The sequence below is a fragment of the Ipomoea nil genome, unplaced genomic scaffold, assembly GCF_001879475.1.
Source record: "Ipomoea nil cultivar Tokyo-kokei standard unplaced genomic scaffold, Asagao_1.1 scaffold3069, whole genome shotgun sequence".
Lineage (NCBI taxonomy): Eukaryota > Viridiplantae > Streptophyta > Magnoliopsida > Solanales > Convolvulaceae > Ipomoea > Ipomoea nil.
This window is the reverse complement of record NW_017619497.1, coordinates 7,419,002-7,646,103: the sequence shown is the minus strand read 5'-3', so window position 1 is coordinate 7,646,103 and position 227,102 is coordinate 7,419,002. Positions and strand designations below refer to the sequence as shown.

The window sequence follows — 227,102 nt, the reverse complement described above, 5'->3', positions numbered from 1 at the left end:
ACACACCCCCAAGTGTTTCAAATTTTAATTTTTTATATGCAAATAGGCGATCCAACTACATAACAAACTGTAATTAAGCCATCAAACTCAAAAAATTACAATTAGATCTCCAAACAATACAAAATAATATAATTCAACTTAAAGTAACCTTCAAATAAAAAAAACTACAATTAAGTCTCGAAACAATGCAAAATCATATAATTTAACCTAAAATAACCTGTTGACTTGATTTGATAAGATGCTAACATGAGTACATGACAATTACTGAATTTAAAAATATTTTTTAAAATTTTATTTTATAAATTTAAATAAAATAATTACTTGAAAATTATACTACAAAGACTCGGGGCCAAAAAGATTATATATGAATATGAATATGAAGGTAAAGTAAGAAGAGTCCAAATAATGAACTAATGGTGTGGTGTAATTCACATACACAAACTACAGATTACAAGTATGGATTTAGAAGCAACTGGGATGAAGAGGAGGAGGAAGATTTCATCACCAAACTGCTACCAATTAAGTAGGTTTACGCCCTCAAATTTCGCCTCCGCCTTTTCTTGCTCCTGCGTTTTTGGCTCATTCTATCGCTATCTTTATACGGATCTACCCAGTCCTTGTCCTCGCTCACTGCTCGATCCCAGCGCTCCTTGAATCTTAGCAGCTCGTGTGTGGCCTCTCGCCGTATCTTAACGAGGCAATCGAGTTTTGTTTAATTCAATGACTAATCTACTTCAATATCAAAATAAGATGAAGACTGTAAAGAGAGAATAATGTGAAGTGTCTCACCTCGGATCTAACATCGACCACATGCTTCTGCAGAAAAAAACAACAATGTAGGAATGAGTTCATCGTTATATATAAACTACTTAAACATGAAAAGATGGCAAGGTATCGGGGACATAGAAACAAAACCCGTACTTTTAAATCCCGAGGATTTGAACCCTGAAACGAATTAGAAAGGAAAAGAATTATCAACAAAGACAATAACTCACAACAATGATAGAGAGATTGTAAGGACAATATAGAACAATTAATTACCCTTTTCAGTGATTTCCCACCCAAAGTTTGGATGCTCTGGTGGACTATATACTCACTGTCAACCACACCAACTTTTTTCGTCCGGTCCCCCTACAGAAGTTTGAAAAAAAATATGAAAACGAATAAAGCCACCCTCTTCCTCCGCCAAATAAGCATATCTATCAAAATGTAAATACAGTCAAATTTTATTACATAAGTAGAAGAGCCGGACGAACAATCTTACCTGCGCACAATACCCAAGCTTAATGTCCATTCCCCATCCATGAACAAGATCATTCTGATAGAAAAAGTAATCATTGAATATTCCATAACACGGATTTAAGTTCGTGAGAATAATAGAAAGGGAATTGTTTTTAAGATGCCTATTCTTTCTCACCTGTATAAGATGCCAAGCACAATGCCATGCAGATCTTGAGAAGACGGGAGCCATTCCTTCCACAAATCTGCAAACGTATAGCGATATAGGCATTTTTGTAAGCTATAACAAAGAACCACCGGCATTTGAGTCTTAATATATAGGCAGAACTAATACTTCTCTAAATACATTCGCCAAAAATAAAAATAAGCTATTTGTGAGGGAGAAGTTATATGATGCACATGCTCCATTAGTTGCATAGTTGCAAAAAGCCTAATTGCAAGTCGAAATTCAGAACGAAGAGAATTCTTGATTGGTCAATTTCCTGAAAGTTAATACCAGAAATACAAACAAGCTTACCCAGTGCAGGGAGGACCGTCATTAACTTCAGTACATCTTGTACTACCTCGACCCTCGTATACCCTTCTGCTTAAAGCAGTGTGTTAGTGTTGTTTGAATGATCAAAAGCGAAAAGTTTTGAATTCTTCCCCACCCAGCTTACCTATGAAATTTTTGTGATTTGCTTCTTATTGTAATTCGGTGGTGTATGCCAGTTGAATTCGGGGCCAGAGCTGGCTGAGATATCTCCAGTCCTTCTGACTTCACAATTTCAAGATATCTGCATTGAAAGAAGGCTCAGAGCCAATTAATTTTATTAAAAAAAAAAAAAAAAAAAAAAAAAAAAAAAAAAAAGCAAAAGAACAAAAAGAATAAGGTTTATGACATTTTGAATAGTGCACTGTAAATGTACCTTCCAGGGTGAAAGTTGGCTACACCCAAATCTTCGTCCCATAGGAATATGTAGTCATAAACAGATACAACAGCCGGATGTAGAAAACGCTTTGCAAACCACCTGAAAAGAAATTTAGTCACTACATTTAACTCATTAAGATATCAATAGCAAATACTCAAAATTTTATTGTCTCCGGTGAAGAAAGTTCGAATAGAAGAATACAATAAGGAACCAACTATATGCCTGCTCCTTACCATTTTGTTTGATTATGGGCAACTATATGAATGGCCTCTTTACTCCATTCAAGGTCCCACCACCCATCCAAATTTCCATCGTAATGGAACAAAATAATTGTGAAATTCTCTGGAAGAAACTGAAAGAGGAAAACAAAACAAAAACAAGGATCAGGCAAAGTATGTGTCGTTATAAGTTTCACAGCCCTCTCCACCAAAATCCCGAAATTAGAGACAAACACAACAGACCTTTTGAGCAATTGTATTGACATTATCTTTCTGTTTAATGCCAACTGGCATTGCCAACAGGTTATGAGAGCCTGGAATATTAGCCTGGAAACGGAAAGATAACATATGCATGAAATGAGTATAAGTCACGTATGGGCATTGAGTTAAAATCAAAAGCATATAACCTGAGATAGATGAAGGAAAAGAAAGATATAAATGCAATTATCAGCATTAAGTGGATGTAAATGTCTAAAAAGTTGCTTATTGATACCAACTCTGTAAGGAGAAAGATACCACCTTGGGCTTTGAGCTACTTGTTGACCAGAGAGGCATTAACTGAAGATCAGAACTAGCTTCTATGATACCATGAGGCAAACTACGTAACCCTGTGTCAGCCACACTAGAATCCTGGATTAAAGCATTGAAAATGTCTCAAAATGGCAAAGGGTGTGATGATGCTTAATTTCAGAAAATTATAATACAAATAGTACCTTTGAATTGTAGAAGGGGTCAAATTTTGACTCCATCTGATAAGAAAGAAAACATTATTAGGGACTATAAGCAAGGTTATTAAAAACTAATAATGAAATATTTCCACACCTAATTAGCCAATAGTAATAATTAAGTAGAACATTCATGCAAAATAAGAAGAGAGGTGCAAAACTCTTCTGTACGTTCTTCTATGGACTATGATGGGAATGGTTTTAGCAAGAATAGCACTAAAACATCTTATTCATTCCAAGATCAAACCTTCTAAATGCCCAGGAGAAAACAAAAGGGTAGGATTAATCTTTTGCCTCCTGGATGGTTATAACCAAAAAATCCTTGAGTTTTAATGAAAGCAGTATTAAGAAGTTCAAATAAATAAACATAAAATGCTACTACCTAACTTTGGATTATACTTTTTGGCTATTCTGCACATAAATCACCTAAATACAGAACATGCAAGATTATGAGAGATGTACCTGTGTCTGTTGATGCTGATAATTAGTGGTCCTATATACAATAAACAACATTACTGTACAAACAATTCCCATAAACGGCAATTGCTTCATCTTCAGTCCACATGTTCCCTGCAAAGTCATTTCCACAAGTTTAACACAATATAAATTCCAGTCTCTGTAAGTTGAAAATTAGGAAAGGATAATTCCCGGCAACTTAGTCTGTATAGGGAAATCCAAAATAACCATAACTACACACCAACATACCCCTTCAAATGAGTCGCCCCTTTTCTTCATAAGGGACTTCCATGATTTCATGTCCTTCATAGGTACAACTGATATTCAGAGGATGTCATTACCAGCTGTGAAATAAAAAATCCATTTTGAGTATGCATAAGAGTAGAATCAGAGAGAGAAAGAAACAAAAGATTTCTAAATCGGCATAGTTATATTAGATCGAAATATAGCTATTTCAAGATCAAGTATACATCGGCCCAAAGGAGAACCAAAGAAAAAGCCTTTCAAGCAGGTAAATACAACCCACATACAATGAACTATAATCAGCCTAATCAGCCTTTTGGGTTTATGTGGTTAAGTCAAATGCTCATTTGTCTATATTGGCATAGAATTCAGGAAAGTTGCATGCAGGTCTCTAATACATTGTTACAGTCAACAAAAAACAATTCTCATTGAGCAGGGGTTATGAGTAGAGTTACACTCAAACTAAAATTCAAAGTTCTGATTTTTTATTCTCATAAAAAAATCTCAGAAAATGAAGAAATCACCTTCCTCTTCCCCTGCACCGCTGAGGAGCCTCAATCCCATTTAATTTATACATACTTGAGACGAAATAAGTGAAATTTTTGTTATTTTTTGGGTTGAAATTGCATGCCAGAAAAACAATAAGATAATTTGGTAACATGCAATAAAAATTGTAGCTAAAAAATTGCTTCATTTTAATATGTGTGAGGCAACAGAAGCAAACCACATATGTTTGATCATTTATACTGAAAAATTAAACAAAACAGAGCTCTAATCAGATCAAAAACTGAACTTTTTGGTCCAAAAAGGAAAATAAATAATGAAAGCTCACATTGGTTGCTATAAATGTAGATTAGAATTATAAGAATGACCGGAATACAGACGATCTCCCGCATGCAACTCAACCCACGAATACTAACAAATCCAACATTGCGTTATTCCATTTATACCAGAAAGAACAAACAGTTCACCAAATGGATCTCGGCCCAACCTCCACCATCAAAGAAGCAATAAGAAACAGAGCAAGCATGAGTACCTGGACCCGAATCGAATGAACAGAGAAGATAAATCCAGACGGAAACGATGCTCCGCGGCTCCGATTCACCGGGGCCGGAGCGCCGCGTGGATGTTTCTTTTGGCGTAAAGAACAAGCTTATAGAGACAGCTCCTCGTACGTAGAGATACAGAAAGAGAGAAAGCGGTGGAGGTGAGAATATCTGTTGTTGTGTTACTGTAGAGATAGGTGGGAGTATAGTTTGATTTTGCAGATTGGGGGGTCGGGGTTCCCTGTGGGGTGGGGTGGGGGTGGGGTGGGTAGGGGAAGATGACGATGAAAGAGTCGCAGACGAAAGTGTCGGAAGCGCCACGTTGCGTCGCGTATCGCCGACGAGTGTTTGTGTCACGGCACCGCAGCTATTGTCGGAGGGATTTGCTCTTTCTCTGCTTCTCCTTAAATCTAATCATCAAACCAAAATTTTTGAGTGTGGAACGGACGCCCATAAGGATTATTTAATATGAATACCAGATTTATACATTTTTTATTAATTCGTAATAAATCAATTCATAAATATGTAATACAAAATAATTTTTATTCCCTTTTTAAGAAATATTCTCCCAAATTGCTTCCTTTTGTGATAGAGCAATATCAATATAAGTAGTTTTTTTTTTCGGGGTTTTTGAAGTGTCAACTAAGAAAGAGAAGAGCGAGAGAAAAAAAAAATGAGATTAAAAAAGAAAAGGAAAAAAAAAACAAATATGACGCAAAAAGAAAAGAAAAAAAATACAGTTATTGCACCCCGCTGGAGGTAGTAGCCTTCTCCCTTCTCTCCTGCGGGACCTACAAAAAATTTGAGTCTTGTTGGAGAAACTTACAATTCTCTATCCTCCACCTAAATCTAAAAACTGCAAAAATCTCCTCAAAAAACATTGATAGTGATGTCTAATTTTTTATTTACTATAGAATATGTCGTTGCTATTAAAATGTGTTTTAAGTGAAATTCTTTTAATAATTCTATCAATCAAAATATTATAGGAAGGTAAATCACCTTAAATTACTTATAGTTGATCGATTCAAATAAAAAAGGTTGTTTACTACGGAGTAAATTGTAACTAGTTTGATTTTATCAATCCAATTTCATCTTTGATTCCTATTTTATTACCAATAATAATATTATATTTTTGCTGAATTTACTAATTTGATTTTCTACTTCTAAATTTAACATGGCAGCATTGGAATAAAAAGGTATTGGAACATTTTTCGTTTTCCTTTTTTATACTCATAAATACTATAGTATTTAGGTTTAAAAAATGTAATTTTAGTAAGAAAATGACACTTTTATTTACTATTTATTATCATTTAGATCAATAGTTTATAAATAATTTTAAAATAATCACACCTTCACAATCTTAAATGATATACCAAATCCGTCATGTGACTCAATATGTATTGCTTATTAGGGAGTATTATATTTATTATGGCTTAGACCTAAATTTTTTAAAAGATTTTTAACGACATTTTATATTACACTGTATATATAGGCCTGACTTTTATAAGAAAAAGATTTTTTTTTTTGTGTGGTATCAATTTTATAAATATACACGGATCTAATAGATTTAACGATTGAAATTAATAAGGAAAAAAAGTGGGGGACTAATTTAATAAATATACATATTTTTAAGTGTGCACGCATTGCTAATTTTCGTGAATGTACTATTAAATATTTTTTAATACATCATAATAATTACAAAAATATTATCAATTTGTTACTTAATTTTCAGTGCTAATCATTCTAAATGAACATTTGCATTGGGTCAAATAAATTTGCATGTACATATATTCAATGAATTGGTTGTTTAGCATTAATTATAAAGAGCATGGTAGTATAATTAGTACTTAGTGGGAACGCAACATAGGCCCCCAGCTTTCATTTGTTTGTTGTGTGATTATTCCAAGGAGTAGATATGTTTTAAGATTATGGGTGACCAATTAAATTAGGGTCACCTTTTCAGGCACGGACTTAGGAAGCCTATGCAGTACGTTTTTGTGATTTCAATGGGTATTAGTTGGTAACTAAGTATTTGTAGACCATTTCATTTTCACTGCCTGCCGCCACCCTATAATATGGACCCATGAATAAGTAAACTGAGTCAACGTAACATTGAAAATCAACATCAAACTGTACACTTTTACGCATAATAAATCCACTAAATTTCTAATGTTTGTGACAGGAATTGAATATTGTCATGCCACTAGAAGCAATACACATCAAATTCTATATACAAATTAATTTTGCTATACAAAAATTATAGTTGTCCTTAATCGAGAAAATTTTTTTTGTTGTTATTTAATTTGGTTGATGCTAGTATAAGGATGAACCTATATTTAGTAAGATTTTAACTTTGGACATATAAATAAAACATCGTGTATTGAAAGAGTTTCCTTCAAATACGACTCAAATAAAACTCAAATTCACAACAACAACAAAAAACACTAAATATACATGCCTCATTTAAGAAAAATTTTAACTCTAAAAATCGAATAATTAAAATAATAGGTAAAATGTTTCTCAAAATACAATTTTAAGGAAAATCGAATTTGAAAACAAATGATAGGCAATGAATGCATTATGCATGTGTGGTATTTGTGAGATAGAAGGAGATTAGGATTTGGTAAATCTAGGGTGGTGTGAATAGGCATGAAATGTATGTCACCAAAATCATAAAAGTTAATTAGAAAATGATCGATCACACACATCATATGAACATTTTGCAGTGATTAATAATGCAAAACACCAGACGTGCGTGTGTGTACCTTTGTACAACGTAATGTGTTCAGAGCTTTAAAGTTAGTCGTGACATTCGATTTGCGTTTGTATCTGCATCCGTTACACTTAATTTTATTAATTAAACGAGATAAATATTATTAAGTCGAAATAGATAATAAATATTTTAACATAAAAAATAACACTTTTCCTTTAAAAAAAAATAACACTTTTAGTCCCTTAATTATTGTATAAAGGGTCAACAACACCTCCATTGAGACTTAATCTCATGATCTCCTATATTGGAGAGGTCACTATATGCCACATGAGCACAAGTTCTTTGGGTGGTTCTTGTTATTTAATTTGAACATATTTAATCTTTTAAGTGTTGATTATGTTGCACTTTTAGAGCATCCATAGTAGTTTAACTTCGGTGCGGGTTTTGAGGGGTTTTTGTAAGAGTGATTAGGAAAGAGAAGGTGGGGGGGAGAGAAAAAAGAAAAAAAAAAAACAAAATTGAATTTTAAAATTAAAAAATATATATATTAATGAGTGTTAGGCGTGCCGGTGCACGATTTTGGCCCTCACGCTCAGCGCGGGAGTGGAGAAAATTATTGCCTGGGTTTCACTTTTTGCAAATAACTTGTTTCTTGTAAGGGAGTTATTTTTTCTCTTTCTTACACTCTCTCTGCCAAATCAGATTGCACTGTGCTATTATCCTCAAAATATGCTCTGATATTGATGCTCTTAGTTCATATTATTGATGATAGGTCCAATAATGAAACGACCAAACGCATTATGTTGCTAATAACACGTACTAAAAGTCTAAAACTAATACTAGTTTTTTTTTTTTTTTGTTTTCAAAAGAAATAAAACTAATACTAGTTAAGTTATATCATTGGAGTAGATATTGTTATTACCCTATAATTATGAGTGTCATTTTCACTACAATTATTACTAAAATGTCAATAAAATGATTCAAACAAAATATATATTTTGCTACAATAATTTAACACTCGTGGTTAGTTACGGATCTCAATGATTGGGAAAACAAACCATGTTTCTTTTTTATAGTTCATAGCTAGGTATGGACACACCTACCATGCACCAACCAGAATACATAACACAGTGCTAAAGATAATGTGTATTTATTATAATATAGATATAGATTTGGTAAAGTTAAGGTATAAAACTCAAGTTATCTGCAGTAATTAAGTATATAATAAAACATGATTAAGTTGGCATGCGTTAAAAGGATTGAGTGAGTAAGTGAACATGATTTATATATAAGAAAATAGTTGAATTATTTTCAACATTTTTTCAGTCAAATTCATCATATAAGATTTTCATGATGAAATTTTTATTACTTGGTCTACATCTGCATCCAATATGTGAATTTGAAAATATTTCATTCACACCTTCTAAGGGTGTATATATGCCCAATCCAATTCGATCCTCTAATGACAGATTTGGTGGATCGAATTTTTCCTATAAGTAAATATGTATTCCATCAACTTTTAACGAATGCAGATCATATCGTAATAAATTTGACAAATTCATGTTCACCTCCATATATATTATTTGGAGTATAAAAATTGAATATTCTCATTACCTAAACGATATATGTAGTTGGGATTTGGGAATGGTCTAGTTCATCTTATTCCATTTTCTCTCTCTCCCCATTTGTTAATTAATTAGTTTATTATTTATGATAACTCAATGAGGTAGCTCAAAAGATAAAAAGAAAAAATTTGGAGTTCGATTTTTACAAGTGACGATTTTTTTTAAATTAGTTTCAGTGCCTCCTGGAGCGAGCGGGAATTAATCGAGTGGACTTAAACTATAAAACAGATATAGAAAGATCCAAAACACCTCGTGAGTTTAAAAATATATATATATATATATATATATTTATGGTATATGCATAGTTGCATATACTATAGAGCACTATTTTTCTTGGTATTAGCTGGGGGAGGTGGGAGTTGGTCCAAAGTGGGTATATGGTCAAGTCGGCGTAAAAGACTCTGCCGTAAGCATTCTCATAATCTATGAAATTATTGAATTTTTAAATAATATGAATATATTTTTTATTTTTGACCTTAAAAAAATAAACATCGTATTTTAGCAAAAGACCCGGGTCTGGTTGGACACGTGTGACATGGTCCTATTGTTATTATTTAAAAACCCATCCTCGATTCTGACAATCTCCAAGAATTCACAAAAGATTTCGATTTCATGAATTAAATACCGAAAAAAGTGGCTGAATTAGCATTTTCTATTGTTGGAAACTTTATTATTTTTTAATATCTATTTTTTTAATAAATAAATTTCTTTATATTGGTTAACTGCAACTCCGCAAGTAATTAGGTTTTATTTGACAATTAACCATTAGTGATTAGTAAATTATGTTAACAATTTAGATTAGTGAATATATTAGCTGTTTATGGAGAAAGTTTTGATAATATTAGCTATTTAATTTAGTGGTTAATATGTAAAAAGATGTATGAGGATATGTGTATAATAATAATAATTTATTAATTTATTATTTTGAGTCGGTCCTGATCAGTGCTAACCTAAATTTAGTGTCGGCTCGGGCTCAGCACGAGACCGGTCTAGATTCGAAATTTGACCACATCTAATAAGAATCATGATTTGTTCACTTCTTTTGAACATTTTATGTCGATTTTGATGAGTAACCTAGTGCATCAAATCATCGGTTTCTTCGAATATAAACAATTAGTCAACATGTAATCCTACAAAATGTTAGGTTTAACTGGTGAGGTTTTTGCCTATTAACAACTCCAAACTTACTCCATATACTGATATACATATATAAAATATATTTCAAAGTATTCTCAAATATCTATCTTTTTTTTTTTAAATGACGAGGGAAACTTGACTTCACTATACGAGGACATGCTTTAAGTAAATTATGTTCTTATATAATAGCCTGCAAACGACACCAAATAGGTAAACCGTACTAAAAAATTCATGTGTGATAAGCTCGACAAAAAGGGTATTAAAATCTTATAATTACTAAACCAACAACCCAACCAACTCGCTGGAATTACCATTTTTTTTTTCACTACATATTTTACCAGCAAAGACTTCAAGTCTTCAACTCATGTCTAGACCAGATGGGTTGACTTTAATTAGACATCAAACACAATATCAAGGAATGTATCTTAGGCCCAAATAGAAAGTTGGGCCTATATGACAAATTGGGCTTGACAAATATTGGGAAATATATACTGCTTTATTTGTGGATTTCTACCTTCAATCAATTTAATGCTTAGTATGATATTCTAAAAAAAAAATTAAAAAAAATTCCATTATGAACTAAAAAGGAGGGAAAATGTACATTGTTTCACAGTTCTAAGCTAAGCAATTATACTGGCCGGAAAAAAAAAAAAAGGAATATTCAGTTGGCCGGAAAATTTGGTGTTCACCTTAATTCAGTCTTTGCCGGGTCATTTTCCTTTCCTTCGCTACAGGCTTAGATCCCATCTCTCCCTTTGACATAGTTTTATGCAAAGAATCTTCCTTCTCCGAAGCTCGATGGCGCCAAACTTGATTCCCCGATGCGCGCTTCCCCGCCTTCCCGGGTTGCTTGCAGCCTCTCTTTGCTGTCAAGAGTGATTGCAATGGAGGGCTTGAATCAGGAGGATCACTCTGTCTTTTGATCCCTTCAAGTGACCTAGGAACAGCATTCTTGTTGTTGTTGTTATTGTTGTTGTTCGGCAACATGGCTGGCGGGATTCTTTGTTTGGTTGGGCGGGGCCTGGCGCTTCGTGGCTTCACGGGAGGACAGCATATGGTCGGCAGAGGGAGCAGAACGAAGGCGGTTTTGGTGTAGGACCCTCGGTACAGCTGCTGGCGGTAGGCTTTGGTGACGAGATCTCTCAGGGCCAGCGCTGCTTTGTATTCCCGAGTTCTCTTCGAGTAGAATACGAGGGCGTTGTTTGCCAGTAAAAGCAGGTCCCTGAAGAGCTCTACAGATGATTTGATCGAAAGGGTTGCTAGTTTTGATCTTATTGTTTCCATGTCCATATGGCGTCTGATTATTTTCTTGTACCTCGCTCGCTTCTGGGGCCCATTATATGATTGTGAGTGAGTAACGTGAGTTCACAGATAGCATAAAAATCTGGGAATAAGAACATAGAAAAGCGGGTTTTAAGTACCTGACTATCGAGGCGATGCCTAAAGACCAAAGCGGGTTCTCTCTGTGCAATGGAGTTAAAGACGTCCATCAAGCCGTTGTTCTTCACACTACACAAGCTTCCTTTATGATTATCGAGGCTGGAAGGTCTTCTAGTCTGGTCACACCCGACTGACGCTTCCTTGCTGGGAGAAATCGAGGCGGCACTCGTCGAACACACGTTTTCGCTCTCGCCAATGCTCCCTTCTTTGGAATCCCAAACTCGGTCCTTCCTCTTTCTACAGCCTCTTCTCTTCTTCACCGTCCCTCCGTGTTTATTGCCCGCCAGTTTGCTTATGCTCGCCACTTTCTCCCGCTCACAACTCTCGGATCCTTCCATCTTCGACTCGGTCTCTGTGGCCGATGTCAAAGCGGGAATTTGACATTCATGTGACTCATCCGTTCTGATATTTTGGGTGAAGCTGCCAGCCGATAGGCCGTCCTTGGATCCCTCCTTTTGGAATAACTCAACACCCTCGGATTTTACCAAAGGAACGGGTGATTCTGCTTGGCCCGAACGCTCTCTCTCAGCCTTTAGAATTTCTATCTTCGACTTGAGCGATCTGAGATGGAAATGAAGAAATGCAATCCATTTGAGAGTCGAGAAAGAGAAATCCGAGAAGAACATAAAAACGCGATTGTATGCAGTAGTGATGACACTGGAAACTAATATATATAATTTGCGTATCCAAAGTTCCATATAGTTTAACCTCAATTGAAACGGAAAGATTATAAGTACTAACCCAATCGAACCTTCAGATCTCTCCAATTCCCGTTTCAGTTCTTCAATTCGACGCTTTCTTAGCTCTTCGAACCAAAACCTGAGAGATTAAGCAAGAGCAGCAAATTTATTAACATAACAAAAATACAAAACCCTTATAGATCAATTAAACTACACTTTCACCGAATTTTCCATTTCTCTGACAAATCGATCTTCAGTTACAGAGCCAAATTAAAGACATAATGCATACAAACGATTGAACCAACCTAAGCACCAAACCCTCGTCCAAGCACAAACGGAACAAGTTTTGGATCATATGAATCATTATTCGATAGTTACAACACGTAATGAAATTGAATCACATAACTTACTTGCAGCCAGAGTACTGCTTTCGCAAATCCTCATACCTGGCCTTGCAAGCCTGTAATCGTAAAAGTTTCAAACTTTCAATCAAATTCAAACGCAAATGCAACAACATAAGCATTCCTCTCTTCACAAATTCACGCCCAGAAATTCATACTTTTTCGATAATTTCTCCTGTTTACATGCATTTACAGACCAATGTATGGATACAGATATTAATTTTGATCATCTTCAAAGATATGTTTGCAATAAAGCTTTCAACTTGTTGCATTTAGGACATTTCGCTATATAAACTTTCACTTTTTTTTTTGTTTGAAATTATGACAGATTTTATTTCCATAAGAAATGAATCCAAGATTACACTTGTTAAGGTAGAACATATAACAACGTCCTTCATAGTATACAAGAATATGATTAACCAAACATTCAAAATGTACATAAAAAATGAATCATAGTTCTAACCTCGGGGGTGAAGTTGTTCGGGTAGACCGTCCGGGCCCGGAGCTCCGACGCGACGACGTTCCAGTCGTCCGTACCATGCCGGAGAACGGCACCGCCGAGGATAAGCTCCTCCCAGGTGCCCCACCTCATCTTCTTCGGCCCCACCACCATCGTGGACGCTGACGGAAAATTCTTCAATTCCCACGTGGACGGCCCAGATAATTCTTCACCACCTTTTGCAATTTAAAAATAAAAAATAAAAAATAAAAAAACGCTCCGGTTTTACGAAACTTCTGGAGCACGCGCAACCGCCTGGAAAGGCGAACTTTTTCGCCGAGAAAATGAAATCAAAAAGAAAGACGGCGGCGAGGCTAATATAAGGAGGAAATGGAAATTGGGAAAAAACCTGGAAATAGAATTTTTTGATTGCGGGATGCAAAAGGCGGGATTTTGGCGGGCGGTTTTGGGAATTTTCAATTCTTGTGGGGTACGGCAGGGGGGGAGAAAATGAGTTGAAAGTATTTGAGAATTTTTTATTTTTTTTTCAGGTGGCGAAGAAGAAAACGATGAATTCAACAATCTCAATCCAAATTTCCCAATGCGAAAAACATGGAAGACGAAGACGAAATCAACAGATATTTATTCTCTCTCTCTCTCTCTCCATCGGAATCTCAGATTTTGCAGCCATTTCGGTAATCTCTTCCTTTTTCCATTTCTCTCTCTCTCTCTCTCTCTCTCTCTCAGTCTCTCTGAGCGAGATGGCGCTTTTTTGGGCTTCCGCAGTTGAGATTACCGAAATGACCCTGTCTTTTGAAATTTGACACGCATGTCCTCCTCCTCCTCCTCGTATCGTGTGATGTTTCGAATTGTTTCAATGACGTGGCATGATCTTAGACCGTTGGCAAATGTATAACCAATCATATAGTTTGTATTGATTTCATTAAGGTGCCGTGAGTAATTAGTACTCCCTAATTAACATTCATTTCGTTTTCCTGGACATCATTAGGGATGGCAATGTGCCCCGTCCCCGTCAGGAATCCCCGCCCCCGTAGGGGATGGGGAAAAATTTCGGGAATCGGGGACGGGACGGGGAATTTTTGAAATTTCCCGGCGGGGATGGGGACGGGGACGGGGATAACCCTCCCCGCCCCGTCCCCGAATAATTATTATAATTAAAATAAATAAATAAGTTTTATATATATATATATATATATATATTTATATATATATATATATTTAAAAATTAATACTTCAGTTTTAAATTTTTAAAATTAAAAATTACACTAATTTAAGATTTTTTATTAAAAATTGACCGGGGATGGGGAATCCCCGTCCCCGCCAAATTCCCCGCGAGGACGGGGATGGGGACTATTTTCAATTCCCCGCCAGGGATGGGGACGGGGACGGGGACGGAGTCGGGGTTTCGGGGACGGGGACGGGGAGTATAGTCCCCGTCCCCGCCCCGCCCCGTTGCCATCCCTAGACATCATTAATTCATCCCGGGTCATAAAATGAACATTAATAATTAATGAATGCTTATTTTATCATATATATTGCGGAGTAATAATTACACGTTAGGTAACCTTGATTTGTAGTAATCATATTTTTTAATTAATTTTTATTAAAGTCCCAAACCAATTAAACCCATTGAAAGTGAAAAAATAACAAAAGAAAAATGTGAAGAGATAAAAATTTCATTATTAAAAATAGAAAAAGTCATGAGAATGATTAAAAGTGTCCAAAAACAGTAATCAGGAATGTAAAATGGCAAAAATGATAGTCTGGGACTAAATTTGGAATTGTCACCAAAGACAAAGGACCTCCGGTGAAATTAACTCTTTAATAATAGAGTGAATTTCATTGTTGGTCCTACTGTTATAGGAGCGTTTCCAATTTCAGTTCACTTTAACTTTTTTTGCCACTTTACAACCACTGTTATTGAATGTGTTCCACTTTTAGTCCACAGTTAATATTTCCGTCAAGAGGCCGTATAATCAAAGAGTATTTTGATCTTTTTATGTTTGTCTTTTCTCTTTTAATCCAGGCGCTTCGTCCTCCTCCTCCGATATTCGAAGATGGCTCTTCGAACAACGATAATGGGAAGCCAAAGTTACATCGTTTCGTTCATTCCAACATGGGTCGGCGAGGTTTCTTAGGTTTTAGGTTTAATGTTCTCATTTCTTTAGTCAAACATAGTCTTGGATGAGAAGAAATGTCAAAATACCCCTGGATTACAGGGTCTCTTGATGGAAATACTAACGGTGGGACTAAAAGTGGAACACATTCAATAATAGTGGTTATAAAGTGACAAAAAAAAATTAAGGTGGACTAAAATTGGAAACGCCCCTATAACAGTAGGACCAAAAATGAAATTCACTCCTTTATAATATATGCTAATAGTATGTTGTGATGTTCAACATATTAACCAATTTAGTATTGTTAAAGACAAATACATTTCAAAATGATTTTTCATGATTAATGTTTGATTTTATTGTTTTTAAAAATATTATCAAAAACTTACTTAAATTTTATCTCGTTCATCGCATGGGAGCAAATTCTAGTATATATATATGGCAAAAATTTGTGTGAGACCGTGAGACGGGTTGAATCAATATGACATGTAATACTTATACTGAAAAATGCAATGTTAATTATGAATAAAATGTTTATTACTTACATGATCATAATAAAGAGACTAGAGAAGTGTTCATTTGAAAGACTATCTTAGTTGTGTAAATAATTTAAAAAGTTTTATATTTTTAAAAAATAAATTTTCAATCTTTATCGTACTCTTTTACCCAATTGATAGAGCTGGAGATTGATGACAGAATAGAGATGCTGGTAAATGTTGATAAAAAAAAAACATTAATGCTAATGAGATACAGATACAATAATTGTGACAAATTCACTTTCACATTCATTCTTGATTATGTTAAGATTAAAAGTAAGTATCATAAAATAAAATAAAAAATTGATGTTTACACATATTCTTAGAAATAATGACAAATTTATTTCAATTAAATATTCGAAGATAAAAAATTATTTGCAAAATTAAAATTAAAAATTGATAAGATAAAATTTACCTTTTTAACAACGTGACAAAATATGATTAATTACATAATGTTTATACATCCACAATACATTAAATACTAAATATAAAGAATGTTAAACCTATTGGGGAGATTTTTCTAATTATGTGGAAATAGTCCACCCAAAAGGGCGCAAAAAAAAGACGGGAACTCAGAGGCGCTGTTATCATCCGTTAAGTTCTGACAAACTGCGGCGACCCAATCACCACAAGAGCGCTAAACGTCATCACTGCTCCACGAGTGCACCAGCCGGGAATCGAACCCGGGTCTGTACCGTGGCAGGGTACTATTCTACCACTAGACCACTGGTGCTGCTTGTTCTTTTTAGTTGTTTATTTATATTAATAATATCTAATACATTTAGTATAGGTAAAACAGAATCTCCATCTATATATCATTTATTTTTATTATATATATTATGTTAAATATAATATATATCAATATTATAGAAATTTCTTAAAATATAAATAATTTCACTTTTGATATAGTTAATACTCGTGTACATAGGATGTATATATAGAGAATATATTGTATGTATGAACAATGCATGTAAGCTCAAAGGTCCTTCCCTTCACTTCCACTAGCTCTACTCTCTCTCTCTCTCAACACTTAGGGACGAATTTTACAATTATCCTATAATTTAGGGACGAAAAATACATTTTTTTTTCTAATTTTAATATCATGTTTGGACCAAGACCCACAATGCAAAGTGATGATCCATAATAGAATTAGGAGGCAACAGTCCCTATTGTCCCCTCTTTGAATCCACCATTTCACCCATGCCTAGTTACACACTATGCCTTTAGAAAACAAAGGGAGAAAATAACTCCAAAAAGGTAGAGTGAGTAAATGAAACATATTCTCATCAGAATGTCACGAGTTCGATTATTACTAACACTTTTTCGATTGAGTTCGTCAAACAAAGTCTTTATAGTGTGATTTATCTCCAAAGTAATTCACATTTCAATATTTCATACCCAAGTAATTCAGCCAAGTGAACTATACATTTCATGAACTACTGGGATGGCTACCCATACATCTCATTGAACTTGATTATTACATGATCTACATGACTATATATGCACTGCTGACACAAACATACATACAAACTTCAGTTCATATTCTTCTTGCAACCATATCTACAGACCTGAAACTGTGTGAAAAGCGTTACCTTTGCTTGTCAACTCAGCAGCAGGGATACACTATATAGATCTGATCACATTTCTAGGCAATACTATGATATCCAAATTGTTGGGAAAAAGGCACTCATTCATGAGTAACTTGTTAGGCAGGTGGAGTTGCTATACTGTTCTTTTGGTTTTAGACTGGAATGGATACTGAGGATGAAGCAGACTATGGTTGCTGAAGAACAAGGTTTAGTTGATGTGCACATTTTGCCAGGGAACCGCCTCTCCTACAGATACAATTTACACGAGAATACGAGATATAGATGAGTGGCAAGATCTACATGAGAGTTTTAATGATTTTGTCGGTGTAAATTTGCATTTGGACAAAAAGTGCAATGGTAGTGACTCCACGGTTACCATTCTGCGTGTTCCAAAACACAGAGCATTCTCGACTTCTCGTGTTTGGAACACATTGTGAATTTCATTTCAAGAAAGGGTACTTACTGTATAAGTGCTGGAATAGTGTTCTGGATGATTTGAAAATGCGCAATGCACTGTCTGCAACACTCGATTCTGCAGAACAAAGAGCAAAATCCCTTATTACCTGATCCCTTTTGTTGGATTTACTGCCAACCCCACAAGGTAAAGGAAGAATAAAAGGAAAGTATAATCGGTTTCTTGGCTCGACCAAACCTTTCCTCTGCGTGAAGATCAACGCCTACAGGTGGAGGTGCTGAAACCGCTGATTGGACTACTGGACCGAAGACTGCCACAAGCTTCAGTAGCATTTCCAAAGAAATGAATGCTTGCCTATGAAAACAGAAATACAAAGAGAAATAGGGATTATATTAGGCCAAGTAAAATGTCATTAGAGCAGAAAGAACAAGAACCAGCGTTTGTAAGCTTGAGTCAGATATAAAATGAAAGCACCAAAAGCTATCATTATTCAAGAAAACATAGCATTTTGCATTTCACTTAATTATAGGCACATATAATATCAGTTTGATAAATATTTATCATAATAGAATAAGAAAAGAATCCAGATAAGAGATTACAGTTATAAGAATGGCTTGATCATATCACATAAAATGACGGAACACAGACTCATAGAATAGACGTGGTTACAGTACCTTTCAACCTTGCTATCTAGCAAGTCCAATAGCACAGGAAGCAAGGCAGTGAATAGATCCAGCGTGATAATCTCCATTCTATCCGTGAGAACACTAAGTATGTCTGCTTGTGCCTGCATGGCAAGGACAATAGTTTAAGAAATGCATGAAAATTTTATTTTCTTATTGGAATTCATAGTAACAAATTAAGAAAAATGGCGGGATATTTTCCATCAAATACTTACTGATTGATCTGGCAACTTCTTCAAGGCACCAATAGCACCCTTAATATCATTCCTTTCCCAGAAGTGCCGAACAACCTGTAAGGTATTCATAAGATTGTTATTGAAGACATAAAATTGAGACAGATACCAAGTTGGAAATAGATGAGCCAAGTCTAAGGATCATTAATAACACATAAAGTAGTATTTAAATAAAAATTGCTAGTAGCTGAGCAAAAGCAAGTATTACAAACAATTCTGAATCATCAACTAAAAGGTACCTGTAATTTTGTAAGGCGCGATCTAAACATACTTAATAATATGTCATGGTTTTGAATCAAACTTTCAATGATATTACTATCACATTCAGCTGTCTCAGCACTTCCCACGGTTTGCTGATTAGTAATCTGCATGCACTCAATTAGCACAATGATGTTTGAATAACTACATGTTAGCCAAAATAATATAAAGGATAAGATAGAAAAAGTTATAAACAAAGAATTTATTACTACTAAAAACTGCATAAAAAGAAGAATAAAAATAAGCATAAAATTGTACAGGCAATGGGGTTGCTTTTGCTTCCTCAGGTTTCACATAAGAAACTGTATCAGGAATACAGTTAGCATCATTTTTCAACCTTCGTCTTCTATCAGACTTCTCAAGCTAAAAACAATTTCAATAAAACAGAAGGTCAGTGCAGATTATTGCCACCATCAGTACATTAAACATTTTCCTATGAAACTTCCTTATATTCTGTTCTTCCCCATTATACTGGACACAATTACATATCAAGAATGGATAATACTGAAAGAAGCACAATATCATAGTAATGAAGGGGATGGTTATGTTTATTAGGTTTAAAATTAGGGATTGTGTCTTGGAGTAAAAGCACCATCAGCTTTCAAACTTCCTCTTATATCAAACCCCAAGTGCCCCTATTAGTACAAAAAAAAATCTTAATGCAATTCTAGTTTTACTTCCCTCCATATATGATGCTTTTTAGGCATAATAATAGAAGGAAACATAGAAAGAAGCATAAAATCTTACCAGCAAAGGGGATTTTTTTGCTTTCACTTGTTTAGAATAAGGAACTGTATCAGGAGTAATGTCAAAGGCTTGCAATCTTACTCTTCTCTCAACCAGATTGAGTGTCCTTCCTTGCACAGCTGGCACTGCCAATAAAAATAGCAAAATTTATTTAAGATTCAATATGCCCTTGTAAAGTGTATTTACTTGTATCTGATAGCCACAGGGGCCTAAGAAAATTCTAACACTAGATGCATTTCAAGGCACGAATGATACATTTTGAAATAGGAAAGTTTCTATGAAATTTCAGTTGTATATATATGTGCCAGAACATATTAATATTTCCAAACTTCCTTTTTAAAAAAAATCTTTTTTAGACTCCAGGAATCTCTTTTTTTCTTTTTTCCTTTTTATACCAGCAATGACAATAACATTTTAACTAAGTGCTATGATGTATAAAAAGAATTCTATACAACAAAGATGAGAAATTCTTTATTTTGGATCCTTGACTTGAAAATTGCCTAATTGTCATCCCTTGACTTTTGTGGCTGTATTAACTTTAGCCTCTCTGTTAGGTTAGGGTTAAAATGGTCAGATGTATGTTGGGCTTAAGGGAATTTCTGTAAATGTAGCACGTTTGCTTCACCCAAAAAAAAGTCACTACTCACTAGAAATTTTTATTTTTTTATTTTTTGAATAATACTACATTTATTAGGATTTAGGAATAAAGAGAATATGTCAATATGTCACCAGGAAAAGGGTAACCATAGATAACTGGATGCCAGTGGATAACAAAATAAGATTGAGGAACTGACCATTTTTCTGATATGGAATTTCTGATTTTAACAAGTTTTTCTCAGACCTCTCTGCACCATTCTTGACAATTGAGTCATTTTCCTCGGAGGAATCCCTAGCATTATCATCTGCTATAAGGCGGCTTTGGAAATTAAAATCTTTTTTGTTGTCTACTGCAGCTGCCACATTGTCCATGTGCTCAGATTCAAGCGTTGTAGACACCTTCTCAATATCAAACTTTTTGCTTGATGATTGCCTTAAACGAGGTGGCTTTGGCAGCATACCAGCAGTGGTCCTGGTAAATGAAATTGCTTCCCTTCTGGGACTGGGCGAGTTTTTTCCTTGTGGACTCTCCCGAGGCACAACAGTTGGCAGAATGAAAGATTTATTTTTGACAGCTTCATTGGTCTTAGAATGTAACCCTACATCTGAATTCTGATTCAGAGTTGACAGATCACTGTCCTTAGAATCTGAAGGGTGTACGGCTTTGGGAGCAAGAAGAGAACCGACTTTCTTTGTAGTTACAGGTCTTTCACCTGTACGTAAGAGTAAATTTTAGTCTTCAAAAATATAATGTTACAACAGACTATGGATCAGAAAAATTGAACCTTTAAAACCTTACAATTATGGCACAAAATGATGTCGAAAGGGGAGTACAACCAGAAAGATAATCTGAATATGCTAATATAATTGATAACTTTGGAATTCCACAATGCCGCAAATTTTTTTTATTTTTGAGCAAGGGCGTAACAAGTTAGTGCATCAACAACTTACTGTCAACATAAATATTCTTTATTATCTCAGTACAATCATTATCAGTAGATGTGCAGCAAGGACTTGAATTTGAACAATTGCTCCCTAACCCCTCCAAATTACATTCCTTGGGGTGATCTTTCAGCTCCAAGTCGCAATTTTGCTCGGGATTTACACAAGCAGCAAAGGGTTCAATGAGCTAACAAGAAAAGGAAAGATAAATCATATGAAAGGTATACAAAATAATAAATAAACAAACCAAGTTCATGATGCAAAGAAAGGATGATAAAGAAAGAGAGAAGGTGATGAATGAAACAACATTATGTTTCATGTAATTAAGTTGAGTACCGAAATGTCTGCTACCCAAACTCCAACTGAATTTTGATAATATGCACCCCCCAAGAGCTTTCCATCATGGATGCAGATGTCACCAAGTGTGGACCATCCCATATCAACGGAGTCATGACATACTAAAGGCTCCCATGAATACACCTGAATATGGAAATTGATGGTGTGGGTAATACATTTTGCAACACAAGGAAGAAAGCAATTCAAAATGTTTACAATTAACCTTCATACTATCATCTAGTCCACAAAATAAGGTCTTTCCATCAGGATGAAAGCAAATTGATCTCACTCCTGCAGTCTGCAAACAAATGAAGTCATGCAGTGAAGGTATGATTCTGATAATATGTTTTGGGACATGGGAGGATGATTCTGATAATAAATAGTTAAATATTGATATGAGTGTATGCTTCTAATATCCACCACCCCCCTGTTTTCTGGGGTTAGTAAATATTCAAGAAAGATTAGAAATCATGCATGAAAGGACGGAGGCTCACGTACCTCTTGTCTAGAAGACCCAATAACTTCAAATGTTTCCAAATCCCAGAACTTTACAGTTCGATCTGCTGAACCTGGAAAACAGTGCAAAAATTTGAACAGATGGGGAAAATGACTTTTGAGAGAACTTAAATACAAAATCTTAAACATTAAGCATATTAATTCAAGCGATTTACATAATGCACAAGTAAAATATAGCAGTCACCATATAATCTTTGATGACCTATTAGGAATCCAAGTCAATCATACACCCTATATTACAATTTGAGATCTCACAAAGGATTGATTCAGGGATAATATAGTTATTTTTCACCTTGACCACAAAATATAGATAAATACGATAAGAAATAGATCCACATGCTCCATGCAAGTAAAACATAGATTCAACTTTAGGTAATCTAAAGTATTCAAATCTTCCATACCTACGATTTAATATTGGATGAGAAGAAACCTTAAGGAGATAAGCTTGCAATAAAGAGTGCAATTTCTGAGAATGTATCTATCATTAGCATCATAAAAGTCCAGTTTTATTATTAGAAACAAATCATATATTCCTTCTTCTGCTCCAATTTGAGTTTCGTACCAAACAAATCATATATGTTGAAACTTTTGTGTATAGGGCTTCTGTTGATCATTGGACTACAGTAATTGAAGGAAAATGATGGATTATTCATTGATTTAAGGAGTCTATTTCAGCTAGTCATAACCAAGAACATTCATTCAGGCTGCAACATGCAAGTCAATATCCTCCTTCCCTGCTGCACTATATTCAAGCTTTTTCAAATTGTATCACTTATCACAATTTTTTTGTTAAAACTTGCTCTAGATTTTGAGATTTGGTGCCTCTTTTATTGTTCTTTTCAGGGTTATTTTCTTGTGCACACCTTGACTGTTAGCATCTTCTCGAGTCACTAGATGATACTGCTTATTTCATAATATCTGTGTCTATATATATAATTGTGTGTGTGCAGCCCCTCCCTTATGTATTGATCACACTTCACCTTGCTTTGCACATGACACCTTGTATTCAGTATTCTCCTTTCACCTTTTAAAATGTCAATCATAAAAAGTTAACAATCAAAGCCTAAAACTCTAGCACATACACGGATATATAAATAAAAGAACACACATAAATGAGTGTGCACAAAATACCACTATTATAGAACCACATACAACAGTTCCACACCTGTTGCCAGAAGAAACTCAAGAGGATGAAAATCTATAGATCGAATATGTCCTTCATGCAACTTGAAATCATGCAAATGTTTTCCAGCTGTTAGGTCCCACACCTGTCCAAAAGTAAAGGTTCATGCCATAGTGAAACCAAAGAAAATGGTCTAATTAAAATCTTGAAAATCATGCACAAAATTCACCTTAACAACATTATCAGATCCGCCAGAAACTACCCACCGACCATCAGGAGTAAATCTTATGGTACTAATTCCTCGTGTGTGACCTTTGTATGTGTGTATGCATCCCTTCTTTCTGATGTCCCATATCTTTAAATTAGTGTCCATGGAACCAGAAGCAAAAAACTCACCGAATGGATGAAACTCAACAGCAGTGCAATAGGATCTGTGTCCACTTAGAGCACGAACCACTACACTTCAATAATAATAGCTAGATTAAAATCAAGCTATAGTTATTTATTTATTTAAGATCATACTAGGGAAGTAGGAAGTAAATGTGTAGGCTACATATTGCAGACAGTGAGGCTTGTAATACTTCCAGTTGAAATGAAGAACCAGTCATGAAACGACAAAGCAAAAGTTTTTTATTACACTTCGAATATTATACTGCCTCAATTACATGCCACTTGACTTAAATCACCTTGATATTGTAAAGCAGGAAACAGTAAAGTGGATAGGAAAAAAAAAATCAACTTACTTTTTGTTTCTTCGAGATCCCATAGCTTTATTAAACCAGAAGAAGCCCCAGCCACGACTGAAACCTCTGCTGTATCAAAAGCTACAGATTCTATTGGACTCGTGTGGCCAGAGAGGCTCTGTGCAATTTAACAAAAGAAAATATTACTTGGTCACACCGGGGAAACACTATCACTACGCCCAGTTCCAACATCAGTCTTCTTTGGGTAACAAGACTGTCTATTACAATGCAATAACTATGATTCAGCAGTTTTCAGAATGAGACTGCAATTGCTCAATTTACAAATATACATTTTTACTGATTGATGAATGCCATATAGAAACTGATGAACACAGAAAATTAACTGACTGTTAATGCAATGATTGGTGTTAAAATCAAACGTTTACCACTACACCAAAAGTTATAGCTAGCAGAGAAGACGTAACTTTATCTCCTTATACATGCATAGCAACCAGTGCCACATTTTGAAAGGCAGAATGCTGGACTTGGCCTTCGGGACTCCGCCCAACAATTGGCAAACAACAATCACTACTAATTCCAGTGTCACCTCACAGAACTTTGAACAAATAAAATAACTTCATGCTTACTATATTTATATCTAACATTCCCCCCAAGTCCTTTCATACATTCTGGTCTGAGAATCAGAAAGTCCGGAGCATATAAAACGAGCAAAACTTGAACTTACAGCCGTGGAAGTTGCTTTTCCAATCGACCAGAGATTCACTATCTGATCATCTCCCCCAGTGATAAACAACCGACATGTCTTCCTCCCAAACCTCAAGCAATTCACGTTCCCCGAATGCGCCACAAATTCCTCTACATTCATTTCAGTCAAGAACCACAAACGAACATTTGTTATTTTTGCAAAAATTCTTCAAACAGTTGAGCTCCCATGGATGAAAATCCACACTCTAAAGGAAGGAAGCTCAAAATTCAAAATTTATATCAAGTACACTTCCTCACGCAATCTCGATGCTCAAGAGACAGGACAAAGCTTCATTCACAGAGAAAAAAAAAGTAATAATTAAGTAAAAAGATCAAAAAGATACGCAATTTATATCCACGCTTGGAATTGGCCATTGAGAAGAAACGAGCGAGTTCGCCGGAGTGCAGAAAGTCCGCCGTGAAGAGTCGCAACAACCGATTCCCTCACGCGGGAAACGGAAGATAGATAACAGAGAGAAAGTGAAAACGCGCTGTTTTATGCTTCCGTCTGTATGTCGGTGTCGCTATTTTGAGAATCGCGTTTCCATTTTAGAATATTTTATTTCATTACTTTGGAGAAGAGAAACATTTGGGTAATTTTGAGAGAGTGAAACAGGGAGATTTACCAGTGGTTTTGGGATAAAAACAAATAACATTTACACTAATATTAGCTTTTGCATGGGTTTCGTTAATCCACCACTACACCCAAAGTATCACTATATATCACGCATTTAAGATGATATAAATCACAGTATGTATTTGTGTATAAAAAATCTACTTATTTTGAATATAATTTCACATTGTGATTCAAACCTTGAATCCTTGATTTCATCTCCCAAATATTATCTACTGAACTATTGAACTAAATCCGTGCAAATATATCACCATATATCTCATAATCTTTTTTAGATCACGAGAGAAATTTATTGTTATTATTCAAAAATGTATATTGAGTAATTTCCTTTTCTTAATAATCTGGAATCATTATAAATTGCATTAGAACAATCATGTATCAATGTATCATAAGACTTTTTTTTTTTTATTGTTACTGACTCTATTACATTGTAGTATCAGTTCATGTATCATAGGATTAATCCATATACATTTAACAAGAATTTAATGAAAAGTGATGGATCTGCTACGAAACCTGTGGTAAAAAAAGAAAACTACGAAACCTATGGTAAAAAAAAAAAATTTATTGTTCTTTATTTTTAACTTGAAAAACTGTTTTTGAGAAACATTTCAGCGTAGCCACTAACGTGAACTCATGGATTTCCCGCCACTGCTTCATATGTTCTTTTATTTTTATTTTGTTTTTTGTTTTTCTCAAAACATATTTAAATATTCTGACTTTTATTATTTTTATTATTAGTAAATTGCTCGTGCTCAAGGCGCTAGGCCCAAAGACACCGGTTCAATTAATAAATAAATAATACAAATTATATGACTAAGAATAATATTGTAGTTCCTAAGAATCAAACCCTGATATGTTAGTAGAAGAGAGAAGGCAAGATGACAGACCACCAAGTTAGTAAGTTGATCGTCTCCCAGATAATGAATCCCTGACGGGCCAAATCCCCTCCTTCTATATTGTACTTCAACCCTTGGATGTGGTCCACTTGTACGGAATCCATGCCTCCTCCTTTCCCTCTAACAATGTGTGCTACGTCTCCAGACTCACTTGCACGTACTCCATCCCTCCGTCTACATCAACACGTCTTCACCACCCTAATCACGCACATATACACTTTCAATCCTGCTCCCCCTTTTGGTGGGGTGCCGTCGCCACACCCCGGGCACACCAGGCCCGCTGGGGGGCGCCATGGTCGGAGGCTCGCCAGTGGTGGCCAGTTTGTAATGCTTCCAGCCCACGAAAGTAGGAACAAATATAAGAAGTAACGACTTAGTACACAAGAGATGAAGCGCCCTGGTGGACAGGGTCACGCGTGTTGTACGGGAAGTCCCCACACTCCGCGCACGGGGCATGAATTATGGCGGGCCACTGACCAACAAGATTTGAGTCAACCTCCTTCCTTCACTCCCCTTGTGTCAAAACTTTTTCAACAAAATGGGCCCCGGGGTTCATGGCCTGATCAATATATGTGTGTGTGTGTTTCTCTTGCGTTTTAACTTTTATGTTTTCTTGAATTTTGTTCCTTTATTTTTCGTTTTCATGTTATCTAGATTAAAATATTGAACTTGAAAGTTGGAACTTAGAATTATGATACTTTCTATTACTTTCAATTCCAAGTTGCACGGTTCGTACAACTATGTGGACCTGTATGAATCCATGAATCTATGATGATTATCATTAGCAGAAAAATCATTGCTAATGCTAACTTGCAGGCATGAAGGAGATTGGAGAATAATTAGGGTAGTAATAATAATAATAAAATGGGAATTTTTTTTGTCAGGTCAATTAGAAAAGAGACAAAATTAATAATAATTATATCGTAGTGAGTGTTCGCTGAAAAAGATCATTCGCATAAAAAATCGTGCACAAACCCAAATTAGCATTAACACTGATTTTTTTTAATCTTTTGTTGCTATTTCGTTCACATCAGTTAGCTTGCCTAAAAAATTGAGAAAAACTCATTATTTAAAATGCTCTTACAGGATAAGAGCATTTATCAAAATTATTTATCTCCATTATTACCATGAAGTTGAATACAATCACAATATTTTTAGAATTGTTAATTTAATACTGATCACATAAGATATGTCATGAACACTCAAATGATAGTGTCAACCTTGAATTTCTAAATAAAAAATTGAATGACTTGAACGCATAACGTAAAATCTACCGAATAAAAATGATCGCGGTAATATAGTAGTATTTTTCATATAATATAATATATTCATGCTTTGTCTTGTGCAAAGTTGACTAAACTTCCACCTCCCTTATGAGGTAAGCTATTTGTATTTATATGTACAATACATCTTATTTTTACTTATTTTATGTCTAATAGAAATTACAACATGAAAAAAGAAAGTTTTTCTTTATACTTCATAAGGAATTCCATAAACTTTTAAGTTGCATTCAACGGTTTCCATTAATTATATAATTTTTCATTCTTCGTTTCATATTTTTCTATTTTTGAGATGTATAAGTAAACATATTCTTTTACTCTCTGTGAATAAGTTTCACACAATATGATGTGATGATATTTGTTGCGGCAATTCGGGTAGAAGTTAATGAGTGGTCCGGATAGGATGCTTCATTATTCAAGCTTTTATTTGTTTAGGTAAAGAGAAGCTTTCATGATGCTTAGCTTAAAGGAGTGTATGTAGGCATGCATAATATTAAGGTGGTGGGATATACATACCCCCTTCACACCCTCAATAAATATGGATGTATTCTCACATCATCACCTAATATTATGTATATTATATATTTTAATTATAAACAAAACAAAAGAAACAAAAAAATAATAATAATAATAATAATAAAAAATCCCCATATAGTAGTGGAAAGTTGTAAACAATATTATTATAAAATTTTCCAAATATATACCCATGTTTTTGAAAGAGCATAATCTATACTATATATAAAAACAAAATCCTGAAATTTTAACTTCCCGCCCAATTCCTAAAAAATCTCTCTTCCAAATAAAATATATTGATTTCTACTTTCCCATTCGTACAATCATTTTGCGTTAAAATTCTATTCTAATATTATAAAATAGTGTAATACAATCTATACTATATATAAAAACAAAATCATGAAATTTTAACCTCCCGCCCAATTCCTAAAAAACCTCTCTTCCTAATAAAATATATTGATTTCTACTTTCCCATTCGTACAATAATTCAACGTTAAAATTTTATTCTAATATTATAAAATAGTGTCATACAATCTATATTATCTATAAAAACAAAATCCTGAAATTTTAACTTCCCGCCCAATTCCTAAAAAATCTCTCTTTCTAATAAAATATATTGATTTGTACTTTTCCATTCGTACAATAATTCTGCGTTAAAATTCTATTCTAATATTATAAAATATTGTAATACAATCTATACTATATATAAAAACAAAATCCTGAAATTTTAACTTCCCGCCCAATTCCTAAAAAATCTCTCTTCCTAACAAAATATATTGATTTCTACTTTCCCATTCGTACAATAATTATGCGTTAAAATTCTATTATACTATTATAAAATAGTGTAATACAATCTATACTATATATAAAAACAAAATCCTGAAATTTTAAATTCCCTCCCAATTCCTAAAAATTCTCTCTTTCTAATAAAATATATTGATTTCTACTTTCCCATTCGTACAATAATTCTGCGTTAAAATTCTATTCTAATATTATAAAATATTGTAATGCAATCTATACTATATATAAAAACAAAATCATGAAATTTTAACTTCCCGCCCAATTCCTAAAAAATCTCTCTTCCCAATAAAATATATTGATTTCTATTTTCCCATTCGTACAATAATTCTGGATAAAAAATCTATTCTAAAATTATAAAATAATGTAATACAATTCACTTTGCACATCTAATCTATACTATATATAATAACAAAATTCTGAAATTTTAACTTCCCGTACAATTCCTAAAAAATCTCTCTTCCGAATAAAATATATTGATTTCTACTTTCCCATTCGTACAATCATTTTGCGTTAAAATTCTATTCTAATATTATAAAATAGTGTAATACAATCTATACTATATATAAAAACAAAATTCTGAAATTTTAACTTCCCGCCCAATTCCTAAAAAATCTCTATTCCTAATAAAATATATTGATTTCTACTTTTCCATTCGTACAGTAATTCTGCGTTAAAATTCAATTCTACTATTATAAAATAGTGTAATACAATCTATACTATATATAAAAACAAAATCATGAAATTTTAACTTCCCGCCCAATTCCTAAAAGATCTCTTTTCCTAATAAAATATATTGATATCTACTTTCCCATTCGCACAATAATTTTGCGTTAAAATTCTATTCTATTATTATAAAATAGTGTAATACAGTCTATACTATATATAAAAACAAAATCCTGATATTTTAACTTCCCGCCCAATTCCTAAAAGATCTCTCTTCCTATAAAATATATTGATTTCTACTTTTCTATTCGTACAATAATTCTGCGTTAAAATTCTATTCTAATATTATAAAATAGTGTAATACAATCTATACTACATATAAAAACAAAATCCTGAAATTTTAACTTCCCGCCCAATTCCTAAAAGATTGCTCTTCCTATAAAATATATTGATTTTTACTTTCCAATTCGTACAATAATTCTGCGTTAAAATTCTATTCTAATATTATAAAATAGTGTAATACAATCTATAGTATATATAAAATCAAAATCCTGAAATTTTAACTTCCCGTCCAATCTATTTTCTTTAACGTAAGAGTTGTAACATAGAATAAATTGTAATAATTAATAACTATAGTCTAGGATTAAATTTGGAATTGTCAGGAAAGATAAACGACCTCTGGTGAAAATACTAGTAATAAGATAACAAGATTATAAGACTAAAATGTTGCCCTCTAGGTTTCTAACATATCATTTTTCTTTAATATGTATTGCTCTTATTGGGCTACATAGTACTGAACCAGACAGTGGAACTAGAAGCTTTTCGATTCACTTCCGTAAATCTACAACTAATCTCAGAATGAAATGTATACACAAATTCAATTTTTTTTTTCCAGTTTTATTCTGTAACTATAACTTGTCTTAAGAATAGGGGTATAAGACAAAAAATCGAGGGGGTATACACCTCAAAGTATTACAATGCAAAAAAAAGGGCACTCGTACCTCATACATCGCGAGGGATTCAGGGACATGCCAAGAAATTAGTTATCGACATAACTACATATACAACTTTGTGTATATATATATTTATATATACTCGTGCTTCAAACACAGGCAACCTGCCTTCGCTTAATTGTTCCCTCCAGGTTTTCTGATACAAATGCAGTCAAGTTAGGGTCCTCGAATCCAAGCTCCGGGCCAGTTCTGCAGGAAAAGTGTATATATACTGTTTCATTTAATCCATTTCGAGACGAAAATGTGCTGTGAAGGAGAGTATAACATAGATGTATTCCTATAAACGCTTCTTACTTTGGATCCAAAACCAGTTTCTGAACTTCTTTAATGGCAGAACTTGCTGCATAGAGTGATATCTTTTCCACCTGCTTAAGTGACAGAAATGAAGAACAAGAAGGGCTTATTTCTCTAGTCGAGAAACTCAAAGAGTGGCAAGGGAAAGGGATGTCAGAATAAGACAAAGCCTGACCTCCAACATTTGAAGCTTGGTTTCATGGTCATTAGGAAGGCCACGGATTTCTTCGGCCATTCTCGCAGCCTCCCCTAAATTTTCTGGAGAGAGAAAATCAAGGCCCAACTGAACTGTTGACTGCATTGTCATAGAGGTCAAAAAGCAATTAGTTCTATTTGCCTAATATTTTCCACAATATATGTTTATGTTCAACCAAAAAAAAAAAGGCCGGAAAATATTTTCTCTACTAAGCATATACAGAAACTAACTCCTTGAGAACAAATTGCAAAGTTAGTGCCAATGCCTCACCTGAAGATTCCTCACTTGGAAAGGGCAGCCAGCAGGAATAAAGATAGCTTGCCCTAAATGTTGCTCAAATGACCAAGGCTCTATTCCTAGAAAGATTCAAATCGCAGGAACTTTCTGGTTAGGAAAAGAAGTAGAAAATATGTCCAACGAAAAATAGTCTTAAGAGAAACACCAATAGGTTCATGATATATTAATGCCAAGTGCAAATTTAAGAATGCAACTTTAATGTGAAAGATAAGATGAGAATAAGTGAGCTCAGTTTCAACAAGTGAATAACTTAGGAGTTGTGTGTCTCTACCTATGGAAATTGTGCAACCAGTTCCAGCTAACACAACTGAGTATAAATAGGTATTACTTGGAGGAGGATAGGGATGAAGTGGAAGAAACGAGAGAAAGAAAAGGCACGCAAAAAAAAAAAAAAAAAAACCAAAAACAAATTGATTAATGGGGAAATAGCAAGTGAATTTTATTTTATTTAACGAGTATGAACAAGTTAGAGAATCACTGCCTCAAAAAATTTCAATACTTATACAGTAGACAAAAACAGGTTATGAAAAAATTTGGACAGCTGGTATGGAGTCAATATATCTGCCATTTAATAACATCTCCATGCTAAAATCAAAATTTTGCATTATATTGTCAACTACAAGCATGCATGGCTCTTACCAAATTTGTCTTTTAGCTTTCCTTTATGGTGTCTGTTCAGATATATCTTCCCATCATAAAGAGGACTAGAAACCTGAAAGAAACAATGGAGACTTAGCCAAATGAAAATCAAACATAAAACCGATAGCTTTGACAGAAATGACTCCAGTTCAAGTAGGAAAAAAACCTACAGAATCATTTATTATGCTCTCAGGCTCTCCAAATTCTTTTCTGTGACATGTTAAATACTCAATAAGCTTTGGTATATCCTGTCGGCGAAAGACATCCCAAAGAGCTCCAGAATGTGTACGCTCAAATTTCTTTACATCGGTGCCACTTAAGTCTTCATCAATGGCATCATTTGTGTCGCTGCTAGAAGTTCTTGTCCCCTGGTCCACCAGCATGTCAGGAGCATCTGAATCCATATTAGCATCATTTTCATCCAGCCTATCCTGTTCAGCGGGTGATAATGTGAGCAATTCTCCATTCAAATTATTTTTTGGATCATCAGATGCTTCTTTTGCATTGTATTCAGCAGACGCCTTTGGTATCTTCTCTGATTTAGTCCTCTGCCAGCCTTTCAGTTTGGCTTCATTTGTATGTACCAATAAGAACACCTATTATAGAATGGAAGAATGGTAATCCAACAAGTTTACTATTTGAAAGCAGTATAATATTGTGCATTTACTCATGGAGACTTGAGGAAACAAGAACATAAGCAAACCCTTCAAATCAACTATGCACAAATATAATTAAAATGATCAGACAACTATTATTCAGATACTTTAGGTATGAAATCCTATACTGCTACAGATGGTTAGTTGACAGTCATAATTCATACAGTAAATACACATTATTCTAAAGAACTTCAATAAAAACTTTTCATATCAAGTAACTTGACTTTTGTTAGACCAGGATTGTATGTTCATAGTATATGCCAACAGACTATTCTTTAAAAAAAATAATACTCCATAATAAATAAATACTATATGCCAACCCAACTGCAACTCAAAAATGTTATCTTGATTAGATGACTATGAGTTGACAAAAGAATTAAAAAATAATATTAAAATAAAAGCTGCGTCACTCATTGATACTTCATATAAGTTCTAGAGAGTGAAACCGTGTGTATAAATAAAAAGTAAAACAGATGTAAGCCATACCTGAGACAAACTTTAGATTGGATAGAACTTCAAAGCATTATATAAACACAACTTTACCTTTGCTTTCAATTATAATCACAAATTCATACAAGTTACAAAGAATAAGTCCACACACAATACAAAAGTTTAAGACAGAGAATCAGAAGACAAAAATATTGGAAATATTCTCTGTCTGAGTCAAAATTTAGATTAAATAGAACTTCAGAACATGATAATAATGTGAGAATGTGAAATTACTTTCTTTTGCAATTAATATCACCAAGTTGAAACACAAAAGACAAAAGTATTTAAGCAAGCTATGGAATTGTGAAAATATGGCTAGACTGCCACTTGAGCCTCTGAAAGGATAAGCTTAACTCACCATATCACGCATATTAACATGAAGGTTGTGCACTGCATCACCTTTGCCAAGCTCTTCATACAATCCATAAGACATAAAGATCTTAGGACCAACATCATTCTGAAGTGAATAATGAGGCAGCTTGGCAGCAACATTTAGAAGACCCCACTTGGAGTGGATGAACTCCAGTAAAGGAAGTTTACTAATTATTTCAGGTCTCTGATACAACAAAAATTCTTCTGAAGCACTAGGAGAAGGCCAATCCTTCAATTTTAACATTTGTGGCAAACCATTTTTGCAAATTCTCCCCTCTGAATATCCCCTGATGAACTCACCAAGATGAATATCAATCTGCAGAGACATTAAGCATAAGAGATTAGAGACAGTTTCAGCACCACTCAAAAGAAGATAATGCTTGACCAGTAGTACAGTTCAATAGGAAAAAGGACATAAGTACATGAATATATGAATATATGATAGTCCCACTGAAAAGTTTTGAACAAAATGTGCAGATTTGTGGACCATGCAGGGTCTGTAGAAGTGTGCACAACCTTACCTCTAGTTTTAGAGAAATTAAAACATAGCCTAAAGGTCAACAGGTTGGATATGGAAAATCAATGGATACTAATACTAACTCATAATAGATGGAATTTTGAAATCATTTACCAACCTCAGTCCAATTGTAACAGTCAATAGCCTTCACAGTTCTATCTTCATCTTTTGTTTTCTCATCCGCTGTCTCCCGCACTCCCCTCCATATAAACATGGGATCCCAAACTGATGTTGATGAGATATTTAAAACCTCCTTAACAATAACAGGCTTGCCTATGCTCCAGTGCTTCCTGAAGTTCTCAATCCCTTCAGTTTTAATATCTTCAGAGTATGGATCATACAAATAATTATCATTGCCATTCTCTCTATGTGCAGCCTTGCATAGCCTGAGTTCAGAGTCAGGTTCCTCTACATAGCTAGTGTCACATAGCTTACAGCCACCAACCATTTCTTCAACATTTTTTACCAGTTTTGCAACCCAGTTCATCTTGAAGATGCGCTTGAGAACTAAAGTCAAGGAGCCACAGCCCCCATACTTTCTCGGAGGGCACGGTATAGAGCCATCACTATTGGCTTTCCAATCAGAAATCCTTTTAAACAATTCTAATTGAACATTGGATAATTTCACTGGCTCTAAAGTCATTTCTCCACCATCAATCTGGTCAGAAATCCGGTTCACAATATCTTCCTTGGAGGAAAATTTAGCAGCTTCTCTAATATCTTTGCAGCAGCTAAGGCACAAATCATATGAGCAATTTGAGCAGTGTCGATGATAATCAATAATTGGAATCCTGCAGAAGTTACTGGAAGAAGAAAAAAAATCTTTTTAACTATATTATTACTATATGTGAAATAACCTTTAACTGAGTAAAAGAAACTACCAGCGCATTACTATACTGTTACAGTTTACAGCAAGATACAAAAACCATATAAATAATTCAAAATATTACCAGCACATCTGCTCGTCGGAATTTAACTTCATCCTTGCAAGATCTATCCCATTTCCTGAATAAAGTATAGGATGCTAAGATAGTAAAATTTAAAAGCAAAATTAGAACTGAAGTCTCTAAATGAAATATAAAGGATAAACAGGCTACCTCTGAGCTTTCTTTCCAACTCCACCTCAGAGCATTGATTGTGATGGATGCGCTTAACAACAGGAAGAACTGCAGATAAAAGGGAATATAGGTATTGCAGCTTCTTTTGGGCAGGAATATCTCTTATCCTGGCCTATGCTCAAAATAATTAAATTATTTACATTAATGAACTCACAAACTGTGATAGGAACATTATAATAAGCTCATAACGCATTAAAAAATAGTCCTTGCAAGAAAATAAACAATTACCTTTATCAAAATATCTGCACGTAAACACACTTTGCAAGTACAAATACTACGACAAGCAGGACACATCCTCTGAATATCTTCCATTGGGATGTCAGAATACCTGACAAACAAGCACTCCTGTTATCAAAATGGTAAAATGGTAAACTGTAAATGTATCTACCATTGAAATAATATCCCACCAAGTTGAGATGCATCTTTCACAGTATCCTCTTTTATCACATTTAAGGCACCAAATAACCCTGTGATCATTCTGCCGACATTGATGACAAGGTTGCCCACCGGTGTTATCAGAAGAATCAGAGCTTCCTTCAGAATTTTCCTAAGAAATTAAGAAAGTAAGAGGATATGTGCAGAAATCACTATAACTATAAAAATGTATTTGATTGACAAAACTATAAGAGGACAAAAGTCAGTCTGTAGTCCTAGAAATGTCAACAACAGCCAAACAACTTGCTTATGGGTAGAACCCCTTTGTTTGGGCACATAAAGCTGCAGGAAGGAGAGATGTTCCAATCCTACCAAGCAGGGCACCAATGGTGTCGGTAAAACTTAATAATGCAGAAATAAAACTACTATTTCACCTAATTTAAGTAGTTCATATATCTTTTTGAATCAAAGCATCATTTGTTGAAAAGATCATGACTTTGCTAAAATTAAATCCTTTCAGCTTCTAGAATAAAACCATAGAAAAATGGTTACATATCATTGATTCAAACTTACTGTCATAGGGCTAGAATCAAACATCTTCTGAGATCTGTTTTTGGAAGACTCCAGACAAGAAGGGGGAGGTGTCCTGTAAGATCTTAAGCTCTCTTCATATGGTGAGGCATCTCTTTGCAGATCATCACTCGACTTCAGAGTACCACGAACTGGATAAGCCCTGTTTGAAGTTGTTTCAGGAAAATAACCAACTGGACTTTTAGATATCTTTTCCTTATTCTTCTTCCCAGAAACTGAACCAGAAAAATCTCCCATACTCTGGTTATTGAGTGGTAAATCCATGTCATCACTTTTACTCTCCAAGTATATCTCACTTTCACCTAAAGGTTTTCGCTTTGCTTTTTTCATACTGGCTCTCATTGCAGAATTTGCAGCTCTCTTCTTAGCTTGTATGTAGTGCTTTTCACACACTGTTTTATCGGGCATGGACATAGCAGTGCATCTCCATTGTTTCCCATCCGACCTCTTACACCGCAAATCATCAGGAATCCCAATATTATCCTCCCCTACCCCAGAGGTCGATTTTGGATGCTCCATTGTGATGTTCGACTGTAAGACTTACTGATAACGTAGCATTCAAAACCTTAGAATGGCCAACCTAAACACAGGAATGGGAGTACATACAGAAAAAGTATCAAGACGGAATCGCTAGTTAAGAGATACTCCGTACCTAAGATCCTATGAGAGTTCAAACATATGGAAGAACAAAAGAATATCAACAATGGCCAGGGTTTAGTAGTGAAAAGAAATCTAAATAAGTGAGAACCAGGCCAAATGTATAAATAAGATTATCATTTAAACACAGCAAATCACATAGCAGGTATATGAATGCATTTCTCTAATAATTAATTAAGTACACAAAAGGAAAAGAGAATTACATTGCTTATTTCTTGTTATCCTCCTTTCTGTAACTCCATGTCAAAAATGTTGTAAAGTGGACAGATTTTCTTCATTAAAAAAATAAATAAAAATGCATTAGATTAGACCCATAAACTTACAAATGTAAATATGTTAAAAATCATTTACTTCTCAGAAATAATCATTGTTATGTGGCAGCAGACCAAAAATGTCTTCTTTAAAAAAAAAAAAAAAATTAGGCACATGAGACTATGAGTGCATGAGATTGGAGGCAAACACCAGGACATTACAGAGTACAAAATACGAAACACTACACCATAAGTACATAATTTGGGGCAAGCTGAAAGCTTTACTCCACTTGTTCGTTGCAACCCAAGAACACGAATTATCACTGAACACATAAATAACCACTTTAGAGCTCATTTTCAGCTGTTGCGATTTGAAACTAAAAACCAATAAATAAATAAATAAAATACAAAGCTGTCTATTCAAGGGACAAATCAACACAGTTATAGAATCACAAGCTGAGAAAAAGGATGGAGAGCTCACACAAACTACGAATTGAACAAATTAGGGTAAGAAAGTAGAAGACAAAGCGTGAGTTCCAATTGAGCTAACAATGAAGAACTGTATCTACTAGTGTGTGTGTGTGTGTGTGTGTGTGTGTGTGTGTGTGTGTAAATGCGTGTATGCATATGTGTGTGAATGTATATAGAGATAGAGAGAGAAAGCGAGAGGGAGCAAACCTGCGGTATCGACTGGAAGGAATGGGAGAAGTTTTGGTGTGTTGGATGGGGAGAAAGGAGAAAGATGATACGCAGGAGAAAGATGAAACGACGACGTCGAGGCACCATTACAACGCGCTGTGAGTCTGAGAAAAAGGGAAATTTTCGCAGAGAACCATACAGTTAACTCCAATAATAGGGCTGGATTTTTATTACTTTTAGGAATGGACGGTATTGGTCTAATAACTCATAAATATGCGTAATTAATTATTAAATTTGAATTATTGTTTTCATTTTCATTATCATATCTTAGGAACAACTCATGAGGCCATTAATGTATTTTATGTTTTCATTCTCATTAAATTAAATTGTACTTTCCTTTCTTAACTCAATAGTCCATTAAGTGGGGATCGGTATTTAGTGTCCACAAGGAATTCACTACATTCATGTAATTCTCACACTGTGACTGTCAAGGTTCGATCTTGTGTCATTGTTCACAATCTACATACTTATGAACTAATTAATCTGCATATACGGGCACAATTTTATATTATTGGCAAAAGTGATAGGGGTACTAGGTCAATGGAATGTGGGTATGATAGTTGGGCTCAATGTCAATGGTGTGGAGTGCATAGCATGTCATTGGTAGTGATGGGGAATACGCGCTGGTTAATCCACCGAGAATATATATGCATTTCTCGGTCATGGGACAAGTTGTAACGTTAGGCTGTCTGAAGCGAGGCATGTTTGAGCAGGTGTGGACTTCAACCAAAAAGTGACTAGTTAAAATGAAAATGGGCCAAAGGTAACGCTAACCTCGACCACAACCGATCTGCTAAAGAACTTTGTGACAATCAGGACCTTGTATAGGACTAATGTAAACCATCCCACCAAATGATTAGGCCTTCATGGAACAAGTGGCATTCGTATACTTGCTGCTGAGTCCAATGATAACACGTGAAAGACATGTTGAGATATCGACATGTGTTCCATAAAACTTTCATATATAAAGTGTATTAATTAATTGGGCCATGGATTAAGGGGAGGGGGGAGAAGGTGATCACACACCTATGAAAATCTTGGCTCATTGGAAATTGAAAAAGATTGTAGGTAGAAACACCAATTATTGAACTCAACCCCCACCACACATACACTTTTGCCACATTATTCCATTGTTTGTGGGCTCGTGCTATGCCCAAAGTGAAGTGCAAAAAGGCCCAAAAAAACTAAGCCTATTGCCCAACTATAGCAGCCCATAGAGCCAGTTAGGTTATTTCAAGGTTCAAACATTATTCAAGCCCATGTATGGTCGCCATCTTATGAAAAGGCATTAAGGCAGCAATCGTTATGCGTTGGACCCGTGTCCAGCATGCTTGCTGGACACGGGTAACAATGCCGTTAGGCACTGTTATCTCCTTTTTTTTTTTTTTTTTTTTTTTTAATTTCAAACAGCTTTGTTATAGGAGTATATGTTCATAAATTTATTACTATATTATTAATAACTGTACATTCATAACTCCATAACTGTACGTTCATAACTCTATAACTGTACATTCATAACTCCATAATTGTACATTCATAACTCCATATTATATATTCATAATTTTCGAAGCTCTATGTTCACAATTTTAGAGCTCTATGTTCATAATTTTATCACTATATGTTCATAATTGTAAGTTCATAATGTTAGAGCTCTTTGTTCATAATTCGATCAATAACTGTACATTCATAATTCCATAACTGTAGATTCATAATCTCATAACTGTAGATTCATAACTCCATAACTGTAGATTCATAACTCCATAACTGTACATTCATAATCTTCGAAGCTCTATATTCACAATTTTAAAGCTCTATGGTCATAATTTTATCACTATATATGTTCATAATTGTAAGTTCATAATGTTAGAGCTTTGTGTTCATAATTTCATAATTGCATAACTGTACATTCATAACGGCATAACTGTACATTCATAATCCAAAAAAAAAAATAACGCCGTTAACGGCAAAACGCGCGCGATTTTTTTTTTTTTTTTAACTAAATGACGCGTTTTTTTTTTTTTTTTGAAAAACGACGTCGTTTTGGGCCCGTATCCACAATTCACTGTGGACACGGGTCCAGGGCATAATTTGCCTTAAGGCAGGGCATACACACACATATCAGGCAGTTCATGTGAGAACTGGTATTTATCTGAGAATGTATAGACTAATTTGATACCAAGATTATGTGGTCCAATGGTCAGTGGAGGCGTTATTAGCTCTTTGTGTTTCAGTAGGTTGAGAAAGTATATGAACAGATACTATAATGTAATAGAGCTAGTAGCATTCAAAAAAAAAAAGTATAGACTAATTTGATTTGTCCAAAATTGAAAATTAAGAAAAAGTAATGATGTATTTATAGATATGATAATGCATTTGGAACACGTATTTATCTGAGAATGTATAGACTAATTTGATTTGTCCAAAATTGAAAATTAAGAAAAAGTAATGATGTTTTTATAATTATGATAATGCATTTGGAACACTTTATAATGTATTCATGGATGATTGACCGTGTGTTCAGAATCTATAATAGTGCGCTCGCGTGTGTACTATTAGTTATCCGCACTATCAAGTACTTCCAAATGCTTTGTCATAATTGCAAAAATGTCACCACCATTTTCTTATATTTTCATTCATTTTCAATTCTAAATTGATGGATGAAATTAGTCTGTACATTTTTAGAGGGTTACTAATATGCAGCATTTTTACTTGTCAGAGTACGAATTTTTGGGATTTTACTCCCAAATTTGTCATCATCTTCTTCTGTCATGTTGTATCCTATAAGAGAATTATTATACAAAATTCAAATGTATAAATTGTTTCCAAACTACTTAACCGAAATAAATTAAGAACTTAAAGAGGCTGAATTTTTTAAAAATAAAAAAGGAAAAATGGCACTTTTTCCCCCTATGTTATATACTTATAGCATTTTTTCCCCCTCAATTATTTAAGTGGCTCTTTTTCCCCCTGAAATGTTAAATGGACATATTTACCCTTAAAATAAATATTTCATTTATTTTTATTCTCCAATAAATTATTACTATAATTTGGTTCAAACCAGATACTATAGTAACCAAACCAAAATATTCCAATTACAATTTATAATCAAAACGCGATATTTAGAGTTTATTAAAATCACGAACTGGAATGGGCGGTTCATGTTCCAAACTGAAAAAAATAAAATACATTTATTCTTGAATTTAAATTATTTTAAAATAAAGACGGTTCAAAATCGCGAACGGGATCCGGAACCGTCGATTCATGATCCAGTTTTTTTTTTTTTTTTTTTTTATTCTTAAATTTAATAAATTGAAATCCAAATATTGGGTTCTAGATCTGAATCATAACTGAAAACTTTTAATTCGATTGCTATAGTGTCTGGTTCAGTTCAAACCGAACCGTGGTAATCGCTACATATACGCAATAATTTGTTGGAGAAGTAAAATAAATAAAATGTTTACTTTAAGGGTAGAAATGTCAATTTAATATATTAGGGGAGAAAACCACCACTTTTAAAATAATTGAGGGGGCTAATGTGCTTACATAAATAATTGAGGGGGAAAAAGTGCTATAAGTATATAACATAGGGGGAAAAAGTGTCATTTTCCCAATAAAAAATAAAAAGATTAATATGTAAATTTGTAGTAATTAATTTAACTAGGGCCAAGACCTTGTGGTCTAGTGACATGAAGTGGCTCTCCCAAATGGGAGGTCATGAGTTTGAGCTCCAGTGGGGGCGGTATTGAATCTTTGTGCTTCAGTAGGCCAGGTTGAGAAAGTAGATATGATCAGATACTACATTGTAAACGGCTGCATAAGCAACTCAGTTGGTATAAAATGTTTTTGAAAATTTCAATAAATTCATTTGGGACTTGTGTTTCTGTCGCATGTCCCAAAAGAGTTTTTTATGTTAACTTTATTTAATTGTCTATGTATATGTGCAAGCACATATTAAATTAAAATACCTCAATCAAATCAAATTCAAAGCGAGTACTGTACATACCTTGAATCTTGATAGATAAATTTAAAATGGTTACATATTTTAAATGTTCAAATAGTATCATAACTAGTCGTGTTTGAATTCAAATAATATTAAATAGACGGGTATCCAATCCACTCCGTAATAATATCATTTATACCTTCTGCTATTGTAGTGGCCTGGGCTCATTCAATTGCAAATGACAATGGTGAATCTATGTAAGGATGGGAAAACAGTGATTGACGTGCATGCATTAATTTCTAGTAGTTGCCATAATTAGGGCATGGACCATCCTATATGTGTACAAATATACTATGCCATTATTATATTAGCTCGTCGATCGCCACTGCAATCGAGATTATATTTATACCAATTCTCACATGCATGCATATGTACGTCCATGCTTCTCTAATCTAACTATATATGCATGTGATGTAGCCATAATTTTGTTGATCAACAAAGAATATAATATTACAGAAAAATTTACAGTATCAATTGATAATTTAATATCGATATCTCTTACATTGAAACATTATTGAGTATAATCTAAAAAGTGTTTAGAATTGTATCATGTATAATGGACATTGCACATTGCCATCATGTGTTTAGCTCAATGGTTTAGTAGGAAATATTTGAGAGAATAGACAAAAGTTCGAACCTGAGTACACCAACATTTGGTTTATATCATTATCACAAATGCTCTGTTGGGCCTTTAGGATTGGGAACCAACCTTTTGGGAGAAAAGGTATAATGGTCACATTGTGATAACAATATTCATATACACTTGGTACATATTCTAATTTTTTTTAATATTTATTTTAATTATATTCATTACAGTTCACACTAGTATTAGTTAACACTTCACACTAAGGATAAGAATAAAGATATGAAGCCTCATAAACAATCTAAGGGGCAGAGTAATCATTAACAACAATTAATTAATCACGAAAGCATAAAGCCCTATTCAGTAGTCGGAATCTTTTAGTTATTATACTTAATAATTAGATCTTAATAACTAATCATACCATAATTATGAAGGAGGCTCTAGGGTGGATCAAGGGTCGTGGCTTCGTCAATGTTCGAGTGGAGACGGATTGCCTTGTTTTTTTCGGTCTAGCTTAATGAGTTTGATCTAAGGAAGATCGCTCGTATGTTGGCTTCATTGTCCGCTATTATATTGTATTAGTCTTATTAATAACATTGTTAGCTGTGGTTCATTTCATTCGTAGAAGTGTCAATCACGTTGCTCATTCTCTTGTTAAAGTTGAGGGAGCGTAGCTGTCTGACTCGATTTGGTTGGATGTTCTTATGAGTTCTTTTGAACTTGTTGGTTAATTAATTTAGTTGATTTGCTTGCTTTTAAAAATAACATGAGTTATGAGAGAAGTGACGAGTTTGGTACTTTACACTAGTGGTGTGTTGACACTTGGGAATTGACGGGTAATTCCATGGGTAAAGAAGTAAATTCTTTAATAAAATGTACTTGTAAACTTAGCCAAAATACTTTCCCCAAATCAACAAAAGCCTAAGTTGCTTATGTAATCAGCGAAGAAACCATACTCTCGTTTTTTTTTTTTTTTTTAATCAAATTTCAATATTTCAAGTCTATTTATAAAATTTAAAAAAAATAAAACAACTTAGATTACAATTTTTTGACAAATACAAAAATTCTGCACCATAACATAGACAAGCTTGATATATTTTCCCTCGATTAGCATAACTTTATGATATTTTGATTAGTAATAAATCATCACATCTACATCGAAAATTATCCCAAAATTGTGGAAAGCATAAAGTACCACAACTAAGAGATGACATCTTATAATTAATATTAATGGCTATTAGTTCATCAATACAGACAATATATATTGATTATTTATTTAAACATGTAAAATAGAGAAACAACTTATATGTGAATTTCACAGTTTGGAAGTGGACAAATTTGAGATTTCAGAGCGTGTGGAAGAAAAAGACATTCTATTGTAGGTATAAGAAGAAAAGAATTATTGTTGTGCAATGGGTTTAATTTCAACATAAGAAGGGGATTATAATTTGAAATTCCTATTTTACACCTCTATTATTAATTTTTTTTAAAGTTTACCGTTAGCTGCATATGGAATATTAATGCTAGGGATCAAATTCGTCACTTCGCTGATAATTGAGGGACTAAACTCGGATACGGTCATAACTTAGAGACTGAGTCGGAATTTGGTTATAACTCATGGACTACAAATGCAATTTTCCCTTATTAATATATTGATTAGTCGTAACATGAATTATTACATTTTTTTTGGCAAAAATTTGTGTGAGACCGTCTCATGGGTCTCAATCCGTGAGACGGGTAAGATATTTGATTAATGACGTCAAAGAATCGACTTATTAATTAAAGATTTGATTCATTAATCAAAGATCTGACCCGTCTCACGGGAATTGAGACCTGTAAGACGGTCTCACACAAGTGTTACCCATTTTTATTGGTTACATGAAATAAAGTGTTAATGATTTTTTTTTTTTTTTAAAACATAAAATTTAGTATGGCATCTCAGGTTATTAATTTATTTTCTCAATAAAAAGTTTGATCATGACGTGGCATGTTGAGGGGGAATGTAATGCTGGCTTTGGATCTTCACATCACAATAAATATTACTCCTCACTGCACACTCCAATGGAACCAACGCCAAATCTCATATATTTCCCTCCTCCATCTCTCCGCCGCCGTCGCCGCCGCCATTCCCCATCTGAAAACCACTCTCCGCAGTCAGTATACAAATGGGTAACTGTTGCGTTAGCCCCACCACCAAAGAACCACCGCAGAATTCTGTACGGAAAACTCTGCCACCCCACCACCCGTTGCCGGAAGAGGAGATGGTCAAAGAAGTCCTCTCCGAAACCCGCACCATTCGCAAGAACCCACCGCCGGTTCCTGCGAATGGGTCCCACCAGCCGAAGAATTCGCCGCCGCCGCCGGAGAAGCGCCGCGAAAGCCACGACAGGAAACCTTCCGCCGGGCTCTCCGGCGAGATTTTCTCTCCAGAGATCTGCAGCACTCGCAGCGGGAGTGTTCCTATGACCGGCAAGAGAGATCACGAAGCTGACGTCATGGTAGAGGCCCGCAGGAGGTCGCCGGCGAGGGTCCAAAAACGGTCCGTTCATGATAAAGGCGGTGTCGGCCGGTCGCCGTCGAGGAGATTTGAACCGTCCCCCGGCCGCGCAAGATCAAGCCCCGGGAGGGATCCCGGCCAGGGCTCCCCGAGTAATGTGTCAAGGATGGAGAACGGCGAGATCTCCGGCGGCCTGAGGTCGAGGTCGCCGATAATGCATGCGGAGAACGGAAATGCAAGAACCGGGTCGGGCCGGAGCCCGTCGGCGAGGAAAACGGGAAGATCGCTTGAACGAGTCAGATCCGAATTGGGCGACAAGAGCCGGAGGTTAGAAGAAAGCTATTCTAACAGAGACAGTAGAGAAAAGTGGCCCCCAACATATTCTAACGAGTCCCTGGAAAATCCACTTGTATCCCTGGAATGTTTCATTTTTCTTTAGGAACTTCTTGGTTAAATTGTAATACCGTGGATGATCAGGGGCAATTGTGGTAGGTGGTGCCTTTCTTTTTTTGTTTGTTTATTTTTAATGTCCCCGGTTTTGTTTTGTTTTGTTTTTCGTGTCCTATGTAATTAATTAAATTAAATTAAATAAGAAGTGAAGTGATTTTGGAGGTGAAAATAGTGAATTTTACAAAGTGAGAAATTTGTAAATAATAATAATAATAATAATGAGTCATGTCTGACACTTTTATCTTATTAGTCACTCTTTATTAATCACTACATGGCGTGCTATTACGGTCGAATTAACCAATTCACGAATAAATCACTAGGTTTTTGTCTCCAGAAGCGCCCGGTGGGCGCATGCACACCACGCGCTAGGCTGGTGTAAAACAACCTGGCCTTTTTAATTATTTTTCACTTGTCAACTTTTTTTTTTTTTTAATTTCCTTTCTTTTTCTTATATTTCTCTCTCTCTCTCTCCTCCCTGTTACTTGAATGGGCAACCTAAGCAAATTTGAGATGATGTATGGATCAGTTCAACGTGTTTCGAGATTAAAATAAAGTTGATAACTTTTCGGTGAGTGTCTCTACCTAATATTTACGAGGATTGCGGGTGATGGCTTATCCTCCTTAGCTTCAAGGGCTCAACAATTTATGTTGGATAAGATTATATTCTTGGTGTCTCTTGAACCTAAGAAAGCTCATGTTGTGCAGTTGATTTTTTTTTTAATTGTCTAGATCCCTCCTCATATTTGATTAAAAAGAAGTAATAAGTATGAAACATTAAAAATGTAAATTTAATAAAGACAAAAAAAAAAAGATTAAACGGAAAAACAAATTGGAAAACAAGGTAGCAACAATGATGCCATTTCAAGCAATATAATGGTTGTTCACAATAGTGAAGAGGTTGCAATGTAATAGCATGACCAATGGTATAACATTTTTTTTTTTTTTTGTGTTTTTTTGTCATAAAAGTTGGAGCAAATCAGGAGAGAAAAAAATCAAGTAACGATACATGCCCACTAGGTGTACAAGTCAAAAATCAAATAATGATACATGCTCACTAGGTGCACAAGTCACGCACACGTACACTTGACTTTCCCTTTTTTATTATTAATTTTGACAATATTTTGAGGTTTAGCATAAGCTCAAATCTCATCCCTCCTCCCTCCTGCCTCTTTCATGTTTAAAAAAAAAAAAAAAAAACTTAATGTGTCTATCTATGGTAAGGTTCATTTGAACCAGAATTCATGTTTTCAAGTGTTGATAGTAGGCAATTCACATTTTCAACTATTTATAGTTTGACAAGAAATAAATTAGATGAAATGCAAAGAGAAAAATGATTGTCATAATGATTTTTCTATACAAGAGGGAGTTTAAACTCCCGATCTCTTTTAAAGAATGAGAGTGTATGACCAATCACGGCAACCAAGCTGATTATTGTGTTTATCTATTAATACAAGTAAAATGTAGCCAAATTGAATGAATATTATTGAGTTAGTATACCATATCCATTATTGAAGGGCAATTGCAACATTTTGGTGGCCTACGTGCGGTTGTGGCATTCCATCATTAACAATACATAAGTTGAATAGAAACATAACTAACTTTAGAGTTTAATAATGTTATATAATCATCATACGAGATAAAATGTTCACGAATTAAAAATAAATGGTAGTAACCATTTTTAACTAAGATACTTCTTAGAAATTTCAATTGTCTTTTTTTATTTTTGACAACACATGTTTCCATTATGTCGAACTATATCATGAACCTCATGAACTCGTCCATATGCTTATGAGGAGGTAAATCAAGTCAATATAGCTTCGAGATTTAACATCAAATTGTACACTCTTGCGCACGAGAAAAGGCCAATAATACAAACTCAAACATTTAATATTCGTGGATGGCAAATTAAAAACCGAACCCCACAATGCTGCTGAAAGCCAAGTCTCAAGTTTCGAGTGTCTTCTTTTAGTAAGCTCAACTTTACGTGCAAGCTAAATCCGTCAAACTCATTAACAATATCTATAAAAACTTCTAACTTGTCAATCAAACTCGACCATCACTGTTTTCGTAACTCAAATTCATATTAATCTACGTCAAATTCAAACTATATCATACTTAGACACCCACACGCCCTAACTAAAAACATGTTTATTTATTGCCACCATTAATCAAGATACACCATGTGGGAGTGACCCAATGTCTTTACCATATTGTTCCCAACCCCTTGGATTAAGTGTGGGTGGGAGTTTAGATAATTGCATAGGACAAGTGAAAATGAATGTAGGCATTGCATGTAATGTCCCAACAGTACTACGTAAGTGACAACGATAATACGTACGATCCCTCCGAATTGTCGATTCATCAATTATTGTTGCAAAAAGTGGGAGTTCATCATAGGCAGAAACACTGATGAGTGCAGTACATTTCATGGGTTTATAACATCTTTAATTACTGTTTTTGGATTGGTCTGTCGTTTGCTTTCTTGAATATAATGGTGATTGTTACCACTTTACAGAGCTGTAGCGCAGAGGGGATGTGGGAAAAAGTGGCTTAGAGATCCTGGTTACATCACTTGTGGATGGCCACCTTAGCTTGTACAAAGGGGAAGAATGAGATTTTTTCTATTATTAATTTTTTGCGTGCCCATAAAAGGGCCGAGTGGTGAAACATAACTAGTTCAAATATTGTACGTCAACACCTTTCTGATTGAGCTAATGTGGTTTGCAGAGAATGCTGGTTATTACACAAAAATTAAATTTACCCGGTAGAAATCATCATCGAATAGTAGTTGCAGGTTTGGACTAACACCCAGGCCATCCGTTGTTTATTTGTGATATGTTGATTTCTCATTAGTGCAATTTTTGTTTACGTCTTTTTAAAACTTCTCATTTTTAATTTTTTTTTTCAAGGAATAATATAAGCATTTAACATTTTATATTCACGATAAACGTTTATATTAAAGCAAGCTAGATTTAAAAAAATATCATGATTTCGTTACATGTCATGATGTCTGTCTAGAATCATGCAACGACTTTCTAGGAGTTTTAGCTTTTAAGATTTAAGAGTGGTGAACTACACAACAATGGCTACAAAGCTCCCTTTCTCCATCATATTGTATTGGTTCAAAACTCTTCCATCTACCTTCTGATGTGTCAAAAGAATGGACCATTGATATTGTCTTTGATGGCTCATCAGTCGTTCGATAGCCCACCAAGAAGTAGAGATGAGACCCCAGCGGGGCCATTGTCAAGTATACTCGTTCAATGGGCTGCCCGATTTCCTCGCATGGAAAAAATCTCTTTTGTGATCCTTCAACCATGTACCAAATGTTGAGTTGCCCATCATAGGCTTCAATGTGACCCTTCCATGCAGTAAGGCAATCCCCGGAGCTAAACAACCTACCATCCACGTCAACAATTTGATTAGGTGGCACGTCCAATTGCCACATCCCTGCCACAAGACCCCACTGATCGCTTGCCACGTCATACACATCGGCCGAGCAACGCTCCACATATTGCATTCCCCCTTCCACAAACCCACCCACCACATAGATTTTTCCTTGCCACGTCACACCCACACACTTGTATCTTTTCCTAGTCATGTTTTGTAGTGGGACCCATTGATCCAAGACGGGATCGTACACCTCTGCAGACGAGATGGCCCTAGCACTGCCCAGCGTGGACTGCCCTCCTGCCACGTAGATCTTGTTGTCCCAAATGGTACAAGCAAAATTATAGCGCGGTACATTTAGCGGTGCACATTTAGACCATTGCCCACTAATGGCATTGTAGTTGTATACTGAAGGGAGTATTTTCACATCAACATCAAAAACCTCTTCAGATCCATTCCCATTTTCGGTTCTATCTTTCGAGCAGAGCCGGCCACCAATTATGTAAATCGAATCTCTGATGGATACCATGGCGAAATCTTTCAACACATGGTTCTCTATTAGGTCGGGGATTTGGCTAACAAAGCTCAACGTGTTATCAGAAGGATTATAACACGCTATCCAATTAGAGACATTGTGTCCTGCCGGATCATTCGAGCAAAACGACGCAAATATGCACCGCTTTGACATGGAATTTTCCGGCAACCTTGACGGCGGCGGGAAAAAGGGACGGGAGCCCACAGGGGCGGCGGGTGCGTGGATCTGCATGTATATATGATGAGTGGCTATTTGGTTTGTGAATTGTTAGCTCCCTAAATATAAAAAGAGATGAGAATTAGGCAGGCGGAGACTTCAACGAGATGCTATTTGTTAATATCGTCATAATAGTTGCTAACATAGATCAAGACAATACACATTAAGTTTAGGATACATCGAAATACTTTTATAGTACAAATCCAGACGGCTTTGTATTGAATGATGGTTTATTGAAAGTATCCTAGTTATCTTTGATTCACATGAAAGGCCGAAAGCCCGTAGCTGCACCTAAATCACTGAATGTGTGCTTTGAGTGAAACTCACCTTATAACCCTAGCTGATAAAAGATCACAAAAAAAAAAACAAACCAACCTAAATTGCCTATAGATGATCGACTAAAACCGAGAAAGTCAATAGACAGCTCCCACGAGACAAACTTAGGAGTAACGGAAGTTATTTAAGTATCCTAGTTATATGCATACTCTTCATGAACTGGACAAAAAGAACTAACACCACAAAAACAGAGGCGCGAGCCCATAAGAAATTAAATTTGTTATTCTGCATTTCAAAGTTCAAACAGCAGGATCTTCAAGTACAGCAGTAGATACATCGTTTATACGAGGGTACGCAGCTTTCTCACCGAGCTGGTTTTGCGTCCAGGTCAACAGCTTCAATAGGACAGGAAGCTTTGGATCTGTGGGTCAATTTAAGTGAAATGGTTTTAGTTGCTGACAAAGTTTAATGAGTGTGATTTCTATAGCTGCAGATGCAATTCTCTGTTCCCTTCACAGTTTTAGTCTGTTCAAATCTTATTCTTGCTAGACTAGAAATCTTGAACTAACTTCATTTGAGAATGGGTTCTAAGTTTACCCTAATGCCACATGCAACCAAGACTTACCACTCAGAAAGCATGATCAATTACCACTCAGTATTCTGTTTATGAAATTTCCCAGAATATATAACGCAAGTCTTAATGGTCAAAAGAGTGAAAGACCAACCTTTTTCATGGCTTTGACTAGTGAGAATTGCAGCATTAATCTCACTTGCAGTCTTTAGACGCTGTGATATATCTAAAAGCTCTCCGACAGGACTGCTGGCAACATCTTCAAATGCAAGCAATGCAACTGTCTTCTCCAACTCCTCCAAAAACCCTAGCTGCAGAGAGGTGATTTTTATTATATTAACAGTAAAGTGCATAACCAAAGAGATGTACTAAGCTTTTAGCGAGCACCAAGTATAGGCACTGGCATCTGAAACATACATAGGTTGTGCAGTAGTAAAACCAAGTGAGTAGCATCAGCTTCCTAAATGATAAGTATGTCGAACTTTTATTTTGGGCAAGATGATAATCATGCCAGAATTAGAAAAAAAAAAAATTGTGCAAGAGTTGATAATTACATTTTCCTCTCCCCTTGGAGCAAGCTCCTCCTGAGCAAACTCCAAAGCCTCTTCCACCTTCCCATTCCTGATCAGTTCTATCAGCCTTTGCTGTTGGAGATGAAAAAAGAGCTGGGGATTTGTATCCAGTATCTGCATCCAATAATTTAAAGTTCATTTTATATACATATGCAAATATTGATTGTACCAAGAGGTGTGCTCTCCACATATGGCTCTTCTGTTAACTGGCCAAGGTGAGGCATCCCATACGGCCATACCTAAGGTCAGCCAGTTCAAATCCCCCATCCTCCTTTAACATACAACTGTAACCCCGAAAAAAAAAAAAAAAAAAAAAACAAAAAAAAACAAAAAAAAACAAAAACAAAAACAAAAAAACTACACAGTATTACAGTAATTTAACAATTGGCTAATACATGATACAGCATATAGAGTTAATAGTTATTGTAACAGAACTCACAATGACTGTTAATCAAATCATTGGCATTATTACCAGAACTCAATGGTGTATTGAGTAATTGTCAATAATAAAACACTCATATAAGGTCCATGGAGGTTAACAACGACTTGCTTGTTTCTCTTCCATTTTAAGAGAAGCAAAAGCTACCTCTAGTAAACTCAAAGTGCAATTATTAACTATGCATCTTCACATGTAAGTTAAGTTCTTGTAACTAAATAGAAAAAAGTCAATTGATAGAAAGGAAGCAAAGTGCATGGAAAGGCACAAATGAGTTAAGAAATAGGATGTTACATGCTTCTCCCAATCAAAGATATATGTCTAATAAGTTTCAACAAAAATAAACCTTGACAGTTTACAAATAGCTTTTAGGGTCTCTAAACACAATGTAATCTGTATCATTAGTGTCTCCATCAGGGACCCCAAAAAGGCCAAAAGCCATTTTTAACGTTTCAGCATTTATGAAAAAATTAGTAAGTTCAGGAGAGGCTCTGATATTTAAGCTGAAAAAAAAAGGGAAGAAGAAGAAGAAGAAATTAAGGTAGACATACCTCAGGATTTAAATCATTAACCTTTTCAATTGCATCTTCAACATTACCACGTTGTACTGCCTCTTTAATTGCCATCCGATCAGTAATGGTCGCAAGATCTATGTCAGCTACTTATTATAAGGAAAGGCAAATTCTCAAATATGCCATGGGATTAATATGAAATTGATAAATAGAAACATGTAAAAACTATACAAGGATACGTTCTGTCCCAGATTCTGTTCGGAACTTCTCTGCTGCTTCCACATAACCCTCAGTCACTAGGAAGTTCATTACTAACTTATTCATATCTTCTTTTCTGATATTAACATCTTTCAGCCTTTTTTCCCACTCATCTCTTGTGATTACTTTCTTTGACATTGCCTGCACAAGGGATGAAAGCATATGCTGACTACATTCAGAGACAAATGCAAACACATATATGCATGCAATGCTGCAATACTAAAAATACAACTAGAAGTCTAAATCACCATAATGTGCAACTTACGTTAAGAAGTAGCATTATAAATAAAAATGCATTGTTATTTGATATCACTGAAACATTACAGCCTGAATAAAACAACAAATACTCTGTAGTATACGAGTGGAACTAAAGCAAGTGACTTGAAAGTAGAAACAGAACTCTAGAACAAAAGTCACCAGACCTCATAAGATTGGCTGCATAGAGCATGCAGCCAAGTCTCACTGTAAAGCTACATAACTATCCATCCCAACTCCAAAGCTTCTAAAGCCTACTAATTTTCACAACAATGATATAAATATCAAAATCACAACAATAGATTTTTTTATTTTTTATTTTTTTTTTAAAAAAAGGACCTTTATGAAGATTTAACATCTCTAGTTAAACCCTTGAAGGTTCAAATTGTATACAAGCTAGTATTTCGACACAAACTAAAGCACTGTCCATATCACTAGAAGCATACCTACATAAATCCCAGTAAGTTTCAATGTTACACTACAAACCCAGTGTTCTCTATACAGTGGATTAGCACTGTTACCAGTGTAGAATCATATGTTGCAATAAATGTGGTGGAAAACTTAGCCAAATTTGTCAAACTGTTGGTTTAGTAACCACAAGGATCCAAGTTCGACTCCCAATGCGAGTGGCCAACATGATTTGAGTGGTCAGCTATAAACAACTTAAAGCTAGTTTATGCTCATTTGCCAAGTTAGGGTCACAAGGTGCACACTCTAGGAAGTGATTGTGGGTTTCCTCGTCACCCAAAAAAAAGTGGTGGAAAACTATGGATTTGAACACTAACATGCCATATTCAAAAGCAGAACTAAAAAAGGAGCATAAGAAAAACTATAGCTCCATTATTATTCTATCCTCCATCTTCCACAATTCAGTCCTCTCGCCATTAAAATCAACATAAATTACTATCCAATTGTAAATTACTTTAACTCCAGGCGACTACATCTGATTAAAAACGCATATTTAAATTAAACTACACAGTAAACACAAGTAAACCAGTCGAAAATTGGAAGGAAACAAGGCCGAAAGAAGGTACTTTGTTTGTTTACCATGGCTTCAATTTCAGCTAATTGACGTAAAACAATCCAGAATAACGACATCAGCTTTCAACACTGACCCATGTAAACCCCACGCCGTTCTCCAATCGAGCAAGGAGATGTGAAATCTCGGGGTGGAAACTTTTGGTCTGCTCGCGCCACTGGTAAAATGGAAAAGTTGCGATCGTCATTTAGCTGGACTCTCTCTTCATTAAATTGTGAGAAATTTCAATTTTGATTTCGGATTGTAATCCGAATTTTTTAAAAAGGAAAAATGACATTTTCAGAATTCCAGTCTAAAGTTATTATTTTAGTGCATGATCAGTTTTAAGTAGAAATGGTTAACAAAAAATGCCTAAATAGTAAATAGCTCATGAGTGTCTTTTATCTTATATTTCCTCTATCGTAAGTTGTGAGGTTTAATAAAATTTATTTTTATATATGATTTGCAAGATATTAAACGTGAATAAGTTTATCATATATACACATTTGAATAGTAATTTCGAGTTTTTTTTCCCACCAAATTAAATGAATCCTAATTTAACATTATTTTTTTCAAAAAAATGTCAGTTTCTCTCTAAGTTATATACTTATAGAGTTAATACCCAAAATCGTCCTCGACTATAGTGGTTTTTCTCAATTTCGTCCTAAACGACTTTGGTGACCTAATATCGTCCCAGACTTTTGTGTTTCGCTCAATTTAGTCCTAGACTTTTGTGTTTTTGCTCAATTTAGTCCCTCATTTGTTATTCTGTCCATTTGGTGTTAAATAAATAGACAATTAAGTAATTTTAATATTGACATCTCTTTACTCATAGACATGTGAACTGCGAAATCTCTTTTTTATACGAATTACTCCCAGAATTACTCCTAAAACTGCGAATATAAAATTTGATTTGCAGGTCCGGGAGTAATTCTGGGTGTAATTCGTACAAGAAAGAGGAATTTCGCACTTCACAAGTTGAAAGTAAAGAGAGATCAATATTGACATTACTGAATTGTCCATTTATTTAACACCAATTTGACGGAATAACAAATGGAGGACTAAATTGAGCGAAACACAAAAGTCTGGGACGATATAGGTCACCAAAGTCGTTTAGGACGAAATTGAGAAAAACCACTATAGTCGATGACGGTTTTGGGTATTAACTCTATACTTATAGCATATTTTCCTTGAATTATTCATGTATTCACATTAGTCACCTTAAATGTTCTAAAAGTGACAATTTTTTCCTCTGATATGTTAAATTGATATTTTTACCCTTAAAATAAATGAAAATTTTATTTTTATTCTCTAACAAATTATGACAACAATTTCAGAACCGACACTATAACAACCAAAGCGAAAGGTTCCGATTACAAATTATTGATTTGTTTTTCTTTTTATTTAATAAACACGCTTACATGGACTTCATATAAATTGTTTTATTTTTAATTCAATAAGAAATAACTTCACATAAGCAAAATACCAACGCGATGTCTTCTCCCTGATAAACCTGTAAAAAATTATAGGCGAAAAAAAATTAATGGTTTGTAAATCAGCATATATGTTATGAAAGGTCCGGGTGAGTGATAGTTTGACTAAAACCCCATTGCAAAGAAATATAGGCCTACAAAATAGTTAAAGCACGAGGAAATGGTAGGAGTACCAAAACTAGTAGCAAGTCCATATGGATTCTCCCCCAAAGAGGCTTGGTGATTGTGAACATAGATCGATGTTTCTTTCATTACTCTCATGTGAGCTGATAGAATGCGTTGAACCCTGCGAGATCATGAAGGAAACTAGATGACATGTTTAAGCTACACAGTAAAAATGAACCATATCGCGAAAGAGGAATGATGGGTGATTTGCATAGTGATACAATGGGCATGGAAAAAGGAATAAGGAAAGTATGGATCCAAATGAATTTCAACGAGGCTGTCAACTGGATCAATGACAATGAGGAAGTGTTAGGCACATGCGAGGACATCATAAAGACATGCAAGTATTGGATGAACAAAGAATGTGATGTCATAATCTTCCATATAAGCAGAGAGTTAAATAAGGTGACAATCAGGTTAGTCAAATTTGCAACAAAAAGAACTGTGATTGGATAGAATTTGAAGTCTCCCAGTAAAGATTCACGGAGATTTAGAGACAAATATAGACTTGATGGCATGACATAACATATCTATAGCTAGACATTAGTCTAGTGAGGTTATCCCCTTTCCCTCATTAAAAAAAAAAAAAAGAGTTTTCTTTGAATAGTTATTACTATGTAGCTTTGTTAACTATTGATGGAGTGATTGACTAGTCTACTCAACTAGTAGATCCATAGATGTTAATTTTAAATTTACTTTGACAAAAAAATATGCACAGTAACTTTTTAAATTGTCATTTTATATAATTATTTGGGAAAATGGCACTTTTTCCCCCTATGTTATATACTTATAGCACTTTTTCCCCCTCAATTATTTAAGTGGCTCTTTTTCCCCCTGAAATGTTAAATGGACATATTTACCTTTAAAATAAATATTTCATTTATTTTTATTCTCCAATAAATTATTACTATAATTTGGTTCAAACCAGATACTATAGTAACCAAACCAAAATATTCCAATTACAATTTATAATCAAAACGCGATATTTAGAGTTTATTAAAATCACGAACTGGAATGGCCGGTTCATGTTCCAAACTGAAAAAATAAAATACATTTATTGCTGAATTTAAAATATTTTAAAATAAAAAATAAAATTTTAAAATAAAGACGGTTCAAAATCGCGAACGGGATCCGAAACCGCCGGTTCATGATCCAATTTTTTTTTATTCTTAAATTTAATAAATTGAAATCCAAATATTGGGTTCTAGATCTGAATCATAACTGAAAACTTTTAATTCGATTGCTATAGTGTCTGGTTCAGTTCGAACCGAACCGTGGTAATCGCTACATATACGCAATAATTTGTTGGAGAAGTAAAATAAATAAAATGTTTACTTTAAGGGTAGAAATGTCAATTTAATATATTAGGGGAGAAAACCACCACTTTTAAAATAATTGAGGGGACTAATGTGCTTACATAAATAATTGAGGGGGAAAAAATGCTATAAGTATATAACATAGGGGGAAAAAGTGCCATTTTCCCTAATTATTTTTTGTTAACTATTGATTGAAAGACACACTTAACCCGTCACTCAAAATGAATTAAATTGAAGTTTTCTTAAATATGTTATTACTATGTACTTCGTAACGTTTTTTGTGCTATTACTTTAAATTATTTTAAAAATTATTGATAAATAAATTTGTACACTTAAAAAGTTGTTCAATACAAATCAACTTGAAATTTAATTAGACTAATTATTACTTTGTAATTGTTTGGAGATGTTATTTTGAGAAATTTAATTCGACTAATTATTATTCATTAATGTTGTTGAGTTGTTATTTTATATTAAATTTTATTTAAATCATTGGTGGATGATTCCACTCAATATCGTATAAATTAACTTAAATTTTTCTTAAACTATTTATTTATTACGGAGTACTTCTTAACCTGTTAAAGTCATTATTTATATTATTTATTTAAATTATATATAAGTTAGCCCATAAGCCCATTTAACTGACCTCTGAAAAAGAGTTAATTAAACGTTATTGATCATTCGATCAAACCAAATGATGCATGATGCCTGTTGGTCCGTTATGGATTTTATGGTATCACAATTCTTTTCAGATTATGAGTTCTGATTGTTGTTTGTCTGATTACGGTACTCACAAATTTCTTCCACCATAGTCTATATATCCTTAAGCGTGTAATTTCCTGTTTCCGTTCAAAAGCAACGTCATCCCCAAGCTAAAAAGGAAAAAAAAAAAAGGTCAGAAAAATACAAAGTCTCGTCACTGAAATCGAAAGGAATCTTCTTGCAAACTTCGATTGCAACTCGGTCTTCTACTCTTTCCCCACCTGTACAGACGCATATAGACAACAATTATAGGTGAAGTGAATGAAAATTACCTTGATTAGATCGTGTACAGAATTTGAGAGCTAGGGTTTTTGTTTCCGCTCTAATTGGTTGGTTGGAATTGCGATGATGATGGCGAACGGGGCCGCGGAAATACGGTGCCCGGAGGAGCCGTCGGCAGCCGGCGGCGAGGATTGTGAAAACCCTGAGCATCTGTCTATCGATATCGAGGCGCTATGGGGCATGCTTGGGGATAAGAATTCCGAACCTTCGCAGGTACGTAAAAATTTTGTGAAATTTCAGCTAACGAACTGATGATCAGTTTGATGGTTTCATTTTGTGTAACTTCCATAGAAAATAGTAATCTCGAGCAATTCAGTGTAAATTCAGGTCTGCGCGTGTATATTGTGAATTGGAATAGATGATCTAGTTTCGTTTTGCTAGTTCAATGTCCCATGGCTAGTTAAAGGAGTGGTACTTTAGGTTTATAGTGATCATAAGAATTTTGTGCAGTGCACATAGTCAACACTTGTAGATTGTGACCGTATTTCAAATTTTAGAGAAAAGTTTACTTCTGATCGATATAGACTTCATCATACAATGATTGAATTAATGATTCCATGCAATTGCTTAATTTTTTTAATTCTGGTTTGCAGAGTACGCTCGGGGATTCACAGGATGACATGCCACATGGTAATTTAGCAGTATTAACTACTGGATCCTTATATATGTACATATTTCTTTTTCTTATATTGTTTCTGACCATTTGGTTGTCAAAACAATCTATTCTAAAATCTAAATTGTACCCAGATGTGATATTATGAGTGAAAGGAATTGATATTCTAGTGGTTATTATCAATCTTATCTAATGAATACATTGTGGAGATTATTATAACTTATTACTATTGTTGTTGATTATGTGTCTTTTTATTTTTGCAGGAAACTCTTCCTCAACGGTTCCATTTTCAGCAACTTCATTTAAGCCAGAGGCTTTGGATTGTAGGATTGGACTTTCAAATGGTTCACCTAGCGATTTGACAGGGAGATCTGTAATAATTGATGCCCCAAAGTTTGACTCTTCACTTCAAGTTGGCTCTGCAGTGCATGTTTCAGATGGGAGCCTGAGTGACTGGAAGCTTCCAGGCAATGGTAAGTGCTGTTCAGATATTGATAATGCCTCTCAGAGTGCTTCATCTAATATCCAAGCCATGTTGTCATCTATTATAACAGAATCTTCTGGGGTGGAATTGGATATGCCTTCATATGATGAACCTCTCTCTGCCTCCAATCCAGCTGAGACTTTTGATTATTTGGGTGGAAATTGGGGGCAGTACCCTGACATATTGTCAGCAGATATTCCATCATCATCATCTCTTTTACAACAGGATTTTCATTACAAGTCTGATTTTAAGTTGTTGCCTTGTAATGGTGATAAGATGCTTAATTCAAAGGATGAAGAACAGGAGCCTCCAACTCGGTATACTAGCACAGACAGCATGATAGGCAATGAGGATTTGACAGGAAGTACAGATGAAGTTTGGGATGGTCCTACAATTGCTAACTCTGATATCAAGGATCTGAATTTTAACTCTTGTGGTGTTGATAATAGTAAATTCCTTACTGTGATGAAGGCCTCTGATCAGCAGCACGGTCAGTCAAGTAGGTTCTGTACAAAGTCAGCACATACAAAGGATAGAAAGGATGAACTGATTAATAGGAAACCATTTGGTGCTGCTGAAACAGTCATTGCTAAAGAACTTTCAAATCCACATTTCCCCCGTCATTTGCCTTTCCATTCAAGCAAAAGGAATATACTTTATGGAAAGGATCAAAATAAAGATATGTTCCCTGAGTTTGTAAACCCTGGCTATCATTCTAATGTGTTCATTGATGGTACTTCAGAAATGCCCATTCTTATTAATCATGATCATGGTCCAGATTTACTGGTTGGAGAGAAACATCTTTCATTGTCAACTTCTTCAGTTAAGAATCAGTTAGATTGTGCTAGAACAGAGAACACACATATTTCGGGGAAGACATTTGACTCTCATATGGCAACATTTACCCCCCAAGTATTTCAAATTAGTTCATACGCTGAAAGACCTTATGCTGATACAGATGACGACGACGACGACGTGTGTATTCTTGAGGATTTGAGTGGACCTGCACGGCCAAATCCATGTGTGTCTAAAGGGAAGTCCCTCGTTACTTTTCAGCATGCTACATTTAGTGAAACTTTTACTCATGCTGGAGTGGGACAGATGAGGCTCAAGTTAAATAATGAGCAATCTGTTTTCCAAGCTGCCTTGCAGGTGAGTTTTTTTATTTTCAACTCCCTCATCATAGCCACAAATGTATAATGTCTTTATATTGAAAATTTCATTTGTTCAGCATTGTGCCTATTTACAGGACCTTTCTCAGCCAAGATCAGAAGATACTCCTCCAGATGATGCTTTGGCTGTTTCTCTTTTGAGACATCAGGTTTTAGTGACTTGAATTTTTATTTTATTTTTGTAAAGGGTTCAGTGATAATTTTAACCACCAACAATATAGTTGTTGTCTTGTTGACAGAAGAGGACAAGTGCCTTTTGGTATTTGTACTTGGATAAATAAGTAGTATGTGAACATTTTCTTGCTTTTGTGTGTAGAACACTATTATCAGAAAAATTTCATGACTTGGATTAAGATAATTGAGGATACATGGGTAAATTTAGTCATTCTACTGGGGAGGGGGAGAAGTCTTGTCAGGGTCAAGTTAAAGCTTGATATGCTAAAATTTAAATTTCCTTAATCATGTATGCTTTCCACCAAAACTAGTAGTGCATAATATTCATAACAATATAAATTTTGCATATCCTCACAAGGAAACCTTGATGTTTCCACAATGATCCCAGTAGATATGTTTTCCCTTATTCTTATAAATTTTCATTGCTGTCAATTAATTAAGAGACTTTCCTTAAAATTAGTTGCAAATTCTAATTAAATAGTACTGCATGCATAAGAAGTTCATTGTAGGCCACTGCATTCTGCTATATTTATTTACAATGATTGGTGACAAGGACATCAGCTGTCCCCACTCATACCAATGTAGTTTTGTCACTGGGTCACTCACCACATTCTACTATATATATATATATATATATATATATATATATATATATATATATATATATATTTGCTACAAGTGATGACTAGGATTGAAATCATTGAGTAATCTTTGCTAAGATTGTTAATGTTATATAAATCTAGACATCATTAAGAAGGACATTTGATGACTATAGTTTCAAAACATCTAGCTGAGAAAGCTATATTTGCTGCTTAGATGATAAGGCAACTTTGCATTAATAACTTTTTATTTTTGGAACAGCGAATTGCTTTATCATGGATGGTTAAGAAGGAGACAATAAATCCACACTGTTCTGGTGGGATTCTTGCAGATGATCAGGTGGCATTTTGAGTGTTAACTTTCCTTTATCTATTAAGCATAGCATTAGGGTTGCTTTGTCATTCTTATGGATTTGTGCATTTACTATTTTTAGGGACTTGGAAAGACAATATCGACTATTTCACTTATACTCAAAGAAAGGCCTTCATCCGTCAGAGTCTCTACAGCCATCTCAAAGCAAACAGAGGCAGAGACATTGAATTTGGATGAGGACATTGCTGTTGATACACAATTGTCAATTAAAAGTGATTCTTGTCAAGCCAATGGAATTCCCATTACAGGTGCTAAAAAAGGTAGGACAGCTGCTGGCACCCTTGTTGTATGTCCAACAAGTGTCCTTCGTCAATGGTCTGATGAATTGCATAATAAGGTAACAAGCAAAGCCAATCTTTCTGTTCTTGTATACCATGGAAGCAACAGAACCAAGGATCCTTTAGAGCTAGCCAAGTATGATGTTGTGGTTACAACGTATGCAATTGTAAGCATGGAAGTTCCAAAGCAGCGTCTTGTTGAAGATGAAGATGATGAGACAGGAAAGCGAACTGAGGGTTCTATGGAACTTTCATATAGTAAAAAGAGGAAAAATCCTCCAAGCTCAGGAAAGAAATCATCAAAGGTCAAAAAGGGAATGGACAGTGAATTGCTTGATACTTATACTCGTCCGCTTGGTCGAGTTGCATGGTTTAGGGTTATATTAGATGAGGCTCAATACATCAAGAATCACAGAACTCAAGTAGCTCGGGCTTGTTGGGGTCTGCGTGCTAAACGCCGGTGGTGCTTGTCGGGTACACCTATACAAAATGCAATTGATGATCTGTATAGCTACTTCAGATTTCTCAGATTTGATCCATATTCTTCATATAAAGTATTTTGCGCATCACTCAAAGTCCCAATTCAAAAAAATTCATCAAGTGGGTATAAAAAGCTGCAAGCTGTGCTTAAGACCGTAATGCTTCGTCGCACTAAAGGTATTTTGAGAGCAATTATTTTTTCATGCTCTGTTTAAACATTAGTGGTGCTTACCGATTCTTAGTTTGTTTTAGTTAATTAATTCATTTATTATTTTTTGGGGTTCATTTGAAGATGGGGCTTTTGTACTTGTTCCAGAATAAAAGATTCTGTAAGATGGTTGCTTGGCTACTTTTGTCTTTGTTATGTCTCCTCCCATGCACTACTGTTTAATTGGTTCAGGCTTTTTGTTTGGATTTGCAAGCAATTATATATATGTATACGATCGGCACCGTGCCTCTTGTGCAAACTCAAAGCCATCACCATTCACTTTGGGGTGGTACTAGCCTACTAGGTATTAGAGTCATGGGTGCCGATCAACATCTTAGAATTTTCCCCATATACTTGCGTATATTTAATATGCATTTTATCCTTTTTTTTTTTTGTTTTTTCATTGTAGTGATTGTTTGACCGACTAAACTGTATCAATTTGCAATTTGATGCTTGGATTCTTACAAATCTTTTGGTAATATCACATCTAGGTACACATATTGATGGAGAACCAATCATTGACCTTCCACCTAAAAGAATAGAGTTAAAAAAAGTGGAATTTACAGATGAGGAACGATATTTCTACTGCAAACTTGAGGCTGATTCACGTGCACAATTTGCAGTACGTCAATATAAACTTATATTAGAACTTGACTTTCATTTTATGATTTTTATACCTAATTCAGAACTCTACTTTTTGTAACCCCTGGATCTTGCATTGTCTTAGAAATATGCTGCTGCTGGAACTGTCAAACAGAATTATGTCAACATATTACTGATGCTTTTGCGACTTCGTCAAGCTTGTGATCATCCTCTTCTGGTTGGGGGATCCAATTCAAGTTCGGTCTGGAGATCCTCTACTGATATGGCCAAGAAACTGCCCCAGGAGAAACAAGTTGAACTCTTGAATTGTTTGGAGGCTTCATTAGCAATTTGTGGCGTATGCAATGTAAGTGATTTTTGACACTGTTTGTGAAATTGGTCCCTTTGTTGATTTGCTATTATTTTGCTATTTTCCTTTTTTCAAATTATACAAATACATTACAATTGAGAATATTGTTAACATACCACTCCAAAGCATGCAATTTGGCCTTGTCATTGTTGGCTTGATTAAATGATTGGGGAATTGACTGAAATTGGCAAAAATGGGATGAGGTGGACAAAGATACGAAATTTTTAGAACTTGGACAAAAATAGCAAAACTACTTTGACTAATGCATTTCAGCCAAGTTTTTGGAAAAAAACACATCACCTAAATGCATTTCATGTGTTTTTATAGATCTATTGTTGGTGTTGGTGAAAAATAAAAATTAGGACCAATGCATTTGCTAAATGTGTTTGAAGAAAAAATTAATTCTCAATTGAAACTGAGAAACACACCTTGTATTAGTGATTTAATTTAATATTTTGGGTACCAAACACAAAGGCAAATGTGTATGACTAATGTTTAGGAGTATTTAAGCATTCAAGTTGTGCCCTGGTAAATAGCCACAGTCCATTGCATTTTAGGATGTTTGACCAAGGTCCAAGGCCAATTGTCAAATGCATTTGTTTGGTACAAAAAAATTGAAATTAAATTCATTAACACAGTATACAGTTCATATCTCAGATTTAATTGGGATTTTTTTCCCCTCTAATGCATTGGCCTAGTTTTCATTTGTCACCAACGCCAAAAATAATTTTCTGAAAACTAATGAAGCGCATTACATAAATGCGTCTATCCAAAAAAATGATTAAAACGCATTCTCCAAAATAATTCATATTGTCCAAGCTTTTAAAGTTGCCTTCTTGTCCATCTCATTCCATTTCGCCTATTTCAGTTAATGACCCTTTAATGATTAATGGGAATTTCTCAAGCTGGATATGATTAGAAACCGATTGCTAAGAAGAAACTGAATTACCAAAATTTTAAAATTTCAAATCTCGATCATGAGGGACATTAATGAAGATGCAAGAGATTACTCCTGTGGTATTGCAATAAATATTAGTGTCAATTTTTGACTGTTTGGTGGTGAAATTCAACCTTTGACTTGTTTGAAATAATGATTTTGTGTACACATCTTAGATAAATTGTATACTTGTGTTCTAAATACACGAAATACAAAATGGGATATCGGGAAGAAATTTTGCAGGGATGTTTTTGAGTTGCTTGAAGGGGGTGGGGGAGTGAGTGGACTGGAAACAACTGGCTGAGAAGACGGTGAAGTTATTTCCAGTTCTGCATGACTCCCTTTACTACTAATACTATACTAGTGGAATTAGCTGAGAACAATTGTTTGCTTTAGTTGTGAAAGTGGAACATATTTTGCTTTGGAGAAATTAGACAAAATGCATGGTAACATTTGTTTGTAGTTCTTGTATGATTGTTGAATATTTCTGTCTTGTCTTATGAGTTATGAGTCCTTGATTCAACATTCAGCCTTGATGAGGACTGCTATTGGTTGTGTTCTTGAGGTTTATTTATTTCTTGTAAAATTTTTTAATTACAATTTTATCGCTTTTCTCTTTCCTTATCTTTGGTGATTAATATTGTTGACAACACACAAATCTCTAGGATTCTCCAGAAGATGCTGTCGTTTCAATCTGTGGGCATGTCTTTTGCAATCAGTGCATTTCTGAACACCTAACTGGTGATGACACCCACTGTCCTGCTCCAAATTGCAAAATGCGGCTCAGTGTTTCTTCAGTATTCTCTAAATCAATTCTAATTGGTTCTTTATCTGATCAACCCAATGTAGTAACTGATCTTGATTGCCCTGGTTCTAGACCATGCAAAACATCTGATGTTTCATCTTTGGGATGTTCATATGATTCATCAAAAATCAAGGCCGCACTTGAGGTGCTTCTATCTCTGTCTAAACCACAGGAGTCCACTCCTAGAATTGTCTCAAGATGTGATCAAGGAGCTAGTTATTCAGGACAAATGTCTTGTTCAGGGGATTCACAAGTTAAAATGAATTTGGACACGAAATGTTCAACTAAAATAGCTGGAGAGAAAGCGCTTGTCTTTTCCCAATGGACAGGGATGTTGGATTTGCTTGAAGCTTGTCTAAAAAATTCCTCTATTCAGTACAGGAGACTAGATGGAACTATGTCTATTGTAGCCAGAGACAAAGCTGTGAAAGATTTCAACACAATTCCAGAGGTTAGTTGTAACTTAGTAACTTACCTTTACTCTCTTGGGATGATAATTTTGCTTTTCTCCTACATTAAGCTTCTTCTAAAACCTTGCACCAGGTGACTGTCATGATTATGTCTCTAAAAGCTGCAAGCCTGGGACTGAACTTGGTTTCAGCTTGTCATGTACTCCTCCTGGACCTGTGGTGGAACCCGACAACTGAGGATCAAGCAATTGACAGAGCACATCGCATTGGGCAGACTCGTCCTGTTACAGTTTTGCGGTTGACTGTAAAAGATACAGTTGAAGATCGTATTTTGGCTCTTCAGGTACTACATTTTGTTTTTGCTCATTTCTTATGAAATCTGAAAAGTTCTTTGTTTGGCTAGGCTGCAACTTCTCAAAAAGGATAAATATTTTGAATTTTTGATATATTGCTTTTAAGTTTTCAACAAGTCCAATTTTGTATGAATATTTGACTATTTAAACCCTTTCTATATTTGATCAAAGTTACAATAGAGGACAAGCATTAAATATATGAAGAAGATGTTTAGATCTCCAGAAGTGTCTTTAAATTGCCAAGTGTTGCATTTCATAATTGTGCTTATATGATCTTATAACACGTGATTTCCTGGGTTTCCCAGCAAAAAAAGAGAGAAATGGTTGCATCAGCCTTCGGAGAGGATGAGAATGGTGGTCGACAGACTCGTCTAACAACAGAGGACTTGGAATACCTGTTCAAGATATAAATCTCGATTTTTTTGCAGTATAGGTGGTGATATTTTAGTACACCATGGGCATCTCATTTCATTCTTTACCATGTAGCAGACCAGCTATGGTTCAGATTTCGAGATTCACACAATGCATCTTCAAAGTTCTAACAATTCATTGCTCCTTGTATAGAAAGTTGGTTTTAGCATTATTATCTCAAACAGCAACTGCAGTTTTGTTGGGCATATTGTAGATCCAATGAATTGAGTTGTTAGATGATATAGGTCATTAGTTGCACTATTTCCCATAGTTTAAGCCTTCTCAGCATAGCGATTGTTGATGTGTTATTTCTTATAGTGCCATGTAACTATGAATATAAAAAGAATTCCACAAGATGTTTCAGCTCTGATCTTTACCCTGTTTGCATTTTACCAGGGCCGTATTTTAAGTTTTGGTGGCCCTGTTCTAGTAAATAAATGTGGCCCTACCAAAATCATAATTTTTAAAACTAATACATGCAAGTTTCGAACCTTTGACCTCCAAGTTAAAATACAATAAATACACATTCTTACCATCTCTTCATGAAACCTTTAAAGTTTAATTGAAAACTTTTTAATTTTTATTTTTAAACTAGCTAGGTAAAAATTAAATATTGAACCTCTAAAATTTGGGGCCCCTCTAAAATTGGGGGCCCTGTGCGGTAGCCCAGCTTGCACAGCCTAAAATCCGGCCCTGCATTTTACTTCATGTATCTACTCAATAAAGTACAAAGGCCTAGCTGTACAAATTCAAGTTGTCTCCAAAATAATAAGTTGTGTGAGACGTGTAATGTGTTTTAGTTAAAATTTACTCCCTCCGTTTTATTTTGTGTGTCTGATTCAATTAATGAGATTTTATTGAAGTTATTTTTAATTTAATTTTTCATAATATTAAGTTTATTATTACTATACAAAATTTATATATTTAGAAATTATAATAAACAAATAAGAAAAAGTTAGTTCACCAATGAATATTAAATAGGACGAAAAAAGTAATATGTTTTGTTAGTGCATAGAAAAGTATTATTCCGCTCACGTGAGACTGTCTCACACAAGATTTACTTACCCTGTATGATTTGTTTTATCATTCCCGAACTTGATAAGGGCAACTTTAGTTAAATCGCTCGGGCAGTTAGCTTAGTAATCACAAAGTAAAAGAAAGAAAAATTACAATTTTGGTCTGAGTTATAGCATAATAGCAAATTCAGTAGTCTCCAATTGTCACTGAAGTGGCATTTTTAGTAAATTGACATACTCGGTAATAGGGATCACTGTTGCAAGCAAGAACTCGATAACTATAAGTGTAATTTGCTAAAAGTATCAATTCACTAACAATTTTAGGACTACTATTGCGCTATAACTCAAAGTGCAGTTTTTCCAAGTATGATAAGAATAAAGAATATCCAATGCTTATGAAATACAGAACAAAAAGGGCAAGTAAATGTTGGATAAGCAGGGAATAGATGCCAATGAAACGACAAGATAAATTTAACTGTTAAAAATTGGCATACAAAATAATTCAAAGAAAGAAGTTGGCCTCCATGACTAAGCTACTTCCAAGGGAAAATATTCTGAAGTGGTAGACTGGTGAGTGCAGAATGAATTGTATGATTCTTCACCAGTTTATGCCAAAAAAGAAATATGCATTTCCCTTTGCAATTTGGCATAATACTGATGACAATCCCACAATATGCAACTTGCAGCACTACACAACACATAAATGGAACACTTTATTTACTATTAGTTGTCACCACAACACTTTTTTTTGCTTTGATTTTTCATCTCTGTGCTTTTGACAGCCATTCATTCATATGACAAGTTATAATGCACAAAAGCTTCTATTTTTTGAGTGACGAGAGAAACCTACACCCACTACCCAAGGGTGTAAACCCTGATTGTGACCCTATTCAGCTGAAGACCATAAAGCAGTCTAGGTTGTCCATAGTTGACTGACTCAAACCAAGAAAGTCATTAGGCCACTCCCACTGAGAGTCAACTTGGAACTGTGTGGTTACCGAGCCAACAGTCTAACCAACCTGGCTGGAGTTACCCCTAAAGCTTCAATTTTGTGATGAGGTATGGTTATGCAATAGCAATATAACATGTAGAATTAGCAATTCAATGATATTGATTCACAGTGCTCATATCAAATTGATAAATCAGATTTCTCAACAGTCAACACTAATGGTGCAAGGACAACTCTAGAGAATCATAAGCTATGACAAACAACAACCTTTTCAACATCTATCATCCAACCATTTCAAGATATCAGTTCGAACAATCTCAACATTCTCATCGGTTTCTCCAAACAATAAGGAGTGCATCATACCATCATAAATCTTGATGCTCTTATCCTTGCTCTTCGCCATTCGGTACAATTCCCTGCTCACTTCTGGATCAGTCACAACATCAGCACTGCCATGTAACACCACAAAGGGGAAATCCACATCACTCAGTTTGCTGCCAACATAGTCTGTGACCCTCAAAAGCTCCACCACAGTGCCTAATCTTGGTTTCCCAGTATACCTATAGGGATTCATGGCAGCAATGATTTTCTTGCCTGGGACTTTCACAGACTTATGCATCAAATCAGCAGTGGGCACAATAGGGAGACTGGGTGCAAATCTTGAAAGGGCAGTCAAGAATTGGGGAATAGGCCAAGAAGGCTTGACCTTTTCAGAGATTTTACACATGGGAGCTATCAAGATTGCACCATTGAAGCCCTTAGGGTTCTTGAGGTGGATTAAAACACAAATGGCTCCCCCCATTGATTCACCATACAGAAACTTGGGGAGATTCTGGAATTGGGGGTTTAGGGTGAGGGTGGCATTGTAGAATGAAAGGCAATCCTCTATAACAAGATCAAGATTGGGCACATAAGCCTTGAGGCCTTGTGACTGGCCATGGCCTTCCAGGTCAAGGGCAAAGCAGGCATAGCCATTCTGGGCAAGGAAAATTGGGGTTGCCTGAAAAGTCCAACTGATGTCATTCCCATAGCCGTGGACCATAAAGATGATGCCACGTGGAATGCCGGCGGCGGGTATCCATGCTCTGGTGAATAGGGTTAGGCCTCTGGGTGAAGTGTAAAAGGATTTGGTTGATTTGATTCCTTGGGCAGTGTAATAGTCTGATTCTGGCGTGGTTCCCCAGTAATATGGTTGCTGAGGTGCAGCCATGGCGGAGAAGTCGATTGTTGTTGCTTCTTGGAAATTGAGGCGTGTGACCACACGTCCACTTTCTTCTATTCTTAAAAATTTGTTCTTTCTTACTGTAGTGTCAGTGTTAGTTTTGGCTTTTAACTGAAGCTAAAGTACTATTTTTGTTTTTTATTCCGCCCAATTATATCCGGGATCTCATAAACCCGCCATAAGCCCATGAATACTAAATCAAGTTAATCTAGTATTTAGATTTCACGCCAAACTGTACGTTTCTACGCACAAAGAGTCATCTACCCAAACTCAAACCCCCAAAGTACTTTTTTTTTTTTTTTGGCATAAAATCAACTAGCCATGTTTTGACTTTTAATTGACATTAGTTCTACAATTTTATTTCAAGAGATTTCAAACTTTACACACAAAGATACCATTTTTACAGAATAAAATATTAATTTTTGATGTTGTCACTTATTGAGGATGAATTTTCAACCGGAGATATAATGATTCAATAAAAATAGTTCAATCACTCTAATATCGTTATTATTGTTTTAAATATTCCAATTTTATCGATCTCTAAATAAAATATGGCCTAAAGACCAATTAGCCTACTATATGGACTAAGTACGGAGAATATAACATGAATTGATTGATATTATTCGATAATGTTTAATAACATATCAATCCTTGAAATATGGTAATTTAAATTGTTTTGACTAAGTCATGAATTGATGATAAATATAAAAATTAAAATAAAATATCATAAAATTAAGGAATAAATGCCAATGAAATATTTGGAGATATACACTCATTTTTTGAAGAATAATCATAGTGTAATGTATGATTTGAAAGAGCAAACAATACATGTCTAACATAGGTTTGATCGAAGTCCGCGCAAGAATTGGTGGCGTAGTGAGCTAATGAAGAATAATGGAGTCGGCCCAAAAGGGGTGATCGAGTGGGCGACAGTTATATCATGGATCGGGATCCATCTTGTAAGGTAGATTTGGGTTAAAATACACAATTTATATAATGAATGTTTATAATTTACATACTGAATGTTTATGTGAATATTCAGTATGTAAATTGTGAACATTTAGTATATAAAAATTATGAACATTCAATATATAAATTATGTATTTATTCCGAGTGGGTGATGAAACATGATTCTCGTATATTAAAATCACGTTTAATTATTGTCAATACCTTCTTGATCGAACTCTTTGCAAATAATCGTTTCTTATTTTTCTGTGTGATTTATAGACTATTACAATTTACATATAAGTGAGTTTATTTATTGTGATTTTTCTAAGCCCTCAAAACAATTGGCTTTCACCAAACTCGACAAAGACAAGCTTTTTGGGGTGCACTTGTTGAGGATAAAATAGGTATATCACTTGTGAGTGGATTCTCTGACTAAGGTACGTGTTGGAAATCTATTTTTGGTTCTTCATATATAGTTTATGGCATTTTCTTTATGTCTTCTTAGTCTTACAGCTTCTGCTAATGATGCCTAATGGTAACTCCTCTTTGAATTGAATTATATGGTATTGGTTGTTGCACAAGTCTTATTTTATATTCAAAAGATCAGATGCCCAAAATTTGTTGGTTGTTTGAAAGGAAAAATAATTTATGCTCGACCAATTTCATGTCGAGCTGAAAGACAGAATTATCTTCAATTTCACATGTATGTAGTAACGTTTTTTGGAGAATTGATAGACGGAGGCGCAATTGAGTTAGTCAATTTCTCGAGGTGTGAATATTAGTGCATTATATTAAAAAGGGGGGGGGGGGGGGGGTCAAATAGATTATCAAACTGCACACAATAATGCAATTAAAAAACTACAATTGAATCTCTAAACTAACTCATTTCATGCAATTCGTCCAATTTGCAGGTTTTTCAGGTCCCCTAAATGTAAAATATTATTAATATATATATATATATATATATATATATATATATATATATATATATATATATATATATAAAGGACGTTGTCTCTGGTTATGGATTCGTCTCAATCAATTTGGTTGTTTGAAAAGAATAAGAATTTATGCTCAATCAATTTCATGGTGAGGAGTTAAAAGAAAAAAAAATCTTCAAATCTATGTGTATGCTGCAATACCCTTAATTGGGATGATTGATTGATGGAGGTTCGACTAAATTAGTTCATCTCACTAGATGTGAATATATAGTGTGGTATAAAAAATGAATGAATGAAAAAAAAATAAACTTGTTAATTGTTTGAAAGAAATAACAATGTATACTCGATTAATTTCATGTGGAGTTAAAACACAAAACAATCTTTAAACGTACTCTTGTGTATGCAGAAACATTCTTGGGAGTAGAATTACCTACCATAAATGGGGTCTGATCAAGCTCGAATTGGATTACTCTTTACCTTGTGAAATGTGGATACAAACATATAATAATAATAATAATAATAATAATAATAATAATAATAATAATATAATAATAATAATAATAATAATAATAATAATAATAATAATAATAATAATAATAATAATAAAACACTTATTATAGAGAAGAAGAGCATAACAATTATAGTGGTGTTCTTAGTAGTCAATCATGAAAAGCTCAATTGTCAAGTGAATGTCTTGAATCCAACATGGACTTTCCACTTTTGGTGTTATTTTATAATTTTAGTGAATTCCTCAAACTTTGAAACAGTTACACTTTAAGCTGGCATTACTAAAAGTTGAGGTTATATATATTAAAAAAAAAAAGAATTCTTTTGCATTCTCACTAGAAATCAACAATGGAACAAATGTGGCGGTTCCTTGTGGATACCAAGCACTGGTCCTCCCATCTAATGAATTACTCAGTCGATTTACATTTATCGGTCAGGGTGTGGAGCCCTAAGAGCGAAGAAATTTCACCTTTTGTGAACAACAATGGAGCAAATGAAGCTCAGCCAATGGGAAGCAATAAAAGGTAAATTTTCAAATTGGGCAAGTCACCATGAAAAGGAAAAGCATTTATCTTTACATTTTTCATCCAAGTAATGAAACCAAAAGTGTTTCCAAATGCTATTTTGCTGACAAAGTTAACTAGCTCTTCTCAATTGTAAAAAGACTGAATGTTGTAAAAATAGTTGGTTTCTCTATTGCTCTGTGACTGGACACTGTAAAAAAGGAATCAGATGTCAAAGCATGTGCCTTGTCACTTAGGTTGCATATAGATATACGAAATTCATTTCCGTAGTTGTATAAATAATACCATTCTTAGGATAATATGATACAATCTCACATCAGTTCCACGAGAGATTGTGAAGTGATACTTAAATTGGAGCCAAATCTTCATTCACGAGCTAGTTTCTGTGATAGATCGAGTTGAGGTCTTTGATTGAGTAGGCTACATGGAAGACCGAGGACTATTTACCGAGCACATACTTGATAAGGTCTCGAGTTCGAAGTGAAAGCTATCTAAGATGATGTAAGCTAGTCTTTATCATTATCCAAACCCCATTTAATCTTGAGTGGCTCAAGTCACTTCCTCCTGTACCCTTTTGTCATTCACAAGATTCTTTTCTTCCCTAACAATATCAATTGATCAAAGTAGAAAAAAGGGATTCTAGTTTGAGTGGTTTCTATTTTGAAATGTGGGCAATCCTTCATACTGATTGGGCTAAGTCTTCCATATTGTTCTAAGTATATTGTGTGTGCATGACCATTACAATTCTTTTGTTATTTGGTACTTAGAAGCAAAATGATGCTAAAGAAAATGACTTTTTTTTTTTCCCTTTCTTTCTGTTTCATTGTTTTCATTTAAAAATTGAGGTAAACTTCTATCTTTACTTTTGAACCAGTGGAGGATATATGATGACAGCTTTTAATGTTCCATCTTGAATGACTTCCTTTAAAAACAAAAATGGGTGGTTGGATTAACCTCAAGAAAAGGACCATAAACAGTTAATGCTTTTGAAGGAGGGCTGAAACCCAATATTGTGATTGATGTCTAATTCAACATGTGAATGCCAATCATATTCTCATTCTTTTTTTTCTCTTTTTTTTTTTTTTTTTTTTTTAATCCTAGTTTCACCGAATTAATCCTGAGTCTTGGGGACCCCGTCCCCTAGAACCCTGAAGGGTGGTAAATCGCGAGTACTCGACTAGCTCTAGGTTCCCAATACAACATGTACACTTCTGCGGACAAGAGACTGCCTCCACGTTGATTGTCATATTCTCTTCTATGCATGGCCATTAAAGCACATATAGATTTGTATAAGCATCTATGCATATGGAATACAAATGCAATGACAATTAATTAGGTACTTGATTGTGCTTCATGTTTTGGGTTTTGTCAAAGAATTTTAGACAATCTTTCTTGATCTCATGATGGATGTAATGGGATTTTCATCACTTCATTTAGGATTGCATGATACTTGCATTTTTCCCTAGAGCTTTCATAGGTTTTGTAGTTACGTTATACTCCGTAACTTATAAGATAGATTATGTGGTTCTCTTTACTCATGTATGCAATGCCTACTAATAAGACTCTGCAACCACCTTGGGGGCAACCCAGCCAAGTTGGTCAGACTGTTTGCTTGATAATCACAAGGATCCAAGTACAATTCCTAGTAGGAGCTAGCGGCCTATTGGCCTTCTTGGTTTGAGTCGGTCAGCTATGTGCAACTTAGACTGGTTTATCTCCTTGTGGTCCTTTGTCGACTAGGGTCACAAGGCGGGGTTTACCCAGTGCACATTCTCGAGTAGTAGCTGCGGGTTTCCTGGTCAACCAAAAAAAGAAAGAGGTAGTTTTCTTGAACTTGCTTAGCATCAAAACATTCCAATATATCCAAGAGGACTTTATGTCATAAGAAATTAGAGATTATCCAAATTTACATGTTATGGTTGTGGAATATGCTGTGATAATTATATCTAGAATAGTTATACACTCTCAAGTCTCAACTATGAATTGCAGAAAACTGTACTAAGAGATAAAACACTTGAATGAACAATGAAGAGATGTTTCATTCTTAACTATTCAACCAAATAAGTTTGGAATCCTTCTAATTTCTCCCATCCAAGTTGGTTTTTGGAATCATCTTTTTTGCATTTTTCATGACTGCAGATTGAAGAGTCACAAGGCACAAGGTTCTCCATACTCCACAAAAATTCTTTCTTAGCTTCCATATCTTTGTAATCATCAATTCGGAATATATACGCTTACGTTTCTCCACTTGAACTTTAGCTTGTAAGAACATGCCCTAAAACATCCTTGTATGGAAATGGTTCTTTTGTTCTCATGTTTGATTCTACTAACGACATTATGACAGAAACTAAAATCTTCGACTTAAGATCAAGCTACCGTTTTGCTTATGTATGACGAAACAGATAATTCTGTTAGAATTATGTGTGGATAATGTTTTCATGTGACTTGTGATTCAACAATCACACATGAAAATGGAGGCTCCACTAAGCTTTGTTCATTAAAATAGTATAATCAGCCTAAAATCGGTGTCAGATTCCATATGGTTCCTGTCCATTTTTGAAAAAGTTTGCTGTGTAGGATTCTTCACTAACACACATTAAAAATAAAAAAAAATATATATAGGCGTGTTTGGTGTCAATGTACCTAGCTTACATAGTTACATACACTCTTTGCATAGGAGCTACCTAGCTGTCTCCAAATCGGTGTTTTTCATCAGATTTTGAATTTAAAATGTTGTCCTTTTATCTGGTTCTTGTTTCCTTGTTGCTTTTTGAGCCATTTTCTGTTGCCAGGCATTCGCTTTCATCTAACAAGGAACAATCTGATCAGTCATGGGCCAGTGAGGATCTCGTGGCGAATTTGCCTGGGCAGCCTATTGTGAATTTCAAACATTATGCAGGGTACGTGACAGTGAACGAGAATAATGGAAGACGACTCTTCTACTGGCTATATGAATCCTCGAGCCTGCCTGATGAGAAACCTTTAGTTCTCTGGCTTAATGGTGGTAAGAATCTATGTTTTTCATTGTTCGTTAACAACGTTGTCTTAGCTTCCTGTTGTTTAGATGTTTTCGTGTACGTTTAGGCTGCCTGGAACACGAGTTTAGTTTGTTATATTACCCTGAATTTAATACTGCTTTATTCCAGTCTTTATGCCCAACTTTCAGTATAGAAAGCAAAGAAATAGTCTTTAACAGAAAGGGAAGAAATTCCTAAAAATGTTTTCCATGTTGTCTTGTCTACAGACAACCTTATTGTCTGTCATATATTTTCTTAGTCTGTTGTTGTCTGGTCTGTAGAAAATCTCAAATCGACGATTTTCTTAGTTAAACAATTCATGTCCAGTTTCTTGTCATGAAGTGGGCACCACCTTTTCCCCCTTTCTCAAGTAACCAAAAGATTGTTTAAACATATATCGTTTCGATTTCTTGGTTCAGGTCCTGGATGTTCTTCCATTGGGTATGGGGCAACCCAAGAGATCGGACCTTTCCTCGTCGACTCTGATGAATCCAGTCTAACAGTTAATCCTTATTCATGGAACAAAGGTTTAGTATCTGTCTGTCTCTCTTAACAACCTTAAAGTTCTCAGTGACCTGACATTATTGTTCTTTATTGATACTGCAGAAGCAAACTTGCTATTCCTGGAATCTCCGGTTGGTGTTGGGTTCTCGTACTCGAATACGAGCACTGATTATGCCAATCTTGGGGATGATTTTGCAGGTTAGATTTTTTCACGGCTGGAAATTATGGAATTTCCGACCACCTGAAAGTAATCTTAAATCAATTCGAAAGCAAAAAGTGGTCGGAAATAGCAACAAAGCTTTTTCCGTATACCAAAAGTGGTCGGAACAAGGCTTTCGACTTGATTTAAGATCACTTTCAGGTGGTCGGAAATTTCAAAATTTTCAGTAGTGTTTTTTTTTTTTCCCCTTTCTGCATCCATTCTTTCTGACCTTGCACCCGTGTACATGTTAGCAAACGACGCGTATGCATTCCTGCACGAGTGGTTTCTCAAGTTCCCATCGTATAAAACCCGAGCCTTTTACATTGCTGGGGAGAGTTATGCAGGTATTTGTCACAAGAACTATCTACTGCTACATTTATCTCAAGATTTCATACGCCCCGAAGATTTTTGTTTTGTGTGTTTGACAGGGAAGTATGTTCCTGAGCTGGCTGAGATTATTGTTGACAGAAACAAAGACCCTTCCCTTTTCATTGATCTTAGAGGGATTCTGGTATGGCTGTTCTTCTGATCTGCAACTATAAAAACACAGTCTTTCGAGTGCTCTTTATTGACTATTAATGATGGGCTATTGCTCGTTCGTTGCAGCTTGGCAATCCCGAAACGTCTGATGTTCAGGACTGGCAGGGCATGGTGGATTATGCTTGGAGCCACGCTGTGATATCCGACGAGACTCACAGAACGATCATAGCGTCGTGTGATTTTAACAGCAACGATACGTGGAGCAATCAGGACTGCAGCCAGGCTGTGAATGAACTGCTGAAACAGTACAAGGAGATCGATATCTACAGCCTTTATACATCGGTCTGCATTGACAGCTTGACTGGTTCGGGCGATAATTCAACTCCAGTGTTCAAGACCACATCCAAAATGGTAAGTAAAGAACCTGTTCTAAATTCCGCTCTCAGATCCTAAAGAATGTGTTCTGTCTTAGCTAAAAGTTTAAGCGTACAGTAACGTCTTGTTTTGTGATCAGATGCCAAGAATCATGGCGGGATACGATCCATGTCTCGACGACTACGCCAAATCTTATTACAACAGGCTGGATGTTCAGAAAGCCCTTCATGTCAGTTCTGGTCACCATCTCAGGGACTGGAGAATCTGCAAGTATGTAATGCAAGTTAATTTCTTGTTTTACATTATCACTGTTAAGAGTCCACAGGTTAGACTAGCTAATTGGTTGGATTCGGTCTTTTAGTGTGGTTTGACCCATATACATTACAACCCAGTCGGCTAACCTCGACCAATCTGGTGCAGTATGTCAGTCTTCGACGGGTGGTCTGACTCGAAGGAATCTGTTCTTCCCATATATAAGAAACTCATTGCTGCAGGAATTAGAATATGGGTATACAGGTACACGGTTCCTTAACGAAAAGTCTACGTTTACTTCAATTCTTCGGGTTTTTTTCTCCAGTTTTTCATTCTCCATTCTCGGTGATGCAGCGGCGACACTGATGGAAGGGTTCCTGTGTTGTCTACAAGATACAGCATAAGTACTCTTGGTCTTCCCATTACCAGAGAATGGAGGCCATGGTACCATCAGAAACAAGTAAGATGCATATCTGCTAAATTGCTTCTGATCTCTGTGAAAGAGAAAATGGAATATTTTGACCTCTGTGAACAAGAAAAGGGAATGAAATCATATTCTAGTGATGACAATATTCCTTTGATTTGAGAGCACACAGGTATATTTTAGGATAAAACAACAGACAGAACCCTTTGACAAAACTGGGATATTATAGCAAAAAGAAATGCAAAAGTCAGTTGATTCAACCGATCACTTTAAAGTTTTGTTACATCGGCAGTGTAGGGTTTGAATCGTACTGGGAATCTGGGGGTCATTGGGAGATCAGAGTGTACAGACGGGAGTGGGGTCTAGAGTGACGGAATGACTCGCGATTTACCTCCTCCACGCTCTTGGGTAGGGGCTTTGAAGGCATAGGATTAGTCTAGCGTACACTAAGGTACCTAATGTATTAAAAATAATGCAAAAGTTGAACAATAATCAAAACAAACTATAGTTAACCCAACATTCATAAGTGAACTATTAATACAACTGTAAGATCAGATGATAAATTCTTACAGTAATGTTGTACTGCATTAAACAGCATATCTGACTGTTCGAGTAAGAGTCAAACTCTGCTGATGCGACCTGAACTGAATCCGGATTAGTGACTTAGGCATATAAAATCTTGTGATTGAACAAGGCAGAGGGAGAAAGACATAAATTCTTTGTCACTATTCCAACCTTTTTTTGTGGTGGAGTGGAATCTGTACACAAATCTTTTAATTTTCCTTTTTGGCATGGCATTTCAACAGGTTGGTGGATGGGTTCAGGAATATGAAGGGCTTACTTTTGCTACTTTTAGAGGAGCTGGCCATGCAGTCCCCACTTTCAAGCCAAGTGAATCCCTGGCATTCTTCTCATCATTCCTCTCTGGGACATCTCTCCCGTTTAAAAGATAAATCAGTATTGTGTGAGACCGTCTCATCGAGAAATGTATAATAACTTTTTACAAACGTATAAAAAAATATTATATTTTAACTAAAAAATATTACACGTCTCACAAAAATTACTCTTAAAAGATAGATAATCTGATACTAAGCTCCAATTGATATTGTTATGATGGTGTTTAATGCAGTAATTTCAGCTAGAAATAGCAATGATATGATGTAATGTTTTATGCAGCAAAAAGAGAAGAAATTATTTATGGTCCCTCAATAGTGCTACCATCAAAAACATCTATTTCTTTTGGCTATCCATGTAATAGAAAATATGGTACTAGTAAACTTGATTACCAATTTAATGTCTTACGAGTTATTATGATGTAATAGACAGACTTTGTATTAAAAGTAAAATATTATTAAAAATATTGACAAATGATCCAATTATCTTTTCGAGTTCACATGGGTAATGGTATAATTTGTAATAATTCAGGGGTTCATTTAGCCGTGAAACTCATTCTTATCACATATTACAAGTTTTAACGTATTAACTTTCATCGTTGAAGAAATAGCCCGAAATATCTGTTTAACAATATGCTTAATTTTTAATATAGCCTCCACTAAGGTTCAAACCCATGAACTCCCACTTAAGAAAGTCACAATATCACTTGACCACAAGGTATTTGATTCATAAATTTTTAAAAGTTACAATTAAACATTTGAACTCAATAAAATAATGCAATTAATTTTTTTTTTTACTGGTAACCTGATATTTTAATGTTTTTTAGGATTTCGGCAATTGGTGGTTGCCTACTTGAGGAAGAAGGCAACTAGCCATTCATCTTTTGTTTGAAGAAGCAAGTGAAGGTCACCGGCGTATAGATTTTGTTTTTTTTTTTTTTTCTTTTTTTTTTTTTTTTTGTTGCGAGTTGACAAGTAAGCATTACCAGTTTTTACTAAGAGTATCCCAATTGACATAGATTTTGAGGAGTTTTTACAAGTGTGAATAGAAAAGAAAAGACAAGACGGAATGAAAAAAGGAAAAAAAATTGCAAAACAAAATTTGGAAAAAAAAAAAAAAAAAAGTTCACCGCGTTGCGTGGCGTGCACACACCCGACCTCACGCGCAGCAAGGAACTTCTTTGTTTGTTTGGTGGAGGCCCACTATTCCTGCAAGAATCTTGAACACTACCTCTCTTATTTCTCTTTCCTCCACCTAAGCTTTAAAACCTGCAAAAACCTTCCAAAATCCACTATTGTGTATGCCATTGGACTCATGCACAAAAATGACAAGTTAATGTATTTAATTGCATGCAACATTTTAAAGTTAAAAGTTGAATGGCTTATTTGACAATTTTCCCATTTATTTTTTATTTTTCTTAAAAGACAATAATATGGAATGATAAGAAATATAGTATGAAAAGCGCCAAAAGAATATAGAACATCCCATGCTTAGGGAAAAAAGGGCCACATACATTTCCTGTCAGGTAAATATTGGATAAGTAGAGAATAGATGCAGTTGACATTACAGGATAAATTATTGTTGAATTGTTGACAAATTAGCATACAAAAGATTCAAAGAAAGAAGCTATACTTCATGCCAAAGATAAAAGCTTTTTCCAAGGCATTTCAGGTAAATATTCTAAAATGTGAACTGTGAAGTTGTAAGTGCACAATGAAGTGTATTATTCTTCAAGCAGTTTATGCAGAAAAGAATTATGGTGTTTTTCCTTGGCAAATTGCAGTGAACAGTTTGCAGCATTACACAATGCACATATTCACCATTTATATATGCAATTATGCCTTATGAAAAGTAATCATGCACTAAAGCATTAGCATTAGGGCAATCAATGCTAAGAAATGCTGCTTATATTCATCCTCATCTTGGGATCAAAAGACGGCATTATGATGAAATGACAGCAAATGTAACAATAATGCAGAACAATCACAAGAATGACCAGGCTAAAGGTTCCATTAGTAAGAGCAAAAGTTAGATTTTTAAAAGTGCTGTTAGATAGATTAGGAACCTGGGAGAAGTCCAGGAACAATGTCAATAGTAGCAGAATAAAGTTAGTCTCTTGAACGACAGCGCCTCTTCTTGGCATTATTCCCTCCCGTCTCCTCTTTATCAGAATTAATTTTGTTTCTCTTCTCCATCTGCCCATCTCTGTCTTGGACCTCACAGTTGGGAGCTGATGTTACTTCCTCCATGGCACTTGGCCTGGGAGCCTGCCCTTCATCTTCATCAAAAGCAGTCTTGAATAAGGCTTTAAAGATATGGTTCTGAGCTACCTTGTCACTCAGGATCCTGCTTAGGACAGCTTCCATATTTTCCCGGGCATATGATTGGGCGGCTTGCCTGAATTCCTCTGATTGTCTCCACTCCTGGATGGCCTTATCCTGGGTAGAAGCAAGTTCTTCATCTTTGGCATTGAGCTGCTTCCTCTGGACCTCAACCTTCTCGCTGAGCTTCATCTTCTCTTGCTCCAGGGCTTCCAACCTGGCCTGCGCAGCAGAGTTGGCTTTGTTGGAGGCTTCAAGTTGTAACTCCAGCACTTTCACCTTGGCCTCAGCTGCAGTGTTCTCGGCTTCTTGGGTGATCCCCTGCTCGGATGCAGCATCCCCCCGGTCAATCATCGCCAGACCGTACATAATGGCCTGTGCACACGAGAGGTTAAAGCAGACAGTCAAGAAAGAAAGGGATGAATGATGCACAAGTACAAAAGACTTGGAGTCACCTCCAGTTGAGAGCGAATGAACCACCGGCTAAGGGCCTTATTATCTCCTGTCTTGACCAGGCCAGTCATCTCAAAATGTGAGGCCAGCCTTCGCGCCAGTGCCACTGGATCATCTTCTTGACTTTTGTCCTGCCTGGTACTGGCTACACAGATAGCCTTGCCCTTCTCTTCAGACTGCCTGGAACCCAGACGGGATAAAGACCTAGCCTGCTTCTCACCCACACAACCCTCAATCTGCTCGCATTCCTCTTCTACGCCCATGTCTTCAGGCCCTGCAACAACATAAAAATTGTCAGTCATATGACAAACAGAACCCAAACACAAGCCCTAGGTGTAAAACACAACCTCTAGCATCATTCCCTCCCATGCAACACGACCTTTCATCCTGCTTGGTGCTGGCTTCACAATCCTTGCCCTTCTTTTCAGACAACCTGGAACCTAGACGGGATAAAGACCTAACCTGCTTCTCACCCACTGAACCCTCAATCTGCTCGCATCCCTCTTCTACGCCCATGTCTTCAGGCCCTGCAACAAGGTAAAATTCGTCGGTCGCATGACAAACAGAACCCAAACACAAGCCCTAGGTGTAAAACACAACCTCTAGCATCATTCCCTCCACTGCAGCACAACCTTTCGTCCCGCTTGGTGCTGGCTTCACAGATGTCCTTGCCCTTCTTTTCAGACTGCTTGGAACCTAGACAGGATAAGGACCTAACCTGCTTCTCACCCACAGAACTCTCAATCTGCTCGCATTCCTCTTCTGCGCCCATGTCTTCAGGCCCTGCAACAAGGTAAAAATTGTCAGTCACATGACAACCAGAATCCAAACATAAGCCCTAGGTGTAAAACACAACCTCTTGCATCATTCCCTCCCCCGTCCCTTTTGCAAGAACTAATTGTGTTTCTCTTCTCAATCTCCGCATCCCTGTCTTGGTCCTCATTGCTGGGAGATGAAGTCAGTTCATGCTCACTCCATGGATACTGATCTTCTTTGCTAGGAACTGAGAGGACATAACTATGCAAAGCAGGAGCAGAACTAGAATAGATAATAAACAATATCATTAAGAAGATACAGCCAAACCAGGATATTAAAATAGAATCAACAGAGGACCACTAAGGGACTGATAAACAGATCTAAATCTAAATGGGAAGAGCATTTAATTACCACAAAATATACTCCATGATAAAATGACAAGAATGTGAGTCTCACTTGTACTTACCCTAAAAAAATAAACTATGCAAAGCAAGAGCAGACCTAGAATAGATAATAAACAAAATCATTAAGAAGATACAGCCAAACTAGGATATTAACACAGAATCAACAAAGAGGATCACTAAGGGACTATTAAACATATCTAAATCTAAATGGGAAGAGCATTTAATTATCAAAAAATATACTCCATGATAAAATGACAAGAATGAGAGTTGCACTTGTACTTACCCTAAACAAAAACTATCAAACTCATAATCCCAGAGGTAAGGAACGTCTTTATATTGAAAGATCTTGGAGGAGATAATCTCTGCCCTTCCCTCATCCATTGAGGAAATTTGGATTTCATGTTCATATGCCAAATCAATCTTGAAAACGCAAACTGCAAGAGCTTCGAAGACACTGTAAAAAGCCCAACAAAACTTTCCACTACCAAGATCAAATAGCTGACCCCTGCCACCATATGGGGGGTGGTCAACATAAGCTTCATGTATATACCTGTAAGATTTAGGGCTGAAAGAACCCTTGGGATGAAGGCAAACACGATATGCAGTAGGTCTTCTGTCACTAAGGGCAACCAAAACATGAGTATTGTCAGAAAACTCATTGGAAAGCGCTATACTACCACGGTGATCAAAGGGGAGAGGAATATCTTTTTCCTTAAATTGGAGCACCATGGCCTCTTCTTCCCGCCATTTCGACAATCTAGTGTTGAAAGAGAAGACACGGTGGACACCTGAACCCCCATCGTCATCGCTGGATTCTTCGAGAAACAAATATAGATAACCGCGGAGAACAAATGCCCCAGATACCTCATAAACCCTAACCCGATTATCAAGCACGAAGGGAGGCGGCGGCGGAGTGTAAAATCGATTTTCGGCAGAATCAAAAGACCGAAAATAGAAGGGAGCAATTCGCTTTGGGAAGAAGTAAATCATACGGTTAGCACGAACTACATGAGGACATTTCATGGCTCCGAAATCGCCATAAAAGTCTGGTTCGTCAACACATTCCGGATCTCTAACAGGAAATTCATTGAATCTGGTAGGATTGAAAGAATAAAAGCTAGTCCCATCTGGGTACCGACCTGTTTCTGCAGAATCGCCGCCAATCATATACAGAGTATGTCGGTTGCTGAAAAGTCCCATATCCTTGAAGAGGCTGGAGCATAACCTGCTTGATGGCTCATAGTATACACACTCAACCTTGAGTTCCTTCTTGCAGAATCCAAAGTCTGAGACATTTATACGAAAGAGTCCCTCTTCGTGAAGCATATAAAGATACGTGAACTCTCCCATGGTTGTGCAATTGATGTAACCCTAGATACGATTTGAAGGCATCAACTTCCTCTCTTTTTCATGTATATGAATCCGGATAACCGTTGGGTGATCCCGCCATGGACTAACAAGACGTTTGGTCCCTGAGGCAGTGAGAAAATAATAAATGTAAGAATTCTATTTACATTCTTTGTTTAGAGGGAATAAAATCATTGAGAATGAATAGAGAAATAATAACCAAGCGAAAATGGTTAAATACATCCTTAAACATTATCTAAGAAGTTAATTAAAATTTTAAATTTTTAAAAGTTATAATTAAGTATATAAAATATTAATTTAATGTACTCAATATCTAAATACCTGTGACTTGTAATAACAGATCACTAAGTTGTTTGTAATATTTTTATCGAAAATCGACGACGGCGACCAGCACATCTCCAGAGAAGGATTGGTCGCCTTCTCCGACGACTAGAGATGGCGACCAAACCTAGTCGCCATCTCTGTGACGAAGGACTCCGTCCTTTGGAGATGGTGACTAACCCTTCTCCAGTGATGTAATGGTCATTGTCGTCGATTTTCATACTGGAACATGACCAGACAACTTAGTGATCTATTATTACAGGTCATCAATTGGTATTTGGGTCTTGATGCACTAAATCGACTTGTTTATGTATCTAATTGTAAGTTTCAAAAGTTTAAGGACTTAATTGACTTCTCAAATAAAGTTCGGAGATTGTATTTAACCTTTTTTCTTAATAATAATAACAATAATTAAGGATGATTTTTCTTTTTCCTTTTCTTCTTTCTTTCTTAGGTTGAATTTGAATTCAAAGAGAGGTATGAATTTCAATTCTATAAAAAGGATTGAATTATAATTTCCTTCCACCAAATAATGTAATTTTTATAGCCAAAGCATTAGACTGTAATTGTATTCTACATCTTACCAAACAAGTCATAAAGTTTACAAGAAACAACAATAATAATTTTATTTTTTTAGGTGATGATTGAAATATGTCGTAATCACTATTTAAGTTTGTATTGGATATAGTTGGTAAAGGATGTAATTATGGTCTTGTGACTTCAATTAGTAAAAGGATAATAAAAATAATTTTTGATTAGTAAATTAATAATGCGAACAACTTGGTTGGGTCGAAGAAAAAAAAAATGAAAAGAGTGTGAATATACTTCACAATTAGTGCTTAATGTAACATGTTATTTTTTTTATTTTTTTTACAAAATTAAAAAAAAAAAAAAGAATAAATTGTCAAACATTTATCACTTTATTTTTTAATCAAAACAAAGCTTCATTCATTCTTTCAAATGCTGAACCCCAACCCTAAGGGCCCCCCACATCCCGGCAAACAAAGCTTCATTCATAATATTCCATATTCAAGACATTTTCATAAATAAATTAAAGGTGGAGTAACATGTCACTCCATACAATCTAGCATAGAACATGTCTTCCTAGTTATGGCATGAAACGGTTGTAGAGTATCTAACAAACAAGAAGTCTAACAGACAAGAACTTCAAGCAATTAAATATTTAAATGTACCAATAAGTGACTTTAAATTTTTAAATTAGTTCAATGGTTATTATAATTCCGCTTAACAAATAAGAACTTCAAACAATTAAAAGATACCAATAAGTTACTTTAAATTTTTAAAAAGTTAAATTTTTAAATTAATTCATTGACCATTAAAATTTCGTTATTTAACGGTTTTCCTAATAAGTGACAAAATTGGGTATAAAAATAATAACAAATAATCAAAATATCGATAATTTGTTGGGTATAAAATTAATAGTTTGAGGACTAAAACATGTAATTTTTAAAGCCAATAAAAATGTAATAAATGTGAATAATTGATAAACCAAATCTAGAATTAATCATTTTTTATGATGTATGTTAGTGCATACATTCGAATAGTAACTACGAGTTTTTCTCGTCATAAAAAGCATCGATCAACTATGAAAATATCTCACGATTTTATTATCACCATAAATACATGGATTACCTTCGTGTGCCCGCGACACGGTTGACTTTATTATAAACCAAAGGAAAGTATGTTAATTTTAAAAGGAAGAAAGTAGTGTATTTACTAGTCACCGCAAGTCTGCAACTTTTTTTTTTTTTTTTTTTTTTGTATTTCTCATCAACGTGCTTTCCATAGCCATTCATATTCAACATTTATGCAATTATGCTCATCAAAAGTTATAATGCACTAAAGCATTAGACAATCAAGGCTAATAAATGCTGTTTAATTATATGCATCCTCATAATGGGGGGACCAAAACACATCATTATTATGGAATGACAGAATAATCACAAGAATGGCCAGGATAGAGGTTCCATTAGTAAGAGCAAAATTTAGATTTTTATAAGTGATGTTAGATAGAATTGGAACCAAGGAAAAGTCCAGGAACAACAGTAGCAGGATAAATTTAGTCTCTTGAACGACAGCGCCTCTTCCTGCTATCCCTGTCTTCCCGGGCATATGAACGGGCGGCTTGCCGGAATTCCTCTGATTGTCTCCATTCCTGGATTGCCTTATCCCGGGTAGAAACAAGTTCCTCATCTTTGGCTTTCAGCTGCTTCCTCTGAGCCTTGACCGTCTCACGGAGCTTTATCTTCTCGTGTTTCAGTGCCTCCAACTGGGCCCGAGCAGCAGAGTAGGCCTTGTTGGAGGCTTCGAGTTGCAACTCGAGTGCTTTCACCTTGGCCTCCGCTGCAGCATACCCAGCTTCTTGGATGATCCTCTTCTCGGATGAGGCATCTGCCCGATCAATCATGGCTAGCCCATACATAATCGACTGTGCACAAGTTAAAGCAGTCAGTAAAAAGGCTCGTAAAAAGTATTACACCTCAATCCCGAGGGTCTAATCAAAACGAATCCTAGCTACTACTTTGAGTTGAGTGCGCATGAACCACCGGCTAAGGGCATTATCTCCGGTCTTGTCCAGCCCCTTCGTCTCAAAATGACGGGCCAAGCTCCTCGCCAAGGCCACCGGATCATGTTCCGGGCTTTCCCTTTCCTCCTTCTTCCCCTTCTCCTTATACCGCTTGGACACCAAACTGGATGAAGATCTAGCACCCGCAGAACCCTCGAACTGCTTGTGTTCTTGATATGCTTCCATGGCTTCTTCATCAAGGTAAAAATCATCACTGTCTTCGTCCTCATTGCTGGGACCTCCACTTACTTCATACTCCGGACGCCTTTCATTGCAGCTGTGAACTGAGTATAAGGGGGAATAGCTTTGCGTTTCAGGAGCAGAACTTGAAACTGGGGGAGATCTGGGAGAATAGGCGGATGAATAGATTTGCATTGCAGGAGCATAACTAGAATAGAACAAACAATACCAAATCAACCAAGAAGACTATAACAACTATAATTTTTTTTTACAAAACTATAAAAGGTAAATACACTATTGGAAATTATGGAATTTCCGACCACCTGAACATGAAAGTGATCTTAAATCAAGTCGAGGTTCCGACCACTTTCGGAAAAACCTTTGTTGCTATTTCCGACCACTTTTTGCTTTCGACTTGATTTAAGATCAAGTTCATAGGATCGGAAATTTCATAATTTTCAGCCCTGATAGATTAATTCTATGAGTCAAGTTCAAAACTTTATAATTATCAAAATCAACTAGGTTTGAGTTGTTCTCTATAGCACCGATAGAAGGCCAATAGAAGGCCAATAGGCTACACATAGCTAAACCAAATTGGCTGAAATTGCCCCAGCAACAACTATAGAGTAAATGTAGAAGTCAAACTTAAAACCTTAATTTTTTCCAGATCAATTTGATTGGGGTTGTCCTGGTATAACAATTACATGAAAAGAATGTGAGTTGTACTTACGCTAAACAAACATCAGTAAACCAAGTGTTCCTGACGAAAGGAATGTCGTCGTCCTGAAATTTCCTGGATGCGAGAATCTCTGAGGAGACAATTTCATCGTCGTCGTCGATTTGGATTTCATGTTCAACTGCAAAATCAATCTTGAATACGCATACCACAAGAGCTGAATTACTGTAATCAATCAAACAAAATTTTCCACCGCCAAGATCAAGCAAGCGCGCCACGTTACGATCCTCGTAGCGGTCATCGTTCTCGATATGAACCTCACGCAGATGCCTGTAAGATTTAGGCACGAGAGAGCCCTTCGGATGGATGCAAACTCGATAAGCCGTAGGCATTCTGTCACTAAGGGCGACCATAATCTGAGTATCGCCGGAAAATTTATCGGAAAGCCCTACCTCGCCGCGGTGGTCATAGGGGAGAGGAATACCTTCCTCCTTAAATTTCATCCTCATTGGCTCTTCCTCCCGCCATTGTAGCAATCTGGTGTTGAAGGAGAAGGCACGGATACAGGAGCCGCAGGACTCTCGGAGAAACAAATATATAAAATCGCGGAGAGGAAGAACGCCGGAGACTGAATCGAATCCCTCCCGCTTATCAAACGGCGGCGGCGGCAGGCTGTGAAAGCGGTTTCCGGCGGGGTCAAAGGACTGGAAGTGGAAGTTATCGACGGAGTCCGGGACGATGCAAAACCTATTCTCAGCACGAACCACGAAAGGCCACTTCACCGGCTGGTAGCCATTATTAAAAGTAGCTGGTTCGCGAAAACACTCGAGATTTTTAACAGGAAACTCATTGAATCTGTTGGGATCGAAGGTATAGAAGTTTGATTCTGCAGAAGCGCCGCCGATCATGAACAGATTGTGGCGGTGGCTGAAGAGTGCCATATCCGTGAAGATGAAGTTTGATTGATCATATAATACACACTCAAGCTTGAGTTCTTCGTGCTTGCGGCGGGGTTGATCAAAGGCGGAGACATTAACGCGAAACAGTCCTCTTTGGTGAAGCAAATAAACATATTTCGACTCTTCCATTGTTGTGGGATTCATGTATAACCCTAGATATAAAAAAACAACACAAAAACTTCAAATATATATAATATATAATATATACGGAGTAATATATAATATATAATATATAATATACTCCGTAATATAATATAATATTCCATCCGTGGTTAATCAGACTTGAGTGAAGTTATTTTTAATCCAATTTTACATAATATTAAGTTTGGTATTAGAATACAAAATTTATATATTTAGAAACTACACTAAAAGTACTATTAAACACAAAATAAAATGTCAAATTTAAAAATAAGTACGTACAAAATACTACATAAAATAAAGAAAAAAAGAAAAAAAATTTACTAATAAATAGTGGCCCTGTTTGGTAAAAAATTGGCCTATATATCAATTTTGGCTTATTTGATCACTATTAATTATTTGATTTAGTTAAAATATCAATATAAATGTTTGGTTAATTAGCTTTTTACAACTCTAAAAGGCTAAAATTCAAAAAGTTACTTAAGTAACTTTTTCATTTAGCTTTTTGAGAAAAGAAATTATACCAAACAGCTATCAACTAATTTCCCAAACATTTTTCTACAATCAGTTAATGTTATCAACTATTTATACTATCTAATTAACACAATCAGCTAACAGACATTTTACCAAACAGGGCCAGTAAGTAAGACAAATTAAAAAAATAGGACAGAAATAGTATAATATAATTACGATTCACGTTTGGGCGGGCATTCACAGCACAAGTCCTTTTCCTAACAAAACACGGCCACCTTGTTTTCCATATATATATATATATATATATATATATATATATATATATATATACATATACATATACTAGTAAATTACCAAAATTTTGTATTATATATTTATATAATAAAATTGAAGATGAAATTATAAATAATTATAATATTTGATTATTATATTAGTGCAAAAGTATTAACACAATTAATTTAATAATATATGGCTCAAATTATTTTTTAAAAAATTAATATTATAATATAATTTAGGCAATTACATTATTACTAAAATAGATATGAAAAAATGGGATATTAAAATTATTTTATAATTAATTTAATTGTTGATTATATTTTAGTTAAATTTCTATGAATGGTAAATCATATATGTATTTTCATAATACATATATTATTTGCATATAAATATAATTTGAACTATAATTTTTAATTATGTATATTTATCAATTTTTAATATTGAGCATGAATTTTCGCACATCACACATACAAAATGCTAATATATACTAAAAATAAATGTGTATGTTAATGGTCTACCTTACAAAGTAGACCATGATTCACGGTGTTCGAAATATTTAATTTTCATTCGTTCGATGCAATCAAGATTTATGATAAAAACTAAAAATAGTAATTAAAAATTCTCAAACACTTTTTTGTTCATGAATAAATTAATTTCACTTTTGGTTCTACGACTTTTGAAGTCTTATCACGTTTGTTGAACAATTTTAAAATTTTCACTTTTGGTGCTTAATTGTGTTATTATTATTAGTACAACTTTTGGTCCTTACGGTCAAATTGATGGTGAAATGTTGTCGAATTTTATATTTTAGGGACAAAATCGCCATTCAAGGAAAGATATTCAATATCTAAACAAAAGAAAAATAATATTAAGAGAAAAAAAAGAGTTTTCGAATCTTTGACGCTATAAATCTCATAGATCTGTGTCTAGTTTCTGTCCGTCTTCCCCATTATTCTCATTGATCAAACACCTATAGATATTTTGTTTACATATTGAAGATGTTTCCTTGAGATGATGATTATACCCCTAAAAATATAAACTTCGGTAACATTTCACCGTCAATTTGACCAAACGGACAAAAAATGATAAAAATAACAAAGTTATACACCAAAATTAAATTTTTTTTAAAATTTTGCAGCAAAAGTGATAAAACATCAAAAGTCGTAAGACCAAAAGTGAAATTAATTCTTCATGAATTAAGCATTATTTTGATCAAACTTTTTTTAGATTTGAGAATATATATAAAATCTGAAGATTTGATATAATTTTTGTTAATTTTGTTATCTTACCCCAAAAGGACTTGATACAATATCATACATATCTATTGGTTGTTAGGATCGTTATGAAATTGTCAAATTTAAAAAGAAAGCTAAAATATGTCAATAATTTCTCTTAACTTATGTGTTTTAATGAAACAATTATTGACACGTTCTCGTCTATATGTGTATATGTAACACAACATCATATCGTCTATAAAGTAAAAATAATTTAGACTTTAATTGTAATTTTTTTATTGAGTGACAGAGAGAAATATGCATGCAGTCACTATTTGATGAAGAAATCTTAATGTTTCAACCATGAAAGCTGGTAAGGTTGATGCAATACTCCCTCGGCGATAGAGACACCAAGCCCGGTTTGAACATTATTATTTAAGGTGGCGGAATCGTTAGGTGACAGTTGATTCAGCAATGATATGAAGGAGTTACTTCCCTCCATGATTGCATTATTGTTAGCAGCCTCATGATGATGATGATCCTCGTCGATTCTAGGCGGCGCCGCCGTGATTCCCATGGCCATGCACGTTTGATCTCTCGGGGAATCCCAGGATGTTTGGGTTCCGTTAATCCCGCCCGACATCATCGTCCCGTTATATAAATTATGTGCGTTGTTGATCTCGAAAAAATCACCAAAACTCAACCCTCTTGACGCCCTGGAATTGGGATTTTGGTGATCGCTGCCACCGCCGCCGCAGCCATCCAGCGACGTTGAAGTCGCAACCGTCGCATCCTCCGTCGGATCACCTCTTCCGCCGCTCTCCACCGGTCTACTCGAACCATTTTTCTTGAAAATCCGGCACAACACCCAATCGTCTAACTGCGTTGAAACGAATTAAATACAATACATAAGTCAAATAAAACTCAACTTTATATATAAAAAATAACAATTAGACATCTGAAATTCAATAAATTACAATTAAACACTCAAATTTGTTACAATTAATCAAGTAAGTCATGTTTACTTGTAATTTGTACTAACAAAATTACGATGACATAGCATGCAAGTCGTTTGCCGCCAATCGTCTTCTTTCGTGGAGAAAGAGACTAATCCAATCGCCCTTTTTAATGACAATATTGACCAGTAACCATTCACCGTTAAAACCCTAATGACAGATTATTCTATGTAGATAATAGGCTATTGAGCCCAGATGCACCAAAGTTACAAATTAAAGTGTTTAATTGTAACTTTTAAAAGTTCAACCTAACCTAATTAATTTGTCAGATCTATTTGACCATTTTCCATATCAATATTATTCAATGCAAACATAATTAACAGCGCATGTGTTACATACCCTTAAAGAGCTTTTCTTGTTTACTATGTCATCTCCGAGAGGACGATGAGCCGAAGAGGCCGTCATAGAATTAACAACGTTGTCGGGAAGGCGATATTCGTGCATGACCCAATTGGTCTTCATCCCTTTCGGCGGCTTCCCCCGGTAGAAAACCAGTGCCTTCTTGACGCCGGCCTTCTGCGTGCCGTTACACGTCAATATCGGTTTATCAGTTCCGGTGGCCTTCCAGTACCCCGACGTAGCCGCTCGATTCGGCCGTGTCCCGTTCGGGTACTTCCGGTCTCTGGGGCTGAAGAAATACCACTCTTGCTCCCCGAACTTCGCCTTGCCTGAATATTCACCGGAAAATCAAGAAAACCTCAGATAACCTATTGGCTTTCTTGATTTGAAGCGCAACTATTAACAACCTAACATGATTTACTATCAATTATCTCCTTGTGTTTCTATATCAACTAGAGTTATATATAAGGCCGAAATTTATGCATTGCACACCCTTGTATAATAACTGCATATATGTTCTTTCGTCACCCAAAATCTATACATACACGAATGGTATATATATATATATATATATATATATATATATATATATATATATACTCCCAGCAGGAGCGGCCTATTAACTTTTTTGATTTGAAGCGGTCAACTATGGACAACTTAACTTGATTTACTATGGATTATCTACTTATGTTCCTATATCTATTAGAGTGATAATGCGAGATTTATGCTGTACACATCTTCAGATAATGATGCATGTTTTCCTTGATACCTAAAATCTATACAGAAATGAGAATATTACTTGGGAGCTCCCATGGATCGAATTTGTAAAGATCAACTTCGGCAATTATGGTGACGGGCAACGGGAGGGAAGCCGTCTTTTTCTTGAGGTAGTGGACGACGAGCTCCTCGTCGGTGGGGTGGAACCGGAAGCCCGGCGGCAGCCGTGGGTGGCCGGAATCGGATCTTGAATCGGCGGTGCTCTCCATATATAAATGTGCTAATTTGCCTAATTTTGGTTGCTGGGCATCTAATTAAAACTGCGAAGAAATATATTTGTAGGGTACAACGTATGACTGTATTGATGGTCGGGATACCGAACGGTCACCACTGGATGCACGACACGCGTTGGTTGATGACTGCGTTGGTTTTGACACGTCAGAAGTGTGGCAGTGGGGACCACTCCTACGTAGGACAGAAACAAAATACAGCTAAACAGCACGCTGTTGATGTCATGCGTTTCCTGTGTAACAGAACAGAAACTCTTTTCCTGTCCAGCTCATCAATTCGTTCGAGTTCGGAGTAGCATATTTGTGTATTTTCAGTTAATAGATTATGTTAAGAGTATATATAATATGTGAACGGTAAGTAATAAGTTAAACATATATACTGTAATATTTTAACTACATAATCTAGACTAGGGTTCATAATGTGCAATGTATAGTAGACCCTGGTCTACGATATAGATAATTTTTACCGTGGATTGTAGTTCACATAGTAGCATGGACCAAGTAGATAAACGATGTCGTTTGAAGTTTTTTCGTTAACAATGGTAGACGTCAAATTTCGTTATGGTCCATGTAATAACCTCTCTCATTATTCAGTTTCATGTACTAACGTGTATTTGTCAAATGAATAGAATATGAATTATAATTAAAATGATACTCCAGCTTTATTATTATTATAATAAAACTAGTGCATGTGAAAAAATGAAAAAAAAAATTAAAATAAAATCATACAATAGCTTATATTATCAAATGAAATTGGAGTGTAATTAAAAAGATACGACGTCATTTTAATTCATGGTGCATGATGCTAAATAGACCATGATCTACAGTAAAATTGCCTGGTGAAACAATATTGAACTTAATTTTATTTATTTTTTTAGAAAACAAAACAAACATAGAAATTATCATTAATGGGAATAAAAAAATGTGCAAATACAAAGGGTAACAAGGTTCCAACTCTTGACTAGACTGAGAGGTCATACATTCAGTAAGGAAATATGGTTCACCGTTCTCTTATTTGATTTGATAATAAGACTACTATAAAAAGAGTCATAGATCTTTATAGGTAGGTATTGGATCACCTTTATAAGTGACAAGCTTTATAATAGATTAATCAATAGAATAGTGATAATTGATAAATAATACGGAGTATAATGTATAGTAGCTAAAACCATGAAGGGTATGACGATGAGATGCTCACTCGTCAATGTGCCCAGTCCTGATCAGGTGCTAAGAACTTAGGGGTATGATCAATTTGTTCCATACTTCCATCAAAAGGGTCAACTTTTTTCTCAGGGGGTGTATTCAATAAAATAGCTTTGACCTACTTAACATAAAATTATTAATAGATGTCACTCGAACATATAAAGTTTGAAAACAAAAAATTTATTTTGTCATCTCTGACTAATGGTGAAGAAATTGTATATATAGTGTTGAATTATATGTATGCACGGTACGGTGCACTTTCTCAAGAATGTACACAAATCAGTTGAATTACGTGTACGCTTGACTACGGCAATACATGGATTGGATTTTATGTACAAGTTAAATTTTAACACTCTGGTTGATGGCCATTGCACAACGGAGTTCATTTTATTGGAAAAGTCTTAACCTAAGTGAGTTGAATTAGAAAGGCAAGCATGTATAGTGTCGCAAAAAAAAAAAAACACAAAGGAGGAGAGAGAAGAAGTCGTCGGGGGCCAGTTCGCCAGAATCCTCACGACAGGCGTGGCCGTCGGTGACGGTGCGGATCGGCAAATTATGTTGTGGACCCGGGTCCGGGTCCAAAACGTTGTCGTTTTGCTTCAAAACGACGCCGTCTGAATTTTTTTAAAAATTGCTTCATTCCTTGCCGTTTGTCTTCATAATCCGTTCCTCTATATTCACAATTTTATATCTCAATATTCAAAATTACAGAACTCAATATTCAAAATTACAGAACTCTATATTCACAATTTTAGAACTCTATATTCGCAATTTTAGAATTGAATATTCACAATTTTAGATTTCAATATACAAAATTACAGAACTCAATATTCATAATTGCAGAACTCTGTATTCACAATTCGTCGAGGACTGACCCGCGGGAATAGTTTTTTTTTTTTTTTTTTTTTTTTTTTTCTTCTGTGAGTGATGGTGAAGAAAGTGTATATATTAATATATAGTGTTGAATTATATGTATGCATGCTGCACTTTCTCAAGAATGTACACAAAAGCACAAAGCAACTACAATATTGCGTGCATATCTTCCGTCAATTTTTCTTAACCTATTTAGGGACTTAGGAATATTCTTACCAAAGCTTCCTCCACCTTTCAGCTTAATTACTAAGATTCTAATCTTCTTTTTCAAGCTTCTAAAACTACTCTTGTTCCAAACTTGGTTTCCGAGAAACTACTAATACAATTTGCAAACCACTAATACAAACCACGTTTTTTTTTTTGTGTGTGTGTGTGTGTGAGAAAAACATGGGAAACACGTACTCTTATTCACACTACATTATCTTCCTGATTTTAACTTTTAATGTTCACACTATTATGTGACAATACATAATTAGTTTTTTTTTTTTTAATGACTTGATCAATTCACAAGTAGTCAAATATTGGAGGCCAGGCAACCCCCAACAGCTAGTGTTGGTCGAACATTTGGCTTGATAATCATAAGTTTCCAAATTTAACATTCCATGAGATTTGTCTATCGGCTTTCTTAGTTTGATGAGTCGATCAGCTATAAGCAAGCTAAGTCGATCGGTTACCTCCTTGTGATCCTTTGCTTAACTAACGAACTAAGATCACAAGACGTGTTTAATTTTACCCAAAGTTCTTTGGATAGCCGCGGTTGACTTTCCCGTAAATTAAAGTAGCCAAATATTAAAAAAGGGAAATTAAACAGCGAACATTTTTCATAAATTTAAAGACATTAACAAGTACAACTAAAAATGAGCATGGAACTGCGAAGTATTACACAGAAATATAGTTTACTTGGTGCACATTTAATTTTGAAACAATGAATGCGAATTTTCCCCGTGATTAAAAAAAAAACATGGAATTAGAATGATTAATTTGCTATTATAGGTAGAAACTTTACAGGAAACCAACTAATGTATTGATCCAGATTAAAATAATGAAGAAATTCAAGTGTTTATATATACATATATGCATCCTAACAGCATAAAACCGGTTCATCTGATCTTTTAATGCAGCTGACACCCAGTTTTAATTTGTTAGTTGTTTAATTTGCAGGTAGCTTTAATTTGATGAATTGGTCTCTTTCCACCTCCACCATGTTGCTCATAACAGCATCTGTAACCCTTGTTAAGAGTTCAGACCAATCCCTACAAACATGCATGCAAACAATTTCCCATATATAAGAATAATAATGAAATTAGAATTGGGAAGAATAATGAAATTAGAATGCATGTAATAACCTAACTAGAGCTTATAGTTAAACAATAAAACGATATATCGTTACTCAAATTTTAAAAAAAGAGCTAAGAGTTTATATCTCCATGGACTCGGCCCCCGTGGGCTCGGCCTCCATGGGCTTGGTCGAGTCCACGACCGGCCCCTTGGTTGAGCTCTGTGCTTGCCCGAGGAGTCGGGTCCTCGCGTGGAGCGAGTCTCGCTGCAGCAGGTGCGACTCTTCCTGCGTACCCAGGCCATTGACACAACTAGGGGTATAAAAACACTCCTCGGTGTCTTGTTCAGACATCTTCTGCCTTCTTACTATAATTGTCTTGTTGTTACATGTCCGGAACTTCTGTAATAGCACTATTATATACACTCAATTAATGCAATATCCGTCCCTGTGACGCTAATTCGTACATTATTTCTACCCCTATTATCGTTTTATTGTTTATTTATTATATTCACGTTTTATTGTTTATTTATTATATTCAATCATATATTCGGGTTGTATAATCCGGACCCCCGGGTTCAAATAATCCATCACTCCGATTGAACCCCTCTTTTGATAATGGGTATGGAGTAACTCTAGCCAAGTTGATTAGACTATTGACTTGATTTTTTTTTTTTAATGAGAGCGGTCTATTGACATTCTTGATTTGAACGAATCAGCTATGGACAATCTAGGTTGGTTTATCTCACCATCAAGGAGTGATTGCGCATTTCCTCATCACAACAAAAAAAAAAAAAAAAAAAAAAAAAAAAAAAAAAAAAAAAAAAAAACCGAAACAAAATGTACATGCAAGCTAGATAATTAAACATTTAAACAACTTACCCATTTATGGTATCAAAAGTGATTCCAACGGTGAACTTTGCCTCCTCAAGAGCCAGTCTGAATTTCTCCATCTCCTTATTATCTCCATAAACCCCAAAAACGTTGTCCTTAACTGCAAGCTCAGAGGGCTTTACGTCGCAAAAAACTGGAATCACCCTTTTATTGCTCTCCACCATGAGAGACAACTCATGTAGGCAAAAATACGACTCACAATACTGCGGCGAAAAGATGGCCACTCCAACCCGACAACCTCGTATCGCCGGCTCAATTTTCTCGAACAACTTGTCTCCGGGCTTCATGCTCTTGCTGTCCAAGAACGGCCGGAGCCGGTGCCTCCGGAGCCGGTCGTAAAGCATTCCGGCCACGTTCCGTTTTGTGTCGATCCCCCGGTGGTTAATGAACACGTCGCATGGCTGCAGGTCTCCCGTCGGCCGCCGGAAACGCCACCGGTACCGGAGAAGTTCGTTGCAGGCTTTCTTGGAAGAACGTTGCATGGCTGGCTAACCAAAAAAAAAAAAAGAAGGTTTTATTTTTCTTGAATATTTTATTCTAACTTTTCAACAGGAAATACATTTTATTAAAATTTTCTTTGATTGGATAGGAGTAGATGGCATCAAGATTACGCTACAAAATGGGTATTTATATAGCATGGGCCATGTGTTTTGGCGGTGGGTTTGAAATTTACTAAGAATCTTCCGGGAGTTTAGTATGCCATTGCTTATTATGGCAAATTATATTGTATACCCTGTGTATTATGTGTATTCTACTCTACAATTATATAGATACGAAATATAAAATTTTTAAAATTTTTTATGTCTGTTTAACAATTCAGATCCACCCAACTAATCTTGATTGCACTAATTCTCATTTGCTTTGGGAAGCTATGAAAGCTGGTCCAGGAAGAATCGTCAGTTTGTCACTCAATTGTATGTCTACCCTTTTAAAAGAATTAAAGTAATGTTTTAATTCAAAGGGTACCAACACTTAATTTGAAAGATAGTTAGTCTTGCATGTGTGAGATTAGACCGTCTTCATAAGATATAATACTTTTTTATGCGTGACAAGCAAAGTATTCTATTTTCATTAATAAATTGAAAGCAAATAATTATTCCGTAATACTTTTCAAACTTCAAAGTAATAAAAATGTATCATGACCCGGTTTGATATTACAGGGCGTTTGATTGAAGGAAATTTAAATTTCCTTCCCATTTAATTCTCACATAATTTTAAAGGCCACAAAATTTCCTTGTTTGGTTGAAAGGAATTGAAATTCCCCCATTTTCATGGAATTAAAATTTCATGTCCTCCCTGGAATTTTAATTTCTGAGATTTTAGAAAGAAAAAAAGATAGTGATGAGTCAAAATTACCCCTTTCTTTTTTAACCTAAAATTAATTCCTAACAACAACAATGGACATTTTTGACTTTATACTACTTATTTCCTTTCAATTCCCATGTATACCAAACATTGAAATTTAAATTCCCACTTTATTCCCAGTAATTCATCTCCCATGGAATTGCAATTCATTTCCCACGTAATTCCCCCTCTCCAACTAAACGCCCTATTATAGTTAGTTTATCAATCAATTTTAGTTTATTTGATCACTATTATTAGTTGTTTGACTTGGTTAAATATTCAATATAAGTGTTTGATTAATTAGCTTTTTGTAATAACTTATTGCTCCAAAAATGCTAAAATTCAAAAGCTACTCAAAGCAACTTTTTTGATCAGTTTTTTGAGAAAGTTATTTTGATGTAATTAGCTATCAGCTAACAATTAATTTACCAAACATCTTTCTACAATTAGTTAATGCTAACAACTATTCAAATCCACCAACCTAACTAACTAAAAACTAACAGCTAACAGTTATTTACCAACACATCTCATAAAAAAATATTACATTTTTGCTAAAAAGAATTATATATTTAAGATTCGTCTCACCTAATACGATCACCTGCAAACAAAAATTAATTTTAAAATAATTTTCTTATTAAAGTATAATAACGGTTAGACATACATGTAGCGACTTCAATACTACTTACCCATCTATTGTCAATAATTATCTATCTACTCATTTTAAAACATGGTCTAAAGATTATTTTCCAAAAAAAAAAAATTATGTTATATAAAGAAAATTCCAAATATATTCATCAGGTGTACACACAATAATATGTACAAAAGAAACAACCATGGAAAATTTAGTACATACGTAAATAATAGTGCACAAGTAGTCATACATTTCAAAAGCTTAGCAACTTTCTTTTGTATTATTTATAATCCTCTCCGTTGACATTGTATTATATATGCGCTTTATGGATTGAAGTTTTCTCATTAAAAACCGAACGGGACCGACTATTAGGGATAGCGTGTGACATAGTTGACATTGAGTCACTAATGTAAATTGCTTCGAACTGTGTTCGGGGACCGTCCACGCGCCGTTATTCCGTGGACTAGTTAGATGCTTCTTAGGTGGGTGGTGACATGCATTTTTGTTTTCTTCTTCTATATACTTAACTAGTATTTTACCTATATGATGTGTAAGAATAATTATGGTATGGTGAGGTTAATTGAGAAATTAGGACGAGAAATAATTATAAAAGTGTATATATAAAAAGTTATGATTAATTAAATTTGATATTATAGTTCTAAAAATTTTGATTATTATATTATACAATATAATGGAGTGTTTGGTAAATAATTGTTAGTTGTTAAAGTTGATTGGGTTAATGAGTTTGACTAGTAGATAGCATTAGTTAATTGCAGAAAGATGTTTGGTAAATTAGTTGGTAACTGATAGCTGATTACATGCAAAATGACTTTCTCAAAAAGCTGATTGAAAAAAAATAGTTTTTAGCATTTCAGAACAATAAGCTGTTACAAAAGGCTAATTAATCAAATATTTATATGGGTTGTTTAATCAAGTCAAACAGTTAATAGTTGTCAAATAAGTCAAAATTGACTGATAAGCTAAAAATTTTATCAAATAGGGCCAATGTTAGATGTTAAATTACATTGGGTCATTTGGGTGTTGTTATTACAAATCAAAATCTTCAAACTATTCGAGTTGATGACTTGTGAAACAACAACATACAATTATCTGTAAGGGATGAATATTGAATACTGGTATTTCTAAATGGGTATTGTTTTTCGATTTTGATATTTATATGTACAAGTGGACAGTGTTTTGAAAAAAAAAAAAATCAATTAATTAATATTATCTAATTTTATCTAATAAATCGTACTATAAAACTCATAAATACATTTAATTTAGAACACATAAAACATGATATGTGTGTGTACACACGTAAAAAATAAATTTATAACGACCATAAAACATGGTACTATAGGGAGTAGCTTTTAAGCATTTAATAATCATGATTAATTTTTTGTAATCTTATATAGACTAATTTTGCCACAGAAGTGACAACTTTGTGACCAAATGCAATAATTGAGAGATTAATAAGTACTATACGAAGGAAGCAATTGACATCCGAGTCCCATCCCTTTGGACAATCACTCTATGCTCCACACATTTATATTGTCCATTTATAATCACCTGTTAAGATAAATTTAAAGTTATATATTATTATTTTGATTTATCCAAACATTTAAATTTTAAATTATATAACTTTTAAAAATTATTAATTAACAAAATGGAGTGACAATAACCCTTTTCGTTTTTCTTTTCAGTGATTATTATTGCATTAAAATTTATAGCCAGTAACAATTAGGGATGTACAATTTTATTTTATTTTTATAATTATTTAATAGTTAACGTCACATTTTGATGACTGGATGTTGAATTTGACTTTCTAAGCTGGTTTAATTCGGTGTACATGGAACTATCAACTATGTGCTGCTTGTGAATTAATTAAGATTGTTGGTTTGGGGGGAATAAGAGCGACATTAACATCAAATTTCATATTTATTTACATGCGGATAAATCATTGGCAGCGGTAGCCTTGTTTGGCGCAATTGTAAATTCGTAATTTACTTATTGTTTTCAGTACGTACATTTATGTCACATTTTCAAATGTATGTAGTAGCCAAATGCAGTGTACCTTCTTGACATTTTTGCTTGGATTACGATATGTCTTGCCCTCTTCGTTTCCGCCAACCAAAAATTATCCCATTTGTTAAAACAAAAATAGTTTTAAAAGAGTATATGTGGTGGTTTTTAATGGATCACACCGGCCGATGTATCATAAAATGTGTAATTGAGAAAGATTACAATGAATAAAACGTTAACAAAGCCTTTCTGACTCGGCCTGGCCCTAAGCGATTGGCACTTCAAAAGGCGAAACTCTCGTCGTAGTTTGACGACCTATCTTCAGTAGGGGCCTTTAGTCTTTTGATTAGAGTAGAGGTCACGAGAGAGTAGATCGTACCGCCCTGCTATAGTCACAAGTCTGTTTATAATCGCGACTGCTGTCATAGTCAACAAGGTTGAAACTTCCAGAAAAAAACTTCGATTTGGGAGGGCGATCCTCCCAGTGAACTGACCGTACTCCAAACCGACACAGGTGAACAAGTAGAATATACTAGGGCGCTTGAGAGAACCATGTCGAAGGAACTCGACAAAATGACCCCGTATAAACCAGCCCCAGCCACACACCCACGCCATGGCGATGGGTGCCACGGTGGCGACCAACAACCTCGACGACGGCCTCCTCCACCCACTCTACAAGTCTACAACCAATCATTATTGTGTGGACCATAATTTAAGTACATTTTTAATATACTAAAAGTACATTATTTGTATACTTTAAAAACACATTATTTGAAGGTACATTATTTTAATACTAAAAATACATTATTATATATATATTATTTAATAATGTACCTTCAGTACACAAATAATGTACCTTTAATATATTAAAAATGTACTCTATATCCATGGTTCACACAAGTTGTGTAGACCATGGTCCGCCGTCTACAACCCATCTCCTTTTCCACCTACTTGCTCTTTGGTCCAAATAATTCCTCAATAATTTGTAAGTGTCCAATTTACACACCCAGCCCACTTAGACCCATGAATTGGTAATACATTGATTATATGGTACGAAGTATATATATACTTTCAATTTTGCTCCTAATAAATAAGAGTATCAAATATATATAAATATTTTGTTTAAAAGTCTGATTCAAACAATATTTTTTGTAACATGTTTTGTGGCAACTTTAAATTTTGTCCTAGACAAATCGTTTTTGCCATATAATAATCCAAACTATCAAAAATTGTATACACTTTTGGTTATTCTGATGACTTTTTTCATGTGAAAACTCTAGTTGTATTTTTTATTTTTTGAAACAACTGAAACCCTATTTTAGGCAAGGAAATTTTAGTTTCTTCAAATTTTTTGTCACGATTTTATGTGCCAGTTTTTGTTTTGTTTTGTTTTGTTTTGTTTTTCTTTCCGATTTTCGTCTCTTTAGTCTGGATTGCGCCATCTCCTTCACCTAGCTCTTGTCTTAATCTCTTTCAACTTGGTCCCAAATCGTCCTTCGTCAATGGAGATACCGAGTATGTGAGAACCTCGGGGTGCGAGAGAATCATTTTGCAACGCAATTGGAAAGCTCACAAATCACAATAATATCGCCACCCGGTCGACTTCAGTATGACAGCTATTATTTTAGTCCAGAATTTTGTGATTCATCTACTATAGTTGTACATCAACAAAAAAAGGAGGGCCGGTGGGAGGGGGTGGTGGTGAGAAGCATGTTCTTTGTCATTGGAAAATACATTTCCTAAAATAGAGTTTCATCTTAAAAAAGTCATCAGAAGAACCAAATTAAAAGTGTCTAAAATTTGATAGTCTGGGTGCTAAATGACAAAAATGATTGTATGAGACTAAATTTAGAAACGTCACCAAAGACAAGGGACCTCCGCTGGATTTAACTCATTAAAAAATAATTTTAAAAAAAATTGAAGAGACGAAAGTACATTTGCCTAAAATAGGGTTTCACCAGAAAAAGTCATTGGAATGACCAAAAGTGTTCAAAATATGATAGTTTGGGGTGTAAAACGAAAAAAACGATAGTCTAAGACTAAATTTGAAATTGTTACAAAAAACAATGGACCTTTGCTGGAATTAACTCTATTTGATAACTTGTATTTAATTAATTCTTAGCCGAGGGCGCGGAAAGAGTAATAGTTGAGCAACAGGAAATTAGAACAATTTTTTTTTTTTTTAAATATGTTTTCTGTTTATAATCACTCTTTCCTTTCGGTTCTTGGTTCTTAATTAGTTAATTGTCTAATTAAACAATTAATCAAGTGTGGTAAGTAGATACTATCCAACTTGAGTAACCCTAAATATTAGTGTTTTTTTTTAAAGTAAATATTAGTGTACTGTTATATATCTACAACTAGCCTAGCAATTGGGGTCTACATAGATATGATAACATTACGTTATATATAGCTGTATCATGGTTGGCTACAAATTTCGGCTAAATTATTATGAGAAATGTCACTTTCTATGAATGCAACTCAGTAAACATGAGCATAAATATCATTTTCTTCAAAGACTACATGACAAAAGAGAAAAGCACTAAAAATGAATAAATAAATAAAACCAAAAAAAAAAAAAAAAAAAAAGGAAAAGTGAAACACTTGAAGATATCTTTTATATCATGCCAGCTATAGATTAAGAAAAGGACTTTAATTAATTGCTAAATTGTAAAAGACAAAAATAAAATAAAAAATTTCACTAAAAGATTAAAGCTAGGTTGAGCTACTATACATACAAGCTAAGATACATTTTTATTTCTTTTTGGGTGATGCAAGAAAGCCGAAAATACTATATTATGGGTGTGTGCATTTCATATATATATATATATATATATATATATATATATATATATATATATATATATATATATATATATATATATATAATTTATTTATTTATTTATTTATTTATTTATTTTTATTTATATTTATATTATGGGTGTATGCATTAAGGCTGTGTTTGAAAACCCGAAAAATGATTTTTGAAAATTATTTTCTGGGTTTTTGGTGTTTGGCTACACCTGAAAAATTCAGTCAACGGAAAACATTTTCCGTTGACTGGGGAAAATGTGCTCAATTTGGCGGAAAATGACTTCCGCCATTGCTATTTTTTTTTTAATTTTTTTTAAGTTTCTGGCGGAACCATAATTTTATTTTTTTATTTTTAGTTTTAAAGATTTAAAATGTATTTTTATTCTAAATAAAATATTTAATTATACCATTCTACTCATTTCTCAGAAAATGAACCAAATACACCAAAACAGTTTTCCAAATGCAACCAAACACTGGAAAAGGAAAATGTTTTTCGGAAAATGACTCATTTTTCAGAAGTCATTTTCCTGCTTTCCAAACGGACCCTAAGTAAACCTCAATCCTATGTAATAGCGCACAAACCACATATGAACTAGGAAAATCTCGTGCCACGGGTTTGACCAATAAACTATTGGCAAGAATCAAACTCATAATTTTCAAATACATACTTATGTTTCATCTACTTTACTAAATTAAGTATTAATTAATTACACATTATCTCAATTTTTGATAAAAAATTTTAAAAAGTTTTGGTTGATTAATTCAATAGCTTGTGACAATTGGTGAGCAAATCGCTAATGTAATTGCAATATCATAAGATAAACCCTCGAGTAAGAATTAAATTATGTTAAGGCAATCTGGACCGAATTCGAATATGAAATGATATATAGAAAAAAAAAACGTTTCAGTTGTTTAAATTATATTCTTATTATTAAAAAGAAGAAAAATATATATGTAAAAATTATACGCTTGCAGGAGTAAAATCAAATAAAAAACCAACTCTCCCATTTATTTAAAATCATTTCAAAGATTTTTAGGTATGTAATAAACTAATAACCTTCATAAAATCTACAAATGAGTATGCTCTGATATAATGTTAAAGTTAAAAAGTTGTGTTTTGTCATTAGGGCAGGTGAAGTGATTGGCCTAGTGTACTTTACTCGGATATTTAATATATTAACAATGAAGTAAATTTTTTAGATTACGTATTCTAGCTAATTATTAACATTTCTGTAGCTCTCTTTGAATGAAGGTCACATGATCGAACCCTAACAATAAGATATTGACTATTTAGTCTACAACTGATAGAAAAAGTATATTGAACAGATACTACATTGTAATAGAGTTTATAGTACTAAAAAAAAAACATTACTCTAATAATTACTACAAATAAACCTTTTACATAATTGTACGTAAGCAAAAGTAAAATGTTAAAATCTACTCCATAATATTATTTGTGTATAATTTTCAATATATCTTTTACTGTGAGATCGATCTAAATTCGATCCAAGACACACTCACATAATTTAAGTTGATTCTTACTTGGAGAAAATCACGATTCAAATTTTTTAACATGACGCATCATTTATAAAAATTATATATATATGTTTGAGCACTTATATAATTTATGAAATATTATAAATATATTATTCATTTTATTTTAAGAATATAATGTTTTGACACTAAAACTTTTCCTAAAGTTTAATTTGACAAAAGCTCTAGTACCAAATCTTCATTAGATTTTTAGCCTGTTGTTGTAGACTTGTAGGGCAGAAGAGTTGACTTTTCGTAGTTAACATTTTTGAAATTGACTTGAAGCCCTCCAAGAAGAAAATCCAAATAATAATAATAAAACATGTGAATAAAGAGATGATTTCATCTTGATACATATTTAATTAAAGGAATGAATTTTAATTTGTACAATTTAATACTAATAATAACTTTTTATAAACGGACACATTTTATAATAAATTATCAAATAAATTACAAGATTTACGTATTTAAAAATTAATATAAGTATATTTTTTTTGTGTGATGAGAGAAATACATAGTTATTACCTGAGGATATGTACTAGGTAAATCACATTAGGAATACTTCATACAGAATGTTGTTAAGAATCAAACTCGTGGATAATTGTTTTCAAAAGGTTGAATCCCCAATCCCAAGGGCCTTCTGGCCGGCCTGACCGTGCATTTGAGAGAATATAAATCATGGTAACTCAGTTGAACACAACCCACAATTTGAGATGTTATTTTCACATTGTAACTGATGGACTCGATCCGATCTGAAGTTATTGTTCTTAAACTTCACCCCTGTGATCAATTGAGCTGTCCATGCGGGCTCGAACTCGTGGAAAATTGTTGATGGATGTGGAGGTCTCATGATCATAACTTTGTGTTGTTCCTATCTTTGACGATAAGCAAGGCACTGTTTCACCTGTTTGCTTTCTTTTACTTTCCTTTTATCTTCCACATATTGGAAGTGATCTGATAAGAGAAAACGAATTATTCTTCTTTTTTTTTTTTCTTTATTCAACATTTTTAATATTGCCAGTGTCAGTAGTGAATCGTTTCACTTTACTCACTCCTTAAAAAACAATACTTGTAAATGTTGAGTAAAAAAAATAAATAATGTAATAGTATTTTATGTTTAAAAATAACAATTTATATATATATATTTTTTTTATTACAAAGGAAGGGAATACCAATACAAACTATACCTACAACAAAGCTTGAAACCTAAACCTCCCACATAAAGGAGCAATCTGATACCAGTGGACCACAAGCCACAATCAATATAAATAACAATTTATATTGATTTTGTATATATTCATCGTACAAAATATATTTAGATGGTGCATTTTGAAAACATTACATGTTTATCACTCAAAAAAAAAAAAAAAAAAAAAAACTCATTTTACATCTCCATCCCTATTTAGAGTGGATTCATCTTAATTAGTGAATTCTCTAATTCTTTTTAAAGGGATTTATACTTTGTTAGACTACGAGGTATTTTAAGTAAACCCTAATTGTAGAAGACTTCTTTAAGCCTATACTATACTTAGATTAATCTCCATTCGTACCAGATCGACTCAATTAAAGGGCAAAGTGTTGACCATATATATAATATATCAATTAAATATACAACATAGAGCGCATATATATTTAAATAAATGCTAAGACTTTGATTGTATTGGGTACAATAAAAAGCGAATGCATAAGCCGAGAAGGAGATGGAAGGGATAAGTCAATTAATTGAAATTCCAAATATATTGGGATTAGGGTGCATGTGTCATTTCAAATTTACCCCTAAAATTAAAGATTCTATTATCGTCGAAAATAGACTCATAAATTATTATTATTATTTTTTTTTGGTGAGGATAGACCCATAAATTATGAAAAGTAATTCTAAAAATTTGTATTTTAAATCCTTGATCTATATGTTGTAATAATTTTGATATGTACACGCAAACTCATGAAAACACGTGGATACATTTGAACATTAACTTTCACACACATATATAAGTTGTTAATGCATTCAAGACATCATCAAATGCGTAGAGTTTTCATTGGAAGAGTAATAAAAGATCCCAATCCCACAACGAAAGTGTGCAAAACTTCAGCAGCCGACAGCATCAGCTCAATTAGTGAGCAGTAGAAAATATTATAGCGATGTAGACTTCCCAACTAATCTAATCCTCCAGGCTCCAGCTAATCCACAACGCAATCACTACTAAATTAAACAATAAATTATGTATTAATCCCTAATCATAACACATGTGATCCAATATTTTAAAAAACCCATATAAATAATTCAATTAATTCATGAGTGATAGATTGCAGACAAGAATGCATAATTGAATGTTAATTCATAGGTCATAAATTATGAGTTGATATAGTATATACGAATGAGGTGTACAGTCTTAGGTTGGTTCTAGGCTCCGATCATGTACCTAGTATGTTTGTTGGTTTAAGTCCTTCGGCTCAATTCACGTAACGACGGGTCAGAGGTTCCGAGCTAAAAATCAAGTAGTATGAAATATCGAAAGTCCCCTCCCTTAGCAATAAATGCGGTATTTATAGTTGTAGCAGGTAGGGAACACTACACGTTCCGGTCTTGCAGCATGAATGGCACATGGAGCCCATGCATAGGCTCATATCAGGGACCCAAGAGGGTTTACACACGTGCCGTAGTGTTTCTGCCGGTCAGTGCCACATTGTCGGGCTCCAGGTCGATAGTTAGCCCCCGACCTGAGTAGGTTGGGGGTGCGCCGAGGCCATGAACCCGCGGGTGCGATAATGGTAATGCTCGGTAATCCACACTATCGGGGTGAAGTAGGGGTATGATCGGTTAAGGTCAGATCACATTTGTCTCAGATAAAGGACCCGATACCGACCATGGTAGACGTAAAATCAAACATTGATAAGTACAGTATTTAATGCTCTCACCAAAAGGATCAGCCGCTGAATTATTATGATTTACTTATTCTCTTCATAATCTTATTGCCAGGGTGTAGAACCCTTCAAGAATTTTGCATTTGATTGGCAAAGAAAACAATTACTCCGTAATATTTAAAGAACCAGTATAATATTGTAAAGTACCATGAAAAGCAGTACAATATTGTAATTTGTAAAGTACCATGAAAATTGTGATACAAGAGAGAGATGTGGTGAGGTTAGATATAAGGAAATAATTGAGGGAGAAAAGGTATTGGGGGGTGGGGGGGGGGGGGGGTGCTCGAACAACAAGTGCAGATGGGACCCCACAGCGATGGCTTGTTGAAGAGAAATGCTCATAATCACAACTCACGAGTACCTCTCTCTCACATGTGCAAGCTCCCCAATCTTCATCACTTCTTGCTGGCTACCTCCCTCTCTTTGATATTTCCAGGTCACCTCTAAAAAGAAAGAAAAAAGGTTTCTGGAAATGTGAGTATCACGTTCTGGGAACACCAATATTAACTTCTTCCCCACACCCATTTCGCCGTTTCTCCGGTCCCAAGCCGTAGACTTCTTCTTCTTCTTTTTCCCAGATGGATTCCAGTGCCCTTCTTGACTATGCTCTGTTGAAGCTCACTCCAACCAGGACAAGGTGAGTCTTCTTCACTTCTTCTGATCTCTTTGTGTGAGTATTTGCAGTGCAACTGACAAAGTTATGGTTTTTGGCGTTTTGGGATTGTTGGAAAATGATAAAGATGCGATCTTGTGGTGGTTTCTGGGGGGAAAACTGAGAAGTTGGCTTCTGGGTTGGTGGAGCCTTTCATTGCTCACTTGAAGTTTGCTAAAGATCAGATTCCCAAAGGTGGGTATTCAATAGCCCTGCGCCCACCCTCCTCTGCAGCCTCCTGGTTCACTAAAGCCACATTTCAAAGGTAATCTTCACAAATCTTGGCTCCCCAGGTTTAAATTGTTGTTGTACTATGATGTTTGTTCTCTGTGTTTGAATGGTAATTTATAGGCATTTCTTGTTAGTTTTATGCTGTCTAAAGTACTGGCCTTTTGAGTTTTGAGGCCATTGACTCATAAGCTAAGTTAATAAATGGATCTGAGTTACTATACAAAGTTTGGATTGATTGAAGTGAAGGTTGTGCTAGTCAGTCTTATTGGTGTGTTTTAATTTGTGCCCAGATTTGTACGCTTTGTTAGTACGCCTGAGATTCTTGAGAGATTTATGCGATTAGAGAAAGAGATTTTGCAGATTGAGAGCTCCATTGAATCCAACACCATTTCAAAATCAAGTTCAGATGAAGGTATGTTAAGTGTTAACTGTTATGCCACTTGGAATAAGTTGACTTCTCCTAGGATATGTGTTCGAGCTCAAGTTAGTTCCTAGATAGATTCCCACGTTCTCTCAACTTGTATTGTTGTATTATTAGCGTTAATTGTTTATCTTTGCAGGGACGCCACCGGCTAAGTCAAAAGGTGAAGTTGATGGAGATGAAAGTACTGCAGCAAAGGAAAACTCGAAGTAAGTGTGGTCTTACTTGAATTAACTGGTTCGTTGATGATATATAATCTCTGGTATCTCGTCATTAAGTTACTGTGTTGTAAAGGTTTCGCCTCCAATGTCTTTTGGACACTCGTAAAGCATTGCTCAGGAAAGAGCAAGCGATGGCTTATGCTCGTGCCACAGTAGCGGGATTTGAAGTGGAGCAGATGGATGATCTCATATGCTTCGCTAATGCTTTTGGTGCCTCGCGTCTAAGGTATAATAGTGGAATCGGGAAGTGTATTTTTGGCGGCTTACATTTAAATGTCTCTATTTCTCTAAGCCCTTTTGATGCCGATCCATAATATAGGGAGGCGTGCATTGATTTCGTGGAGCTTTACAAGCAAAAACACACCGATTGCCAATGGATGGATGAGGTAACAGCAATGAAGGCGTGCTCCCCAGCAGAGCTCTCGTTTCTGGGGAATTCAGGGGTTGTATTAGCTTGTGATAACGGTAACGGGTCACTTGTGCGCACTAGCTCCTTGGATACCTCGTCTGATTCAAAGGAAAGCCAGCTCGACGGGGTTGGAGGTTCGTATTTTTATTCCCTTTTCATATTCACTAGTGGAAACTTTCTAGACGTAATGGTGTCATCATGCCGGGCTTCCCGTTCCATTTTGGTACACTTAAACCTATTCCTGTTACGAAAGTAATAAGAGAGTTTCTGAATGTGCTGTCGTATACTGTCTTATAGAAAAGAGAATACAAAGCCCTATAAATAAGTGCTAGAAGACTACGAATAGGAAACACGTTTCCATATGTCTTACCTACCTAAATCCCTAAGACTGCCTAATCTATAGAGATTCCATAACACTTTCTAGTTCCCAGACTCGGATTTTGCTAGCATAAGCTGCAAGGGACGGTGTTAATGTCCTAAAGTATCACCAAACATAGACATTTTATCTCCGGCGGAAATTTTGTTCTCTGCTGATTTATAACTACTTGCAGATAATACGAAAGCTCAGATGCAGATGCCATGGCCAAATCAAATGCCACCTTATATGTACAATTTCCCGGGCCCTGTTCCACCGATGTCTTTCCCTGGTATGCATCATGTACCGCCATATTATCCAGGGCATATGCACTGGGCGCAAACTGTGGATGATGCAACTAATGGTCTTGCACGAGAGAATAGTCGTAAACATCATCACAAGTCGTCGAGGAAAAAGGAAAAGGTTTCTCATTCAGACGCTCCTGAAAGTTCAGAAGATGAAAACATTACATTGACCAACTCGGATTCCGAAACGGATTCAGATGAATCGGGGAAGGATGAAAAAGAGCATTTGTCAAGGCAGCAGACGCATGGTAGGAAGCACAAGAAGAAATCCTCGAAAACAGTTGTCATCCGTAATATCAACTATATTACCTCGAAGCGGAGGGATGGTGGATTTGATGACTCTTCTTCACTCGAAACCACGTCGCTCGATGAGGATTCTATCAAGCAGCAGGTGGATGATGCAATATCGGTATTAGAACAAGGCCACAACAAAAAGACGCATAAACACAGCAATAGAGGACATCAGGATTCCAAACCTCAGAATGGACCGAATGGTGGTTTCGAAAACTGGGATGCTTTCCAAAACATTCTGATGAGTCGGGAAGACGAGGAGAAGCAAACTGTATCCTTCAACGGTGAAGACTGTATGATTAAAAATTCTGATGACGGAGTCACAAATGGCCATGCTGTTAACTTGGAATCTGAGAAAGTTAAGAGGAAACATTTGCTTTCTGATGATTCTGTTATTGTGACAGAAAGAAACGGAGCACATACCGGGGATGCTGGCACAATTGATTTTGCAAATGGCGAGGATATCCGTCCCGGTATGAAAAGACGGGAGTCTGAGAATGTGCAGTTTTTGTTGCCTCAAACTAGGGAAGGATCAGGCAGCACTACTCTCGGAACTGCATCTGACTTTGCTGTGGAATCATGCACCATCAGAAACAAGAGTGGCGATGATTGGTTCGTTGCCAATAAGCCCGGGAATTTTGAAAGACAAGGGGCTAAAGATATGATATTTGAAAACGGAGACAGCTTAAGTGATAGAGAAGCTAATAAAAGAGCTACTGCAATTGATGATTCTTTCATAATACAATCCCGATCAATGTCAGATGACCAATGCAGTTCTCAGTGGAAAACCGACATTAACATGGATGCAGACTTCATTACAGCAGCACAGCCTGAAAATAGTGATCCCGTTGTTTCGCAAACCAAGCCTAGTAGCGGTGAACCTAATGATCTGTGTGTAGTGCTTGCACGGGATCCCAGTATGGAGTCTGCCGAGGTGTCTTGGATGCCAGAATTGGATTATGAGATGGAAGCTTCTTTTGCGGGGATCAATAAAAGCTCCCCTGCTACTGAAGAAAGTTCTCCCGTTAAGGGTGTCAAGAAAAGTAATAAGAAGGATATGAGTCCTTCAACAAAGACGCCAGCAAAGGATACAAAGTCTAAGTTATCTCCAGGATACCTCTCAAGAAGTAGGATTGACGCTTTATCAAAAAGCAAGAAGATGTCTCCGACAAATAAGCTGGGAGTCCAAAAGAGCAAATTAGAAAGGGTAAGACTAATACATCTTGATATTGAGTTTTTATATATCTTTTTTGGACCAAATTTGTTTATTTATGCTTGCCTTATACAGGAGGAAGAAGCTCGTAAAAGGATGGAAGAGCTGGCGCTTGAAAGGCAGAAAAGAATTGCCGAAAGGACTGCTGCCAGTGGTCTTACCCCATCGCCATCCAAAAAAGTCCTAGCCGGCAGTAAAACAGCTTCTCCGAAGCTGGAAAAGCACAGGGTTCAACCTAGTAACTCCCGCGTCAAAGCATCCTAGACCTCCTACTGAGAATGTAAAGATCGAAACTTCCTGAGATTTGGCTAAACATGGACACGAAACACTTCTCCTATGATCCTAAATCCCAGAAATTCTTCCTCTTCATTGAATGCCCATCAACGTGTGCTTGTTCCTGCAAAAACATTCTCACCAAGTCCCGTCATTGTAAGTTGTTTCCAGTCCTCTTTTTTGTTGGTTGAGCCAAGATTTGCACTGCCAGTTTACCCATTCTTACAATGTAAATCTATGAATGTAAAGTTGTTGGTCCAATAATACATGTAATGATTATTCTTGTTTCCATATCTAGAAGGATATGATAAGCTTTGGATATTACCAGGCAATTTATTTGTGTTATTGCAGGCTTCCTTAGCAGCCTGATTGTTATTTATTTATTTATAATAAAATGTGTGAAACATTTTGTATATTTGTTAGACTTAAAGAAATATGAATTGTTTTTTGCTATTTTATTTTTCTTTTGAGTTGTTTCTTACTGTTCACTACAAGAATTTTCTATTCAATCCCATCCTGCTGGCAAGTTATACAGAATGTAGCTCAAACTTTCAAAATTGTTTCTTGCTTGGTTGCTGATGAGTTTATTCTGCTTTTAGTTCTCGATTATAGAAACACATCAATTTTTATTTTTGCTTTTGATTTGTTCCATCTTAGTCCTTATTTTTTAAAAAAAACATTGGGAATTTTTGGTAAATAACTATTAGCTGATTGGGTTAGCGAGTTTAATTAATTGATAGCATTAGCTGATTGTAGAAAGATGTTTGGTAAATTAGTTGTTAGTTAATAACGATTACATGCAAAATAACTTTCTCCAAAAGTTGATCGAAAAAATTATTTTGGAGCAACTTTTTAAATTTTAGCATTTTGAAACAATAAGTTGTTACAAAAAGTTAATTAATTTAACACTTATATTAATTTTTTAATTAAATCAAACAGTTAAAAATGGTCAAATAAATTAAAATTAACTGATAAGCTAACTATGTTACAAGTCTATTGCATTTTAGAGTTACTTTGTACCAAAAAGTGTTGGCTCATGAGGTGGCTTTGAAACATTTGTGTCGTGAACTGAAAATGAAATAAATCAAAGTTTAGAAAACAAAAATAAAAACATCCCATAAATAGGGTCCACATAAAAATAAAGTCGATTCACTCGATTGTGAATTAATTGAGGAAAAATGAAAAGAAAAAAACTCCCAGTTTCTGCGTGATTGGAAAATGAAAACAATATGGCATTAGAAGTTCCCAGGATTCTAATATTAGATTGGTCTAACCACAGAATTTGGCTTACCATACCAAATATAGAGTGAGAGTTTGTCTTTAAACAAAGCAAAATTTTAAAAAATTAATCATTCTTACAGATATAGAGTTTTTTTTTTTTTTTTACCCAAAAAGAAATATTTCTCATCCCAATTCCACTTTCTTTTTCCTCTCTTTTGAAAACGAAGGAGAAAAGAGGTATCCATGTATGCTTTCCAAAGCCAGACCCAGACCTAGACAACAGCATCAACAACAATAACAATACGTTATGGAAGAAGAATCTTCATTTCTTTTCTTTTTATCAAGAATTTCCCCTTTGAATTTGAATATTCTCCGACATTATAATCAAAACATTAATCCATCCAAAATGTTCTTTACCATTATCATAATCTTTCTCTTGTCTTCAATCTTCCGTTTCTTGCGTCGTCATGGTCTGAGTTGCCTGAACCCAAGAAAGTTTATTGCCAGCAAAAAGTTAAACTATTATATTGATTATTTTACCATGCAACTTGGTGGCTGGCTATGCAAAAGCTTTTTCAGATTGGAGATGGCAATTGGAGCATGCCATGGTGTTTCTCCTTTCTCTTTCCGCAGGAAGAAGTTTTCTGCATTAATGGAGGTATTACATTTTTCCTTAACACAATGCATATTCATGAATGAAAATCGCGTCTATAGGCTGGAAATCTGTATCCATGCATGCTAATCAAATATACAAATTGCAAGGCAATGATGATCTTATGAATGCAGCTATTGCAAATTTGTAAGTTTTTGTGAAGGTGTAAATGTAGTGTGGGTGATGTGTTTTTTGACAGGAAAAAGAAACGTTGGAAGAGGAAAGTGAGATGAATATTGAACCAAATAGTAGTAGTGAGGAAATAGATAGTGCAGCAAATATTATAAAAGAAACGAAAGGTACCACTGAGCGCAAGCCGTGTGGGTTGGCAAGCAACTTCATGGTCATGACAGAACTTAGGAACAAGACGCTCACCTTGAGGGACCTGCTCGATTTGTCTCCCTGCATTGGCTCTGCATCTGTAAATGAGGTAGTACTCTCTATCTGATTGCTTCACATTCGTAAGTTGAACTCTTGTTTCTGATTAACTTCTGGGTTCTAATCTGGTTTTTTGGACTGGAGATTGTCCACAGCTGTTGGTATTGACTCTGAAGGATCTGCACGCGCTCTATCCTTCCCTCGAGCAGATTGATGTGTCTGAAATAGGAGCAAGCATGGATCAGGTTTCGTAACTTTCTAAACAGTTTTAAGCAACAGAAACTGATATGCAGTACTAAAGTGGAAAGTCCTTTTGTGGTTACAGCTACTGAATTCCTTCTGCAGTGCTCTAGAATCAATTGGTGAAATGTGGACTGGAAATGACGAATGGATGATCAAATGCGAAGATGATTTGTTCAACTTTGAATCCAACAATTTTGAGCACTATGGTAACTTGCAGCCCTTCTCCGGGACTAAGTTGGAGACTTTTTTTTTTTTTTTTTTTTTTGGATTGATAATAAGATTCTTACAAATTTCTTGCAGCACTGGCAATGCTGGAAGACATGATTCAGCTAACAAGTAAAAGGATGTTTGAAGATGAGCAGATGGTTGATAGTCCAAATGCATTTGGCAGGCTTTGGTCTGAGCCTTGCTCTCCAGTAACCCCAACTTCTGTCCTTTCTGGATTCTGCAATGTTCCAAAAAGGAGTAAAAGGGATTGTTTTTCTACACCAGTTAAATTACCACTCAAAGTAGGACCAGTTGGAAAACTTAACCCTGTTGATGTCCGGCACGTCTCATTACATATGTTCTCTCATGTAATGGTTCAAGATCCTAATTATATGGTTCAGGTAACAAATACAGTCAGCCCATTGAGGGAACAACAGCCGGGGACTGAAGAAAAGCATGAGTCTCAAGTAAACATAGCAGATGGCAGATGTGAGGTGAAAGAAGGCCATGTGGTAGACTCACCTAAGGTTCTAATTGCTAAATTGGAAGAGAGTAAAGAAGATGATAATAGAGATTGGATTGATGGTTCAATTATTCAATTGGTGCCAGCTTGTATCACCATGGATATGCTTTTACAAACATCTTCTCTCACAAAGCTGCAACCTGATGCAGCAAAACAGGAACTGCCATTTGCATTATCGTCGGATGGGGTAGAACTGCGAATATCAACACCATCACAACCATTAACATCACCCCCAAAATTGCAATCAAATCTTAAACCAGGAATAGCAGCATCACCTCCACCCCCACCCCTACCATCAATGGCACCGAAATTTTTTGTGTTGCTTCCTCCTCCTCCCCCTCCACCTGATCCATCAACAGAGCCAAGGGACAGTGTTGTGCAGCTACTTCCTCGTCTACCACCACCCCAACCATCGATATCACCAAGAGACAGTGTTGTGCAGCTTCAGCCTCCTCCTCCCCCATCCCAACCATCAATGACACCAAAAATTTTTGTGCTGCTTCCTCCTCCTCCCCCTCCACCCGATCCATCAACAGAGCCAAGGGACAGTGTTGTGCAGCTTCTTCCTCCTCCACCACCACCCCAACCATCAATATCACCAAGAGACAATGTTGTGCAGCTTCAACCTCCTCCTCCCCCACCCCTACCATCAATGCCACCGAAATTTTTTGTGTTGCTTCCTCCTCCTCCCCCTCCACCTGATCCATCAACTGAGCCAAGAGACAGTGTTGTGCAGCTTCTTCCTTCTCCACCACCACCCCAACCATCAATATCACCAAGAGAAAGTGTTGTGCAGCTTCAGCCTCCTCCCCCATCACCCCAACCATCAATAGCACCAAGAGACAGTCCTGTGCAGATTCATCCTCCTCCAGCTCCACCCCAACCATCAATAGAACCAAGAGACAGTGTTGTGCAGCTTCCTCTTCCTCCTCCTCCTCCCCCTCCCCCTCCACCCCAACCATCAATAGAACCAAGAGACGGCATTATGCAGATTTCTCATCTTCCTCCCTTTCCACCCCAACCATCAATAGAACCAAGAGATAGTGTTGTGCAGATTCCTCTTCCCACTCCACCCCAACCATCAATAGGACCAAAAGACAGTGTTCTGCAACTTCCCCCTCCTCCACCTCCACCCCCTCCCCAACCATCAACAGCACCAAGACACAGTGATGTGTTGCTTCATCCTCCCCCACCATACCCAACCCAACCAATAATAGCACCAAGTCATAATGTTGCTTTGCTTCCCCTGCCCCCCACTCCACCACCAGCACTCCAACCATTATTAGAGTCAAAAGACAATCTTGTGCTTCCATCTTCCCCTCCACCTCCTCCATTGACATTGGAAAATATAGCAAGTTCACCCCCACCTCCACCTCCTCCCATGACATCAAGAAGCATAGTGTCAAATCCACCTCCAATAGAATCAGAAATTGTAGCAGCAACACAACTGCCACCTCCCACAACATCAAGAAACAGTCTACCCCATCCACCATCAACTGCTGCATCATGTGATTTAGTATCTTTTCCTCCTCCTATGGGATTAAGAGGTATGGGGACACCACCACCTCCAGCTCCACCCATGACTTCAAATGGAACAGCACCACCTCCAGCTCCACCGCCCATTATTTCAAATGGAATAGCACCACCTCCAGCTCCACCGCCCATTACTTCAAATGGAATAGCACCGCCTCCAGCTCCACCGCCCATTACTTCAAATGGAGCAGCACCGCCTCCAACTCCACCGCCCATTACTTCAAATGGAGCATCACCACCTCTACCTCCACCACCCATTACTTCAAATGGAGCATCACCACCTCCACCTCCACCACCCATTACTTCAAATGGAGCATCACCACCTCCACCTCCACCACCCATTACTTCAAATGGAACAGCACCACCTCCACCTCCACCCATGTCTTCAAATGGAACAGCACCAGTACCGCCTCCACCCATGTCAATAGGAAAAGGAGTTGCATGTCCACCACCTCCAGCATTGGCTGGTGGCATAAATCTACGCACCAAGAAAACTTCTAAGTTGAAGCGATCTTCACATATAGGTAATCTTTACCGGCTTCTCAAGGTAAAAGTGGAAGGATCAAGTTTAAATGGTAAATCAGCGAGAAAGGGAAAAGTTGGTGCTGCTTCATCAGGAGGTAAGCAAGGAATGGCTGATGCACTAGCAGAGATGACAAAAAGGTAAAACACTAACAGATGTCCAACAATCCTTCTACAAGAGATCTCACTTAGTTTCCAATTGCATCATTGTTGTCTATAATCTTTCTAAATTTATTTCTCAGGTCAACCTATTTCCTACAAATTGAAGAGGATGTTAAAAATCATGCAAGTGCAATCAAGGAGATGAAAACAGCAATTGCTACTTTCCAAACATCAGACATGTCTGAGCTCATTAAGTTCCATAAACATGTGGAATCACATCTTGAAAAACTAAGTGATGAATCTCAGGTCTATTCCTATTAAAACCATTCTTAAACCACTCCCACTCTTAAAACCATTTATGATTTAGTAGTTTTAAATTCTTCATGGTGCAGGTGTTGGCAAGATTTGAAGACTTTCCATCAAAAAAGTTGGAAGCATTGAGGATGGCAGCAACACTCTATTCCAAGTTAGATGATATAGCTTCTACTTTAAAGAATTGGCCAATAGCATCGCCTTTTGGCCAGCTTATTGACAAAGCTGAGTGTTATATCAGCAAGGTAAGCCCAATTCATAAACAGCATAATAAGGCGCCTTTATTTGTTTAGACTTTAGACTGATATCTCTTTTGTGTAGATCAAAGGAGATTTGGAGAAGATAGAACAGACTAAAGATGACGAGGCAAAGAAATTCGCGAGTCACAAAATTACTTTTGATTTTTCCATCCTTGTACGCATCAAAGAGTTGATGGTGGATGTGTCCTCAAACTGTATGGAGTTGGCACTTAAGGTTAGTTCGGCCACACAGCATCCAGGGCTATAAGCACTATAGTAAAACCTTAGTTATCTAACTAAGGAACACATTTAAACACTTTTTGGGATATTGATTCAGGAGTGGAGAGATGCAAAGACAAGAGAGAAAGAACCAGGCGGACAGTCAAACAATAATGAGCGCAAAAAGGGATCTGCTGGTAAAATGCTTTGGAAGGCCTTCCAATTTGCATACAGAGTTTACACCTTTGCTGGGGGACTAGATGACCGCGCTGACAGGTTGACAAAAGAACTCGCTCATGAGATAGAGACAGAGCCTAATCCTTGAACATAATGTCTTAATCTTGCAAGTGCTTCTCAAGGTTGTGATAGTACATACATGTACTATGAGTCAATTATCACACACTGTATACCATGTATATTGTTCACGAAAACACACGGGGCAACTAAGGAAAACTCTAGCTTTGGAGTTATCAGTCACAGTCTCATTTCATCAATAACTCAGCTAGTCCTATTGAGTTTCTAAAATTTGTCTGTTCCATGTTGATCATACACCATACAAATACATAGCAACAATATCAAACTACTTTGACTATTGTTCAGTGTACTGGATGTGGATAGTTACAGCCCTACGGGCGGTTAATTCAACTTTGCACTACAGTATACAGAAACCATTAGAAACACAGAACTTCACTTTCAATAGCATTCATAAACAACACAGAAGGTCAGAAGCTATAAAATATATACAAATTCTTTGAGACAAACTAACAAACACCTGATTCGCAATTATAAATCGTACCTGAAGGTCAAGGATTGTTGTTTGATCTGGATAGATGGAGCCTCCACACTCCTGAGTGAGCTCTGAAGTGAACGTGGGAAATAATGGGACTAAGAGACGCCATCCCAATAATAAGCTGGAAGTAAAATAAAAATAAAAAAAATAAAAAAAAAGGAGAACGACGTCGTCGGACGAAGTTAGTTGAGTAATTGAAGAGTTGTTCCACGTTACGAAATTGCGGCCTGGATTTTAGATCAACAGCCAAACTCCAAAGAAGTTCATCTATATGCCTTTTTATTTTACCCCGATATAATTTCATAGCAAAAAAAAAAACCTTTTTTTTTTTAATATCAAACGGAGGGTGAAAGTTCACTCACTTTTTTTATATCAAACTTTTTTAGACCTTCAATTATTTCCTATTAACCATTTTATTTCATAACCTTTTAGTCCCCTTTTAACAACATGAATATGATTAAATATAGAACATCTTTAGTGAACGAGGCGATTGGTGATCATCACTTTTAATTTATTTGTTGAAAGTTCACTAAAATTTTAATAATCAGTTATTACATGTTAATAATCAGGTTTTGGGTGTCAATATGAACTTATTGTGAACTGGTTGCATTTAGTTACCCACCGCTTTTAAATTTACTAAAATTTAAATAATTTACATGAAAGTTAACTTGCAAAAAGTGATTTCTTTGTGAGTAATGATGCGGTAAATACAATGATTCCTACATATGCTTAAGGTATGACGGTCGGAGTTTACTTGGTGGTTTAAATCCTTTAAGCTCGGATTACATTATAGTGGATCACATGAACCCAGACTAAAGGTAGGTGTGAAAAAAAGTGCCAAAAATCTTTTTCCCTACATTTAATGCTCTATTTATAAGGGTTGAAGGGAACACATGCCAGAAACACATGTGTGACAGTCAGTGACGCGTACTTTTCATGCAGAGGGGCAGAAAAGTCCAGAATTGAGGCAACTACCGAACAAGTCCAGAATTTTTCAAGTTGTTTATTTGAGGTCGGTCTGAGTTGTTCCAGGGAAATGATTGCCCTCAGTGATCCCGTATACGGAGCAGGTATTCGGGTCAGATGCGGAATCCCAGGTGTATATGATACCAATCATTTAAATATTCTTTAGTCAACATCATTTCGTCATTATGAAACTCCATTCAAGCAATTATATACTCCTTATCTTATAGTGTAGCCGGTGAGAATTCCAAGAACACCGCCATGGAAGATCAGTACTCCATCTTCTCAGTGCTGCTTTCATTTCTCTTCATTGTCGGAGTAATGGGGCTTTGGAAAAGATATTCGAGCAGTAGTCGGCGCGCGAAGCTCCCGCCGGGGCCGAGAAAGCTTCCTCTGATCGGAAATTTGCACCAGTTATCCGGTTCCACGCCGCACCGTCGCCTGAGGCAGTTGGCCGAGAAGTACGGACCAATAATGCACGTCCAGCTCGGCGAGGTCCCGGCCGTTGTCATCTCGTCGCCGGAGGCGGCGAAAGCGGTTATGAAAACGCACGACCTGGTTTTCGCAACCAGGCCGGAGATCCTGATATCCAAGGTCGTCGGCTACGACAGCAGCCACATCGCCTTCTGTCCCTACGGCGACATGTGGCGGCAGCTCCGGAAGATCTGCGTAGTGGAGCTCCTGAGCGCGCGGCGCGTGCAATCGTTCGAGCCGATTCGCGCGGGAGAAGCCGAGGCGCTCATCTCTCGCATCTCCTCCGCCGCCTCCGGCGACAAAACAGCGGCCGTGAATCTCAGCCAGATGGTTTACTCGTTCACTAATAGCGTCACCGCTCTGGCCGCGTTCGGCGAGAAATCGAAGCATCAAGAGCGATTCATGACCGCGATGAAGAAGATAACGGAGCTGGCGGGAGGATTTGATCTGCCGGACATATTTCCTTCGCTCACGTTCCTGCACTCCCTGGGCGGTGCTAAGTCGGAGATGATAAAGATACACCGGCAAGTCGACGGGCTTCTTGACGCCATCATTGATGAGCACAGAGCTAAAAGAAGGAATGATGGAACGGACGTCGCTAGAAACGCCATTGAAGATCTTGTTGATGTGCTGCTTAGGGTTCAGCAGAGTGGTGACCTTGAAGTTCCCATCACATTGAACACCATCAAAGCTACCATTCTGGTATGTATCTTTTTACATCTTACTAACTATTCCACTGAAATCAAGAAAAAACAAAGTGGATAACCCCATTCAAGTTAGTCGGTCTATTGGTCTGGTAACAAAAATGTTACAAGTTCAACTCTCCAATGACCTTATTGGTTTGAGTCAGTCAATAATGGATAACTTAAACTAGTCTACCACGGTCAGCTAAGATTACAATAATGCAACTTACAAGGTGAAATTTCAATACAAATCCTTAAATAGTGCCTATAAATTTCTTTTGTCACTCCAGAAAATCAAAGTTAGATCAATTTACTCCCAACTAAGCTGGTGGAGTTCTTAACTTTATAAGACTATCTCTCCATCTTTAAAGAAGGCACCAAAATACCATTTTGATGTAGAAATTGGTGCAACTTCTTCTAAGAGAAGACACCAAATTCTACACTAAAATGGTGTAAATGAATAGTGTTATATCATATTTGATAACTGAATCAGAACCAAATCATAATCATGTGTCGCTCAATAGATGTGTTTATAATATTTATTCATTTATTCATGAATATAAAACTTAATGTGAGCATAATACACAAATTAACTGGGCACATGATCGTTGTCCTGTTATTCAGGAAATGTTCACGGCAGGGACAGACACCTCATCAGGCGTCGTAGAATGGGCGATGTCGGAAATGATGAAGAATCCTCACGTGATGGAGAGGGCACAAGCCGAGGTGAGGCAATCTCTCCTGGGAAAATCCGAAATTAAGGAATCAGATATCCAACAACTCCATTACCTGAAACTCGTGATCAAAGAAACACTGAGACTCCACCCGCCGATCCCGCTGCTACTCCCCAGACAATCAAGGGAGGACTGCGAGATCAACGGCTACGAGATCCCGACCAAAACCAGAGTGATTGTGAACGCGTGGGCGATCGGCAGGGACTCGGAGCACTGGGAAAACGCGGAATCATTCGAACCGGAGAGATTCCTGCAGGATTCCTCGCCGGACTTCCGAGGAACACACTTCGAGTTCATACCGTTCGGGGCGGGGCGGAGGATGTGCCCGGGGATGTTGTTCGGGCTCGTTAACGTTGAGGTTCCGCTTGCGAGACTGCTGTTCCACTTTGACTGGAAACTGCCCAACGGAGTTGAAGCCGAAGAGCTTGACATGACGGAGGGGTTTGGGGTGACGATGAGGAGACTCAACAACTTGCATTTGATTGCAATACCCTACACTTGACACTAGTTTTTAATTACTAAGAAAATGAATTAAACTATAGTATTGTGAAAATCAAATAATAAAGTAATCATGTAAGATTATTAGTGTTGTTAGATAATAGTGTACATTTGAGTTTATAAAGAAATACTAGTATTTTATATGCGCGATATGCAACTATATATGTTCAATATTAATACTAAATAGTTTAACTGTATTATTTTATTTAAAATTTATAACATATAATTTTTTAACAAAAATTAGAATTGTAAAATTTATATTATATTAAATACAAATATAGTTGATAATTTAAGTAATAATTATGGTATGATTAATAATATTATAATAAAAAATTTACATATGATATATTTACTAAATTTAATTATAAAATTGAATACAATCGAACTTATTTATTATAATAGCATGTTTACAAACATTATTATCTTTGAGTAATATAATAATAAAAAATATTGTTTGTACTTGGTTATGGGTCTTAAATGTTCATCAATAATATAATATAACATATTAAACAAATTATAAGTGCACTCTAAAAAAAATATACATTGTCACGTGACATTAAAGCATACAAAGATTTGTTAGCAATCCACCTAACAACTACATCCACTATTTTTAATAGTTAGGAACTAAATGTGTAAATATTTAAAAGTTATGTTATTGGATCAAATATGGAAATTTTAATAATCGAAGACCAAATTAAATGCGGTAAAGATTTAAAAGTTGTGGGATCAAATTTGAAAATTTTAATAGTCAGAAACTAAATGTGGTAATGATTTAAAAGTCGTGGGACCAAATATGAAAATTTTAATAGTTAGGGACTAAATGTAAAAATAGTTTCATACTCGTGGGACAAAAAGTTAAAATAACTCAATTTTTTGGTTATTAAAACACTTGAAAAGATCACAAGAACTTCACACAACAATGAAATATCAAATATCAAATAAATAAAAATTTACATGCTATGTGCCTAGACAGATTAATTTACATGCTCATACTTTAGCTTCGTTAGCTTTTACTCATGATCACTCTATGTATTGTGATGCTATCCCTCTTGACGCTATTACAGCTTTTATCAATTAATACAATCGGCAGATTGATTTTTTCAAAAAAAAAAAAATCAAATAAATAAAAATTGGAGATTTAGTTCAAAAGTCTTAGTCAAAGTTGGCTAAAAACCAATAAATACTAAATGATTGGGGCAGTGTCACAATAATGGACGAATTGGTGTTGTTGAAAACGTTACATTAACAAATCAAATTAGCCATTTTAACCATTTCCTATGCAACTTTACTGGTTAATCAAATAATACTGTTATTTACATGAAATATTATTATATAATAAAGTAATTTGACATTTGGGGGTGGGGGGTGGGGGTAGTAATAGAATCTGTTAATTCATCTAACCAAGTAATATGAAGAATTGTATCATCACTTTTCATAAGTTGTATGAAAAATTTCCACTTTTTGTCCCTTACTTATTTCACTTGTTTGAAATTTGGTTTCTTAATTATAAAAGTATGTAAAGTAACATATTTGATATTGTAATTATCTCCTCAATTGTGATAGTAAAATTTAAGAATTATGAATAATGATACGAAAAAATATATATATATATAAAAAATACTTTATGTATATACCACGTATAAATAGAGATATAGAGCATATATTATTACTAGTCTAAGTACAATTATTATATTATAATAAGGTCAAATGTAATGAGACACTAGTAAATGATTAGTACAAATATATGGGATAGTATTACAACTTAAAAGAACATATTTATTGAATTCAAATTTATTAATGCCATGATGATACTTTATAAGTAGGTCAATGTTGTGCACATTGTGGTTGGCTTGGCAGACGGCGCAAGAATGCATGCACTTAGGCAACTACAATAGCCTAAGGCAACAGTGTTGCAAGCATAGATAAAGTAATTTGACTTGTGTACTATTGATTCTGTTACCATCTACTATATGTTCTTAACTACTTTCTCAATTTACTGAAACACAAAAATTTTAAACTTGACTTCTTGTGAAAGCTATGAAAAACTCAACTAATTTATTTCATAATGATCATTTGTTGATTAGATCCCTTCACAAAAAAACATACATTCAAATATCTGTAAATTTATCAATAACCTTGTAGTCTAGTAGACAAAGTAGTTCTCCCAAATAATTGTAAGAGAGTCATAATACTTTAAAACAAATAGCTATAAACTTTTTTTTTTTTTTTTTGGGTTAATAAATTAAAAATTAACTGAGCAACCTTTTAACCCATCAATAAATATCGCTATGAATCACGACAATTTATATCGTGGACCAGGGTCTACAGTACAATGTGAACCTTAGTCCAATATACAGAATTTGATTTCATAAAGTACAGAATTTATGTTTATAATATACAAAATTATATAGCTGAGGATACATACACACTTAACATAATACACATAATTCATGTTCATAATGCACAGAATTTATGTTAATTATATCGTGTTTATGTGTATATGTATTATAAACATGAATTATGTGCATAAGTCAAATTCTGTGTATTAGACTAGTGCTCATAATGCACTGTGAACTCTGATCCACGATATAACTATTGATGAATAATTAAAAATTAAAGTTATTATTTAATCATCAACTAATCAACTAATGATTAAAACAGAGCCATCATTTTGAATTCCGTTGCTTAATGAAAAACGAAAATTCTGTGATATTTTGAATTCCAAATATTTTACTAGCAGTTTGTCTTCTCCCCGCTCCACAAACCGGGCCCCACCACTGCCTCTTCAAAGTTCAAACTGCACCGCTCAAATCCAGTAACTCCCACCACGCGCTCCCATTCCACCCCGCAGACAATTCGACGACTCTCCGCTTCCACGTGAACGTCACTCTCCCCACCCGCGATTGGTCATTTCGCGACCCCGAAGCGTGAAACTCAAATTAGACAACCCACCCTCCAAGCTCAGTCATATCTCTCTGCATTTTTGAAAACGTATCGTCGCCTCCTCTCAACCCTCTGTACCAGACTCGCCGGCGATCGGCGGGGCACCTGAATTAAACAATTCAACGGCTTTGCTCTCCTCCACTCCTCCCGTTTCGAATTATTTATGCGTTTGTCGCGGCATATCTATAGGTATATATATTTTGAGCTTGCGTGCGCGAATAGAATAGATATTTTGATAGGTTGCAATGTCGGAGGACGAGAAATTATTGAAGGAGGCGAAGAAGCTGCCGTGGGAGGACCGGCTGACTCATAAGAATTGGAAGGTTAGAAATGACGCCAACATCGACCTCGCGGAGCTGTGCGGCTCTATCACGAATCCCAAGGACCCTCGCCTACGTGAATTCGGTGAGTTTAGCCATTCAATCATATGATATCTGATCTGCTTTCGCAATTCGTGATCCTTTTGTGTGGATTATACGTCATGAGTGTACGTATGTGGTTGGATATACCTTAGTTTTTTGCTGAAAATGTATGATAGGACATTTTTTCAAAAAGGCTGTGGCGGATTCTAATGCGCCGGTGCAAGAGAAGGCACTTGACTCGCTAATAGCTTACTTAAAAGCTGCCGATGCTGATGTTGGAAGGTAATGCAAATTCATTTTTGAATTATGTATTGGTGTGTGAATTGGAAATATGATTGATCAAAGTGTTTGTTGAGTGGATAGGTATGCAAAGGAAATATGTGATGCAATTGTAGCAAAATGCTTGACGGGTAGGCCAAAGACAGTAGAGAAGGCACAAGCTGCGTTTTTGCTTTGGGTAGAATTGGAAGCAGTTGAGGCATTCCTGGTAAGTGTCACTAATCACTATATTCTACCTATACCGTTCTCTTTGCAAAGCTGAATGAAACCCTTTAAAGAGCTCAATTGCTTGTTCAAACTGTTTCCTTAATGGCCACATAACCACATTCCTGCTCCAAATAAACTTCCAATCCTTTTTTTTTTTTTTTTGCAAGCTTGTAACTTTTATTTAGCTGAATCACTATTTAATATTTATGGTGATAAATATCTTTGCACCTTGAAAGTGAGAATTTTGCATGTTGTAATATTATTTGCCAACCTTGTTTGGCTGCATTCTAAGACCTGCTTTGCAGCCAAGAATATTTTTTGAGAAAATTTGACGTCAAAATTTTCAGTAAGAGAGAGTGTGTACTACTAAATCAAGATCTGTTTTGGGCTTTGAAAATCTCTCTTCAGTGATAAAATCATGACACAGATTATTAGCTAATGTAGTATCAGCATGTTGATCCTTGTTAAAGGAAAAATTGAGAATTTGAGATAGATGCCCTACTCCATTTTTTTGCTGTCTGTTGAACAAATTCCATAATTTATAAAATTTGTCCTTTGAATTTTTCTTATCCATTTTAGGGAGGTGCCAAATGCAGAAGTTATAATACTGTGTTGGTTATCATTCGTTTTCACCCCTTTGCGTTTTAACCTTATTCTAGTTCTTAATTTGCATAGAGGAGCTGATAATACTTGTTCATCTGTTTCACCTATATGGTCTTACAAACTTTCACCTAGTTTACAAAGATGTGAAAATGATTGGTATTAAGGTTGTAAAAGGCGCTAGGCGCTCATCGGGCGGTGGATGGGCGCCTAGGCAGGTGCCTAGGTATATAAAAAAATAATTTTTTTTTTGTCTTTTATTTATTTTAGGCTTTAATATAAATGCATGAAAGACCTTTCATTTACTTTAGGCTTGAATGCCAAAGCATAAAAGACTTTTCATTTACGGAGTACTTTAAAGTAAGCATAGAAACCTTTCATTTACTTCAGGCATAAATACTAAAGCATAAAAAGTAGACTCTAGGCACATAAATAAAAAAAAATGTTTTTGCCTTTCATTTATTTAGGCTATCAAAGCAAAAAAAAAAATAAAAAATCCTGACTTTGCAAAAAAACTCGGTTGACTCGACTGAGTTGGGCGCTGAGGGCGCCTAGCCCCAAAATCCCCTCGGCCTAGGGCTGGCTAGGCCGAATTATGCTAAATTTTGGTGTAAAAAAGGAGCTTATGTAGGTAAGTTATACCAACATCTTCAGTAGTTTCTAGGCTACATATTGTAGCTTTTTACTTCCAAGTTCCAATAGTGTTTTTTGTCCCATGCAAGTGTTAATTGTAAGTACTAATTACACATTTGACGAATATGCAGTACGAATTTTATGAATTGACTCTTCAGAAATGATATTTGTCACAAGGATACAAGAACAATATGAGGATATCTTATTGCTAGTCTCTCTCTCTACATTTTCAAATTCTAATTATTTTTCAATTTTCATTATGAAATCACTGCCGTACAGGAGATGATGTCCCTTTTGGTAAATCATTCATTTTGAATGCTCTCTTTAATATAAGTATTTATTATGTCAATTTAGTAATTCTATATATTTATAATTATAATTAACATTATTTCATCCTCAGAGGATATTGATTATGAGAGGTTTGATTAGAGTTTAAAAGACCTGTGAATAAAATGATGTGAAGATTCTAGGAAGGTAGATTATTCCATATTTCCATAGATAACTAAATTAAAATCTGGAGATGGTTATGGTGTGAATTATTATATTATGATTGAATTTGAATGTAGTTTGGATCCTTTTAATTGGCTCATGTTAGGAAACCTAATTGGATGACGTACCAAATATTATTTTAATTATTTAATATTGGGGAGGAATTGATTATTGTATAGTAATTGATCTCTATAGATTGCAACTTTTTTGCAGTGAATGAACTTGAAATGAAGGCCTCATTTTCATGTTTTCTTTTTTGCTATGCGTTTCTTCATAATTTTTCGTGGCTGCCATTAGTATTTGTTCAATGCTTTCTATATATTAGTACATTTCTAAAGCATTGAATTACTTGTGATATATATTTTTTTATTATTCTTTGTTTTTGAAATTTAGATTGCTATTACGCCTTACAAGTATTTGTTTTTCTGTAGGATGCAATGGAGAAAGCCATTAAAAATAAAGTTGCCAAAGCTGTTGTTCCTGCAGTAGATGTTATGTTTCAGGCCTTAAGGTCCACTGCAATCTGGCCTGCTGTACTTTTTGTTGTTAATTATTGGTGCTTTGAAGTATTGTAACATTTATCCAAAATAATGAACAGTGAATTTGGGGCGAAGATTGTACCACCAAAGAGAATATTGAAGATGCTTCCTGAATTGTTTGATCATCAGGATCAAAATGTTCGAGCTTGTGCTAAGGGGCTTACACTGGAACTTTGTCGATGGATTGGCAAAGATCCTGTGAAATCAATACTTCTTGAGAAAATGCGTGACACTATGGTATGTTGATTGCCTAATCGTTTATGTTATTGTTTTGCTAGATACTTACTTTTGTTGGGGAATCTTAAAATACTTCCTTTTATGACATTTTAAGAAAAAAGAATTGGAGGCTGAACTAGTTAATGTCACTGGATCTGCTAAGCCAACTAGGAAAATAAGGTATTATTTATGCTTACTACATTTTTTTTTTTGGTTTTGTTTTGTTTTTGTTTTTTAGTTTATCAATACCTTTCGTTTTCCCTTGTTTTTTATTTTTATTTTTTTGAGAGGCTTATAATAACCTTTGGTTGATGGTTGTTAGATCTGAACAAGACAAGGAGCCAGAACAGGGTGCCGTTCCTGAGGTAGCTGGCTCTGGCCATTCTGAAGAATCTGTTGCAGAAAGTATGTAAATTGTTCTGATGTTCCTAGGCTAGTTAGTGTGGTTATGATGCTTGCTTGAAACTAGAATGAGCAACCTTGAACCTTGAACCTTGTAGTGGGAGCCTGTAATGTAGAATATATCTGGTCCTGACATGCACTGCCTTTTGTTTTTGGGCAGTTCCGCAGGAGATAGATGAGTATGAGCTTGTAGATCCGGTTGATATTTTGACTCCTCTTGAGAAGTCGGGCTTTTGGGCAGGAGTGGTAGGTGCACTGTTTTCCCAATTGTTTAACTCCACTACCTATTATTTTAACCTTTTAATGTTTTTACCCTTTTTTTTTTGGTGTTACTGAGGGACAATCCTTGCCAATGAATTATTTTGTTTTCTAGAAAGCTGCCAAATGGTCGGAAAGAAAGGAAGCTGTTGCTGAGTTAACTAAACTTGCTTCAACAAAGAAAATAGCACCGGGTGACTTTACTGAAATTTGTCGGATGCTGAAGAAGGTCTCTACCTAACAAAATTGATTTAATCACAATGTCTTGTGTTTAGGGTCCTCTGTTGCTAGATAAGGAATTCAAGACTATATTAATGCTTCTACTTCTTATCCTGATTATTGATTTTTTCATTTGACTAAGTACCTTTGCCTTATTATTATTTTTATATGGCTATTCTTGTTTACCAAGTAATATTGCAATTTGTTGATGTTGCAGCTGATTACAGATGTAAACATTGCTGTAGCAGTTGAAGCCATCCAAGCAATTGGAAATCTTGCTAGGGGATTGAGAACCCATTTTACAGGGAACTCTCGCTTGCTGTTGCCTGTTTTGCTGGTAAGTTGGCATTCTAGTTTCCATTTTGTTAAGTTCTGTGGATGTATGCTACTATGCTTTGTTCTTTTCATTGTATTTATTATTATTATTGTTGTTGTTGTTGTTGTTATTATTGTTACTGTTGGGCTTTTATGCTAGTGAGGTTCATTATTTCTTTTGAACAATAGGGTTATTGTGTCATGTTAAAGTTGTATTTCATTTTCCCAAACCTTTGAGAGCTTCTTAGATTCACTATTTTCTCAGATTAAATGGTCATGGAAGTCTTTTTTTTTTTTTTTTTAAATTTAATGTCATACTTTTTCTGAGGATTTTTGATCATCTAGTGTTTTCTGGCTAGTCATCCTTGGTACTCTTTCTTGCTGGTTGCTTCTGTTAGTTGCAGTAGATATTTGCAATGTATGTGATTCACGGGTCATTTTGATTTTGTTGTATTTAAAATGTTTTCTTTTGTATAAAAGAGGATGAGAAAGTATACTTCTTAAAGAAAAAGGGATCTAAAAGTGGACCAAGTGGTCCTTGCTTTTCCTTGTTTAAGTTTGCAAACATATCATAACTGGGGTGTTTGTAAACTTATTGTCCCTAATATACACAGGAATTGCTTTTCTATCATGTTATTATTTTCAAAAGTCCCTATTCCCTTTTGTTATTTAGAGCAATGTTGCAAAAAACGCTAGGCGCCCCCTAGGCGCCAAGGGGGCGCCTAGCGCCTAGGGCGCCGATTAATCGGCGCCTTTTTATTTTTTATTTTTTTAATTAAAAAAAATTTTCAAAATTTAGTACTAAAATATAAGGTTTCCATAGTTATTTCTTAGAAACTATTTACAAAAGTGGTTGTAAAATTGTTCAAAAGATTGTTTAAACCATCTAAATACATAAAAAACTAAAATGAAGAGCTAAAGAAGCATTTTTTTGAGAAATTAGTGGACCAAACCGCCTTCGGCTGTTTGCGGTGTATAGATCTCGAAAAAATACACGATTTGAAAAAAAAAATTGTCCAAATCGGACAACCGAGTCAAAAGTTATGCCTTCCGAAAGTTTTCCGACATTTTCAAAAAAAAAAAAAAAAAAAAAAAAATCGCCGAACCGGCCGGCCGCGAAGGAGGCCGCCGAGGCCATTCCTCGCGGCGGCCTCCTACCACCTAGCGCCTAGGCGCGATTTTTGCAACACTGATTTAGAGCAAATGGGGCATTTGTGTTTGTGTTGGGTGGGGAGAGGGCTAGAGAGACATTATGGTACAATAGAACATGCCTTAAATGGTGCGAAACTTCTGGTTACGTGGGTGTTATTCATTGAGTGTGATGACTTTCGTCCATGTTTCTACCTTTGATTCTGTATCAAATTTCATATTTTTGTTGAGTTTTGTTTGTAAAAAAATTCTTATTTTTTAAACAGGAAAAATTGAAAGAGAAAAAGCCTACTTTGATGGATTCACTTACGCAGACGCTCCAGGCAATCTACAAATCAGGGTGTTTAAACCTTGCAGACATTGTTGAAGGCAAGGGGTTTTTTTATTTTAAAAATAATAAATAAATATATATATATATATATATAAAATCTTTGCTAGTTGCTTTTAATGAACTGCTAAGCTACTAATAAAAAATTGAGGAAAGTTAGTTCAGAAATTTGTTGCATTACATTTTATATCTAAGATGGGCACATTCTTTCCAAGTTTGCTTGATATAAACGATGCTGCATTCCCATGTTCTGTGTTATAATAATCCTCGATCATTGCGTAAGTTATTTATTCTTTCCTGGTTGGTACTATTTTATGCAAAAACCCCTGTGTTCTTGTAGAAGAGTATGTCTTGCATCTCTTACTTGAAAAACCATCTTACATTATTGCTTATTTTAAATTATTTTCTCAATTTTAGGAAGAAAAGTTTTCCTCTCTTGTTTGGATGATTGAAATAAAGTATCGAAACATGAGTCGATTTATTATCTTAAATCTGCATTCTCGTCCCTTGAAAAGTTAAGAAAGATGATATGAGCAATCAAGTCCATCTGCACGTACCAATCACCTTTCCCATTCAAAGTGGGGGCAATAAAACATATTGACTTGTAGGAGTAGGAATGTAGGATTTACCTGTCCCCCCACAACATTTCCCTTGCATTGATTTTATCAATTCTTGACTTAAATTCTGCCTGAACATATTATATATTGTTGCAGATATTAAGACGGCTACGAAAAATAAAGTTCCACTAGTTCGATCTTTGACATTAAATTGGGTTACATTTTGCATTGAAATGAGCAGCAAGGCTGTTATTGTCAAAGTACAGAAGGAATATGTTGCCATTTCTATGGAGGTATGGTAATTGCTTTAATTTTTTTGTATTGTTATTGATAGTCTTGATGTTTTAGTTAATTGTCTTCGCTTTTTTATGATGCATGACATTTTTTTCAAATGTCTCTCTCAGTGTTATAAAGGCGTTGCCTAGGCGTCCGGTCGGTCAAGACCGAACGCCTAGTGTGCTCGCCTCGCCTAAGTGCAGAATACAACCCAAAACTCCACAAAAAGTACATGGGCAGAACCTACACATTAAGGCGAGTTGACCGGTGTAATTTCCATCCGGAGAAGTCGCCGGAATTTGCCTCACGCGTGGCGTCGGAGCAGCGGCACAACGGCGGTGCGGTTCGAGCTCCGGCGTCGTCCTCCTGTTGCGATCAAAGCCCACCACCTCACTTTGGCATGTTATCAATAAATAGTTAAATACTAGACTCCTCACTACCCTAGGACAAACTATTCATCTTCTCAAGACAACTTGAAGTAAATAGGGTTGCAAAAAGGCTGCCCAAGACAAGATATTTTCAATATACAATAAATATTAGACTTTTTCACTATTCTAGGAAAAACTATTCATCTACTTAAAGTAAATAGGCTGCCCAAGACAAGATATTTTCAATATATATATACTTTATTTATTTATTTAATACTCATTGCCTAGGCGGTCGCATAGTCGACTAGTCGACTAGGCAATCGGTGGCATCTCGCCTAGAAAGTCCGCCTTGATAACTCTGGTCTCTCTGGATTTCTTTCAACTCAAGTTTTATTAGGGATTTATGCCATATTGTTGTTAAAGAAAGGATTTGATTAGTAGTTCTGCTTAGAAGATGTATTTTCTGTTTACAATGATGTTTTTGTTTTTAGGTTTGGATTCCTTATTTGGTACTGGGTAATGGTATCAGTATTGCTGGAAAACATTGCTGAGTTTGAATATTGTTATTTCCAATTTAAAATATAGTATTGGATTACTTTTGTGCGTGTGCGTGTGTGTGTAAGAATGTGATATTTATCCTTTTTGACATCATGTTACACATTCATTTGGTTTTGACAGTGCCTAAATGATGGAACACCTGAGGTTAGAGATGCTGCATTTTTAACTTTGGCAGCTATTGCTAAGGTATATTTTATGTGAAGGCAGTTCTCTATCAATTTTCTTTCTATTGGTCCACAGTTGTATTTTTATGTAATAATGTTTTTTCTCATTGTAGTTGGTTGGTATGAGACCACTAGAGAAGTCAATTGAGAAACTTGATGATATTAGAAAGAAGAAGCTTTCTGAAATGATTGCAGGATCTGGTGGTGGTGAATCTACTGTCGCAGGTTTGAAATTCCCAAGTGATTTTCATTTCATTGTGCCCAATGTATTTCAATTTGCTTATTCTGACTCTCTGTCCCCTTATTTGCTATAGTAGTTACAGGTGCAGCACCGTCATCTAGGGCAACTGTACCTTCGTCAGAGGTAGTCTCTTTTCTAATCAGTTATTGCTTCTTTTGATAATTTATCATGTAGTAACATATAAATAAGTTGGAAATTGTAATGAATTTAATCTTGCTATGGAACTGATATTATACAAATTATGAAATATTTCATCTTGGAAATTTTAAAATGTCTTATTTATTGGTTTGCGTGGCACTAAGTCTATCTTTCCGTATTAAATATTCATCATATATTGGCATTATTTTTTCTTTCCAAGTGCCTATTTCTTACCGAGTCCATCAAGCTGAAATATTGGCATTATGATTTGGTTCTTTTTTCATCGTTTTGCTGGATGTTTCTTGGCAATTGGGCTTGTTAAAGATATTTTATATTGTCATTATTTTCTGGTAATCTTCTTTTTTAGGAATGTATATGCAACTAGGTTTGAATAAAAATCTAGTGGTTTTTTCTGTCTCATTTTTAGGCTTCAGATGGTTCATTTGTTAGACGTACAGCAGCTAGCATGCTGAGTGGAAAAAAACCTCTTCAGGCAGCTGTAAGTTTTACTTTATGACATGCACTCTCTTCTAAAACAAAAGGTCAAAACATCAAGGTGAAATGCTTGTTCTGTATGTTCTTATTTTTAATTTTAATTTAATTTTATTTTAACAGCCTGCTAGTAAGAAAGCCGCACCTTCAAAATCGGGTGCAACTAAAAAGGTAGAGGGAGGTGGGCAATCAAAAACTTCCAAGCCTGTGGAAATTGAAGATGTTGAGGTGAATAGCTAATATTTTTAATTCTCTTTGTTGTTTCTTTTTTCTTTTTTTTTTTTTTACCAGTGTTTGATATCTATATGGTTAATTTTCTTAACTTTTTGTTTTGTATAGCCTGAAGAGATGAGTTTTGAAGAGATCGAAAGCAAATTGGGTTCCCTTATACAAGCAGAGACAATATCAAAATTGAAGAGTTCCGCGTGGAAAGAGAGGCTTGAAGGTTCTATTTCATATACCTTAAAAATTTGTTTTGCTTACCAATCTTATTTCATGGAACTTGAGAAGTGTTCAAAATAAAGAAAGTGGTTTGATTTCGTCTTTCTCTTTGCAGCTATTGTGTCATTTAAAGAACGAGTTGAAGTACTACCAGAACTTGATATGTCTATAGAGATTTTAATTCGTTTGCTATCAACTGTTCCTGGATGGAGTGAGAAAAATGTTCAGGTGCCACTTTTTCTAACGTTTTCCTTAGTTTTGCAAAATAATTAATCTTCAAATTCTAATGCGCATGTGAATTGGCTAAAGGCCATCTAATCACTCTCTTTGGCGAAAAGTGCAGGTCCAGCAGCAGGTTATTGATGTTATTACCCACATTTCCTCAAAAGCATCAAAGCTTCCCAAAAAATGTGTTGTGCTATGCCTTCAAGGTCACTTTAATTTATTTCTCCTCCATTCCCACTCTCTTATTTTCTTATGCCAAATTTGCTGTGCTTTTTGTTTTCTTATTTCTAAACTATGCATGCGGTGTTACAGGCATTGCTGAAAGAGTAGCTGATATTAAAACTCGTGCTCAAGCCATGAAATGCCTCACTAGTTTCTGTGAAGCTGTGGGTCCAGGATTTGTTTTTGAGAGGGTATGTACCATTTAACTTACATGCATTGGTATTGTTGTGCTTAATGGCTTTAGATGCAAATTAATATGTGCTTGTGCAAACTTACTTCATAAAATTTTCTTCCTTTACTCAACATGTAATGTTTGCTATGTTGGCAATCCAAAAATATTTACATCTGCATGGTCTTAATCTTTAAACTATGTGATAATGTGATATGTTTGTGTGGTGGGAGTGTGCTCTGCATTATTTGAATTTCCTAATTTCTTGATTTTAATTTGTGTTAGCTTTATAAAATTATGAAAGAGCATAAGAATCCTAAAGTTCTTAGTGAAGGCATACTATGGATGGTCACAGCAGTTGATGATTTTGGCATCTCTTCTCTAAAACTTAAGGTGATCTTAGCCTACTATACTCTATTTGGTCAAACTGTGCATTGATTACAAATCAAGTTGGATGTTTTCTTTCTAATTGTATTTGCATTGCCAGGATTTAATTGATTTTTGCAAGGAAATTGGCTTGCAATCCAGTGTTGCTGCCACACGGAATGCTACCATAAAACTTATTGGGACTTTACATAAATTTGTTGGTCCAGGTGATATGTTTGCTTCCGAAACTTCTGAATGCTTTGTGCATCTTGCTGAGGCTAAAATGTACTTTCCCTTTGTGCAGATATCAAGGGATTCCTGTCAGATGTAAAACCTGCTCTTCTTAGTGCTCTCGATGCAGAATGTGAAAATAATCCATTTGAGGTGAGGTTTGGTCTAGTTTAACTTTCGTTTTCTTGTTAATTTGATTTTGTTATGTAACATTGTAACTTGGTTTGTTTGCAGGGTGCTTCTGCTGTCACAAAGAGGACAGTGAAGACATCAGATCCCATATCAGTGTCTAGTGGTGGGCTAGATAGTCTGCCTCGTGAAGACATTAGTGGCAAGATTACACCTGCCTTGCTAAAGGGCTTTGAAAGTTCAGATTGGAAGGTAGTCTATCAGGTTTTGTTTTGTTTGCTTGTTTTTTTGGAATAAATCTTTCACTATGTACTCTTTTCTTGCTCCAGATTCGTCTGGAATCTATTGAAAGTGTAAATAAGATCTTGGAAGAGGCCAATAGACGAATTCAACCATCTGGAACTGGTAGGATAGTCATGCCAATATGTAAGGTGATTGTTATTATATAATTGTAAAATTTCATTTTGAATGTTGTTTGTATGTGGATTGGTATTTGTAGGAGAGCTGTTTGGTGCTCTTAGAGGCCGACTGCTTGACAGCAACAAGAATATAGTTATGGCAACATTGTCTACTTTTGGTAGTGTTGCATCTGCAATGGGACCTGCAGTTGAGAAATCAAGCAAGGTATACCTTCCTACAACTTGAATTTTCTTCTTTCTTTTGCCCCTTACCCATCTCTGTCATTTTAGTTATTAAATCGATTCCTGTTGTGTTTTCTTTGCAGGGAGTTCTCACAGACATTTTAAAATGTCTTGGTGATAATAAAAAACACATGAGAGAGTGTACTTTGAGTACACTCGATTCTTGGGTAGCTGCTGTTCATCTCGATAAAATGGTGATCACACTTCTCCTAATGTTTTATATGTTTTACCAATGGTTTGTCACCCCATCACAATTCTGTTCTTTCTAGATACCTTATATCTCTGCCGCATTAATTGATTCAAAAATGGGTGCTGAGGGGCGAAAAGATCTTTTTGACTGGTTGTCCAGACAACTTAGTGGATTGAAACAATTTCCTGACGCTGTGCATCTTCTAAAACCTGCTGCATTTGCTATGACGGTATCCTGCTAAAACTAATAATGGCATCATTATTACTTCCCAAGTTCATATGTGAAACCTAAGATTCGAAATGGGATTCTGTTGTCTGTTTATAGGGTAAATCAGCTGATGTTCGTAAAGCTGCAGAAGTTTTCTTTGCTGAAATATTAAGAATTTGTGGACATGAAATGGTACAGGGCTTGCAATGTTTTCAATCTCCTCGTCATTGTTCTTTTTATTTAATCATTCATTTTATTTATTTGCAATTTTTTCCGGGTTTGCTTTGTTGTCCTGTGTAGGTGACCAAAAACTTGAGAGATATTCAGGGACCTGCTTTAGCAATTGTTATTGAACGGCTCAAACCTTTTGGGGCTCCGCGTGGTGTCTTTCATATCCCTGATAAGTCTATTTTTATTTTCCCTGTCTGTTATCTTATCTTGGTTCTGATTTGCTTGTTTGGATTCAGACGCAATTGAATCAGGAATAACAATTTCAACTGGGACAACAACCAAAACCAGTTCGAAGATTGGAAAGCCTAACGGTCCTGGTGACCATGCTTCTCGACAAGGAAGCAGAGTTCGATCTTCAGTATGCTTTAGATGCTTAACTGCCATGTTCACACATATATGCATGTATGTTTGTATATTGACTATTATGTTTTTGTACAGAGAGTTCTTTCGACAAAGAGCTCAAGGCAAGAGTCCAATGTGTCTATTCAGGACATCTCTATCCTGTCACAGGCTTTGATAAATGTCAAGGACTCAAACAAGGTAGAACAGAGGTGACATAATGAGTCAGGAACATACTATATACTTAATATGATATTGATTGCGTAAATTTGATACCAGGATGAGAGAGAGAGAATAGTTGCTCGCCGATTCAAATTTGAGGAGCTACGACTTGACCAGATTCAAGATCTTGAGGTCTGTAGTTGTTGAATGCTTATTTTCAGATTCATGTTTAATTCATTTCCCAATTTTAATATTCAAGTCTTTGCTGTTTCTCTATTTACAGAGTGATTTGATGAAGTACCTAAGGGAAGATTTGCATAAGAGGCTTTTAAGTACAGACTTCAAGAAGCAAGTTGATGGGATTGAAATGCTACAGAAGGTGTGTTTTGTTGTAATTTCTTGTATTGGCACAGATTTTTGAAATTGACCTTTTTTAACATCTTACCCTTCATATTTTCAGGCACTTCATTCCATTGGGAAGGAAATAATTGCAATTCTTGACATTGTTTTACGATGGTTTGTCTTGAGATTCTGTGAATCTAACACATCATGCTTATTGAAGGTTATATCTCTTTTTTATACTACATAAATCCCTTTTCCTGATTTGACATTGTTTGAACCTTATGACTAAGTAATTCAGATTATTTTCTGTGTTTTTCCTTCATCTTTTTCATTGTTTTGTTCTTTCATGTAATATTTCTTCCATAATTCTGATAGGTGCTGGAATTTCTTCCAGAGCTTTTTGACATGTTAAAGAATGAAGGCTACACCATGACAGAAGCTGAAGCTGCCATTTTCCTTCCTTGCTTGGTTGAGAAGGTCCTTTTGATCTTTCCATTAAAAATTATAGACGAATGGGCTTCTAAATATCTTTTTCAATTTAATTGTTTATATTTTAAAAGTACTGACATTTTATATGATTATTTTTTTACCCTGACAGTCTGGACATAACATTGAAAAAGTTAGAGAGAAAATGCGGGTGCTAATGAAGAAAATTATTTACACATACTCTGCATCAAAGACTTATCCCTATATTTTGGAGGGTCTGCGTTCTAGAAACAATCGAACTCGGATAGAGTGTTTAGACCTTGTTGGCTTCTTGCTTGACAACCATGGCGCTGAGGCAAAATCTATATAATTTTTTTTTAATAATAAATTTCTTTTAGATTAAATTTTGACTGAAATTAGCTCTTCCTTTTATTAACACTATCTTGTCACTGACAGATTAGTGGACAGTTAAAATCCTTGCAAATTGTTGCAAGTTTGACTGCAGAGCGGGATGGTGAACTTCGGAAAGCTGCTTTAAATACTATGGTTAATGGTTACAAAATACTAGGTGTGCTTCTTTTTTATCTTAATGCTTGCTTTTATTTGACATTTTTGCATCTTCAAATGATGCCGAGGGAATGAACTTCCAAAAGAACCCTTTTGTATCTTCTGTGAATATGTATTAGGTGTTGTATCTTGGTACCTTGTTTTCTATTTTGTTCCCAAGTCTTTCGTACCTACTGTTATCTATATTGTATTATTATTCTCATTTGAATTCTCTTCTGTGAATGTGTATTAGGTGATGACATTTGGAGATATGTGGGAAAGCTAACAGAGGCTCAGAGAAGCATGTTAGATGATAGATTTAAATGGAAGGTTGGTTAATCTCTTTGCTGTATTGTGCTCCCCTCCCCCAATGCTTATTAGCAGTCTATAAATGGGGTTTCCTGTAGCCTACCAGTCTCTATATAAATTAATATTTTCAGGCTCGAGATATGGATAAAAGAAAGGAGGGAAAGCCTGGGGAAGCAAGGGCTGCTTTAAGGCGCTCGGTGCGGGATAATGGGTATGTATTTGTTATGAATGCTTCAATTTCCAGCATTATGTACTGACATATTTTGTTAAGAAGATTATGTGTTACTTCTTTATCAGAGTGATATATTGCACTTCAGTAATTTGAACAAACTGAAATTCTGTTTCAGGTGTTTGAAAATTTACATGTTTAATTTTGGATATTTAGGTCTGATTTGGCAGAACCAAGTGGTGAAGTTTTCAAGTCCTCTGGTCCAATCATCAATAGGTATGAACTCCCCTCAAATGTGTGTGTGTTGGGGGTGGAGGAGGTTGGCTTCTCAGGGATATTGTTTTAACCTCTCACTTTCTAAATCAGGGATAATTATAACCAAACTGAGCATCCAAAGGGAAGGCATGAGGTTCCTTTGGAGAGGCATCAAGTGCCTTTACCAGCTTCTGCTGCAAATGGCCCCACAGACTGGAAAGAATCTCTGGATATTATAGTTTATGGTTCACCAGAACAGGTTTGTTTTGATGATTTTGTATGTTTTTTAACCTTGAAATCATGAGTTTGACCTATTGATGCATTTGACACCCCACTAATTTAAAGGCTGTGTACTGTTTAAGAGTGAATTCAACAAACTTGATGGTGCCACCCATAGTCCTAAGATTGTACAGCAGGAAATAGACAGCTTGCAAATCACAATTTAGGCACTAAACTAGACAAAATTTTACTATAAGTCAAGCAAAGAAAGAACATTAATAGGAGTCTTTCCCCAAGTATGGAAAAAAAAAAAGATCTTTGAATTTTCCCACTCTGGTTTAGCGATCATCTTGCATTTGATCCCACTATGAACTCTTTATGAGCAGAATTTTGGCAAGAATTTAATTTGTCCTATTCCCAATCTTCAAGGCCTCTATGAAAATTGAGAATCCTAAAAATCTCACCATTTGAAGTGAATAAATGAGATACCACGTTTGCTTGACTGATCTTGAATGATACAAAGCAGGGCAGAAATGTAACTTCTAACGGAGCAATCTGTGCACCAACATCTTCCCAAATTTAATTCTCTGACCATTTACCTACTTTCAAATGAATAAATTAGACCAACTGATCCTTACCTTGCACAACTTAGATAACAGAGCAGCAATTGAATTCAAGAAGGGCTTGATTAAAGAGATGAAGCTTTTTCATATCTCAACCCCTGTGATTAGGCTGTTTAAGATTTGATACAAATTACTTGGAAAAAATTGTACTTGTGTATTCAAAGAAAACAAAATTAGACATAAGTTGGAAATGGATCAGGTGTTTTAGCTATTCACTGATATCGAATGATATGTTCCTTAACTAAGAGCTTGAGCTTTTAGTGGAATGCACATTTATTATTTCATATATATTTATATATCTTCAACTTGCCTCCTCACAATATGGGCCAAACACATTAATGATTATGCATGAGTTTTATTTTACATTTATACTCGATAATTGCATTATCAAGCAACAAGATAGTGTACAATGAGGCTACCATTAGACTCCTCACCTAGGTGTTGCCTATATGTTGGTTTTGTAAAGATCAATGAATAATGTTGTAATCGGAATATTTGATATTTTTTGCAGGTCATTGAAGGAATGAAAGTCGTATGCCATGAATTGTTGATGGCTATGAATGATCCTGATGGCAGTGGAATGGATGAAATTCTAAAGGATGCTGATAGGATTGTATTGTGCTTAGCAAATAAGGTGAGCGATGCTTTAATTAGCATTTTACTTAACTGCATCTTTCATTTTGTGACTAACACTTGTATATTGCCTTTTGTTGGTGTTTTCTGCAGGTTGGCAAGACTTTTGAGTTCAGCCTGATGGGTGCCTCGTCAAGGTCTTGTAAATATGTACTCAATACACTTATGCAGGCAATGCTTCTCCTACTCTCCATTGATATTTTTTCAACTTTTCTGGAGGGAAAATTGCATTCTTTGCAATAATCTGTGTATCATAAACTGATATCATCTTCTGTTTTTTCCCCCTTTCTACAGACATTTCAAATTAAAAATCTCGCTAACGCAGTCAAGGAAAGCACCCTTGATATTCTCATTACTGAGCTTTTGCTTTGGCTTCTGGATGAAAGAGTTCCCCACATGGATGATGGAAGTCAACTTCTGAAAGCCTTGAATGTTCTGATGCTTAAGATCTTGGTACAGTTGATATTGAAAATATAATACATATGTGCCTGACTACTGCCTGTGTTATATCTATGAGTTTCTTTTTCTGGCTGATTCATATTCTTCATTTTCTGTTCTTCTTACTACTAGTGGTCACTCGTTGTAGGATAATGCTGATCGAACTTCATCATTTGCTGTGCTTATTAATCTCTTACGGCCACTGAACCCATCAAGGTGGCCATCTCCAGTAACACATGATTCCCTTGCTATTAGAAACCAGAAGTTCTCAGATTTGGTCGTGAAATGTCTTATCAAACTTACAAAGGTAATGCTTTTTACTTGTCACCACTCTTTGTTCTTTATTAATATTGCTTTCATGTAGTTTTAGTCATTCTCTACATTCATAAATGAAATGAAGTTGGATTAGGCATAGTTTAAAAATTAGAAGGTTAGGTACAACCTTTATATTTCACTGTTGATGTGATATTGTGATTACTATATATGCTAGGTTCTTCAAAGTACTATTCATGATGTGGATCTTGATCGGGTCCTCCAAAGCATCCACATATACCTACAAGAACTTGGCATGGAAGAAATCCGCAGAAGGTAACTGTGATTATCTCTAATAGGCTGCATGTCCTGTCTTGTTAATTGAGATTCTTCTTGTATTCTATCATTAAATTGCTGGTCATTTTGGACTAATTGAATACCTTCCCTTGCTGCTGCATTTTAACTTTCTGATTGTGCAAAGAGCTGGGGCGGATGACAAACCACTGCGAATGGTAAAAACTGTTCTGCATGAACTTGTTAAGCTCCGTGGAACTTCCATAAAGGGTCATCTTTCTATGGTACCAATTGACATGCAACCACCACCTATTATTCTTGCGTACATCGATCTTAATCTTCAGGTTGTCGTTTTTCACCATTCCTTTGTTCTTCTAGAACTGTCGCCTACTCACCTATGCACTTTTCTAATTGAATTTACCTTGACAGACATTGGCAGCTGCAAGAATGTTGACTCCCTCTGTACCCGGCCAGAATCATTGGAGTGATTCTGCTGCAAACAATCCCACACCTGCAACCCATTCTGCTGATGCACAACTGAAGGTATTATTTTGTACACTTGTGTTGTCTTTTGATTGCATATGCTACATTTTACTCATTGTTTTTTTCATCTTCTTATGTCTTGATATCCGTGTTTTCTCAATTTTCTATATATTATCTGTATTCTGCAACTTTTCTAAAACTATTTTGGTTGCTCTTTATACCCCTTGCAGCTAGAATTGGCTGCTATATTCAAGAAGATTGGGGATAAACAGACCTGCAGCATTGGTCTCTACGAGTTATATAGAATCACACAGTTATATCCTAAAGTAATTGCTGCTGCACTCATTATGCAAGAGTATTTCTTAGTATTTTTTAAACTCGTGGATGATGTACAATCGTGCTAAGGTTTTTCCATATGATTCAGGTTGACATATTTGCTCAGCTGCAGAATGCCAGTGAAGCATTCCGAACATATATTAGAGATGGTTTAGCTCAGGTTGGTTTTGGATTTTTTGGTTACACCCAATGTCATCGTACTTTTCTAATTTGTGGATACTGCAGATGGAGAAGAATGCAGCAGCAGGAAGAACACCTTCTAGTGTTCCTATATCAACGCCTCCACCTGCAGTGCTAAATCTATCTTCCCCGAAATTTAGCCCTGTATTTCCTGTAAATACAAACCCTCTGGGTGATTCAAAATCCATAAACTCCAAATCGGAACCCACTAACTTCAGTCTACCGTTATCTTATGCTGAGGAAAGAACTAATAATGTAGTGCTTCCATCAGAGTTGCACCTGCAACCAGGAGAACACAGAGTCGAAAAATTTCCCTCTGCAGGTATGCTTGTGCTGCCACTTTATCCTTTAATATTGCTCTCGTTTCACCTTCTAGTGGATAGATAATGTGTTCTGCCCACTTCAGTGTCTAGTGGAACTTTAGATGCTATAAGGGAAAGAATGAAAAGCATCCAATTAGCAGCAGCTGCCGGGAACCCAGATCTTCCGTTGATGGCCAGGAATGGGAACGTCAGCCATGGACGATCAAATCAACTTCCTTCAGCCGCTGAACATACTATCAGTGGAAATCCATATCCCCAGCAGAGTGGGGTTCTTCCCATGGATGAAAAGGCCCTCTCAGGGCTTCAGGCACGCATGGAGAGGCTAAAAAGCGGTTGTCTTGAACCATTTTAGGAAAGAAAAGGATAAACATTAAACAGTGCTTCATACGACGAGATCTTCTTCAAAGCCCCCCATGGTGTTTTCGTATAACACTTATAAACAGATAATACTCAAATCTTAATTTTGCAGCTTAGGCTAATGCTTCAGTGTGCTATATACCCCTGCTCGATAGGATTACTTTTGTATATATTGTAGGTTTATCATTTTTGGCTGCTACCATTATCAACAGGGATTTCTCTGATAAATCCCAGTTTTGTTCAATGTATCAAATAGTTGGCGTGGTTCTCATATTTTGTTAGAAACAAATGTATGATTATAGTAAAAACATCCAAATATGTTATATTAAAGGAAAACCATGTTTTCCAAGTATCTCTGCTTATATTATATTCAATCATTTTGTATGAGAAGATTATTTCAAATATTTTGTATGGAGTGATAATTGTTTTTTGGTCAGTATATCTTAACTGTAGGAGGTACATTTAAACCTGTATAATACTCAGATTAATTTCTGTTCGCTCTGGGTCGGTTCAAATAAGGTACAAAGTGTTGGTCAGATTGATTTTTTGTATGGAGTGATAATTGAGGAGGAAGCAAATGTTATGTCGAAAACCAAGCGCACTAGGGTAATGACCAGGAGAACACAGACAGAAGCAGGAAGAATACAAAGTCCTCATTAAATTATTGGAGGATATATAGATATATACAAACACACACATACACATATATGTCGAAACATATGGTGTATGCCCATATCCACAAGAATCTTCCATCATGTCTAGTCATCCCTACCCAGCTGGACTAGACCCCATGCGTCGTCTAACATTACCTGTCAAATCCATTTCATTCTTGGACATCCTCCTTTGTTGATCTCTCAGTGTCTCTATGCACTGTGCACTCAGAAATATAAATGCTTGTGTGTGTGTGTGTGGAGTTTAAGGTTTCACCTAACGTAGATTAACCTCATTTCCAAAACATTTTGCATGGTTCTAATCTCATTTGGTCCAACCCCAATTGATGTATGATGATCATTTATGGATTTCGATAAGACGTGACTGGACGGTAGTTGCATAAAAGAGTTAAGTCTACCTCAAACTTTGTAATTCAGTAACGCAAGTGTGAATTTTTTATAAGCCGTCTCAAAATCAGCTAGTTATTCTCAGTAGTATTCAAGAAATTGGAGAATAAATTGGCAAACTGCCCTTCAAATTTCTGTCATATTGAAATTCTATAGACTAATTTGATTCTATTCCAAAGATAAAGTTTTAAAAGTAGAAATAATTCTGCACCAATTAAGTACAATGAATACAAGTATTTGCATATCTACATATTAAATTTGGATGTCGCAGTAGTAGATACTGGAGTGTGACATGTAATGTACATTTTGTCATCCAAAATAAAGATTAGAATTTTAGGTAAGCAGCACTATCAAAGGCCTTAAACAACCCACAATTCTCTTTCCCAAGTACAGTGTAAACATCATTTCCTTCAAACAAAATTACAAACCCATCATCTATAAACAATTAATAATAATTATATATATATAATTATAACCCAAAAAGAAAAAGAAAAAAAAAAAAAAAAAAAAAAAAAAAGGAGAAAATTTTCTCATCGATCACTTTCCCTTTGGCTTGATCTCTAAATCATCCCATGGGATATTGAGATCAGCTGAAACCAGGGAATCAATATCGCTTAAGCTCCAGTAGTTTATTCCCATGTCCGTGATGGCTTGATCTTGCTGCCATGGCTGATGAGAAATAATGGTGGAGCTTGTGAATGGCATCACGGTGGTGATGGTTGATTCCTCGACATTATCGAGCTCTCCGATGATGTCGCTGTAGGACGAGGATTGGGTGTTGAACGAAGGAATGGAGCAAGAAATCGGATCGAAGTAAGTGGAGAACGAAAAGGGTAAGAGTTTCGCGGTGGTGTCTTGATCGTCGTGTAAAACCATCGGCGTCGACGACGGGCCAATGTTGAACGCCGCCGTGGCGGCGGCGGCGCCGATTACTGGGTCGGCGGGGAAGAAGATAGTGGGCGCGTTCTTGTTTTTCTGTTCGCCGGGTTTTTGATCAGCCGTGGCGGCGGCGGCGGTAGGGTTGGGCGGCGTCTTGAGGCGCTTGTTTTTCCGGCTGCCGCCGACGGGGACATTACGCAAGGTGCCCCCTTCCGTCCAGTGGCGCTTGCAGCCTTTACAGAAATGTCGAGGCTGGGACTTGTTATAGTTGTTGTAGTAACAGAACTTGGTATTCGCCGAAGCACACCTCGGACACTTCAAAGGCTCCGCCGCCTTTTGCGGCGGCTGTACGGCCGCCGGGAGATCCAACCTCGTACTCCCGCCTGTCTGGGGATTATTATCCCACTCAATAATCCCAGGTTGATGATCCCCGCCGGAAACCTGCTTAGTACTCAACCCCATACCTACCTATTTCAATTCTGATCTTCAATTCGATCAATATATATAATCCCCACAAATAAAATCTCAAATCTTCCAAGAATTAATGCGATCTTCAGTCTCTTTGATGATCAAACAAGCTTTTGAGTAGCTAGCAGCGAAAAGGACGAGGATGCGCGAGGAGGATAAGGTTGTTTTGTCTGGGGAGAGAATATATATATATATATATATATATATATATGATGATGAATGAAGAAGAAGAGAGGTATGTAGTTGAATGAAGTTCCAAGGAAGGTGATGAGAAGTGAGCATGTCGTCTCAGATTCTGTCTATATGTCAATTTTATTTATATATATTTATATATATACACACAAACAGATCAGAGGTGTAGAGAATAGGGGCGTATAAGCGTGTGTATAGTATGCTATGAGAAGTGGTGTGGTGTGGTATGGTTAGGTTGGTAATTAAGAATAATTGTGAACAATATTTGTTTGTGCCATCTGATCTCTATTTTATGCATATTTTGTTGTACTTTCTCGAGTTTTGATTTTAAGTTATCAAGTTGGCTGATATGTTTTTTCTCTATTTTATACATATTTTGTTGTACTTTCTCGAGTTTTGATTTTAAGTTATCAAGTTGGCTGATATGTTTTTTATATCAAAAGAAAAGGTTCGACTCAAATTAATCACATTGACTTGTTGACAATTCTCCGTGAGCACAGAGTGCCTTGGTAGTCACGCACCTTCATCTTCTTTCGAAAGGTTCTTTAATTTAATTCAATCCAGTCCCTCCCTTGCCGACTTGTAAGGTTAGCCAAAATGTCGACCACATCATTATGCTCGATCTCTAAAGACATATATGTTTTATCTCAACATGTTGGTTGGTTTTAAAGGAACTTGTTGGGAATGAATAGGTTTGAGCTGAGCTTCTTCTCTTTTTTTTTTAATTTGCCTCTCTGAATTTCATAATCTTTCTTACCAAGCAATTTATGTAACAACTAACAAATACTTTTTTTTATTGGGCTTTGCGCGTATTGAGTATATGACATTTTGCATCAAATATGTATTCAACTTTTAACTTTAGTACAATGTACAATAATATAGCAAATCTCAATTTGGGTTGTAGGTCTTGGATGAATTGAACTTCTAAGGGAATATATACTTCCTAGTTGGCGGGTGCTGTAATATGAATTGTTTGACCTAGATTCATACACTTTATTTATCTATTTACTCTTTTCTTTGTATTTAAGAAATGGAGTATATATTCTAGTTCTAACATAATATTGGTCCGATATTGGTTAGGCTTGTATGAATCGTTTCATTCTTATAATTTTTGTATCAAACAAAAACACTACATTATATAGTTGAAAGCAGTTGAATGTGAACAAATTACCCGCAACTAGATTGGCAGCACCTTCTCATCATCAACATATTATTATATATATTGGCACGCAAATTCTATTCATATTCTAATTTAGATTGAGCAATAGGAATCTATATTTACATTATATGTTAGCTAGGGAGAGTGCAAAATAACTATAGTGATTGTAGTAAAATGAGTAGTATAAGTAGCAAAAAGTCACCATTTAATTTGATCACGGTTATGATGGGTAATTTTTGTCATTTGTGAATAGTGTTGCGCCAAATTTGTCACCTGAGCTATTTTTTTAAAAAACTTTTATATATATTCCTGTTTTACTATTTGTTTTCTTAATTCCTTTTGTATATTATTTATTTCATTTTTATGTATGTATGTGTGTGTGTATGCGTCTATATCATTTGAAAAATTTTCATTAAGACGATTAAAACAGTACTAATATAGATCGAATATATGATTAATTAAAAATTGAACTACATAAAACATAATTTTAAAAAAATTAAAGCAAATTACATATAAAATTACTTTAATTATAATTCTATTTTATATTAAAATATTTAAAGTTTTAATTTATGAGAATACAAATTATTTTAGTAAAGAAATAAAATTTGGAGCAAAATTTAGTGTATTAATGGGTTGGGGGTGAAAAAAATTTGGTATAAAAATATGCTGAGAATATTTTTTTAATGTAAAATTTGGTGCATAATTTAGTGTTTTGGGTTAGAGATGGTCTAAGTAAACCACCCCTTATTTAATAACCAGCAAACTACACAAAAAATTTTAAACAATAAATTTTAATAAAATATTAACAACAATCAAACTCAATACATTTTTATATGAGGAAACACTTTACTATTTTTAGAATTATAAATGTAGTGTCAATATTCAATGCATCAATTTTAAATTCTGTGGAATTTCTTTTTCAAAAAAAAAAAAAAAAAAAGAGCTTATAATTTTGGAGAAGTAACTTGCTTCACGCAGAAGTTGAAGGGGACAAACTGTACTGTAAATCGAAGGGTGCTGACGTGTCGCATCACTGACCATTGAAAGTGGAATCTGGTTTGATTGGTACAAGGAGATCTGAAATGCCGCATATCTTTACAAAAATGCATGTGCTCATGGCTATGTTGTGTGAATCACGTTCAACAATCAAATTTATAACAATAATTTATTAATTTATATTATTTTTTTAAAATAAAAATAAAGTTGAAGAAGAATAAGACTAGAAGAGAGATGAGTCAGATGAGCGGATTTTTCTTGAGAGGCGTACCACCGTCCTTCCTTGTCTGATCCCTTATCCGTTCCCTAATTTAATGTCACTCTGATTCAAAATAAGTAACCGAATAGATGAAACATAATTTTTATATTAAAAATTTTTATTTTTAAATTTTCTTTTTTTCTAAAAGTTAAATTTCAAATCTTAAAAATAAATAATCAGTAAGATGATGTAAATTATAATGACTCAGTAATTTTGTAGATATGATCAAATATTGGTGTGTACAAGACGAATTTGTCCACTTTGAATATAATCACATACGGTTGCTATCAAAATTTGAACATTATATTAGTCTTTTCTTTCAAATACTGTCTATTGATCGAACCAATGAGTTAAGCTCGTGCATATTACGATTTTGATTCTTATTAATATTTTCTCGATTAAATTCGTCACTCAAATATTCTTAATAAATTTACTTTTCATGTGTAATTTATAAATTATTACACAAACGAGAGCTTTTGACTCCTCTCATTATCTAAAAATAATAATGCTACTATTTTATAGTCCCATTTCATATACTAGAGCTTTTGACTCAAACCCCATGGTCGGTTTTGTGTCTGCTGCCACCTTCTATCACACTCAAAACATTATGACCTTGCATATATTGATGCATGCATGTTACACCTAAGCCTACCTAGTAATTATCTTGATTGTTATTGTAATTTTCTTAGGTAAAATATTAATTATGTTTCGTATTACTTAAAATAGAGCGATTGAATTGGGTTAATAACTCAGACAATAACAATAAATTCGAGAATTAGCTTTTTAAAAGATAAACTTAAATTAGCTTCAGTGGAGGCGGACTATTAGCGGTAGATTGAGAAAATAGTTATGAACAAATACTACATTCTAACTGAGTCAATAGTACTAAAAAAAATCAACTTAAATTAGGCTGATTAGGAAATATGACAATTAGTTCAACTAGATTTACAAGAGTCAAACTATTCAACATGGTCTTACAACACCGTTGGTATAAATTGTCATAGGATAGTTGTCTGAGTACAATATTATCACGTAACCTAATTATCCGCCAATCCCAAAAAGTGACATGCTAACTTATTTATTATGTATTGTCATGACATAGATAATTCAGATCTTGTATAAATAACTCTCTAGACTCACACTCAAGACGACCCTCTTTATCGATCTCCTTCTAGTTCTTATGTCACTACTTGTCGTACTAACTTATTATTGTTTCTAATTAGAGATGACTAAACTCAATTGATTGATATTTTTTTCAGCAACGTTATACTTCACCGCTTTACATTAACACTTTAATTGTAATTTATCAATAATAAGATATACAATTTTATCATAATGTAACCACAAATTCTTGCCCTTAACCTAATTTAGGCTTTAATAAGGATGATTAATATTTTCATCATATGTTGGGTGAAAAGACATAGCTGTCAACATGTGAGTAATATAAGTGATGGATTAAGGTTTCTAACTGACCCCACTGGCCAACCCATCCAACATCATTCTCCTTTGCAAATCTTTAAAATTTTACAATCTTTACATCACTGTCACAAAATTTTTTAAATTCTATTCCTGCCACTAAAATTGAATAATACACACAGTTCCTTTTAAGTATAAGAACAGATAAGGGTTTTCATTGGACCACTTTGGTCCAACTTCAACTTCAATTTTTCTTTGAAATTATTGGTGTGCATTAAATATATGACAAATAATAAACAATAGAAACTAGATATTATTAAATGGACCAGAAAATAACATTTTAAGTCCCTAAGTTATACTTATTATGGTGTAAAAATAATAATTAACAAGGAGGTGCAAAATTAATTTTTCAATTTTGACCAAATGACTTTTTAGTCATGCCTAATGAAAATTGTTAATTGGTTAATAAAAAATGACATAAATTGTACCCTAATAATATGACATAGTCTTTTTAATTAGTCATTTGCGTGGTTTTTTCCTTTCTACAAAATGTTTTGACTAACGCACTTTATTCCCAACTAGAAGAGTGCAAGAACTAGTTCAATTTTGGGATGATTATCATACTTCTTTGATTGGGAATGAGGTGAGTCGGGTAAAACATTTTGAAAGAGGAAGAAAGCTAAGCAAATTACCAAAAAGATCATGCATGTAGTCAAATTAGGGCTCAAAAACTAAAAAGACAAATTTTACACTTTCAATAAATTAGGGAAAATTTTTACACTGTACAAGTATATATATAACCACTATGGTAAGACATCATTAGTAAAAGTAAATAATTATAAAAAACGAATAGGCTGGTATCTCTTGATTACCATATCATTCTATATCACACGCTCTATTTCCAATTATTTAATTAATGATACTTTAATAAATAAAAACCATTAAAAATGTGAACACTAAAATAAACAAGTTTATAAATATTAATAAATATAAAAATTCCCAAAATGGGTGGTTGGGTAAGTGATGGAATATGAGTCTCATAGGTCACGTTGATTTTTGTAAACATCTTCTTGGTTGAGCTTGAACACATTACATAAGTCTTAATGCAATGATTCTCATATTCTATATCTTGATGTCTGTAGTTAATATATTATGTGTTTTTAATTTATTTACAAATAGATAATTTGTTAGCTGCAGTAGACATATAATATATTAAATGTCGATACATAATCTAATTGTCATTTTAAACTATAAACCACAATACAAGGTCAGTCTTGATGCACGGTATAATTTGTCCTAAGAGTCTAACATCAAGCAAGCTAAGTAATACACATGTAAAAAAAATTTGAGTGTATCCAAAATTTTTACGGTCGAACATAGTGACTAAATCGTCTTCCTGAATTATAGGCACTATTTTTGAGTAAGACAATACACACGTAAGATGAGAGTAGAATAATATAAGGAATCCCATACGCACCAACCGCCAAGCCAACCTAAACCCCTCCTTGTCATTGTGCTTTCACATCCTATCATACCACCCACGTCTGCATATGTATAGGGTGTTGGACACATTTATTTATTAATATAATTACTACACAATATATTTTCACTTTTTTACCATCTAATAATTGTAACATGTTCATATTAATTCAACAAAATTTAGGTCGCGTTTTCTATTCTCAAAAAATTATAATTTTGATCATATAATGATTTTGCATGTTAAAATTTGATTTTGTAATTATAAAACAAGCATTTTCTTTCTAATTATAAGGTGAATACATTTAGGTTCTGTTTGGGCTTATTTAAGAGCTTATAGCTTATTTTAAGCTACTAATAAGCTATAAGCTCTGTTTGACAATGTTCCAAAATAAGATACTAGCTTTTTAATTTTTTTCTATCTTTATCCTTATTATTTTAAAGAAATGACATAATTTACCATTTTCAATTAAAACTTTTTTCTCTTCTCCTTTATCCGCAACTTTCACCGCAAATATTATTATTATTATTATTATTATTATTATTATTGTTATTATTATTATTATTATTTATTTTTATTATTATTATTTTATTATTATTATTATTATTATTATTATTATTATTATTATTATTATTATTATTATTATTATTATTATGAGATGAATGAGATTCACAACAATATTGCTACTTCATTATGAGATACTAGATCATAATTATGCTAATAGTTTTATTTTAAAATGTTAATTTGTTTAAAAGACAAAATGTTAAATTTTAATATGTAAACAAGCTAATTTAAATTTTATGAAGATGTCCTTTTTAGTTTTTTTTTTTTATATTTATCAGTTTATCAAAAAATTAATTTTACCAAACACTTTTAATCATAACAGCTAGCTTAACAGCTCTTCAATTTTCAGCTCCTAGCTTATAGCTTTTCAGCTAAGTTTGCCAAACAGAGCCCTAGTCTGTGGTATATATGACCTTTACATTTAATCTCAATTTCTATCGGAAGGCAAAAAAATGTGCTATGCAAAATTACCAAAACCTCGCTCCTTAAAAGTTAGTTTAAACATAGATTTATTTTGCTCTACAAGTGAAATAACGAATCTGCACTTGAAAAGATAATTAAGAGCCCAAATGTGTGTCCACCTTATAATTTAGGGATCGGACATGTAATTTTGAATTTATTTATTTCAATAGAATTAGAGTATGAGGTAAAGTTTTTCTTTTTGATAATACAATTATTATTTTTCATTAATTATATGAAGTAAAAGATCATATGCAAGATTTATTGAACTTCTTGTTTTAATTTGAGTCGGTTAGTTGTAGACAACGTAGGCTGATTTACCTCTTTGTAATTCTTAAATTTGCCAACTAAAACCATAAGTGAAGTTTTACCCATACACCCCCTAGATAGCAAGAACAATAATATAATATGTATTCCTCCCAGATGCTCTCTGTCGGGTCGGGATGTGGGGGCCGTTAGGATTGAGTTCAACCTTTTGGAAGAATAATATAATATGTATGTATATGTAGCTTAGTTAGGGGGGTAAAGGGTAGGGTAAGGTCGGCAAATTAAAGTGGTAGATGGAGCTAGCGTAGCACCAAAATCTTTGGCTATCTTTCTTCACTTTTCAAAGGTGAAATAATGGCAAGTGCGCAGCAGGTGAGGTGACGATGCCTCATGTGTATATATACATATTCATAGCCCAACAACATAGCATTAGGTCGACAACTAGGTTGTCTATTTTGGGTCAACATGCCTCATGCACTTACAATATTCCATCAAATCTACCCTTGCCTCGCTTTGTTTTTGTTTACATATGTTTCATTCAAGATTCCATCCCTCCTCATCCTCGAGATTATTATTATCACATCTAATTAGCTAGCTAGCTAGGTGACGTGATGGGTATATATTAAAGGGTTTTATATTAATATTATTGATTGAGTAATTAATTAAGTGTATCTGAACTGGTATCTCGTCAAGAGAGATTGCTTGAAAAGTGTACGTGTAAAAAATCAGGTGTTTAAGTGGCTATCTGATACCAGATGAGATAACTGTTTGATAATTGAATTTCAAAAGGATAGGAGTTACAATATTAAAGCTATATAACAACTAACGTAAGATAATCATATCTAACAGGAAAGCCATATAAAACTAACCTACTACAAAGCTAGTCAAAGATGTAACATAATAATAACAATAATAATAATATTGCTAACCGTGTGTGTGTTTAATTCTGATAGCATGTACACTTGACGAGGACCCTTATTAGCTAGCTATAGTAGTGAGTCAAAGTTAGTTACGTTATTCCTAACTATTTTATTGTGCATTTATAACATTAGTTATGTATCGATCGATGCACTCCACTTACTGTGTCCGGGGCTCGATCATATGTCTTTGATCTCTTGAATATGAACCATACACAACAATAAATAAATGTAAAATTGTCATTATGGTAATTAAAAAAAGAAAAAAAGGAATTAAGACAAAATAACTTTTAGGGGGCGTTTGGTTCAAGGTATCTCAGATTACTTTGGTAATTTGAGAAAGGTAATCTTAGATTACCATGTTTGGTTTAGGTAATCTGAGAGGGTAAGTAATGTAAAATTACTGCCACGTAAGAAATGGGGGTATATTTGAGGTAATGTGATTACCAAGTTTTAATTAGGTAATGTGAGATTACTTTTCAATATTCCAAAATTGCCCTCATTTATTTCTCTTCTATTCATTATATAAACCTCATTATTCAATTATTATTATTATTATTATTATTATTATTATTATTATTATTATTATTATTGAATTTCATCTTTACTTACAGTACACATTCAATCATCATCATCATCATTATTATTATTATTATTATTATTATTATTATTATTATTATTATTAGTAGTAGTAATACTAGTAGAACCATCTTGTTAAATTTTGAATTATGAAAAAAAAAAAAAAACTTGTAATTTACACCTTTCAATATCTATGAGGGCATTTAAGTAATTGATGTAATATAACTTAAAATATAACCTTCAACCAAACAAGTTAATGTTACATTCTTACAACTTTAACCAAACACATCAGGTAATCTTACATTTCCAAAATCTCACATTACTTACCCCCAGGTAATCCTATTACCTGGGATAATCAAAGATTCCGTGAACCAAACGCCCCCTTAAGGGATTGTTGGAAATGGGGATCTGATTTGGCAATATAATGCACATACTATATGTACAGTATACACAAGGAAAACCATTGCATGTATGCATGGACTGTGGTCTGTGGAGGTCCTATCTATCTTTCATGTCAGGGATGAGAATTATTGCTCCAAATTCAATAATTTTATAATATCATAATTTATTATATTATTGATGGAATTGAAGCTGACTTATCAAGTACATGAAGTAGCACTTGTAATGGATGGGGACGTACTGTATGTGCATCTTTCAAACAATTGTTCCATCATTCAAAGGCCAGGCCACCCCTCTTCTTCCCATTCAATTCAAACCATATATATATATATATATATATATATATATATATATATATATTCCCAATCTGGTGAGAACAATGTGTTAGGTGAGAATGTGTGGTCAAATTCACACCATTGAATGTTTGATTTTGCACGGCTAGAATTAGATCTATGCAATTCATTATTTGCGCAGTGCAAAGAACTAGACATATTGCAAGTAAATATCAACCCTTAGATCACCCAAAATCAAGGGTCAACAAAAGACCACACGTTCTCACCAAACACATTGTTCTCACTTGGTTATATATATATATATATATATATATATATATATATATATATATATATATATATATATATGAAATTCTAAAGATTTAATTAATCTATATAGTAGTGTTTGTTTATATCTCATATGTTATTTTAAGTTATAACAAGTATTATCAATCATTTGTCTCTATAATACACGGTACATTTAGACATATAGTGAGTGATTTTATATTGTACTCGCCTTTTGTTTAATGTAGTTTATTATTTAGAGTTTAATTGTTTATATTAATCCATATTTGTACATTTTAGATTGATTAGATAAAATTAAAAATGAAATTTAATTTATTTTGATGGAGTTACTATTGTGCTGATAATCAACGTTGGACAAACATGTTAGAATATATTGACACGACAATATTACATTATTATTGCTTATAATTTATAAACATTTTTAAAATATAATAAATAATATATAGAAAAAAATAAATAAATAAATAATATTCATTTCATTAAAAAATTAAAATTTAAAATGCTTACATGATCATTTTGCTTGATTTGCCTCAATAGATTCTAATATGTAAGCTAAGTGATACGTTACTATAATATATTAATATATGTCAACATCTTTGCTAGCTCCTTCTAATAATATACAAAATAATTATCATTAATTTCGTCATATTCAAAACCTATAGAAATCAAATTTATTTGAAAATCAAAATCTACAAATTTTTATAATATCTTTTTAGGACAAAGTATTTTTTTTAAAAATCCTCTTTAATTTTTTTTCGTACATTTTATTATCTCCACTACTATGAGACTAATATGAATTCATCACATATCACTCCAGTATCGCTTGACTTTTACTCAGAAAAAATTGACCCAAAACTCCTTTTCTTTGGAGTGACAAGAAAAACTCACAGCAATTTCCTGAAAATATGCATTACTGCACTAAAAAGATTTTAAACAATAAACTCGACTAAAAATATATTAACAAGCTAAGAATCAAACTCATGGACCTAACTCTTTAACGTACAGCACCCCTACCAGAGTCCAATTATTATACCATGGACCAAGGTTCATATTGCATTGTGAACCCTTATACAAAAATTCTGTACCTTCAATTAACACAATATGTACCTACAGTTAACAGTTTCTGTATATGTAAACAAATAAATTGATAATTGCTGACACATAATATGATAGCTACATGTACAAAAATATCAACTGTAGGTATAGAATATGTCAACTATAAATACATAATCTTACTTGACAATTGCTGACATATAATATAATAGATACAAATACAAAAACGATCAACTGCAGATACATAATGTGCCAACTATAAATATAAAATTTAAAGATTATTTTTGGACCATGTCTATAATGCACGATAGACCTAGGTCCATAGTATAATTTGCCACCAGAGTCGGCATCTTATTTCTATATATGTTGAAGAAACGACAAAATAGACCGGCCAGATTAAGCAATTAATTATAGCCTGAGATAGAGCCACGTGAACGTAATCAAATAGGTGGTTAAACAATTAACTTAGTTCTAATAATGAATCACAAAATAATTATATTTAATCGATCTTCCAGATGTTCAGTTAATTATTCATATAAAAATAATAATAATAATAATAATAATAATAATAATAATAATAATAATAATAATAATAATAATAATAATAATAATAATAATAATAATAATAAATGGAATGTCAAAAAAAAAAAAAATTCAATTTGGTCGGTTGGTTAGGTAAAGCTAATGAGGAATGTTTTTTCCCATAATAGTATTAAATGACTAAACAGAATATTTGTCGGATCCGACAACTGCGATTCTTCTCACCTAAGTTGAACTCCTCAAGTAATTACTTCAAATCTAGACATCATTTTACCCATATCCCACACACCCAACATCTATCATTCCTTTAATTAATACTTTTAACCTAAATGTTAATCAAAGTTCAAGATTTTACTCGAATTCAATTGAAACGTACTCTTTAATATATATGATGTATATTTTATAAGAGTTGAATTTTTGAGTTTATAAGTGTATTAATAACTTATTCGTCAGCTATTTCAAATTGTTAAATTTCTATTAACTTATAAGTATTTTATTCGTATATATAAATGATATTTAGTTGTTTATTTAAATTTGTTGTAATGAATAATTATTAATTATTAGTGATGCTATAAATATTATAAATATTTACCATTTAGCTATAATGAGAATGATTTTTGGCATAATTGTTAGCGTGAAGCCTCTTGATTTACAGGTAGGTTTGGGGTATAGACTCTAGCCAATCCCAACCAAAGCAATCTTTTGTAAGTATTTCATTTCGTAGATTTAGAAAATTTTCAATCTTTATTTATTTAATTTTTTTTTTAATTTGTGTGATGGGCTTATAAGATAGTTCAACTAACTCAATAATCTAATCGTATATCTAAGAGAGCAAACTCATAAGGTTAAATGGGAAGGACTTTCCAATCGGACAGGAGGCCTGTTGGAAATAATGACACTAAGCGGTAGCCACTTGCACTAGACTATACTAAATAGGCCAAATATAACCCTACCCTCCCTAGTTGGCAATGTAGTCTGCTGATAGGATTATCGCTCCACCAGACTGGACTGCAAGGCCCACTAATCAATGTAATTGTGCATTTTCACCAACCAGAGCATGTCACGTCAACTCAACTTGCCACAAGCCATCATGACATTGGGCGAAAGAATTGGTATAAATAATGCACTTTGACATAATTTAAGACATATTCTACCACTGACTCCATAGTGCATTCACCTTTGTAATCTAAGTTGCTTGGACTAATCGCTCTGCCCTTCGACTACTAACCAATCAACTCTTATCCAATCAACATGCTCATTTCTTGATCTCTTATTTCCTTGTGCAAATCTAGACCCTAATTTACACAATCATAATTGTTGTTAATAACTATATATTGTCACTTCTGATATCACTAATTACAATCTATTTATCAATTAACCTCATTACACCTATCAAGAAAAAAAAAAAAAAAAAAACTATAAAATGAACTTTCACCTTAGAGAAATAAATTATATATATATATATATATATATATATATATATATATATATATATATATATATATATATATATATATATATTTTGCACTAAGAGTCTAAAATGACAGCCTGAACTTATTAGGGTATTGAAATTCAAAGTACATGACAGGCTGAAGTGCAGAAGCACATGTGTACTAAATCTTGTGGCTTTAATTAATTTAAACATTAAGCAAGCTGAGCTCGTGGTTTGGCATCATTGTCATTCCTGTTTTCATTATAATATTCAGAAATTTTTCTTTAATTGATTGATTGTACTTGTACGGACGACTAATCTATTGTTTATATTCATCAATTCATGTGTGGTCTGTGGTGTCATCAAATGCCAACAATTAGTATTCAACCATTTCATAATCCAAAGGCAATTAGTGCCCAAAATATTTCGACTCACACTTCATCACTATTTAATTTTTGTTCAATATCTTTATACATATGACATGATGATGAAATTATAAAATAGAGTTTGGAGGTTCAACTAATTCTGGTGATTGGTGTATTATCATGTTAAAAAGTTTTTGGATAAAATTTTATTTAGAGTAAGAGTCAAATTATGTTAGTGCAACTAGATAAAATTCGAATTAGTCTTATATATATATATATATATATATATATATATATATATATATATATATATATATATATATATATATATATATATATATATGGGAGGGTTTAGGTAAAAACATATTTCAGGTAAAAATTGAAAACTAATCTTATCTATCCATTTAGCTTGTTAGAAAATAAAGGAAAAAAAAAAAAGTGTCAGAGTTTGTTTTATAAATATCGCAACAATATTACAAACTTAAAAGTTTGCAATAATTATAAAATTGATCTTATTATATATATATATATATATATATATATATATATATATATATATATATATATATATAATTCTCAATCATTTATGAACTTTGATACCTTATGGGCAGCTGAGATAGTCTTCAAATGAGAACAGAAATCTCCGTGTAAAAAGTGATGATACTGATCACAGACGTTCATCAAAACTTATCAGGATTGAAGAGTTTAGTAAAAATAATAAGGGATTTGACAAAATTGAACTCTCCTCTTTTAATTTTGTCCAATTAATTGTTACCTATTTTACTATTTTTAATATTCAAAATTGTTATTTAAAAAAAAAAGAATTCTTTTTTGAATATTTAACTTTACACAACCAACATTTTATTATTTTTTTTTCTTTTAAATGGTGTAATTTGTCTGCAAAAGATGGACCACTGACAAAGGAGAAATTGATGATTAGGTAGGGGCTGGGCAAATGAAATGAAGTGGTGATGGAGATTAGTTATGGGTGGTGGAATTTAATGGTCATTTCATTAAAGTAATTAAACGCAATTAGATAGACATGGCCGTTGACACTTGTAAGGCCAAGCCGCCCATTAACTCACATCATTACTATCACCATCTCCCTTCATGCCTTCTTATGTGTACTATAAACTACTAATATATATTATCCTTAATCCTTTTGCCAACCTAATTTTTTTTTTTTTTGAAATAAAGGTCAAATAGGTCACTCAACTGCGCACCAAATTGTAATTAGGTCATTGAATTAAAAAAGAATACAATTGAACCATTAAACAACATAAAAATATGCAATTTAACCCAAAATAACTTGTTTACCTGATATAACAAGTTACTGATTTTAAAATTAATTTTTTAAAATAATTTTTAATAAATAAATAATTAAAATATTTAAAAAAAAAAAAAAAAAAAAAAAAAAAAAAAAAAAAAAAACTGAAACTGCCGGCCGGAGACGATCTCCATTGCAGGAGAAAAAGACCTTCGTCTCCATGGTATGGAGACGAGGTCCCTTCGTCACCCTGGCCATGGAGACGAAGGTCCCTTCATCTCCCTGACCATGGAGACGAAAGGTCCGGCCATAGAGACGAAGAGACCTTTGTCTCCATGGCCAGGGAGGCGAAGGGACCTCGTCTCCATGGCTGGAGACGGAGGTTCATCTCTAGCCATGGAGACGAAGTCAGAGACGATTCGTCTCCAGCCGACAGTTTTTTTTTTAATATTTTAATTATATATTTATTTATTAAAAAATATTTTAAAAATTTAAATTTAAAATCAGTAACTTGCAGCATCAGGTAAACAAGTCATTTTTGACTAAATTGTATGTTTTTGCGTTATTCAATGGCTCAATCGTATTCTTTTTTAGTTCAATGACCTAATTGTAATTTGGTGTGCAGTTGAATGGCCTATTTGACCCTTATCCTTTTTTTTTTTTCCTTTCCTATAGTATTATAAGATTTTTCTAATACGATCATGGATATTAGTGTCTTTTGTATTAAATACAATTATATATGATTTACTTGATTGTATCGGATATTATGAAAATAAAAGTCGACAGTATTTAATATTGTTCTAATAGCATACACAATTATACATGGTACAAATATATTTGAACTTAGTCTCTCTTCTTCTTCTTTTTTAATCTTTCATTTCATCTTCTTTGTGTTATTCAGTATGGTTACGCCGTTAGTAGTTTTAAGATTTAATGTACTATTTTCAACAACAGAAAAAAAAAAAAATATATATATATATATATATATATATATATATATATATATATATATATATATATATATATATATATATATATATATATATATATATATATGATGTACTCGACTTTTAGAGAAGGTAATTGATAGATATATTGGCCCTGTTTGGTAAAATGGCTGTTAGCTGATAGCTGTTTGCTGTTAGCTGATTGTGTTAATTAGAGAGTATAAATAGTTGATAACATTAGCTGATTGTAGAAAAGTGTTTGGTAAATTAACTGTTTGCTGATAGCTGTTTGATATAATTTCTTTTCTCAAAAAGCTAATTGAAAAAGTTGCTAGGAGTAGCTTTTTTAATTTTAGCCTTTTGAAGTTGCAAAAAGCTAATTAACCAAACATTTATATTGATATTTTAACTAAATCAAACAATTAATAGTGATCAAATAAGCCAAAATTGACCTATAGGCCAATTTTTTACCAAACAGGGCCATTATGTTTGAAGCGAACCGATTCGAGGAGACGAACCCAAAGCACCACAACCCAAGCCACCTCGGCCAAAGGTGCTTGGCCCGCGGTCGTTTTGGCCTAAGGAGCTCGGCCATAGGCCGAGCCTTGCCTGTGACAAGCTCGGGCCACAAGGGCCTCATCTAGGTCGAGTCGGTCCGTGTTAGGCTTGGCTGGGCCGAGCTCAGGCCATAATGTGCTCGCCCACGCTTTGGACCCGGTCCCGAGTGGGGATGCGGTCAAAGCGGGAGATCTAACCACCCTCTGTTTAGAGGGTGCAGTTGGGGGGTTTGACTTGTGTAAAATTCCCCTACCTTGTCTCATTAAGACACATTCTCATTATCATTTTCAAATGTTTAATGAACACAATTCTTCAATAAGAATGTATATGTTCAAAGTTAAAAGACACATTCAAAAGCATAAATAATATAGGCTGTTTTTACAACTTACCTACAAAAATGTAAAATCTTTCAGCCCAAGGGCCCTTACATTCTAGTCTAATGGGATTATAAATGGATAAATCACGATAATCCAGCTGCTCATTACTTGGGAGGGTCAGTGTCTGGTGTTAAAAGACATTCAAAAGTATAAATGTAGGTCTTTTTACAACTTGTCCACAAAATGTGAAATCACTCGTCCCAACTCTCAAGTGTCCATACTATACACTCCGGTTCAATAAGATTGTGAATGCGTAAATAACGATGACGTACTCAACAGCGTATTAGGTGGGGAATCAGTGTCCCACAAGGATTCACCGTACCCTACAAGAGGGTGAAACTCCCACACAACGGTTGTCGGGACTCAACCCTGTCGTAGAGGGGATAAACCCTTTAAGCAAGTGCGATCATATCACACCTCAAAGCTAGCTGATCAAATATACCATGATTCTATTATATTCTTCATCATCTATATATTTTTGTAACAATTTCATGTTATAAGAACAAGTCCAGGAGAGGGGGAGAAGAAAATACATAGAATTAGACTGGAAAAGATTGCTTGAGCCTTGTACCTGTCACAAGTCATATATGACACACAGGGAATTGAATGAAATTGACCCCTAAATGAATGTAACTTTGAATGAAACATACAAGGGTAACAAGGTCAACTACTTAGCTGGCAAGACACTGTCCATGATGACTTCCATCTCGATCTTCGATCTGGTGCTAGTGCTCATGTCCACTATCTGATTTTTGACCTCTAAGTAGATGAAGTGCAGTGGAAATGTGGAATTGAATACTATTAGTCTATGACCTTCCATGACGCCACGTACCAGGATGTAGCAGCAGCAGTTTCTGCTAGCTTGCTTGGTAGATCAGAAGAATATATATATATATATATATATATATATATATATATATATATATATATATATAATGGCAAGATAAGTCAACTCCCACTACCCTTTTGTCTTGAATAACTGTGTGAATCACATGCCTGCTGCAAGAACAAAGCATAAGTAAAGAGAAAAGTGTATTGATCATGTCCGAAAAATAAATTGGGTGAGTGGGTAGAGCATGATTCTATTATCTCCGTTGAGTTCATCACTGGTATTACACAAGTACGAGTTAGTAAAGAGTATTCTCAAGCAAGCTCCTTCGTTCCTTTGTTTTTTGCAAAAATTGGTTGTTTTGGTGTATAGTGTTGATCATAACTCACGCTAATCACCTTTGTGACAATTTGGAAAACTGATGCTAGATCGTGGAGACGTATCTTGTGTTTCTTGTCAAATTGTCGAAATAATTAAAGAGGGTGCAAAGTCAATGGTGCTTTGGATATGGAACAGTCTTAAATTTTCAGGTCAGTTGTCACATTTAAAAGAGATGCCTACAATTCAACGAAAAAAAATAATAGACTATACACCACCTAGAATGCACGACACACAACTTGCCGAGTACAAAACTCAACAAAATGCCACCAAGACTACAAACCACACCATTAACCAATAACCACATTACCCATAACCACCGTATCACAATAGACAAACTCTTAAAGACAAAATTCTGATCGAAGGAATCCATCAAAACCCCACTCAATGTCACCCAAAAAAAAAAAAAAAAAAAAAAAAAAAAAAAAACAGAAAACAATCCCAACAAATCTGCTCAAAATATACCCATGTGTCGATATAGTTAAATTTCTTGCAAAATAACTAATAAACCCACACTAATCAAACATATTTGTTAGATTGAATAAAATTACAATTATTAGATGGAAGTGAATAAACAATCTAAATTTGTCTATAATTCTCACATAGGGACCTAATTCTCATATGAACCTAAATCTCTACCTCTCTATATATAGACCGTTTGGGGACCCAAGTTCACATTATAGGAAAGATGGAGTACCAAGGGCCCAATTTACATCACAAAAGCCTGTTGTTGCCAACTAGTCCAGGAAAACAAACCATTATATCACTTCACTATCAACAGAAGATCATTCAACTATTAATGTCAATCTCTCTAATTATAGTTTTTTTTCTAATAAAAAAGGGGCTGACAAGTGACAACATTTTAAGAGTTACAGTTTCAACAAGTAAAAACGAACTTGAAAAAATCCCAGATTATCCATTTGATTCAAAATCTAGAAAGCCTTCGACACCAGTAGTATGATGTATCAAAGCAGCCCCATCCTCCTCTTGTAGTCACTGACAGTCAAAGTCAGTGCATGTCTTCTCCCATCATCCTCAGGGACTCTACGTCCAACGGTTGCCTCTATCCTCTGTTTTCGTGCCATAAATCCTGCTTGAAATCCTTGTGGCCCTCCAAACTTCTGAAGTATAGCCAATGAGATAGGTAAATCAAAATTGTGCAGTGTGTTTGATTCTGTCCCTTGATCTACAGGAGCATTTGTATCAACCAACTTTCCTGCACCTGCTGCTGCTTGCAAGGCAGCATTTGTGGCTGCCACGCCGCCTAATTCACCTGTAGCATTGTTTGCCCCGACTGTAGCAGCAGTAGCATCACTGCTAGCTGCTGCAGACTCTGTCGCTTCTCCACTTTGCTTTGCTCCGTAGTAATTCCTTGACCTGGTCCATCTTCTTGAGAAGGGATCATACCCCTCCTCACCCTCTTTCAACATTGTATTAATAGGTTTCAGTTCAGATGCATTTTTGAAATTCTCAGCCCTGTTCTTTCTGTTCATCTCAGCCAGCCTGCGGGCCTTATCATCTTTCTCCTGAACTTGCCTTGTTGCCTCCAGTTCCTTCAGCCTGGCATTAATCCTCTTCACCTCAGCTTCATCATTCTTCATTTTTGCTACTTCCATCTCCCTTCTTAATCGATCCTTCTCAGCAGCAACATTCAGTGGCTTCCATGTGGCAGATTTTTTCATTTGCAACATTTGTTTCACAGTATCAGCTGAATACACAAATGTGTTTGTCTTCTGTATGGCCTCCTTCTTTTCCAGTACATCCTGTTTGCTGGGCATACGTCCACCACTTCTCTCTACCTCCCTAACCCACTGCTCAAACTCATCTCTAAGTGGAGGAGAGTCAGAAATCATAGCCATCTGCCACCTAGCAGCAGAGCTTTCATTACCCCAAATAACATTCAGATACTTGTATGTGGTTTTATTTTCTAATTTGTACTGACGATTGGGGTCTGTGGCATCAACATTACGTACCATACAAAGCCTATAGATAGGCCCAGACTTTGACTTCCCAATTCCAACCCTCACAAAGCAGCCAACAATTAACTCATCAAAAAAAGGCTCCATGAACCACTTTGCCAGTTTTGATCGTCGAATGGTGATTTCTTTTATCTCCTCATAAGTTGGCAATTTTGAGTCAGGAGAAGTCTTGTCGTCATCACTATCAGCCATTACTTCATCCCCAGACTCTCCATCATCACTCTGTGATCCACTTTCAGCTCTGTTTGGACTACTCCCCAAGGTTGCAGCAGTAAAAGCTCTCCGCTTAACAGGTGAATAACCCCTGTTACCAGAACCTCTTCGAGCTGCATCTCTAGTTTTCCAATTAGTTTCAGAGTCCTGCTGTCTTGCCCGTTTTGCTCTTATCTCATTCAAAGCACCATCCCTATCAGCTGCACGACCTAGAGCTCTGGTAGATGAGCGTGTACCGCGAGATTGTGTCGGAGGGGGGCTTGATTTTCTTGCTTGGCTGCTCTTCCCTCTTAATTTATCATGCATCTGTTTGTCAGATCTCTTGGCTGCCCGATCTGTCAGTATCATTTCTCTTTCAAGCTCTGTCAACTGAGCAAGCTCTCGGCGGTCATTTTCATCTTTGTAAAGATCACTCCCAATGGAATCATCATCACTATCACGCTCACGACCAAAACCATCATCTTCGCCTTCACGATCACTGTGATCATCATCTCTCTCTGCAGGATCCAACCTCTTCTTGAGAGGAACTTGTGAGCCAGACAGTTTTCTATTTGAATAACCCCGATCATCATCTGAATCATCATCCCTTGAGTCGCTTCCATCATCTCTGTGATGCCTCCTATGTCTAGGTGAATGACGACTCCTCCCACTTCCACTAGTTCTTCCAGCTGCCTCCAGGAGTAAATCATCTAAATCAGCCATGGTCCAGTATGCTTACCACAGGGATTCAGGGAATGAGTATTATCTCCGCTACACGCAAACTGCAATTAAAAAGTGTTGAAGTGATAAAATCTAAAAAAGGAAAATAATAAAATGTCAAGATCAATTACATCCAATCATGTTACGATAGCATATTTTCAAACAGTAGTCAGATTTTAACAAATTATTGCGTGAGAAGTAAGGCTAATACTAAGGACTTCAATTGCCATATTAAATGAACCTTTTCTTAAAATGCTTTCCACCATTCATATTTCCTCTTGACACCAAATCAAAGTGTAAACATGGCAAAGAGAAACAGTGTTAAAGGAGAAAACCAAAAGCTTTATCCCCAAAGATTCTAACAAGCGGCAAATTGATCAATCAAAATCAACTAGTTACTTCAAAAATGAAATAAAATAATTAAATCACTATATAAAGCTCAAAGCAGAGAGAAATATTCATATATCATGTATCATAAATCATATACCATCTCCTCTAAGCATAACTAGCATACACATGTCAACAACTACTTGTAATCACTGTTGTACAAATCGGCCTAGGCGCTAGGCACCCAAAAATCGGACGGCCGCCTTGGCAGCCAACTTAGCCAAGTCGGTCGATTTCTTCCGATTTAGTCCGATGTGTCCAGCCGTCCGTAGACTAGTTTGATACTTTGAATCTTTGGATGATTGAAGTATCTGAGTATTTCATATTTGAGTATTTTTATTTTTTATTATTATTTTGATGTAATGACTTATGAATTATCATTATTTCATTTATTTCGATGTGTTATTTGATTGAATGTTGAAAACAACCTCATTAAAATTGTCAAACTACAAGTTTTTTTTGGCGCCCATTCCGCCGAGGCGCTAGGCGCTGCCTAGATTCCGCCGAGGCGCTAGGCGCTGCCTAGATTCCGCCGAGGCGCTAGGCGCTGCCTAGATTCCGCCGAGGCGCTAGGCGCGGCCTAGATTCCGCCTAGGGCAACCATGATTGTAATTATTAGGAAAACAACAAAATAAAGAAAATAATAAGTTCTAGGAAACTGAAATCGATGCAAGTTATAATCAATCATAGGTAAGTGCAAGAAGCTGGAAATTAACAGTATAAAAGTATGATAAATTATATAAAATCATTGTTTGTACAAATTTGCAACTCATTCCATGTGTTAATTACGCTTTTAACTAGGATACTAGTCAAATTCCCAACTCTTCATTAAATAAACCCCTTCTAAACTCACAAAATCAAACGGCAGAAACAATTCCATGTATTGAGACATTAGGTTTATGGCTCTTAGATGCATTACAATTTCCTAGCACGAATGATCGGGTTATTAAAGTCCGTACTGCTAGAGTTCGGAATGCATAACACAATCATCACAAAACCTTACCGGATCTCGAAATGCCTGCGCGATAACGCACTCAAAATCTCCAAAAACAGTTTAGAGACTTGAATTATTGAGCTACGAAAGACGAAATCAATCCCAGAGAGTCGACACACTGCAAAACCATCTCCGCCAATTGAGAAACGCCAAAAATTAAGTCAAATTCGAAAAAAATCTACGCATACAAGCATAAGAAGGAACGTGTGAGGGATCAGATACCTCAATATAGAGACAGGTTCATAGATTCTTCACTAGGATTTTGAGGCGACGAGTGTCATCATCTTCCCCAACAGTAACGCTGTTCCCTGAGAGTTCGTAAGTGGGAGACGGAAGCTCGAAGAGACGAATTACAGGATTAGGGATTCTCTCTAATTTTTAATGCATCCTTCATTTCTTTCAACTTTTCTGCGGAGAGTAATTTGCATTTTTGGTCCCCCGACAATAATTTATAGTTTCCTCAACTTTGATTATCTATTAATTATTTAAGGAATAAGGGTCAAATAGGCCATCGAACTGCACTCAATAATGCAATTAGGCCACCGAACTTCAAAAAGCTACAATTGGGTCCCTGAACTAACAAATTCTATTCAATTAGTCTAATTTGTAGGTTTCCAAGTTGTTAGCAGGTTACCTCTTTTCAAAAAAAAAATTAATTATTATTTAAAATAATTATTTAATATTAATAATTAAAATTAAAAAAAAAAAAAAAAAAACAGAGATTGACACGCCGGAGACGAAGAAGGTTTCTTCGTCTCCGGCCATGGAGACGGAGAAATCTTCTTCGTCTCTGGCTGGAGACGAAGATATTCTTCGTCTCCAGCCAGAGACGAAGAATATCTTCGTCTCCATGGCCGGAGACGAAGAATATCTTCGTCTCCATGGCCGGAGACGAAGAGACTCTTCGTCTCCGGCCATGGAGACGAAGAGTTTCTTCGTCTCCGGCAATGGAGACGGAGTTAACTTCTTCGTCTCTGGCCGGAGACGAAGGAACCTTCTTCGTCTCCGGCCAGAGACGAAGAAATTAACTCCGTCTCCATGGCCGGAGACGAAGAAGGTTTCTTCGTCTCCGGCAGACGGTATCTTTTTTTTTTTTTTTTTTTTTTTTTTAATTTTAAATAAGTATTTTAAATAATAATTTTTTAAAAATATTATAAATTAGGGGTGACCTGCTAATAACCTCCAAAACCTACAAATTGGACTAATTGAATAGAATTAGTTAGTTCAGGGAGCTAATTGTTGCTTTTTAAAGTTCGATGGCCTAATTGCATTATTAGGTGCAGTTCGATGGCCTATTTGACCCTTATTCCATTATTTAATTTTAGACAACGCCAGACAAATTAGTATTTAAATAGGGTAAAAAAGTTTTAGAGACATATTAGGATTGTTTTAAATTTTTTGAGAAAAGTATCAAATACACCCCTAAATTTTATAAGAGAAGTCAATTAAGTTATTTAATTTTTAACCAGGACTATGTGGTCCAATGGTACCCGGGTTGGACTTTCATTTGGAAGGTTGTGAGTTCAAGCCTCAGTGGAGGTATTATTAGCTCTTTGTGTTTCAAAAAAAAAAAAGTTATTTAATTTTTAAAAGTTAATTAAACAATTTAGTATATCAATCAAAATTTAAAAAAAAATGATAATGATCTGTAATAGCATGTCGGTAGAGTTCCGACAACCTCAGAAAAAATTAGTATGTCACTTTCTTCAGCGGAGAAGGTGACCACTGATTGTCTTTCACGTCGGAGAAGGCGACCAACCGGTTACCTTTGACCTGCAAGAAAGGTGACTTGTTGGTCACCTTCTTCAAAGAAGGTAACTAGTGAACGAACAGTCGCCAATTTTTTTTTTCGGAGGTACATTGCCTGATTGTCTTCCACGTCAAAGAAGGCAATCAACCGATCACCTTTGACCTGCAGGAAAGGTGACTTGTTGGTCGCCTTCTTCAAAGAATGTCACTAGCAAACGAACGGTCGCCAATTTTTTTCGGAGGTACATTGCCTAATTGTCTTCCACGTCGGAGAAGGCGACCGACCGATCACTTTTGACCTGCAAGAAAGGTGACTTGTTGGTCACCTTCTTCAAAGAAGGTAACTAGCGAACGAACAGTCGCCAATTTTTTTCGGAGGTACATTGCCTGATTGTCTTCCACATCGGAGAAGGCGACCAACCGGTCACCTTTGACCTGCAAAAACGTGACTTGTTGGTCGCCTTCTTCAAAGAAGGTAACTAGCGAACGAATAGTGATTGTCTTTTCCACGTCGGAGAAGGCGACCAACCGGTCACCTTTGACTTGCAAAAAAGGTGACTTGTTGGTCGCCTTCTTCAAAGAAGGTAACTAGCGATTAGCAAACGAACGGTCGCCAATTTCTTTCGGAGGTACATTGTCTGACTCTAACGACCTACTATTACAAATCATTATTGATGTGCTTAATTACAACTTTTATAAGTTCAAAAATTTAATTAACTTCTCATATAAAATTCGAAGGTGTATTTGACTCATTTCCCCCTTTTTTTGCTCAAGTTGTGTCAAGAGTAACAATTTAATTTGATACTCTGGTCAGGCTTAGTGAATATATTGTTATTTGTAATCCTGCATTATAAACTAATTAACCCAAAAACTTAAAACAATTTTAATAATTAAAACTATTATTAATGATAACCCAAAGCTTCCATTTGAACAAGTATTTCAAGGGAGCAACTATAAGAGCACACTGAAGATTGTTCTGAAGAAGGGATAGGAAATCTCGACTGCTTCTACGAGTGTTAGAATTGAAAGATTGTGTTTGTTCGTATACAAGAAATGGGGAGAAACAAGTAAAAGAATCAAAAATATAACCATAATTACAAGATTGAAGGATTCAAAGGAAGACGCAGAATATACAGATCCTATCATACTATGAAAAAAAAAAAGGATCGTTTCTCGCGATCTGTGCTTGTTATCCTTGCGCGGGGACCATGCTAATCGCGGTATTAGTTCACGGGATCCTACACGATTCGATGACCTCGAGCACTGCAGAGTGAGTCTCCGGGGAGATCATGTTCAGTGAGAGATGAAAATCCTGGATTGACATTGCAAGAAATAGGGTAAGACATTCGAAAGGCGATGAAATTTTAATTTCGGGAGGGAGGCGTAAATTCACTTACCACAAATCTCTCCAACACGGGGACGAGAACAGCCAAGCTCCGATCAGGAAGACATTTGGCGATTGAGTTGCGGGTGCTCTTACTGATATAAACAAAGAGATTCACAATGAGAAAATATTCACCCCGGTTGGTGGGGGTGGAGTAATATCGCGAAACTACATCTCACCTTTCGGTTGAAAGAAATGCGAGGAGGAGAGCTGCATACGCTTCTACAATCATTTTTTCGGCTTCTTTCTCCCCCTTTAATAGAGCTTCTTCGTCATCCTGTACAGTGCAACAGTATAACCTTTTCACATTAGCCGGGGAACAGTTACATGACGGATTGACGTAAATAATTACGGTTCTGTCCAAGGGTGTGCACTGGGTAAACCCCAGCTAATGACACTAGCCGGCAAAAGACCAACAAGGAAGTAAACCAACCTAGGCCCGCCAATAGTTGACCGGCTCAAACCAAGAAGGCCAATAAGCCGTTCCCACCGGGAGTCAAACTTGGAACCTTGTGGTTACCGAGCCAACAACCTGACCAACTTGGCCGGGGTTGCCCCCAATTCTACAATCCAATCTTGAATACTAGCACGTATAAATTAGGGCAAAGTGAAATCAACTCACCCAAGTCAATTGTCCTTCTCCAGCAGCTTCACCTGCTCCTTGATTAGCCAAAAAGATAGAGCACAATAATGGAATCACATCTGTACAATTCTCCTTCAAACCTTCCATGCCGGGCAACGAAACACTAGCAGCTGCAAGCCTTGATCTAGATTTAAAAAATAAATTAAAAAATTTAAAATTTATAAAAATTAAAAAAAAAAAAAAAAAAAAAAAAAAAAAAAAGGTGCTCTTTAGGCATTATAATCTTAAAAAACAGTTAAAGAAGTTATAATAGAACCATGATAATCAAACAGACACAAGATGATAAATCAAGGTCAAAGAAAAGGGGGCCAATGCAAATTACTACAGAAAGAAGTCATCACAAGCAGGCCTTTGTTAACAGCTCGAGTGCTCGACACATTGAGAAAATATTTACCTGTTGCGTGTATCCTTCTCTACCAAATTCACAAGCAAACCCAAAATAGCAACAAGAAAATCGAGCTCTTGATCACTGAGAGTACTTTCAATTTGCTTGATGTCTGATTTAGATGAAAAACCGCACTCCACGTTTGAACCGAAGGAGGGAAAATGACCAGCAATCAAACAAGACAAGGTTTCTAGACCTCCACATGAAGCAATTTGTTCACAGCCGATGGGGTTGTCATTTGTTAAGTTCATTAAAACCTGTCAATCAAAAAGAAAAAAATCATGCATGAAACTCGATTTTCACTTTCTTTATGGAATTGGTAGGACACAGTTCACAAGGCCTCCACACTACTCAGAGTCTCAGAGTATAAAGGAAGATAAATAAGCATTAAGCAAGCAAGAAAATTACTTTAACAGCTGTAAGAAGGCAATCTGCCAGAAGGTTGGACATTTCTTCATCAGCAACAGATGAACAAGAAGCCTCACAAGAACTACTGGTATTATTGTTATTTGACTCTTGTTGGCTCAGCCCCAATAGAGACTGAGTTGGTCTGTCTTCACGTACATGAACTGTTGCCCTACCATTTTGAGCCCGAGACACTTTTTTCTTTCCAGACAGTACATCCCATTTAGAGGGTTCAACGTCATCCTCATCAAAGGCAAAAGGATCTTCGGTATCATCCATAAGTTCAAGCTTCTGCTCCTTAATGCTTCCACCAAAGGCAAAAGGATCTTGAGTATTTACTTTTGCTATGTTCTTATTTTTTCCAGAATTAATACGGCCAGAGCTTCCACTGCATGACCCAGATGTAGAGGAGTCGATTCTTGTTTTCAACCACCAAGAATCAGTAGCGCTAGTGGTTGTACCTTCCAAAATAGATTTAGAAGAACCTAGTTGATCAGACATCAACTGTTCATCAGTTTGAGATTCAGTAAACCACTTCGAGGAAAAGGCCCCCTCACTACTCACGGAGGAAATGATAGAAAAGATCTCCTTGCTGTCTACAACATTTTCAAAAAAAATATATATATATATCATTTGAAAATTTTGAGGTAAATGTCATTTTGCATATTAAGTAATGAAAATAATACGAGTACTACTTTTACCCAGTAGCTATGCCAAAATAATTCAATGAACTTTAAATGTAAATAGTAGGCTGAATTCTATAGACTCTATAATATAATTTTCAACACTAACATAACATGTGATTTGCTGCACATATATAACAAAATTGACTCTGGTATGGAAGATGATAAAACCAGACTTTCCGAAATATTAAACTCAGTACCTTTGTCATCAACTATTGAAGTTGACTTTGACGCATTGCCAATCCTATCACAAAGTTCAGAAATCTTTTCATCCTGAAAACTTTCTGAAGAACGTCTACGTAAGGAAGCACCTAGATAAAAATTAAACAAAAAAATTAATCAGACAAAACCAAAGCAGAAGGCAGATACCGCCAAAGTATAAAGCAAGAAAAAGGGCTTAACATCTATACCTGACAGAATCCTAATGACACTTAAAATGAGCTTTGTGAAAGATCTAGGGGAACGCAGACTATCGAGCTTTCCTTTCATTTGCAGCAAGTGGTTCTACAACAAAAGGGGTGAAGTAACAAAGGTTAAACTAGCCTTGAGCAATTCATTAATATAAAAAATATTGTTTCAAACATAGAGATGGTATATAAGAGTTATTTTCTATAGCCTCCTTACCTGATTATCCATACTAAGGAATGTGGCATTTTCCATGATCTTCAGACACTTTAAAAGCAGAACCAGGCTTTCTAAGCCAGTAGTACCTTTTGAATCCAGAAAGGAAGATGAATTCTCCTCCAAACATCCCTGCAAAAAATATATAAATAAATACACATGCATCTCATTCAAGCACTTCATCCCTGCCAAACAAATGCACTTATCTTCATGCAGTCTATGAAAAATGATAACCACCAAAAGCCCAGTGATTGTGTTCAACGAAAACAAAGTACAGGTCAAACCTCCAAAACTGAATGACAATTCCTTGCCACTTCAAAAACTGCATCAAGTCCTCCGAGCTCTCTCAACTTTTCTTTGAAGGTGCCTCCACTTTTCCGCACAGTGCCAGAGGTGTCTGTGATTTCCATAATAGATTTACGCATTTAACTGATGAACTAAGATATCATGATTCAAACAAAAGCATCAAAGTTCAAACAAAATATTATACACATCAAAACAATTTTTTTGCAGAGAGGATGAACATCCAGATACTTTATGAAAGATCCATCCTAAACCCATACAGAGAGTCACCGCTGTTATTTAAGGAGAAACTGAAGCAAGAATAATAATGTTTGTGATGCTGGAAATTTTTTAAACACTGAACAGGTTTGAGAACATCTTACAAAACCAGCAATCAATAGCACAGCATGAACTAAAAGACATGACTTCAATGCATGCAGAATTGCATGATAAGAAAAATACTAACAGTAAATTTATGAACAAAATTCATCCTAAAGAAACTCAAGTTCAGATAGCATCCATATTCAGAAGTGTTGGAAAGTCAAGAAAAAATTCCTGAGTTTAGGGATTTTGTCAGTCAACATACCATTAACTTATTTACTTGGATTCTGTCATCCAGATTATATATATTGTACTCTTTCCTATTAAATAATGGACAAGAAGCATTACTTATTAAATAAATAAATAAAACTTCTGTTTTCAAGAAGCTATTAAATAAACTTCCACAGACATACATGATTACAACGGTAAAGGAAAATTACTTAAAATGAATAGAATAGGAATAGATAAAACATGCATGACATACAACATAGTGGACATCATACCTTCAATGGAAATTGTAGATAGGCAAGCCTTCTCCATTGTCAACAAACTAATCCATTTTGGATTAAGTTCTGGTTTCTGAGCTCTGTTATTGTCACCCGTGGGCTTCATTTCCTTGCAATTGACAAGAACTTCCTGAACCTTTAGCATAATAGAATTTGTGGTAGAATCAGCTCCTTTTGCCAAATCTTGGGAAATATCAGCATCTAAGCGTATTGCGAGAAGCTTGCTACCAATTGTCTGTGTCTTTGCTACAGAAACATCAGACTTAACTGGTTTCAGCAATTTAATCAGAAAGCAAATGCAGCCTGGAGAATCTAGAAAATGGTCGTCTCGTCCCTGCAAAGTGATATTTAGAGGAGTTAAAATCTAAAGAAAGGTGGGACAAATCTTGCAGGTAATCAGATTGACGTTTTGCTTGGAAATGAAACATGTCCTTTTATAAGACCATGAATGTGGAAAATATGTGAGAAAAACATGAGTTATTTGCACTGATATTGTATTGTGCATGATTTATTAATACCATAATACTAAAACCAGCAGATCCATATAGGAATGGTCTTCTAACCTTTAGCATTATTTTTCACAGTGAATCTTCTTCCACAAATATCCCCACCCCTTTTAAAAAACCTCTAATTTCGTAATTCTTGCTTGTGTTAAAGAATAAGACTCTGCTGGTAAAATGTTATGATTTTTAGAAGATCCAAGTGTAGCGTTCATTTAACTTTTAAAGGAAAAAGACATATAAATGTAACTTACATCACTGGTGAAAATGTAGAACAGAGCTGCAGCAGCAAGGTTGCTTGATGAATCATCAGAGGAGAGCCCCACAACAGCATCAACAATTGTCTTGGCCATCCTGAAACATGAAGCAAGATAAGGGAACAAGGATTTGAAAACTAGATCTCCACAACTTGGCCAGAGTACAGGACCTATACATATACAAGCTTATCCAAAGGCATACAAGGAATTAAAAAACCCTCTGCTTCACTGCTTTCCTCAAGAATTAGAACATATGGCTAAGCCCCATAAGTTTATGTAAGTGAAAATTGTAACAGTTGTATCTAATGAGTGATGGATGCTCTCAATACTATACTACTTGGCCATCCAAAAAACACTAGAATACAAGTACCAAAGAGGAAATGAAAAGAAACATCTATCAGAGAGGAAATTTATCAAAGTTCAAATATGAATAAATTCTAAAATTAATTATATTTGTTAACTACACTGAGTAGTGAGTACTTCTTCAAGAGACCTAAATATTAGGGAAATACAATATGATTTAGTCAAGGGAACCTATGGATATCTGTTCTCCTACCGATTTTGATTCAAGAAGAATTTCAAATTCAAATTCATATAGTCACAAGATTCCCAAGAACGAGTTCTTTGATCAGAAAAAACCCAAGAAACTTCAAGGACAACAGCATTTGATGGGAAGAACACTTGTGCAATAGAAATAAATCAAAGTTTTGGGAAATATTTAAACTTAGTAAAGTGCAAAATTCACATACCCATGAGCTCTCAAAAGCCTGCGCTGCTGAATCGAACCACATATGGATAGCAAGGATAACAGACTTGCTCTTCTGATCCTCACAGGCTGCCCCTTTCTCAAACCATCCAAAGCAAAATTCACCTCATCAAGGTTCTCCATCATCTCACCATACTCTTGGGTCTCCATTAACGTGGCCGCAATTGATGCTGACTCCTCTTGTTTAACCTTTTTACTCATTTTCTTCTTCTGCAAAGCCCCATTTTCCTTCCCCTTCTTCCCAGTCTTCGCCTTCTTTGGTTTCCCAAAAGCCCCACCAAAATCCCCACTATCCCTATCACTTCTCGGCGGTAAAATCATCACTTCATCCGACTCCTGCGACGAATTCAAGCTGTAGGGATCCCAATCAAACACCTTCATCTTCTTCTTGGATTTCCAGCAGTGTCCATTCCGATCCTCAAAATCCCCATCCCCATCGCCCTCCTTCCCCGAGGGCAAGATTGCCAATCCAGGGCACTCCTGAGACGATCCAATACCGTATGGATCTGAATTATTTAACGACGATGCCCAGTGGCCGGAGTCTTGGGATGAAAACGTAAAATTGTAAACATCCTGTGGACTTTCTTGAGGCGAATCCCCATCCTCAAATCCATCTCCACCATCTGAATAACCCCGGCTCCGCCGGCCGTAAGTTCGAACTATCATCGTTCCGGCAACGGAGAATTTCAAAATTTCTTCGATGCGAACTGAAAGAACCACTCCCCAACAGCAAAAAAGGCGACGCTTTTGGGAGAATAAATCCAAAATTGAAGTGAAATTAGGGTTTCTTGAAGGCTTTCATGGCGACCCTCGCTATGCCTTTCACAGTGGTTTGAAATATACGAAAACGAAGATCAGAGCTGGTGAAAGGTATTTAGGTTTTGCTTTCTCAATTAATTTAATGGGATTAATTATATTCGTTAAATTTGAAGTTATGAAATTACGGTTCTGTCCAGTGTTTGAACTAGCACGCAGGTAGATCTGGACCGTTGATGTTGAATAGACGTTGGAGATTCCGATCTTCTGTTATCTGAAATTGGAAATACGTTTGGATATTTGGTGTGAGGAGCATGTACCGTGTAGCCAGTCGCGTAGAGAACGCGATGACGTGGCAGTTCTACGACCCTTGATCTCAGATCTAATATTTTTACTGCATTTCAATCAAGACTCCAAGGTTTTGCGTGTGTCTAGTTTAGACCCCACCTACCTTGTATATTCAAAAAATAATAAAAATAAATTTGGCGTTAAAACTCTTCTTGATCCAATTCATCACATAATTTAAGTGATTTTAGTTTCGTCAGATTAATTCTAAGTCCACATGACTCTGCCTCTAAATATATGAGTAAAATTTATGTTAGTGCTTTGAGTAATGACGATAAACCATTTATTATCCAAAAAAATTCTCCTCAACTCATAACTTCCTACCCTTAAAGTTAACTAAATCAATAAATCGCTGGATATACTGTAACAGCTAGTGGAACATGATCCGAATGTTTTTACCTACAAAAGGAACCTATTATCCACGTGGGGTTCGGATATGAACTCTTCACCATACGGCTATCAGTCCTAACAGGCATTGCTTTCATTCATCCCTTCAATTATTAGTTTATATATTGTGACGACGCTCTTACCTTGTATAAGGTCATAGTAAATGAGTAAATCACAAAATATATTTTATCTAGTGTCTTTAACAACTCAAATCTATATTGCTATCTATCATGAAAGCAATATGATTCAAACCACTGAAACCAGCACACTGTAATTACTAGTACAATACGTTTTAATCATTTATTAAATTGATCAACTAATTGAATTGTGTTTAAAAAAAAAAATAAAATTGAATTGTGCTTTGGGCAAGCAGCCAGTCTTCTAAGCCCAATTTTCTTATAAGCTGGCTTTATGTATTGGGCCTGTTCACTGGGCTGGTTTGTGACTTTTGTGAAAGTTTATACACCAATTGGGTTGGAAGCCCAATCCAGACTTGTTCAATAAAATTGATTTTATTTCTTAATTCTTTTTCTGAAAATAAAATATAACTCATATTGAATGTTGCTATCCAACTGGACAAATTATTGTCTGTACCATGATTCACATAGCACTGTGTGAATTATAACAAAAAAAATTACATTTTTAATATACTAAAAGTACATTATTCATGTATTAGATGTACATTATACAAAATAATGTACTTTCAGTACTTAAATAATATATTTTTCATGAATACAATTTACATTTTTAATATACTAAAAGTACATTATTTGTATATAGTATGGTCAACACAATAATGATTGATCGAACAATAGTTATACCGTGAGCATTCAGTATGTAAATTGTGTATTTTGAACCCGGATTTGCCATTATCCTTTCCTTCCTGTCAAAATCTTCTGTTTTAAATTTTGTATCACTCTTTTTTCTCACTGCCATTCTGCAATTCCATTGATTCTAGAGGACATATGAATGCATGGAATGAGGAAAAAAAAACATACAAAATTAATAGAACTATAGAGGAAAAATCTGTCACAGAACCATGGACAATTGCCAAATCATAGTATAACAAAACTCTATTCTATACTCATTTCTGTAAATTGAAGATACCATCAAGATTCTGCACTATCATTACCTAGGGATCACCTCAGTGATTGGAAGGGTAATAGAACTCCCATGGTAACTAGTAGACGTTTCGGTTAGTCTTTGTTTCAAGAGCAAGGCGGCGACAGGCTTGTCGTCGTCTGAAGTCTGGAACAAGCTAGGCGGCCGGAGTTCCTTCTCGTTTAGCTGAACGTCTCTCGTGAGCATGTCGATGACCTGGCTCATCGTTGGCCGACGGCTCGCACTTGCTTGGGTGCAGAGAAGGGCCACCTTCATGTACTTCAACACTTCCTCCTTGGGAAATCTCTCCACCTCTGAATCCACCAGCTCCAACATGTTCCCCTCGTCATACAAGTTCCATGCCTGTTTGACTAAACGGTTATTCAGGGCCAGGCCAGACTAAAAGATTGAATCTAATCAATTAGCTAGTCTAACTCATGTCCTTATAAACTCATATGTTATCTCTTATATTTTCAATGTGGGGCTCTGTGCACGGCCAGATCCAAATGTGCAGTTATTCGCGAATGATTACTTCTTACCCACCCGTTCGAGAAGGGCTTTCTGTTGTCCTCCCCAGTTCATGCTCGAGCTGCTCCTCCCGCTCACAACTTCAAGTATTAGGACACCAAAGCTGTAGACATCGGCCTTCATTGTCAACTGACCAGCTAATACATACTCGGGTGCCAGATAGCCACTACACGGAGAAAAACGAATGTATAATGTGTCAGAAATAAGAATGGCATCTTAATATTGAAAAAAACGAAGATGCATACACAAGAACCCGGTTTCGAGTGCAACTCGAGCAGGGAGTTACCATGTTCCTGCTATTTGCGTGCTGATGTGGGTGATATTATCTGGGAAAAGCTTAGCCAGTCCAAAGTCCCCTATCTTCGGGGTATAATCCTTGTCGAGTAATATATTACTAGCCTTAATGTCCCTGTGCACGATATGCGGTTCGACTTCTTCATGAAGATAAGCGAGACCCCTTGCAGTGCCTACGCAAATCGCAGCTCTGGTGTGCCATTCCAATTTCACAGCCCCGCTTTGACCTGCAAACATAAGCGCTGTTTTTAGTACTGTTTTTGTTGCATACTATGAACTCGGTTTTCAGTTGTCACCACTTACCAAACAACACTCGATCGAGGCTCCTGTTTTCCAAATATTCATAGACCAAGATCCGGTTGTTTTCATGAACACAGCAGCCAATCAGCTCAACCAGATTCGAGTGTCTGGCATTCGATACGGTTTCAATCTCTGTCAGAAACTCGCGAATTCCTTGCTTCGATTGAGCAGACAATGCCTTCACAGCAACTTGTCGCCCGTTTTTTAAGGTTCCCTTTGAAATAGTTAAGAATTAGAGACATGTAACTATGTAAGCAGTTGCATAGCCAGCCATTATAGTCACTTAAAAGACATATTACCAATATGCTGACATACAAATTTTGCTATGCATAATAAAGGAAATATTGCAAACTGGGTAGTATTTGGCTACTTCAGGAATCAACATATTAACAGAGGGATCATGGATAAGAATCTAGAAAGAACAATAACCTTGTAAAGGGATAAGGAATCAACATAACAGCCTGCCAAGGAATTTTGACAGCCTATTTAGGTAGGGGTGAATTTTGAAAATAACAGCCTGCCAAGGAACGGGTTTTTTCGCCTGGCCCTGCGGGCCCACCTCAACCCGTCAGCCCGTATTGACAGCATACACAGATTTGAAACCAGAGTACGTGCAGATCAGAAGTGATCATAATACGATAAATTGATAACAGGAGAACACAACAACAGAGAATTGTACCTTGTAAACTGTCCCAAAACCTCCTCTCCCAATCTTATTAACCTGTCCGAAGTTATTCGTCGCAGTTCTTAACTCATCATACGAGAAATTTCTCGTCCTTGCAATCGAGTTATCTGTGAAACCATAAAATTAAAGCAAAAAGTAAACTTCCCGACAAGAAGACCGGCAACTAAATCCCATTATTTTGCCAGGAAGAAATTAAACTAACCTCCAGCGTCGAATGATTCTTGCTGGGCCAAATTTCCCGTCCTATTGCGGCGCACGCTCGATGCACCAAAGCAGGTACAACTCATTACGTTAATACAGCAAAAAAACTACCGATTCTGATCACACATTCGACATGAACACAACGAAAAAAAACCGTGAAGAGCTAAATTTTCCTCTGCGTTCGAGGTTGTCGTGATTGGAGTTGAATTATGTATATCTGTCTGAAATGAAAGGTGGAATTTGAAGACTTTGAGGTTGACAAGGCGACAGTGACCTCGTGTACTGGATTGCAATTTGCAGCACTTCAGGGGGTGTGTGATCGCAGTTTTGCGGTTGTGACAAAAGAGGAGTCGTCGTTAGTTAGTTGTTTGCGTGTAGCTAATAATGAGTCATTCAATCTTCTGTACTTATCATTCATTAATAATCATACTTTATTACAATTTTTCTTACAATTTTTATTTCATACCATTACATTTTAATTTTAAAAACTAATTCTAAACTCCCATATTTTTTTTGAGTCATTTATTCTGTGTGAGAGTCTTCATCGCTCATGATGAATTTTGTGAATATAGAACCATGGAGTTAAACCTCACAAAATTTATTATAACTTAAACACTCATCATAAATTGTATCGTATCGTATCGTATTATATATTATATATAAAACAAATTTTAGTTTTTTTAGAAGTTTCTTTTTCTTACATTTCATTAGAGTTATATATTTTCATTTGAAAATTATATTTATTTATTGGAAGAAGTTCGAGATACATCCCATTTTTCTCTTGTTTATTTTGTTTCTCATTTTTTATCTTCTATTTTGACTCTGTTTGGCAGAACTTATTTAGGAGCTTATAGCTTATTTTAAGTTACTAATAAGCTTTAAGCTCTGTTGGATAATGTTTCCAAAATAAGCTCCTAGCTTAAAATAAGAGCTTATTTTGGAATAATGTTTCAAAATAAGCTCCTAGCTTCCTAACTTGTTTTCTATCTTTATCTTTATTATTTTAAAGAAATAACATAATTTATCCTTCACACTTAAAACCATTTTCTCTCCTCCTTTATCCACAACTTTCACTGCAATTATTATTAATATTAATATTATTATTATTATTATTATTATTATTATTATTATTATTATTATTATTATTATTATGAGATTTGCAACAATATTGTTACTTCATTATGAGATGCTAGATCATGATTATGCTAATAGTTTTATTTCAAAATGTTAATTTTTTTTAAAGACAAAATGTTAAATTTTAATATGTAAACAAACTAATTTAAATTTTATGAAGATGTCATTTTTAGTCTTTTTACATTTATCAGCTTATCAAAAAGCTAATTTTACCAAACACTTTCAATCATAACAACTAGCTTAACATCTCTTCAGTTTTCAGCTCCGAGCTTATAGCTTTTCAACTTTCAGCTCATTTTCAACTTTCAGCTCCTAGCTTATAACTTTTCAGCTAGGTTTGCAAAACAGAACCTTTGTTTCCAATTAATCAAACATATTAAGTCGGAGGATCACTTTGACTTAAAATTCAGTACAAATAAAAATCAAGGAACCAATTTAAGAAAATGTCATGATGAGATTTTGGTAATTAACTCTTTTAGAAAGAAGGAAATTAAGTTGATAGACCTTTGACTAATTAATCATAGTTGTGCGATTATCTTTGCATATTCCCATTTCCCACGTTAGAAAAATGGAAGCCGGCCAGTTTTGGTTTTTGGTGAGGGGTGAAAAAGACCTGAGGGCCTTATCTTCTCTTGTCTTGTCGGTACAATTAGATCTCACAATTATGGTTGACCAGTGGATCGTTATCTTTCCATTTGAATTTTGAAATCCTTTGCATTTTCTATATTTATTTGTTGTATTCATTATTTTACATCCATTTGCTTGAGTACAACAACCTAACCACGAATTTAACTCCGTAGTTCTAGAACAATAATGTTATATTCCTAGTAATTTATACGGAGTATGTTTTTCGTTTTATCCGATTATTTGTGAATTTTGACTAAAACTATTTACAATTTAATTTATTGTAGTCTTTGATAATAATTGTATATATTTAAAACTTAAAAGTAGTAAATTTTTGTTCATTTTACATATGACATCTAGTATTCTTACCACTATGGAACTGATTTAAATTTGGCTTGGGTCTTAATCATAGAGTTTGACTTTATTCAGCATTGTAATTGCATTAACAATTCACTTACCAATTATCACCTATTCCTATTTCCAAGTCTATAAGGGCCCGTTTGGAAAGCAGGAAAATGACTTTTATAAAATATTTTATGGAGAATGAGTTCTTTTTAATGGTTGGCTACACAGCATAAAACTGTCTTTGTGTGTTTGGTTCACTTTTACAAAAAATGAGCATATCAAAATCAAAACAAAATAACCAAGGAGAGATCACAAAATCACCGCTCAAAAACCAGTCGACCAGAATGGTGTCGCACCGGAAACTAGTCTGGGCGACTGGTTTCCAAAACCCGTCAGCCAAACTGGTTTCTGATAGCTTGGTCTGGTAGAGAGGGCAGAGCTTGGTTTGTAGAGATATGGCAAAGCTTGGTCAAAAACTTGAAAATATCTTCCCAACAAAAATAAAAAAATAAAAAATAAAAATCATTTTCCTATAAAACATACCCATTTTCCATAGACTAAGAGCACATTTTTCGTTGATGGCATTATTTTTTCCCTCTTGTCAAACACTGGGAACTCATAAATTTTCCAAGTTTCCAAACATGTCATAAGTTAAATTTCAAAGTTGAATTTGAAAATTATGTAAAAGAATTTAAAATAAATAAATAAATATTAATTTGAGTAATAAATAGTGAGTATAACATATAAACTATGATAGTAAGGGTACTAATATAGCATCATTTAATTACTTTATAGTTTGTACCAACAAAAAAGGAATTGTATCGAACGTTCTAAAATTAAAATAAATTTTATCAATATCTTAATACGGAGTATTTATCAATATCTTAATACATGATATGCTGAGTATGGATGATAAGTCCATAATGTGCTAGTCGTTAGACCAGCTGGGTAACCCCCTTCTACCAAAAAAAAAAACATTTTTCTTCACAAATATAAAAACCACTTCACACTAATATATATGAGGCAGTAGCGTGATATCAGGGTGACGCAGCCGTGCACTTGAGGTAATTAGACAAACACGTTATAACGTTTGACATAAGTAGCTCTGCCGTCATTTTCCCGTTTAATATTGTGTACTGAGCTACGCCTACTATTCTTAGTCCGTCCGTAGATCTTTCCAAAGAGGATTGGCCGTTACGCACTCACGCCTCAAGTGGCATGTGGTCACACCATATAATCATCGTTCAGTCAATTTTCTATGTTTTTTACTTTTCTCATTTCTCCTGTCTCCGACTCATTCAATTCCAATCTAGTTAGATTTAGTTGACCTTCCTATTCATCTTTTGAATAATCCTTATTAATATTATTAACTAATTACAGCTCTGTGGATATATAGTTGTACAACATTCTTCCCAATCATTCTTGTACTGCTGGACACCAATCATCAAAAGTCAGACATGTTTTATTTTATGAAAACAATACTAATTGTATGTAAAATTTATACATCATGTTCTGATAGAAGTGATTGAGTTGATAGAGTATGATTTTTTTTAATTGATAGAATATTTATTTTTACGAGTATGAATAGAGTATGATTATTATATTTGAAAGTAACGAGTTCAATATTGTCAACACATTCTCGAGTTCGTCGCACATGATCTTCCTAATGTGTTTCACATCTCATGTGTAGTTTATAGACTATTACACCATAACGAGGTTTACTTAGCACACATCATAAGTAGAACTGTGAAAGCGGGACGACATGGTGGGGCCCGCCATTTGGTGGACCTAAGGGCATCCTCAATAGTGGGAATTTTGATGTGATTTTTGATGAATTTTTGTAAGTGTGATTAGGAAAGAGAGAATGAGGGGAAATAAAAAATAAGGAAAAGAAAACAAAATAAAGCTGAATTAGGAAAGAAAAAAAAAAGTAACTAACGCGCCAGGCTGGGCGCGAATTATTCTTCACACACATGGCGTGCGGCTTTTCCTTTTTCACAGCTGGACCCCACAAACTAACAAAATTTCCAAATTAGCAGGACCTCTAGCATTCTCTCACATGCTTCTCTCTCATCCAATGTGACAATTTCTCCTAAAAAATCGTGAACAATACCCCTAATGGGAATGCTATAACAAAGCCTGCCCCGATGTAGGCCTACTAGCCATGGCGGGCCAGCCAAACTAATATACTTATATATATAACAGGTCATAACATTTTGAGCCCACTCTATCACTTTTGCAAGGCCGGACGATCTAGCTTGGCAAGTTAAACTCATTTTGACGGCTCTAGTTATAAGATAGTGGATGTGAATTTTCTTTGTTACCTCAACTCACGCACACACATGTAATTATTAGTTATTGTGTAATATGACTTTTTAAAAAGAAATTAAGTATGTAAGTTCTGGATGATTGTGTAAATTAATGAGTATATTGAATTATATGTCCAATGATAAATATTTTCACTTAATATCATTCTAAAGTATATGTAGTAGGGAGCAAATGAAATTGTTGCATGCTTCATATTCGATGAGAAAGCGAAATTTTGTAATGAATATTCGGTGACACATGATTCATAGTTTGTGTTTTGTTTGTTTTGAATTTCATGCTTTATATATTTGGGTTTGATGGAACAAATTGATATGGGATATACAAATAAGTAAGTTTGTATAAATAATAAATAGTGTAAAATAGTAAAGGTAAATGATTGTAATAATATTTACTTGATTCATGTAATAATATTATAAAGGAAGTTGTGTATGAATCATACCTAGCTGTCTAGGATAGGACAACCTAGTTATATCAGAGTGGGTTGTGAGATCACGTCAAAGTTCGCCATTCCGGGACCTACTTCGGAGGCCGTGTCCGGGTTGCCAAACTTGGGTCCATGATCCCTAATATTGGGTTTGGTTCGTCTATCTCGGTCTAGGTCGGTCATTTATCTTGTTACGAGTCATCTTCTTGGGCCGTTTTCAATGTCTCCATTGGGATTATTTTGATTGCAAAGTGTGTTAGAGCGATTTAATTATGATATTTGTAGTTGATTTTTCATTTTTTTTAAGTATTGAAATATAATTACAGTGAAACTTGAACTTCTAATATGAGATTATAGTTCTAAATTATACTCTATAATTACTAACCATGAAACTTAAAAGTCTTAATTCAAGGCTAGGAACTCTCTCAACTAACAATAAGACTTCATAGCTTAATCACATTATACAAAACTGATCCAAAGCTAACTAACAGTCTAACTAACCCACACCAACATTTTAAAGAAAACCTAAAATAAAAAAAGAGCACTTTTTAAAGCAATATGCCCATTGTCCCCCTTCCAAAGACACACTGACATCAATTTGCCTCTTTTTTTTTTTCTTTCTTTTTTTTTTAAATTTCAAAAATTTTTCCTTAATAAATACATATTCTTGCCGAGCAGTTTGATGACACCTGTATGGCTCTCTTTAAGAGAATGTTACAGGATTGAACCTAATCGGATATTGACTATTCAGATTGTAACAGATAAAAAATATAGAACATATATTACCTTATAATAGAGTTAATAGTACTAAAAAAATACAAAATTCGATTGCAGAGTTTTATATAGAGTGTTATGGTAAAAGGAAAATACAAAAAAAAAATAAAAAAATCACAAACAGTACCTGGAATCTCCTCAGACCTCAGTTGTCTATACGCCCCCAAAATTTCCAAACCCTAACCCCACTCTTCTCTTTCATACACTGTCACAGTGCTTCCTGTCGCCTTCAATTGGAGACTTTCGGCACCACCACTTTCTCTCTCTATACATACAGAAGTCCAATAATATATAAAATTTATATTAGGGTTTTTGGTCTTTTCATTTTGTTATTCAAATGACCACCAATCCAATTGCTCCACCAGCACCAGCAGATGCTACTAAGGACTCTGAGGAGGATTCCTCTTCCGCTAACTCTAACGCAGTTCTTGAAGCTTCCAAGTCTCCCGACAAGGTGGAAATTGCCGAGGACGGTGTTGGAGCTGCGGGGGTGACGGACAAGGACACTGCCATGGCCACGGCGGTGGTAGCAGCAACAGCAGCAGCAGATGATCCCATGGAGGAGGATCCAGTTGGTCCCGCGACGGTTTTTTGCATCCGGCTTAAACAGCCTAGGTCGAACTTGCTGCATAAAATGAGTGTGCCGGAGCTCTGTCGTAATTTCAGGTGATGTTCAGTGTTTCCCTTAGTTTGAATTGTTGGAGTTTGATCTGGACTGAATTTCCACTTGAACAAGGCAGAAAACAATTTACTTCAGCTTCAAAAACAAAATATTGACCTTAATTCATTCATTTTGATTAATTTGGGGTGCCTTCTGAGTTATATTAGAAATGAAATTCTTGGATACTTTATGCATATCACAAAGTAGAGGATAAATGAGTGAAACTGCTCCATTGCAAAATTGAAGGACCTTAACTTTTTTTTTTTTTTTTTTTTTGTTGGTAACTGTACCATGGATATATTTTCTGGATTTGCAATGGGTCAAGTACTGATATGTATTTATGTGATGGACTTTATTCACAATTCCAACATGGAACTTGCCTATACTTTTAGAACAGCCATGTATTTTAGCTATGGAAATGGGAATGGGTAAATTATGTTAGTTCTGACAATGGCATGGATCTTCTTTAGATTCCTTTCGCATTTGGGAGTTACTCAGTTACCTATTGAATTATATTCAATCCAAAAATATGTTTCTGTTACGAATGAATGACATACTATTGCTTACCTTAGTTATCAAGGATGTGCAAAAGTAGAAACCAATGTCAAGCACTAAGAAATTGAGAAGGATTTTAAGGCTAGATAATCTGGAAAAAAACATATTTTTCAAGGAGCTTAAGTTGGGTTGAACAAGCTCTAAACATTTCTATTTGGCAATGCTACCTCCCTCTTGCCTTTTTTTTTTTTTTTTTTTTTTTTTTTTTTTTTTTTGTATCTTGTATAATGAGATATATTGTTATCCATCTTGATTTTCCTTTTTTTTTTTTTTTTTTTTTTTTTGTTTTTACCTAGTGCTGTTGCATGGTGTGGAAAGCTGAATGCCATAGCATGTGCATCTGAAACTTGTGCAAGAATCCCAAGGTCAGAGCATCCTTTTTGATGCATTTATCTGTTACAGTAAATCGTATAATAAATATGCATACACATTTACACGCACACTATTCCCTTATCAAAATAAAGAAAATGTATTGGCTAACTCATAATTTTACATTAAAGGCATATAGTTGAACATTTCCATTTCCCCCAAGCAATGAACAAGTGCAAGGGGCTCAATGCTTTCCAAGAACTAAAAAAAATCAAAATAAGCAAAATCCAATGTTAAGGTGTTCATAGTTAAAAAATTCACCTACTCATTCTTTATTAAAATTTGAAAATCTTTTTGTATATAATTGGTGCTTTAACATTAACATTTATTTATTTTGATTATGGGACAGTTCAAATGCAAACCCACCGTTTTGGATCCCCATACATATTGTGATCCCAGAGCGTCCAACTGAATGCACAGTTTTTAACGTTATTGCAGGTATTGAAATAAACCTTTCTAGTGTCATTGTGTGGCTCAGCTGTGGCACTTACCTAAAATTTGGTGTGGTGATGAGAAGAGTTTGTTTAAAGATGCTTATGATCATTTGGTTTGATGAAAATTTAGTAATTTACTGTTTGCTTTGGTTTTGTGTGCTAATCCAAAAGTATTACTCTGCATATGGCGGACTCATTACTTGTGCTAAAATCTGTAATTGTATGAAAACATTCATTAAATAACTGGCTTTGGAATTGAACATTCTCTAATGAGAAATTGGTAAACGGCTTTTGCCTTGATGTATTGGCCCATAAACTTGAAATAACTTCTGAATCATCAGGGCATAGTGATAGTTTACTATACATTGCAACTTCTCATGCATGCCAATTCATTGTTGTATGTGCTTAGTTGATAGCTGCTTAATTGGTTTTATTACCATTGGCTTCAAATGAACTTTGTTTGAAGTGATGATTAATGATTCTTTTGTGTTTAGTATGTTGATACTGCAGTGACCGCATATTTGTTGTTACTTTACAACTCAACTTAATATGTTGCTTTGGATTTTTTTTAAAAATTTTTTTTTTTTTTATACAGATTCACCTCGTGACTTGGTTCAATTTATTGAGTGGTCCCCTACTTCTTGTCCTCGTGCTCTTCTCATTGCTAATTTCCATGGAAGAATAACTATCTGGACTCAACCTTCTCAAGTAAGTTTGCTTTAATGGAGTTAAGTCTCTATTTAGTTCTTTCTTAAATAGCTTCTCTAGCTTCTAGTTGGACAAACTTATTAGATATAACTTCATATATTTTAATACTGCTCAACTTCTTTTTTTCCCCCCTCTCAAGTGTAATTTTTTATGCTTGGTTTGGTCACTCAGGGTCCGGTTAATCTGGTAAGAGATGCTAGCTGTTGGCAGAAAGAATATGAATGGCGGCAGGATATTGCAGTTGTAACTAAGTGGATGTCAGGGGTGTCTCCGGTATGCAATTATAATTACAATATACTTCTTTTGTTTGAAACATATTTCATTTTTCATGTTTTCTTAAATTTATTTGGTTTTGTATAAAATTAGTATAGGTGGCTTTCATCAAGGTCTGGTAATGCCTCTAAGTCAATATTTGAGGAGAAATTCCTTTCCCAGCAACCACAACCTCCAGGTTTTTTCTTTATATGCTTTCCTTTTCGCTAGCAATTTATAGCAATGTATCTGGTTTAGGTTGGTTTATTGCTTAGTTCTGTTAAATGGCTACCGAATAGCTTATTCTGAGTTTTTTCTCCCTCGTTGGTCAGTATGGAAATTGATGGAAGGAATTATATCTCAAATGAATGAATTGTCCTGTTTTTTTGATTTACTAGTTCATGGACAAATCTTTTTTTTTTTTTTTTTTTTTTTTCCCTTCTATTTCTGCTAGATTTGGCAGGACTCGCATAAGCTGATCTTTTCCATAATTTATTGGTAGTGTCAGAATTTATCTTGGTCCTCTCTTGGCATTTCTGATAAGAATGCAGATACAAGCCCCCCCCCCCCCCCCCCCCCACCCTTTCAAATTTAGTTTTAAGATCAATCTGTAACATTACATTTGTTTTTTTAGTTAAGGTTACCTGTCATTCACTCATTTGTAGACTCAGATTTCTCCAATTTTCCTTGTCTGAGGGTCTTTTCTAGACAATGAGAGGGGGAGGGATGGAGGGAGGAGCTAAGTGTTGTTGTTGGATTGCATTGTTTGTTTCATCTGCTTTTTGGTTGTATCTGGGATGACCATCTTTTTAGGACACCTTGTCTTTTTTGAAAGTGTGAATTCTAACTGGCTCCAACACCTGTAAACTTTGGTGTTTTTGATCCTTAAATAATTTGGAAAATTATGTACACTTCTATGATCTGCATAGATTGCCATAGTGTATTCTTCTCTTCACTGCTAGAGTTATACTCTTTATGGGTCATGTTCTAATCCCTTCTGGTTTCTTTACTTAAATCCATTAATCAATAGAAGTTGCTTGGTTTGGATGCAGCTGGATGGCCAAATTTTCTGTGTGTATGCTCTGTCTTCTCATCAGGATCTGTTCAGCTCCATTGGTCACAATGGCCACCCAATCAGAGTGGTGAACCATCAAAGTGGTTTTGTACAAGCAAAGGGCTCTTGGGAGCTGGACCCAGTGGCATCATGGCTGCAGATGCTATCATAACAGATTCTGGAGCCATGCATGTGGCAGGTGTTCCAATTGTGAATCCATCTACTGTAGTTGTTTGGGAGGTTACACCTGGTTCTGGGAATGGATTTCAAGCAACTCAGAAGGCAAGTGTGAGCAATGGGGTTCCACCATCACTTAATCCTCCTTCATGGGATGGTTTTTCTCCTCTGGCTGCATATTTGTTTAGCTGGCAAGAGTTTTTATTACAAGAAGCAAAACTAGGGAAGAAACATACAGAGCAAGACTACAGTGACATGGTAGTTCTTCATTGTTCACCAGTTTCCAACTTTTCTGCATATGTGAGTCCTGAGGCTGCAGCTCAGTCAGCTGCTAACACTACATGGGGTTCTGGTGTCACTGCTGTTGCATTTGATCCTACTCGTGGTGGTTATGTGATAGCTGTTGTGATAGTTGAGGGTATGGTTCATTCTTGTTATAATCTGTTTTTACTACTTGCTGAGTGCATTTGGTGACTCTGCAATACATCTTGTTGTGTGTATCTTATAGATGATGCTTTTTGTTACAGCATTTTTCTGGAACTTGTAAAGTGTACATGTGTTGCACATATTAATAATCTCATTGCTCTTCATATCTCCTCTTAACTTTTTCTCAAATTGTTAGTTATAGGTGTATCGCATAAGTATAATGATTATTCATGGTTATAATGTTCATTATTTTTAAAGTAAATGTTCACTATTTTGAAGTGTGAACTAATTAAGATGTTTTATTGTCATAATATTGTGAACTACTCCGTAATTAATAATTTGAGTGGTTACATGCTTCTTAGTTTGTGAGAACTACTCTATTTTCCTCCCTGCATGCCTTACCTTTGGTGATCAAAAACTGAGCATACCATACATTCTGGTTTATTAGTTATACTTTTGTCCTGGGACTAACTTAGATCTCTGTGTTGCTTCATCTTTATAATCATTGGCGTCTCACTGAAACTGGGTAACAAATTTTTAATATCTAAATAAATGGATCTAGTCAGCTACTAATTGCTTTGGAGTGAATGTTCCATATTCCTGTGTTCTTTAATTTATTTCTCATTTTTATTTACTCAGGACAATACATGTCCCCTTATGATCCTGATGAAGGCCCTTCAATCACGGGATGGAGAGTTCAACGTTGGGAATCATCTGTGGAGGATGTTGTTCTCCATCAAATATTTGGTAATCCCACATCCAGTTTTGGTGGTCAGGCACCAAAGCAGACAGTGTGGGTGAGTAAAGTAATTAAATGCATTCCAGCATCTAATGATTTCAAGTGTCCCCGAGCAGCAGGAGCCATACCTGCGTCTGGTGTACAAAATGTTTCTGACAGTGCTGTTGAGATGGCAAAGAGGGTCTCTTTTGATCCTTTTGATCTTCCAAGTGATATTAGAACCCTTGCCCGGATTGTTTATTCTGCTCATGGGGGTGAAATCGCAGTTGCTTTTTTACGAGGAGGGGTTCATGTATTCTCAGGTTCAAGTTTCACCGCTGTTGACAGCTACCATATTAATGTTGGGTCTGCAATCGCTGCTCCTGCTTTCTCTTCAACCAGTTGTTGCTCAGCTTCTGTTTGGCATGATACGAGCAAGGATTGTTCCATATTGAAGATAATCCGTGTTCTGCCCCCTGCTGTTCCTAGTAATCAGGTGAAAGCTAACTCTGCGACATGGGAACGTGCTGTTGCAGAGAGGTATTTTGGAGCTATAGCTTTTGTTTGATTTTCAATTGTATACATGGTGCATGATTTACATTGATGTCTCTTCTTCTTCTTCTTCTTCTTATTATTATTATTATTATTTTTATTATTATTATTATTGTAATAATAATAATAAAAATAACAATAATAATAATATTATTATTTTAAATAATGCTACTGCTTACTAAATGATCTGCTTTATTTGGTAGATTTTGGTGGAGTCTTTTAGTGGGGATTGATTGGTGGGATGCTGTTGGGTGTACACAAAGTGCTGCAGAAGATGGCATTGGTAAGAGTTGATCAATATTTCATTCAAATTTTTATCCTCAAATTCCCTTGGGGTTCTGTATGTCTTATCCTGTTTCTAGAGGGGCATTTCCTAAACATCTGGCATCTAATAATCATCATTAATATAAGATTGTTGTTTTCAGTGATATCATTTATTGTGGTGAATATGGAACTTGATTATATGATAATCTGTCTGGCAGTACAAATCATTTATTGTGGTAAATATGGAACTTCATTATATGATAATCTGTCTGGCAGTACAATTTGTATGAGTTGCACATTTTTTGTTTCTAGTTGCTATAGTAATCCTTTTATATAATTACTCAACTTGAAACAGATTGCATGTGCTGCACATTTGTGTTTTTATTTTTTCTTTTTTCATAACTATTGCGGCACTTAAAGAGCCAGGGTAATACTATTCTGCATTTCTACAATTCTACCTGTCTGCAATTGGTATCCAGTATCCTCTTCACTAGAGCATAATTCACTTTTGCAATTGAACCGGCTCATCCTTACAAAGTTTTCTTCTGTTTCAGTTTCATTGAACAGTGTCATTGCAGTATTGGATGCAGACTTCCACTCTCTTCCCTCTACACACCACAGGCAGCAATATGGACCTGTATGTTTCACTTACATATTGGCATCTCCATAAACTAATTATTGAAACAATAATTCGCGTTATCACTTATCAGTTCTATGTGGAAGTTTAATTTGTTTGTATTGATTTGATCATATAAATGCATGTGAACATAGATTGTACTTTACTCTTTTAGGAGACGAGATCCTTACTGGCTTTTTTTTTTGGTTCTTATAAAATCCTGGCTTCATTCAGAGTCTAGACAGGATAAAATGTAGGCTTCTAGAAGGTACAAATGCTCAAGAAGTCAGGGCTATGGTACTTGACATGCAAGCAAGGTTGCTATTGGATATGCTTGGCAAAGGAATTGAATCAGCTTTAGTGAATCCTTCAGCTTTGTTCCCAGAACCATGGCAAGCATCAAGCGAAACACTATTTGGTACTGATCCTGAAGCAATGGCTGTTGATCCACTTCTAGTTCCAAGTATCCAGGTCTCATATAATATTCATCTTATATAAATTCTGTTGGCTTCTCTCTGTGAAGTTTTTCCTTTCCCCCCCCCGAAAAGAGTTTCCAAAGACTAGGATTGAGTTGTAATTTTCAGAGCAATGTAATGCAGGCTTATGTTGATGCAATACTTGATCTAGCATCTCACTTTATTACACGTTTGCGGCGTTATGCAAGTTTTTGCCGTACATTAGCAAGTCATGCTGTTACTGCAGGCACCGGTGGGAGTCGGAATATGGTGAGCAGTCCTATCCAAAGTTCTGCTCCTCCTACAACAACTCAGGGTCAGTGTGCATGTGCTTAGCATCTTTTAATTTGTATTATTTTAAAAAGGTTTTATTTTCAGAAAATGAAAGCAGAGTGACCCTTCTTTGATTTAAGAGGGTCTATCTCAACCATCTTTGGATTCCTTTGAATTGTTGTTGACTTGATATATTTTGTCAACGGTCTGCCCTTTATATAGGGGCTCAAGGTGGCACTGCAAGTTCTACTGGAAGTACACAGATGCAAGCATGGGTACAGGGTGCTATAGCTAAGATTAGTAGCACTGCTGATAGTGTTCCAAGTTCAGCCCCGAACCCGATTAGTGGTCCATCAACTCTTATGCCAATAAGTATCAATACTGGCACTTTTCCAGGAACTCCTGCAGTTAGACTTATTGGGGATTGCCATTTTCTTCACCGACTATGTCAACTTTTGCATTTCTGTTTTTTCTTTCGTCGAACACAATTGCCCCAGTATATTCAAAAGAAAGGTGACTCTTCTATGCAAAAACCTCAACCCATTTCTCTTGCCAAAGTAGAAGAATCCAACTCTGTTTCTAAACCAACAGCAGGCGGTCAACTTGGCTCTGGCGGAAAGGGATCTGAGGATGGTCTATCTAACCGGTCAAGGATAGGTTCTGGCAATGCTGGACAAGGATACACATATGATGAGGTACTTCTATTAGTCTTTCGTCACAGTTGTTTCAACTTTTTTTTCCATGCAATTAATGCTTCAAAATCTTGAGTTTTTATCTATGTGCTGGTATTCTATTTGCCCTCCTTGCTAGTTATTGTAGTTATGGTTGTGATTCTGAAATTAAACCATTGATGAGATTCAGAAGCTGGAGTTCAAATTTAAGAAAGTATCGTAAGCTAACTGCTAATTATTAAAATATTAATAATAAAATCATGAACTAACTCCTACCATTTAGAATTTGGTGACTTTTAAGGCCAACTGTATCTTGAAGTTTTTGGATCTAGCCAAGGTTTGGCCAGTGTACCGTATTGTTTCTTTGGTTTCATTTCTTGAATTACAAATGGGATTGTTTGAATGTGTCAGAAGTAAAACCACTGATAGTTTTGTTAACTGCAGTTAACAGAAGGAGATAAAAGTATTTTATGGGAAAGTTCTCCTCATTGTTATCAGTGTTACTGAGCAGCCTTAAACTATATTAAGCTCATAAATATTCTGGTGGTGTTGATACAGTTAAAACATATATTTAAACCGCCAATTTAGACATTTAAATTAAATTCTTTTTTGTTTTCTTTGTTAAATGATCAGGAGGACTTTATCTGCAATAGCTTGAACTTTCTCTTTTTGAAGATTTGTTTGATTTATTTATATACATAGTAGTTTCTTGTTGTGACTAGTCTTTTAGGTGATGGGAGAATAGGATGGACTGTGGACGTGAATTTATTTAAATCAAAATAAAAATGAAGGCAGTCCTTAGAGGTTACTACATGCTTTGGCTTGTATAAGTGGAGATCAGGGTCATGTAGTGCATGCCTTTTTCCCCTTCTGGATCATGGACCCATTGATGTCTTTTTTTTTTATGCAGGTGAAGGTTCTGTTTCTTATTTTAATGGATCTTTGCCGTCGGACAGCAGGGCTGGCACATCCATTGCCAGTTTCTCAAGTTGGGAGCAGCAACATTCAGATTCGGCTTCATTACATAGATGGGAACTATACTGTTTTACCAGAAGTTGTGGAAGCTTCCCTTGGCCCGCATATGCAGGTACTTCTTCTATGATGGATCTATTCCTACTTTGGCGTAAAAGACAGATGTATAGTGTGTCCTAGGGCTTCAATAGGTTCTCATATGATTTTGGTTTGGATGCTTTCACATGATATCTGAGCCTGACCCAGGAAGCTCGTATTTGAATTATTCTCTTCTCCAAGGTCCAACAATCCAGTTTTTGTTCTTTACCCATTGCGCTGTGTCAGTCCATTCTCCATCTTTGGCTCATAGGAACCTTTCTTTCCTCGCTTTCCCATTAAAAAAAAAGTCCACTTTTTAACCCAAGAAAACCTAGTTACAAGTGCCGGGAGTCTGTTAGAAGTGAATTTATAATGTCCCTCTCGGGCTTCTAATGGTGTTTATAAGATCCTGTGCTACTCCATGCAGCAGAGTATGCACCAAATTTCTCTGTATTGTGTCTTTATGTGAGTTGTTTTAGTTTTTGAAAATCTATTTGTTTTCTCCTTATCGATCTTCTAGCAGAATATGCCACGGCCAAGAGGCGCAGATGCTGCAGGTTTGCTACTTCGTGAGTTAGAACTCCATCCTCCTGCAGAAGAATGGCACAGGAGGAATATGTACGGTGGTCCCTGGTCTGATCCGGAGGATAATGGTTCATTGGATAACTCTAGACTTAGCCCCTCCAGAGACTTGCTCGAGTGTAGCTCATCTGAATACTGTGATGTTCACTACGGAGCTCATGGTTTATGGCCAAGGAAACGTAGAATGTCTGAGCGAGATGCAGCCTTTGGCTTGAATACTTCAGTAGGTCTGGGTGCATATCTTGGTATAATGGGATCTCGTAGAGATGTCGTGACCGCCATCTGGAAGACCGGGCTTGAAGGAGTTTGGTACAAGGTTGGTTTAGACTTTAGAAATTCAAAACTAGTTTGACAAGAGAACTGTGATTTCTGACTCGATCTTGGTTTCCTTTTCCACTTACAATGTTCTTCGTGTATTGCAGTGCATAAGATGTCTGCGACAGACTTCCGCTTTTACTCCACCAGGCGCCACTCCCGGGAATCATAACGAGAGGGAAACATGGTGGATCAGCCGCTGGGCATACGGTTGTCCAATGTGCGGTGGGACATGGGTTCGCGTTGTATAGCCTTGAAAATATCGCTTTCAGCATTGAAGATGCCTGTTGGTTTTAAGCTTGCTTGCGCCAGTTAGTCGATGCTTTCTCCCAGTTGTGGCGCTGACATTTACGGCTTAGAATGTTTTTGGGCATTTCATCAGGAGAAACAAAAACTCAGGTCTGGAATCCTAGGATTTTTGTGAGGGTTGGCGGAGTCTTTGTTGTGTGTATAAATGTACAGACAAATTTAAATCTTGGTATATTTCTGAAGGTACATATGCATTGCGTTTTCCTTTCAAGAAACTGGGCACATATATAGAATTAATTGACAATATGCGATTGATTACATTCAAGGGAACAAATTACATTTGCTGAAACAAGTCACCATAAACATCAAAATCCAAACAAAAGATACAAAGGAAACACCTAATCTAAACTCAAAGCATTATGTTCTTATTGTCAGATTTGTGTGGTTGGTAATGCTGTTCTCAAATAGTCCAGTTAGCTTCACTTCCCACTCTTGGCATTGTGTTAACCTTGGAGTTGGAGTAATGATCCACCTTGAAGTAAGCCCCACACATTGCTCCTTCACTGTCAACTCTTGGCATTGCCTTCATCTGCTTCATTGGATGCTCAAAGCTCATCAACCCTCTTTCACTGTGATACATGCAACCTGCAACCATCCATTATCAACCATTAGTATATATGTCACATATCAATATATAATGTATCCACACCATTTCCAACATAAATTTAGTGTGTAACGGGACAACTCAGCCAAGTTGGTCAAACTGTTGTCTTGATAACTACAATGTTATAAGTTGGCATTGCTTTTTTCGTTGAGCTGGTCATAGACTGCTGTCTTGATAACTACAATGTTATAAATTGGCATTGTTTTTTTCGTTGAGCTAGTCAGCTATGACCGGCTAAGGTATATTACCTTCTTGACTAAGCTGGTAAGCTATGACTAACCTAGACCTAGACTAGGCTAGACGGAAGGTTATAAGTTTGTATTGCCTTCTTAGTTGAGCTGGTCAGCTATGACCAACCTAGACTAAGCTAGACGGAAAGTTATAAGTTGGTATTGCCTTTTTGACTGAACTGGTCGCTATGGCCAACTAGGCTAGACAGAAAGTTATAAATTGATATTACCTTCTTGGCTGAGCTTGTTAGCTATGACCAACCTAGACTAGGCTAGACGGAAGGTTATAAGTTGGTATTGCCTTCTTAGAAGAGCTGATCAGCTATGACCAAGCTATGACCAACCTAGACTGGTTTATGTACTTTGAGCCGGTCAGTCATGAATCACTTACCATCAGGGAATGGGGCGAAAGACTTGGCACAGCTAGCTTTGATGAGTGCCACATTGTCAGAGATCATGATGGATCCATCTTCTGCAATGCCCCAGAAGAGCTTCACTGATTCATCATTAGCACCCTATCCACAAACCCAGAAGTTAGTTGGTGAGTAATTCAAAATTCCCATTTGATTAAATGCTTCATTATCAGTTGAAGCTGAACTTACAAGAGCAGCAAAAACAGTTCCAGCCTTGTGATCATAGATCACAAACCCAAAGCTGCCTTCCAGATCCTTAAGGACTTGATGTGCAGGGAAGGGGCCTCTATCTCTGAGAGTCCTATATGCTTCAGTCACAAGCATGGCCTCATTAGCCCCCTTGGATAGCCCATATTGCCTGTTGAGTGAACACAGATTGTGCAGGCTCCCCAGGAAGATGCAGTATATGTCATTCACCCCACAGAACAGCCTCTGCTGCTTCAGATTTGAGCAAGCTTGAGCAGAATAGGCCAGAAATGCCTTTTCACCAAATCCCAGAGAAAACCCATTGCTCTTATTTGCAGACAAGAAATTGGTGATGGCCTCTTGTGGTGGCACAAGCTCCATAGATGCCTGCGATGGGGCTGGGCTGTTCAGCTCCTTTGGTGGATCCACCAATCCTTTCTGGAAAATTGCCAACATTTTCTTCTTCTTCTTCTTCTCCTTCTTGTTCTTGCAATTCAAATGAGAAAACTTAACGCTCTGAAAGGAAACAAAAGAAACGTGTGTTTGTCTTCTTTGTGAATTGTGATTTGTGATGACTGAATATGGTATGGGTTTTGGTTTGTTGCAGAATTTATAGGAGTGAAATGACAAGGAAGAGAATCACTTCCACGTGGCGACATTATCCATTTGGAGTTTTGGATAAGTCGTGACTCTCTTTCTTAGAAAACAAGCCAAATACTGCTAGGCCACGTGCCATGTGCCTCACCTGTTTCCCTTTTTCCAGATTATAATAAATTGTTTGGTTGGACCGTAATTCAATTATAACATAATTCTTGGATAACTAAATTATTGTGTTTGGTTCGAATTACAATTTAGTTGTAATTCAATTACAACATAATAAACCTGAATTATAGTGTTTGATTTGAATTGTAATTCTCTCATTTTGTTAAATTGCAATTCATATCATCTCCTATATAAATTGTAATTCAATGAGAAAAGGTAAGAGAAAAATGAAGAAAATAATTTTTTTACCATTTATTATTATTATTATTATTATTATTATTATTATTATTATTATTATTATTATTATTATTATTCAGACATTTTAATCTTTATAACATTTCTTCTCTTTGCATTTTCAATAATTCTATTCATTCTTATATCAAATAATGTAATTTCAAATTTTACTTTGTTTCAACTTTTTTTTTTTCACATAATTATAATTCTTTTCACCCTTAGTTCTTTTCTTCCAACCGAATTTATGGGTAAAATTTGACTGCAATTGAGTATATATCACTTTTTAAATTTTTTTTAAAAAATAGGGAAAATGGCATTTTCTCCCCCTGTGTTATATGCTCATAGCACTTTTTCCCCCTGAGTTATTCATGCATTCACATTTGTCCCCTCAATTATTATAGAAGTGGCGGTTTTTCCCCCTGATAATATTAAATGGACATTTCTACCCTTAAAACAAATATTTTATTTATTTCTCTTCTTCACCAAATTATTGCCCGGTTCGGTTCGAACTCAACCAAACACTATAGCAATCAAATTAAAAAATTCCGGTTATGATTCATAACATAACCCAATATTTGGGTTTCCGTTTATTAAAATCGTAAACTGGAAAAAAATGGATCTTGAACCGTGAACCGGAGGTTCAAATCGGAACAACTACTAGCAATAGCTTAAATTAGAATTATAATATTTGCAAATAGTGTATGTTTTTTTTCGCATTTATATTGACTCTCACATATAAGTATATATAATCGCGATTTGAGTTTTATTTTGAACCGTCGGTTCACGATTTTGGATCTAATTTGAATGGTTGGTTCAAACTTTCTTTTAAAATTTTATTTTTTTATTTTTAAAATATTCTAAATTTAACACTTAATGTATTTTATTTTTTCAAATCGTGGTTATAATTTGTTGGAGAATAAAATAAATGAAATATTTATTTTAAGGGTAAATATGTCCATTTAATATATCAGGGAGAAAAACTGCCACTTAAATAATTTAGGGGGAAAAAGTGCTATAAGTAATAACAGAGGGGAAAAAAGTGCCATTTTCCCAAAAAAATGCAATATGAAAGTAGTGAAATTGTAAAAGGGGATTTTAATTTGCGGTTGGATTTGTTTTGGGAGTACGAGGAATTGGTCAAGCCGTTGAGATCTTATCCATTACCACAAAAGCAAAGAAAATGGATTGGAATTGACACGTTTCCTAGTCAGCGCATCGTATTCTGTCAGGTGGATATGATATTAGAGTTGTTGACTTAAAATGACACGCACACACCTAACCTCTCAAAGCATCTTTGTAATTTTTGAGAAGTTTGTCCCGGTGTGATTAAAAAAGAGAGATAAGAGAAAAGAGAAAAAGAAAAACAAAATAAAACAAAACTGAAAACAAAAAAAAAAAGGCTGAAAAGCATCATTAATGTGTAAGATTTTCCCTTGATAACTAGAAGTGAAACTTTGAAAGAATGACCAGGGATTGAGTTTCACCAGCGATAGTGTAGGAGCAATCTGAAAGTTCCTTGTGCGTAGTGAGTATAGTCTAGCCTCTATGGTTCATGTTCGCCTCTATGGTTCATGTTCAGTTGAGTTACCATGATTTACATCCTCCCAAATGCTCTGTCAGGTCCGGGTGTGAGAGGCCCCTTGGGGTTCAGCCTTTTGGAAGAATATATTATATATTAGGGTCTTAATTAAGTGGTGCAAGCTGACTAGGTTATTAAGTGGTCTGATTGGACTAAATAACTAGAAGTTATTATTCAACCAGACTCTGTGCCTAATATAAACCTGTATCCCTTCAATCCAGTTATTCAAGTTTATATTAGTCCAGGTTTATATTAGGCACAGAGTATGGTTAAATTACAACTTCTAGTTATTTAGTCAAACCAGACCACTTAATAAGCTAAGTCAACTTACACCACTCAATTAAGGCCCTAATATATATATATATATATATATATATATATATATATATATATATATATATATATATATATATATATATAATCAAAGAAAAATCTTACATTCTTCCACTTAGTACAAGTACTAGCACAACCTTCATTAAAGAACAAAACACACGAATCATAGTGACATGCCATCTATTTAATCAGAGTAGTATTCATTATGGTGAGATGCATTATATTTTGCATATTAAATTGGAGATATTTGGTCAATACATTTATCTCAATTATTTAATTTCTTGTTACTTTTGTAGTTTAATTGAATAAATTTGTATGGTTGAAAATAAGTTAATACCAGTTGTTGTTACTTGTTAGTGGAATGATTCACAATTTGCGCTATCTTTTATGCTAGTGGTTAAATCTGATTTTCTTTTGCTTAACCACAAGTTTTTTCAAATAGGATATGTTATGACTTCGTACACATACTAATCATATTTATGTTTTATAAGATTTCTAGTTTTGCTGGAAGAGACTTACGCCATCTCATTCGTACCTAGTAGATATGATTTTGAACATAATTTTAAGGTATGAAAAACATCATCTTTTACCTTGAATTTATTAATTAAAAAATGAAAAGGAAAAGATTTCTATTGACTTATCAAATACGGAGTAACATATATTAGTTGTGATATCAACCTCCATTATCATTCATTTTCCTTTGAGTGTGGAGAGAGCAACTAATCCTACTCATCTTAGCTTCCTCTATAAATCTTAATATTTCACACATAAACATAATTGTAAATATCCCTACACGTTTTAGAACTAAATAATAATTTTGTTGTATAGACTATTGTGAGTTAAACGATGATAACTTGAAGCCTATCTTAATTAAGGTCATCGTCAAAATTCAAACGTACAATTTGGATAAGAAAATGCATCACGATACTTCATATTTAACTTAACGTTTTGAGAACTTGAAAGTAAATAGCAAATAACAAACACATTTATAAATTGAAGAATTCAGACTCTATGAGGAACAATCTTAAATTTTATTAAGGCAAACTGACCTATCGGCCAACATTTACTTATTTGATCATTATTAATTGTTTGATTTAGTTAAAATATCAATATAAATGTTTGGTTAATTAGCGTTTTGTAACTCAAAAATGTTAAAATTCAAAAAGCTATCCCAAGCAACTTTTTTAATTAACTTTTTGAGAAAAGAAATTATACAAAACAGCTATCAACTAACAACTAATTTACCAAACACTTTTCTACAACAGTTAATGTTATCAACTAGTTATATCCTCTAATTAACACAATTAGCTACACAACTAACAACCATTTACCAAACAGGACCTAAATCTTTTTCATCCTCAAGGTTCAAACAGACAACTTGAAGGGAAGAACATTGGAGGAATTGTAAATTAAATTACAAAACATTAGCAAGCCTATCGATCATGAAATTTTGGTTCTTTGGTGATAAATTCATAAGTTTACACATTGTATTAGTTTTACCTAAACTTTTTAAATTTAGCAATTTTATATCAAAATTTGAATTTTAGTGATCTCATTATTGACATGTCCATTGATTAGTATTTAAATTATAACAAAAAAAAAAAAAAAAAACATAAACCTTCATGTAACCTATTATATGGTTCAAATGTTTAATAATAAAAAGTACATTATAATTGTTGGTTTTGAAGTGGGTGTTAGGATCACACACTCACTAATTAATTATAAATATTGAAAAAACCATTCTGAAATAAGAAAAAGATGATTTCACTTATTGAAATGACATATTCCTAAGTTATATTACTTCTTTTAAGAATGAAAATCAAAATTTTATAAATGTCGCGAAATCAAATTAGCTACATAACAGCGCTAAAAACTTAAATCCCCCAAAATACGTCTCATTGCTCTATTTATACTTGTGGGTAGGAGTTGTCTTTTCACTTATCTAATGGGGATGGTGCATTAGATTGTGTTTTGCCTTCTCTATGACACCACCTTCCCCATTTGTACATCTCATCCTTGTATTGTCTACTTTTGCTACTATTGCTATTGTTATTATTATTATTATTATTATTATTATTGTTGTTGTTGTTGTTGTTGTTGTTGTTGCTGCTGCTGCTGCTGCTGTTGTTGTTATTATTATTTTTTTTTGAAAGAAACAAACCAAATGCATTAATTAAGATCGGAAACAAGTGCAATATAAATAAAGAATGGAGGGTTAACAAACCACTCCGAACGAACAGGCATAAAAATGAATTCCCGAACTAACAAATTTCATTTGTTATGAATGATGGTCGCCTGTTATTGCTATTGCTATGAAGGATGGTCACCTGTTATTGTTATTGCTATGAAATATGAATGATGGTCACCTGTCCCCTCAATCGTTATACCTTGCACCACGGCGTGCGCAGCACTGTGCGCTCCATCGTTTTGGGAGGTGCGGAAATGAGTTGACGTAATTATGTGTATTTGTTTATACCATTATGTGTACTTGTTTATACAATTATGTGTAAATTTTTTATACAATTATGTATATTTTTTTATACAATTATGTATATTTATTTATACAATTATATAAAACGACGCCGTTTTACATCAGGGCGCACAATGCAATGCGCGCCCTGGTGCACGACATAAATTGTCATGTCCCCTTCTAGATTCCTTTTGCTCTCTTTCTTTTTGAGAATGATGAGTTTCATCCATTGGCCCATACGTGTCTTTTCTCTTGGCCCATCAATTGAGCCCGCTATCATATATGGAATATAACTTGTGGGTAGAGTATACTTCTCGTATAATTTCAATTGAATCTATTACCCAGGTTATTCTTAGTGCAGTTAATTTATCTAATGCATACTCTCGTGTAATGACTACATGTTTTCAACATCATACAAAAAAAATTGCTTTTAACAATAAGCCCATGTTTTTATAGGCATCTTTAATTATTGAAAATATAAATAGGTATTTAGTTGTAATTAAGGGAATTTAATGGCAAAATAGGGAGACAATGCGATCCACAGGGCATAACTCAATAGTTCAAGAATTAGCTTGAAAGTTTTGCTCTAGCAACAGGGTAAGAGTTCGATTTCCATTGAAAACATGGGGGTCACAAAGTGCACTTCTCGACTAGTAGAGGGCTTACAAGTGCACTTTCCAACCTTGGAGCATCTGATCTGGAGGGTTTACAAGTGCACTTTATGATTTGGAGGGCTTATAAGTGCACTTTCTAACCTATAGGGGGCTTATAAGTGCACTTCCCAACTTATGGAGAGTTCACAAGTACACTTTTTGACCTCAAGAGGGTTCACAAGTACACTTCTCGACCGTAGGAGGGTTTAGATTTACCTTAGTACATTTCTCGATCATCCTGGCTAGATATGTCAACTCGGCCATCACATGTTCAACCATCACTCATTCAATAGCTTACATGAGCTAAGTGTCAATTAATGACTGTCACGTTAGCTATGTCAATATTTACTATCATTATGTCCCTTAAAGCACTTTACCTAGGGTGAAATGGGGTTTATACAATTATACTCCCAACTTGTGCTATGCTAATTAGAGCCTTCCGACCTCGTGCGGTTGGACCTCTAGTAAGTTTCCCAACCTCATCACACACTCTTAGTTAGCTTCTCGACCACACCACTCACCCTCTATAACTTCCTGACCTCATTATTCCCACTTGTATTTAATTTATATTTCACTAGCACTAAGTAAAGTAGATAGAAACATGTACGTATTATTCAACAATAATAGCGTATTTTGGCATGACCTAACCTAAAAGATTTGTGATTATTCCCTTTTCGAGTTTTCACGTAAATTGTCTTGTCTCGTTATTCATTTTCTACTATTCATTTTTGTTATGTAGGTTGAGCGAGTCAATCTACACTAACAAAAGTGATAAAGACTTATTGTGTGAGGGGTTTTACCGGACATAGAGGAATATGAGTTGTGAGAGCTTAGAATTAGACTAACGTAAGTTGAAAAACATTAATGTATAAAAAAAAAAATTAAAAAAATAGGGAGACAATAGTCAATAGGTAGCAGTGTACTACCGAAGACTTCAACATACTAGATACGTGCCTCAGCTTCCCTCCAAATCGGATAAGATAAAAACTGCAACCCACGAAATTCAAACTCCACAGCTGCTCTTCAATGAAACTCAGCTGTTGCAGCCTCATCACCTTTAATGCTACCCCGCCTCGCCGCACACTCTTCTCCCTCCGTCCGCCGCGATTCTCCGTCTCCCTCTCCGGCGAGTCAACTCACTCTCACAGGGTCTCGCTAGCCGAATCGCTCCAATCCGAGACGCTCCAAGTCCTCGAATGGCCCGCCGTCTGCTCCCAGCTCGCAGCCTTCACTTCCACTTCCATGGGCCTCTCCGCGGCCCAGTCCGCGACGATTCCATTGGGCAGGAGCCCGGAGGAGAGCCGGAGGCTCCTGGCGCAGACCTCCGCTGCCGTCGCGGTTCCTCGGCCGTTGGATTTCTCCGGCATCGAGGACGTCTCGCGCATCGTCGATACCGCCGTCGCCGGTCAAATGCTCTCCATTCGTGAGATTTGTGCCGTGAAACGAACTCTTATCGCAGCTCGGTCGTTGCTCAAACAGCTGGAGGAGATCTCTTTTCAGAGTGAACTTTGTGAAAGGTAAAGTGGCGCCAGAAATTTCGTTTATAGGGGCGAAAAATTAAATAATTTTAAAAACACTATAAATATTTTTATGATAAAAATATGAAATGACCTGAAGAAATTGCTTATATCTCTATATTCATAAATAAATTTATTTGAATTATATAAACTCTTAACTGTAAGTATTTATAGATTAATTTAAATAGCTCTCCTCTTTATTAGCAGGTGGTCTCCGCTGATTGAAATTCTCCAGAATTGTGATTTTCTTGTTGAATTGGCACACCATATAGAATTCTGTATAGATTGTGACCTTTCAGTAATACTAGATAGAGCTAGTGAAGAACTGGAAATTGTGAGGTTTGAAAGAAAGAGGAACATGGAAAATCTTGAACTAATGTTGAAACAAGCATCATCTCGAATTTTTCGGGCTGGTGGGATTGATAGACCGCTAGTAACCAAACGCCGTTCAAGGATGTGTGTTGGTGTTAGAGCTTCCCATAGATCTTTGCTTCCCAATGGTGTAGTCTTAAATGTTAGCAGCACTGGATCAACATACTTTATGGAACCTGAAGAGGCAGTTGAACTGAATAACATGGAAGTGAAGCTTTCTAGTGAAGAGAGGAATGAGGAACGGGCGATTTTGAGTTCGCTTACGTCTGAAATTGCTCTATCCAAAATGAAGATCGAGTGTTTATTAGATAGGATGTTAGAAATGGACCTTGCATTTGCTAGAGCTGCTCATGCTCATTGGATGAATGGGGTCTGTCCAGCTCTTAGTTCAGAGAACTTTGATGACCCAATATTCAATGATTTATCTGTAGATATTGAAGGTATACAGCATCCTCTGCTCCTCGAGTGCTCGTTGAGAAGATTGCCTGATATTGTAAGATTTAAATCCCGAAGTTCACTTTATTCGGATCAGAAGAATGATGCCACAGATTTTGAATCAGTTACTCGTGCATCTGCTTTTCCTGTACCGATTGATATAAAAATTGAGCATGGAACAAGAGTGGTTGTGATCTCGGGGCCTAATACAGGAGGTAAAACTGCTTCAATGAAAACATTAGGTCTGGCTTCTGTTATGTCCAAGGCTGGCATGTACTTGCCAGCTCAAAATAAGCCCAGACTTCCTTGGTTTGATCTAATTCTGGCAGATATAGGAGATAATCAGGTACATGCTTCTGTCACCTTCTCTGTATGCTCTTCTACATTTTGTTCTATTGTCATTATCATTATTTATAAAATAATTTATATCTTGTTGATGTGATACTCTTATCTGCCTATTCAAGTCTGTAGAACAAAACCTCTCCACCTTTAGTGGGCACATGTTACGGCTTTGCAAGATCTTGGAAGCTGCTTCAGAAAGTTCTCTAATTCTTGTTGATGAAATTGGCAGTGGTACTGATCCTTCGGAAGGCGTAGCTCTTGCAACGAGCATTTTACAATATATCAAGGAGAGAGTTAATTTAGCAGTTGTGACCACCCACTACGGTGATTTAACACGTTTGAAAGAGAAGGATAATCGGTTTTGTAATGCAGCAATGGAATTTTCTTTGGATACGCTGCAGCCTACGTTTAGGATTCTTTGGGGGAGCACGGGTGAGTCAAATGCCTTAATGATTGCTAAATCAATTGGTGTTAATGAAAGCATCATTAGTCGGGCGCAATCATGGGTAAACAAATTGACACCAGACAAGATGCAGGAGCAGAAAGGTTTACTGTATCAGTCACTAGTGGAAGAAAGAGACAGATTAGAAACTCAAGCAAAGAAAGCTGCTTCTCTTCATTCAAATATCATGAATCTTTTCCAAGAGGTACGATTAACATTTTTCTTTGAGGATATCATTGTGTTAAAGAGTCTGATATGATAAAATAAGAGAGAATATATGGGTTTATAATGCCAGACTAGCTAATTGGTTGGATTCAATCTTTTAGTGTGCCCAGTTGAGTGACCCTAGCCCAATCTTAAATCCTAACAAATTGCAATGGATTGTGTACCAAAGATTGAGTGAGCTTGCAAATGACAAGCTAGTGAAGATTCTTACTTCTTATTACCTCCGACTATCTGCCAGCTCTGAATGTATGAAGTCAAGTTTCTTTTATTCACTTCCTTTTCAAAGTTTTATCCTTTTTCTTTCCTATTGAAGATTCAAGATGAGGCGCAAGATCTAGATGAACGCGAAAAAGCTCTGAAGGCAAAGGAAACTCAGAAAATCCAACAAGAAGTGAGGGCTGTGAAGAGGGAGATAGAAGCTGTACTGAAGGACTTTGAGAACCAACTCAAGACTATTGACATTCTTCAGGTTAATTCACTTATCAAGAAATCAGAGTCTGCAATCTCATCCATAATCGAAGCTCATCAGCCTTCGAAAGAACTTGTCAGAGAAACAGGCCAAAGTTTTTATACCCCAAGGGTAGGCGAGCAAGTTCTTGTGAAGAGTTTAGGAAATAAGCTGGCTACCATCGTTGAAGAAACTGGGGACGACGAAACTGTCCTTGTCCAATATGGAAAAATTAGAGTCCGTGTGGATAAAAGCAATATAAGAGCCCTTCCAACTAATTCTGCAACAGGTTCTGTCCCGAGTTCAAGAACACAGGTCAGTGGTATAATCTAGCTTTCCCATCACTCTTTTCTCAATTTTTTCATAATGCAATACTATTTAAAGATGAAGGTAAGGGTTAGCTGTGATTTACATCTCAAAATTGAGAAATGGCATTTCCAAATTAGGGTCAGGGGATCAAGAACCTCAAGGAACTAAGAAGCCTCACTACTACAGCCAGCAACATAAACCAAGACCCTTATGGTCCAGTTGTTCAGACATCTAAAAACTCAGTTGATTTGCGTGGCATGCGAGCAGAGGAAGCTTCTCATCACCTCAGCATGGGCATAGATGCAAGGCCACCTAATTCTGTTCTTTTCGTCGTTCATGGGATGGGCACTGGCGTCATAAAGGAGTTGGCACTAAAGCTGCTGAGAGATCATCCCCGCGTTGTCAAGTTTGAGCAGGAAAGTCCATTCAATTACGGTTGTACAGTTGCTTATATCAAGTAAATTTCTTCACCCAGTAGAAGCACTATATCAAGTAAGAATCATTTTTGTTTCTTCCAGATTACATCCATAGGTAGACTTATTTGTACAGCTATGTGAATATTTGATCATGATTTAAGTGCTACAGTTCTAAAGAGAGAAATTTCTATGCACAACTCTTTTTCCCTTTTCTGTAACATGCTATTTTCTACTACATTTAGTTTGAAGTTAAGTACAGGCAGCCCCCCGCCGGCGCTATAACCCGGCGAGATCGCGGAGATATTCCGGAAAACCGCCAAAACCCCCCAAAAATATACTCCGTATAAGTAGGAGTTTCCGGTTTATCAAATTCAAAATATTTTTCTTTTAATGAGAACCGGGTCTTTGAGAATTGATCACAGTCGTTCAATCGTCGAGTTCATCAATGGTTGATGGTAAAATAACAAGTCAAAAGTTTAATAATTGTAAAATCATGTCAAGCACTTTGTGCTCATATGACATTTTTTTGAATGCTATTGACTTTGTGTACCTCATTAGGTTGAAAAAGTATATTTGAACAAAAAATATTTTTTCAGATGGATGGTGTGAATATGTCACACTTTTTATAGGGAGGAATGTGTCACCACAACATGTGTGTATTGCGTTTGCACTGCATTGCAGTACATGTGTGCATTGTGTTATAAATACATTTACTAATCTAGATAAAAAGTCCAGATTGATTCTCAGGTTCACATGTTAATATAGATTTTCATATCAACCTAAATCTATATATAAAAAGATGACTCATTTGATCATTAGTCTTTTAATCATATGAGAACTAGTTATATATATTATATTATATTATATTATATTATATATATATATATATATATATATATATATATATATATATATATATATATATACATACGGAGTATATAAATAAGTTGCCCTATATATTTCCCACGCATGCAATTCCTCTCAGGCGTCGATCAACCATCAACATCCTTCCGTCCCTCCGCATTCCCAATTTTTCTCCATCTGGGTAAGTTTAAAGTTGAAATCTTTACGCAAATACAATATTATGATCATTGTAAACAATTTCGTTTTTCTTAATTTTCTGGAATTACAGTTCTTTTGATGCAACTGGCATTTGAAATACGGTTGTTTTGACGAGGTTTCAGAGGTATAAAAATCCTGCATCTTTTTATCATCAATGGTGTATTATATTATATTTGAAGCTTTCACCTTGATTCTTGCTTCTACATGGATCACTGGTGTTTAGCTATGATGTTACCTTGCATTGTCTCCCAAGAATCATGTATGCTCTCACATTGTATCTTGTCTACAAAAGGAAAAATCCTCTTGCTCCCGGCCCCCCACACTCAACCTGACAGGATAATGGTGGGATGAGTCACCATAACTCAATGGCCCATTAGGTGGGAGGACTGGTGCCCACATGGAGCACACCACATTTTGGGTGGTTGGGATTTAAAATTCCTGTTAGCAATTTTGATATTTTAGCATCATGCAGTGGGCTAGCAGCTTAATCATTCAAGAATCATGATGTTGCAGCTGTTTAAAAGGGCTAGCTATGATTTAACAGTTGTCTTAGCAGCTCTAATGTTGTAAATCTCTTAGTAGTTTTATGTGCTGTGCCGAAAGCTTGCTTTATACGTTTTCTGAATAGCAAGTGTGTAGTTTGAATTTGTTAACAGTGCTACAATTTACAGAGAATGAGCAACCCAGCAGCCGGGCCATCATCAAAAGCAAAAGTGGGAGCTTCCCAACCTATAGACAATTCATTGAAACGCAAACGTGGAATGTTTCAGAAAGATTGTGAGTTCTCATCTTTCTTTTTTAAGGTAACCTCAGCGTAGAGATTCAATCCATGTTGCAGGGCATAACTACTGTTTTTTTGTGCTGATATCCAGTGCAGCATATGATGTATGGTTTTGGAGATGATGCCAATGTATGTATTCAAATTTCAGTTTGTCAAATTCCCTTCAGATTGTTCTGGTGCATTATGTTTCGGTTTTGTTTCTTGATTTGTTAGAAATGCTGGATTCTTCTTTTTCTTTGTTCGTCTTGCTGCAAAATTTAACTTCTGCTGCTGCGCTATCAGCCACTTCTGGAGACAATGTCACTTGTGGAGGACATTGTTACAGAGTATGTCACAGAGATGGTGAGTGAAAATAACTTTCCACACCTAAACAATGATTTCTAGTACTTGGTTTTTCCGAGAAAAATAGTATGCATTTGCTACAACATAAATATTTTGAGCTCCATGAACCATCATCATTCATTCCAATAGGTGCACAAGGCTCAAGATGTTGCAACAAAGAGAGGGAAGCTTTTGACAGAGGATTTTCTGTTTTTAATTCGAAAGGTAGGTCTTCCAACGTTATATTTTGAGCTCCATGAATGCAAACCATCATTCAATTCATTCCTCTAGGTGGTTGTTTCTAACCACAAACTTTCAATTTCCGATCACTTTTGGGTGATAAAAAATCATGGGATTTCTGGCTGTGTAATGGCACACTTATGTTAGTGGACTAATAGCATATTATATTGTGCAGGATTTGCCAAAACTTCACCGGTGCACAGAATTGCTGTCCATGAATGAGGAGCTTAAACAGGCAAGGAAGGCTTTTGAGGTAGATGAAGAGAAACTGGCATCACTTGAATAAAGATGCAAGAGCTCATCAGTCTCTTCATTTTCCCTGCTGGTTCTGATGCAGGATTTCAGCAACAATTTTGTGTTGCAGAAAGCTCAATTTTGTTGTTTATGACTTCAGGATCGTACAGTGTTCTTCAGATCTTGAAACAGTGTATTTAAAGTCTATCGTAGTTCGTAGGGGCTCCTCTTTTGATTTACTTTTTTTGCTAGACATTAAAGATAGGCTTAGTTTGTTTGATCAAGTGTTTATCTCTTTTGTCAAGTGATCTGTGAAAACGGAAGGGTGTCTGTTTCTAAGTCAAATTGCAAGGATTGAGTTATTCTGTTATTCACCCTCCTCCTTTTCTTTGTAACTTTCTCTTTCATCCACCACACCCAAAGAACTCAAAAAGTACTTTTGTATGCTTTGATTAATTCTTTCCAATTTGTGCTCTGAAATGTTTTCTTCTCAAACATATTTTCAGGAACACTCTTAAAGTCTTTGATCGGCATTGGTATACATCTTGCATCAGTACAAACTGTTAAAACAAATACAACTACAGAAGTGAAACTTCAAAAGGGTAAAGTCTCAACTGATTAGCAAGAGCTAAACATGTGAACAAAAAGGCAACAGGAGAATTTACACCAAATAGGTAAATGTAAATGTCAGAACAGGGTAAAGTCTAGTCTCAACAGGACCACTCCCCAGCTCTAGAACAAAATGGACATAAGAACCCCCTAGTGTGCTTGATGAGAAGGGCGCTGTCTCCGAGCCTGTTGTGCAGCCAGATGAGGTCGCCTGTTGTGCGCCTGCAATACAAAAGAGTTGGAATCGGAACTCAGAAGGTTGGGTATTGAAAGGTTTCGCCTTTCGCGCCAAAGTTTTTAACTCGAAAGGATAGCCAAATGCTTCTATGCAATTCATGTTGCACTCGTGATCATTCTTGATAGATATGAGATGTTCTTGAAAACATGTATATTTAATATATACACATGGCAAAGTAAAAACAAAAAAATGGTTTCTAGAATAAACAAATACATACCCCAATTCTCGTGACAAAGTGACAAGAAGAACATTTAACCGACGGTGCTCCATATGGGTACATTAGCAATACTGTGCAGCCCCCGCATTTGACTTGTCCTATTTGATGACCTGAACAAGAATATAAATTAAAAATAAAAAGCGACTGAGGCATTTCATTAAAGATTGTCTAGTGAAAATCCAAATGCAACATGGAAACTCTATACACTATTAATCTTTTCACAAAAGACTAATAAGATCTATGAACAATCAAATGCTTATGATTTGTTAGAAGATTCAAAAGGTATCTAATTTTGTTACTTTGCATGGAATTAGCAGAGATGAATCACGTGATTGTTAACAACCATGACACTTGTGATTGACTCGAAGAGTACTAGGGGAAGATAAGCACCTTCAAGGGCAAGATTAACTGTCTGGCAGGCCGAGCATTGAACCCATTTAGAACCTCGAGGATATGAAAGCAACTGTCGGCAAGTACCACATACCAATTGACCAACCTCTGAAAGTATAAAAGACGAATGCTTCAAATGACAAAAAAGTATGAAGCTAGTCTGCACCAATCACAATTATAAAAATAAATAAATAAAAAGAAAATCTTACCAGAAGAAATTTGCAATGCAGCTGGTGGGAGTCGAGATATGATACGTTGAGAAGGTCCCCTATCTGTACGAAGTTTTTTCTCCTCATTTTTTATGCTTTGTTGTTTGGTAGCCATTTCAATATCTGATACATCAATGCTTAGCCATTATATGATCAAACAAAAAAGATACACACACAAAAAAAAAATGAGAATAGTGATATGATGCTTTAAGAACTAGAAATATGCAAAATACTTGAACAGATACTACAATGTAATAGAATCAGTAGCTTTCAAAAAAAAAAAATGCAAAATAATGATGACTTGATTTTTTAAGGTTCTGCAAGGACCACAAGCTTTGAAGAAGCCAAATTAGGAAGAAGAAAATTCAAAGAAGATGGGAAGATGATAATTTCACAAAAGGTTTCTCCATTGGGGACTTTAGATAGGTTAGGTTGGAATGTGCACAAGGAAAAAGAAAGAAAGAAGTGTCATCAACAAACATTTAACGGACAGCATTGGTAAATTAATCTGCTTACTCAACTTTTGAAAGTGGAAGAGAAAGCATAACTGAACTACTCAATACTCATTAGAAGAGCATTCATGTTCAGGGCACACGCCCAACTCACCAGAAGAAGCTACTGATGAATGTCGAGTAGGTGTGGATGAATATTCTGGCATAGGAGAGGATTCTGAGCCCGATTGGCGCCATTCAATTTCCCCTTTGTTTCCTCCTTTATTCTCCTTTTCAATATCTATGATGGCCACAAGTTAGCTTTTGTGAAGCTTTATATTATAGTACCTCTAGCATATCTAGTAAGTAAACCTATATTTTTGTGTTCCTGAATAATATAAATTCTCTCTCAATTTAACACAAACTCACTTCAGAGACAACATCCTCAAGTCCATACCATACTACCAGACAATGCCTAGCTATCCAATTCTAAATTTTACTTAATGCTGATACAACAGTAAAATGTTACCACAGTAACTAAGTATACATACTACCTATATACATGTAAAATAAAACTAGAAAATAGGTAAAATGTGATGCAGCTTAAAACATTGAAACTGAAGATGCTAACAGAAAGTAAGGGAAGAAAGTGTGAAAATCAGAGTTTAAAACAATGCTCACCAGAAGGAGCTACTGACTGGGGCAGTAACGATGGAATAGTTTGTGGCTGTCTCTGTTGAGAAGAGATCAACTGCCACCCTGGTGGGGGGCCATCATCATCTTCTTGAATGATCCCTGTTTGTATACCTAAAATTCACCAGGGTAATTCTTATAACTCAAATATATCATTAGGATATTCATAACCAATAACTTTTATGGATTCCTTTTAAAAGCCAGAATTGGTGGAAGGGGAAAAAGTGTGAAAACCAGAGCTTGAAGAAAATTACTAGAAGATGGAGCTGATTGGAGCCCAGGTGGTGGTATTGATTCTGGCAGTGGCTGTTGTTGAGGGTTCCATTGCCACCCTGGTGGTGGACCATCATCATCTTCTTCAATGCTTCTCATTTGTGTATCTAAATTCACAATGCCAATTCTTACAAGTCAATTATATCACTAGCCAAATTCATATCCATAACTTGTGTATTTGAAAAGGCCAACATAGGCAGTTAATATTAGTCTATTAAATGAGCAATCAAGGTTGCCGAAGGCGCTCGACGCTAGACGGGCGTCCGGGGGGCGCCTAGCGCCTAGAGCACCTAGGCGGCCGAGTAATAAAAAAAAATTAATAGTAGGCTCCAACCGCTCTACACAATCCACAGGCCTTAGAGTTGCCGAGTCCCTGTTGCCCGTCATGCAAAGCTTCCAGCCATCCAGTCGCCACAACCACAATCCACGATTCCACGTTGTCGCTGTCACCACCACTGTCCAGCCTGGAGGTTTGCAACTTTGCGTTTGCGAAGGAGTACTTTGGAAGATTATTTTTTTTTTTTCAATTTCTTTTAGCCGTTTAGGGATTTTATATTTTGGGGAAATTTCAAAATTGGCTTGTTTCGATCAAAATGACGTCGTTTTGAGCGAAACAAACCAATTAAAAAAAAAACCACTCGGCTGACTTGGCCGAGTTGGGCGCCTAGTCGGCTGGCCGACTGAAAGGCGCCTAGGGGTGAAATCCCCTCGGCCTAGGTGGCCGCCTAGGCCAATTTTTACAACATTGTGATCAATTCTTGGGGCTTATGGCCAATCGCCTATGATGGGTAAATTTTGTTGGAGGTTGATGCCCAAAAAGGATATCTACACAGAATGAAACATATGGAAACCTATTGCTTTCACTATTGAAGGAAATTTTTCCTCAAACAAGGAAATCATATTTGCCTAAATCAGAGGGGTATTAGTTATCATCCTTGATATAATTCTTGTTCCTTTTAAGTAATTGACCATAATATTACTTATTTTTTAAAAAAGGCTGTAATATATTCAGTTGAGCCATCCTATCACAAAGACTCCACATCCAAAAGTTGGTAATTGCATGCTATACTCAGAAAGGCGTGCAAATCTTTTTTCTATATGTCAAAGAAAGGCATGGTCTTAGTTCATAAGCAGATACAACTAATCTTGTAGAGACAAGAACTTAACAAAGGGAAAATGATTACTAAATAAAGTCAATATAACATTAGGAGAGAGGCAGAGAAAGAGAGAGAGAAGCAGGAAAAAAGTAGCATTAGTTAGGAAAAAGGACCTACCAGAGACAAGTTCAGATGATGTCATAGATTGATGAGGTTGCTTTGGACTTGTAGATTGCGAGCCCAATGGAGGCCTGTCTTCTTCATATTTAGTCTCGTTCTGTTTTTTCCCAATTTCTACATCTGAAAGCCCCTGATTTCTTAACCTTTGTGTATCTGAAACATTAACCACTTCATTTAAGTCGAAATTTAACTCATTTCAACTGAAGCAGTGTTAAAAGTAGCTGCAGTCAGAATTTTTTTTTACTAGTTTAAGTCCCTGAATGGATGAAGTTTTTAGCAATCACAGTTACAATACATATTTCCAAGCTCAGGAAACAAAAGAAAACCTTAGCTTTGGCAACTAATTTGTAAAACCAATCATCTTCCAATCCTTCAGAAATGTTTCAATCATGCTAACAATAAAAATAAATAAATAAATAAATAAATAAAAGGCACACAAGTACTAAAGCCTCAATTGAACAAGTTGGTTTTCCTGGAGGTTAGCCTTGTTGGAACTAGGCTAGCCCTTCCAAAGAGAAGGCTAGGCCTTGAATCCTTCCACTCCATCTAATGTTGCAAAATTGTGCCAACAGAATAGAAAAGGGGAATAGCTGGCTTCTATTACTAGGATGAAACTTCTGGGGGCCGTTTACTTTAGGAAATTGTTCTCTATTTTTTTACTCAATAAGGTCATCTTTTAGCTTTGTATCATTGATCAAAGATGGTCCAAACTCCAAAATGACAAGACGATTATAAGAAAACAAAAGGCAAGAAACTTAATGTGACTCAAAATCTCATCCAATACCAAGTCTGCATACAGAGCCATTTAATTGTGACGAATAATAAAGGCATGGATTGTAGATTAAGTATCAGCCATGTCCACACTATACACTCCCAGTGATAATTCATTATGCAATATTCAAAATCTTGCACAATGGCAACTTTGGATACAAGTTATTCAATTCCAATGATTACTAGGAGATTCAATATCAGCCAAAGCAGATGTTTGGTGTTACCAGTAATGAGAAATCATAATTTACTGAAACTTGATAACTTAATTAAGAGATATTCTAAATAATTGTGTTTGTGCCATAAATATCAGCCACATTTACAAATAGTGCTAACCTAATAAGATGACTTAAAATATGTGTAAGAAAGCAACAAAATAAAAAACTAAAATTAAAACCTAAGGGCACTACCTGGAGAATTTTCTTGCATTGAACTGCATTACAATTTACAAGTAAGAATAATACTATACACCTAAAAACACACCAAAAGTAAAATAAAAAGGGGAATTTTGCAAAATCAAAATGGCCCAACTAAGACATTCAAAGTTGCAAACTTCTTTTTGCATAGTGAACAAATGCGGGAGTAGAAATTCAATCTTATCACCTTCTAAATCGTAATAACATAAAAATAAAATTAAAATTTATAAATGTGTATTCGCAACTCATCTCACCAGAATGACTTGTAGCCGACAGCGGCGGCGTTTCTGGTTGGTGTGGTTCAGCGAAGCCGGGCGGAGGGCCGTCATCGTCATCGTCATCTTCATCTTCATCCTCAACATCCATGTTTTCAAGTTGTGACCTTATAGCTATCGAATCAAAACCAGGCGGGGGCCCTTCATCATCATCTTCATCTTCTTCTTCTTCTTCTACGAATGTTTTTGGGTTGCTCTCCATTCCTTCCTCCGCCCCCATCTCGGCTTTGCTCTCTGTGTGTGTTTCTCAGTTGGCGCTGAATTGAACTCTCAGTTTTAGCGCATATTTCATTGTCGTACCATATTTCTCACATAATTTTGTACGGAATAAGATTTATAAATTTATATGAAAGGAAATTGGTAATTATGCAGCCCATTTTATTTGGGCTTTATAATCTTCCCCTTCAAATTGGCAAATTATCAATCATTATTGTATGGACCATGGTCCACACAAGTTGGGTGGACCATATTTTGTCTACTATAAAATAATGTACATTCAGTACAAAAATAATGTACATTTAGTACAAAAATAATGTATATTGTATACAAGGGATATACATTATTTTTGTTCTGAATGTACATTATATTGTATAATGTACATTCAGTACAAAAATAATGTACATTTAGTATATTAAAATGTACTTTTTATTATGGTCCACGTAACATTGTGTGGACCATGGTCCATACAATAATTTGCCGCAAATTATGCCCTGGACCCGTGTCCACAATGAATTGTGGACACGAACCCAAAATGACGTCGTTTTTCAAAAAAAAAAAAGCGTCATTTAGTCAAAAAAAAAAAAAAATTCGCGCGCGTTTTGCCGTTAACGGCGTTATTATTATTATTTTTTTTTGGATTATGAATGTACAGTTATGCCGTTATGAATGTACAGTTATGCAATTATGAAATTATGAACACAGAGCTCTAACATTATGAACTTACAATTATGAACATATATAGTGATAAAATTATGACCATGGAGCTTTAAAATTGTGAATATAGAGCTTCGAAGATTATGAATGTACAATTATGGAGTTATGAATGTACATTTATAGAGTTATGAATCTACAGTTATGAGATTATGAATCTACAGTTATGGAATTATGAATGTACAGTTATTGATCGAATTATGAACAAAGAGCTCTAACATTATGAACTTACAATTATGAACATATAGTGATAAAATTATGAACATAGAACTCTAAAATTGTGAACATAGAGCTTCGAAAATTATGAATGTACAATTATGGAGTTATGAATGTACAGTTATGGAGTTATGAATGTACAGTTATAGAGTTATGAACGTACAGTTATGGAGTTATAAATGTACAATTATTAACATATAGTAATAAAATTATGAACATATACTCCTATAACGAAGCGATATGAAATTATTAACAAAACAAAACAAAAAAAAAAAAAAAAAAAAAAGGAAATAACAGTGCCTAATGGCACTGTTACCTGTGTCCAGCAAGCATGCTGGATACGGGTCCAACGCATAACGATTGCTTCTAATTCAAATTGGCCTCCCTTAATAGGCCCAAGATTCTGTGCCAATGTTAGGCGTAAGATCCAATAAGAATGATGACTAAGGCTATCTTCATCGGCAATTTATATCGTGGACCCGGATCCACATAGCTCGATTAAAATTACGTCGTTTTGATATTTAAGCTTTAGCAGATTTTGTATTTTCGTTTCTCATGTTTCAGCACAATTTTAGTTTATTTTAGGTACAATATCAATACTCTTAGAGGGTGTTTGGTTCAAGTTATATGAGATAACTAAGGTTATATTTGCTTGAAATATAAGATTCCCATGTTTAGTTCATGTTATAAAAACGCATGTTATATTTACTTTATTTCAGATACATAATCCATAAGCTTAAGTTACAAAATTGCATAACATGAGACACAGAAACGCATAACACAAGACACATACACATGCTTTATAGTAAAAAAAAAAAAAAAAAAAAAACAGAAAAAAAAACCTGTAACGTGAACTGAACAACAAACGGCCACCGTCAAAATTAAAATTCAAAACGACGTCGTATAGGACCAGGCCCTGGTCCACAGTATAACAATTGATCTTTATGCATGCAATACTTTCTCACTTTCAAAAGTAAGCCATATTTTCATATCACTAAATTTGCAATTCATTTATTATTTTACCTATATCCTTGCAATATTTTATCACTTTCAAAAAAAAGGTTCCACACTTACATCACATCAAAACAAACAAATAAAATATTCAAAACTAAAACAAATAAAAATTTTTAAAAAATAAAAATAATACAAAAGGCTGTCGCAATATCGGCTACGGCAACCTTTTGACAGGATTGTAAGTTTACAACCCAAGTTGTCATATTAAATACTTTTACGAAAATTATATCATCTTGCATGACTGTATAATTTCAGCCTAATAACTGTAAGAAGAATTTTTAAAAAAAAAAAAAAAAAAAAAAAAACTGTAAGAAGAAATGAAACAATAATAATGAGCTAAGTAATTTTATGGAGTAGTCAAACTCTCCACATTGGTCGAAACCTCAATAGCTCACCGGCCGACAACAATTGTATTATTTTAAACTTTAATTACGTATGATTTTAAATAAATTATAACATCTCCTTAATTGCTAAGATGACTTTTTGGCGAGCTTTGCGGCTACGTATAATTATCCCACTAAATTAATGACATTATATTGTCTTTTCCCAATATCTTTGAAGCCCTGCGCGTGTGTGTGACATCTAATATTTTTATCACTTTGAGATTAATTCAGATTTAATTTAGATCGCACTAATAAAGTTTGTTGTATTCTTTATTAAAATCGAAACTCCAACTCGATAACTTACTCTGATTAATGAAACTTAACTGAACTTATTTACAATTTATTTATGTTTAATATTAAGTTTAGTATTAATATATAAAATTTATATATTTCAAAATGGTATTAAATATAATACTTTGTATTAAACACACAAAAAAAATTAGAAAAAAAAGAAAAAAAAGATAAATTGGTTTGATTAATGAATAGTAAATATAAGTTGTTTTTGTTTTTTGTTTTTTTTTTTTTGTTTTTGTTTTTTTTTTTTTGTTTTTGTGTGCAGTAGGATAGTCAAAAAGCAGGTAGTTGAGCTGGCTGGCAATTGCTCCTGTCATTCCAAGAACAAAAAGAAAGCTAATAATAAATAAATAAATAAATAAATAAATAAATAGGGAAAATGACACTTCTTCCCCCTAAGTTATATACTTATAGTACTTTCTCCCCCTGAATTATTCAAGTGGCTGTTTTTTCCCCTAAAATGTTAAATGGACATATTTACCCTTAAAATAAATATTTCATTTATTTTCCTTCTCCAACAAATTATGACAATAATTTGGTTCAAACCAAACAAACACTATAGCAACCAAACCGAAATATTACAATTACAATTTAGAATCGAAACTCGATATTTAGAGTTTATTAAAATCGCGAACCGGAACGGACGATTCATGTACCAAACTGAAAAAATAAAATATATTTATTGTTGAATTTAGACTATTTAAAATAAAAAATAAAATTTTAAAATAAAGACGGTTCAAAATTGCGAACCGGATCCAGAACCGCCGATTCACGGTTCAAGATCCAATTTTTTTTTATTCATAATTTTAATAAATTGAAATCCAAATATTAGGTTCTAGATCTGAATCATAACCGGAAACTTTTAATTCAATTGCTATAGTGTCCGGTTCAGTTTGATCTAAACCGTGGTCATCCCTACGTATACGCGATAATTTGTTGGAGAAGTAAAATAAATAAAATGTTTACTTTAAGGGTAGAAATGTCAATTTAATATATCGGGGGGGAAAATCACCACTTTTAGAATAATTGGGGGGGCTAATGTGCTTACCTAAATAATTGAGGAGGAAAAATAGCTATAAGTATATAACTTAGGGGGAAAAAGTGTCATTTTCCCATAAATAAATAAACATATTTTTTTCAGCCGGAAAACAACAGTTGTAGGTAAACAATTGAGAAAGAAAGCAAATAGGGGCACGAATCTGTATGTGCACTTCTTAGGTAACCAAGAACATGGCCCCATACAAGAAAAATTGACTCCTAGGAAGACATGTTTAACGCCCACATATCTGCCTTTTCCTACCCCACATTTTCCCCCAATTCCCACACAGTTTCTGCCATTTTAAAACTCAGTTCAGTTGTCCCTTGGAGCCATATATTTTTGTTTTGTCTAACATTATAACAAGTTTAAGCTGTTCTTGAGCCCTGCCTGCCTGAGTCTTCTTCATCTCATATTCTCATCTCATGACTTTTGCTAAGAGAATTCCTGTTTTTCTGCTAAGGCTTTTAGCCTTGGGTGGCACTGTTACTGCCATCGTTGTGATGATCACCAGCCATGACTCTGCTCAGGTTCTGGGCATGACCTTTGAAGCCAAGTACAACAATTCACCAACTTTCAAGTAAGTTAGTTAAATCATATATAGTTTTGAATGCATTCTTGGTTTCTTTTCTTCTGGGTTGTGTTCAAGTTTGATGTTGAAATCTCCAGGTACTTTGTTGTTATGAATGCAATAGCTAGTGGCTATAGCATCATAGTCCTATTTTTTCCTTCCAAGAAATCTCTCACACGCATTCTGTTGGTTACAGATACGGTACGCTCTACCTTGATCACTTTTTTTTTTCTTTTTTTTTTTTTTTCCTGGACCACACTATATGAGGGTGTGCATTGCCCCCCTCATAACTCTAGTCTGCAAAAGACCACAATGAGGTAAACCAGTCTAATCAAGAAGGTCAATAAGCCACTCCCACTTGAGAGTCGAACTTAGAACCTTGCAGTTACCAAACTAACAGCTTGACCAACTTGGCTATAGTTGTCCCCATCATCACTTTCTTTTATCTAGTGATAGAAATGCGGGCACAACCCATGTACTACAGCACCAGGGCTAGGCCGGGTTGGGCCGCCCTTCCTTACAATATGGGATGGATTAAAATTTTTGTGTTTTTTTAAATGTAGATTATGACATTGCTGTTAGATTCAAGCATATCAGCATGTTTGGCACTAGGTCAACTGGGAAAGAAGGGAAACAGTCATGCTGGTTGGCTACCAATATGTGGGCAGGTACCAAAGTTTTGTGACCATGTTGGAGGAGCTCTGATTGCTGGTTTTGCAGCTACAGTTCTTTATTTTATTATTGTTCTCTATTCTTTCCATAATGTCCTTAATCTGTACTCTCTTAAAGCTTAGAGCTTTTTGCCCTCTAAGGAATTTTGTTATATTTATTTCCTTTCTTTTTCCACTTCTGTAACTTTGGATCATTAGATTGTGTCTGTAACAGTATACCAATCATATTAATATATTATATACAATATTAGGGTTCAAATGAATGTTTTCCAACAAGACAGAAGAGTTCTACTGTGAAAGCATTTACTATATTCAGATGATTACAGGCCAACATAAGATGGCTGTTTTCTCTGTACAACCTTTGAACTTTTAAGTCATAGCAAGACATCAAGCTCTTTAAAGATTATAAATGTTCTAAATTTTCAAGTTTACAGTAAAGATCAAGTGAGATGTAAAAAGGTATTATGAAAGGAAAATGGGTTAAGATCTGACTGATTTATCGGAGAGATTGATAGCCATTGGTACCTTTTCGTACATGGAGCGCTCTCTGAATCTCCTTGGAAGAAAGCACCGCCCTCCAAAGCGTTGCTGCAAGAAAATGAGAGAAACAAACAGCAGACCCCCGCAGCAAATGATGATGTCCCAGGAAGTGGAATAGTAATCCAGTTTTGGGTTTGCATATATGTAATCGAATGTCCAGGTAGAACTGTGTGCCCTGTAAAGATCATATACATGTGGCAATAAGCGAACAAGAGTGCTTCCCAGATAAAAAGAAGGGGCGAGAGCCTTTTCACTGGTGTCACAGAATAAGTTGAACAGAATTTGAGGGAGAAGAAACCCATCCAATATCAGACCGCCATAAGATTTAAGGTCCCCCCATAGGTTCTGTTGTTGCTGCCTACGGAAGCGGTGCAGCAGGGCAAACCGTCTTTGATAAGGTTTCCTTGATAGATGGACGAACCATGCAATTAATCCACCAAGAACATAGAGAGGCAAGGACAAAAACAGAACTTTCTTATCAGCTGTCCAGAAGCTTTTCTGATTTTCATCACCCGCTCTGGCAGACCATGTCAATTGGAGGAGACGAAACTCCAACAAGAAGGCTACCATTGTAATTACTCTTACTAACACCTCGTTCACTTCAAGCCATCCACCACCACCCAAGTAAACATTCTGTTTGTTGCGGTTTGTCAAAAATAGCGCTTCAAAGTTCAACAACAGTGGAATCATGTGTGCAAGAGTAAGTAAAAACAGCATGATGACAGAAATGGATGGAAGCACATTTGGATACTTTTTCACATAAAATAGCTGCAGACCAACAAAGACACATGCAAGTGTGTTGGAAATCAGGACCAATGTCATTTCCAGATCCATTCTCCATATGGATTCTCGGGCTTGACCAGCATAAAGGGAATTTGAGAAAATCTCAAGAGGCTCAAAGTAAAGAGAGTCAGATTTCACCCGCAAGCTCTCAATGGTTCCTCTTACCCTAGTGCCAGCTTTTGCATTCAATGGTGGATACTGAACATCAACTTGTACTTCACAGTCCAAAGATCTTTCTTCTAAACTCCCATTATTTGGTGCAGAATGCATACATCCAATCATGCAAAGATGCCCAGTTTTAGAATCATACAAACCTTCAGCAGAAATTTCTAGAGACTTGATATGTCGATGTTTACCACCAAGCACAAAATCATCTGGAGTCTTAATGCTCAACACATAGCTGATGTTAAAAACTCTGCTATGACTGTCCTTCCCAAGGGCAGTAGGCTCATCTGTTCCTGAACGTACTTCTGCAAACTTAAAAAAAGTTTCACCCACAGCCATAGGAGACGAATATGCCAACACTTCAACCCCTTTTTTGTTTCTCAAAATTGTGTTAAACCTCATGTCAGATGAGTGTGCCTCAGGATATTTCGCTTCCTTGCCTTTGCTTATCATTTTGTTTGCACATGACCTCCTGGCTTTCTCAATCTCTGTATACTCATAAACCACATTATCTGGCCTATTGTACCTATTTCTCATACTTCGAAAGACCACATTCTTAAAGTACCCCAACTCGTTAGAGCTTTTGGTACTCCACATGTTTCCAACAACAACACTCCTCTCCCTCAATGTCCATCGTGATGGCAATCTCAAGCTAAGCTTAATTGTACAATCCCCAACCGAACCCTCACTAGACACATGGCTACCATTCAAAATCCGACAAACAACCATGTCAAGTCTTTTTTTCCTCTCTTCCCACTTACCCTCAGCTACCAATGTCGCGTTTTGTAAGAAAGGGAAATCCACATAGTTATACCTCTGATCACTAAAAAGCAACATATATCTCACTCTCCCATCTTTTGAACACTCAATCTCTTTAAAAGACATAACATGTGGTGTAGAATTCGAGCTAATTCCACCAAGGAAGTCACAATTTACACCATTACAGTCTGTTGAATATTCCAAATCCAGCACCGCGTTACTGATAATCAAACACACATCCTGAGTGCTGCTAAATCCCAGCGAGGAATTAACAAATCCATCATAGGCATTGAATCCAGTTTTCTCCACTTCTTCATCTATCAAAGTGTACCTATAATTCCTCAAAGAAAACCCTAAGATTTGCCCAGGCTTACTATAAGCACTTCCATTTCTTGCATCAAATCTTAAAAAGCTACCATTAACCAAACTATCAAAAATGCTTGAAGAATTCAAATACTTAAGCTTCAGACCAACCTGACCAGAGCTGAACGGCTTCGAACCCGGGCTGACCATACACAGTTGCCCAGAGACCGAGTTCCAGAAGCCAGTAACCGGAAAACTTTGCGGATAGACTCTCCTCGGGAATCTCGGGGGCCGAAAATAGACAAGCCGCAAACCGCGGCGGGTTAACCCTGCTCTGTAAGATAAACTAATTTCTACAGAGCCTTCGAGCTTGTATATACCGTGTTTTTGGGTTCGGTAGACATTTCGGGTGACGAAATGCAGGACTTTGGGCCGAACAATCCGGCCAGATTTCCCATCCGTCTCGCCGTCGAAGAGGTGGGCGTTGTTTAAGGTGAGCCAATGAGATGGATCAGCAACCGGGGCAGCGGCGTCCGGTGATACGTGCGCCGCCGGAACGACGCCGTCGCAGTGCTGTGAGTATAGGATCTGATAAGATTCCGGCTTAGCATCGCCGGTGACGGCGAAGGTCAGGACAAGTAAGAGAAGAAGAAAACCAACTGGTAATTTCGGGAATTTGGAAATTTCAGTACTGTGCTTCTCCATCGACAATGGTTTTTTTATTTTATTTTTGTTCGAATTCTGAATTTCACAGGCTATATATGGGGTCGCCGGTCGCGTCTCTCTTTCTCTACATCTTTATCAAAATAATTTACTAAAAATAGAAAATTCTTGGGTAGACCTCTGAATCTCTGGTCTAATATAACTTCATAAAAAAATTTTTCATAAAATAATTTGGCAAAGCATCTCCCGGAAAATTTGGCAAACTAGTAAAGCTTCACATGGTATATTAGCAAAGTTTCTCACAAAAAATTAGCAAAGTTTCTCATTGGAAAGTTAACAAAATTTCTCACAGCTAGTAAAGTCTCTTATAATAAATTAACAAAACTTCTCATGGCAAATTAGCAAGGTTTCTCAAGGCAAAATGACAAAGTTTTTTACGAAAAACTGACAAAATTCCTCACGGCAAGCTGGTAAAGTTTGTCATGACTCGGACACCTTGCGATGTCGTTTTGATATTAAGCTTAGTGACATCATCAACAGAGGAGATAGCACGTGGCTTGTGATTCAGAATTTACCTAGTTTGTTATAAAATTTTGTCTTTTTCTTATTAGGTTGTTTCCTTTAAATTTTCAGAGATACTCAGTAAAAATTATGCATATTTTGAATGAAATTCCTAATGTTTAATCTCTCTGAAACTTCCCTTCTTCTCAAAAATTCTTCCTTTCATCGCGTGGATTGTGACAAAGTTTTTCATGACAAATTTGCGAAGTTTCTCACAGAATACTAACAAAATTTCTCACGATAAATTAACAAAGTTCCTCACAACATACTATTAAAGCTTTTCACAAATATACAACTCCTTCTTTAGACAAGTGTATCATACCAATGCAACCACTACTTTAGATAGGTGTTTAACATTGATGCAAATATGCAATTGTTACTTTAGATAGGTGTTCCACGTCAATGCAATTGTTGCTTTAAAGTGTTGTTTCGTGCTAATACAACCATTACTTTAGAAAGGTGTCTCATACTAATGCAACCGTTGCTCTAAACATGTCTCAAGCCAATGCAATGCAGGTGTCTTCTCACACCAATGCAACTGTTACTTTAAATAATTGTCCCACACCAATGCAACAGTTGCTTTCGACAACTTTGTCACGCCAATGCAATCATTCCATTAAACAAGTTTTTTAAGGCGATACAATTGTCATGTTACCGCTACGTTAAAAAAGTTTCTCACGATAGCGCAACCATCATGCAACCGCTTTGTTAAACAAGTTTCTCATAATAGTGCAACTGCTCCATTAAACAAGTTTCTCATAACAGTGAAATTGCTCCGTTAAATTTCTCAGGACAATGCAATCACTCCACTATACAAGTTTCTCATGAATAGTGCAACAACTCCGTTAGACAAATTTCTCAGAGTAGTACAACCATTATTGCTTTAGACAATTGTCTCATACCAATGCAATAATTTCATTAAACAAGTTTTTTACCACAGTGCAATTTC

General features: G+C 35.4%; 28 protein-coding genes, 3 long non-coding RNA genes and 1 other non-coding gene across 60 annotated transcripts; 12 read left to right on the top strand and 20 right to left on the bottom strand.

Annotated features, from left to right (window-relative positions):
- Positions 1-343: 343 nt before the first annotated feature.
- LOC109165405 lies at positions 344-5,273 on the bottom strand. The gene is made up of 16 exons (XM_019314144.1): positions 4,829-5,273; positions 3,799-3,893; positions 3,556-3,663; positions 3,082-3,117; positions 2,888-2,998; positions 2,612-2,695; positions 2,384-2,502; positions 2,148-2,249; positions 1,899-2,015; positions 1,757-1,822; positions 1,418-1,484; positions 1,265-1,318; positions 1,042-1,131; positions 922-945; positions 790-816; positions 344-688 (listed from the first exon to the last, which is right to left on the bottom strand). Exons 2-16 carry the CDS (start codon positions 3,856-3,858, stop codon positions 530-532), a joined length of 1,224 nt encoding a protein of 407 aa, XP_019169689.1. The 5' UTR covers positions 3,859-3,893; positions 4,829-5,273; the 3' UTR covers positions 344-529.
- A 5,578-nt stretch (positions 5,274-10,851) lies between these two features.
- On the bottom strand, positions 10,852-14,223 carry LOC109165403. Of its 4 annotated transcripts, none has more exons than XM_019314140.1 (6): positions 13,683-14,223; positions 13,298-13,601; positions 12,844-12,893; positions 12,495-12,572; positions 11,735-12,314; positions 10,852-11,639 (listed from the first exon to the last, which is right to left on the bottom strand). In XM_019314140.1, exons 2-6 carry the CDS (start codon positions 13,445-13,447, stop codon positions 11,004-11,006), a joined length of 1,494 nt encoding a protein of 497 aa, XP_019169685.1. In that variant the 5' UTR covers positions 13,448-13,601; positions 13,683-14,223; the 3' UTR covers positions 10,852-11,003. The 4 variants fall into 4 exon arrangements, with proteins under 4 accessions (XP_019169685.1, XP_019169686.1, XP_019169684.1 ...); XM_019314141.1 differs by having other exon boundaries at positions 13,298-13,509; XM_019314139.1 differs by having other exon boundaries at positions 13,298-14,223.
- Positions 14,224-16,606: 2,383 nt separating this feature from the next.
- On the bottom strand, positions 16,607-16,677 carry TRNAG-GCC. Its single transcript has one exon. It is a non-coding gene; the product is annotated as a tRNA-Gly (tRNA).
- A 594-nt stretch (positions 16,678-17,271) lies between these two features.
- LOC109165402 (katanin p80 WD40 repeat-containing subunit B1 homolog) lies at positions 17,272-25,388 on the bottom strand. Of its 4 annotated transcripts, none has more exons than XM_019314135.1 (18): positions 25,176-25,330; positions 24,812-24,942; positions 24,127-24,244; positions 23,613-23,839; positions 23,426-23,528; positions 22,243-22,313; positions 21,968-22,042; positions 21,745-21,888; positions 21,418-21,595; positions 20,664-21,179; positions 19,870-19,994; positions 19,381-19,485; positions 19,104-19,229; positions 18,847-18,921; positions 18,623-18,735; positions 18,186-18,302; positions 17,997-18,065; positions 17,272-17,779 (listed from the first exon to the last, which is right to left on the bottom strand). In XM_019314135.1, exons 1-18 carry the CDS (start codon positions 25,204-25,206, stop codon positions 17,719-17,721), a joined length of 2,385 nt encoding a protein of 794 aa, XP_019169680.1. In that variant the 5' UTR covers positions 25,207-25,330; the 3' UTR covers positions 17,272-17,718. The 4 variants fall into 4 exon arrangements, with proteins under 4 accessions (XP_019169680.1, XP_019169682.1, XP_019169681.1 ...); XM_019314137.1 differs by having other exon boundaries at positions 23,613-23,844; positions 25,176-25,325; XM_019314136.1 differs by lacking the exon at positions 19,381-19,485 and having other exon boundaries at positions 25,176-25,388.
- A 5,036-nt stretch (positions 25,389-30,424) lies between these two features.
- Positions 30,425-37,916, bottom strand: LOC109165748 (lysine-specific demethylase JMJ25). 3 transcript variants are annotated; one of them, XM_019314662.1, is made up of 15 exons: positions 37,762-37,916; positions 37,036-37,104; positions 36,158-36,755; positions 35,617-35,756; positions 35,438-35,537; positions 35,189-35,321; positions 35,042-35,096; positions 34,210-34,894; positions 33,561-33,890; positions 32,228-32,653; positions 32,058-32,130; positions 31,392-31,477; positions 31,101-31,220; positions 30,926-30,999; positions 30,425-30,820 (listed from the first exon to the last, which is right to left on the bottom strand). In XM_019314662.1, the coding sequence occupies exons 3-15, from the start codon at positions 36,692-36,694 to the stop codon at positions 30,721-30,723; spliced, it is 2,859 nt and encodes a 952-aa protein (XP_019170207.1). In that variant the 5' UTR covers positions 36,695-36,755; positions 37,036-37,104; positions 37,762-37,916; the 3' UTR covers positions 30,425-30,720. The 3 variants fall into 3 exon arrangements, with proteins under 3 accessions (XP_019170207.1, XP_019170209.1, XP_019170208.1); XM_019314664.1 differs by having other exon boundaries at positions 30,926-30,996; XM_019314663.1 differs by lacking the exon at positions 37,036-37,104.
- A 6,614-nt stretch (positions 37,917-44,530) lies between these two features.
- LOC109164816 lies at positions 44,531-45,301 on the top strand. The gene has a single exon (XM_019313361.1). The coding sequence runs from the start codon at positions 44,531-44,533 to the stop codon at positions 45,299-45,301; it is 771 nt and encodes a 256-aa protein (XP_019168906.1).
- Positions 45,302-48,370: 3,069 nt separating this feature from the next.
- LOC109164815 (influenza virus NS1A-binding protein homolog) lies at positions 48,371-49,468 on the bottom strand. The gene has a single exon (XM_019313360.1). The coding sequence runs from the start codon at positions 49,466-49,468 to the stop codon at positions 48,371-48,373; it is 1,098 nt and encodes a 365-aa protein (XP_019168905.1).
- A 347-nt stretch (positions 49,469-49,815) lies between these two features.
- Positions 49,816-53,651, bottom strand: LOC109164609 (glucose-induced degradation protein 8 homolog). Its single transcript, XM_019313127.1, has 6 exons — positions 53,381-53,651; positions 52,060-52,219; positions 51,860-51,966; positions 50,855-50,986; positions 50,455-50,611; positions 49,816-50,150 (listed from the first exon to the last, which is right to left on the bottom strand). The coding sequence occupies exons 1-6, from the start codon at positions 53,429-53,431 to the stop codon at positions 50,029-50,031; spliced, it is 729 nt and encodes a 242-aa protein (XP_019168672.1). The 5' UTR covers positions 53,432-53,651; the 3' UTR covers positions 49,816-50,028.
- A 3,478-nt stretch (positions 53,652-57,129) lies between these two features.
- On the top strand, positions 57,130-65,991 carry LOC109165644 (helicase-like transcription factor CHR28). The gene is made up of 12 exons (XM_019314492.1): positions 57,130-57,579; positions 57,960-57,996; positions 58,243-58,452; positions 58,534-59,615; positions 59,713-59,784; positions 60,671-60,748; positions 60,843-61,716; positions 62,239-62,369; positions 62,475-62,696; positions 64,302-64,892; positions 64,985-65,194; positions 65,510-65,991. Exons 1-12 carry the CDS (start codon positions 57,430-57,432, stop codon positions 65,612-65,614), a joined length of 3,762 nt encoding a protein of 1,253 aa, XP_019170037.1. The 5' UTR covers positions 57,130-57,429; the 3' UTR covers positions 65,615-65,991.
- A 1,733-nt stretch (positions 65,992-67,724) lies between these two features.
- On the bottom strand, positions 67,725-68,887 carry LOC109164639 (caffeoylshikimate esterase). The gene has a single exon (XM_019313157.1). It carries the CDS (start codon positions 68,788-68,790, stop codon positions 67,852-67,854), a length of 939 nt encoding a protein of 312 aa, XP_019168702.1. The 5' UTR covers positions 68,791-68,887; the 3' UTR covers positions 67,725-67,851.
- Positions 68,888-74,381: 5,494 nt separating this feature from the next.
- LOC109164700 (serine carboxypeptidase-like 31) lies at positions 74,382-78,317 on the top strand. Its single transcript, XM_019313242.1, has 10 exons — positions 74,382-74,726; positions 75,159-75,266; positions 75,346-75,441; positions 75,697-75,789; positions 75,874-75,956; positions 76,052-76,336; positions 76,440-76,570; positions 76,721-76,816; positions 76,907-77,012; positions 77,783-78,317. The coding sequence occupies exons 1-10, from the start codon at positions 74,453-74,455 to the stop codon at positions 77,927-77,929; spliced, it is 1,419 nt and encodes a 472-aa protein (XP_019168787.1). The 5' UTR covers positions 74,382-74,452; the 3' UTR covers positions 77,930-78,317.
- Positions 78,318-79,762: 1,445 nt separating this feature from the next.
- Positions 79,763-83,298, bottom strand: LOC109165410. Of its 4 annotated transcripts, XM_019314152.1 has the most exons (7): positions 82,355-82,553; positions 82,088-82,238; positions 81,501-81,682; positions 81,245-81,427; positions 80,992-81,171; positions 80,647-80,918; positions 79,763-80,566 (listed from the first exon to the last, which is right to left on the bottom strand). In XM_019314152.1, exons 1-7 carry the CDS (start codon positions 82,461-82,463, stop codon positions 79,979-79,981), a joined length of 1,665 nt encoding a protein of 554 aa, XP_019169697.1. In that variant the 5' UTR covers positions 82,464-82,553; the 3' UTR covers positions 79,763-79,978. The 4 variants fall into 4 exon arrangements, with proteins under 4 accessions (XP_019169697.1, XP_019169696.1, XP_019169694.1 ...); XM_019314151.1 differs by having other exon boundaries at positions 80,992-81,106; positions 81,363-81,427; positions 82,088-83,298; XM_019314149.1 differs by having other exon boundaries at positions 82,088-83,297.
- On the bottom strand, positions 79,763-88,066 carry LOC109165411. Its single transcript, XM_019314153.1, has 4 exons — positions 86,991-88,066; positions 86,036-86,468; positions 85,537-85,942; positions 79,763-79,935 (listed from the first exon to the last, which is right to left on the bottom strand). Exons 1-3 carry the CDS (start codon positions 88,037-88,039, stop codon positions 85,574-85,576), a joined length of 1,851 nt encoding a protein of 616 aa, XP_019169698.1. The 5' UTR covers positions 88,040-88,066; the 3' UTR covers positions 79,763-79,935; positions 85,537-85,573.
- A 2,168-nt stretch (positions 88,067-90,234) lies between these two features.
- Positions 90,235-92,636, bottom strand: LOC109165413 (NAC transcription factor 25-like). The gene is made up of 3 exons (XM_019314155.1): positions 92,152-92,636; positions 91,353-91,681; positions 90,235-90,877 (listed from the first exon to the last, which is right to left on the bottom strand). The coding sequence occupies exons 1-3, from the start codon at positions 92,336-92,338 to the stop codon at positions 90,347-90,349; spliced, it is 1,047 nt and encodes a 348-aa protein (XP_019169700.1). The 5' UTR covers positions 92,339-92,636; the 3' UTR covers positions 90,235-90,346.
- A 2,949-nt stretch (positions 92,637-95,585) lies between these two features.
- On the bottom strand, positions 95,586-97,087 carry LOC109164814 (disease resistance-like protein CSA1). The gene is made up of 2 exons (XM_019313359.1): positions 96,594-97,087; positions 95,586-95,688 (listed from the first exon to the last, which is right to left on the bottom strand). The coding sequence occupies exons 1-2, from the start codon at positions 97,085-97,087 to the stop codon at positions 95,586-95,588; spliced, it is 597 nt and encodes a 198-aa protein (XP_019168904.1).
- Positions 97,088-102,504: 5,417 nt separating this feature from the next.
- LOC109165415 lies at positions 102,505-122,790 on the top strand. The gene is made up of 3 exons (XR_002051549.1): positions 102,505-102,611; positions 113,019-113,024; positions 122,780-122,790. It is a non-coding gene; the product is annotated as an uncharacterized LOC109165415 (long non-coding RNA).
- On the top strand, positions 108,185-112,697 carry LOC109165409. The gene is made up of 8 exons (XM_019314148.1): positions 108,185-108,508; positions 108,612-108,788; positions 109,045-109,166; positions 109,315-109,384; positions 109,470-109,622; positions 109,716-109,939; positions 110,357-111,963; positions 112,045-112,697. Exons 1-8 carry the CDS (start codon positions 108,450-108,452, stop codon positions 112,231-112,233), a joined length of 2,601 nt encoding a protein of 866 aa, XP_019169693.1. The 5' UTR covers positions 108,185-108,449; the 3' UTR covers positions 112,234-112,697.
- LOC109165414 lies at positions 113,513-119,449 on the bottom strand. 4 transcript variants are annotated; one of them, XR_002051546.1, is made up of 4 exons: positions 115,024-115,127; positions 114,491-114,712; positions 113,881-114,107; positions 113,513-113,735 (listed from the first exon to the last, which is right to left on the bottom strand). It is a non-coding gene; the product is annotated as an uncharacterized LOC109165414 (long non-coding RNA). The 4 variants fall into 4 exon arrangements; XR_002051548.1 differs by lacking the exon at positions 115,024-115,127 and adding an exon at positions 119,190-119,449 and having other exon boundaries at positions 113,513-114,107; XR_002051545.1 differs by having other exon boundaries at positions 113,513-114,107.
- Positions 113,755-118,918, top strand: LOC109165407. Its single transcript, XM_019314147.1, has 10 exons — positions 113,755-114,121; positions 114,315-114,545; positions 114,649-114,738; positions 114,819-114,942; positions 115,037-116,843; positions 117,342-117,662; positions 117,764-117,929; positions 118,016-118,180; positions 118,257-118,409; positions 118,512-118,918. The coding sequence occupies exons 1-10, from the start codon at positions 113,771-113,773 to the stop codon at positions 118,716-118,718; spliced, it is 3,615 nt and encodes a 1,204-aa protein (XP_019169692.1). The 5' UTR covers positions 113,755-113,770; the 3' UTR covers positions 118,719-118,918.
- Positions 120,385-122,684, top strand: LOC109165412 (premnaspirodiene oxygenase-like). The gene is made up of 2 exons (XM_019314154.1): positions 120,385-121,322; positions 121,928-122,684. Exons 1-2 carry the CDS (start codon positions 120,408-120,410, stop codon positions 122,537-122,539), a joined length of 1,527 nt encoding a protein of 508 aa, XP_019169699.1. The 5' UTR covers positions 120,385-120,407; the 3' UTR covers positions 122,540-122,684.
- Positions 122,791-125,480: 2,690 nt separating the features above from the next.
- Positions 125,481-144,351, top strand: LOC109165711 (protein MOR1-like). Of its 3 annotated transcripts, none has more exons than XR_002051583.1 (55): positions 125,481-125,883; positions 126,017-126,122; positions 126,204-126,327; positions 128,480-128,559; positions 128,647-128,824; positions 128,919-128,983; positions 129,126-129,208; positions 129,366-129,451; positions 129,579-129,692; positions 129,900-130,019; positions 131,413-131,515; positions 132,188-132,324; positions 133,354-133,419; positions 133,511-133,622; positions 133,715-133,761; positions 134,204-134,275; positions 134,392-134,496; positions 134,608-134,713; positions 134,825-134,937; positions 135,053-135,140; positions 135,247-135,347; positions 135,611-135,718; positions 135,813-135,918; positions 135,996-136,075; positions 136,157-136,303; positions 136,381-136,456; positions 136,551-136,675; positions 136,776-136,886; positions 136,962-137,111; positions 137,207-137,281; positions 137,390-137,471; positions 137,557-137,678; positions 137,759-137,860; positions 137,939-138,013; positions 138,105-138,200; positions 138,282-138,383; positions 138,539-138,640; positions 138,762-138,944; positions 139,046-139,157; positions 139,389-139,465; positions 139,576-139,655; positions 139,830-139,889; positions 139,980-140,127; positions 141,222-141,344; positions 141,437-141,514; positions 141,638-141,796; positions 141,930-142,088; positions 142,272-142,369; positions 142,515-142,671; positions 142,757-142,870; positions 143,041-143,136; positions 143,235-143,306; positions 143,372-143,648; positions 143,733-144,073; positions 144,104-144,351. XR_002051583.1 is itself a non-coding variant. In XM_019314597.1 (54 exons), the coding sequence occupies exons 1-54, from the start codon at positions 125,724-125,726 to the stop codon at positions 143,999-144,001; spliced, it is 6,090 nt and encodes a 2,029-aa protein (XP_019170142.1). In that variant the 5' UTR covers positions 125,481-125,723; the 3' UTR covers positions 144,002-144,351. The 3 variants fall into 3 exon arrangements, 1 of the variants encoding a protein (XP_019170142.1); XR_002051582.1 differs by having other exon boundaries at positions 133,712-133,761; XM_019314597.1 differs by having other exon boundaries at positions 133,712-133,761; positions 143,733-144,351.
- A 1,017-nt stretch (positions 144,352-145,368) lies between these two features.
- Positions 145,369-163,863, bottom strand: LOC109165705 (dof zinc finger protein MNB1A-like). 2 transcript variants are annotated; one of them, XM_019314589.1, is made up of 2 exons: positions 163,857-163,863; positions 145,369-146,407 (listed from the first exon to the last, which is right to left on the bottom strand). In XM_019314589.1, exon 2 carries the CDS (start codon positions 146,403-146,405, stop codon positions 145,602-145,604), a length of 804 nt encoding a protein of 267 aa, XP_019170134.1. In that variant the 5' UTR covers positions 146,406-146,407; positions 163,857-163,863; the 3' UTR covers positions 145,369-145,601. The 2 variants fall into 2 exon arrangements, with proteins under 2 accessions (XP_019170134.1, XP_019170133.1); XM_019314588.1 differs by lacking the exon at positions 163,857-163,863 and adding an exon at positions 146,446-146,598 and having other exon boundaries at positions 145,369-146,403.
- Positions 163,864-164,157: 294 nt separating this feature from the next.
- LOC109165704 (protein RTF1 homolog) lies at positions 164,158-168,110 on the bottom strand. 2 transcript variants are annotated; one of them, XM_019314587.1, is made up of 3 exons: positions 167,914-168,110; positions 167,701-167,809; positions 164,158-166,403 (listed from the first exon to the last, which is right to left on the bottom strand). In XM_019314587.1, the coding sequence occupies exon 3, from the start codon at positions 166,311-166,313 to the stop codon at positions 164,385-164,387; it is 1,929 nt and encodes a 642-aa protein (XP_019170132.1). In that variant the 5' UTR covers positions 166,314-166,403; positions 167,701-167,809; positions 167,914-168,110; the 3' UTR covers positions 164,158-164,384. The 2 variants fall into 2 exon arrangements, with proteins under 2 accessions (XP_019170132.1, XP_019170131.1); XM_019314586.1 differs by having other exon boundaries at positions 164,158-166,372.
- Positions 168,111-170,321: 2,211 nt separating this feature from the next.
- LOC109165564 lies at positions 170,322-177,070 on the bottom strand. Its single transcript, XM_019314388.1, has 13 exons — positions 176,177-177,070; positions 175,425-175,524; positions 174,668-175,004; positions 173,846-173,958; positions 173,565-173,693; positions 173,351-173,444; positions 173,141-173,251; positions 172,261-172,853; positions 171,862-172,109; positions 171,447-171,591; positions 171,004-171,101; positions 170,838-170,919; positions 170,322-170,752 (listed from the first exon to the last, which is right to left on the bottom strand). The coding sequence occupies exons 1-13, from the start codon at positions 176,857-176,859 to the stop codon at positions 170,669-170,671; spliced, it is 2,817 nt and encodes a 938-aa protein (XP_019169933.1). The 5' UTR covers positions 176,860-177,070; the 3' UTR covers positions 170,322-170,668.
- A 1,593-nt stretch (positions 177,071-178,663) lies between these two features.
- LOC109165565 (putative serine/threonine-protein kinase) lies at positions 178,664-181,051 on the bottom strand. Of its 2 annotated transcripts, none has more exons than XM_019314390.1 (6): positions 180,792-181,051; positions 180,584-180,696; positions 179,908-180,118; positions 179,597-179,831; positions 179,322-179,476; positions 178,664-179,145 (listed from the first exon to the last, which is right to left on the bottom strand). In XM_019314390.1, the coding sequence occupies exons 1-6, from the start codon at positions 180,874-180,876 to the stop codon at positions 179,129-179,131; spliced, it is 816 nt and encodes a 271-aa protein (XP_019169935.1). In that variant the 5' UTR covers positions 180,877-181,051; the 3' UTR covers positions 178,664-179,128. The 2 variants fall into 2 exon arrangements, with proteins under 2 accessions (XP_019169935.1, XP_019169934.1); XM_019314389.1 differs by having other exon boundaries at positions 179,326-179,476.
- Positions 181,052-186,655: 5,604 nt separating this feature from the next.
- LOC109165506 (mediator of RNA polymerase II transcription subunit 16-like) lies at positions 186,656-197,120 on the top strand. 5 transcript variants are annotated; one of them, XM_019314308.1, is made up of 17 exons: positions 186,657-187,085; positions 187,932-188,000; positions 188,354-188,442; positions 189,034-189,146; positions 189,318-189,419; positions 189,513-189,597; positions 190,451-191,047; positions 191,695-192,313; positions 192,529-192,608; positions 193,144-193,226; positions 193,440-193,676; positions 193,805-193,976; positions 194,156-194,446; positions 194,528-194,628; positions 195,515-195,691; positions 196,175-196,552; positions 196,659-197,120. In XM_019314308.1, the coding sequence occupies exons 1-17, from the start codon at positions 186,757-186,759 to the stop codon at positions 196,800-196,802; spliced, it is 3,666 nt and encodes a 1,221-aa protein (XP_019169853.1). In that variant the 5' UTR covers positions 186,657-186,756; the 3' UTR covers positions 196,803-197,120. The 5 variants fall into 5 exon arrangements, with proteins under 5 accessions (XP_019169850.1, XP_019169853.1, XP_019169852.1 ...); XM_019314307.1 differs by having other exon boundaries at positions 194,525-194,628; XM_019314304.1 differs by having other exon boundaries at positions 194,156-194,628; positions 196,659-196,822; positions 196,864-197,120.
- Positions 197,060-198,874, bottom strand: LOC109165507 (stem-specific protein TSJT1-like). Its single transcript, XM_019314309.1, has 3 exons — positions 198,297-198,874; positions 198,086-198,209; positions 197,060-197,445 (listed from the first exon to the last, which is right to left on the bottom strand). The coding sequence occupies exons 1-3, from the start codon at positions 198,747-198,749 to the stop codon at positions 197,261-197,263; spliced, it is 762 nt and encodes a 253-aa protein (XP_019169854.1). The 5' UTR covers positions 198,750-198,874; the 3' UTR covers positions 197,060-197,260.
- Positions 197,473-198,079, bottom strand: LOC109165508. Its single transcript, XR_002051555.1, has 2 exons — positions 197,925-198,079; positions 197,473-197,860 (listed from the first exon to the last, which is right to left on the bottom strand). It is a non-coding gene; the product is annotated as an uncharacterized LOC109165508 (long non-coding RNA).
- Positions 198,875-205,303: 6,429 nt separating the features above from the next.
- Positions 205,304-210,645, top strand: LOC109165105 (endonuclease MutS2). Of its 2 annotated transcripts, XM_019313724.1 has the most exons (8): positions 205,336-205,841; positions 206,049-206,994; positions 207,113-207,637; positions 207,971-208,420; positions 208,552-208,871; positions 209,816-209,875; positions 209,963-210,016; positions 210,549-210,645. In XM_019313724.1, the coding sequence occupies exons 1-7, from the start codon at positions 205,351-205,353 to the stop codon at positions 209,985-209,987; spliced, it is 2,817 nt and encodes a 938-aa protein (XP_019169269.1). In that variant the 5' UTR covers positions 205,336-205,350; the 3' UTR covers positions 209,988-210,016; positions 210,549-210,645. The 2 variants fall into 2 exon arrangements, 1 of the variants encoding a protein (XP_019169269.1); XR_002051493.1 differs by lacking the exon at positions 210,549-210,645 and having other exon boundaries at positions 205,304-205,841; positions 208,552-208,906; positions 209,963-209,986.
- LOC109165112 (transcription initiation factor TFIID subunit 13-like) lies at positions 210,565-211,752 on the top strand. Of its 4 annotated transcripts, none has more exons than XM_019313740.1 (5): positions 210,565-210,669; positions 210,770-210,802; positions 210,956-211,015; positions 211,145-211,219; positions 211,410-211,752. In XM_019313740.1, exons 2-5 carry the CDS (start codon positions 210,773-210,775, stop codon positions 211,518-211,520), a joined length of 276 nt encoding a protein of 91 aa, XP_019169285.1. In that variant the 5' UTR covers positions 210,565-210,669; positions 210,770-210,772; the 3' UTR covers positions 211,521-211,752. The 4 variants fall into 4 exon arrangements, with proteins under 4 accessions (XP_019169285.1, XP_019169287.1, XP_019169286.1 ...); XM_019313742.1 differs by having other exon boundaries at positions 210,770-210,806; XM_019313741.1 differs by having other exon boundaries at positions 210,622-210,669; positions 210,765-210,806.
- A 179-nt stretch (positions 211,753-211,931) lies between these two features.
- Positions 211,932-217,573, bottom strand: LOC109165108 (protein IWS1 homolog). 2 transcript variants are annotated; one of them, XM_019313734.1, is made up of 9 exons: positions 217,244-217,573; positions 215,803-215,958; positions 214,510-214,635; positions 214,244-214,369; positions 213,738-213,863; positions 213,132-213,254; positions 212,923-213,030; positions 212,533-212,642; positions 211,932-212,299 (listed from the first exon to the last, which is right to left on the bottom strand). In XM_019313734.1, the coding sequence occupies exons 1-9, from the start codon at positions 217,482-217,484 to the stop codon at positions 212,228-212,230; spliced, it is 1,188 nt and encodes a 395-aa protein (XP_019169279.1). In that variant the 5' UTR covers positions 217,485-217,573; the 3' UTR covers positions 211,932-212,227. The 2 variants fall into 2 exon arrangements, with proteins under 2 accessions (XP_019169279.1, XP_019169280.1); XM_019313735.1 differs by lacking the exon at positions 213,738-213,863.
- Positions 217,574-221,272: 3,699 nt separating this feature from the next.
- Positions 221,273-222,554, top strand: LOC109165111 (CASP-like protein 1C1). Its single transcript, XM_019313737.1, has 3 exons — positions 221,273-221,717; positions 221,807-221,909; positions 222,272-222,554. The coding sequence occupies exons 1-3, from the start codon at positions 221,563-221,565 to the stop codon at positions 222,500-222,502; spliced, it is 489 nt and encodes a 162-aa protein (XP_019169282.1). The 5' UTR covers positions 221,273-221,562; the 3' UTR covers positions 222,503-222,554.
- The last annotated feature ends 4,548 nt before the right edge of the window (positions 222,555-227,102 follow it).

Bases quoted from the DNA above. Each gene is read 5' to 3' on its own strand.
- LOC109165748 (XM_019314662.1), bottom strand. From the start codon at position 36,694: ATGGAGCATCCAAAATCGACCTCTGGGGTAGGGGAGGATAATATTGGG. The intron at 34,895-35,041 runs GTAATATTTTGA...TTCTTCTTCCAG, and splicing joins TCCGACGAGCAGATGTGCTG to TAACTTCTGCAGGATTCCAA. The intron at 32,654-33,560 runs GTGAGTTAAGCT...ATTCTATAATAG, and splicing joins ATGTTAATATGCGTGATATG to GTGTTCTTATTGGTACATAC.
- LOC109165564 (XM_019314388.1), bottom strand. From the start codon at position 176,859: ATGATAGTTCGAACTTACGGCCGGCGGAGCCGGGGTTATTCAGATGGT. The intron at 173,959-174,667 runs GTATGATGTCCA...TGGAAATCACAG, and splicing joins ATCTACAATTTCCATTGAAG to ACACCTCTGGCACTGTGCGG. The intron at 171,102-171,446 runs GTGAGTTGATTT...TGCACTGTACAG, and splicing joins GAGAAGGACAATTGACTTGG to GATGACGAAGAAGCTCTATT.
- LOC109165410 (XM_019314149.1), bottom strand. From the start codon at position 83,154: ATGGGAGAGTTCACGTATCTTTATATGCTTCACGAAGAGGGACTCTTT. The intron at 81,683-82,087 runs GTAAGTACAAGT...TATCTATTCTAG, and splicing joins TTTGATAGTTTTTGTTTAGG to TTCTGCTCCTGCTTTGCATA. The intron at 81,428-81,500 runs GTTGTGTTTTAC...ACCTTGTTGCAG, and splicing joins GGGAGGGAATGATGCAAGAG to GGCCTGAAGACATGGGCGCA.
- LOC109165402 (XM_019314135.1), bottom strand. From the start codon at position 25,206: ATGGCCAATTCCAAGCGTGGATATAAATTGC. The intron at 19,486-19,869 runs GTAAGATTTTAT...AATTGTTTTTAG, and splicing joins CAAAAAAATCCCCTTTGCTG to CTTGAGAAGTCTGATAGAAG. The intron at 17,780-17,996 runs GTAAGTACCCTT...TTGTATCTGTAG, and splicing joins ACTATTCCAGCACTTATACA to GAGAGGCGGTTCCCTGGCAA.
- LOC109165704 (XM_019314587.1), bottom strand. From the start codon at position 166,313: ATGGCTGATTTAGATGATTTACTCCTGGAGGCAGCTGGAAGAACTAGT.
- LOC109165565 (XM_019314389.1), bottom strand. From the start codon at position 180,876: ATGAGTTGTACCTGCTTTGGTGCATCGAGCGTGCGCCGCAATAGGACG. The intron at 179,832-179,907 runs GTAAGTGGTGAC...TTATGTTTGCAG, and splicing joins CCTCGATCGAGTGTTGTTTG to GTCAAAGCGGGGCTGTGAAA. The intron at 179,146-179,325 runs GTGGGTAAGAAG...TTAGTCAAACAG, and splicing joins AGAAAGCCCTTCTCGAACGG to GCATGGAACTTGTATGACGA.
- LOC109164609 (XM_019313127.1), bottom strand. From the start codon at position 53,431: ATGTCGTTATTCTGGATTGTTTTACGTCAATTAGCTGAAATTGAAGCC. The intron at 52,220-53,380 runs GTAAACAAACAA...TCCCTTGTGCAG, and splicing joins TAGCTGAAATTGAAGCCATG to GCAATGTCAAAGAAAGTAAT. The intron at 51,967-52,059 runs GTATCCTTGTAT...TATAATAAGTAG, and splicing joins AACAGAATCTGGGACAGAAC to CTGACATAGATCTTGCGACC.
- LOC109165411 (XM_019314153.1), bottom strand. From the start codon at position 88,039: ATGAATCCCACAACAATGGAAGAGTCGAAATATGTTTATTTGCTTCAC. The intron at 86,469-86,990 runs GTAAGTACAACT...GTTCTATTCTAG, and splicing joins TTTACTGATGTTTGTTTAGC to TTATGCTCCTGCAATGCAAA. The intron at 85,943-86,035 runs GTAGTAGCTAGG...ACTTGTGCACAG, and splicing joins TCATGCGCACTCAACTCAAA to TCGATTATGTATGGGCTAGC.
- LOC109164700 (XM_019313242.1), top strand. From the start codon at position 74,453: ATGTTGTCCTTTTATCTGGTTCTTGTTTCCTTGTTGCTTTTTGAGCCA. The intron at 75,267-75,345 runs GTTTAGTATCTG...TTGATACTGCAG, and splicing joins TCCTTATTCATGGAACAAAG to AAGCAAACTTGCTATTCCTG. The intron at 75,790-75,873 runs GTATTTGTCACA...TGTGTTTGACAG, and splicing joins TGCTGGGGAGAGTTATGCAG to GGAAGTATGTTCCTGAGCTG.
- LOC109165507 (XM_019314309.1), bottom strand. From the start codon at position 198,749: ATGTTGGCAATTTTCCAGAAAGGATTGGTGGATCCACCAAAGGAGCTG. The intron at 198,210-198,296 runs GTAAGTTCAGCT...GTTTGTGGATAG, and splicing joins GAACTGTTTTTGCTGCTCTT to GGTGCTAATGATGAATCAGT. The intron at 197,446-198,085 runs GTAAGTGATTCA...GGATGGTTGCAG, and splicing joins TTTCGCCCCATTCCCTGATG to GTTGCATGTATCACAGTGAA.
- LOC109165405 (XM_019314144.1), bottom strand. From the start codon at position 3,858: ATGAAGGACATGAAATCATGGAAGTCCCTTATGAAGAAAAGGGGCGAC. The intron at 2,999-3,081 runs GTACTATTTGTA...GCTTTAATCCAG, and splicing joins ACCCCTTCTACAATTCAAAG to GATTCTAGTGTGGCTGACAC. The intron at 817-921 runs GTACGGGTTTTG...TTTTTTCTGCAG, and splicing joins CAAATCCTCGGGATTTAAAA to AAGCATGTGGTCGATGTTAG.
- LOC109165705 (XM_019314589.1), bottom strand. From the start codon at position 146,405: ATGGGGTTGAGTACTAAGCAGGTTTCCGGCGGGGATCATCAACCTGGG.
- LOC109165407 (XM_019314147.1), top strand. From the start codon at position 113,771: ATGGAAGAAGAATCTTCATTTCTTTTCTTTTTATCAAGAATTTCCCCT. The intron at 117,663-117,763 runs GTAAAACACTAA...TTTATTTCTCAG, and splicing joins CTAGCAGAGATGACAAAAAG to GTCAACCTATTTCCTACAAA. The intron at 118,410-118,511 runs GTTAGTTCGGCC...ATATTGATTCAG, and splicing joins GTATGGAGTTGGCACTTAAG to GAGTGGAGAGATGCAAAGAC.
- LOC109164639 (XM_019313157.1), bottom strand. From the start codon at position 68,790: ATGGCTGCACCTCAGCAACCATATTACTGGGGAACCACGCCAGAATCA.
- LOC109165506 (XM_019314304.1), top strand. From the start codon at position 186,757: ATGACCACCAATCCAATTGCTCCACCAGCACCAGCAGATGCTACTAAG. The intron at 189,147-189,317 runs GTAAGTTTGCTT...TTGGTCACTCAG, and splicing joins TCTGGACTCAACCTTCTCAA to GGTCCGGTTAATCTGGTAAG. The intron at 196,553-196,658 runs GTTGGTTTAGAC...CGTGTATTGCAG, and splicing joins TTGAAGGAGTTTGGTACAAG to TGCATAAGATGTCTGCGACA.
- LOC109165111 (XM_019313737.1), top strand. From the start codon at position 221,563: ATGACTTTTGCTAAGAGAATTCCTGTTTTTCTGCTAAGGCTTTTAGCC. The intron at 221,718-221,806 runs GTAAGTTAGTTA...TGAAATCTCCAG, and splicing joins AACAATTCACCAACTTTCAA to GTACTTTGTTGTTATGAATG. The intron at 221,910-222,271 runs GTACGCTCTACC...TTTTAAATGTAG, and splicing joins TTCTGTTGGTTACAGATACG to ATTATGACATTGCTGTTAGA.
- LOC109165409 (XM_019314148.1), top strand. From the start codon at position 108,450: ATGGATTCCAGTGCCCTTCTTGACTATGCTCTGTTGAAGCTCACTCCA. The intron at 109,167-109,314 runs GTATGTTAAGTG...TTATCTTTGCAG, and splicing joins AAAATCAAGTTCAGATGAAG to GGACGCCACCGGCTAAGTCA. The intron at 109,385-109,469 runs GTAAGTGTGGTC...TGTGTTGTAAAG, and splicing joins GCAGCAAAGGAAAACTCGAA to GTTTCGCCTCCAATGTCTTT.
- LOC109164815 (XM_019313360.1), bottom strand. From the start codon at position 49,468: ATGCAGATCCACGCACCCGCCGCCCCTGTGGGCTCCCGTCCCTTTTTC.
- LOC109164814 (XM_019313359.1), bottom strand. From the start codon at position 97,087: ATGCAACGTTCTTCCAAGAAAGCCTGCAACGAACTTCTCCGGTACCGG. The intron at 95,689-96,593 runs GTAAGTTGTTTA...GCATGTTTGTAG, and splicing joins ACTTTTGATACCATAAATGG to GGATTGGTCTGAACTCTTAA.
- LOC109165644 (XM_019314492.1), top strand. From the start codon at position 57,430: ATGATGATGGCGAACGGGGCCGCGGAAATACGGTGCCCGGAGGAGCCG. The intron at 57,580-57,959 runs GTACGTAAAAAT...TCTGGTTTGCAG, and splicing joins AGAATTCCGAACCTTCGCAG to AGTACGCTCGGGGATTCACA. The intron at 57,997-58,242 runs GTAATTTAGCAG...TTATTTTTGCAG, and splicing joins ACAGGATGACATGCCACATG to GAAACTCTTCCTCAACGGTT.
- LOC109165413 (XM_019314155.1), bottom strand. From the start codon at position 92,338: ATGGAGAGCACCGCCGATTCAAGATCCGATTCCGGCCACCCACGGCTG. The intron at 91,682-92,151 runs GTAATATTCTCA...GTGAATATTCAG, and splicing joins CGATCCATGGGAGCTCCCAA to GCAAGGCGAAGTTCGGGGAG. The intron at 90,878-91,352 runs GTATGTAACACA...GTTTCAACGCAG, and splicing joins ACAAGAAAAGCTCTTTAAGG to TTAGACGATTGGGTGTTGTG.
- LOC109165412 (XM_019314154.1), top strand. From the start codon at position 120,408: ATGGAAGATCAGTACTCCATCTTCTCAGTGCTGCTTTCATTTCTCTTC. The intron at 121,323-121,927 runs GTATGTATCTTT...CCTGTTATTCAG, and splicing joins CCATCAAAGCTACCATTCTG to GAAATGTTCACGGCAGGGAC.
- LOC109165403 (XM_019314139.1), bottom strand. From the start codon at position 13,447: ATGGTGGTGGGGCCGAAGAAGATGAGGTGGGGCACCTGGGAGGAGCTT. The intron at 12,315-12,494 runs GTTAGTACTTAT...TTTCCATCTCAG, and splicing joins AGATCTGAAGGTTCGATTGG to ATCGCTCAAGTCGAAGATAG. The intron at 11,640-11,734 runs GTACTTAAAACC...AATGGGCCCCAG, and splicing joins GGCATCGCCTCGATAGTCAG to AAGCGAGCGAGGTACAAGAA.
- LOC109165711 (XM_019314597.1), top strand. From the start codon at position 125,724: ATGTCGGAGGACGAGAAATTATTGAAGGAGGCGAAGAAGCTGCCGTGG. The intron at 129,693-129,899 runs GTCTCTACCTAA...TTGATGTTGCAG, and splicing joins TTTGTCGGATGCTGAAGAAG to CTGATTACAGATGTAAACAT. The intron at 138,945-139,045 runs GCAAAATCTATA...TGTCACTGACAG, and splicing joins TTGACAACCATGGCGCTGAG to ATTAGTGGACAGTTAAAATC.
- LOC109165108 (XM_019313734.1), bottom strand. From the start codon at position 217,484: ATGGGGGCGGAGGAAGGAATGGAGAGCAACCCAAAAACATTCGTAGAA. The intron at 214,636-215,802 runs GTAGGTCCTTTT...TTGTGAATTTAG, and splicing joins ATCATCTGAACTTGTCTCTG to ATACACAAATGAGAAGCATT. The intron at 213,255-213,737 runs GTGAGTTGGGCG...TTGATGTATCAG, and splicing joins TTCATCAGTAGCTTCTTCTG to ATATTGAAATGGCTACCAAA.
- LOC109165105 (XM_019313724.1), top strand. From the start codon at position 205,351: ATGAAACTCAGCTGTTGCAGCCTCATCACCTTTAATGCTACCCCGCCT. The intron at 205,842-206,048 runs GTAAAGTGGCGC...CTTTATTAGCAG, and splicing joins CAGAGTGAACTTTGTGAAAG to GTGGTCTCCGCTGATTGAAA. The intron at 208,421-208,551 runs GTCAGTGGTATA...TTTCCAAATTAG, and splicing joins TCCCGAGTTCAAGAACACAG to GGTCAGGGGATCAAGAACCT.
- LOC109164816 (XM_019313361.1), top strand. From the start codon at position 44,531: ATGGGTAACTGTTGCGTTAGCCCCACCACCAAAGAACCACCGCAGAAT.
- LOC109165112 (XM_019313740.1), top strand. From the start codon at position 210,773: ATGATGTATGGTTTTGGAGATGATGCCAAT. The intron at 210,803-210,955 runs GTATGTATTCAA...CTGCGCTATCAG, and splicing joins GTTTTGGAGATGATGCCAAT to CCACTTCTGGAGACAATGTC. The intron at 211,016-211,144 runs GTGAGTGAAAAT...TCATTCCAATAG, and splicing joins CAGAGTATGTCACAGAGATG to GTGCACAAGGCTCAAGATGT.